We start from the raw sequence: 237,500 nt of genomic DNA, 5'->3' as shown, positions 1-237,500 counted from the left end.
TATACACAGACACATATATACAGATACAGATATACATATATATGTATACATATATATATATATATATATATATATATATATATATATATATATATATATATATATAGCTATATATGTAACTACACATACACACGCAGAGATATGTATAGTAAGATACATATCTAGAAGGTGCACATAATATGGAACAGCCACTATGCCTATAGTTGCCACCTTAACAACTGGACACTGTATGAGTCACCCATACAAATGACAATCATTGCCTGCAACATATACCCACAGAGAGGTCAAAGGATATAACACCACACACATGTTTGCATAAATGTGGAAGCGTTATTTATGTACTATTAAATTTGTATATGCCATGTCACATAGCTGTTTAAACACTGACATCCATATAAACAGAGTAATGCAAGTGTGAAACAGTTATACTAATACAGTAGTCTGGAAAGGTTTACAAATGTTGCTGTCCAGGCCGAGACCTTCAAGTAGTACAATAGTAAAGATGGACTGGGCCACAGGATATCAAACAATCAACAGTAAGTAATGCAGATGTATAGTTCAGCAACCTCTATCTACACTCTGTACACAGTCCCTAGGGGATAAAGAACTCAGCTGACACAATGGGATGCAACTGTTACATAACAAGGCATAACTGGCACCATCACAAGCACACTGATAGACAGAAAAGTCTGTATGGCAGGAGGTGGTAGGCCTACATTTACCCAAGGTGGATTGTTTGGTAATGTACATCCAGACACCTTAAGGCAGCATATACATGGTGTGTGTGGGTGGTCACATCTGCTTTTATCATGTGCGCCATTGGTTACTGACAGACATCCTAAGGGCATCATAGGACAGTACCACTGCTAGCATATAATGCTCCTGTGGACTACAGCAGAGATATTGGCCAATATATGTGGACAGTCTGGCACACTCTAGACAGTCCAGAGGTATACACAGAACCCATTGGTACAAGACATGTGGATCAAGCCTGACAATGTGGATGTTAACAGCCATGTAGATGGGTGTAACATGTATCTACTGGTACACATCTGCCCCCATAAGTTATGCATTCACAGACCCCTGTCTGTCCTGACACATGATAACCTCTGGTACTGAGGTGCCATGGCCACATACTAGCCACTAGATATTAACATACATCTGTGCAGCATCCCACTGCTCTGTCTGACATACATGACTGTTATGGTGGCCTGGCAGCAGTATATCTGGCAAGTATCTGGACATGACATGTCACTGGGTAAGTACACTAAGCTGCTAGGTATGTAACAATGCACTGTGGAGGCTACAGGTAGACTCGCTCAACACTGGCCAATACTTCCTATGGGGAATGCACATGTTCCAGTATGTATAGTAGGCTCTACAGGCATGTCACAGCACAGAGTATGATACATCTGTGTAAAAGTGTATAACCGCAACCAGTGTGAACACAACCACAGCAACATATGGTAAGATAGTATAATATTACAGTATATGGACTATCTATGCAACACCATCCTCATATGTGCCACTCACACTAACCCTACATATACTGGGACACTCCACAGTGTTGTCTGAAGCCTGTCTGTGGTATGGGGCATGTGTGTGTATGGCCCTACAAACGTGTAAGCCGATAGGGTAACATACAGTAGAGCAGCATGTAATATCAGATAGAACAAGACCAGGAACAATGACATCTACCACAGTCTGAACAGAGGCCAAAGTGCATATGAACAATATTCACAGTGTCTACAATCACCATGAGTACACAGACCTCAATACTGTACACACAACCACAGAATGTCCAGGTTATGTAATAAATTGTAACCCCTACGACACATAATATAACACGTAGCAGTCTGATATCTCACTAGCTTGTTATCAGATATAATGACACTAATTATGGTGTACAGCACATATGCCCCTCTTACTGCATGACATATATACAAAGGTTGACAGAGTTGTGACTTGAAGCACATATACAGGGCCAATATTGACATGTTGCTGATATACCCTCATACATTTTCTGTTGTAACAGGGTTTGTTGCAACACATGTCCTATGAGGGATATGAAGTCAGTAACACTCATAGCTGTCACCATCTACAGACTGCAATCCTCACACTACCTTCACAGACAGGTGCTCTGTGGGTAACACATGAAACAAAAGGCACCACACTGCTCAGTCTGCAGAAGACCCTACAGATGGGGGTTTCCTCATAAACATAGCACTGACATGGCAGCTATTAAAACAAGTAGGACAGCCATATCCACACACACCCTGTTAAACAAACAGTACTCCAAATGCAGTATAGCAGCACTTACAGTCTGTAGTCAGGTCAGGCACATCACCCTCCTGTGTGTTGCCCTGTTTCCACAGTGTATGTTGTTAGAGGTAGATCCCCAATCCATCTGAGATGCTGTTTGCCAAAAATGGATCGAGTTCCTGCTCACAGTGTATGTAATGGCCCAACACCATCATGATGTTCCTAGATATTGGAGTGTGTTTCTATGCAATTGCCTATGGGAATGTTACCACAGTTGTTCCACATGCAATCAGCTAGAGGAAGGCTGAAATTCATGCAGAGGCCATCAGCTTATCATGAGCAACATTTAAAATACCGACATTGCTGCCTAAGCACAGCAAGTGTAAGTCTCCACATCCACAAGAGGGAGTGGGAGAGGCAGACAGAGGCAAAGAATAGTCAGGGAGGAGTGGGAGAGTAAAACATAAGCATGGTTGTGTCGCACACCTACCAGTACTGGGTATCAATCCCCTAACGACTATATAGTGCTATCACATATCTATGCAGTTACTGGATGCGCCACATAGGTTACATGTTAAGGAGCCCTCAAAATGTATATATGATGGTGAGTGACATTTGCAACAGGGATATGGTAGCTATATGGTAGGTTTAGTGCACATGCCTGTCCACATGAACAGGTGCCAGTGTCAACACAGCCACACTCTCACAGGGATGCACACACATTGACACACCTGGCAGGGCCAGGAATAAAAGTCATCACTAGTGAGATTGCCACAACACATTACAGTGCAGGTATCATATGCACCATAGGGGTCATACGGAGGTTATATGGGCAAAGGGTATGTGGAGGTGTCTGATATCAGAAAGCATGCTTCAGTATGACAATGGGGGTTGTAGTGAGTGTGAATGTGGTCATACAAATCATACATCACACGCACACAGACACAGGGTGCCAGTACTGATATGCATGGGTGCATTGCTGCATGGGTGTGTCATGGTTGACTGTGCCAGATGGCTATATAAGGCTAGGTGATGGGTATACCTTGGCATCAGGCCACATGAAAATGGTCTTCATTGTGGCTCAGGGGTATAATGTCTGGATCTGACCACACAGGTGGGTATTGTGTTCACCATCCAGTCACCTGGGTGACTATGGTGTGTGGCCAATGCTGTGCATTGCCTGCCATGTATGTGTTCCTTAGTCCATGACATGGACAGTGTCTTGGATGTGCACACCTCCCACATGCATGCAAAGTGACATATGAACTGTACCTGGGGTGTCTGGCTCATGTTATGTACACAGATTATTATCAGATGTGCCAGTCCTGGCCTCACGTGGCGGGAACTGTTAATGGACGGCGTTAGAAAAATATGTATTAATGTGTGTATTAGCAATATGCTTAGTGCATTTACAAGCTTGAAAAGAGTTAATACATTTATTCGATTTCATATTGCATAAATCTGTACAAACTGCAGTTGCTTTCTGACCTTGTACTGTTAGCTAAAATCTTGCTTGTGCCTTGGAAATTTACTGAGAAGCAGGTGATTTCTGCTTGTGTTAGGAAAATAATGAATAGAACAATACTACTTGTATGAAACTTAGACAAGAAGTTCCACTGTGCCATGAGAAAATACATAGCTGTAGAAGTTACAGATAATTAGTACAAAGCCTGCTTGAAAATATGAACTGCAATCAGCGTTTGCTTGTATCTGTATTAGAAAAGTACCTTGAAAAGTAACACTGCACAATAGACGCTTGTAAACAGATTAATGGTCACCAAGGCCAGGTTGTTTTTCTGAAAAGTTTCTCACAAATCTAGCCATGTCAGCAGAAAATCTGAAGTAACATCTGCTGTAGAACAATGCTAAAAGTTATGCTTGATTACGTCAGCTTAGAAGGCCATGTCTTGTAAAATAGTATAAGAATGAACATACTTCCTGTTAGTAGTTAGACAAATCCTTGTATTTGCATGTTTTTGTCTCCTTGCTGCAAGCAAATTAACGTGCCTTAACTGAACCTTACGTGTATTGGTCTTTGAAGTTTTTTCCTTTGACAGATTGGTCCTTCAGACCGGAAACCTTCACTTCACCTCAGATCAGACAGGCCAGGTGGCTTGAAACCGTACGGGGAAGAAACCACATCAGTTCTTCTTATTTGAAAAGTCCTCTGACTGAATTGTCGTACAAAAGAGGCCAGCCACTTTCTGATCTGCACCTGAAGGATGGGTTTACTCAAACCAGGTGATCAATCATGAAGGCTCAGGTAAGGTGAATGAATCTACCTTATTTTCTGTTTTAGATCAGGGACTAGATCTGTATTTGTTCTGTTAAGACTTTATTTATAAGTCAGGGACAGAAAGATTACTGTCTTGTCATAGATCAGGGAAACAGAGCAGGTAGGCAGTCATTCTGAAGAGACTATAAAAACATCCGTGGTACCATGTTAAAAATAAGGTGTTACATAATGATTAAAAGGGTAGAACACAAATGGGTAATAATTGTACAAAAAGATCCCAAAATCCACCGTTAACCGAAGACGCGAAAAACATGCAGTCACAGCGTGCTGATAATATTAAATACTACTCGAAATGGGTTAATAAGTATGAATTTGACAGTAAACTAGAACAATCCTCACTTGTTAAACTTGTCCAACAGCTTAAAACCAATTCTAGAGGTCGGGTAAAAAGGCAACGTCAATTAGGAATTCCTCAGGCACGCAGGTGGATTGAGGAAGTAAACCGAAGGGAACAAAAGAGTAATAATTCAAAAGCAATCTTTTTAGGTAAAGAGGATAATAACTTAGTAATAGCGTCAGCCACTCTGCCTCCTTTACCAGAATATGAGGCAAATGAACAAATTAGTCCACCCCTGCGATATCCTGCTGTCACTGTGAGTAGAGACACTACAAAAGTGAAACCGTTTGTTAGTGATCCCGTTGAGACCAGGTCTCGAACATGGGCAGGAAACCCAAAAGGGGACATTGAGTTATATCAAATAGGGAGAAATTCACGATATATGAGTGAAGAAGAAATATGCCCATTTATAGAAGTACCTAATCCTCAGGCAGGCCAAAAAGGACAGGACCCAACTCTTCTAGTGTATAGACCCTGGATTCCGGAAGACATCCGGAAAGCCACTGAGGGAATTCCCCATCCAAAAGTTAATTTTAGAAAGTTCTTAGAAGATTTGCAAGGAATGAAGCTGAGTTATAATTTAAACGGAGAAGAGGTAGAAAAAGTAGTCAGACAAATTGTGGGACCAGATTGGCACATGATTAGTGGCGACTGGAATCCCTGTGACATTATGCTCAGGCCCCTCACACATAGCAGCGCAGAATTAGACAACAGAGTGAAAGGTCTTACAGACCGAATCTCTGAGAAATGGAAGCCTAGGTGAGACTGGACTTGCATTAATGAATGCATCCAACAGGAAGGTGAAACTGTTGACCGATATTATGCCAGACTATTAGAAAGTTTTAATAACCATTGTGGAATGCAGGTTCCTGAAGATCAGACACATGATTCCCCATATGAGCAGCAGTTAAAGAATGCATTCTTGAAAGGCAGTATTGCACCTATAAGCAGTTTTATTACAAAACACATAGTAGATCATCGTACAAGCAGGTTACAGTCATTGCTTGAATATGCTACACATGCTGAAAGGCATTTTAACAGCAAAAAGAAAAAGAAAGCCCAAGTATTTTCTGTAGAAGATGGAGCAGGAGTATATGTAGTACAGTCTGGGAAAAAGGGCAAGAGAAATGCCCAGGGAAACAAACAATCTGATCAATGATCAGAGGACTTTGAAGGGCTAAAGAAAAGGGGTGAATGTTTTAAATGCGGTAAGAAAGGACACTTGGCAAGAGATTGCAAGAAAAGCAAGAAGGCAACCACGGAGGATAAGGAGGGTGAGGACTGACTATATGGTAGTCAGGAATCACTAGAAGGGGATAGCGGAGAAAGGACAAATGAGTATGTGATAGAGGGAGTAGAGAATGTGACAGAAGAAATAGAGGAAGTGCAAGAAGTCACGGATAGTGAAGAAAATGAAATATTGGATTTGGCTTTATTGAGCTTAGAGCTCTATTTAGTAGACACAAAACCAGAAGTTGCACTCCTGATAGAAGGGTGGGAAGTCAGATTCTTGTGTGACTCAGGGGCATCACGGACCCTGGTACATCTCTCCAAACTGCCAGAGAATTCAGAGTCACCTGATTACATATTAGTGAAAGCAGCTAATGGACAGCTGTATCGGGAGCCCCTCTCCCTTAATATTGTGATAACTGATCCTGTTTCAGGATTGACCCAGAAAAGCAAAATTGTTGTATCTGCAAAATGCCCAGTAAACCTCTTGGGCAGAGACCTAATGCAGTTATTTGGTATAGCAGTAGTTCCGACTATGCAGGGTATGGAAGCACAGCGACAAATTGATACCTTTGCAGTGCAATCGGAGGGTGAAATGTTTTATTGGTACAGCCAGAACTTAGTTAGGACTGGTCCAGGGGTGGTGACCAAGGAGTTGATGAATGTAGCAGTCAGCAAGTTCCCCTCCCTTGACATTGATAAACAGCATTTCTTGCACTGTACTCTGTATTATTGTAATACACCAGGACCTGATAAGGAATATGAGCAAGAATTGTTTAGAAATCATGCAAATAGATTGGTATTACGTAAGCTGTACTGGGACACAGAAGGGAACAGTGTAGCCAGCTGTTCCTTGCCCCAGGAGTTCTTTGCACTCTATAAATCTAATCAATTACCACATGTTAGCTTAACTAAGGACAAGAATGTAAAATGGGTAGACTTAGGAGAAAAAGTCACGAGATGGGAAAAACAGACAGAGTTAGAACTGGCAGAACAAGGAATACAAATGCAGAAGCTGAATTGGATAACTCAGACCCATCCAGCTGTACACTTGCAGTCTAGCAAGGACAGCTGATTAGCACTCCTATTGAAGGAGGAAGAGAATGCCTTACAGAATATACCAGAAAATATCTGGTCAACAGGAAAATCAGATGTAGGACTTATTCGTACAGCAGGACCAGTTACTATTATGCCAAAGTCAGCATTTAGACCACAAAAGAGGCAGTATCCCTTAAGAAAAGATGCAGAGCAGAAGTAGGAATCAAACCTATTATAGCAGCTTTACTTAAGGAAGGGGTGCTGGTGGAATCTCCCGATTCACCATGTAACACTCCCTTATTTCCTGTTAAGAAAGCGAATGGAGAGTGGCGTATGGTCCAAGATTTACAAGCTGTAAATGATGCAGTAATACCAAGGACACCTACGGTGCCAGACCCACACACCCTGTTGAATGATTTAAAACCTCAACAGGAATATTTTTCTGTGGTAGATATCAGCAATGCGTTCTTTTCGATACTGATACACCCTGACAGCCAGCATTGGTTTGCATTCACATTTCAGGGGAAAAGGTATACATATACGCGACTACCACAGGGGTATTGTGAAAGTCCAACAATATTCTCACAAGAAATGGCATGCAACTTGGTGGGATTTACCCCATCAAGAGGTAGTCAGATTTTGATTTATGTTGACAATATCCTGCTGGCATCCCCTACCCAGCAAGACTGTAAAGAGGACACCATAGCGCTATTACAACTTTTAGCCACTGAGAGACATAAAGTAAACAAAAATAAACTGCAGCTTTGGAAAAAACAAGTTAAATACCTAGGATATGTAATATCCAAGGAAGGTAGGACATTAGATAAGGACAGAAAAATAGCGATTTTGCAAGCACCAAAACCCACTACCAAGAAGGAAATGATGTCCTTCCTGGGTACGGATAATTTTTGTCGGAGTTGGATTCTAAACTATGCCTTGGAATCTGCACTGTTGACTAACCTGATTTATAAAAAGCCTACGGCAGCACAGGATTTGTTACAATGGACACCAGAAGCAGAATCTGCTTTCTGCAAACTGAAACAGTTAATAGCATCCTCATTAGTTTTGGGATTACCAAACTATCATAAACGTTTTTTCCAAACTGTAGATTGTAAGCACGGTTATATGACATCAGTGTTAACACAGCAGCATGGGGACAAGCAACGCCTGATTGCTTATTATTCATCACAACTGGATCCAGTGGCACGGTCTTTAGCTCACTGTGTACAAGCAGTAGTTGCAGCTGCAATGGCAGTACAGGCTTCGGCCTCAGTAGTGTTGTTCCACCCTCTCACATTGAGAGTGCCTCATGCAGTCGCAATTATTTTACTACAAGAAAAGGTAGCATATCTTTCCCCTGCTAGGCATCTTTCCTGTATGACTATATTGTTGAGCCAACCTCATATGACAATTGAACGATGTATGACTTTGAACCCTTCTACCTTGCTCCCAACCCCTGCAGATGGCACACCACACAGCTGCCTGCAGGTGACTGAGCAAAAGACACTGCCTAGAAAAGATCTTACGGATGTTCCCTTGGATGATGCCGAGGTGACATGCTATGTGGACGGCTCATGCAAAAGGGGTCCTGCAGGACAGAACCTAGTAGGATATGCAGTAGTTTCTGACACAGACATTATAGAAGTGAAATCTTTGCCACATAGTTTATCTGCACAGGCAGCAGAATTGATTGCCTTGAAACGGGCATGTACCTTAGCAAAGGGTAAATGTGTGAACATTTTTACTGACAGCCAGTGTGCTTTTTCTGCTGTACATGTTTTTGCTCAACAGTGGAAAAATCGAGGAATGATAACATCTACTGGCAAACCAATCAATCATGCACAGTTTATTTTAGATCTTTTAAAATCTATTCAGTTACCTCAGAAAGTAGCTATTTGTAAATGCACAGCTCATACCAAGCAACAGGACAGGATTTCAAAAGGTAATGCGAGAGCTGATACAGCTGCAAAGCAGGCTGCTTCAGAAGTATTTCTTTTGAATGAGGAACTACAACCCTCTGATATTTTAGACTTAGAAATGTTAAAGACAATGCAAACACTTACTACACAAACTGAAAAACAAAGATGGGTTAAATGAGGAGCAATTCTCGAAAAGGGGCTGTACATCTCTAAAGAAGGAAAACCGATATTGCCGTCTAATTTGTTTAGATATGCAGCTTTGTTGAGCCATGGGCAGTGCCATGTCTCAACAGGGGGGATGGTACAGCTGGTGAACCAAGTGTTCATGATGTCCAGATTTACAAACTACTCTAAAAAATGTTGTTCCTTATACCACATCTGTAATAAATAATAAACATCGTGCACAAGGGGCGTTAAAGCCCAAACAAGGGAGTTTCCCTACACCACCGTATACGTTGCATACTATTTGTATGGATTTCATAGAGTTGAATAAATGTGAAAATAAAAAGTATTGTCTTGTCATTGTAGATATGTTTTCCAGATAGGTGGAAGACTTTCCGACTAAAAATCCAGACGGTACAACTGTGGCCAAAGTTCTTGTTAAAGAAATCATCCCTAGATTCGGCATTCTGGAAAGGATCTACAGTGACAATGGCACACACTTCGTGAATCAGACCATACAGCAGTTAAGTAAACACTTTTGCATTTCTCTAAAGAATCATTGTGCGTATCTGCAATCAGCAGGGCTAGTAGAGAGGCATAATGGGATTTTGAAGAGTAAGCTAAGAAAATTAATGACAGAAACACAGAGAAACTGGGTATACTGCCTGCCCCTGGCACTGTTGAGCATGAGAACTGTTCCGAATGCAAAAGGATTGACTCCTTTTAAAAAGCTCTTTGGAAGGGCTTACTATATACCTCAGAGGAAATCTCTCATGTCCGCGGACCAGGAAGCTGACAGTACATTAGCAGAGTATATGTGTAATTTGTTAAATTCTAAACATTTGTTGCAGTCAAATTCTGTTTCAGATAAAGAACGAACCAGACCGTCAGAAATGGCAGTGCCCCCTGGAGCATGGATCTGACTGAAGATAGTTAAGAAGAAAAATTGGGCGTCTCCGAAGTGGGAAGGTCCATATCAAGTGCTTTTGTCAACACCCACTGCAGTCAAAATTGCGGAACGTGCCTCTTGGATCCACCTGACGCACTGTAAATTAGTTAAAAACTTTGAACTGGACAAAAATCTTGTTACATGCCAAGAGCAAAAATGATAGAGTCCAGAAGAAACAGGAATGCAGAACAACCCTTTCCTCAGAAGTATTGCATAATCATCCTGTTAACTGTATTAGTGACAATAATCTTTTTGTTGTGGCCTTTTCTTTTCCTAGCCACACAGACTGAACTGGATAAACGTGAAGCATTACTCATAAACTGGCATCCAAACTTTAACACTTACCAGGCAATTAAATATGTGTATGCTGAGACTTTTAATGTTTCGAATTGCTGGATTTGCACAGCTTTGCCGACAGCATACGGGGGGGTTATTAATGACTACAGTCCCCCTAGGGGTCAATGAGACCTGGGAGAACTTGATTTATGATACCTCAACCATTACATCACAAGATAAAATAGCATTGCACTTGTCTGTTCCACAAAAAGGAACTGTGTGTTTTTATAAAAATTATACTGTTCAGGTGGGTTGGAGCAATTGCAATGTGACTATTCCTTATAGATGTTACACTAAAGGTAACAAAGTAGATCTTTATTGTAATACAAACTATGATTCATTTCTTGGATTGATGCACAAAACACGAAGTAAAACATAATTCTGTTCTTTATAAACAGCTGTCTATAATTGATAGAAAAATGTTTCATGCAGGGCGAGTGTACATTCATAGCAAGGTTACTACTAAGGTAGAGGATTGTTATTTTGTGTGTGGCAGAAAGGCATACATATGGTTACCTGAGAATTGGACCGGCAGTTGTTTTTTGGGTAACCTGGTTCCGGCCATACGGCATACTGCAGTTTTGCCTCATGGGAAGATTCAAAATGTCTGAGAAGTCGTCAAGAAACCTGTAAATCTAGTGGGACAAATCGATGCGTGTTGGAAAGACCATCACTCTCCAGGCAAAGGACTGACACACACGGACTTGAGTGATAGCGTTATATCGTGGGCAGGCATATTACCAGCATATGGAGCAGTGAAATCGATCTGGATGCTGAAAAAACTGTCAAAACATCTCAAAGTAATGAGCAACGCAACTTTTTCTGCTCTCGAATAGGTGACTGATGAATTGAATGCTCTGAGAACTGTAGTGCTCCAAAACTGCATGGCTCTTGACTTCACCCTAGCAGTAAGAGATGTACCCAAAAAACAACTGCCGGTCCATGTAACAAGATTTTTGTCCAGTTCAAAGTTTTTAACTAATTTACAGTGCGTCAGGTGGATCCAAGAGTGTGCTTTAATCCAAGAAGAATGCTGTTTGTATATTCCTGACCATAAACATGAGATAGACAATCATCTTGAGGTAATTCAGCAAGTGTCGGCCATGATGAAACCAGGCCCAAACCCACTGATGGACTTTTTCCAGAAATGGTTTGGGGGGGTGGGGTACCATCCTAATGAACATCCTGATTGTCATTTGTGTAGGTATGCTCCTACTGGGAGTATGTGTTTGTTGTGGTATCCCCTGCATGAAAAGACTGATTAAAGACCTTATAGACATGTCAGTTTCTGAAACCTAATATTAAAGTACTGAGTTTGAAGAACTGTTAAAAGACTAAAAATCCAACAAAAGAAAAAAAGAAAAAAAGAAGCTGCAGGTACTCCACAACAATCGAAGCCAACCAGTCACTTATATAATGAAACTGCTTTATTACAATAAAAGCAGTTTCATTACATCAGCGACTGGTTGGCTTCAATTGTTGTGGAGTACCTGCAGCTTATTTTTTTCTTTGGTTGGATATTTTGGCTTGGATACAGCAGGTACCTTACCCCCAGAGGAATTTTTTGGTTTATAAAAGACTAAAAATGCTTTCATAAGTTTAAACTGAATGACTCTCTTAACTGCAAATCCTGAGTGGAAGAGGTTAGGAGAAGAAAACAAACTGTTTATGCTTATTTTGAAAGTAGAATAAAAGTATTAATAGGGGGGAAATGTTAGAAAAATATGTATTAATGTGTGTATTAGCAATATGCTTAGTGCATTTAGAAGCTTGAAAAGAGTTAACACATTTATTCTATTTCATACTGCATAAATCTGTAGAAACTGCAGTTGCTTTCTGACCTTGTACTGTTAGCTAAAATCTTGCTTGTGCCTTGGAAATTTACTGAGAAGCAGGTGATTTCTGCTTGCGTCAGGAAAATAATGAATAGAACAATACTACTTGTATGAAACTTAGACAAGAAGTTCTGCTGTGCCACGAGAAAATACACAGCTGTAGAAGTTACAGATAATTAGTACAAAGTCTGCTTGAAAATATGAACTGCAATCAGCATTTGCTTCTATCTGTATTAGAAAAGTACCTTGAAAAGTAACACTGCACAATAGACGTTTGTAAATGGATTAATGGTCACCAAGGCCAGGTTGTTTTTCTGAAAAGTTTCTCACAAATCTAGTAATGTCAGCAAAAAATCTGAAGTAACATCTGCTGTAGAACAATGCTAAACGTTGTGCTTGATTATGACAGCTTAGAATGCCATGTCTTGTAAAATAGTATAAGAATGAACATACTTCCTGTTAGTAGTTAGACAAATCCTTGTATTTGCATGTTTTTGTCTCCTTGCTGCAAGTAAATTAAAGTGCCTTAACTGAACCTTACATGTACTGGTCTTTGAAGTGTTTTCCTTTGACAGATGGCAGGTTGACCCAGTACCTACATTGATAGCATGATACCAGTATTGCCTGGTGTCACTGGCATCTGTCCATACAGGGTGTGTTTTCAGGCATGGTATGTACTTTGTGGGTCACATTTGAAGGCACCACAGGTGTTGCAGGTGTCCAGTGGGGAACATGGGGAAGGTGCACTGTTGGCATGTACATGCCTATTAGACTGATAGTCGGGTTCCATGCCCACTGTAGCCCACTGCAATCACACCATGGTTATTGTCAGTGGGCAATATGCAGGGTACTACCAACATAGTGGCTGTTGCCCAGGCAAGTGTGTGTAGGAGACATGGGTTGAGAGTGTTATCTGGGTAATACTAGGGTCACTCACTTTGTTTGCCTGGCCTTAATGTCAAATGTAGGGGCATGGATATGCACCCCAGCCTCTCGGCTATTTCACATCTGTTATCCCTGTATGGTGGACATTGTGATATATATACTAGGGCCACCATATAAGAAATTTGCAAAACCTGCTCTTCATTGACTCCAATTGTTACACACTCACACCCACCTCCACACAGGATATGAATTACAAACACAGTCACACACACACATAAACTGAGGCACAAAGACCTGTCATGTCTGGGATTAGAACTCCTACCTAACTAATTACACTACAGCACTATGCAGTTATAGGATATACCACATAAATTACTGAAATACTCCTTTCCCAAAGGTGTATTTCACAGTGAATGACATCAGCAAGATTGCCAAAGTAGGCCATTTGAAGTGTAATGAGTGTGACTAGCCTAAAATGCATTGCTCCCTACACAGACATAGAAACACACACAAAACATCCACAACCACCATGTATCAGTATAGAACCCCTACCAGAGTTCTATATCGCACTAGAGCATGAAGCAGTTATAGGACGCACCATGGGTATAACTGGAGTACTCCTTCCCCAAAGGTGTATTTCACAGTGAATAACATCAGCAGGATTGTCAAAGTAGGGCATTTGAATTGTAGGAAGTGTGACTAGCCTAAAAAGCATTGCTCTCTACACAGACAGAGACAGACACACACACAACTGCCAAGTCTAGGATTGGAACTCCTACCTAACTATTTTATCACACTACAGCAGTACGCAGTTATAGGATGCACCACAAAGATTACTGGGCTACAACCTTCCCAAAGGTATATTTCAAGGTGGATGACATCAGTAGCCTTGCCAAAGTAGGGCATTTGAATTGTAGGAAGTGTGACTAGACTAAAAAGCATTGTTCTCTACACAAACACACACACACACACACACACACACACACACACACACACACACACACACACAGTTGCCAAGTCTGGGATTAGAACTCCTATCTATTTTATCATACTACAGCAGTACGCAGTTATAGGACATGTCATGGAGATTACTGGGCTGTAAATGTCCCAAAGGTGTATTTCAAGGTGGATGACATCAGCAGCCTTGCCAAAGTAGGGCATTTGAATTGTAAGGAGTTTGACTAGCCTAAAATACATTGCTCTCTATACAGACAGAGAGACACACACTTGCCAAGTCTGGGATTAGAACTCCCTAACTATATTACCACACTACAACAGTACGCAGTTATAAGATGCACCATGGAGATTATGGGGCTACAACCTTCCCAAAGCTGTATTTCACAGTGGATGACATCAGCAGGCTTGTCATACTAGGGCTATGGGGAGGCCAGTGTGTGTGCATGGGCCATAACCCATTCATCTAGGGGTTGAAACAGCACATGCAGGCACATGCAATGCCATATTCCACAGGTATGTGTATACAGCTGCTAGATGACTACTTCCTTGTACAGTCATGTTACACAGCTAGAAGTTGCACCACATAGTCAGTACTGCTGACAGTGAGTTGCATCTGAACCTCATGCAGTTGTAGCCATTTGGTTGTGTGCTGGGTGAGCCAGGCATGGATGGCTCCTTATCACAGTCACCCTCTTCCACACATCTATGTACATCTACTTATGGCTTATTATAGTGTGTTGTCCTTGGATATATATGTCTGTATTCCTATCCACTGTGTGTTCAAACCATGAGTGGTGCATGCTGAGGAGTGTCTGCACTAACATCTGCAACTGACAGATGTGTCTGGTTCACTGTTGTTTGCAGACATGGGATTCATGTGTGTAAATGTGTGAGCATGCCCAGTATGTCCTTCTGTATTGCATGTGTGGATCAATTCCAGGTAGTTTGTATTTTAGTGCAGACCTTTGTGCTGTACACCTGCAGGTAGCAAACTGTTTCTGCAGGGTATCCATCGATCATTTGGCAATATGGGGACAAAGTGTGCAGGGGATAGTGTACACTGTAGGTGATTGTGTATGTGCTGCTTCAGCTACATGGTATTGCTGTTAGCAGACAAATTCAAGACATTTGTACTTCTATACACTGTGATGTTTTCTGTCCTCATGTACTGTCATGTGGACATGCCTGCTCACAGTGATGTTTTGGGGAACAAGGGTGACTGCAGCTGTATGTGGTATTGTGGGCAGATGCCTACATATTCATGGTAGGTTATGCCATCCTGGATGGGGTGCTGCGGACACTTGCTGCTTGGTCTGTGTATCCGGTTCAGCACCTTTGTACAGTGCTGGCAGGGGATCCCATACATGTACATCCATCAACATGACAGTATAGCCTTATATTGCTATGGCAGTACCTCACAGCTGTACAGATTCTCACAGGTTACCCAGAGGCAGGGGCCATGAGTCAGAACATTACTCCTATTGTGGTGTATGGGGAGGTATGTAGGCACCCATTTATGTGTTTACAGCCAGAGATAGTGTGTGCATACAGCTTTGTGTCGGACCTTGCACATTCCATGCTGCCCATGCTCCAACCCCCCCCCCCAGTTATTCTCTCCTCTTCCTTACATTATGCATGCATTCTCTGATACATTCCCTATGGTTATCACCCCATCATGGCTGTGTGTCAGTGTTGGTTGACAGTTCATGCAGTGGGACATGGTGGACATGTTACTGTGGTTTGTCCACATGGCCTTGCATATGGCATATGTAGAGTGCATTGTGTTGTTAATTGGGTGTCCATGACACAACATGCATTGGCAGTATGTGTGAGACACAGGCCCTTGGCAGAGGCCTGTGGGCCATTAGCTGTTGATGCGGGCCAGATGTGGCAAGCTGTTGCATTTTGTCTGTCATACAGTCTCAGACCGCCATACAGTATATTCCCCTGGGGTGACAGGGTAGGTGTGCTAGGTGTTCATGCCACTACCTTCTCTTAACCTTGATCGGTGGTGTGGATGCTGGCAGGGTGCTACCTACAGCTGGTGACACACCTGCATGGGACACCTGCACTGCATGCTGCATTCTTTCACTATTGCCATATACAGCTGGGGTCATATTGTACCCATTCCCCACAGCAGGGGAACAACCAGAGAGGTACCTGTGGGTGGTGTTTGTGTGAGCTGGGTGCATGTGTGCAATGGACACTACTTGCATCTGACACACAGATATGCATTGGGCATTCCAGTTATGCTTGCATGTGCAGATACATCATCTGTTTCCTAATACATCAGTCTTACCTCCTTTGTGATCTGCTAGTGTTTGGGCAGACAACACCGAAATCCCCTACTACAGGACCAGATAATGTGATGCATACCTGTTTATACTATTCCAAGGGTATGTCCATTTCACAGTGACACAATGTAAACTGTATGTCTGGGGTACTTTCCCCTGTGTACTGCTTGTATATCTAGCCCAACAGCCATGCCATGTCAGTTTTTCAGATGGTGACGCATATTACCACCATACATTTGCAATGACTGCTAGCATGTGTTATGCTGGTGTGTATTGTGTTTGGCACTGCAGTTGTGAGGACTTCTCAGCAGTAGTGGGCAATGGCCACCAGGTCTTACCTCAACATGCATACATACCGACCACTCTCACACAATATGAAGCACACACCAACCTAACACACACACATACCTGCATATTGTGCAGATGCTACAACCTATCCTGCTACCTTGGCCACCTCTGTGCATCTGAGCTTCACTGGTATTATACCTATACATACATGTTCCTACATTTCTACATAGGGTTGTGGGGGTGCACACCTGACTGTTACGGCATGTGTACATCAGATTGGGGGGCACACCAGACTGTTACTACATACATACGTAAGGTGGGGGGGTGCACACCTGACTGTTTCTACATTCCTACACAGGATTGGGGGGGCACACCTGTCTATTTCTACATTTCTACACAGGATGGGGGGCACACCTGACTGTTTCTACATTTCTCTACAGGATTGTGGGGGGCACACCTGACTGTTTCTACATTTCTACACAGGATGGGGGAGTACACCTGACACTTGTACACATTTGCTATGACTGTGCTGGTATGTCAGGTACTCTATTTCATTCTGTATGCTAACTTATCATGCTGACTAGAGGCATATCAGTGTACTGCAGGTCTTAATTGACCTACATATTAGTTTCTGACTTCCTCCCCTTAAGAACTAAGATCCGACTGCCTAACCTTCTGTAGTCTGTTTGTGTAGGCCTGGGGGAGGTTACCCATAGGCATCATTCAGAGGCCATAGCATAGCCTTTGTTTCTGTTTGTCTACACCTGTCCTGTTGACTGTAACTGTTGTTGGGCATGTGAACTCCCCTGACTGGCATGTGTGAGTCACTTACCTTGTGGGTGTCCTAGTACTGAGGGTGGTGCTGCAGGGCTGCTTATGTTGGATGCACATAGTACACTCTCTACACATGGTTGAACACAGGTAGTGTCATGTTTGGCATCCCTTCTACTGTATGTGAGAGTCAGAGAGAGGTGTTATTCCCTGGGTCCCCCCTGTGTCAGTGTATGTGCTATGCGTTGCCTCTTTCCCAAGACCAGGGCATACTGGGCACACCTCCTTCTGCCTACTGGGGCAGGCTCAGGTTATTCCTCCTCTGAGTCACTCTGTGCCTGCGCAGGCCTTGACAATGGTAGGAGGCTGTGTGGCCCTGCCCCATGCTGTTCCTGCTGCAGCTGTTTCCACAGGATCATATTGTGTAGCATGGCACATACAATGACAATTTGGGTACATGTAGCTGGTGAGTACTGCAAGGCTCCACTGGATGTGTCCAGGCACCGGAACCATGACTTGAGCATTCCAGACACATGCTCTATTATAATTCATGTCTGTGCGTGTGCCTCATTATGGAGTTCTTGTTCGGGTGTGTGTGCATTTCTGATGGGTGTCATCAGCCACGGCTCCAGTGCATATCCAGCATCCCCCAGTAGGTGACCATGAGGGATATCCCCATTGGCAAATCTCTGGTATAGCTGCATCAGATGCCAGATGTGGAAGTTGTGATAGCTTCCAGGTCAGCCAGCACAGACATTCATTATTATGCTCTGGGCATCGCACATGACCTGGCAGTTGATGGAGGGGAAGCCCTTGTGTATGATGTAGTCCCTACCCCGCTCACCAGCTGGTGCTTTGATGCATATGTGCGTGCAGTCTACAGCACCCACTACCTTAGGGTATTCTGCTATTTGGTGGAACAGTTGCATGTTGCTGGCCAACACCTCACTGGTTTGGGGAAATATACGTGCTCACCGGCATGTGCTGACATGGCATCCAGGAACTGGCAGAGTACCCTGGATGCTGATGCCTGTGAGATCCCCATCATATCCCCAATTGAGCCTTTGGAAGGTATCTGTAGCTAGTATTCTTAGGCCTACGCATACCTTAGTATCCACTGGGATGGGTTCCTCTTTCTTAGTTCTTTGTGTCAGGTGTGGCCGGCACTGCTCAACAATTTGCTGTAGGAGGTCCCTGTCCACCATATAGCGCTCCACTATCTCCAGCTCTTGTAGCCCCTGGTAGGTTACCCTGGTTCTGTACACTCTTCTCCATCTCCTCACTGTAGGTTAGTCATCAGCATTCACATCCTCACCACCCTCAGCCTCTTCCACAAGTTGTTGTATGCTAGCTATTTCAGCCCCTATCATTTTGTTGTTTTGTCTGTTAAAACTTCCCCACTTGTATACACCGATGGTGTAGAGTATGGGAAAAAACAAAGTGGAAGGTGTTTGCATAGTTTTTAGTAGTGTTCTGGGCTTGGCTGATCTGCTGTCTGTGTAATTGTCTGATTATGATTCATTTCACTTGTCAGCTATGCTAGTTCTCCTTCCCATTGCCTTACTGTCATTACAGCCGAGTGCTCCTCCAGGCGTCTTCTGCAGTTAACTCCTACTGCTCCTCTAGGCGTCAAATATTGATTGTTCATATTTGCATTAATAATTCCAAAACCATGTTACTTACAAGGTACCAGGATATTTTGTCTAGAAGCATATGTGATGGCAAACACAACTGTATTGATATTTGACCTCGCTCAATGAGTATTTTCTAGAACTTTAAGGTGATAACTTCATTTTTTAAAGGCTTAAGCCACTTCCACTGGGAGTTAAAGGCACACAATCAAAAGCGCTGTACCAGAGGGAATGAGTTAAGCCCAGGGGCGTGCCGCGTAAACACAGTGCTCAAATGTGCACAGAGCTGCTATTTCCTGGTTTACCTTTTTTTTTTCTTTCAGAACTGGTGCATGGCGTGCACACCTGCTTAGGCAATGTAAAGAGTGCTAGGCAGACTCAAACACACCCCCTTGCTTAGCTGTGCTTAGCTAGGAACAAACCTGACCACAGGGCTCCAATCAACTTAAAGTATGCCTGACACCTCCCCACCATGATGTTAGCTAACTCCTAGGCTTGCATCAAGCTATTCCTGCTCTTACAGTGTTGGGAGCTGACTAGCATGCTGGGGAAATCTGGGATTCACTATCATTCCCCTCATTTGAATAGGATTGCCTGCTAATGCATAGTTACATGTCTCACACTGAGCCTCCCCCCTTAACAACCACTACTCACTGGCCATGTTGACTTCTGCCTGCCATTGACTTTAATGGCAGAATAGTGATTTTAGTTAGAATGCTTATTTTAGGTTTCTTTTTTTATTTTTCCCCAATCCCGTTTGCGCCCACTGCCCTATGCTTAAACAGCCGAGATCAGCTTAAAAAAAAAAAGTTGATATTTTTATTTTTTAAGCTGTTTTCAATGCCAATTACCTTATACTTGGCCATTGGCATGCTTCCTGAATGATATGCACCCTTTATTTGGAGCTGTCATGGCTCCGTTTTGGAATTTGCAGAAATGTACTCGGTTACTAACCGTGCACATTTCTGCAGATTACACTAGTCCTGCACGGCCAGTTTCCAGCTTCCTGGATCATAAATTCACCTCATTTGCATGGATTTCTCCTGCAAATGGGGTAATTGGCATACAGGGGCTGAGTCCGTGCAGGACTAATGCAGGAGCGCTCGTGCACGCCCCTTCAGGCTATTCCTAGATTGCATGGCAGACATATTGCCTGCTAGATCTCCTGCATTAATCCTGCATGCCGTGCAAGGCTTGCAGAATCCGTATATCTATTTATGTGCATGTGTTTGTGTGTGAGTGTGTGTGTGTGTGTGTATGTGTGTGTGTGTGTGATATATATATATATATATATATATATATATATATATATATATATATATATGTTGTCGATATCTGACTTCGAAACTCAGCGAATCTGCTTTTCAATTTGCTGATTTTCAAACTTCAGTGCCATTTGGAAATGACAGTTTTGGCATTTTGGTTCGCACAAAGGGCTGCCCGGCAGGTTGATTTTCAACCTTTCAAAGGTAAACCTCTCTCTCTATATATATATATATATATATATATATATATATATATATATATATATAGATAGATATAGATACATATCTGTGTGTGTGCATGTGTGCGTATTTTAAACGGCAGTTATAGGAATATATATATATATATATATATATATATATATATATATATATATATGCAAATATAAAAGCTAATATTTTAAAGGATGGTTACTTTCACTTAATTTAAATGATATTTTAATTTGGTAGAATTTTGTTAACTGAAGCTGTTGTGTTTTGTTTGCATAGGCCATTTTTGCAGCTTTCATATTCTCTTTAACTGTTTTGTTTATGTGACAGGAAACTAAAATTTCCGTGTACTAAATCACTTTGGCAAACTAAAATGGAATGACCATTTCTTTAACTATGCCGTAACATGTTAATAGTTTTTGTTATCTAAACAGAAATTAAGCATATGTAAGTCTTCAGAAGAGGAAGAAAAAAGTTCAATTAGACTGTAAGGACATGCTGATTTTATTTTCAACCACCAGTTATAAAATGCTGATGCAGTACTTTTTAAAGTTATGTTCATTAGCTTACTAAACAAAGGATTACTAGAGTTAAAATGTTGCAACCGTGTTGCAATTAGGACCCTTTCTGGTCCACAGCATGATCATTACTGCAGTAGGAAGCACTACCATTCCATTTATTATTAGGTAGTATGTCATGCATGGGGTAATCACCAGTGTTTCTGCCCAGTATCTTGGCAGTGCACATGATTCCCATAACTGGCACACTAGCTCACTTTACTGCCTCTTCCTACATAGTATGATGGTCAGCCATGTTATCTTGTTGTTAAGTGCAAAAATAATTGTTTTTTATGCTGTATTTAAGTAATTATTATTGTTAAAATGTTTGGTTGAATACTAAACTTTTTTTGTTTTGTTTTGTCACCTCACACTATTTTTTCTCTTTACTCTTTGTTTTTCTAGCTGTTGCTGAATATCTGTTGGAACTATGGCTTACGACACCAATGAGAAATCCAAGTGGATCTGTAGAAGAGACATATAACTCTTCCTTGACAGGGTCTTTAGCCTCCAGAACACCAATTTCAGGTGCATGGTTGAGTCTGGGGCTACCTTTTAGTAAGACCCGATTACTGTATGAAAGATGTTTACTGCATGTTGCATTCTGCATAACATGATCATGCTGTAATCTGATAGTGAAGTGACCCCTGCTGTCAATGCAGCCCTCAAATCCAGTCCCAATACAACTAATGATGATCTGCAGGCAGTAAAAGTAAGGGATACCTATGCAGCAGACTTGCGCATGAGATATCATATAGCTGGGCAGGTAAAAATGTGGTATCTAGTCCAGAACTATGGACCATGACTTTCAGGTTAGTGTTTCCTTTCTTATAAAAACACATAGAGTGTAACTGATGCATGCACAGTTCATCTGACATTCTCTCTCATCTTAAAATGTCCTTGAGAGGGTCTTCAGCCTCCTGAAGAGCCATTTCAGATGCCTGGTTGAGTCTGGGGCTACCCTTCAGTATGACCCAATTACTGCATGTTGCATTCTACATAACATGATCTTGCTCTGGTCTGGTGGGGAAGTGACCCCTGCTATCACTGCAGCTCCCAGATCCAGTCCTGCTGCAACTAATGATAACCAGCCAGAAACAAGTATTTAGGGACCCCATGTGGCAAGCTCGTGAATGGGACATGGCTGTGCAGGTAAAGAGGTGACTTGTAGCCAAGAACTATGGACCATGACATTCAGGTTAGTGGGTTTTTTTTGAATAAGGCTGGATTCATAAAGGTTACACCCAACTGTACACTTTGTTTACACTTTCTGATTTCAAGAAAAGCCCTGCCACAATGCATGTGCTCTCTGTTCACTCAGAATGTTTACATTAAGTGTGCAAATAGTGTACACTTTGTAGTTACCTTTATGAATCTGACCTATAGAATGTAATTGATGCATGCAGTGATATCTGTGGGCTATGATGTGTGGTGCATGTACTGCTGTTACTGTTCATCTTACATTTTGTCTTATATTCAAATATTTTTATTTCATTTAGAATAGCTAAAGTCATGCCTGACTGCTCACTGACTACTGTTTAATGATGTCATAACGTGTCATATAAATAATGATCACATTTCTGCTTTGATTAATAAATTCTGCTGTAGTGCTTTCCTTAAGATTAGAACTACTGAATGTCTTCAACATTTCAATATTTCATTATTTAATGTATTACAATTGAATGAAAATGTATTATACTGCTTTTTATATTACATTTATGCAATTTCTTCTCAAATTCTGTTTTCTGTCAGTACTACACATCAGATTATTTTTCTGTCATGCACAATAACTTGTGACTTCAGAGACATAAAAATGCTATAATTTGTGCAGTGATGAGGGAGAAGTGGCAGCAGTGTACATTTACATGGCAGGATATTCGTTTTAATCTGTAATTCTCTTACAATATTTCTCCTGAAATTTTTTTGTGCATTAATACTTTCATGTTGTATGTAACTGCCACCTGTAACACTAGTAATGCATATAGCATTGATTTTGTCCACCTTTCCTTGATGTTTTACATATTAGGTTTACAGGGATGAAATACATACATTTACAAAGCTGGTTTCTCCCCCTCAGAAATATTTTGGTTGTTATCTTATTCCCATTCAAGATAAACCTTCAGCCATGTCTTTACAGGTGATAGTGTAAAGTTACAGAATTGTCAGACATAATTCACAGTAGTTCAAGATCAAATGAGTCTCACACATCTCCTAAAAGATGGCTAGGTGATGGTGCAAATTATTTTGAGGCTACTATCAGAACTATAAGGCCCAGTGTTATGACCTCATGATGCAGATGATCCTGCAAACACTGATCTGATAGTGCTGCATGATCGTGCCCTCAAATGGGAGGTTCTTCTAAGTGGCCATGAGTACTGGTGTGGGCTGCATGAAATCTGTTGTGCCGGTTCATCGTGACTGCTTACATTACTTTCCTGAGAAGCAATGGTATTATCATGTGATCTCCCCCATGTGTCCACATAGTACCCTATCTTTTTCCCCTTGCTAGAATGGCTCCTGCTTGACTCTGGTATGTCCTTTCTAAAGTATGAATAATGGCAGTCAAAAATGCTTGGTGTGACACCTTACTATGCATTAGCAATGATGGTATCATCCCTACTTGCAAGTAGTGCTGGAAATCCTCACTCATACCCTGGAGGACTTGATCACTTACAGCTGACTCTCTGTGCCAGTGCTCTGAAGCCAAACAATATCATGGCACATTACCTGTTGGTAGCCAATGTTTTATCAGTTTCTTGGGTAGTTCTAACAAATTCCTGTACCTGGCTCCCCTTTGTAAAGGTGTCTTTGTGGAAATTGTTATCTTTGAATGTTGGCCATCACCCTGAAAGTGTTCCTGTGAATTTGGAGATACTGGTGTTGAGGTGCATGGTTGTTTATCCTGTACAAGGCTGAGTGTAATGTCAGCATATGCATAACTTTATGATGCCTTGACACTTCCTGTGGAGTTATTAACATGTTATGGGGTCATAGATCCTACTATTGAACTTAGGGGCTGAGTGAAACTTTCCTCAGGCTGCCTCATAAATGTAACTATGTTATCATCATCATAATCACCAACACCTATTCTGCTGTTGGTATCATGCAAATTTATAGTGTAACTGTTTGTTTCTGATGCTGACACTGTAAAGCATGGTTTGATAGCATTACTAATAATGAGATAGCATACACTGATGTATGCTTATAAAGGGGTGAATGGGACACGTACCATGCACACTGCCTTCATTGTCATTCTGTGCTGATGTACAAGGCTCACCTATTAATAATTGATTGTCATGTTTAATGTGATCATGTCTTGTCATCATTCAACTCTCTATATAAATATATAAAATATATGTTACTGTTTTTATACTACCAACAACAAGAATGTTGCAGGAGTAGACACTGGTAATAACATCCAGTGTTCACACCATCTCTAATTATTTGTGTGCCACTATCTTCTGTGTCATAATCATCCCTACAGATGGATAGAACATATTCCTCATCTGGTGTTAATGGAATAATTATTGTAGCTCTCCAGAGTGGTGCAGAAAATTGCATTCTGCCTTGCCTTGCTTCTAGCATGTCCTACCACACCATTTAACCTTTTTTGCAGTGTGCTAATGTTTAATTTCAGCCAGCCATTGCATTAATGTTGAGCAGTACTTGATTCCAGACCTTGATCCTCTTGGCTTGTTTAGACCCCCTTTACAAACTAGAAATTTCCCATATGCCCTAAGGGCCACCATGAGGATGTAATTTTCCTCATGGCTGAAGTTATCCTTTCTCTGTTTTGGTCACCTATCTTTCATCAAGTGCCGCAGTCACACAGTGAAATGTTTTTGATGTAATCAGCTCTTTAAACTACAAAACTCTAGCCAAGTTTGCCTGAAACCCTCAAAGAAAAATGTTAGCTAATACAAACCACATAATTATATACAGACATCAAAATCTAGGCAAGTAAAATTGAAATATATTACTTGCAGTGCATTTGGGTCATTAAAGCAATCATTTTTATGACCAAATGCATCCTTCCCCTGCCCTTTACTATTGTCATGTATTCATAATGCTGCCATTTTTTATTCTTCAGTGTCACTCAGAAATCTCCCAGTAAAGACACATGCATGTTGACATCCTTACCACTGCAGAACCTCAAAATTAAATAACTGATTTTGTACCATGTATGCACAGTCACTAAATGATACCAAAGTAATAATTATTTGCAGTGATCAGTTGTCATTACCACTGCATTTGAACTGAAATCCCACTTCTAAATGACAGAAAATCCCATCCATCATCCATTGCCATAATATGTGCATAATACGTAAAAGAAACATTTTTTAACTTTAAGATACTAATTCTACTTATTTTAAGTGTTTCTTATTAAATTATAATATTGTTTTAAATATTTCTTACTTTAAAAAGTCTGCAGTATCCTAAGACATTTACCACCTACCTTGAGTAAAGGGGAATTCATATAGCAATATTGAACTTTTCAGCATAAATTCATGGCCATTTACATGAGTTTTATGTAAATGAGGCCTGTTTTCCATTATGACTATGAATCATAGCAATATGCAAACATGCACAGAGATGTATGGGCATGCTTCAGTCTTGGACAATCATGAACATATGCCAAGACTAACATGAAAGTATTGCAAACAGCCCATAGTCCTTAGCACTCTGCAGCAAAATGGCCCTGTACTAAACATAATCAGAATACAAAACAATCACCAGCCAGAATAGGTACCTGGGTCCTTCCAAGAAAATGTATAAAACAAATAAACAGCAAATGGACCCAGTGATGACAGCAGAACTAGTAGATAAATCCGTCTTTAATGCACAAATAAAACCAAGACATAAGCGCTTTCGTAGTATCACTACTTCATCAGATGTAACACTCCTTTTCATAACCCATCCTTAAATACTTTAAAACAAGGTCACATGCAAAACAAATTTAAAGGTAAAATACTTTAAATAAATTGCTAAAAACCACTTACAAAATATAATTAATTTCATTAAGAATATATAATTAATTTCAAGGTAAATATCTAAATATTATGGAATAGCTGTCAGTTCATAAATTGCTATGAACAAATGCATTTACATCATAATATATAAAAAATACTGTAGTGATACTGTCTTTAACCAATTCATTTTCTCCTTAAGGCCCTAGCCTTAAGTTTAGGTCTCAATGGTACCCTGTCATTCAAGCCATGCCCAGAATCCCCTCTCATTCTTACTATCCACTTCACCTCTAACTGTTCTGTCTGATTCCTAATGTCACCCTTTCTATTGCTCTCTATAACTCGTCCAATTACTATAAATTTAAAATAGTGCGATATATCAGTTTCAGTGACATGCTTGGAAAGAGCACTCACTGTATCATTCTTGCCTATATGATAGTAATGCTCTCTAATCCTGTCCTTTGATGCTCTATCTGTTTTAACAATGTAACATGTTTTACAAATCATACAGTGAGCTAAATAAACAACATGGAGGGGGCTGCACGTGGCCTGGATATCAAACTTATATACTTTATTTTGATCAGGGTGATAAAAAATTCCACTTCTATCTATATACTTACAAGCCTGTCAGTGTCCACATGCTTCATTACACCCACCATGTACAATGAGCTGTTCTTGTTTAGGGTAACACACCTGTCTTTAAAGGGAACACATGTTCTTGTATACAAATGAAGGTCTAGCATCCACTAAATCTGCAGTTTCATTATCTGTTGTTAACACAGCCCAATGTTTCTCTATAACCTCCTTATAACATTTTATGTCACTTGAGTAAGAAAAACATATTCTCAACTTGTTATTTTTATCAACCTCATTCTCAGATTTCTTGTCATATTTCTCTCCAAAATATGGTCTGGCTCTAGTATCCCTCAACCTAACTACCTTATCAATATTCTCAGAGATCTCATCCTGTTTATATCCTCTCATAAATAATACATCTTTCAGTAAGTCTGTCTGCATATTAAAGTCCGACTCTGACACTCAGTCTAGATGCCTTATAGGTTTGACTTCTAATAACACTTCTAAAAACATGAGGTGGATGCATACCTTCTTTGTATAGGAGATGGTTGCAGTGTCAAGGTTTCCTATATAACTCAATGTGGATGTGACCATTAGTGTCACAAATCACCCTTATATCTAAAAAATCAACCAAAGTATCAGAAATATTGTGTGAAAACCTTAAGTAAGTGGTAGTCTCATTAATATACTTAATAAAGTCTTGTAAAGCAGACATTGGACCATCCCAAATAAGGAAGAGATCGTCCACAAATTTACGGTAAAAAACAACCTGGATTTAAAGTGCCCATCACATACAAAACTTTGTTCCCAAATACTCATCACGACATTGGCGTAGCTTTTGGCACACGAAATGCCCATAGCCACGTCATGTCGCTGCCAGTAATAATGTTCACTAAATAAGAACACATTATTACTCAAAATGCATTCCATCAATAAGCAAATTAACCTAATCTTATTACTATGAAGTCTACACGATGCTCCAAAAATTGGTTGATACTCAATAGGCCATCCTCATTGGGGATGACCATAAATAGTGAAGCGATATCTAATGTTACGAAATACAAAACATTAGTTTTCTCATATGTAATAAAAAATAGATATAAATGATTTAAAAAATGTTGTGTGTCCCTCAAAATATATGGGCATGTATTTAGCACTATTCTTAATTGCCTTTCTACATAGATAGAGGATGGCTCCGTGCAACAATTTCTTTCTGCTACTATTGGTCGATAAGGGGGATTCATAGGATCCTTATGTATCTTGGGCAGGCCTTGAATGACAGGTATTAATGCATCCTTCACTATCAAATAATTGTACAAATCTCTATCAATGATACATTCATTAAATAATATTAATAAAGTAAGATCAACTCTTTTAATCATAGAATCCACCTGCTGAAAATTAACTCTTGTATAAAAACGTTTATCCACCAACATTAACTCCATTGCTTCATTATAATTATTTCTATCAAGAATTGCAATAGGCCCACCCTTGTTAGCAGGTCTAATATTTATTTGGCAATTCCTTTGTAAATTATTTAAGGCTTGAAACTCATCCTTAGTTAAATTAAACCTACTAGAAGGCATATTCCTATCAGAGTTGTACATTTTATAAAAATCATCAAGACGTAATTTCTCAAAAGCTGTGACTAAAGGGTGGAAGTTGGGTATGAATGTACTGGGTTTACTAAAATTCTTCTCCCAGTGTCATTCTCATTATTTTTAAAACATAGTTTGAGAAGGACATTCTTGATGAGCAATTTAAAGTCAAGTATTGCCTCTGCAAAATCCTGCTTTTGCGTAGGAATGAATGATAAACCTTTAAAACCTGGCTAGATAAGTTCCATATTAGTTTGTTTGTGTTCGATTTAAGAATCTCTTTATAGTTGGTGTGCCTGTCGTCTTGTCCTCCAGCTTCCTTTGCACTCGCGTTCTCACCCAAGAGTGAGATCTGTCCATGTCTCTGATTTGCATCTTGATGGGCAGAGGGAACTTCCACTGTCCTTGTAAAAAAGGACCTGTAGTTTGAACAAAACTGATTGACACTGGCACAGGGTCTGTTGCAGTTTTCGCCTCACTCCTGGATTCCCCAGGTTGATGTACTAACGCTGTAACTTGGAAGGTTTTCTTCTTTGTTCCTGTAGGTTCAGCCGATGTCACAATTGAACCGGGATTGGCTGCCTGCAACGACGCCTCATTACGTGGACCAGGAACATAATTCACGGAAGGAGTAATACAGCTATTGACTTGTACAGATTGATTCTGAGGTAAAGAATCAGTATTTGAGCCCAATTGCACAGTTCTGGGCCACATAAAGACATTGCCATTCGCAAAGTCTATTCTGTCTCTGTTTAATTTTTTAAGTTTGACACGACATAGCCGTCATTCATATGCAAAAACAGAGTCCATCACCTTAGAGATATACTTATCTACCAAGTCGCTGCAAAAATTCATTAATCAACATATTGTACAAGCCTTTTATTTGGCCAAAAAGCTCATTTATTTCTTTTTCCAAATGTTTTATAAGTAACTGCATATATTTACAGCTACAGTCTAAGTTAACCAATTGCCACTCTGTTAGGAGCTGGAGTGCTGTATTCCCCGGTGTGGGCATTAGCAATACCCGAAGTCCTCGTAGAACTATTTTTTTCTTTTAAACAAGCTTCTAAATGGAAATTTTGATACTGCAGTCTCCTTAATCTGAGCAGGCTGTTTTCTAATAGTCGTACTTTAGTCTTTAAAGCAGCAATGTCCACAGGGACATTAGTAGTATCAAAGTCAGAGTCATTAATACAAAATAAAGGATTAGACTGTCCCTCAAGCATAGTAAAAAAATCTTACAGTCTTACGTTCCATTTCAATCTCACAATCTTTGGGAGTATAGTCCTATTCAAAAATATCATTGATACCTTCAGCCTTCACCTCAATCTGGTTGGTGTAACAAAAACCTTGTAAAATGCAAAACAAAACAATCACCAGCCAGAATATGTACCTGAGTCCTTCCAAGAAAATGTATAATACAAACAAACAGCAAATGGACCCAGTGACGACAGCAGGATTAGTAGATAAATCTGTCTTCATTGCACAAATGAAACCAAGACATAAGCGCTTTTGTAGTGTCACTACTTTATCAGATGTAACACACCTTTTCATAACCCCTCCTTAAATACTTTAAAATAAGGTCACATGCAAAACACGTTTAAAGGTAAAACACATTAAATTATTACATTGCTAAAAACCACTTACAAAATATAATTAATTTCATAAAGATTATATAATTAATTTCAAGGTAAATATCTAAATATTATGGAATAGCTGTCACTTCATAAATTGCTATGAACAAATGCATTTACATCATAATATATAAAAAATACTGTAGTGATACTGTCTTTAACTAATTCATTTTTTCCTTAAGGCCCTAGCCTTAAGTTTAAGTCTCAATGGTACCCTATCATTCAAGCCATGCCCAGAATCCTTTCTCATTCTTACTACCCACTTCACCTCTAACTGTTCTGTCTGATTCCTAATGTCACCCTTTCTATTGCTCTCTATAACTCGTCCAATTACTATAAATTTAAAATAGTGCGATATATCAGTTTCAGTGGCATGCTTGGAAAGAGCACTCACTGTATCATTCTTGCCTATATGAAAGTAATGCTCTCTAATCCTGTCCTTTAATGCTCTATCTGTTTTACCAAGGTAACATTTTTTACAAATCATACATTGAGCTAAATAAACAGCATTGCGGGTGCTGCACTTGGCCTGGCTATCAAACATATACTTTATTTTGATCAGGGTGATAAAAAAATTCCACTGCTATCAATATACTTACAGGCCTGACAATGCCCACATGCTTCTGTACACCCACCATGTACAATGCGCTGTTCTTGTTTAGGGTAACACACCCGTCTTTTAAGGGAATACATGTTCTTGTATACAAATGAATGTCTAGCATCCACTACATCTGCAATTTCATTATTTGTTGTTAACACAGCCCAATGTTTCTCTATAACCTCCTGATAACATTTTATGTCACTTGAGTAAGAAAAACATATTCTCAACTTGTTATTTTTATCAACCTCATTCTCAGATTTCTTGTCATATTTCTCTCCAAAATATGGTCTGGCTCTGGTATCCCTCAACCTAACTACATTATCAATATTCTCAGAGATCTCATCCTGTTATATCCTCTCATAAATAATGCATCGTTCTTTAAGTCTGTCTGCATATTGAAGTCAGACTCTGACACTCAGTCTAGATGCCCTATAGGTTTGACGTCTAATAATACTTCTGAAAACATGAGGTGGATACATACCTTCTTTGTATAGGAGATGGTTGCAGTGTCAAGGTTTCCTATATAACTCAGTGTGGATGTGACCATTAGTGTCACAAATCACCCTTACATCTAAAAAATCAACCAAAGTATCAGAAATATTGTGTGAAAACCATAAGTCAGTGGTAGTCTCATTAATATACTTAATAAAGTCTTGTAAAGTAGACATTGGACCATCCCAAATAAGGAAGAGATCGTCCACAAATCTACAGTAAAAAACAACCTGGGTTTAAAGGGCTCATCACATACAAAACTTTGTTCCCAAATACTCATCACGACATTGGCGTAGCTATTGGCACACGAAGTGCCCATAGCCACGTCATGTCGCTGCCAGTAATAATGTTCACTAAATAAGAACACATTATTACTCAAAATGCATTCCATCAATAAGCAAATTAACCTAATCTTACTACTATAAAGTCTACACGATGCTCCAAAAATTGGTTGATACTCAATAGGCCATCCTCATTGGGGATGACCATAAATAGTGAAGCGATATCTAATGTTACGAAATACAAAACATTAGTTTTCTCATATGTAATAAAAATAGATATAAATCATTTAAAAAATGTTGTGTGTCCCTCAAAATATATGGGCATGTATTTAGCACTATTCTTAATTGCCTTTCTACATAGATAGAGGATGGCTCCGTGCAACAATTTCTTTCTGCTACTATTGGTCGATAAGGGGGATTCATAGGATCCTTATGTATCTTGGGCAGGCCTTGAATGACAGGTATTAATGCATCCTTCACTATCAAATAATTGTACAAATCTCTATCAATGATACATTCATTAAATAATATTAATAAAGTACGATCAACTCTTTTAATCATAGAATCCACCTGCTGAAAATTAACTCTTGTATAAAAACGTTTATCCACCAACATTAACTCCATTGCTTCATTATAATTATTTCTATCAAGAATTGCAATAGGCCCACCCTTGTTAGCAGGTCTAATATTTATTTGGCAATTCCTTTGTAAATTATTTAAGGCTTGAAACTCATCCTTAGTTAAATTAAACCTACTAGAAGGCATATTCCTATCAGAGTTGTACATTTTATAAAAATCATCAAGACGTAATTTCTCAAAAGCTGTGACTAAAGGGTGGGAGTTGGGTATGAACGTACTGGGTTTACTAAAATTCTTCTCCCAGTGTCATTCTCATTATTTTTAAAACATAGTTTGAGAAGGACATTCTTGATGAGCAATTTAAAGTCAAGTATTGCCTCTGCAAAATCCTGCTTTTGCGTAGGAATGAATGATAAACCTTTAAAACCTGGCTAGATAAGTTCCATATTAGTTTGTTTGTGTTCGATTTAAGAATCTCTTTATAGTTGGTGGGCCTGTCGTCTTGTCCTCCAGCTTCCTTTGCACTCGCGTTCTCACTCGAGAGTGAGATCTGTCCATGTCTCTGATTTGCATCTTGATGGGCAGAGGGAACTTCCACTGTCCTTGTAAAAAAGGACCTGTAGTTTGAACAAAACTGATTGACACTGGCACAGGGTCTGTTGCAGTTTTCGCCTCACTCCTGGATTCCCCAGGTTGATGTACTAACGCTGTAACTTGGAAGGTTTTCTTCTTTGTTCCTGTAGGTTCAGCCGATGTCACAATTGAACCGGGATTGGCTGCCTGCAACGACGCCTCATTACGTGGACCAGGAACATAATTCACGGAAGGAGTAATACAGCTATTGACTTGTACAGATTGATTCTGAGGTAAAGAATCAGTATTTGAGCCCAATTGCACAGTTCTGGGCCACATAAAGACATTGCCATTCGCAAAGTCTATTCTGTCTCTGTTTAATTTTTTAAGTTTGACACGACATAGCCATCATTCATATGCAAAAACAGAGTCCATCACCTTAGAGATATACTTATCTACCAAGTCGCTGCAAAAATTCATTAATCAACATATTGTACAAGCCTTTTATTTGGCCAAAAAGCTCATTTATTTCTTTTTCCGAATGTTTTATAAGTAACTGCATATATTTACAGCTACAGTCTAAGTTAACCAATTGCCACTCTGTTAGGAGCTGGAGTGCTGTATTCCCCGGTGTGGGCATTAGCAATACCCGAAGTCCTCGTTGAACTATTTTTTCTTTTAAACAAGCTTCTAAATGGAAATTTTGATACTGCAGTCTCCTTAATCTGAGCAGGCTGCTTTCTAATAGTCGTACTTTAGTCTTTAAAGCAGCAATGTCCACAGGGACATTAGTAGTATCAAAGTCAGAGTCATTAATACAAAATAAAGGATTAGACTGTCCCTCAAGCATAGTAAAAAAATCTTACAGTCTTACGTTCCATTTCAATCTCACAATCTTTGGGAGTATAGTCCTATTCAACAATATCATTGATACCTTCAGCCTTCACCTCAATCTGGTTGGTGTAACAAAAACCTTGTAAAATGCAAAACAAAACAATCACCAGCCAGAATATGTACCTGAGTCCTTCCAAGAAAATGTATAATACAAACAAACAGCAAATGGACCCAGTGACGACAGCAGGATTAGTAGATAAATCTGTCTTCATTGCACAAATGAAACCAAGACATAAGCGCTTTTGTAGTGTCACTACTTTATCAGATGTAACACACCTTTTCATAACCCCTCCTTAAATACTTTAAAATAAGGTCACATGCAAAACACGTTTAAAGGTAAAACACATTAAATTATTACATTGCTAAAAACCACTTACAAAATATAATTAATTTCATAAAGATTATATAATTAATTTCAAGGTAAATATCTAAATATTGTGGAATAGCTGTCACTTCATAAATTGCTATGAACAAATGCATTTACATCATAATATATAAAAAATACTGTAGTGATACTGTCTTTAACTAATTCATTTTTTCCTTAAGGCCCTAGCCTTAAGTTTAAGTCTCAATGGTACCCTATCATTCAAGCCATGCCCAGAATCCTTTCTCATTCTTACTATCCACTTCACCTCTAACTGTTCTGTCTGATTCCTAATGTCACCCTTTCTATTGCTCTCTATAACTCGTCCAGTTACTATAAATTTAAAATAGTGCGATATATCAGTTTCAGTGGCATGCTTGGAAAGAGCACTCACTGTATCATTCTTGCCTATATGAAAGTAATGCTCTCTAATCCTGTCCTTTAATGCTCTATCTGTTTTACCAAGGTAACATTTTTTACAAATCATACATTGAGCTAAATAAACAGCATTGCGGGTGCTGCACTTGGCCTGGCTATCAAACATATACTTTATTTTGATCAGGGTGATAAAAAAATTCCACTGCTATCAATATACTTACAGGCCTGACAATGCCCACATGCTTCTGTACACCCACCATGTACAATGCGCTGTTCTTGTTTAGGGTAACACACCCGTCTTTTAAGGGAATACATGTTCTTGTATACAAATGAATGTCTAGCATCCACTACATCTGCAATTTCATTATTTGTTGTTAACACAGCCCAATGTTTCTCTATAACCTCCTGATAACATTTTATGTCACTTGAGTAAGAAAAACATATTCTCAACTTGTTATTTTTATCAACCTCATTCTCAGATTTCTTGTCATATTTCTCTCCAAAATATGGTCTGGCTCTGGTATCCCTCAACCTAACTACCTTATCAATATTCTCAGAGATCTCATCCTGTTATATCCTCTCATAAATAATGCATCGTTCTTTAAGTCTGTCTGCATATTGAAGTCAGACTCTCTGACACTCAGTCTAGATGCCCTATAGGTTTGACGTCTAATAATACTTCTGAAAACATGAGGTGGATACATACCTTCTTTGTATAGGAGATGGTTGCAGTGTCAAGGTTTCCTATATAACTCAGTGTGGATGTGACCATTAGTGTCACAAATCACCCTTACATCTAAAAAATCAACCAAAGTATCAGAAATATTGTGTGAAAACCATAAGTCAGTGGTAGTCTCATTAATATACTTAATAAAGTCTTGTAAAGTAGACATTGGACCATCCCAAATAAGGAAGAGATCATCCACAAATCTACAGTAAAAAACAACCTGGGTTTAAAGGGCTCATCACATACAAAACTTTGTTCCCAAATACTCATCACGACATTGGCATAGCTATTGGCACACGAAGTGCCCATAGCCACGTCATGTCGCTGCCAGTAATAATGTTCACTAAATAAGAACACATTATTACTCAAAATGCATTCCATCAATAAGCAAATTAACCTAATCTTACTACTATAAAGTCTACATGATGCTCCAAAAATTGGTTGATACTCAATAGACCATCCTCATTGGGGATGACCATAAATAGTGAAGTGACATCTAATGTTACGAAATACAAAACATTAGTTTTCTCATATGTAATAAAAAATAAATATATAAATCATTTAAAAAATGTTGTGTGTCCCTCAAATTATATGGGCATGTATTCAGCACTATTCTTAATTGCCTTTCTACATAGATAGAAGATGGCTCCGTGCAACAATTTCTTCCTGCTACTATTGGTCGATAAGGGGGATTTATAGGATCCTTATATATCTTGGGCAGGCCTTGAATGACAGGTATTAATGCATCCTTCACTATCAAATAATTGTACAAATCTCTATCAATGATACATTCAATAAGTAATATTAATAAAGTATGATCAACTCTTTTAATCATAGAATCCACCTGCTGAAAATTAACTATTGTATAAAAACATTCATCCACCAAAATTAACTCCATTGCTTCATTATAATTATTTGTATCAAAAATTACAATAGGCCCACCCTTGTTAGCAGGTATAATATTTATTAGGCAATTCCTTTGTAAATTATTTAAGGCTTGAAACTCATCCTTAGTTAAATTAAACCTACTAGAAGGCATATTCCTACCAGAGCTATACATTTTATAAAAATCATCAAGACGTAATTTCTCAAAAGCTGTGACTAAAGGGTGGGAGTTGAGTATAAACGTACTGGATTTACTAAACATTCTTCTCCCAGTGTCATTCTCATTATTTTTAAAACATAGTTTGAGAAGGACATTCTTGATGAGCAATTTAAAGTCAAGTATTGCCTCTGCAAAATCCTGCTTTTGCGTAGGAATGAATGATAAACCTTTCGACAATACTCTTCTTTCAGCATCCATTAAAACCTGGCTAGATAAGTTCCATATTAGTTGGTTTGTGTTCGATTCAAGAATCTCTTTCTAGTTGGTGTGCCTGTCACCTTGTCCTCCAGCTTCCTTTGCACTCGCGTTCTCACCCGAGAGCGAGATCTGTCCATGTCTCTCATTTGCATCTTGATGGGCGGAGGGAACTTCCACTGTCCTTGTAAAAAAGGACCTGTAGTTTGAATAGAACTCATTGACACTGGCACAGGGTCTGTTGCAGTTTTGCCTCACTCCTGGATTCCCCAGGTTGATGTACTAACACTGTAACTTGGAAGGTTTACTTCCTTGTTCCTGTAGGTACAGCCGACGTCACAACTGAACCGGGATTGGCTGCCTGCAACGACGCCTCATTACGTGGACCAGGAACATCATTCACGGAAAGAGTAATACAGCTATTGACTTGTACAGATTGATTCTGAGGTAAAGAATCAGTATTTGAACCCAATTGCACAGTTCTGGGCCACATAAAGACATTGCCATTCACAAAGTCTATTCTGTCTCTGTTTAATTTTTTAAGTTTGATACGACATAGCCTTCGTTCATATTCCAAAATAGAGTCCATCACCTCAGAGACATACTTATCTACCAAGTCTCTGTCAAATTCATTAATCCACATATTGTACAAGCCTTTTATTTGGCCAAAAAGCTCATTTATTTCTTTTTCCGAATGTTTTATAAGTAACTGCATATATTTACAGCTACAGTCTAAGTTGACCAATTGCCACTCTGTTAGGAGCTGGGGTGCTGTATTCCCCTGTGTGGGCATTAGCAATACTCGAAGTCCTCGTAGAACTATTTTTTCTGTTAAACAAGCTTCTAAATGGAAATTTTGATACTACAGTCTCCTTAATTTGAGCAGGCTGCTTTCTAATAGTCGTACTTTAGTCTTTAAAGCAGCAATGTCCACAGGGACATTAGAAGTATCAAAGTCAGAGTCATTAATACAAAATAAAGGATTAGACTGTCCCTCAAGCATAGTAAAAACTCTTACAGTCTTACATTCCATTTCAATCTCACAATCTTTGGGAGTATAGTCCAATTCAACAATATCATTGATGCCTTCAGCCTTCACCTCAATCCAGTTGGTGTAACAAAAACCTTGTAAAATCCAAAACGAAACAATCACCAGCCAGAATAGGTACCTGAGTCCTTCCAAGAAAATGTATAATACAAACAAACAGCAAATGGACCCAGTGATGACAGCAGGATTAGTAGATAAATCCGACTTTAATGCAGAAATGAAAGACATAAGCGCTTTTCTAGTGTCACTACTTCATCAGATGTAACACACCTTTTCATAACCCCTCCTTAAATACTTTAAAACAAGGTCACATGCAAAACAAGTTTAAAGGTAAAAACACATTAAATTATTACATTGCTAAAAACCCCTTACAAAATATAATTAATTTCATTAAGAATGTATAATTAATTTCAAGGTAAATATCTAAATATTATGGAATAGCTGTCACTTCATAAATTGCTATGAACAAATGCATTTACATCATAATATATGAAAAATACTGTAGTGATACTGTCTTTAACCAATTCATTTTTTCCTTAAGGCCCTAGCCTTAAGTTTAGGTCTCAATGGTACCCTGTCATTCAAGCCATGCTCAGAATCCCCTCTCATTCTTACTATCCACTTCACCTCTAACTGTTCTGTCTCATTCCTAATGTCACCCTTTCTATTGCTCTCTATAACTCGTCCAATTACTATACATTTAAAATAGTGCGATATATCAGTTTCAGTGACATGCTTGGAAAGAGCACTCACTGTATCATTCTTGCCTATATGATAGTAATGCTCTCTAATCCTGTCCTTTAATGCTCTATCTGTTTTACCAATGTAAATTTTTTTACAAATCATACATTGAGCTAAATAAACAACATGGAGTGTGCTCCACTTGGCCTGGATGTCAAACTTATATACTTTATTTTGATCAGGGTGATAAAAAATTCCACTGCTTTCAATATACTTACAAGCCTGACAATGCCCACATGCTTCAGTACACCCACCATATACAATGCGCTGTTCTTGTTTAGGGTAACACACCTGTCTTTTAAAGGAACAAATGTTCTTGTATACAAATGAAGGTCTAGCATCCACTACATCTGCAATTTCATTATCTGTTGTTAACACAGCTCAATGTTTCTCTATAAACTCCTTATAACATTTTATGTCACTAGAGTAAGAAAAACATTCTCAACTTGTTATTTTTATCAACCTCATTCTCAGATTTCTTATCATATTTCTCTCCAAAATATGGTCTGGCTCTAGTATCCCTCAACCTAACTACCTTATCAATATTCTCAGAGATCTCATCCTGTTTATATCCTCTCATAGATAATGCATCTTTCAGTAAGTCTGTCTGCATATTGCAGTCAGACTCTCTGACACTCAGTCTAGATGCCCTATAGGGTTGACTTCTAATAATACTTCTGAAAACATGAGGTGGATACATACTTTCTTTGTATAGGAGATGGTTTCAGTGGTAAGGTTTCCTATATAACTCAGTGTGAATGTGACCATTAGTGCCACAAATCACCCTTACATCTAAAAAAATCAACCAAAGTATCAGAAATATTGTGTGAAAACCTTAAGTAAGTGGTAGTCTCATTAATATACTTAACAAAGTCTTATAAAGAAGACACTGACCATCCCAAATAAGGAAAAGATCATCCACAAATCTAAGGAAAAAAACAACCTGGGCTTTAAAGGGCCCATCACATAGAAAACTTTGTTCCCAAATTCTCATCACGACATTGGTGTAGCTATTGGGACGCAAAGTGCCCATAGCCACGCAATGTCACTGCCAGTAATAATGTTCACCAAACAAGAACACAATATTACTCAAAATGCATTCCATCAATAAGCAAATTAATCTAATCTTACTATCAAAGTGTACATGATGCTCCAAAAATTGGTTGATACTCAATAGGCCATGATCATTGGGGATGACCGTAAATAGTGAAGTGACATCCAATGTTACTAAATACAAAACATTAGTTTTCTCATATGTACTAAGAAATAGATATAAATCATTTAAAAAATGTTGTATGTTCCTCAAAATATGTGGGCATGTATTCAGCACTATTCTTAATTGCCTATCGACAGAGATAGAGGCTGGCTCCGTGCAACAATTTCTTCCTGCTACTATTGGTCGATGAGGGGGATTCACAGGATCCTTATGTATCTTGGGGAGGAATTGAATGACAGGTATTAATGCATCCTTCACTATCAAATAATTGTACAAATCTCTATCAATGATACATTCATTAAATAATATTAATAAAGTACGATCAACTCTTTTAATCATAGAATCCACCTGCTGAAAATCAACTCTTGTATAAAAACGTTCATCCACCAACAGCAACTCCATTGCTTCATTATAATTATTCGTATCAAAATTTATAATAGGCCCACCCTTGTCAGCAGGTCTAATCATTATTTGGCAATTCCTTTGTAAATTATTTAAGGCTTGAAACTCATCCTTAGTTAAATTAAACCTACTAGAAGGCATATTTCTATTAGAGCTGTACAATTTATAAAAATCATCAAGACATAATTTCTCAAAAGCTGTAACTAAAGGGTGGGAGTTGAGTATAAACGTACTGGGTTTACTAAACATTCTTCTCCCAGTAACATTCTCATTATTTTTAAAACATAGTTTGAGAAGGACATTCCTGATGAACAATTTAAGGTCAAGTATTACCTCTGCAAAATCCTGCTTTTGTGTAGGAATAAATGATAAACCTTTCGACAATACTCTACTTTCATTATCCGTTAAAACCTGGCTAGATAAGTTCAATATTAGTCTGTTTGTGTTCGATTCAAAAATCTCTTTATAGTTGGTGTGCCTGTCGCCTTGTCCTCCAACTTCCTTTGCACTTGCGTTCACACCCGAGAGTGAGATCTGTCCATGTCTTTCATTTGCATCTTGATGGGCAGAGGGAACTTCCACTGTCCTTGTATAAAAGGACCTGTAGTTTGAACAGAACTCATTGACATTGGCACAGGGTCTGTTGCAGTTTTCGCCTCACTCCTGGATTCCCCAGGTTGATGTACTAACGCTGTAACTTGGAAGTTTTTTTTCCTTGTTCCTGTAGGTACTGCCGACGTCACAACTGAACTGGGATTGGCTGTCTGCAATGACACCTCATTACGTTGGCTAGGAACATCATTCACAGAAGGAGTAACACAGCTATTGACTTGTACAAGTTGATTCTGAGGTAAAGAGTCAGTATTTGAGCCCAATTGCACAGTTCTGGGCCACATAAAGACATTGCCGTTCGCAAAGTCTACTCTGTCTCTCTTTAATTTTTTAAGTTTGATATGACATAGCATTCGTTCATACACAAAAACAGAGTCCATCACCTCAGTGACATACTTATCTACCAAGTCACTGTCAAATTCATTAATCAGCATATTGTACAAGTCTTTTATTTGGCCAGAAAGCTCATTTATTTCTTTTTCCAAATGTTTTATAAGTAACTGCATATATTTACAGCTACAGTCTAAGTTGGCCATTTGACACTCTGTTAGGAGCTGGGATGCTGTATTCCCCTGTGTGGGCATTAGTAATAATTTAAGTCCTCGGGGAACTATTTTTTCTTTTAAACAAACTTCTAAATGGAAATTTTGATACTGCAGTTTCCTTAATTTGAACAGGCTGCGTTCTAATGGTCGTACTTTAGTCTTTAAAGCAACAATGTCCACAGGGACATTAGTAGTATCAAAGTCAGAGTCATTAATACAAAATAAAGGATTAGACTGTCCTTCAAGCATAGTAAAAAAAATCTTACAGTCTTACGTTCCATTTCAATCTCACCATCTTTGGGAGCATAGTCCAATTCAACAATGTCATTGATGCCTTCAGCCATCACCTCAATCTGGATGGTGTAACAAAAACCTTGTAAAAAGCAAAATGAAACAATCACCAGCCAGAATAGGTACCTGAGTCCTTCCAAGAAAATGTATAAAACAAACAACAGCAAATGGACCCAGTGACAACAGCAGGACTAGTGGATAAATCTGTCTTTAGTGTACAAATAAAACCAAGACATAAGCGCTTTTGTAGTGTCACTACTTCATCAGATATAACACACCTTTTCATAACACCTCCTTAAATATTTTAAAACAAGTTCACATGCAAAACACATTTAAAGGTAAACCACATTACATTAATACATTGCTAAAAAGCACTTACAAAATATAATTAATTTCATTAAGAATATATACTGAATTTCAAGGCAAATATCTAAATATTATGGAATAGCTGTCACTTCATAAATTGCTATGAACAAATGCATTTACATCATAATATATAAAAAATACTGTAGTGATACTGGCTTTAACCAATTCATTTTCTCCTTAAGGCCCTAGCCTTAAGTTTAGGTCTCAATGGTACCCTGTCATTCAAGCCATGCCCAGAATCCCCTCTCATTCTTACTATCCACTTCACCTCTAACTGTTCTGTCTGATTCCTAATGTCACCCTTTCTATTGCTCTCTATAACTCGTCCAATTACTATAAATTTAAAATAGTGCGATATATCAGTTTCAGTGACATGCTTGGAAAGAGCACTCACTGTATCATTCTTGCCTATATGATAGTAATGCTCTCTAATCCTGTCCTTTAATGTTCTATCTGTTTTACCAATGTAAATTTTTTACAACAAATACAGTGAGCTAAATAAACAACATGGAGGGTGCTGCACATGACCTGGATATCAAACAGTGTTACAATCATACCCTAGTATTTTGAAAACAACATTCCACCCACATTACATACATTTATTTTTGTCTTGCATGACAAGGAATATTGGCACACTATTATAAGAATTCACAGATTTATTCATATGCAAATCAAATAAATAAATAACCAAGTACAGCAGTGAACACATTAACTGGTATATATATATATATATATATATATATATATATATATATATATATATATATATTATCTATATATATATATATATATATATATATATATATATATATATATATATATATATATATATATATATATATATATATATATACACACACACACACACACACACACACACACACACACACACACACACACACACACACATCACGAGAGAGAGAAGTAAATATATATAGCTCCCCTTCAGAAACTCAAAGTTTCAAAACTTTGAACTTCAAATGGCCAAGACCATAAGATCGAAGTTTTGAAACTTTGAATGTTTTGAATAGAGATCACCGTACAGCGCGGAATGGGATATTTAACATTTTTCTCACCATAGTGTGATCTCATAGTTGACATATTTATTTAGCAGGGGATGTGTGGGGCTTCAGGGGGGCTTTCCCCCCTGCAAAAATATAGAATGATAGCCCGCAGGAACTCCACAGGACCATACGCAGACTTGTTCCATAATATACTGTCAAATTGACAATGTCAATGCCATAACTTCCTTTTCTTAGGTTATGGGATGCAGCCCGTAGACATATAAAGCAGTAGCTCCTCTGTTCTATGCTGTTCCCTAACTAGAACTGAGATTAAAACAGATAAGCTGTTCACCTTAGTACCTATCAAAGACTTCAAGTGCCTGTGCCATGCTTCTACTGAATTTTGTGTACATGGTAGGAACTGGGCATTCAACTCAGATACATCCCAGAATGACAATGTGAAAAGATGTGGAAATCTGGAGAATGCTGCAGTTCTGGTGCTGACTCTCTTCACCTTACCCAACAGGTCCCAGTCACTAAAGTACTTAATCAGTGCTTTCCCCTCCACAGGGAAAGAGACCTGTAGCAGATAAAATGCAGGCAAGACTTCGTCTTCCAGCAGAAAAACAAGGACAACAAGGCTTTTTACAGTTAGATAGAAATTTAAGGAACTATTGTACAAAGCAGATAGAGCCAGACCTTGAACTTTTCTCCACACATTCTGTCCAAATTGGAAAAAGCACCCCCTTTGACACTGCCCCGTTCACATTTAGTCTCACACTCTTTATGGCAGCAACCTCAAAATCACATAATATGAATCTGACATGGCTCTCAAACCCTTGTACTGACAAAAGATGAAAAATACAGTACCACATAATAGTGTAACATTTCAATGATTTCTTTGACATGAGGCAAAATATCAGAGGCACAGGCTTGCTATAACCATTGTACTTGACCAACCTATGTGTACTGTATAACTGGCAACAGATGACACCCTTATAAAAGTAAGTGCTATCCATCATCTGGACTGTGGCTCTACTGAGGTCAAATAAATTGTTCACAGTACTAAACACTACAACTGCAGTATCCGATAAGGCATCAGCAACTTTCTTCACTAGGAACTGGCCAGTTTTCAATGGGAACATACCAAGATCTAGGGTTTTTAAAGTTATTTTGGCCTTGATAATTGTATCAACATTTTTTTTACTATTATTTTAAACTGTTAAACATCTCAAACTTGACTAACCTTTTGTTAATATTGTTACTAGTTTACATTTACTATGCTGTTTGTACATTACAAACATTATTAGTTTTTTAACATTTTTTGTCATTATTGTTAACTTTTTCTGTACTGTATGTTCAGGAGCATTTCTCCTTGGGTCTCCACTGAAAATGGGTCCCGTGCCCAGTTGGACATTACCCGGTTAACAAAAATAAATAAATAAAATAAAACAATTAAGCTGAGGAAGAAATAAAGTGCAATAAGATTCAGCAGGAAAGAAAAGTAGCCCCGCTGATTAAATATGCTGGTAAGTTTGAGTGGAGTCCCATATAATACTATTTGTTAAAGAATTTTATTACTAAATCTATCTATCTTAAATAGATATGTCAATATCCATCTATCTATGTAAAATCATTACAAAAGTGCATTGTTCTATCTTAAACCATTTTGAAATGGGTATAAAAAGTTTATACCTCTTAACTTGAACAAATGAAGTGAAATCATTACATTAATGTCAACAAAGAGTGAGAAATCTGTCAGTGTATAACAACTGTTATACTCTATATAAAATTGTTTTCTTTAGTGATAGTAAGGAAATATTTTTTTTCAGGTTTGTAGATGAAAGAACTGCAATGAAACCATTATACATCTAGCAAATGTTACAGATATGGTGACATAAACAGCACTATTTTGTGTTTAACTGATTATTTTTAATAACTACATCAGGTGTTTTAAGTACTATACTGAATATCAGATAAAGAAACGTACAGAACTATAGAGGAGCAGCTTCCCCTTCCAAGTACTCATAAGCACTTCCCATATGAATTCATCTGAAGTATGCATAAGCCCTACTCATATCATTCTTCGCAAGTACACAAGCACTTCCCATATGAGTACTCCCACTGTATGCATAGCTTCTTCCTGTATGCAAGTTTTGCTTCAATAAACATTTAATTCTTATGTAAAATTGTTATAAGAAATGGAATGGAGTGTAACATGATGTGTAGATTTATTGGGTATTTTCTCTTTTGTCTCTTCTCACCCCCCCCTTTTCTCTGCTTTTTATTATTTTGATTATGCATTTCTTTCTCCTTTATTGTTTCGTTTGTCTCCTGTTTATTTTCCTTTTTCTAAAGATTCAAATCCCCCATGAGAGGCTCAGGCATGCACATTACAGGTTAGGGAGCACTAACCTGTTGCCCGTCCAGGGATATCCACGCAGGGCCAGAGTGGTGGCTTGGTTGTGTAGGCTCCCCGGCATGTGACAGCATGGCAAGCTTCACTGAAAAGGAACATGGAACTTGGTAGAGGATGTGCTAGAGCAGGTAGTGGACAGAAGGATTCAAGCTGTTTGTGACTATTTCATGGAGTCTGAGTCCTGTTGTACCTGTCATCTAGGGACATAGTCACATAAGTTAGAAAACATCTCTATTATCCAGAATATACAGTTATGCTATTCTGTTTTGTAGTGTCCTCAGCTTTCTGTCCCAGTTTTAGTGCAAGAAATATTTATTTTGTCTATGTGCGTTTTGTTCATGTTCTCATATTGTACCACACTACATAATGTCAAATGGTACCTTTTTTTTTGCTTAAAATTTTGCTTTTTTAACTTCTTTCTGGTATCTGGCTGGCTTGTCTGTCTATTTCTGCATTTTGCAAATACTCCCTTTCTGTGTGGATTTTCACTGGATAGTCCATTTTCCTCAACATCCCAAATATATACCACTGAGTGAAACAGAGAAGCTTCTAATGTTTCCAGATGTGTATGTAAATGATTACGTGTTTGTACCTCTGTGACTCATTCCAGGATATGTTTCTCTGCCTTACACAGCTGTTGAGTACCTTGCCAGGTTCTGGTTTCACAGTGACCTTGAACTCAATAACATAGGTGTCATAAAATGAAAGTAAGCATGGTCTCTATGGCTCAGTCATGTGGTATTGTCCCTGTTGGACTGCTCTGCTGTACTAGAACTGCAAACAGAAATGGCACTGGAACTGCATTTCTTGTCACAGAGCAGGACATTTTGTACATTTGTACATCTACATTACCTTGTTATAGAAATCTTTAAGTACCAGATCCATTTCACTGCATGAGCAGTTAATGTCTGCAAAACTAATATGATATAGTTATTTGCAAAAACATTTTGAGATGCATCATCTCCATGACTGTCCTTTCAAACACTAAGTAAATTGTTTTTTTTTTTCAACCATCAGTCCTATTATTCTTATCCTCAAGATCCTGCAACACGGAATTAAGAATAGTAACCCATCTTTTTAAATACATTCTCAGAGCTTTGATCTTCACATTGATTTATTTATTTTGTTTCTTCATTTTTATGTGAACTAGTATATACATTCTCTGCATCTTATGTTGTAAAGTTAGTTTACACTGAAAATGGGCCATTTGTGTGATATGATGTTACCGCAATTCAGGAAACACAATCATGTTGCGAAAGTGTATTCTCGTTTGTTTCTGAATTGTACTAGTATTGTGGGGGCAGGGGACTCCTCTGAGTCAGACATTATTTGTGTAAACATCATTTGTTTCTTTTCCACGTACTGAACAATTTTCTTTGTATAATTAAGAAAGTAAACTTGCTGCTCATGAATCCAATATCATCTCTCTTTTTTGACAATTAGGTGGTTGTGGTATTTTGCACTATTTCCACATTCTACAAACACAATAAAATTGATTAACAGAGTGCAGACAAAGATTTTCCTGTAGTAATTCCATGTTTGTGTTCTTTCTACATCTTATAAATAAAAAATAAATATGACTCAGATTAATGCCATCAGTTGTATCACTGATTATAACATCTGTCTGTATGGCTACAAACCACCTCAATGTATGGCAGTGTTATTTCTGTGCCACATCTGCCTTTAGGTTTTATGTCATTCAACCTGGATGTAGAAATGCAAGCTGTATGCAAAGATTAGTGGTGCTGAAAATCTTTGTGATGCTGCAGATGTGTTGCAGTGGCTGCAGGAATTTCTTGTTCTTGAATGTTTCTATGGCAGAAGTAAGATAAACTAATATAGTTCATTATTTGAAATGCAACTTGTAGATTCAAAGAATCCAGATGTTCATGATAGAGAATGGAATGACATCTATGGAAATGTGAAGGCAGTGACATCTGTTTGCCCAGGCCTGAAGCAATCGGTAAGAATCAAGTGTTCATGAATAATCACACTGTGGCTGGTCCTCTATACTGCCAGCATTCATTTGAGTAGAGAAGCTTTCCTTCACACTACCATCTGTATGTATGCCAAGCATTCACACTGAGATATTTCATCGCTGTTTGGAAAACAGTAGTAAACGACAACCAATATTTGGCTACAGTTCACCTCATTTATCACAGAGGTCAGTAATGAGGTTTTAAAATGACAATATAAGGTCATTTCTAGCAAACATTGCCAAACAAGTACTGCATCTGTATGAAGAATGCAAAAATACATTTTAGGTTATTTTCAAAATAATGTGATATCTGCTGAATAATTTACAGTGTATGCAAAAATATGAAAAATCTATGAAGACTGCAGACTTTTGTTAGCTTACTTTATACTTCCTCATAAAACTTTGGATAAATCTATTGAAATTAACTGTAAAATCCTTATAAATAATAAATTCAAGTAAGATAAAATTTTCAACCATCCTAAAATATTCAGCTGTATGTTCAGTAGCACTGCCTGATGCAACAGACAAAGGTAAAATGTGTTTTATTGCACTTCTAATTAAATGGCAAAGCTGTCAGTCCATGCCAGCTGCTGCTTCCACTACCCACAGAAATGTCACATGAATCTATTTTCATTTCTACCAGTTTAGTAGCACAAGTACCCAAATGCACATTGTCCATAGTTAATACTCTTCCAATTACTCTTTTTGCCTGCACATTCATCGAGTCTTTTTGCCTTTGCTCAAGCTTTATTTCCATTAGTTAATGGTAATTATGTATGTTCCAAGTTTGTCTATATGGTTCAATTTGCCCTCATCTTGCATCTAGAAGAAAGGTAGCCTATGGAACCACGTTGTTCTTTCTGCATTTTCAAAATTGTACTTATAGACCCAAGAAATATGGCAATGTAAAATAAACTGTGTTCATCTGAACAGCTTATTCATGATGATATGATTTATAACAATCAAAAGCCAATCACGATGGCCATGCCTTTAAAGAAACCAGTCATATGACTAGTTCTGCTGACATCGTCAACTAACAAGGAATCATATTAGACTACACACTGGGCATCTATTAAAATGACCTGATGAGAAATGGAAAGGGTGCCTGGTGAAGTATATTGAAAAGGGCATTCTCTTCTGTGAATCTAGCATGAGCAACAACTGGATTCCCATTCTCTGCATAAAGGCTCTGAATTTCTACCTTTTGTTCTTATTTCCCAGTCTCTTCAGATTTGTTAGATATGCACCTCATGATTTTATATTGTGCTGGAACTGGATATGTGTGGGTTGCAGAGCAATCTTTCTCCAGAAACCCTTCCCAATTCAAAAAAGGATAGTAATAATAACATGAAAAACAAACTATATAAATGGAAAGAAAGAGGAGACTGTGGTGGTGGTGCTGCAGTAGCATTGTCGCCTCACAGTAAGAAGTTGTCCTGTTCGATTCTCAGCTAAAGCGTCTTCTGTGTGGAGACATGTGTGAGTGGGCGTACCTTTGTTGAAGGTTGTACGTCAGGGCTGGCAGCTCGGTACGTAAAAATCTACTGCCAATCATTAGCGGACCGGAGCTCCGCTGTGGCGACCCCTAACCGGGAAAAGCCGAAAGATACAACATAAATGGAAAGAAAGAGGCCTAGAAGATTAATTTGAGTCTAAACCATACAGTTAAAACACCATCAGCAGAACTGGACATTTACAGATAAACAAACCTGATATGGCATTTAGGGGAACTCAGGGCAAAGTCAGGAAGCAGTAGCATCTATCTCTGTCTGACATGAAATGTGTCAGCCTTCATGTATATAGTCAATGCAAGGAGAAAACCAATGAAGGATGACCTCCCATATCCCATGCAACATCTGAAGTCTGAACTAAATGACAGATAAGGCAACTATCAACTCTGAAGTCTGAGAAATGCAAGAAAAAAAAACACCCTGAAGAAAATAGGTATAGCAATCAGCAGTTAATGCTGAGTAAGAATGAATATTGTATACAGAATACTGACAGCCAAGGTTACCATCCAACCATTTTTAGTAGAATTCAAGGCTGTGCTGTAGCACTTAAAGGAAGAAGTTGTACGTTTGTCAGCAACTAGATCAAAACTACCTAAAAGTAAATCAACCAAGAGTATCACCTTCTGCATTTTGAATAAAAAGAGGTTACATTCAAATACAGAAAAAGTGAATGGAGTGGCTGTAGACTGTGACTTTTTTATTCTAGAAACTTGACCCCTTTTCCTCATGTCATAGAGAGACCCTTACCTTCTAAGGCCACGGTCACTATTCTGTATATCCCATCACTCAAAGGCCAACTAAGCAAAGCAAGCAACCATGCTAATGATTTAAGTCATGTCTTAGAGAACCATACCTAAGCAAACAGCACCATACCAAAGCACACAGAAACGTAGTGCTGGTGCTTCTTTTGTAACACCACCCTAGTCTATAATAATGTAATAAAAGCTACTGTGTTAAGAGCATACATGACTATCCCTGACAGAAAACACTTATAAAGAATAATACTATGCAGTGCCGAATGAAACAAGTATGAATGCATTTAACAGCATTTTACATTTAACAGCATACTACTTCTGCAGGAAAACAGTATTTCTAAACACATGTATCAAGCAAACCATTGTAGCATCCAAATGAAAAACCATAATGTATGACGGAGCATTCTTAGAAAGGCCCACCACTTTTTTTCTGATAGGATCTGTACAAAAAAGAAAGGAATATGTTTTCTACTCCTCCCTTAAGCTAAAGGAGAATAATTTATTCCACTGGGATCTACCCTTCAGACCTTCAAGTCTGACATCCACCTTTTTAAAAGTAGAAGATAATGTTACCATAGACTGTATCCTCTTTTTCCATGAAAGAAACAGAAGGCTTGACATCAGATAGTTCTCTTTTCAGTTCCATAACTCCTTTTTTAGTTTTGAGAAGATCCATGCTGAGAGAAGAATGCAAGTCTTTAAGGGTTGTTATTCCTTACAGTAAGTTAGCTTCTGTAAAAGGGACATTTTAAAGTGTAGTTTTACCTCTTTGAATTCCAGAGTGCAGTTGCCAGTTGAGAAAGCAGACATTGTACCATACTGTGGAGCTTTCTGGTTGCTGACTTTTCTAGAACTGGAGGAAATGGTCAGGTTGTGCAAGATGCATTTCAACTGAATCATTGTCCTGATGCTCCAACATGTGCACTGGTAGGGAATATCAAGGAATACATTTCACAGTTAGAAACCTGTCTAAGAAACCTGTTAAACTGCTATAGAATAAAAAAGTGAAATCCACGATGGCTGCACCGTAGGGGGAAGGGAGCCCTAGGCCCTTGATCACATATAAAAGAGGCCCTAATTTGAAAGCACTCTTGGAGGCCCCAATATGACCCAAAAGTAATTTCTGGGGAACGTTTAAATGTCAACGTTGTCACCATTGCAAATACATCCAAACAGGAAAAGATGTTTGTATCAATGGCATCTTTTATACCATCAGGGCTAGATAGAATTGTGAGTCTCAGGGGGTTGTATATCTTGCCTCATGTCAACAATGTATATGTTTTTATATAGGAAAAAATGAGCGAGTGTTTAGACAAAGGGTCTACGAATATCAATATAATATTAATAAGAAGAATTGTAATAATGCCCTAGCACATCATGTGAGTGGGTATTCTACACATAATTTCAGGTTTACTATCATTGAACAAGTTAACAGGAATGTCAGAGGAGGTCCTTGGGAATTAAAACTTGTAGAACATGAGTTTTTATGGCAGCTGCGTATTAATGCTCATAGATTTCCAGAACTTAATGAATTTTGTTCTATCAAGTGCCTACTTAAATTAAAGGCCTTAGATAGATGACTGTCATGTATTGTTTTAATATATTTAATAAATATATATATATATATATATATATATATATATATATATATATATATATATATATATATATATATATATATATATATATATATATATATATATATATATATATATATATACATATATTTATATATACATATCGGATTGGAACTGTCTTTTTATACACTTTTTATACACTTACCCGTGGATTTACTAATCTTCCATGTATTATACTGTTATTTGAAGGATCAAACATCAAACTTATTGTATGCTTACATTGACACCTGAGTTCTAATTGAATTGTCAGCATCAAAATGTCCAGTTGTGGAATTTTATAGTGAGCATTTTGGAAGTAAACACAGCCATAGTTACCAATTCCTTCTTAAATTTTTCATAGTCTCTATAATCAGTCAACTCCACACCATACATATTTTAATGCTTCTCCTACCAGCTGAAAAGGAAGAATTCTGGTCCATTTTGATCTTCACAGTTCTCATATACTGACTACCTTTCAGATATTACTAAATATAACTGGTCATCAGGTTTGCCTAATTTCTTTAAGACAGGTATGGTTCTAGGATAACAATCACATTAATCTGTCCTACTAGTTGTAGCAGTTGCATAAGCTTTTGATCAGTCTTTACCTTAGAAGCTGTTAAAGCTTATAATAATTCCTCCATGGTTGTTATGGGTTGGAAAAATATAACAGGAAACCAAATTATCATCATATCAATGAAAACACACCAGGTAACAGCAGCAAAACATCTATGGCTTGCTCATGCCACAAAACAATTCAGCTCAAACAGTCCATGCACTTGGCAATAGAGGAATAGCAAGGTTATTTTGATTAATCCTTGGCCAAACTGCATGTATGCAAACTTCCTTATAACTCAGTCAGCTTTTCACAATTAGTTCCAAAAATATTTACTCTATTTACAGTGGTAATGCCACATACTTTACTTCATAAAGACCCACATAGTCCTTCCAGCAAACAAACTAAAACAAAGTTCATGACTGTAGCCTTGACTAAGTTTTAATCCAAACTTTAGAAAAAGGCTTTGTCTAATCTATTCCTTCGGGCTACATAAGTGAAAGACCCTAAATGGACCATCTAGTTGCAAGAAACCACAAGTCTTTGAGCCTCTGCTCTACTCCATGAGCATTCTCTCAAGTGAGGAATCAATGTCCTGATGTACACCTTGCAATGTACCACTAATTATGCACACACACACACACACACACACACACACACACACACACACACACACACACACACACACACACACACACACACACACACACACACACACAATAATAGGTTTCCTACCAGAATGCTGCCAAGAAAAAGAATCCCACAGAATAATGCTTCCTACTGGAATGCTGCCAAGAAAAGAATCCATTTCAATGCTGCCTAATCCCTGCAAAAGCACTCGCAAGAGCCAAGAATCCATTTCAAATAAAACACTCGCACTCGTGTGCATTGGAGCTCAATTCCAAAGTGAATAACTGCTCATTTATTTCCCTGCAGATTGTCCATAGTGAATAACTGCTCTTTGGTTAATCCAAACCTGCTGACCGGCGGCTGTTCAATGATTCACTGGCTGCTGCTGTTCATGACATGCATACATTTGCAATCCAAAATGAGCAAGTCCATATAGAGCTGCTGTTAATTCCCTGTAATGTAAAATGAGCGAGTCCACATCAATTCCCTGTAATCCCCGAATGGAGTGCTGCTGTTAATTCCCTATAACTTCCAAATCAAACCGCAAATGATTTCCCGCTCGCATTTACAGCCACACCAGTCAGAAATTATGACGTGAGCTCCTAGAGCTCAATTCCGACTGGCTGGTAGTCCTGACGGACCTGACACCATCGCGCACGTGATGATGTCAGCTCCAACAGCGTGGTATTTGAAAGAATTTAAAAAAACAAATGAAAAAAAATCGGAAATGACGGGGTGCCACTCGGGAATCGTGGCACCCCTTCATTTGGACCCCAAAACTCAATAAAAACCGAGTAATTCGGTATGGTTGAGAGGTATGCAGCTTAGACACAAGAAGAGGATAATATGAAAAATATATGCAAATTAAGCAACATAGCGATAGCATAGGGGTTAGAGCTTTCACACAAAGAGGAGGCATTCCTGGTTCGAGTCCCACTACTGCACGTTCCATTTTCTGTGGGAAATCTGTATACAAAAACATTTCCTGGACATTTTTTTTATGTATAAGTTTTGTAAAAAGCATTGAAATGTTAAATTTAGTAGTGCATGAATTATATATATATATATATATATATATATATATATATATATATATATAAAGATGAAATGTTTATGCATTTATGCATATGTTAAGCAATATAAAGCACTGCTAACCACATTTTACCAGTATTGAGCATATTTAAATACATTTGCGCGTAGCTGCGCACCACGCTAACAAGCACAGCGTCGGGCAAACTCGGGCAAAGTCGGGTAAACATGCTCACACCTCTTTACTGTTCCGTAACCAGTCAGTTCTGCCCAGCAGGAAAATAAAAAAGCAGTGACAGGGCTCAAACTCAGGATACTGTGCACTATCGTCACAGTACTTAACCACTAAACCATGATAGCATTTCACAAACATGCACTTTCAACAGAGAGAAAATCTATCAGAAGGGATTTTAAACATTGCCAACATCAGCTAAGCAGGCATGCCCACAGCTGAGCTTTTTCAAAGCTGGCCAATCACAAATAAGTGTGGGAAATGAGAAATATTTAATCTCCACAGGTGGGAACACGTGCTTCAACTGGTTGTAGCTTCCTTCTGCAGTCAGCATTGCTGGTGTAGGTGAAGGCACTTGGTTTAGAGCACAACGCTGGGGCATCCAGGAGTCCACAATTATGGTGTGGCTCCTTGTCCACAAACACGAGCAAAGACTCCTGCAGGACCAGTACCAGTGCACCCAATATAAAACAGAGGCCTGGAACAGTCTTGCCCGTGATCTCACCAGTGCCACTTGAGCTCCTCAGACTGGTGGGCAGGTCAGGCACCATTATTCTGACCTGAAACGGCATAGGAAGGAATGAACTGGACCGGTGGATCCAGGAATCCCATAGGATGCCTAATGCTCCAGTACTGAGTAAGTAGCCATTGTATTAAGTAGTTAACAATTGCCATGCTTGTCTATACTATGGATAGGTATGTTTCAATATCACTGCATTTACTTCACAGTAGTAGGTGACCGAACTATGAATCTGCAAGCCCATGAAGATAGGCTGCAAAGGCTGCGTCATGAGGCAGGTTAGTAATTATTCTGCATGTACAGTTATATAAATTAAATGAGAAAGCCTTCAAAAAGTGTTTTAACCCAATAAATAAAGGTGTAATACTCCTTTAATAAATGCATAATTCCTGGAGTGCGTCTGTGTCATTTTCTTTGATATGTTGTTGTACTGTTGCATTATACAAATAGTAGTGTTGTATTAAGCAGTGTCAACCCACACTTCGGTAGGCCCATATAATGTGGATGAAGGGAGTGCCAGTAGCTTTTATGCATATTTACAGCCCTCAACAGTTGGTTCATGCCCAGCATGTACAGATTAATATGGCACATGAGTAGCTTGGCATTGTGTTCCCCAGAAATGCCAGTGTGCTGCCAGAAATGTAGGGAGCTGTTAACATATAACTGATACTTTCACCTGAACATATCTAGATAATTATATGAAAGTAGAGCTGTCAGTGTTCCATCTTAGCAGTAGTGTGTATGGGCAACTCTCAAAATATGTTGCAGTAACATCTGCATCTTGGACAGTTTGTATGTAAGATACAGCTCATGTATATAATGATCTAGCAAAATCCAATTGCACAATATATGGACATTGGGTAGTGTAATAATACATGTAAGGGACATATAATTGCAGTTAATAGGAATGTAGTGAAAACTAGAAGGATATATAAGTTTTTAACTGAGCTATCTTTTTCCACCCTGCTGTATGTGCATAAAAAATGCAATTCCACACCTCAATCGGTATGTCTAATCTCAAAATATTTGTTGGGACATATGTCCTATTGGTTTATAAATATTTACATTTATTTCTATGCATGTGCCCTGTTAAAATACCACAATATTGGTGGCCTGTTGCCATCAATTAAACTTGCATGCTGTTGTAATGTCCACTATTGTTGCATATATGTATGTGTTATGCTTGCTTTTCAACTGTTGAAAATCTGGTGTGCTGGTTTAATGGGAATACTTCTGCATGCTGTTATAACTAATTGGGAATGATGTTGACTGTTACTAACCCATATCTTTATTAAACTCTCCAAAACATAGTTCATATGGGAAGGTCCGTCCCAGCGGACCCACCTGTCCCACCTCAGCTGGCCATGGCACCTAGCACCAGATCTGCTGGTGCCCAGCCTGGGACCTCCTCCTCCATTGGACCTGTGCCACCTTTGGGTGGAAGCGCTGCAGGGGATGGTGCTCGCCCCCCCCCCGTGCAAGCGTGGGTGGAGGCACCTATCACCCTTCGTACGGTCCGGGCTGTGGTGCATAGAGAGATTGAATGTTCTGTTGCAGAAACTCTATGCCAGCTTGAGGCCCGAGTGGCACAACTCCCGGGTCAGCCTGCCCCTCCTACACAGCCCCCAGCACAGCCATCTTCTGGGCCATGAAGTTGCAGTGGTGACTGCCCATGGGTGGGGACTTCAGTCCCACTGTTTCCATCTGGGGGCTCACGAGCTTGTGATTTCCAAATATCCCTCCCCATCAAAGGTGTTCACCCACCACATGTGTCATATACCACCCTTGTATGTGTCTTGTTTGTCTTGTCTGTTTACCTCCCCAATCTACCTCCCCAAATATACCCACTTCCCCTACCCCACATTCTACTCTCACTTGAAAAAAAAAGGGCAATCTGCTCCCAAAAAAAAAATTACGCCCCACACATAGCTGCTCATTTTGCACACATGTCCACTGGACACATGAAATGTAGTTTCATTGGCATTACAACATACTTTGTTGTCCTCACCCCTCTCTCGGGTTGAAGGGTTTATATCTACCTCCAAATTTATTGCATATGCACAGTTGTTGCTGTTGAAGAAATGGGCAGCTATGGACCTTCCCTACACCTGTCCTGCACATCTCGAGCTATTTTCCATACTGTCTTTCCCTCTTTGTGCCCCTTTTTCACCACTTTCTTATCTCCCCATTTTTCTTTTCTTTCAAAGAAATTAGCGCGGGGATGAGTGGGAGTAAGCAACATTAAGCAGTAGTGCGTGGATTTGCGCTTGTTTGTGCTTTGCACAAACCCGCTTACAACTGCTTAAAAGTGCCTTAGTCACTCTGTATGTGAGGGCCCTTGTTCTGCTCAGGAACAAAATAAAACACCTCTGTAAATCTCGAACCCCATACATTGCACACACTGCACAACATGAAGTACCACTAAACCACAGTAGATATACATCAAGTTGGTGCTTAAATAATTAGATCATGCATCAGAATGAGTGAATGTAAAGGAAAATTCGGAATACCATACCACACAACTTGTTCTGTGGATGTTGAACACCAGTTGTTGTGGGATTACATTACATGACCGTGATAAGAGAAGCAGCCATTCTAGCAGGAAATAATGATACACCATCACTTTACAACCCCACACAGTATCACAGCAGGACAAACACTGGCATATCTTTTTAGGGCAGAGCCAGAGGCAGAAACACAGAGGCATATTAGCCTTTCTGCTGTTACACACTGTGCAAATAGCTTTGGAAGGAGCTTTGGAAACATACCCTTAGAAATGGATGTAGCCATGTACTGGTAGCAACCAACTGTAAGAATGCCATTGCTCTATTGCTGAAAAGACCTTTGTGGGTCACAGACAAAAAAATAACAGGCTATTCTCTGGCTATCATTTGGATAGGTCCACAGTTGGGAGTTACGCAGACATACTACATGCCTTGATGAACTAACATGTACACAGCAACCCTGTAAGATCATTAAGATACAATCCACCCAATAATACTTATGCTGTCTGTACTTCTGCACCCCTACCCAAATGTAGAATATACCTGTGTGTGCAGGGTCTACCAAGGATGTAGGTAAGCATACTCACAGTACTGGAATATGTCCATTTATTTTGAGCAGCTTGTGCTAATGTCAGCACTAAAAAAGCACAAACTGTTTAGAACTGAGTAAATAAATATTCACAGTATAGCAGTTCACAAACAATTCTTGTGCCAAAGGAATACATCTCTATAACTAGCTTTATATGGCAGTTAATTGTAACAGTTGAAAAGAAAGTACATTTTCCATGTATCTTGGGGTAGCATTTTGAGGGGTGAGTACATTTCTACACTGACAAGTGGGTACTTGGAAGCAGCAACATTAGCTCTGAGTACAAAATGTAAATCTCTGGCTACACCCCTGGCTTCTGATATAAGAACTATGCCAACCTTCTGTCTTAAACAATGGTGTCCACACCAAACAAGGATGATCTCCATCTTGGAAAGCTGAAAGGGCCATACCTACATGAGTCAGCAAACTATAGTACTGGGTTGCTATGACAGTGATTACTTCAATTACTACACAGCAGGCTGCATGCAATTAGCAAATGGTGGGCACTAATTGGTGCAGAGGCCATCACATGCTTATGTGCAATTCCTACAAAAGCAGGCTGCAATCTATGCCAACAAACTCAATCACTATAGAGACTAACAGAGAGAGAGACAGAGAGAGAGAGACAGAGAAAAGGAAAAATAAATATTACCAAATTATATAAAGGAAAGGTATGTGACACATATGCATTTATTGGCATGTAGCAGATGATATTGAAGAATAGTCTACATAATGTGAAACATTCATATGTGGCAGCAGTACTTCTTTCTGCACAGATGTTCTGCTTAACTACTGCTATGGTCAATACTGTGCGTATCTGTGGGCAGTGGGACATACCTGTGAAATGTGTAGCTCAGCATTAAATGTCAAAGATCTGATCCATGTTATCTGTGTTCTGTACAGTAGTGTGGCCAATGGCTGTTAGGGGGATTAGCGCTGACATTATATAAACATAGGTGTGACAGAACAACACATGCATGATAGTCATATTAAAGTGTAGCTTAGCATTGGCAAGTGCTGTAGTAGTCTAGTATGCTTATCTAGCATCTGTTGCCATATATACCCCCCTAACGTTAGTCTGTGTTCATATGTGACACTTGTTTGTGTTGCAGCAAGGCCCAACAGTTCAGCTGTGAAGTCCAGGGACTTACAACAGTGTGGACCATGTGTGTCTACGCCACACACATACAGAGAAATATATATGTGTCATATATATTCACATCTGTATATGTGCATAGAGCAAGGGACATATTGCAACTGTTTGCGAAGGGGGTATATATATATATATATATATATATATATATATATATATATGTTGTTGTAGTTTAGTATGCATATTTGTATGTAGGTTTTAGTGTGTGACAAGCAAGACAGCATACAGTGCTGGTATATGATATGTGGTGGCTAAACACTGTGGGTTGTTCATTCAGTTTGCAATGTTGAAGCCAGTAAGGCCTGCTAAAGCTACCTGGGCTGTGAACACCTTCAATGCATTTATCCCTGTATGACTGTGATGACTTTGCAATGTTATTACATTACTGTACACCTTACATCCTTTGTATAATTGATATTCTCACTATGAAAAATGAAATGTGTATGTGCCTATACATATATATATATATATATATATATATATATATATATATATATATATATGTAGACAGATGGATGTGTATATGTATATATACACACATATGTGTATATATATATATATATATATATATATATATATATATATATATATATATATATATATATATATACACATATATATTTATATTTGCTCATACACACCTACATCTACTTGTTGCAATAGATTCTCTGTTCTGTTGACTGACTGTGATGGTCAATATGTTTGTGAATACATCAAAGATATGTATCTGTGGGATAGCTTACTGGGAAACTGTTTATGTTATGGTATTCTTGGTCCTTGCTTTGATCCTAGCAAAAGCTATGTATTCTGTTGCTAGGCAGAACAAGTGCTATTGTATACAGTGTGATTAAGTCCCTTGGTTTTAACTAGGGTGTGTCATTGGAGGCTAAAGCACTACATCTATGATTATTGATTGGTACTGATGTTGAATGCAAATCCTGTGTGTACTGTAGTACTAATTGAAGCTCTGGGTCTGTACAGAAAGGTATGGTGTATGTCCACATTGCTTGCATCTACTGTTTTGTGTGGTCCCTGTATTCATCACAGATTACATTTCTCAAGATTAAGGTTGTGTAAGTACTGACACACAGTACTGTATAGTACACACTGAAAGCTTATCTGGGTTGTCATACCATTGTGTCCTGAAATTATGTCTGACGTGTGTGGGTATGTCTGTATCATGTCTTTTGACATATGTGTGGTAATACATATAACTGTGTATCTAGCAACATTCATAGTGTACTACAACAGCATGTGACCTATATTCCCAATTGTGCACATATTTTGGCCACGGGTTTAGCATTAACATTAATACATTAATACATTTACTGGACCTTACACTGATTCTGATGAATGATATATTTCTTTACACATCAGCTTGATGTATATCTGCTGTGGCTAGGTGGTGCATCGTGTTGCATACAGTGTGCCAGGTGCTCTTGTATAGTCTTATATAGTGATTTTATTTTGTTGCTGTGCAGAACATGGTTCATTGGCTAGAGAGTGAGCAAGGCACTTTCAAGCAGTTGTGGGGTGAGCAGTTATAAGTGGCAGTTACAATATTTCACTCTCGGTTAGCTTATAGGTTGCTAAACTTCCAAAAGCTGTGCTTACCCTTCTGAAAACCCACTTGCAAATGTTGAAATGTGCCTTATTCCGTCTGTAGCACTTGACCTTTGTTTTGGCTACTAACCAAATAAAAAGCATTTACTAGGACAAAACCCATAACCATTCACATCACAGCATACGTGATTTGCCACTAAGCCATCTCAGATATACATATCATTTATGTATTCACAAACATAACATCCAGTACAATCATACAACACTACAGAGAATGTATTCCAACATGTAGATGTATGTGTGTGAGTAATTATTGTAATCTGTGCTCAGGTACAACATATTGTATTATGTATGTAAGTGTATATATATATATATATATATATATATATATATATATATATATATATATATATATATATATATATATATATACTGCGGTGGTGGTGCTGCGGTAGCGTTGTTGCCTCACAGTAAGACGTTGTCCTGTTCGATTCTCAGCTACAGCATCTTCTCTGTGGAGACATGCGTGAATGGGCATCAGAGCTGTCAACTCAGCACGCAAAAATCTACTGCCAATCATTAGCGGACCAGAGTTCTGCTGTGGCGACCCATAACTACTGTTATCTGTATTGGTAGATCATGCATTTGTGAGATGTGGAGTGTGTCATTCAAAGATGTGGAGCCTGTTGTGCAATACTGATAATTTGGAATATAATCTGTAGCCCTATGAATGTAAATTGTTGTTGTACTGTAAGATTGCAAATGGACAGTAGCAATGCCACAGTTGTGGCCACTGACAAACTGTCTCATCTCTATGTAAGTACCTCTGGGGTGATGTAAACGCAGTGGACAAATGCTGATGAGTGTGTTCTACATTTATTATGGAAAATAAAAAGTGCATGTCATAGTTAAGGTGTAGGCCATGTACACATGTGACACACCTACCCATAATGCATGCTGTGCATGTTTGGTGAAAGAGCACGCACATCTCACTAATGTAATTAGCAGTCTGAAACACATGCAATAACCAGACCATCTCAAACAAATGTGGCTAGACTGTAGTGACCATTGGAGAAGCACAGTTGATACTCAACATTCACATAACATACACATCTATGTCATACACAGAGCATTTTAACATGCTACACATAAAGGATTCCCAAACCCTCTGGAAAGACACACTCCAGTATCCAAAATCTCATCCACACATTACACAGAATATACCTAGGTTCATAGGTTCATAGGTAGGTACTAGGCTATCTGCCCGAAGGTATTTATAAGCCTAGCCAGAAAGTGTTGGCTTTCGCCACCCCCTTAGATTAGTTCCCTGTGCCTCTGTCCAGCAGGGCCACTGAATTGATCCCCAAGATAAACTTTGTGTTTCCCATCCACTCGTCAAGATTTCTTTTGAAGAGTGTTAGCGAGGTGCTCAGCCTAATGTAGATTGGGATCTTGTTCCAAAGCATGGGAAGTCTTTGGGACAGGAATCTATCCCTCCAAAACGTCCTATTTATTGTTGTGGTGAGGTTGAGATCCCTAGAGCATGTGGCTCATGGGGATAAGGTTTTCTTTAGGTGGAGCATGTCCATTAATTCTGGGTTGGACATGACCTTGTATGTCAGGCAGAGATCACCTCTGAGTAGGCGGTATGCAACCGAGTACAGCTGTAATTTCTTCAGTCGAGCTGCATAGGGCATCTGTTTGAGGCCAGTGATCCTCTTGGTGAGGTACTTCTGAGGTCTTTCCATCTGTTGCAGGTGTCTTGTAAGGTACATCCCAAATGGGGCGTTGTACTCTATGATGGGTCTGATGAGTGATGAGTAGAGGGGCACAATGACCTCTTTTGATCTGGATGCGAACCCTTTTGTGATTAGGTGGGCCACATAGAAGGATTTTCTAACCACTTTGGCAATGTGATGATCAAAGGTGAGATTACTGTCTACTTGGGTCCCCAGATCCCTTATCACGTCTTCCGTATTTAGGGGCCTACCACCTATGTAGTAGTTTGTGGGTATTTTGTTTTTTCCAAAGGGGATGACTATGCACTTTTTGACATTTAGCTTGAGGCCATGATTTTGACACCAGGTATCCGTCTCCGTGAGACCCTTTTGGAGGATGTCTGTGTCAGCCGGAGAGTCAGTTATAGCCCCTAGTTTGCAGTCGTCTGCAAACTTGGTCAGCCATAGTCCTTCTGTGCTTGCCTGTACCTCTGAGAAGTATATGCCGAATAGGAGTGGTCCTAGGACTGAGCCCTGGGGAACTCCACTTGTAACAAATTTAGAGTCGGACCTAGCTCCCGCAACTCTCACCATGTGGGTTCTGTCCATGAGCCAGTTGGCAACCCATCTTGTGACGTAGGGATTTATGTTCAGGCTGGTGAGCTTGTCTATAATACCAGAATGGGGAATGGTGTTGAAAGCCTTTGTGAGGTCTAGGTAGGCTGTGTGTACCACTTTTCCCCTCATCTATAGCCTTGGTAACTGTCTCAAAGAAGTCCACCAGGTTTAGGAGGCATGATCTGCCCTTAACAAAGCCGAACTGGGTAGGTTCCAGTGTTTGGAGGTTCTCAATGTCTCTGTTAATGAGTTCCATGATGATGCGCTCCATAGCCTTGCAGACCAAGCTAGTCAGGCTTATAGGGTGATTGTTCCCGGGGTCTGTTGTGGCTCCACCTTTATGAAGCAGAATAACCGCTGCTGTGTGCCACTCTATGGGTACGTAGCCTGTGGAGAGGCTGAGTTTGAACAGTGTGTTTAGGTGAGGGGTTAGTTCATCTTTGAGCTCATGTAGGACGCAGCCTGGGACACCATCCGGTCCCATTGATGCTGTGTTTTTGGCTTTGGAGGGGGCTGTTTTAACCTGAGTGTCTGTGATTTCAGGGACTCTACATTCTTCTGGTATGGTTATGGGCCCTCTTGGGGGTAAGAGGGGGGTGAAGTTTACGCTGAACTTGTCTGCCAGGATATTGGTGATATCGGTCGGTTCAGTGTATTTTATGCCATTCTGCACTAACTCCGAGCAGATCTGAGCATTGCCACTTAGATTCTTGACATAGCTAAAGAATGCCTTATGGTTATCTTTGAAGTCCTTGGCAATTTTTCTTTCAAAGCTCGCCTTGGATGATTTTATGAGGGATCAAAGTTTCTTGCTGATACTGATCAGGGATGTCTTCCCTTCTTGGGATTTTACTCTTTTCTGTACTAGCTTCCTCCTTTTATTGTGTAGCTTGTGTATGGCAGGAGTCCACCAGACTGGTTTCCTTTTCTTGTAGGAGTGAGTCTTGGTTTTGCTTGGGATTGCATGATCCATGCATTCTTGTAGGTGCCCATAGAATGCATTAGTGAAGGATTTTGCAGCTTGGACAGTGTTATCCTTCAGCATGGGGGCTTTAAAACTTTCCACCTCGGTCTTAAGTAATGTGGTTTGCTTTTGAAAAGTTTTTCACGGTGTTTTTTTTTGTCCGGGGGTGGGGGCGGAATGTGGATATCCAAAGTGATTTGTCTATGGTCAGAACTAACCAGCAAGGGGTTGACCTCCGGTGTGGAACACCGGTCACCCATGTTGGTGATGACCAGGTCCAATATGTTGCCACCTCTGGTGGGTGTGTTGACCAGTTGAACCAGGGCATTTGAGTTTATAAATTCTAGGAAATGTTGGGCAAGGGAGTTTGTACTTAAGTAGTTCTCCCAGTTAATGTTTGGGTAATTGAAATCACCCAATATTAGGGTGTTTGGTAGAACCTTTATGCTTCCCAGTGTTTCCAGAAATGTGGAATGGGGGTGCTGGGACATGGTGGGTGATCTGTAGCAAGCTGCAATTTGAATTGCAGTTTTGCCCATTGTTAGTTGCACGTAGATGATCTCTGAAGCATCGTGCTGTGCCACTAACCTGGAGGTGTGGGTATCCTGAGGGGAAGAGGCCTATCCTAGGGCATTTAAACACTCTGCAACACACTACACATTCATGTCAGACAATGCTCCTTATTGGCCTCCTTACAAACTCACGTAACAACTGGTTGTGAAATGGTGAATTTAGCCAAGGTAGTACAGTTCCAGCACAGCATGATTTGTGCTGGTTTGTGAAACATTTGTAACCTTCAGTGACCACCTGATGCTTCATGATGATGGCCTATGGTACTATACCCTATCTAGTTATTGTAACCACAGCACTACACATAGCTGTCATTGCTACACACCATAATGATGCGTGTGTGCACACATATGCACCTCTAAACAGTATGCATACCAATCACCATTTGCACAACTGACACATATATGTTTTGTAATGCTATTGAGTGGCTAGGTCATATGACACATATTGGGTATGTGTAGTGTTTAAATATGCAGTTGTGTTTTAGCTTGCCATGTCATGGATGAAAATGGCATGTCCACAATATGATCTACACTCACCATAAGTACCGTACATTGGGTATGTGGCCGAATGGTATTCTATCAATTATCCATGCACCACTGATGATGTTGTGTGAATACTCATCATGCATGTGCTAAAAATGTGTCCACAATTAACACGTGTCAACAATTATTTGCTAAAGACACAGAGGCTGTAATCAGCATTGGATACCTATCTGACACACAGATACACATCCAGCAATGGTATGTACACATGTGAGTTATGGTGCACAGTACATCACAGGGTTATGAATACCTGCACAGCAATGTTGTGTCCATGTATGCATTGTGTTCCAGGGGGAGGGCCATCACCTAATAACAAAACACATGCATTAAAGCCATGTATACTGTTAGTAGCAAGGACTGTCTACACTTGCACTGCATGCTGTTGAGCAACACATGTCCTGCATGCTGACATGTGTGATATGACTGTTTTGCTTGTGATAGTTTACTCCACCATCACCTACTATTGTGTGTGTTCTGTGATTACTGGTGTTGTGTGTGTCTGCTTTTGGGGAGTGTAGTTTTGTGTGTGCATACGTGCATGTGGTCTGAAGTCATGTTCGGGTCTTAAACTGTGTTTCCTGTTTTCCTCTCACAGATGGCAAGGTGGGGCTGGTTCAGTACAGTAGGGAACCTGATGTCACTGAGACAGACAGTGATCATGAGGATAGGTGTGTTGAGGAACAGGCAGGTTTGTCAGGGTCTGTTGCTGGGCCTCCAATTGACAGTACACAAGTCTCCACCCCATCCATGCACACAGTCATACTGCCTGTACATCCATCATCACCATTGCCCTTAGCTGAGGGACAGTGTACGGTTGGCACTGGCCAGGACAGTGTGGTATCTATGGCACATGCATCAGGACACAGCAGCCATAGCCAGATGTCTGGAACGGTACGACATAGGCAGATGCTCAGGGGTTCTCGTCAGAGCACTGCTGGTCATCATGCCCCTGGCAGACGTACCACACCTCTTTTTACCACACGCATGTTCCAGTCTGTCATGGAGACACAGACACGAATGAAGCGATACACCAGACAGGGGCTAAGGGCACAGAAGGCTCATTACACCTCTGTAAATGACAGTATCCATGACCTAGCAGGTGCCATATGTAACAACACTGAGGTCATTGATAGACGTTGGGGTGAGACATTAGATGTCCTCCACAATGTCATGTCCATGTGTCAGGACAGTGCGGGACGGTTGAGATGTTTATGTGGACCTATACCCGCAACATCAGCAGCTGGAGGTCACCGTGGATGTCCAGCAAGTCACAGCCGCTCCCGTAGTGCCAGTACCAGCCCCAATGATGTTGGGTGGGGCTGTCCATAGACCATCCTAGCAGACCACGTGTACATGGCTCTGGCTAGTCCTAGCAGGGACCTGGATCCAGTGGACATTTGTCAACCTCTGAGGATAGTACCCAATATGGATTAGTACCTGATACTGTCTGTAGCACCCCTGCCAGGCACAGGTTCCGTATCCATGGCCAGAGATGGTGATCTGTAAAGCCTGCCAGGTACAGTCTGTAGCTGTCTCACAAATCCCTGTATATACCAGCCACATGGTGGAACTGTGTGTATGCAGACACACACACATACACCAGAAACCTAGGGCAAACACATACCCGCACACATGACATCAACATTGGCCCATAACAGTACTCATGGCCTCACACACACACTCACACACATGTGTTGATTGTATGGCTCAGTGTAGGCCTCTGGCAAACCAACAATACACCCTGTGCATATGATGAAACCTGTGCCACCTCCTGTCATCTGTAACATTGATGCAGGAACAGGCTAACATGGTGCTGATGCATAGGGTGACTTTAATAAAGTATAGCAATGGTTGGATGTGTGTAGCATGTTGTCAGCAGTAAAGTGTAATGATATCCTTGAAGGTGTAGCTGAGCAGGCATGATGCATTAAAGCTGTAATTAGCAATGTTGTATTGTTTTCACCACTGTTTATTCCAATTGTGTTTTGTTTGCCCCTGTGCCACTTGGCTGATGTGTGTAGTTGTGTCAGCATGCGTTATACAGTGGACAGTAAGTGTGGGGTGTGTGCAACACAGGTTTTCAGGTGTCCATTTGTGAACATGATGGAGGTGCACTGTCTGCATGTACATGCATATTGGACACATGGGCAGGGTGACATGGCCTGTATTTGCCAGTGTTAATACTCCATAGGTTCTATTGGTGGCCAGTATGCATTGTACTACACACATTTTGGGACTTGAGTACGCATGTGTGTGTATGACACTGGTTGACACTGTGCTGTGGGTGATGCTGTTGTTGCTATCTGTCATTGGTTTGCATTACTAAGGTTATCACTGTCCCAGCTGCATAATCCTTTCGTAATGCACACTGTTCACCTACAGGGTTGCATGGACCGTGCTATCACAAACACAAGAAATACTCACTTATACAGTAAAAGTGCATTAGTCTCATGGTCCCCTGCCATAAACTAAATATATAATAGAAGGTGTAAAGTTGTACCAAAACAGAGTTGCATACCAAGAAGGGATAACCTCTCTGGTCAGTATCATTGGGAAAATACAAGCCCTCATTAATCATACAAGCCAAGCTTCAAAATACAAATTGGCAAGGATTACAAAGACAACACTAAAGCTTTCTTTAGTGTTGTTTATAATCTAGAGGGGAAATCTCAGATCGGGTCAGAGTTAATGTAAATGGTCACAAAGTACACTTATCTGAATGACATTACCAATATCTTGTCAGATAGTTTGAATTTGGATTTCACCACACTGTCTTTACACAAGGGCCACATTTCCATACCTGAGGAATATAAAACCTGATGATTCACAAACACTCTAGTTAAAACATCTCTTGACCAAATTCCAAACCAGAGTGGCAATGGTACTGGACAGTGTCCCTGGCTGAGTCATACACAAACTGACATATGAAGTAACCACTCACCTAAACACTTTGTTCAGATGCAGACTCTATACAGGTTACATACTTGTTGAATGACGCACAGTAATGGTGTTCACAGTCCACAAGGGTTGAGCTACTTCTTCTTCTTCTCATTTCCCATGTTCCCATTAGGGGTCACCACAGTAGATCATCTGTTTCCATTTCTTCCTGCCATCTGCATCTTGTGCTGTCACACCATCCACCTGCATGTCCTCTCTCACCACATCCATAAACCTCATCTTAGGCATTCCTCTTTTCCTGTTACCTGGCAGCTTCATCCTTAGCATCTATTTCACAATATACTCTGCATCCCTCCTCAGCACATGTACAAACCAATGTAATCCTGCCTATCTGGTTTAGTCTACTAACCTTCAAACCTGGGCTGACCCTCTAATATACTTATTCATAATCCTGTCCAACCTCATCACACCCAGTGCAAATGTTAATATAAATTAATTAAGGGTAGAGCTACAACAGATCCTGAAAACTCTCACCCTATAAGCCAGACAAATGTTATCTGGAAGGCTATGGAGCACAGCAGTATGGAACTCATTAACAGAGACATTATGAACCTGCAAACACTGCACCATACCCACTTAGGTTCTCTAAAGGCCAGATCCTGGTTCCTACACCTAGTAGACTTCAATCCAGTTAACAAGGCTATAGGTGAGGGAGGGGAGGTCCACACAGCCAAGCTATAGCTCACCCAGCAATTCATACCCATCCCACATTCTGGTACTATACATAACCTCAACAGACTGACCATAAACGACTGTTAGATGATGGATTGACAACTGACAAACAGATGTAAGACACACAGTGACATTTGCAGCCTCCGTGTAAAATGCCAGTAACAAGTGATATTCACCTGCACTTAGTCCTGGGACCACTCCTGTTTGGCATATAGCTTTCTTAGGTACAGGCAAACACAGTAGGGATATGTCTGCCCACGTTTGATGAAAATGCATACCGTGGGCTATACTTTATTCTCCAGATGACACATACATCCTCCAAAGGGGTATCATAGAGACAGATACCTGGTGTCAAAATCATGCTGTAAAGCTATAAGCCAAAGAAAGCATAGTTATCCATTTTTAGAAAACAAAGTATCCCCAGAGTACCACATAGGTAGTAGCCCACAAAATGTGGAACAGGTACTAATGTATACATAGAGCCATGTGTTTAGTCATCTCTCCTTTGATAATTACATTACCATAGGTTTTTGGAAATCCCTCTGTGGAGCACATAAGCAATAAAGGGTTTGCATGCAGATCAACAGAGATTGTTGCACACCTATAATGATTAGTCATCTTTGCCAGACTTTGCTTGCTTTCTAACAGGATTCAAATATACCTCAAGCATAAACCCTCACTCACACTCTTCAATAGAAACTGTGATGAGTGGATGTGAAACAGAAGATGTAGCCCAGGGATCACTAAGCTTGTCACAAGCATGCAGAAGTAACCTATGGTCTGGAAAGCGCCAGCATGCTCTGGCAAGGCTAACAGATGCTTTCATGGAGAAAGCATAGTACCCACCTATGAAAACATTGAGGTCACATGTATGTATATGGCATTGCCCCACAGCTACCTTACATGTGTTATGCACATTCAGTTGTCATTGTGATATGTAATACACTAGAAAAATCAAAACCCACTCCCCATTAACCCACACTCCTGGAACACACACAGTTGGCAAGTGCAGAATTCAAACTCCTACCTAATGACATCATGATACTACAGCAGTATGCATTTACACAACACACTACACACATTACTGGGACTTCACCTTCCCACAGGTGTATTTGTAGGATGGTGACATCATCAGACTTGACAAAGATGAGTATATTACTTTTAAGAGGTGTGAGTAGTCTCCAAAAAGGTTGCTCTCGTCCCAGGGAGAGACAGACACACATAGTTGACAAATGCAGGATTCAGACTCCTACCTAACTACATCATGATACTACAACAGTACACAATTACACAACACGCTACACACATTACTGGGATTTCACCTTCCCACAGGTATATTTGCAGGATGGTGACATCATCAGACTTGACAAAGATGAGTATATCACTTTTAAGGGGTGTGAGTAGTCTCCATAAAGGTTGCTCTCTCCCCAGGGAGAGACAGACACACGCACAGCTGGCAAGTGCAGGATTCAAACTCCTACCTAACTACATCATGATACTACAGCAGTACACATTTACACGACACGCTATACACATTACTGAGATTTCATTTTCCCACAGGTATATTTGTAGGATGATGACATCATCAGACTTGACAAAGATGAGTACATCGCTTTTAAGGGGTGTGAGTAGTCCCCAAAAAGGTTGCTCTCTCTCCCCAGGGAGAGACAGACACACACATACACAGTTGGCAAGTGGGGGGTTCTTAATTCAAACTAAGTACTTTTTTACACTTCAGCAAGCAATATGGAGTAACAGGATGCAATACAGACATTACTCGCTGACAGTTTGCCCAAAGGGGTTTTTCACATTTGCTAACCTCAGCAGGCTTATCATACTAGGTGTATTATGAGTGTATTGTATGCATAGGCCATAACCATATTATATATGCATTGATGCACCACATGCTGGCACACACAGGGTCAAACTGGTGGCTAAGCTCTGTCAATCCAATACTGGACAATACAGTCAAGAGTAGTAGGGTCATACAAGCACAACACCAACAGTCTCACATATATCTACAATATAAGCACCAGCAAAACACACACATAAATACACATTACCATACTCAGAGAATACAAATATTAATCTGAAAAAGAGAAAGTGTCCTCCTAAGCAGACAAGCAAGCAACATGCACCTCCAAGCACATGCCAGAAAACACATAATACACCAAAGCAGTGTGCCTCACAACAGGCCCTAAGGCAAAACAATATACCCAACACACTAGTAATAGGTGACTCCATAGTCAGGCACACAAATGTTCCACTCACTAGGCTGGACAAGGGGAAGGTTACTGTCAGTTGTCTGTTAGGTGCTATGATCCACCACATAACACAAGCACTTACATCACTCCAGAACAGGTACATATATGACGCGGTCTTTGAACATGTCAGTGTAAATGATCTGAGACATACCTCCCAGGACAACATGACACGAGATATATAGTAGCTCTATGATCATGTAGCCCAGGCTGGTATGACCCTGACCTTGAGTAGCATCTTACCTTCACCTACATGATACTGCAATATAACAGAAAGATGATAAACGTCAACAATTGGCTGAGCTTCTGGTGTCATTCAAAGGGGATCCAGTCTCTGTCTGGGATGACATGATAGACATGCCTTGTTGCTTTGCTAGAGATGGTTTGCACCTGTCACCCCTATGCTTCTGAATACTGGCCAAGGCTCTTGCTGTCCCCATATTACCTTTTTTAGGCAAGGCTCAAAGGACAAACCAACCCCCGTAACCAATACAAATAACCACAAAGTGAGCTAAATGCTACTCATTGCCAGAAGTCTCAGCCTCCAAATGCATACACTCGAGGCACTCCTCAGTATGGAGAATATTGATATCTGTGCAGTAACAGAAACCTAGTTCAAGGCTCCAGAGAGCACACCAGCACTACCAGGATACTACTCATTCCATACCTTCCGACATCAGAACCTGGATCATAGCACATAGGGCGGGGATGTATCCATATTCATCAAGGATACCTACACCTCTCTCTACATCCTCTCTACAGTATATGTACCGATAAAATGTTGCACAGCAACGTTCTTCCCACTCCATAGGGGTGGGACCACAACAGACCCTTGGCATTCACGCTCTATGAGCCTGACAAGTCTGATCTGTAAGGCAATGGAGCCAATCATAATGGAACTCAACAATAAAGACATTGGGAACCTTCACACAGCTGAGCACACCCAGTTTGGCTTCATCAAAGGCAGATTACGCCTCCTGAACTGGATGGATTTCTTTGAGACAATTACCCAGGCTACAGATGATTTAAAGGAGCTCCACACAGCCTACCTATATCTTGCTAAGGCCTTTGATACCATTCCCCAGTCAGGTATCATAGATGAACTCACCAACCTGGGCATAAATCCATACATCACAAGATGGATTACAAACTGGCTCACAGATAGATCACACAGAGTAAGAGTTGCTGGCTACATGTCAGACTCTAAACCGGTAAAAACTGGTGTCCCCCAGGGTTCAGTCATGGGGCCCCTCCTGTTTGGTATATACTTCTCAGAAGTACATGCCAACACAGGAGGGTTGTGGTTGACTAAGTTTGCTGGGAACTATAAAGTGTGTGCCATAATAGATTCCCCAGATGACACAACTATTCTCCAGAAGGGACTCTATAAGACAGATGTGTGGTGTCAGAATCATGGCCTCAAGCTCAATGCGAAAGAATGCATAGTAATCCCCTATGTGGAAAACAAAGTAGCCACAAACTACCACATAGGTGTTACCCCCTAAAAACTGACGAGGTAATAAGGGATCTGGGGACACAAGTAGATAGTGGTTAGGAAATCCTATGTGGCCCACCTAATCAACAAAGGGTTTGCATCAAGATCAAAAGAGGTAGTGGTGGCCCTCTACTCTTAAGTCAGACCCATCATTGAGTACAATGCACCATTTTGGATGTACTCGACTAGGCATATCCAGCAGCTGGAGAGACTGCAGAGGTACCTCACCAAGAGGATTACTGGCCTCAAACAGTTATGTTATGCAACACAACTGGAAAAACAAAATCTGTTCTCTGTTGCGTACCATCTACTCAGAGGCAAACTCTACCTAACATACAGAGCCATGTCCAACACATAACTGTTGAACATGCTCCATCTAAGGAAACCAAAACTGAGTCGTACTACACAACACCAGGGATATGAACCTCATCACAACAATGAATACAACATGCTGGTGGGATAGAGTACCATCCCAAAGACTTGCCTTACTGTGTTACAGAGTCCCAATGTACATAAGACAGAGCCCCTCACTAACACTCTTCAATAGGAACCTTGATGAGTGGATGGCAAACAGACAATTCATGCCAGGGATCACATCAGCAGTCCCACTAGAAAAGGGCATAGGGTACAAACTATTAGAACTAGGGCTTAGGAGACTAACCAATTGGGTGGTGAAAGCTGCACAACTTGCCTAGGCTAGTATATGCATTTGTGAAGATAGTCTACTACATACCTATGAACCTATGTGACAGGTACATGTCTACAGATAGTAGATGTGTACTTCATTGTACAGTCATGTTAAACAGCAGTTACATGCACCACATACACTGTAATGCTTACAGATACTGGTGGCTATTATGTACAGTGGGTGAGATGTGCACCTCATGTCTTTTGTGCCATTGGGATGTGTGCTGGGTGGGACAGTCCTGGATGGCTCCTTGTCATGGTCACCCTCTTACACACATCTCTGCCCATCCATCTTTGGCTTATTATACTGTGTTCTCCCTCCATATATAGGTACATAGGTAGAAAATAGGCTATCTGTCTGAAAGCATGTATTAGTATGGCCAGAGTGTGCAGCTATCACCACACCTGGGGTTAGCTATTTATGCCTCTGTGTAGTAGAGCTGAAGAAGTGATCCATGGTGTGACAGTTCAGTTTCACATACGCTGATCAAGGCTCCACTGGAAGAGTGTCAGTGAGGGACTCAGCTTAATGTTGGTTGGGAGCCTGTTCCAAAGCAAGGGAAGTCTGTGAGTTAGTAATGTATCCCTCCAACATGTTCTATTTATTGTTGTGATGATTATATCCCTAGAGCATGTGGAACAGTGAGCTTGGGTTTACTTCAGATAGAGCATGTACATCAGTTCTGCATTGGATATGAACCTGTATGTTGGGCAGAGATCTCCTGAGCAGATGGTATGCAACAGAGTACAGATTGAGTTACTTCAGTCTTGTTGCATGGGGCAACTGTTTAAAGCCAGTAATCCTCTTGTTGAAGTACTTCAGTAGTCTTTTCAGCTGCTATTACCTATTTTTACTGTTTTTAATAGCTTGAATTGTTTATTGCACTTGCTTGTTTAAGTTTTACTTAAAAGTTAAACAACAGGCTAATACACTCAAGTGTACTAGCTTTTGATAGCATTTAGTCGAAAAACACAGCATTTATTGTATTTTCTGCCTTTCTGAAAAAAACTTGGAAAAAAAAACAAAAAAAAAATAGTCTTGTTTTCCATACTTTTCTAATAGTTTGTTCCAGTGATCAGATTTTGCTGATCCCTGGGCTTTGTCTTGGTTCCTGTTTTCTCCATTTTCCTTGTTTGGTCAAGGGGTAGTTTCTTTACTCACTAGTGGGAGTAGGGAGTACTGAGCTGCCTGTTTGTCCTCAGAGGAGTGGTTTAAAGCAGTAACTTGTAGTTTATTGGCCATTTTGGGTCATTTCCTGTCTTTTCCAGCCCCCTGCTATAAAGCACGCTTTAGCGCATTAGCGATTTAAGCGAGCTGCCACTGTTGTACACTAGGGCGCGTTAAGCAGGTTTAATCTATTCGGCTACCTAAAGTCCACTCTTCAAATTTTCCTTAAAACTACCTTCCTCGAACTATACTACTGATCAAATCAGCATCCTATAACTAAAAAGATCATGTCTACTTGACTCCAAGTAGACCATTCTCTGTCTGCTAAACCTAGCACTTGCTCCTACAGTACCTCTTACCTTGATACAGCACTCCTGTCCTAGATAGTACCCCAAAGGCAACCCCATTTCTCGGTCACCCACGTCCCCGGATTCTTTTAAAGTTTTTGTCTATCCTTCTAGCATGTCGAGGGATCAGTTGCTAGTGTCCTCTCCTGCTCAGCTGGTGAACCTGGGAATATTGAGGCAATGCTACAATTGCCTCATGTACACAGACAACCCTCTCCTCCTCCCACAAAACACAAATACATGCGAGATGCAACTATATGGCCAAACTGGAGGCTGAGCTCTCAACATAGGACTGGCAAGACCAGTCAGGAGGAGAAGGTTACCACACACACTATAGACCCAGTCTCACATAGTACCATTACAACCTCAAATCATACACATAAACACACAAAGACATACTCGAGGCTCTGATCAAAATCTACCAAAACAGCAGAGGCCACCAAAGCAGACACCCAAACAACCACCACCTCAGAACACAACACCTGCAACACATAGACCTCACAGTCAGAGTGTCAAACAGTCACAGCCCTTAAGGCCAAACACAATGCCAGACACACTAGTCATTGGTGACTCCATAGTCAGACACACTGACGTCCAGCTCACCAGACTGAGTAAGGAGAAGGTCACAGTAAGCTGCCTGTCGGCGCTAGAATCCACATAACGCAAGCACTCAGGTCTCAACAGCAGGTACAAATATAACTCAGTCATTGTCCACGCTGGTGTAACGACCTGAGACGTGCTCTCCTTGGACTACATGAAAAGAGACATTGAGGAGCTCTCTGATTATGTAGCCCAGGCAGGTATGACCCTGACCTTGAGCAGTATCCTACCTTCACCAAGAATGATGCCACAATACAGAGATAAGATGATCAGCTTTAACAATTGGCTTAAACACTGGTGTCATTCAATGGGGATCCAGTGTCTGTCTGCCTGGGATGACATGCTGGACAAGCCACGCTGCTTCTGAGGGACGGCTTGCACCTGTCACCCTGGGATTCGGATATTGGCAAAGGCTCTTGCCACCCCATAGTGCCTTTTTAGGCAAGGCTCAAATTCTAAACCTACCACCCTAGAACACAAAAAGGAAAAACTAAGGGTAATGCTGCTCAATGCCAGAAGTCTAAATCTCAAAATGCACGCACTCGAGGCCCTTCTCAGTATGGAGAACATCGATGTCTGTGCTGTGACAGAAACCTGGTTCAAGGCTCCTGACAGCACCCCCCCGCCGTCAGGTTTTTCCTCATATCATGCTGCCCCAAAATCCGGACAATACCAAGAAAGGAGGGGGTATCCATATTCATCAAGGACACCCACACCTCAAGACTGGTGGCAACGCACGATGCATCGGAGACCATCCAGGTGCAATTAACCATAGGCAAGACTATTTGCTCTGCAAATTGTAGCATGTTACAGGCCACCCTCACAAACTCAGGAACCTCACATGGCCTTCCTGAAAACACTAGAGGGAAAATGTATCACCAAACACCATCATACTAGGTGATTTCAATTACCCTAATATAGACTGGGAACACTACTCAAGCCCAAACACCCTAGCCCAAAAGTTCCTGGAATTCATAAACTCAAATGCCATGGAACAACTAGTCACCATCCCCACAAGAGGAGATAACATACTTGATCTCATCATCACGAACATGGGAGCACAATGTTCAACACCAGAAGTACACCCCTCACTGGTGAGATCAGATCACAAACTAATCTCTGGAGGTCCTCATCCCACCCCACCTGAAATAAAAAAGACCACAGTAAAGAACTTCTCAAAGCCAACTTCACACTAAAGACTAGTGTGGTCTCCTTTAAGGCCCCGAGCTGGCGGAAAACAGTACTCAAGCTGAATCACTTACAAATGCCTTCTACCAGCACCTGCAGGACTGCATGGATAAGGCAATCCCAAGCAAAACAAAGACTCTTTGTACCAAAGGCAAGCGTCCAGTCTGGTGGACCCCAGCCATAAACAAACTCTACAACAAAAGGAGGAAGCTACTACAAGATAGAGCAAAATCCTTAAAAGGTAAGACACGCTTGATCACTATAAGTAAAAAACTAAGAGCCCTCATAAAATCATCCAAAGCAAATTTTGAGAGAAAAATAGCTAAAGACTCAAAAGACAATAATAAGGCCTTCTTTAGCTATGTTAGAAACCTGGGAGGAAACTCCCAGATATGCTCAGAACTAGTTCAAAATGATGTGAAGATTACTGATCCTACAGACATTGCCAACATACTGGCTGACAGGTTCAGTGCAAACTTCTCCCCAAAAGGAGAGATATCTATACCAAACGATTGCAGCCCCCAAACATCTCCAGCGCCCAAGTGAGAACTGCTCTCCAAAGCAAAAAACACAGCATCCATGGGACCTGATGGTGTCTCCGGCTGTGTGCTCCACGAACTCAATGAAGAATTAAACCCACAGCTAGGACAGCTGTTTAATCAAAGTCTTACCTCTGGATACGTACCCAGGGAGTGGCGCACTGCAACTGTGGTCCCACTTCACAAAGGCGGTGCCTCCACCGACCCTGGAATTACCGCCCATTAGCTTGACAAGCCTTATCTGCAAAGCCATGGAGAGGATCATAATGGACCTCATAAATAAAGACATTGGGAATTTGCAGACTTTGGATCCAACCCAGTTTGGCTTTGTCAAAGGAAGATCATGCCTTTTAAACTTGGTTGACTTCTTCAAACAGTCACCAAAGCCATTGATGAGGAAAGGCAGTCCATACAGCCTACCTCGATCTGGCTAAGGCCTTCGATACAATACCCCACTCGGGTATCATTGAAAAACTCATCAGCTTAAATGTTAACCCATACATCACAAGATGGGTTGCAAACTGGCTGAGTGACAGAACCCACAGAGTCAGAGTTGCTGGCGCCATGTCAGACTCAAAGCCTGTCACAAGTGGTGTCCCACAGGGCTCAGTCCTGGGCCCACTCTTGTTTGGCATCTACTTTTCCGAAGTACAAGCAAACACAGAAGGGTTATGGCTGACAAAGTTTGCAGATGACTGCAAACTGTTCGCCATAGTAGAAAACACATCTGACACAGATATCCTTCAGAAGGGTCTCACAGAAACAGATAACTGGTGCCAGAGCCACGGCCTAAAGTTAAATGCCAAAAAATGCATAGTCATACCCTTCGGGAAAAACAAGGTTACCCCTAGCTACCAAATAGGTGGCAATCCACTGAGCACAGAAGAAGTTATCAGGGACCTGGGGACCCAGGTTGATAGCAGTCTGTCATTCGACACCCATGTAGCTAAAGTAGTTAGGAAGACCTTCTACATTGCCCACCTTATCATGAAGGGATTCTCATCTAGATCAAGGGAGGTCATAGTCTCCCTTTACTCATCACTCATCAGACCAATGATTGAGTACAATGCCCCATTCAGAATGTATCTGACCCGAAACTTGCAGCAGCTGGAGGCCACAAAAGTTCCTTACCAAAAGGATAAAGGGTCTCAAAATCTGTCCTATGCTGCCCGACTGAAAGAACTCCAGCTCTATTCAGTCGCCACCGCTTGCTCAGAGGTGACCTTTGCCTAACATACAAGGCCATGTCAAACCCAGATTTGATGAATATGCTTCACCTCAAAATCTAGATCCATCAGAGCCACAAGGGGAGACTTAAACCTCGACAGCTATTAATAGGACGCTGGAGGGATAGATTCATCACCCAAAGACTCCCTATGCTGTGGAACAAAATCCCGGTACATGTGAGGCAGAGCACCTCGCTGGCCTTGTTCAAGAGAAATCTTGACCAATGGATGGGAGATTGCAGATATACCCCAGGGATTACCTCAGTGTCACTGCTCGACAGAGGCACAGCAAAATAACGGGTATAGTTCCCCATACTTAAGGGGTGGCGTAAGCCACAAAACGATGGGCTAGGCTTGCAAATGCCCTCGGGCAGATAGCCTAGTATGAACCTATGAACCTATGAACCTATGAAGGTGCCTAGTCAGATTCATTGCAAGTGTGTCGTGGTACTCTCTGATGGGTCTGATGACTGATGAGTAGTGGGAACTTCCTTTGACCTACATGCAAAGACTTTGGCAACTTGTGGGGACACATAGCATGATTTTCTAACCACTTTGTGAATGTGTTTCTGAAAGTAGAGATGACTATCCACATGTTTCCATAGATCCCTTATTATTACCTCCATATTTAGGGTGTTGGCACCTATGTGGTATTTGTATGACTGTAGCTCGAGGCCATAATTTTGATACCACATCTGTCTGACTGAGACCCTTTTTAAGGATGTCTCTGTTGTCCCAAACATCAATTATGACAACCTTTTTGCAATCATCCACAAACTTTGCTAACCATAGCCTTCGTGTGTTTGACTGTACTTCTGAAAAGTATACACCAGACAGGAGGGGTCGCAGGACTGAGCCATGGGGGACAGCAGTTGTTACCAGCTTACAGTCCAACAGGGGGGCCACAATCCTTACCTTGTGGGATCTATCTGTGCCCCAGTTGGCAATCCATCAGATGACATACATGTTTATGCAGAGGTTGTTGATTTTGTGGATACAACATGTGTGTGGGATGTTGGTAAAGGGCTTTTCAAGGTCTATGTAGGCCATGTGGAGCTCATTTCATTGATATATGTCCTGGGTAACTGCCTTGAAAACTGTCTAGCAGATTTAGGGACCATGATCTGTCCCTGACCAAACCAAAATGGGTAGGGTTGGGTGTTTGTAGGCTCCTAATAGCTCTGTTTATAAGTTCCATAATGATGGACTCCATGGCCTTGCAGATCAGGCTTATTAGCCTTATAAGACAATATTTCCCATGGTCTGTTGTGCACAAACACTTGTGGAGTGTGCCAAACGTTGCTGCAAACCCATTCAACAGTTTCATATCCTGTACAGAGGATGAATCTCAACAGACTGTTCAGGTGCAGGGTCTGTTTGTTTTGGAGTTCACATATGACACAGCCAGGGACACCATGTCATCCCATAGATGCTGTGTTTTTAGGTTTGGATAGAGCTGTTTAACCATTGTATATGTGATTTCTGGGTTTCCACAATCTCCAGGTATGGTAATGGGCCCTTTTGTCAGTGAGAGGGGGGTAAAAATGTATGAACCTGTCTGACAAAATTTTGGCAATGTCAGTCATGTACATGTATTCATTTACACATTACACTGACTCAGAACATATATGAGTTTACATTGATATTTATGACATAGCTAAAGAAAGCTTCATGGTTCTCTATGGAATTTTTGGCAATAATTTTGGCAGAGCTTGGCTTGGATAATGTTAGGAGTGCTCATTGTTTCTTGATGATACTGATCGGAGATTTATTGATCTTCTTTGGATTTTAACTTTCTTTGAACAACTTAAGTAGTTATATTACATAGTTTGATTATGACAGGGGTCCAATATATTATTTGGGTCTGTTTTCATATCACTGTGTGCGCAAGGCAGGATTGGTGAATAGTGACATGTGTATGGAGTCAGAACTGCAACTGCCAGATATGTGTGGCCCACTGCTGTACTCAGACATGGCCTAAGTGTGTGAGCATGCTCAGTATGACCGTTCAGTATGTTGTTGACTGACATTTGCTTCTTTTGTTTGTGTGCGAGCATGCCCAGTATGACCTTTCAGTATGTTGTTGACTGAAACTTGCTAAATTTGTTTGTGTGTGTGAGCATGCCCACTATGGGCATATATACTATATGTGTGTGAAAAATTAAGTTGGTTTTTACTTCAGGGCTCACCTTTGTGTTGTACATCGACAGGAAACATACTGTGCCTGCAGGGCTTCCATGAGTCAATTTGCATAGACTTATCAACATTTCTAGATACAAGGGGGGCAGCTATTATTTGTACATTTCTACCCCGGGGGGGGGGACACCTGTTTGTTACTGTGGGTGTACATAGGATGAGGGGTACACCTGATGCTTATACACATTTGCTATGCCTGCACTGCTATGTCAGGTACTCCATTTCAGTCTGTACTGTTGCCTATCGTACTGGCTTGAGGCATACCACTGTACTACAGACCTTAGCTTCCAATTACATGCATATTAGTTTGTGACTTCATAGCCTACCCAACCCACATCACACTGCCTGGCCTGCTGTTATCTGTCTGCATAGGCCTGAGGGGAGGTTACCCATAGGCCTCTTCAGAGGGCATGATATAGCATTTGTTTGTGTTTGTCTACAATTGTCCTGCTGGCTGTGACTGTTAGGTATGTGACCCCCCCAACTGGTATGTGTGAGTGACTTAAGTTGTGCCTGTGCCAGTATTGAGGGTGGTACTGCAGGGCTGCCTATGTCGGATGCACATAGTACACTCCCTATACATATCTGAAAACAGGTAGTGTCAAGTTAGTCATCCCTTTTACTGTATGTGCAAGTCAGAGAGAGGTGTCATTTCCAGGGTTCCTACTGAGTCAGTGTATGTGCTATGTGTTGCCTCTTTGCCAAGGCCAGGGCATACTGGGCACACCTCCTTCTGCCTACTGGGGCAGGCTCAGGTTGTTCCTCCTCTGAGTCATGCTGTGCCTGTACAGGCCTTGGCAATGGTGGGGGGCTGTTTGGCCCTGCCCCATGCTGTTCCTGCTGCAGCTGTTTCCACAGAATCATATTGTGTAGCATGGCACATACCATAACAAACTGGGTACATGTAGTTGGTGAATACTGCAAGGCTCCACCAGATGTGTCCAGGTACCGGAACCGTGACTTGAGCATCTCAAACACATGCTCAATTATGATTCTTGTTTGTGCGTGTACCTCATTATGGAGTTCTTGTTCAGGTTTGTGTGCATTTCTGATGGGTGTCATCAGCCATGGCTCCAGTGCGTATCCAGTATCCCCTACTAGGTGACCATAGGGAATGTCCCCATTGGCAAATAACTGGTACAGCTGGGTCAGATGTGGGAATAGTGATAGCTTCCAGGGCATCCAGCACACACATTCATTATTATGCCCTGGGCATCGCACACAAACTGTCAGTTGATGGAGGGGAAGCCCTTGCTGTTGATGTAGACCCTACCCCGCTCACCGGGTGGTGCTTTGATGTGTATGTGCGTGCAGTCTATTGCACCCACTACCTCAGGGTTTTCTGCTATTTGGTGGAAAAGACGCATATTGCTGGCCATTGCCTCACGGGAATTGTGGAAATATATGTGGTCACGTGCTGACATGGCATCCAGGAACTGGTGGAGTACCCTGGATGCTGATGCCTGTGAAATCCCCATCATATCACCAGTTGGTCTTTGGAAGGTACCTGTAGCTAGTATTCTTAGGGCAATACATACCTTTGTGTCCACTGGGATGGGTTCCCCTCTGTTGGTTCTGTGTGTGAGGCGTGGCCAGCACAGCTCAACAATTTGCTGTAGGAGGTCCCTGTCTACCCTATAGTGCTCCACTATCTCCAGCTCATGTAGCCCCTGGTAGGTTACGCTGGGTCTGTACACTCTTCTCCGTCTCCTCACTGTGGATTGCTCAGCAGCATTCACAAAAATCATCACCCTCAGCACCTTGCACATGTTGGTTTATGATAGCAAGAGCAGTCCCTAACATTTTGTCTGACTTAAGATTTTTAAGCTTTCCCTCTTTGTATACAGCAGTGTTGCAGAGTTCTTGGGAAAAAACAGGGGGGGAATGCTGTTTTCAGAGTTTAAAGTGCTGGGCTGGGCTGGACTAGTCTGCTGCCTGTGTAATTGGCTGATTCTGATATATTTCACCTGGCAGCTCTGCTAGTTCTCCTTGGTTAACTTTCTACTACTTCTTTTCCTTCATTTTGCCTTTCTATTTCCGCCCGGGGCAGCGCCGCTCAAACAAGCGCAAACATGCGCACAAGCGTGCACACACACACACACACACACACACACACACACACACACACACACACACACACACACACTTTGTGCATTTTTGCAAGGAGTTTCCTATCTTTTAACAGTGTGCACCTTGGGTTTGAGGTTTTCAAATAGGACAACTGTAGACATGTCTCTTTGCAATCCTAAGCAACTCAGGGCAAACACGAGCCACTGTGCTCCAATTAGCTTACAGTCTGTCTGACACACCCCTTCATGATATCACCTATATTCTAATCTTCTACTCACCTACTCCTAATCTTACACTCTTGGGACATGCCTCACATGCTGGGGAAAATTGGGATTCACTATCCTTATCCTTATTTGCATAGGATTGCTTAGTAATGCATGGTTACATCTCTCACACTGAGCTTCCCCCCCTTAGCAACCACTAGTCAGTAGCCATGTTGTCTTCAGCCTGCCATTCACCTGCATGGCAGAATAAGCTTTTAGTGAAAATGCCTATTTTTGGCTTTTTTTAATTATTTTCTTGTTTTTTAAAGCGCCACACGTTTGTGCGGTGCTGCGCTATGCTTAAACATCAGAGATCGGGTAAACAAAAAGTAAAATTTTTATGTTTTTAAACATTTTGCAATGCCAATGACCTTATATTTGGCCATTGGCATGCTTTCTGAACTGTATGCATCCTTTATTTGGAGTTGTCATAGCTCCATTTAGCTATTTGCAGAAATGTACTCCTTTACCAACGGAGTATATTTCTGCAGGTAACACTAATCTTCCGCTAAGGTTAGTGTTTGCTGGATCGCAAATTTACCTCATTTGCATGGCTTTCACCAGCAAATGAGGTAATTTGCATACCATGATGCTGTCCATGCAAGACTAGCTTTAGCAGCTCTCGTGCATGCCCCTGGCAGCTGTTCCTGGATCGCACGGCAGACATATTGCTTGCGTAATCTCCTACACTCATCGTGCACTCAGTGCAAGCTTTCCTGAATCCGAGGGTATATATTTCTATATATTATATTACATTTTTTATATATACTTCAACTTTATGTCAAGTTTGGATGAATGAAATTTTATTATTTGTGTGTTTGTTTCTCTTTTCAATGCTGGTCTTGAATAATATGCTTTTTATATATATGTTTGTGGTTAAAGCTTTGAACATTTTACTTATATCTACATACTTTTTTAAATTTATGTACATTTGAGGTATGCAACTTTAAAAAGTTAATTGAGCTTCAATTTAAAAATTAACTTGAGTATTTAAGGAAAGCTGCTCAGGGATTCATTTTTCTGAAGAAGTACACGTCATTGGTTGTATGAAAATGCTTACATTAAATTGTGGGATTTATTTCATTCGTGCCATCTTTTGTTTATTATTTAGTTTGTTCTTTTCAAAGTTTTAAGTTTTTAGGTGTCAAGATTAATTCATTATCCAGTGATGCACAGAAGAGAGGAAAAGGTTGCCTTGATTAACAAATATAGTGATGTTCCATATTTTAAAAACTGAACAAGATGGTCTGTTCCAGTTATACATGAATCACATCCCTCAGTCACCTTTAGAAAACCCTTAGCAGTCTGCTGGAAAGGAGACTCTGCCTTACAGTTAAGCAGTTGAGCCTCTATCTCAGTAGATCAACCTGTTGTCCATGCATAAATAATGAAAGGGTTGTAGGAATTCCCAGTATGGCCTGCATGCATTTTGTGAACATAGGAAAGATTTATAACCAGGCACCTTGTAAGATCTTATAGGAAGTGATACAAAAGTCCATGTATATGAAAACCATGAGTAGTGTTCACATTCTCTGTCTTAATTCAAAAACATTAATTGTTAGTGTAAGACAATTTGAATGGTGTGCCACCCCTCTCTCTCTTTTTCAAGACTTCTAAGTTGTAGGAAGAATGTTGTTTTGGAATGCGGAGTTTGCATCTTGTAGTTGTGTGATGTTGTAAAATTGACCTTACATAACTATTAAATCCAGTGTGTACTTGAATGGTTCTTTCCTCAGCCCTAAGGGCCCGGAAAGAAATCAGCATTTCCAAATCAGAAGTCATGTCCTTCTACTGCAAAAGAGTTAATCACTTTCTGCAGCTAAAACAAGAGACGCTACCCCAGGAGAATGAGTGTAAGCATATTGGTGTCTTGTACATGAGTGGAGGTAGGAATGATCAGGAGATTGTGGAGCAGCAGCAACAGTGAAGACAGATTTGAGCCACATGATTATTCTCTCCTTTACTGTTAGCTCTATGCCTCACACACACACACACACACACACACACACACACACACACACACACACACACACACACACACACACACACACGTCTTCCCTAATCCTGGACAGCCATATTGTATAATAAAGTGAACAATTAACATGGATCTAAAGAATGCCTGTCAACCCTAAATCCAAAAACCTTCTGCAGTTTCTGTGACTCTTCTTCCAAAGCATACAAACAGATCTGGTAGTTGCTGTTTGTCAGGTCTGTTATAAATGATGTGGTATCTAATTCTCTGAGTAGCCAGGTGACATTTGTGATATCTATCCTTAAGTATATACTACAGGAAACTTATCTATCACAGAATGCCAGTACAAATAGAAATTCTTTCTTCCTAAACAGAAACTGTTGTAAACGTATCATTTACAAAATTAATGAAAATACATAACATTCATAAACGTTTGAACAAGAGCCTGTTTTCCATCTTTAGTCAACCCTCATTTTACCTCTGAGCTTTACAATGTATGCAGATTTAGTAATGTAACTCACAAGCAGAGAGGCAAGTGGGGAAAAGGGAATATAGCAGTTGGAGACAATGCACAGTGATGAGACTCACAAACTTGTACACATCCCATCTTACTTTATAGAAGACTTCCTTCTGGTATCTTGCTCTTTCCACGTAAGTTATTTTCTAGTTCACCTTGTTATGTCTCATGAGTTCACAGAGACTAGCTCCTCACTTCTTCTTCAGTTGCTGCTTGTCTTCCTCCTGCATATCATTCCCCCCATCAGCCTCCAACACAGTCTTTTGGTTGGATGCTCTGTCATCCATGTCAGTGCTGTTATTTTATCTTTCAGTTTCTTTTTCTTCAGGAATGATCAATACCTGTATTTGTAAGAGCTATGCATACCCTGACTGGAACTTCTGTTTCCCATTATTGACTTCCTACTGGGATAAGCATGGTCAGTACAATGACCACATGCTCTTCTTTCCTATATTTCTCTGGCATTGTATCCGTTAGGGAGGTGCAGCAGCTACCGTAACTGCTTTCCTCTGAGCACTGTCTTATACTTTGTATTCTCTACAGACTGTTGCTTTTCTGAAGTATATTTAATGCTACTTGGTATAATAATATTAGAGCTACTCTCCACTCATCTTAGGTTTCAGGTGGCTAGGAAAAATGATGTATACCTCCGTGGAAATGTATTCATCATAGTTAACTTTTTAAAGTGTCATTTCCACCCCCTTATCGATTGCTGGTAACCTAGTCAGCTATTCACAGGCACTGAAGCTGTAATTATAGTAACTGAATGCCAAAATATTCACTTTTATTTTAAATGATGCCCAAGCCTGTGTGCACAGTTAGCTCATATACATTATACTTACCTGGTTCACCTAGCAGTATGTGTAGCCATGATTCCACAAACTGACTGGTTCTTGACCACTGCCTCTTTTCCTAATTCATTTAATATATGATATTCTCTCATCTTATCAGAGCCTGTCTAAGTACTGTTGTCTTTTAGAGTTTTGCTAGCCTGTGGTGTATTTTGAATCTATTGATGCTTAGTTGAGTCTTCTGTCTAAATCAGTTTCACTAGTATGTGGATTGTCTATGCAAGCAAATATTCTACCTCTCTGCATAAACTGGCTGTATTTTGGTTTAGTCTTTCAGTACCTCTGGACATAGTATAAATGTTCTCCAAGACTTAGTCCAGCACAACCTACGGCTTCCCAGTGACATCCTAGCTACCTTCAATGATCTTCTAGCACTACCTGGGGAACATTTTACATCAAAGACTCTATTTCCAACTGTATTGCTTAAATACAAGTGAAGTTGGTGGCAGAGAGCCTTTTGTACAAGTAGCTATGCACTTGTGGTTGACAGCTCTTCCATTACACTGTTTGCTTTAGATTTAATAAAAACAGTTATATAAATATGGATTAGATACTCTTCTGACAGAAGACTAATGTGATCCTCAAAACTTTAAATTTGAGTGTAGCTGATACTTAGCTCCTTTGATTGTGGCAACTTGAGAGTTATAATAAAAGTACATAAGTTACATCTGGGACAACTGTCATCAGAATCCAAAATCCGTAATTACATTTCAACATAATATGCATGCATGTAGTATTTGCATGTCTTGAGATGAACTGACACCCCAGCCAGGAATATCTCATACTTTACTTTTACTGATTTCTAGGATAGGGTGTGAATTTCTGTAACCCTAAAACTGAAAATAAATGTGTGTGCATGTGTGTGTGTGTGTGTGTGTGTGTGTGTGTGTGTGTGTGTGTGTGCATGTGTGGACATGCGTGTGGTTGTGTGTCTGTGTTTGTGGGTGTGGGTGCGTGTGCATGTGCGTGTGCATGTGCGTGTGTGTGTGTGTGTGTGTGTGTGTGTGTGTGTGTGTGTACATACAGTATCGCCTTACACTGTGTATTGCTACATATCAGCAAAGCTTGTGACTAGGAAATGTTTTGAAGCCAATTATTTAACATTTTAATACATTGGTGTGTTTTTGTTAATTATATTATTGTCTTATAGTTGATTATAATAAGCATTAATACAGGTATATGCAGATCTAAATGCTAGTGATTTTTTTAATAGCTAGATGATGATGTCTTCAAGATTGCTATCATATATCACGTTACATAATTCCTATCATATAACAAGTTATATCTGAATGTTTAGAACAATGCAGGTATACAGAACTGTGTACATCATATGAATGCCATGTAATGCATGTATATTTCTAACATGCTGACTGGTCTCACCTGTATACAATCATATTGATCTTTGCTTTCCTTCCCCTCTCTCCACAAGCCATTATTTATTCCTATCAGCTGCCATCAGCTTTATATCTATATTTTTTCCCTTCTGCATCCTGACTTATGATTTTTGACTTATTTCATTCTTTTTATTTTTGTAACAGTCTCTAGACAGAATGACTCCCAGCCACCAATTCCATATAGCCACTGGCAATGACAGAAGTCTCAGAATGGTGTCTGACAATTATGAGTTACAAAGCTTACATTTCCTATAGCCTGTTTATAGAACTTGACTTGTTAAGAAGGCAGTATGGTCTTTCAGCTGAACCACTAACCATTCTTGCCACATTTGAATGGACAACTAAACAACACTTGCAGAAGTGCTGCCAGTCTCTTTTCTAGCACGATATATGGAACTTGATCCTCAGCTGACAGATAGCTTTTACCCAGGATAAATTAAAAATAAAGCGGTTGTTCAGTCCATTGTCCTTACTAGCTGTAGAAATTCTGGGAGGCCACATGGTACTTTCTTCACGGAAAGAAGCAGATTTTTTTTTTTGCATTAATTCTAGATGGTTTGAGATGACATACATATTATAGTATCCCATTATATATGGTATGAGTACCTCAAAGGTGTGATGCTATATGATCTACATGTGATATGTGTCAAAAACAAACCTTATACATGCAGTCATATTGCTATAGAGGTGTGGCACCACCCCCTACATTCTTTGTGTCATGGACCTCAAGTAGGTATGCGCAAGCTTTTCACTGATGTCCTGACTGGCAGTACTATACTAGTTTCCTCCATAAGATCATCCTCAGAAAGGATACTTACTTCACTGAAATGCAATTATGTATGAGTAAGAAGGAATGTTTGCAATTAATCATTCAGACATATGACTAATATGACCTTTGGAATTTCCTGAATGTGGTTGCATGTAATCGTTGCTTGCTTATGTTAAAAATCCTTGAGGGTCAATGAAATACAACCATTCCTGAATTCTAGTTGAATCCATCGACAGGGATACTTTTCATCTTTAATGACAAGTTATGTCAGATGATTTATGGTTCAAAGAGGAACATTTCTTGAATCTATACTAAAACCAATGCCTGCACTTGTATACACCATACTCCTAAACCAATAAAATAAGACCAAGTTGTGGGATGCTAATGAATGGATTGTTAGTACACAGTGTGAACTGTATTTGATGTGTCTCAATCTGTGAAGATGAAGTTATTTTCTATGAGCTACATTAGATATAAAAAGTGTACACACCCCCTGTTAAAATGTCAGGTTTTTGTGATATAAAAAAATGAAACCACAATAAATCATTTCAAAACTTTTCCCAGCTTTAATGTGACCTATAACCTGTAAATTCAATTGAAAAACAAATCTGTTAGGGGGAAAAATATAAAAAATAAAAAATGTACAATAAGCTGATTGCATAAGTGAGCACACCCTTTAACTAATACTTTGTTGAAGCACCTTTTGATTGAATTACAGCATTCAGTCTTCTTGGGTAGGAGTCTATCAGCATGGCACATCTTGACTTGGCAATATTTGCCCACTCTTCCTTGCAAAAGTGCTCCAAATCTGTCAGATTGCAAGGGCATCTCTTGTGCACAGACCTCGTCAGGTCACCCTGCATATTTTCTATTGGATTTAGGTCTGGGCTCTGGATGGGCCATTCCAAAACTTTAATTTTCTTCTGCTGAAGCCATTCTTTTGTTGATTCGGATGTATGCTTTGGGTCATTGTTATGCTGAAAGGTGAAATTCCTCTTCATTTTCAGCTTTCTAGCAGACACCTGAAGGTTTTCGGCCAAAAGTGACCAGTATTTGGAACTGTTAATAACTCACTCCACCTTGATTAAAGGTGCAGTTCCCACTGAAGAAAAGCAACCCTAAAGCATGATACTGCCACCACCATGCTTCATCATGGGGATGGTGTTCTATTGATGATGCAAAGTGTTGTTTTTGTGCCAAACATACTTTTTGGAATTGTGGCCAAAAAGTTCAACCTTGGCCTCATCAGACCATAACACATTTTCCCACATGCATCTGGGAGACGTGATGTATTGTTTTGGAAATTTTAGCTGGGCCTGGAGGTTTTTCTGTGTAAGAAAAGGCTTCTGTCTTGCAACCCAGCACCATAGTCCAGACATATGGAGAAGAGATTGTTGTCAAATGTAAGTACACAACCAGTACTTGCCAGAAATTCCTGTAGCTCCTTCAGTGTTTCTATAGGTCTCTTGGCAGAACCCTGACCAGTTTTCATCTTGTCTTTTCATCAGTTTTGGAGGGACATGCAGTTCTTTGCAACATCACTGTTGTCCCATATTTTCTCCACTTTTGATGACTGCCTTCACTGTGTTCCATGGTATATCCAATGCTGTGGAATTTTTATTTTACCCATCTCCTGACTGATACCTTTCAACAATGAGATCCCTTTGATGCTTTGTAAGCTCTCTGTGAACCATGGCTTTTGCTGTAGCAGGCAACTGAGTAAATGTCAAGAAAATCCTACAAGGACTGCTGAAATTTATTTGGGGATAATCAGAGTCTCTTTAATTGATGGCAGGTGTGTACCCGGGAAGACTGAATGTTGTAATTAAATCAAAAGGTGCATCAACAAAATATTAGTTTAAGGGTGTGCACACTTATGCAACCAGCTTATTGTACATTTTTTATTTTTTCCCCTAACAGCTTTGTTTGTTTTTCAATTGAATTGTACAGGTTATAGGTCACATTAAACGTGTGAAAAGTTTTTAAATTATTTATTATGGTCTAATTTTTCACAAAAAACTGGCATTTTAACAGGGGTGTGTACACTTTTTATATCCACTGCATATATTTACAAGAAATTATGGTGTCCGTAGTCTGATAAAGTTATCCTGTAATGTAATAGTTCTAGAATTATGTCTATGTAAAGGGCTGAGACCAAATCATAACAGATTTCTCACTTTATTGATTGTCTTCCTCCACATTCTGCTCTCTTGTCTCTACCCGCTCCGTTCGCCCTGCGGGCTCACTCCGCTCCCCTACCCTACCCCCAATTCCCACCCACCCCCACTACCTCTACCTTTGTACCCACTAAGCCACACCTATTTCCTCCCAAACTATCATACCCCTCCCCTTCTTCTTCCCGTCCCCTCCCACCTTCTCTCCATATTCACATGACAACTTCCCCTCATTCTTCTTGAAACAATTACAAACCTTACCAACACCACAACATGTTTCTAAAATATTCATCCCTCCCAATTCAACTGTTACTCCTTCTAAGCCTCACCTATATTTACTTTTTTGCCCAACCTACTCTCATCAACCACTCTACTCTCTTACATACAACCTTTCTTCTCCACACATAAAAATCCTACTATAATAACCAAATCTCTCCTTACCTTTATCTCCTCAACAACAACCTATGTTTTCACTACAAACTAATCCTTCCTCATAAAACCATCTCACCCTCTCTATTCTCCATATCTCCCTCTAATCTTTCTTCTTTCTACTTACTCCACTCAAACAAAACAACCCAAACACCTCTACTACCTAACTCAACTTCTAACTGCCATACTTTTATCTGGCGATATACACCCTAACCCAGGTCCTAGCCACTCCTCCTCAAATTCTAAATCTATCCTATTCACATCTCTTAACGCACAAAGCTTAGCAAACAAAATCCCTAACCTTCATGCATGGGTACTCCATAACAAACCTGACATCCCAGCCATTTCTGAAACCTGGCTAAAACCCCACATAAAGGATGCATAGATATTACCACCAAACTACTCAATCATTAGATCAGACAGAACCCAAAAAAAGAGTGGTGGAGTAGCTCTACTCTACTCATCCTCCCTATGCTTAACACCTTATAACAAAGTCACTCCCCAGTTTTCTAATGCAGAATTAAAATTAGCTCATCTCCAGCTGAATAAACACAAATTTATATGTATAGCCTCTCTCTACATTCCCCCTGGAGATAATATCCCAATACTTGAAAACATCCTCTCCTGGCTATCAGCTAACATTTGTAATGAAACTATAATCATGGGAGATACCAATATTAATTGGTTCTCCATACAGTCACCTACACACCCCTCAACATCAACCTTTTCAACTATTCTTAACTAATCAACTCAATAACTAGGCCATCCAAAGACTTCTCAAGTGGCAACATCTTAGACTGGATTCTAGTCTCCCATCCCCATAACTACCCTGACAGTGGAACCCTTTCTGACCCCCTCAGTGATCATCTTCCCATCTTCACTAGACGTCTTCCGACTCCCTTACAAGTTACTCATAACTACATAACTACCAGATGCCATAAAAACTTTAACCCTGAAGCTTTCTCCAGCACCCTTAAATCTATTAACTGGATTCCCTTAAAAACCCTACCACTTGAAAATGCAGTAACTCACTTTAATACTATCTTCCTAAACATCCTAAATAATCATGCTCCCTTAATAACCAAAAGAATAAAAAGGAAAGCCACCCCCTGGTTAACAAAAAATACACTTACTACCATGCGACTTAGAGATAAAACATGGGCACAATACAAGCAAAACAAATCTACATCTAACCTCAATAAATACAAAACTATTCGTAACTTAGTAAAAAAACTTATCTCAATAGACCACCAAAACTACTTTATCCAACTTCAAAACAATCATAAAACTAACCCACAAAAATTCTGGGCAGGTATAAATTCACTCTTAAAACCTGGCACTATAGAAAACCCAAACCCCAGCCCAGATTTACAAGACATAGATCTTGCTACCCAATTCAATTCTTTCTTCATAGACTCTATTTCCAAACTTACTTCTTCTTTTACACATAACAATGCACCTCCTACCCCCTCTACTCACAACCAACCTCCCCCTCCAACTCCTTTCTCTCATTCACCCCCACCTCTTAACCAACCTCCCCCTCCAACTCCTTTCTCTCATTCACCCCCACCTCAGCTCCTCCCATTTTTGATTAAACCTACTCCAACTTCTACTATAAGAAAACTCCTACAGAAATTAAAACAATGCACCAATGCCCCTGACAACATTCCCTCATACTACCTCAGTATAGCCGCTGATGCCATTGCCCTCCCTATCAGTATCCTCATCAATCACTCTATCCAAGAAGGTTTAGTCCCCAAAACTTGGAAAAAAGCTTACATCATCCCTCTACACAAAGGAGGAAATAATACTAACATCTCCAATTTCCGTCCCATAGCCATCCTCTCACCCATTTCTAAAGTCCTAGAGAAATGTTTCCACCTTCAACTCCTTCCCCATCTCTTGGACAACAATCTACTAACCCCTACCCAACATGGATTCAGACCCCAGCATAGTACCATGACAGCCCTCCTATCCTTCCTTGAAACTGTCAATAAAGCTAGAGATTCTGGACTCATTGTATCTACCATTCTTCTCGATCTTTCTAAGGCCTTCGATACTATCTCCCATAACCTACTTCTTACTAAACTATCTAATCTAAGCCTTTCTCTCTCTTCACTCAACTGGTTTAACAGCTATCTCTCCAATAGACAACAAGCAGTCAAGTGGAAAAAAGCTACCTCCTCCTTTCTAAATACTCCAACAGGTGCCCCACAAGGTTCCATTCTGGGTCCCCTTCTCTTTAATATTTTCATTAATGACTTTTTCCACGCTATCCCTCAGGCTAATATTATTCAATATGCAGATGATTCCACAACCATTTGTGCTGCCTCATCCATCCCAACTCTTTTAAAGCTAACCCAGGATGCCTTCTCCACCACTGAAAATTGGATGAAAGACAACCATCTAGCTCTTAATGCAGCTAAAACCAAACTCATGATATTTACTCCTTCAAAAACTACTAACATCGATCATAAATCATTCTCCATCTCCAGCCAAAATAACATCCCCCTTGAGCTTATATCAGAAACCAAACTATTAGGAGTCCAAATTGATGACAAGCTTAAATTCAATTCCCATCTACTACAAAACATAAATAAAACCCACCAAAAACTTGGCATGCTCTACCGTCATAATCGATTCCTCAGCTCAACTACTAAGATTACTCTCTCTACTACGTTTCTCCTACCCTCCCTTCTTTATGGGGCACCTCTTCTTACTAACCTACAATTCTCCCTCAAAACCAAACTATCCTCTTGTTACAATAAAATTGCCAAATTTGCCACTTGTAACAAATCATCAACCCACCACTGTGTACCACTCCACAAACTGAACTGGTTAGAACTACCCAACTACCTCTCCTACACCCAACTCACATATGCTCACAAACTGATTTTCCAGCCATCCCTCTGCCCTGCACTCTCGTCTACCTTTAAAATACACCACACTCAATGACATCTAAGATCAAACAATCAAAACCTCATAGAAATTCACAGACCCCTCCACCCTCCTGGACAAAATCTCCTGTCCTTCTCACTAGCACGCTTATGGAACTCCCTTCCTCCCCCCATTCGTGCCATTATAAGCCTCCCATCCTTTAAAAAAATACTCCACTCTCATCTAACCTCCACATGAGAGTGCTCCTGCTCTCACCCCTCATAACCTATTCTTTACTCTAGTACTTTTTCTCTTCTTTCACTCCAAACACCAGGTAGCATTACTCATGGGCTACCAATATACTGCTCTCACCCCTCATAACCTATTCTTTACACTAGTACTTTTCTCTTCTATCACTCAAAATCCCAGGTAGCATTACACATTGGCTACCAGCATACTAACTAACTCTGCTCAAAAAAAAAAAAAAAATATATATATATATATATATATATATATATATATATATATATATATATATATTGTTGTTCTTATAACCTGTGTTTTTAGCTCTCTCTACATGTTTAATTACATAAACTGTACAATGTTTAACCCCATGTAATGTATATGTATATCCTCATCTTTGTGTAATCTGTATGTGGAGCTTTTCTCCCCAGGACTCCATTGAAAACGGGTTCTTCGAGCCCAATGGACTATCCTGTTTAAACAAATGCAAATAAATAAAATAAATAAATAAGAGGATGAACAGTAAATGTTGTGGATATTTGAATTTTCCAGGTAAAACTATATGTACTTCTTTCACTAGGAAATTCATGGTAGCTAGTTAACAGCTGTGTCTACTAGTTCATTTTGCAACTATTTTTCTTTTTTTTGTATGAATAGCCTGCATTTCAAAAACACAGTTTTGATTAACTAAAAATAATCTTTATTTGGACACTAAAGTGAAAGACAAGTGCTTTTGGCTACTATACTATTGTTGAAAAGTAAAAACTATAATATAAACAATGTAGCAAACACTGACACTAGGGACCATAAAAAAACATTTAATCCAGGTTTAAAAACAAGGTAAGCGCGTTCACCAAATGCTTCTTCAGACCATATGAAAAAACCTACCCCATTCTCACAGTTTAAATACATTTTGACAACCAATCAAGCATCACTACTAACTAGTATTAAAAGGGCAACATGTTCCAAGGAAGTGAAAAAAATACAAAATATAAAACAAACACAAGTTAGGAATATACACACTGCATAGAAGGATATTCACATCAAGTCTATTCATCTTTTCCTGGTTAGGGGTCACCACAGTGGAACTCCGGTCCGCTAATGATTGGCAGTAGATTTTTATGGTGCTGAGTTGTCAGCCCGATGCCCAACCTTCAGCGAAGGCACGCCCATTCACGCATGTCTTTCCTAGGCTACTCGACCACATGGAGGACATGCAGACTCCACAGAGAAGGCACTCCAGCCGAGAATCGAACAGGAGAACCTCTTGCTGTGAGGCAACAACGCTACCACTGTACCACCGTGACTTAGATAGAAGGATATTCACATAAAAGGGGGAAAAAAAAAAATATATATATATATATATATATACAATCAAAGTCTTATATAATGCATTGACAGCAATGTTAAACCTTCAGGCGTCTAGCTTTTAGTATAGGTTTTAGGGAGGCTTTCTCATTGAGACCCTTCCACCTATCAGTCCTAAGTCTAGTAATCCATCTAACCTCTTTTCTTTCTGTGCAATTCTTAGTGTCTCCTAACATATATGGCCATAAACTTAAAAGCATGTTCAACCTTTTTCAATAGAGCATTATTGTTTGAACATATTCTAGCTCAGATAATTTTTATTTTAAATGTATAACAAACAAAAACAGAAATACTTGTTTACAGTTAAACATATTAATTAATAGATTAACTATATACAGTACTCTCATTCAGCCTGACATGACTAGATTTGAATACTAACAAGTTTATACAAAAATGATTAAAGATAACTTATGGTACAGTTGTTTTCATGAGGAGACTGATGCCATTTGGAAAGAGTCAATCAATGTCAAAACTTTCTTCAAGGATTATTGACTACTGGCTTAGGAAACATTCTTAGTTCTTTGGTTTTTACCTCCAATAATGTCATCTTCTTCAGTAAACCAAAAAATCTTCTCTTTAGGCACTGTGGTAGAGTTCCATTTCCTGGTTATGCATTTCCTAGCTATAGCTAGTATTGTCCACAGTAAGTAAAGGTTAGGTTTATTTATAAAAGAACCTTCATTTATATTCAATAATATTAAAGCTTTGGTCATGAAAAATATGTCTGTATACATTGCTTGTAAGAAATTATTAATTTCATCCAAAAAACTTTAATTTTCATACAGTCATAGAAAATGTGAGACCAGTCAGTGTTATTGGTCTGTTGACATCTCCAACATAACCCATTGCTATAAGAACTGATTTTTGAAATGTTATCATGAGTTAAGAAGGATCTATCTAGGTATTTCCAATTAAATATTCTCCAGTATTGAGAATAAGAAGTTAATTTAACTGAAAGAAGTATGTTTGATTTATTTTCTGAAGTTAAAGGTATCGAATATCCTTTAGTAATATACTGCCAATATGCTGATTTAGGTGTCATTTTATAATTTTTTATTAAATTATATAAATACGATGTTTCATTTTTTTATATTTTCATTATTATATATAATTCCAAACAATCTAGTTATAAATTTGGGTGGATTTGGGAAAGAAGACTTACTTATTATCCTACATAGATCCTTGGAGTATGTCAAGACATTCTGAAGTATTAACCATTCATGAGAATTTAAACTATAAGTTGACAACATATAGTGCATATCTAAGAATTGTTGATTTTTTATACAATGTTGCCAGCATATTATTTTTTTTTGTTCCCAAGAGGTAAATATATCCCTATGAATCCTATCTGGAAAGTTCTTAGTAATAGTGAAAGGGGTTAATATCGTGAACCAAAGCTTTAAATTCATATTTATATTAATACATTTCCTAAATGTTTCAAAAAGATGGTTGATTAAATTTAACTTAGTGGGTTTAGTTATATTATATTATTAATTTAAACTCAATGAATACCATATGTTATCCTTATCTATAGCTAAAGCATTTTTAACAATTTGTTTTCATTTATTATTATAATTGAGTGCAACAACTTCCAATTAGATGCATAATTAGGGTTTATCCAATCTATCACAGTTTTAAGTAAAGTAGCCCTTATATAGAATTCAATATCTGAGAAGTTTATTCCTCCCTGATCCCATTGGCTGATATGATGAGTATATAGAATTGTGTTTCTTTTAGGATACCACAAGAATCTTAACAATATTGATGTTATTTCTTTAAGATAGCATTGTCAAGTATCAACTAAATAGCTTGTACTACATACAAAATTTTAGGAAGTAGTACCATTTATCAGTTGTAATCTGTCTTCAAAATTTATAAATAAGTTATTCCACTTGTTCACCAGAGTATTTATTATATCAATAACCCTTCTATAATTAATATTCAGTATCTCCTGTATATTTTCAATCAGCTCAATCCCCAGGTATTTTAAAGTTGTGACTTGCTTGCCTATGATGTGATTCTTATCAATTTGTATTTCTTTATTTATTCAATAACATATATTTTGATTTCTGGTTATTAAAATGAAGTTCTGAGATATTGTGAAAGTTTTCTATCAATAAATCTAGCTCATCTAACACCTCTTTTGAGTTTGATAATGTAAGAAGCACATCATCAGCAAAGAGCATGATCTTGGAATTATATTAGTCATGTATATCTATGCCTTTTATCTTTGGATTGTTCCATATTAATATAGCCAGTATCTCTATGGCCAATGCAAATAAAATGGGTGACATAGGACAACCTTATTTAGTGCTTCTTGTAATTTGGATTGACTGTGAAGTAAAGGGTCCTATTTATAACATAAGCTAAATTATTTTCATAAACCTTTTTAATGAATGTAATAAAGGAGAGAGGAAAACCAAGTACATATAGAGTTTTAATTAAATAATCCCAATTTAAAGAATCAAATGCTTTTTCTACATCCAGTCCAATTATCAAGGCTTCTGAATTTTAGTTATTTAAATAATCAATTAATGTCAATATCCTTTTTATATTATCATGTCTGTGTAACTATTATGTATAAACCCATTTTGGTCATTATTAATTATTTCAGATATTTGAGCTTTTATTCTACTTACCATAATAGACATGAATATTTTATGATCATTATTCAGTAATGAAAATGGGCTATATGAAATACAATGACTAGAATCTTTATTTTTTTTAAATGGGGTGATTAAAGAATATCTCCATTAAGAGGGAATTATTGCATGAGTTTGAATTTCAAGTAGTGTTTTATGTAACAATGTGGTAATATTTGTAGGAAATAGTTTGTATACTTCTATAATTAAACCATCTATCCCCAGGGATTTACCAATTTTACTCTCTTTGATTTTTTCAGTAATTTCTTTGTGTCTAATGGGATTTGTAACTCTTGTTGTAAGTTTGCAGGGATTGTTTTTATATTAGGGAGTATAGTTTCTAAATTTAATTGGTCAGTTATAGTGTTCTTGTTTTTATAATGTCTTGTGTAATGATACTTAAAAGCAGCCAGTATATCCCCATTTCCGAAACTTTCTTACCTTTCCCTTCATGTAAAATGTTAACAATAGCATTAGCTTTAGATTGCATATTTATTTAAATAGTTAGGTTATGTAGGTGTTTTGGAGAAGTAGCATAAGAGTTTATTTTTAATCTCTCCATGGCTAAATTAGTTTTATGGTTCAGTATTTCATTATTTCTTTTATTTAAATATTCTATTACCTTTTTGTTCCCAAAAGAATTGAAGTCCTTTTGGATTTGTATAATAAGAGTTGGTTTTGTAGTTCTTGTAATTCTGATTCCCATTCTTTAAGTTTATTTTTTATACAAACTAATCATTTTACCATATATACAAGTGTCTAGTGAATCCCAGACCGTTATTATGTTTACTACTGGCTTGTAGTTTATATCTAAAAAGAAAAGAAGTTCACTAATTAAACATTGATTGAATTCTTTAATTTTTGTGATACACGAGGGAATTTTAGAGATAAGTGTTAATGGTTTAAGATCAATTTGCATTTTTAGGACAAGGGAACTGTGATCTGATAAAGGACATGGGATTATTGAGAAGGATGTGATTTTTGCATAAAGATCCTGAGAAATGTATAATTTGTCTATTCTGGTTTGGGTACCAAATCTATAATCTCGATGAGACAATAGTAATGAGTTGTTATCTGTAGTGTTGTAAATATCTTTCAATTTTAAAGCCTCAGTCCATCTTTTTTATAGTTTTGCAGTAGATGTTAAGCATGGAGATTTTTTTGTTAGTGGTTTCAGATGTGTCAGTAATGCAATTAAAATCCCCTCCTATTATTACATTTCCTTTAGATGTATTTATAATAAGCTCTAGGTGTTTTTTAACTGTTCCCACCCCAATAGCAGAAAACCAATATAGGTTTACTAGTGTCCACATCCTGTTATTAAACTTCAAGATGACAATAGCTATAGGACCATCATTATCTACATATCTGTTATAATTTCAGGACTTAAGGAATTCTTTTTACATAAGATTGCTACCCCTCTCTTTGATTTAAATGTGGAACAGGTCAGAGTCATATATTTACTTGGGTTCCATATACATTTATCATTTTTTATAGTGTGTTTCCTGTAAGAGTATTATTAGAGCTCTGTTTAATTTTAAATATTTTTAGTAGATTAGATATCTTATTTAGGTTATTTAAGCCATTAGTGTTTAAAGATAATAAAGTAAGAGCCATATCAAGTTATTTTTGCAGAAGAGTTTGATCTATTGTTATATTTACGTGGAATCGTCCCCTCCTCTAGTATTTATTTATTATTAATTTGTAGGCAATCATCTATCTCAGTCAACAATGTTTTCTCTAAAGTAATCAACGAGAATAAGCTTAAGTCAGGCTTATTAAAACTAACTAAAGTCTTAAAATCTAAAATACATACTGAAATGAAATTAGTGTGGTTTTTAAACCCTACCCAACATGGAAAGAAATACATTCCTCGTCCAACAGATAGATAAGTCTGGTGGACTGTCACTCTAACTTTCTTTCCCATTTCATCTGAGCTCCACATATAGTTTTTAAGTGCTAAAGGAGACTATTTTAAAATACAATGATTATTATGTTATAACATTCAGCGGGTCTATATTAGAACATCGAAGTTTCAAAACTTCTAATGTTCTAATATCGAACCCTATTCAGCAAAAGCTGAAAATATCAAAGCAACAGAAAACCAAATGTTTTCCTAGGGAAAGAATTTGGTTGTCCGTTTCTGTTGCTTCGGTATTTTCAGCTCTGTGGAGGAAAGTTATGGGTCGGGTTCAGGTAAGTGTGCGAATGAGTGTGGGTTAGGTTAGTTAGGGTTAGGTTGCAGGTTAAATATGTGTACAATTGTGTAGACATGAGGGTTAGGGCGGGTTAGGTGAGTTAGGGTTAGGGTGTGGGTCAGGTAAGTGTGCGATTGTGTGGATATGAGGGTTAGGGCGGGGTAGGTGAGTTAGAGTTATGGCGCGGGTGAGGTGAGTGTGCGATAGTGACGGACCTTAGGGTTGGAGTTTGTGTGAAGGTAAGTGGATAGTTAGTGGTGTGTGTATAGTTTGGTGTAGGGTTAGGTGAAAGATTTTAGTTGTATGTGTGTGGATTGCTGTTTGTTTGGTGTGCTTGTGTTGTGTGTATGTGTTTTGGACCAGCAAATTTTTTCCCCTAGGAAAAAATTTGTTGTTCTGTATGTTCACTGTTTTCAGCTTTCGCTGAATAGGGTTCAATATTAAAACATTCGAAGTTGTGAAATTTTGATGTTCTAATATAGACCCCATTCAGCTGTTGGGGCTTAATATTTATTCATAACTTGATGTATGTTTCCTTACCATCTATACATACATAACATATGTATCTGAGTTATGTTAACTATTAAGCTTTTTTTAGCTTCTGAGTATCCCCATTTTTTCATATTAAGTATAAATAGTAGCTGATTAACAATAGCAAAATGTGAATCTATCAGCTGTTTCCTGGCTCTCCAGCTCGCAAGTCTTACAAACTATGAAAATCTTCACCTTTAAGCAGCCATGAGCTACAATGTCCCTGCTCAGCCGCTTTTCAGCTCAAAATCACTCTATTAAACTTTTTCCCCCTCCATCCCCCTCTTCAGTGTTCTTAATGCAAATATCACCCAAGAATCATTGCACCAAGTCCCATGTATACTGAACAACAAGCAAACATTCCTTCATTCAGTTTAAGTCCCAGACAGACTGACAAATCAAAATAGACAAGTAAGCACCACATTATAAGTCAAAGCAATCCAAAAGTCATCATTCACCATCACTAAGCAACCACATCCCATGCCGTTACTGTAACCGCACACCAAATCTGTTATTCAGTTAAGATGTGGTCACCCATTATTGCCAGCACTACTCACACTATACAAAGTGAATGCCTGCAATTCCTTATTCATCTTAAAACAGTCTTACCTGTTAGTCACTGTTTTTAGTCATTAATCAGTTCAAGGTCCCAGTTTCCTCTACTAACTTTAGTATTCAAATCGGAGAGTCAATCTTCTCACATGAGGTTAATCAGCCCTTAATGGCAACTGGAACAAAATAGAAAAGATTACGTCCCTAAACAAGGCATCATTGTGTAGTGACAATTTCTCTGTAGAGAAGCCCAGTCTGGCTTTAATCCAAACAACGTTATGTTTACTAATTGCATTCAGACCTATCAAACACATTTTCCCAAGGATATATGTGCCGTGCTTGCATTATATGCTTGATACTAAGTGCACAACTCAATCACAGTGTTTAGAGGCATTATAATAATACAAAGCTAAGTATTTATCGGCATAGCACATCACACTTCTATAACATTTAAAGGAATATTTCTTTTAATAGCGTTTGTTCTCTCAATTTAAAAAAAAACAAGCAACAATCTAAACAGTAAATTACTAGCATATAAAACTAACATTGCTAAACGTTGGTATTTCTGTATTAGTTAACGAAAATGTGCCATTTACTTAATGCTTGATCAGAAACATGAGAGAAATGTAGTGAAACTTGACTATTAGAAGTTTAACTCATTTTGGTCTATTAGGAATAAGGAATTAACTAGTCAAGTTACTATACATACAAAAGTTAAGAAAGAAAAGGAAGGAAGAAAGATAGGACAGTAAAGACTTTTTGTAACTATTTCTATAATGTAAATCAAATATAGCAAATAATGCATAAAGAAGAATACAGACAAATACCTTTCCCTGTGTATGTATATGTATATATATATATATATATATATATATATATATATATATATATATATATATATATATATATATGTGTGTGTGTGTGTTATATATATGTTACATATATACACAAGAGTATAGTTTACATTACAGCTTTAAGTCTGATTGATATATCATTAATAATTAGGTTGCAGTAGAAACTTTGAGAGACTTTGCAGAAACTGCTATTTTAGATTCGTTTTTTTTTTTTACATCAGTCCAGGAGTTCTTATCAGTGTTTTTTTTTTCAGAGATGGAGATGCCCAGTCCATATCTTCTGGAATATATATGATATCATTGTTTTTGATAAATAGTACAGCTTCTTCCAGGTTGTTGAAGGTTCTTATCTCATTTAGGTGCAGGCATTTTATTTTTGCATGCCTTTTTCCTTTGTTCCAACACTTTAGCAGAATAAACATTATCAAACCTTATTAGGTTTTGGTTATATTTTATAGGGCTCTTTCTCCACACAGTTTTTAACACCAGTTCTTTGTCCATGAAAGTTAAAGACTTTATTATAATTGACTTTGGTGGTGTAGAAGATGTCAGTGAAGCTGCAGTTGAAGCTGGGTTTCCCAAAGCTCAATGAGCCCTTTCAATACCAAATGAAAAGCCTTCTTTAAGATTTAAAACCTCAGGAATCCATGTGTTTAAGATGGAAACGATATCTCCTCCTTCTGTTTTCTCAGGCAAGCCAAAGATTCTGATGTTTGACCTTCTTTCCCTGTTTTCTAAGTCATCTACTTTGGTGATGAGTCAACTATTTTGCTTCAGAAGAAAGTCTCTTTGGATTTCCTCCTCTCTGAGCCTTCCTTCAATGTCACTCGAAGAAGTTTCAGTAGTTGTTATCTTAGTCTGATGCTGTTGAAGCATTTCTTTGAAAACATCTGTTTGCTTTTGACAGTTCCCTTTTAAGATTTTGCTGATTAACCTTAAAATCACCCATTTCCATTGATAATTCTTGTAGTGTGGTAGTCACCAGTTGTAGTTCCTTTTTTAATGTTAGTTCAGAATGAGAGTTCTTCAGGTTACTCATTTCCCCAGTTGTTAATATACTCCAATATAATTTGACAGGAAATTTCTTACAGAAATCCATCAAAACTTGTAGTTTGTTATTTTAGACTATTATCTGACTATTCAATGTTTTTGTTAGAAAAAAAATTAAATAATTTCCTGAATTTTATACTAGTTTATGAAGCTCTAAAAATATGCTGCCTTCAGTTAGCCATTCAGGCTCTGGCCCCCTGTTTGAACATATTCTAATACTATACAGGTGTTCCCTAATCCTGTCTTTGAGCATTCTAGCTGTTTTGCCCACATAGTATGAAAAACATGTCACACAGTATGCTAAGTATACAACGTGCTCAGTCAGACAATTAGCAGAGACTCTAAAGACAATTTTTTGACCTGTATCTAGATGAATGAACTGGCCACTGTTGTCAATGTTCCCACAATAACTGCATCTACCACAAGAGATAGTGATTTGAGGCTGATGAGGGATACCGAAATGTGTGTCCTTGGGGTAACACAACATTCTCTTCAGGTTCCATTTATTCTTAAAAAGGAAACTTGAAAAGTGTTTTTGGAAATAGATCATAATTTCATAAAATAAAGGTCAATCTTCAACAAAATGTGAAAATGTATCATTTTTCTTACAGTATAATGGTCAAAAGGAATGTAGTACCTAGCTTTATAGTGTAGAGAAATTGGTGAATATTTTCAAAATCATGTGATAACTTTACATGTAGAGAACAGCAGGGTGGTGAAGCTGCAGCATTATGGCAGGCTGTCCATATCACCAGTCATATCCTGCGAACTTAAATATGCGTGCATGTGATAACACATGCAAGTATATATAGTAGCACATAGCAATGAGATGTGTGGGCCTGGTCAAGGACAATCAGAGGATGGGAAGCTGGAAGAAGTCTTTATACTGGATAATATAAGGAGCAGTTAAATAGCCTACACAATTAAGAATTAATAAAAGAAGCTCAACACTGAAAACAGAAAAAGAAAGTTGCGATAGAAATGTTTCTGTGGTTGGAGAGTATTGCAATGTAAATTCATAAACATCCCTTCTTATGCATAAAACACTTACCAGCAGATTTCACATATCACTGATTCAGACTGTCCTGGAGTGGTACAGGTATATCAGTATTTATCTGGTCCCCCATTTCTTCCTGCCAAATCCCTTAAAACACCAGTCTAGAACTCCAGTATATGCTAATCACACTAAATTTAGTTAATAACTACATTGTTTCCAGCTATAGATTCCAATAATTTCTCCTGATGACTAAAACAGCTACCTCAATAAGTAAATTCTGTTCTTATTAATCATCTTAAGTTAACACTGGGTGATTTTAATATCCCTCCATTAACCAGAACTCCTAACTTATCTATATTAGGTAACATTTACCTGCACACCCCTGCTTATATCATTCCCTCGTTTATCATATCTGACCACCAAACTGTCATCTGTTCCATCAAAACTAGTAGTATTTCCCCCAAAGACTTTAGAATATTTAGAGATTATTCAAAAGCTAAAGCTTAATACCCCTGTCTGAGGGCCTGAAGAAATTCAGAAACCTTCCTACCATTCTGAACTGCTCAAAAACAAACACTTTGTGTACTGATCACGGTAGTAGGCTTAAATCCAACAAATGGAGTACAGCAGCATTTGGGAAACAAGTCTATCCTACTGATTGCTACATAAACAGGACCTGACAAAGACAGGTTCAATCAGATACAGCTACCCTCACTGATAGTGAACTATGCATCAAATATCATAGTCAGTTATAGCTATAAAATCTTTTTACTTTGGACAATTAAGTACCAAGTGCATATTATTTAGGTCTAAGGATGTCATTCAGTATTCATCTCTAACCTTCCTTCAGAAGGCCAGTCTTGGAATTCAGTGCACTACTTGGAGCATACTACCCCAAACATCTTACCCAGCTTGAAAGACTAATGTTTTCTAACTTAAAAAAAGGCTAAGCTCCCTTTGTTATCCAGAGGGACTAAAAACCCTGGTACTCAGATTGTATCAACAAGTTTTGTGTTAAGTGGAGAAGATATACATTATAAAAGGAATTCCTACAACCCAGAATATGAGTAATTTCCAAAAACAAAAACGTATTTGTTAAGAAGCTGTATACCAAAAGTCAAAAGAACCAAACATATTATCAGAACTACTGTAAAGCTTTAATTGATATTCTATCATGAATGGCAAGGTATGCAAAAATACATAAAGTTATTAAATTACTAAACACTCTCTTTAGTTGAGTAGTAGCAGCATCAACTAAGATGACGTTTTTGTAAATATGTATATAAGTATAGTAGTTTAGATTCTTTGTGTATCACTAAGTTGGTGTTATACCTCAAGATATACTCTTATCGTATTATCATAATGTATAGGTCAATTGCTTTACTATATTCATAGCTCCTGACTGAACCATAACACAATCATAACTTCATGGTAATCCTCTGTTGTTAACTTTAGCTAAATTGAAATTGTTTTATTACAGTGTGTGAAGACCCAGTTTAATAACTTGCTCATGTTATGGAAATTGTAACATCAACAACTTCTATTGTATTGTATATCATTTTTGATTTCATAATATGAGAAAATTTAATTAAAAAAAAATTGAGAAAAAAAAGAATATGAGTAATTTCATTATTACACTCCAAACCCAATAACGATCTTTTTTTAATTCTGTGTAACGTTTTGTGGACAATACAGATTATCAGTGACATTAATGAATTACAGCACTGTACCATTTCTTCTGTGCATGTGGGTGTATGTACATGCACACATGTAGGAGGTTTTTGTAATCTAGTGGTCAGGTTTTGTTAATGGCAGACACTAGTGATATCATCAGGTTATTTTAAGACATTTTCCCCTTTTTATAATTCAGTAGGGGTTTGTCTTTAGTCTCTAGAAAATAAGAAATGTAATTGATACCAACTGTGTGTGTGAGTGTGTGTGTGTGTGTGTGTGTGTGTGTGTGTGTGTGTGTGTGTGTGTGTCACAAATCTTTAAACAGAGTGAAGTGAAGGGAACAGCTCCCCCTGGCACAAGCTGTCAGTGGCTATGACTGGAAGTTGCTGATGGTGCATGAATAACAGTATTAGCATCGATTTCTGAAATTGCTAGCAGACACCTTCATAAATATATTTAATCCCAGCATTTTTAGCATGGTTGAAGACCTGAGTTTTTTTATCTATCTATCTATCTATCTATCTATCTATCTATCTATCTATCTATCTATCTCTCTCTCTTTATATATATGTGTGTGTGTGTGTGTGTGTGTGTGTGTGTGTGTGTGTGTGTGTGTGTCTATGTGTATGTATATATCTATCTATAGCTATCTATACATATATCTACATATATATATATATATATATATATATATATATATATATATATACATACATACACACACACACACACACACACACACACACACACACACACACACACACACACACACACACACACACACACATATGCATATAATTTTATGTTAGTCTAATTTCCCTAACATTGTTTAATTCTATAGAATAAATTGTGAGGTACCAATAATTAACACATTTAAACTTAGCTTTGGATTTCACATGAAAATGTACAAACACATAACATTTATGACACTGACTGTCACCAATACATTATTGCCAATACACTATTGCCTCCTGCCCCTCCTGCTTTACACTATTGCCTCCTGCCCCTCCTGCTTTACATTTATATAACAAAGTGCAAGCTTATCTTTTTCATTTAAATGTGAGCAACTGTCGTGTATTAGAAAGGATGATTTCATTTCCATTTAGCCTTATTTAATGATGGAAATGGAATACTATAGCAGTAGATGCATCTCATTTGCTCTTTTAAATGTTGTGTTCATTTCTTTCCTTTCTTTCTTTCCTCCTTTTTTTCTTTTATTGTAGAGAACTCATTCTAGTAAGATTCCCAACTTCTTGCCTTAGTCTTCTGAAGATGGAAAAGGACTATCAGCCATCTCTTCAACAATGTTTAAAATACAGTAGCACAGTACAAAATGACTTCCCAGGATCGTATACGAACGTAGAAGATGTGTATCAAACTCTGTGGGTAAGCCCACCAGCCTTTTATGCCCATTCCCACATCTTTCCAATAAGCTACTAGTATGGAGCATGCAGAAATCATTATGCAGAGTAACAAAAGCTAAATTAAACAATGCATTAAAGACAGAGGCTTAATAACTTGCAAAAGGAGAATATGTATGGAAGCATCTTGTGCACGCAGCCAAAGCTGTAAGTTTTGTAATAATCCCTATCCATTTACTAATGTTATTGACGTTTCTCCATCACCCTTGGATACCTATACAGTCAATTTTGTTTAGATTTGTTTATTCTTCCTGCCTTTCTGACCATCAAGATCCCAGTTCTCTGCTGCCTTATACTGACAATGTATTCCTGATGAGGAGTGAGCTTAGTGATGGAAAGTGAAGGTGTTACCCACCAAAGGCCGGTTTTTTTTGTCACTTTAAGGCAGTAAACTCATCCAAATAGCAGAAAATGCCCCAGGGTTTCACATGCAATGAGCAACAGAGAGTGTGCGTCACTTACTTCCGTAGGTGATGTAATCCATCAATACTATCCTTCTTCTCTTGAAGCCAACGCACCTAATGGATCTCTGGTCTTTACCTGAGTTTTTCAGATGTGAGCAAGATCTCAGAAATTCACCTCGCCATCACCCAAAGAGTGGTGAGACAACAATGTCATGTCTTTTGCTGAAAAGATTTCAAGCCTGAATAAACTAAAGCACTGCTGGTGAATTCCAGCTGTGTGGGGAAAGTAAACCAATATTTTTTGTGTGTGACTGATAGAACTGCTTTCTGTTTTAAGAAATCTGCTTGGCTTGGTGTTTTTGTTCTATTTGAGAGATAGACAAATTATCTAGACTGCACATTTCACACTTCAAAAGAATCAAAGACCCCTTCCAAACACAGTTGTACAAAATATTCACACTCAGAATCCAAAATGGTTTATTAACTAAAACTGGTAAGCACTTTCACAGAAAGTGTTCTGCTTCTCCAGGTCATTAACTGACAACTTATAAATCAAGACATTTAAAAAGTAAGACACAGCCAATCATAATAGCTTAAAAAAGTCACATGTCATCTAATCAATTAATCAATAAAACTCATGTAATGAGATGACAACCTACCTAAAAAATAAATTACTTAAAAGTCTACTAAGAGTGCATATTTAAGATCACTAGAAATACATCTCTATAGTACTGCTTTCACATCATTCGTCATTAACTAAATACATATTATAAAAGTAATTAAATTCTAAGCCACTGGTAAAATAAAATTCCAAATATTATAAAGTGCTTTCTTTGAATGTCACTAATCATTGGATGTAAACAATATGCATTAAAATTATTAAATCAACTTATAAACAGTAACTTATCATTACATACATGGTGCAAGAGCAAAATAATCCCCAGAACAGAATTCCTGTTTATGGAAACAGTAACTATCATGTAAAGCAGTTGAAATAAGAATGCATCCATAATAAACCGCATATGTTAAACATCCAGAAGGAAATACATAAGGAATGTATTTACTTTAGCAACTTACAATTTGTGTGTCTCTGATCATTGGATAATTACAAGTTGCTAATGTATATATGCTCTTTTTACATGTTTAATATATGTGCTACACTGTAAATGCATTTTTATTTAAATAGTTTTTTAAAATAGTTACTAATTCCATAACTATGAATTTTTGGGGGGAATCTTTCTGTTATGTATGTAGAGACAAGTTATTATTTTTAAACTAATTTAGCAATCTTAGTGCATATTGTTTACATTGACGATCAGTGACATCCAAATTGCAAGTTACTCATGCAATAGTTTTTTAAGATAGTTAGCAATTCCAAAACTAGAAATTTTGTTCTGGGAAGAATTTTTGCCTTCTGTCATTGTGTATGTAAAGATAAGTTATGGTTCTTAAGTTGATTTAGCAATTTTAGGGTATATTGTTTACATCCAACAATTAGAGATGCCCAAATTGTAAGTTACTAAAGTAAATACATTCTTTGTGTAATTCCTTTTGGATGTTTCATGTATGCACTTTATTATGGATGCATTCTTATTTCAGCTGCTTTACATGACAATTACTGTTTCCGTAACCAGGAATTCTGTTCTGGGGAATCTTTTGCTCTTGCACTGTGTACGTAAAGATAAATTACTGTTTCTAAGTTGATTTAATAATGTTAATGTATATTGTTTACATCCAATGATTAGTCACATTCAAAGAAAGTGCTTTATAATATATGCAATTTTATTTTACCAGTGACTTAGAATGTAGTTACTTTTATAATGTGTGTTTTAGTTAATAATGAATGATGTGAAAGCAGTACTATAGAGATGACTTTTAAGTGATCTTAAATATGCATTTTTAATAGACTATTAAGTAGTTCCTTTTTTAGGTAGGTAGTAAACTCGTTACCTGAGTTTTATTGCTTAATTGATATGACAACATGTGACTGTTCTAAGCTGTTATGATTGGTTGTGTCTTACTTTTTAAATGTGTTGGTTTATAAGTTGTCAGTTAATGACCTGGAGAACAGAATACTTTTTGTGAAAGCACTTACCGGTTTTAGTCAATAAAAGCTTTTTGGATTCTGAGCATTAATCTGTTATATAGCCATGTTTGGAAGGGGTCTTTGATTCCTTTGAACGTTGTTTGTTGTAGAGGCTCCAACCTTCTCTGAGTGGTCATCGTTTAATCTTGGTACATTTCACATTCCACATGTTTTTCATTGATTAATTGTCTACTGAGTGATATTTAAATGCACAGTGAATTTGTGGGCCTTTGTCTTTTGCTGAAAACATTTTAAGCCTGTATAAAATAAAGCACTGCTGGTAATTCACTACTTGGTGAGGAAAGTAAACCTATATTTCTGGTCTGTGACTGACAGAGCTGCTTTCTGTTTTACCTGCTCCATTTTGTTTTCTATTTTAAGAATTCTGCTTGGCCTGGTGTTTTTGTTCTATTTTAGAGCTTGACACTTAATTATCTAGGCTGGACATTTCATATTTTTAATAAGTTAATTGTCTCTTGAGTGATACTTAAATACACAGTGAGTTTCTGGTCCTTTGTCTTTTGCTGAACACAAGCCTGAATTAAGTAAAGCACTGCTGGTGATTCTCTACTAGTTTTTCACATCTAACTTCCCATATGTTTATTTGCTTTACTTTTTAAACCTGGTGATTTTAAGTTGCCCACCCATGCTGTAAATTGAGCTTAATAAGCTCCTCCCTTTCTATAGTGTTGTTGATACACTGAATTATTAATTTGCCTTTCCTTATTTGTATATTGTAAAAGTACATGTTCTCTTTCATTGTCTGTTCTACTAATTTACTTGCTCTGAATTCATTATCTAGCTAGCTGTTGGATAAAGTAGCATATTTTTACACTCTAGCAAGCATTTGTTTTTACATCAAGAGGGCAGTGGATTTTCCATCTAGTGCACTGGGAGGTAGCCTGATCTGTTAAGGTTGGGGAAACACTTGAGATTTCTGCATGTAGTTTTATTGGCTGGAGGGCTTATTACTCAGCTTATCCTGTTTTAGTGCCTTTACAAATTCTGTACAATTGAGTGGCTCCTTAGACATTTACACAAATTGAAGTACTTTTATTGAATAACCACACTTTTATAAACTGTTTAAATTACACTGCTGTATCCATATATTTAGGTATGTTTGTAGTAGCATTTCATATGTTTTAAGTTTTTGTTATGGTAGCATTTCACTCTGGACTCTCCTTTTCTGTACTTTTACATTGGGAGGACAGGGATTATTCATCTAAATGCAGTAGGTGTTTACCTGGTTTAGCTGAGCTGGGAAGTACACAAAAAGGCTTCAAGTATTTTTTGCACTTCTTTTGTATACTGTGACTGTACTTCAGCAGTTTAAAAAAATAGTACCATCTGCTGCTGCTTTAAGCAGCTAATTTCACTGTATTACATTGTATCTGTTAGTTGTACAGCTGTTGTATGTAGTTTGTGAGGTCTTGTTAGACTTGGGCTCCAAACCAGTTATTCTACATCAGTAAGATGTTTTTCTTTACAATTGTGGCAGAAGTGTGCAGGTCTAGCTTTTCGGAGTTGGGGATTGTGGGTTGAGGGCTTAATGTGTGCTTTACTGATTGGTAGTTAGCTAAAAACATGTTTCCCTTTGCTTGAATTGAAGCCTTGCATTTGCACAGTGCTGCCCTTCACTCAATGGCAGTTAGCAGTACCTTGTATAGATACACTCAGTATTTCCCAAAATAACTGTCAGTGAAACTCTTCCAAGCTGTTTTGCTGCTCTAGGAGCAACTCAGTTGTGCAGTGAGCAGCATTGCCTTGTTAGTAAACCTTAACTTACACAAAGTATAGGTCCCTCTTGTAGTCGTGGTGCTACCAGCACAGTCCTGTCAAATTAAATCATTCCCTTCTCTAATAAAACAAACAATAAGAACTTGCTAACATCTTTCTCGCCAGCCTGATAGGCATTCATCCTGAAGCAGTTGTCTAATGTATACTGACAACCACTTACTCCTGAAACAAACAAATGCTTTATGTGAGAGATGTAGTTACACTATGAAACTGGAGGCAAGACTCTCACATAAGGACAAATCAAATGCCAAACAGATTGTCAGCATACACACTTCCCACACTAAATAAGGGCACTACACATAAACCTACATATGCGGAAGTCCACAATAGTAAATTACCAAATAATCAGAGGCCTCCCAAAGGGAACCACTTACACACATAACAATGCAAAAAAAAAAAAACAACCATAGAACCTAATACACACCAGTGTCTCTAAAAATAAGTTCATAGAGCATAACACCACAAAACATAATGTATTGGTTATAGATGACTCTATTGTGAGAAATATGGATGTTCCCTTCACAAGGCTTGATAAAGAGTAGGTTACAATTAGCTGCCTGTCAGGTGCCAGGATCCATCAAGTCACTCAAGGGCTCAAGTCACTGAATCAGAAGTACCAGTGTGACTCCATTATAATCCAAGTGGGAGTGAATGACTTGAGAAATACCTCCCTGGACTATATGAAAAGAGACATGACTAAGCTTTCAGATTATCTGTCACAGACAGGTATAAGCCTAGCCTTAAGCAGCATTCTACCTTCTCCAAGGATCATGCCACAATACAAACAAAAAATGATTGACTTTAATGATTGGTTTAGCTTTTGGTGTCAGTCCAAGGAGATCCAATATCTGTCAGCCTGGGAAGACATGGTTGACAGGCCATGCTGCTTTCCCAGAAATGGTCTGCACCTGTCTCCTCTACACCTTCAGATACTGACAAAGGATAACCCACCCTTACTGTGCCTTTTTTAGTCATTGTCAAAATAACCAAAGTCCCAATATAACAAAATCCTCTCTAGATAAATTCAAAAAACTGCTGCTTAATGCTAAGAGTTTAAACAAGAAACTGCACTACGTGGAAGCACTCCTCACTTTGGAAAATGCTGATGTTTGTGCAGTCACTGAGCCATGGTTCAAAGGTGTGGAAAGCACCCCAGCCATTCAGGGCTACAATGCCTTCTATATGTTCAGACCACAAACTGAGCATGAAAGAACCAAATAAGGTGTATCTATCCTCATTAAGGATAAGTACACCTCAAGACTGGTCAAGCAGTGTAACTTTCTTGAGCTACTCCATGTCCAATAAACTACAGGCAAAGTCCCCCTCCACAACTTACCTTGCTATAGGTCCACCATCATGAAACTGGAAAAACATACCACATACCTGTACTTACTGGAGCCAGTTGCCAAACAGCCCAGCACCTTACTCATGGGTGATTTTAATTATCCTGCCATCAACTGGAAAACACATATGACCACAAACATGCTGGCACAGAGATTCTTGGACTTTGTCAATGCAAATGCTCTGGAACAGGTAGTCAGCCCACTCACAAGAGGCTCAAATGTCCTGGACATAGTACTCACTAACATGGGAGAACATTGCACCCCCACACCATGTGTTGTCATTCCTGCTAAGATTGGACCATAAATCAGACTTGTTCAATGTAATTGTAAGACCAGATACCCCATCGAGCTTAAAAATGCTTAAGCATTTGTCAAAGAGAGTCTACCTCCTACTAAGTGATGATATAAGAAGTTTCAAAGCCCCCTTGAATGAAGATAACATGGACTCCTATGCGGAGGTGTACACCAATGCCCTATATAACCATTTCTGTCAAGGTCTCCTTATATGTCAAATACAGAATTCCAGTGTGTTGAGACTCTCTTTCCTAAATACTTCCTCCAAGATGTTCTCCACTTCTGCTCATCTCTGCCAATTCAACTCTCTACCATGAGATCATTACTGTTCTTGTTTCACTGCACTTTCAGCCTGAGCAGTTTTCCATTCTTTCTGGAGTTAAGAACTACCTATGCAGGATTCTCGGGTGTTGGTCTGATTAAACATTAATTTGTTTTGACCACTCTTCCTCAAAACAGATCTTTCTTTTGATTTACTGAGTCATTCTCCATGCTTATTTCTTCTCTCATCTTCATGTTGTCTGTGCCCTCTTATCCTCTTTCTCCCTGAGGTCTTCATATATGAACATACATCACTGTTTCTTACTTCTTTCCAGTTTCTCCCATGGTGGTTTCCTTACTTTTTCCTTCCCTTTTTCCCATTAGTTTCTCCTTCCTCATCTTGTATTTCTATCTGCCAGTTGTTCCTTAACACTAAGTAGTCCTACCATTCTTTTTTCAGGAGCCTGTATTATCTGTCCAGGTCATTCAAGGTTGTGAAGGTTTACTTACCTTCTTGTTGCTCTTTTAGTAAGTCTTACTCTGACTGAATTCAGCAGTTTCCCATATAGTAAGAATTCCTCCTACTCCCTCTGTTTTCATTTTCAATAGTTTTTATTGAAATCATTTTCTTTAAAACAACAAGCCTCACAAAAACACACAGAAAATGTTATATTGGACAAGAGTTCAAAAGTACTACTTACATATATACATGTGATCACATCATTAATACTCATATGAAGTATCTAATATTAGAAGAACATATAGAGCACAAGTTTATTAACATGAGATATAACTTCTGGGACCTATTTAGGTTCCAGTAGAAATTTGTCAGTAAGACCTAACTTGCAGGCTTCTTTTCTATAACATATAGTTTATAATAATGTTCAACTCTGCAGATTATTTTCAGATATTCAGTATGGATATTCCCCATTTGTACCTGCTTTGAGGTTTTCCATTCACTTGTGATTACTGTTTTGAGTGCATAAGAAAGTAATTAATCTCATAGTGAGTTCCTTCTTTGTCCAACTAGCATCTTTTTCCTCAATGCTTAGTCCTAACAACTCCTAAATTCATGTAGATACTTTGCCAAAAATCTTATCCCAAGCCATGGAAACATGTCTCCGTTTATTCAGAGTACTCTGATACTCCCAAAATACACAAAGGATGCCTGCCTGATCTAGCCACACCTCCAGGCAGATGTTCTGTTGTACCATCATGTTTGATTAGGAATACTATAATGTGGGATCAAAATCTTTATACGTTGATCCAGTATATATCTATATATATATATATATATATATATAGAGAGAGAGAGAGAGAGAGAGAGAGAGAGGGATTCTCTAATTCTCAATGCAGTCTCCAGTGGTTCTTAAATCTTGCTGGACAACTCCATGCATATCCTCTGAATGCTCCCAAATTCTCTCTAATTATTTGTTTTCCCTTTCCCTTCTTTACTTCTTCAAAGCCTCAGATTCCAAGCTGCCATAACCCTTTTTAACACTAAACCATTTTTTCCAGGGGATTCCTTATGATTTTTCCTGTTGATTCATAAAATACAGCTATTAACATATATGTCTAAAAGCAGATTAAATTATGCCCATTTTGATGGATGAAATGATATTGTTCTTTGTAGTTGCTGAAATAGCTTAAGCCATCTATTCAAATGCAATTTGGATCAATGAATGTCAAATTGCAAAATTCATTCCTGGCTTGTTGCCTTAGTCCATTATGGACAGGGGCAACTTGTAGATGCCCTAAGGCACAGGCATATGCCAACATTGTGCTAGTCCTTGGGCATTGATAATTAGGAAACTTGGGCATGAATGGTGAGGATTAAAAAGGCTCTAGGACTATTATCCTCATAATCTCCTATGATCCTACAATATGCTTTTTTATATTACATGTACATTTGTTTAATTTCAGTATATGTTCTCAACAAAAATACTTCTTGCTTCCCACCCATTCAATTTGTTCTTGCTGAATGTTTGGATTGTCCCATATACATTGATATCTAAGAGTAACCCATATCATATCCCCAGATTGCTTAATTCCTTTTCCCAGTGGTCTCTCTGCTCTTCTCCCAAAATGTTCATGATGTATTGCAGCTTGCTTTTTTTACCCACTATTGAAATTTACCCTCTTCATGTTTTCTTATCCACTGAGCAATATTAAAAGCAATAATCTGGGAGGGAATATGTATTAGGTCCTGTCCTCCTTCTGATAACAATGTAAGCCTTATCTTCTTAGGATTTCTATATCAATGTGCTTCCCCTACATAGCCTTCTAACAAGAGTTACAATTTATTTAAGAAATGTTTGTATCTCGTGCGTATATGACAAATAATAAGTAAAGTTCGTGGAAGAAGCATCACTTTAATAAAATTTTTCTTAACTGTAATTGTATAAGTTCTTCTCTTTCCTACATATAACAGCCACTGAATTTTTTTGGTTAAATTATCTACATTCCACATAACTGTCCCTTAATAAGTGTATTCTAATTCCAGACTTAAGTAGTTGGGTCTTCTAGCTCTTGCATGCAACCCATTGACCCTTTACATTTCCTTTCTCCAACCCTAACAAACACCAAATTATTTCTATCTAACTCAAGCCCTGAGACGTTTGAAGACTGCTCAAAGCCCTTTAGCACTACTAAATGGACTTCATTAATATATTCAGCCATGAGAATACAGTCATCTGCACATGGAAGTAAAGTTGCCCTGATTTCTTTGTTCTCATAGAGCTGCAGGTCTAACAATCCATATTTCCAGTTCCCCGATAACTAACAAAAACAGCCCTAGTTAAAGAGAACACATTTGCCTGGATTTTTTTTCTTATATGATACAACTTCATTCATTAACATATAAAAAATGGCGTGTTTACACAACTCCTAAATACAGTGTAAAAGTTATGTACCCATTTGTTTCTGGAAATTTTCAAACAACAGCTGCCAATCCACTGCATCAAAAGTGTTCTTGATATCAAATAATACCCCATCTACACAGTCTGGTAACCATCAAGAACATTTACCATTTTCTAGCAATTGTCTATGCCTTGTTTCCCTTAAAGAACTCGGTCTGTCCCTTTCCAATAATTTTAGTCAAAATCCCATCTGACCTTCTGGCCAAAACTTTTGCTAATATTTCTGTATCCAGGTTTAACAGAAACCACAGTCTGTAGTCAGATATCTTTATTGTATTCTCTCTTCCCTTAGGTATAAGCACAATCCAGGCATGCTTCATATTGCTTGTCATTGATTGATGTTCATTAATTTACTGATATAGCTTCAAAATATTTGTAGTACTTCCTCCTCAACCAATTTGCAAAATTTAACAGGGGGGGACTCATGAGGACCTGTGGCTTTACCAGTTATCTTAATTCTACATAGTTATTTAATTTCCTATATCATTATGGGGGGGGGATTAACCTATCTTACCTACAAACTCTCTTCCTTTTCAACTGTTGATGGAACCAAATATCCATTTGCACCTTTTGTCTTGTTTGTAGAGCTTTTCATAGTACTCCCATAGTTTCTTTCTCTTTGTCCTGACCATCTCATTATCTTGAATGTCAGACCATATCCAGAGAAGTGTGATATTCTCTAGTCCCCACTTTCTGGTGAGTCCATTTGCTTCTTTCGAAATTCGTAAGCCTTATTTGGTCTTACCCATATTTCTGTTGTACTCTGAATTTCCTTCCTGGTGTTATCTTTCATATTTATGGGTTTAGCATATAAAGCATAATTGGGCTAACAATCCTCTATTTTGTGTTCTCTCTTTCTTTCCACTCTTGTATATGTGGTGTCACCACCCTTCTCTATTAATCCTGCAACATTCCTTTTCATCATCGTCAAAATTAAATTTCCTTGATTCTGTCAACTGCTGTTCACACATTAGCCCAAAGTGTCTATGTTTGTTACTCCCTGAAGCCTTTCTGTTGTCTATCTGTCTTTTCCTCCAATTCTGACTAACTCAGTTTTCTTTTTATTATACATTAGTTCTGATACATTTTCAATTCTATAGAAATCTGGTATTATCTCAGTAGGGTTACTTTTATTTCTGTAGACAAAAAGGTGTAATGATTTACATTTAAAAGAAATGTTAGTTTTACCCTTCTGAATCTTTTCATCCTTCTCAAGGGGTCCATATTTAAATGTCAGCACTCAAAATTCCAAGTGCCAAAAAGCTGAAAAAAAGACTGAAACTCAAGAGAAGAGCGAATCTCAAAAATCACTCTTCTCCTTAAAACTTCTTTTTGCAGGGTGATCAAGCCTTCCACACCCCCTGAGCTTATATATTTCTCAAGTAAGAGATCACCATATCTTGTAGAAAAGGGAATATTCTGAGAAAAGGCATATTGGACTTGGTATACACAAGTGTGATCTTTCAGCCATTCAATCTCTGCATTTCAGGACTCACTCTAGCAGGTCCTGACACTTCAAATTGTTACCCTTTTCAAGTTTTTCCTTATGTCTATCACACGTTTTTCTGTTGCTGTTATGAATAGGCTTGGCAACATTGAGAAATAAGTCTTGCCTCTTTTTCCATTTTCCCTACCCCTGATATTTTCCCTTCCCCTAATAGTCCTCCATTCACAATTACTTCTAACAGCAGATCCTTATACATAGCATGTACCTTATTCAATAAACTGCATGCCTACCCCTCTCTGTATGGATAGCTCCCATATGAAGTTCAGTGTACTGAGTCAAATGCCTTTTGAGGTTGAACAGGATCATGCCCTTTGACAGTGAACAGGATTACTCCTCACTTCCCATTCTATTCTTGTTTCTCTGACAAAGTCCATCAATGCCATGGAGTTATTTTTTCTGCTTTTAATGAATCTATTTTGTACTGTCTTTATTATCCTTTACAGTTTAATCTGTCTGTCTGTTTCAACTTTTACCACTAAATTGAAATTTAGATTGAGCAGCAAGATAGCCCTATACTGTATCTTCATTTCCCATACCACTGTTCAAGCCCTTCTCATTGTTTCTACAACCTTCCCCCATTGACCACCTATTCTCCTATATTTTCCATCTAGAGCTTGATAGATCTTCGGTCCTCCCCACCTATATAAGTCTCTTGGAAACCCATCTAGACAACATAGGTTCATAGTTTCATAGGTTCATACTAGGCTATCTGCCCTAGGGCATTTACAAGCCTAGCCAAGTGTGTTTGGCTTTCGCCACCCAATTTAAATGAGCTTTAGTATGCCCTTTTTCAAGGTTAGTTTACTGTGCCTCTGTCTAGCAGTGACACAGAAGTGATCCCCGGGATAAACCTACAATCTCCCATCCACTCGTCAAGATTCCTCTTGAAGAGAGTCAGTGAGGACTCTGCCTAACGTGGACTGGGATTCTATTCCAAAGTGAAGGGAACCTATGGGTTATGAATCTTTCCCACCAGCATGTCCTATTTATTTCTGTGCTGAGGGTCAAGTCCCTCGAGTGCATAGCTCGAAGGGATTTGGATTTTCTGAGGTGAAGCATGTCCATTAATTCTGGGTTGGACATGGCTTTATATGTCAGGCATAGATCGCCTCTAAGTAGGCGGTATGCAACTGAGTAGAGCTGGAGTTTCTTTAACCGAGCAGCATATGCATCTGTTTGAGCCCCTGGATCCTCTTGGTGAGGTGCTTTTGGGGTCTTTCTAGTGGCTGCAGGTGTCAGGTAAGGTACATCCCGAATGGGGCATTGTATTCAATTATAGGCCTGATGAGGGATGAGTAAAGGGGCACAATGACCTTCCTTGATCTAGATGTGAATCCCTTCATGATAAGGTGGGCTAAATAGAAGGTTTTTCTAACCACTTTGGCCAAGTGGTTGTTAAAGGAGAGATTGCTATCAACTTGGGTCCCCAGGTCCCTAATTACTTCTTCCATACTTAATGGATTTCCACCTATTTAGTAATTTGTGGGCACTTTGTTTTTGCCAAAGGGGATGACTATACACTTTTTGGCGTTTAGCTTGAGGCTATGGCTCTGGAACCAGTTATCTGTCTCAATGAGACCCTTTTGGAGGATGCTTGTGTCAGCTGGAGAGTCGATTATGGCGCCCAGTTTGCAGTCATCTGTGAACTTGGTCAGCCATAGTCCTCCCGTGTTGGCCTGTACATCTGAAAAATATATACCAAACAAGAGAGGTCCCAAGACTGAGCCTTGTGGGACGACGCTTGTAACTGGTTTGGAGTCTGACATGGCTCCAGCAATTCTGACCATGTGGGTTCTGTCCTTGAGCCAGTTTGCAACCCATCTTATGACATAAGTGTTTATATTTAAGCTGGAGAGCTTATCTATGATGCCCGAGTGGGGTATTGTATCGAAGGCTTTTGTGAGGTCCAGGTAGGCTGTGTGGACCACCTTCCCCTTGTCAATGGCCTTGATGACTGTTTCAAAGAAATCGACCAGGTTCAAAAGGCAGGATCTGCCCTTAACAAAGCTGAATTGGGTAGGATCCAGTGTCTGTAGGTCCTCAGTATCTTTATTTATGAGTTCCATGATGATCCTCTCCATAGCTTTGCAGAACAGGCTAGTCAGGCTTGTAGGGCGGTAGTTTCCAGGGTCCGTTGAGGCACCACCTTTGTGGAGAGGGACCACTGTTGCTGTACGCCATTCTTTGGGTGCATATCCTGTAGTAAGGCTGAGATTGAACAGAAGCTTTATGTTGGGGTTCAGCTCTTCTTGGAGTTCATGTAGGACGCAGCTCGGGACACCGTCTGGTCCAATCGATGCTGTGTTTTTTGCTTTGGAGAGGGCGGCTCTTACCTGAGCATCTGAGATGCATTCTTTTTCTTCCTCTACTGTATATCCCTTTTCACTTTTTCACTGGTGATCTCTCTGTCAGACATTTGGTTAGCTAACCATGCACCCTGTACTCTTCTCCTTTGTTCTCCCATCTCCATTTGCCTCACCCTCATTCTTTTTCTTTGTACATATTCTGGTAAAAGTCTTTGATTATACTTTTTATTTGCTCACTTTCAGCTATGAACTGCTCCACTTGGGTCCTAAGCTATACCATGTTCTTTTTTGCCTTTTTTTTTTTTTTTTTTTTGTATTTCCTGGCTTACACCTGCTCGTCCCACTCCGCCAATGTTCTTTAGATTTCCTCTATCCTATTCATTATCCTTTACTGTCACTGCAAATAATTCCCTGAGTTAGGTTTTTAATGGTAACCATTTGAAATGTTGGGACTGCAAGAGTGAATCCCGAAACATGGAGACTGAATGGCTGAAAGAACAAACTTACATATACCAAGTCCGAGATGGCCATTTCCTGGAATATTACTTTTTCTCTGTGGTATGGCAATCTCAGAGTTTGCATATATAAGTTTGGGGTTTTGGGAGAATTGCCCCCATACATTGGAGGTGCAGTGGGGCTTGCCCCCTACAAAATGTGTAAAGGAGAAGCGTGATTTTTGAGATTCACTCTTCCTTAGATTTTCGGTCTTTTTTTTTCTTCAGACATCCCGGCACTCAGCATTTAGAGAGAGACAGCATTTCAACAGGGACCCAGTTTTCTTTTTTTTCCACCCACGTATTGTTTGCCTATTATCCTCATATCTACTCTATTGTTTAGTGTCCATCTCTGCCACTTCTTTTAATGCTGCATAGTCCGATAGGCACCTTGAATTTCTGTGCACTTTACCTGCTGGAGTATCTCCTGTCTTCCCCAGAACTTGTCGAATGTTCTAGCTTTTGCAAGTCTGTTTATGATGAAGTTGAATTATTCCTAATCTTTCATGTCTCATGGAGTGGAACGAGCAGGTGTAAGCAGGAAAATAATGGGGATAGAAGGTCAAAGGAGGAACAAACTCTACTAAAGATGGAAAAACTAGAAATTATTTCATGGAGATACAAAAAGAAATCTGGAAAAGGGTGATGAGAAAAACTAATACTAAGGAACTAGCCTTGTGAGTAGAAACAGCAGTAAGAAGAATAACAGTAGCAGAAGTGGAAAGATGATATGAGAAGGAGTAATTGGTGCTGTGACACTTGGTAGGTAAAAACATGGCCAGGAAATACAAAAAAAAAAAAAAAAGGAAAAAAGAACATGGTATATTTCTATAAATTCACTCCACCTTTCTACCCCGTTGTTCTTAGGGTGGTTCCATTTTTTCAGTTGCATTCTTGTTTTGTATGCATTCTCTTCTTCTTTGACTCTTTGGTCATGTTGAAGTCCCCCTATGATTTTCCAGTTGCCCATTTCTTCTCTGCTCCTACTGTTAAAAAGTTGGATTAGAATTCCCCATCTTTACTTTTGGTCCATATATATTTCCTACATACCTTCACCTCATATCCTGCCCTACCATATTACCCATTCTCCATCTTCACTCATGTTGACTTCCTCAGTTCTCAAAGGTCATCTTGTCCTGAATAGTAAGGCAACCCAATACCAGTGTCTCCATTCTGTAGTGATATTCTCTTCTTGATATTCTATCCTGAATATTTCACACTTTCCATGATCTTCAACTTCATCTTCTGAAGTAATGCCCTTTATCTCTTTAGTTTAGCATACTCCTGGTTTATTTTCATGGACTGAGAGCATTCCAGTGATATTTCATGTGGCAATGCTGACTTTCTCTCCTTCCACAGTCTTCTCACTACCTTTCAGTCCCCTTGGCATGGCCATTTTGACTCCCTCTTCCATAGTATACCTTCTGAGAGGTAATGGCTACCCTATGTCTTTCAGCTATGCTTAGCCTCTAAATACTAGATCTGCATGTTTGTGTTTATGTATGAACCATACGAGGACCTTTATTTTTTTCACTTTTTTCTATGTTATTGCTTTACATACCCTAGCTCTGGCTCTTTGTCTGTTTTCTCTCAATTGCCTGCATTTCTCATCTCTCCTTTTCCCTTTGTTTCATTCTCCTTTTCCTCTGTTGTTGCTTTTTCTAACCCTCTTCTAACTTGTTCATGCCTTTTACAGAAATTTCTATGGTTATATGTAATAACATAAGGAACCACAGCTGTCAGTTACAAAACTTTAGCATGATACAATCACCTACCTCCCCCAGTAACCACAGCATACATTGCATACTATAATTGTTTGTTGTTTTTGTTAATTCAGCCAATTAAAATTCAGATGTAATGTATCTTTAGGTACACAGTATAAATCAATAATCTCCATCCCCACAGTAAAGTTAACAATGTTCTCTGCTGCTTTGGAATTAGTGTTCCAGCTGATTGTGCTATGTGTTCTTTTCTACACTGAATTATGTCTATATCTAATATTCAGAATCCCATTATTGGTTGTCATAGCTATGTAGCATGGAAAACTCTGACAATAATAATAAAAAAGGTACTTTGTTAACAATGTTTTATTATCTATACATGTCTTTTTCAGTCCATCTTTCCACTGCTGAGCACCTACCTGTTTGTCACAATCTTTTTATTTGTCGCTTCTTTCATCCAGCTCACTGTACTTTTAATTTCTTAGCTCTTCAACACTTCTTTCTAAGCATTCCCATATTGTAGATCTCCAACTGTGTTCATTCACATCATTTGTCTCCTCAGACTTTGCACCTGTCTGCTATTCACTCTTCCTGATTCATCGTGTGCTGCTTTTCCTTCTGTTTACTTCCTTTTTGCACTTCTTTTCTCATTCTTATCCTCCGACTTTCTTCTTTTTTTGGCTACTCAGCTGCAGCTCCTTCATTCTGGTCCTCTGTCCTCCTCCCTTGAATACATCCTGGATTTTTGCCTTTCTTTTTGTTCTGCCACAGGTTTTCTTCCATATTATGGTTGGAGTCTGTCCCATTCAGGTCTTCTTCCCTTGTTCTTTTTCCTCTGCAAGTGGGATTATTGCTGATGTCACTCTTTCTATACATTGAGCTTTCTTCCAATTAGACCTTCTGGTCACACACACACACCGTAGTTACTCTGTAGAGAGTTCTGCCCACAATTGCATTCTGCAGCTTAATTCTGTCCTTGAATATTATTGAGCCCTCCACTGACTGCACCATAATTGTGTTACCTTTCCATAAAACCAGGTATTTATTCCCATTACCCTCAGTTCTTCCAGTCAAACCATTGCTGAATTCTTCTTCTTATATAGTCAGTCAGAGAAACCCTCCACCAGTTTTATGTACATTCCTTTTTAAAGAATAATTTTCAATCTGTGGGCCCATCTTTATTTCACTGTTTTAGTTTTGTAAGAGTAAGGGCTGATACATGTCTGGACACTCTTCTACTACCATGCACTCATTCTATCTTTGGCTCTTTTCCTAGGCAGAATACCTCCTTCTATAGGTCCAGTATGAAAATGCTCAGCTCTGCTTTTTCTAGTTTTTCTACAATCACAGTAATTTGCATGCTCTGTCATTGGAATCAATTTTCCTGCTCATCACTTTTTTGTACTACTCCTTACAACTTGCTTTTCTAATTTAGACTTTTTTCCCTGTTTTAACTTCTTGCAGCTCTGCTCTCAGGATAGATATCTCCTCTACTAACTTTTTTATTCATTTGAGGCTCACTTACTCTGCTTGGTGTGGATTAATGGCATTCTTTACTTTGCTACTTGTAGGTCTGCATGCTATGAGGTGTGGTCTGGGACTATACCTGTCAAACCCTTAAGGCAGTGACATGTCCCTTGCCCTACACATATCAGCAACAACACCATTCTATTATCTGTTCTCCACCAGGGCTATCAGAAATGGACTAGTTCCGCCGTCTACATCGTTGGTCATGCTGGGCAGTTTCTGAAGTCATTTGCATAGCTCTCTTTCTGTGATGCCACCTTAAATGCATTTGTCTGCTCTTGAGCTTCTTTTGATATATTTATCTTCCTTCATTTCTCCTCTCTCACACAGGGGTCACCAGAAGTGATGCCAGCCGACAGAGTTTATAGTCATTTAGAAGAAAACTGAATTAAGGCAATATAACAAGTGGGCAATAAAAAAAGTCATATGGAACAAAGGATCATTTGTTAAATAAAGTCATAGTGGAGAACTGTAAAAAGGGGAAGAATCTAAGTATGGCATGGACTGACTGCAAAAAAAGCATTTGACAGTATTCCACATTCATGGATAAAAGAGAGCTTAAAAATGTATAAGATACACCATACACTGATCGATTACATTACAGTGACAATGAAACAGTGGTAAACCACATTGCAATTAAGCCATGATAAAAGACAAATTATTATTCCAGGGATAAAAATTCCAGAGTGACTCCATATCACCGCTGCTAATCTGTCTTACCCTTAACCCATTAAGCTGTCTATTTAACAAATTAGGCCATGGCTATAATTTGGCTCCTAGAAAACAACAAAGTGTAGACTTCTTATCTTCTCTTTGCTGATGATTTAAAATTGTATTGCTCATCAGATGAGGAACTGAAAGCACAACTGCAAGTAGTCATAACTTTTTCAGATGATATAAGAATATCACTTGGTCTAAATAAATGTGCAAAAGTAACTTTTTAAGCAGAAAAGCTGCAGCACCAAGAAAACATCAGTTTATGATGAGAATGTGATATAAAAGAACTTGAGCAAGAGGGAGTGTATAAATATTTGGGAATTGATGAAGGATCAACAATAAAACATGAACAAATGCAAATAAAACTTAGTAAGGAGTATTTTAGAAGACTTAAATTAATTTCAAAAACAACATTGACATCTAGGAACAAAAGTCAAGCTATAAATTAATTTGCTCTTCCTGTCCTAACTTACAGTTTTGGAGTGCTTGACTGGCCCCAAAAGGTGTTGGATAGATTAGATTGGAAAACAAGAAGGTTGCTTCATACTCATCAAATGATTTATAAAAATCAGTGCATACCAAGATTATATATTCCCTGTTCCGAAGGAGGTTTGGGCCTCCTTGAAATTGATTACATGTATAGATCTGCAATCGTGAGATTGCAGACATATCTGCAGACCTCACAAGACCCAAATGTAGTAAAAATTTTGAAACATGAGGAGAATAAATATAAGATGACTTCCCTGCTTACTCTAGCAGAAGCATATCGGAGTCAGGCAGGAATGGAAATCAAGCCAGAAGTAGATAAAAGTCAGATGGGAACTAAATCTGTCAAAAAACAAAAGAAAGAATATAAGGTGAAGGATTAGATGAGAAGCCAAGAAATGTGGAAGATGCATAAATATAGTTGCAAGTATAGAAAACTCCTGGAAGAACCTCATTTTGATCAGGACTGAATGCAGGAATGGTTAAGGGGTGAAGAATGCAAACCAAATGATGATGGGTTAATATTGGTGGCCCAAAATAGTGGACTATGCACACATTGGTTTACAAAGTCCATTGAACATGTGGGAGAAACAGATAAATACAGGTTTTGTAAAACAGAATCGGAAACAGTTGCATACCTTGTTGCTGGTTGTGACATACTAATGGCAGAAGGACTGTATACTGAAAGGAATAATAATGTGGCAAGATTGTTACGCTGGTAATTGTGCAAATGCTGAAAAATACTGGAAACATGAGTAACAAAGCATCATAGAAAATGATGAAATCTATATCACATGGGATCACTCATTACCAGCAGTCCAAAAGATAGATGCAAGAAAACCAGATGTAGTGGTCTATGAAAAGAAGACAAAGGTTGCATTTATCACTGAAATTGCTACATCCAGTGATAACAGTGTCTTGCATACAGAGACACACAAAGTCATAAAATATCAGGATTTCCAGGGAGCAATGACAGCAATGTGGAAGAAAGATACCAGACAGTTTCAATAGTAGTAGGAACAACAGGTCTTATAAAAATGAATCTGTAATCATATTTAGACATGTTACCAATACATGTAACTCCATATGAATTGCAGAAGGAGTCATTACTGGGCACATTGCAGGTGCTGCAAAGAGCACTTTTGGCTGACATCAAAGATTGAAGCAATACTAATTTCATGAACATTAATCGTGTTTTGACTTATGGATGTGGTCCATTCCCATCATGGTATTAGAAACCCAAACGACTTAGAGAAAATAAAAGGTTCCAAATAGAGAGATGATAAAATCAGCAAGCAAAGTAGAGTAGTATTGTTGGAATTGCATTCATTCTCAAGTCTTGGTAAGTACCTTAATGAGGTGGATCCTGTTTTTACAAAACCTCATGAAGACAATACTGATATACAGACTGTATTTTATATAGCATATATCATGGACAGATGTAGGTTAAAAAGTCCCAGGATAAAAAATTGCCTAATCCTAGAATGGACACTTGTACCAGGACTGGAAAAAATGACAGTGTAGAATCCTTAAGACACACAGACATTTCTATAATGGGGTTAGGACAGGATCATAGTGAGGATGGCCCCTCTATTTTAGAAGATAGTTATAGTCCACAAAAATCACAAAAAATTGACAGGCCAAAAAACAGCAATAAATATGATAGAGTGGATCATTGGGGATAAGAAAGAAAGAAAGAAAGAAAGAAAGAAAGAAAGAAAGAAAGAAAGAAAGAAAGAAAGAAAGAAAGAAAGAAATTATGTTTTGTTACTATTGTGCGATTTTCCGGTGGAAGGTATTCAAAAAGGGTAAGAAAGAAATTAGAAGAAAAAAATACTTGCACAAGAAAAACTGTCAAAAGCTTTGTGATGATGTGAGGTTGTGCCAGCTATGCCAGAGAGAGTATGGCAGTCCATTTGTAACATATGCCAGAAAAATAAGCTGGAGTTTTGCAAAGAATTTTAGGTCATTTGTATATCAAACTGATTTATACAGATGCTTGTGATAAAACATGTATTTGTAAAGCTGCTTGTGTTAAAAATGTATCAACTGTAGGTCCTGCTGGACAGAAAAGAAATATACATTTATATCAGACTGTACTGATGAAAATGAGGAAATGTATATATGTTAACAGAGGATGCTGGAAGGGAAGGGGTTAAGCTCAGCTTTCCTTAAGAAAAATAGACAGAAGTTAAATGACTTGATTTAGGTCACAAAGATTTTATCTCACAGGCCTAAATACAGCCAGAGACACAATGTCTAAGATAGGCCTGGGCTGTTATTGTCCTTAATGGTGAACTAATTGCTACCCTGGGGTGCCAGAGAATGGCTGGTTAGTCTATCCAGGAAGGATGAAATGGTTGGAATAGTTTTACAGTCTCCATATGCCTTAGCAAAGTCCTAGATGTGTATTGTGACAGATCTGTCCTAGATACTGGTTTAGCTTCTAGTCAGGAGGGTAGTGTGAGAACCACAGAATCAGGTGAACAGATGTGATATTCTATAGACATCACTGAAATTATTTTAGATATTAGTGAGAGATGTGGTAGTGACACTCAGCAGTCTATTATTGGAAGTGACAACAAAAACACTCATCCACTTCATCTTGCTTTCCTTTTGTAAGTAACTTAGCTAGGGAACAATAATGCTTCAGTTAGTTAGAAAATATAGTTAGACTAGTTAAATACTGTTTTCCTATATCTTTCTGAGTCTTTCCATCTGTGTTATATTTCCTGTGAATTAGAAACATTGGTGTTTATTGTAAATAGATATTCAATATTTTCATGTTTTCTGTTTTATCATTTATTATTAAATATATCTATAATTTTCATTGTGGCTGGTCTTTTAGAATCTATTTGAACCCTTGAGATTAATTTAATTTATTTGGTGGCACTGTGGTTTTGTGATCCAAATCTGACCTCAAAGCAGTGACAAGTGGAGTACCACAGGGTTCCGTCCTGGGACCTCTCCTGTTTGGTATCTACTTCTCTGAAGTACAGGCTAACACAGAAGGCCTCTGGCTAACAAAGTTCGCAGATGACTGCAAACTAGGAGCCATAGTCAAGTCCCCAAATGATGTAGACATCCTACAGAAGGGCCTCACTAAGACAGATGCCTGGTGTCAGAGCCATGGCCTCAAGCTCAGTGTCAAAAGGTGCAGTGTCATCCCCTTTGGTAAAAACTCTGTACCCATGAACTACAACATAGGCAGCAATCTACTTAGCACCGAATGCATGATAAGAGACCTTGGGACCCAGGTGGACAGTAGTCTGTCCTTTGATAGTCACATCACCACAGTAGTCAGGAAGTCCTTCTACATGGCACACTTCATCATAAAAGGTTTCTCATCCAGGAAAAAAGAGGTCATTGTTCCCCTCTACTCATCACTCATTAGACCCATTATACAGTACAACGCCCCTTTTGAAATGAACCTCACAAGACATCTGCAGCAGCTGGAAAGGCCACAGAAGTACCTCACAAAGAGGATTACTGGCCTCAAACAAATGCCCTACATTGGCCGCCTCAAAAAACTCCAGCTTTACTCTGTAGCATATCACCTACTCCAAGGTGATCTCTACCTAACATATAAAGCTATGTCAAACCCAGAACTATTGGACATGCTACAACTAAAGAAATCCCAATCCCTCCGAGCTACACACTCTAGGGACCTTACCTTGTCACTACAATAAACAGGACATGCTGGAGGGGTAGATTCCTGCCCCAGAGACTTCCTTTACTCTGGAACAAGCTACCCATCTATGTCAAGCAAAGTTCTTCATTAGCACTCTTCAAGAAAAATCTTGATGAGTGGATGGGAAATAGGAAATACACCCTGGGGATCACTTATGTGTCTCTGCTTGACAGTGGCACAAGAAAATAACTTTCTTGGGTGGCGTAAGCCATGGAACATTGCTGGCTAGGCTTACATAGGCCCTTGGGCCAATAGCCTAGTATCTACCTATGAACCTATGAACCCATGAAAGTCTTGCTGTTGGCCAAACATTACCATTTGTATAGGTATTAATTTTACTATGAGTAATTTGGGTACCCTGGTAAGAGCCTTAAAGTAGCTGGCTGGTGACAGTTAATCTACTGCACCTTATAGTCTGGGCAGAGGGTGCATAGTTGGTAAATCTGTGTCAGTTTTCCCAGATATGTGTTTGTGTGTGTATGTGTGTGTGTGTGTGTGTGTGTGTGTGTGTGTGTGTGTGTGTGTGTGTGTGTGTGTGTGTGTGTGTGTGTGTGTGTGTGTGTGTGTGCATGTGAGTATGTACATGTGTCAGCTACCCATTACCAACAGTTCAGCAAATAGTTGCAAGAAAACCAGATGCAGTAGTCCACAAAACGAAGACAAAAGTAGCATTGATCATTGAAATTGCTGCATCTAGTGATTATAGTGTCTTACGTCACAGAGAGACACAAAGTAATAAAATACCAGGATTTGCAGGAAGAAACAAAGGTCATGTAGAAGAAGGATACCCAGACAGTTACAATTGTAGTGGGAGCATTGGGTTTCATAAAAAAGAATTTGCAGTCATATTTAGATATGCTACCAACACATGTAACTCCATATGACCTGCATAAGGAGTCATTTCTGGTTACATTACAGGTGCTGTAACACCAAAGACTGAAACAATACTTATTTCATAAACTTTAATTATACTTTGACTTAGGAATGAGGTCCATTCCTGTCATGGTATTAGAAGCCCAAAAGACATGGAGAAATTAAAAAGAGAGAAACATTTTCCCTTTAAATTTTACAGGCCTTAGCTTGGAGCCATTGGGCTATTTGTCCACATTACCTGGATGAATTATGTTCATTCTTCTTGTAGATTGCATCTCGTAATGCATAACCACAAATGTTAGTACGATAAAATACATTTCTGTTTGTGGTGTCTGCATTTTGGATTTTTGAATAACTTATGTTATTAAATTGACTTTACTTGAAATTAAGCTTGTGATAATTAATACCAGAGATGGTAAATGTCAATGTTTGTGTATATAAAAATGCAGCATATGAAGTCTGTGATAATCAACTTCAGAATAGAGATACTCATCAAGGATGACCTACCCTCCATGTTAATTCCTAAAATTCACTCAACATATCTGCACACTGGCTCTGATCATGTACCATTTATGGCACCTATGCTTTATGCTTAATGTCAAAGATTAGATGAAGCAAGAATCTTGTTACTTCGTGAACCTTATATATCTATATATATATATATATATATATATATATATATATATATATATACATATATATATGTATATATAGTTTACTATCAAATAGTTGAAAGTCAGAATGTAAAGCTATCATAATGTAAAATCATATTAGAAATTCAGAACAGTAAAGCATTCACATGGTCGAAAATCAAAATCTTTCGACATTTTCAACCATTTTCAACATTTTTTTTCAAATCCAAACCTCCACTAAGCCACCAAGCCAAACCCAGTGTAATTATACACTACTTGCATACCCTATTAACAGCAAATGCTCAGTATGGGTCTAAGCTAGGTGGGGGGCTTCGTCCCCCACACCCCCCTAACTTTATATTCTAACTCTAGGATCGCACTACAGTGGAGTAAAGGGCATATACACTGCCACTACTATGTTTGGATGAAATGTAATGTGGTGTACTGCACTTTTTTGGCGATTTGGGCTTTTGGAGAGGACTATCATATGATCAAATTCAGTTGGTTGAATTGCATTGTACATTCGACAATCTGACGGGGACATTATGACAGTCGACTAAATGATTTTCCCAGTTATGATGATCGACTATGTGAATTGCATCTAAATTTCTTTCAACTATTTGATAGTAAACTTATATATATATATATATATATATATATATATATATATATATATATATATATATATATATATACACATATATATATATATATATATATATATATATATATATATATATATATACATATAGGGATGATTTGGGAGGACATTAGAGTTATACTGATGTTTTCTGGAGAGTATTTGGCAGAAGTGTCTAAGGATTCTCACAGATCCATGATCTGGATTTCAATCCTAACCACTGATCCTTGTCTTTGTCAAGTTTGCATCATTTCTTCATGTCTGAGTGGGTTTTATCAAAGTACTCATATTTGCTTCTACCTTTGAAAAACATGCCAGTGGAGTTCCCAGTCTAAGCTATGTCTTTATATACAGTTTTTTTCCTTGTGCCCTGGGTATAGCTGAAATAGATCTGAATATGACCAGTTCACTTTCCTCATTAACAAACAGACAACGTTATGAAACAGCTGTGTTGGCATAAAGGTATAAGGAGCTGAATATGATTTACTCAAAGCAACTGAAACAAGAGTATGTAGGACTTGTAATTGAATAAAAGAAAAGCTTTCTGAGCTCATAATATGTATGAACAGATTACGTCATACATACTTTGCAGAAAACTTCATAGCTAAGAAGTGAACCTTCATTATAAGGCAGAGAGTTTTCGAAAACTGGTGTTAAAACTATGTCATTTTCCAATGAAAAACTACGCAATACTTGATATTGCCCTGCTTCCTTCAACACGTTTGCTGAGCTTCACAAGTCAGATAAGGAAAGTTGCAGGTATGAGAAAGAATGTGACATTGCTATGCACATTCTCAATTTGAAGTTAGCTTAATATGAGCGAATCGTAAGTAATATGTGAGATATTGAGTATACTGCCCACATGTAAGTGTTTAACTTGTGAGAAGTCCACTCAGCTAGCCACATATTTCAAACATAATGCTGATAGAGGGGCATTTCCCAAATCATTGGAACTAATTCCTTAATGTTCCATAATCAGGTGTAAGCACCATTGATGCATTGCTAGTAAATGGAATACAAGCTTGTCAGATATAAAATATAAAAAAAATTGTCCTGCTACTTGTGGATCACAACAAGCAATGCATTCTCACATTGCTTAAGAGAAAGCTGAACATGTTATTGCAGTGGACTGGAAATTTCATGGTCTACATAACAGAGTATACATGGAAGTTTGCCTCAAAAATGAAATGGTACTTACGTATTATCACAACCAGAGTTTTTCGGCAGTGCTGGTTACTTCTGTTTAGATCAAGTAGTAGCAATACAGTGTTATGAAGGTTAGATACATGCCTTCCATAATGTTTTTGTAGTTTTATGAAGGTTTATCATTGAAACGACTGAAAAAACTAAAGTCGGAAAAGTAAGGTTTGAAAAATAAGTTTCCCCTTTACCGCCAGCATGTTGTGTCAGTTTAAGCAAGTGCCATTCTATTTCCAAGGTGTTCCTTTGACATGCTGCTGGTCAGTGAAGGAAAGAGATCTGTTTTCAAACCTTTACTATTCTTTGCACAGCTGATTCAATGGTAAACCTAAGAGGTACTACAGAAACACTACAGAAAATCTTGTTTCGGTATAACCTTCATGATGCTTTCATACATCCAGAAAGAACAAGGTAATGCTGAGAGAGTATCCTTCACCACAAGAACTGCAAGTAAAAAAATAAAAACCATTCCACAGTACGAAAGCACCTCATCTGCTGTTGTCCGCTTGTGTGCAATATCATATGCTAACTGCCACATTCATCTCATCAGGGAAAGAACTGAAGAAGGAAACTAGATAGCTGACCCTACTTCCCAAAACAATTCAATATTTGGAAAATATATTGTGGTGAATAATTCAGTGATATAAACCATAAAAAAGCAGTCATGTTGATTGCAAACACAGTCATTCCAGAAAAGGAAACCTACACAAAAGCAAGCCAAAGATCATCTGTGGAATGTCATAACTCTAGCAGCCTATAGATATCCTTGGATTTCTGAGTATCTTAATAGCAAGCACCTAATGTGCTGTTTAAACTCTGCTTATGCGCAATATCTCATCCGCTAACTGCCACAATCCTTTCAGAACCAACATACATACACACGTAACCACTGCGATCACAGAATTCAACACTTGACGTCTTTAAAGGACGCTTCCCACAAATGTTAAAAATTATAAGTCCTAACATTTTTTTAAAACCATCATTGATATCCCGGCAGACTTTTTGACAGTGTACCCTTCCATATTACACTTCAGTGATGCCATTTCAGTACAAATCAACACAGTTAAAAGACGGCGCAAAATCTGGTTGTGATAATACGTAAGTACCGGTGAAATCACTGTCCCATGGATTAAAATATGAATTCAAGGACATATCAAGCATTTTCATAAAAAGCTATCAATTGTGTATCGGTTGCCTTTGCCCATTTTTTGTACTAACATTTAACAGTATAAAGGATCATCTAATAATTGCTCTGGTATTTGAAGGGTTTACTGGAAAAGACAGACAGACAAACAATTAACTGAAAAGTAAAAAATTGCATTTCAGTATTTACATATTTATTGAAATATTGACTTCAGCCCCCTTTTATTGAAACTGAGTTTTTAATTACATTTTTTTCAATTAAATCCTCATATGTTGACACCAAATATTAATCATTCTTTGTAATTAATAAATAGAAATAGGTTTGCTTCCCTGCATTGTTAATTATTTACTGAAAATGACTCATGAAAACTGAACCTGCTTTCTTATACTTGCAAGCAAATCACAGTCTGCGTCCATCTATTTAACTTTATTTACTTATGACTAAAAGAAAGGTATAGCTCACTATTTCCTTTAACTCTTTCTAACAGACGTTCAAAAGTGTGTATTCTAACTTCCAATGACTACATCTTGTGCCTTTTGACAAAATCAAATTAGATCCACACAGTTCAAACAAATATTAATTTCCTACGAATGTTAAATGCTGCTTAAGAAGTATAAATGGCAAACGATTAATCACAGAGTCATGTTTATAGTGATCACATTCACTAGATTCTTTGTCTTAAACTTGATTTTAGAAGTCATAAAAACGGGGGAAACATTTTTTACAATACTGCAGTAAGCGCTAAAGGTACCCACATTGTCTGCTGCATTAAGTTAATCCATATATAAGCTTTCATATGAGACTAAGTAGTTCTGATTTTGCCATGTGCTTGTTGAAATATTTAAAGAAATATGCAATTATGGCAATACAAATAAATAGTATATGAACTACTTATGGTATCAGTTTAGCTGCACTAGACAGTGGTCAAGCATCACAGCAATTGTGATGTCCATGATGGAAGCTTAAAGATAAAATCTTTCAATAGTTTAAATGCAACATGGTTTTGGAATAATTCATGTCAATCTGAATATATAATATTTGACAGGTAGAGGCATCACTAGGATAATCCTAAAGAAATGTTTGTAGACGTCACTAGACTTTTGAAAAAATACTCGCTGTCTCTAATTGGTTCCTTGGCATATATCAGTTTTAAGTTAAATCAACCTCTGTGTAGTTGACACACTTTAATTGATGTCACGGATGGTTGCCTGATGTGCGAGATCAATGCCCTTTCCCTAAAGAGTGTGCATTCTCAGTGTTAGTGCAGATAATTAGCAGAGGGTCTTGGGGATGCAGTGGGGCTCACCCCCTGCAAAAACACTCTCTTCTTGTTTGCCTGTTCCAAGTATTAGCCTCGGAGCATGTGCAGCAGCATGCCATCATTTGGTTTTGACATGAGTTGACATCAGCCATGTCAACATTTCTGCAGGTTGACTAGCAGTATGAAAGTTATTAAAATACATGCATCCATACATGTTGTGTGTGTATTATTTACCATCTGATAATTAATTATGTGCACTGGCCTAAATAGCCCTTTCATTATAATTCATGCATGTAGGCAGCATAATACCATAACAATAGAGTAAACCATACAAAAGCATACAACTGGATCATACAGACACATAATCAAGAATAGAGACTTACAGTGATTTCATGGGGGAAAAGGTATAACACAAGACAGAAGAAACATGCAGCAGTCTTCTACAACATTATATGACCGATAATAAGCAGAACAGTAATATGCATTGTATAGCATATTATCTACACAGTAATAAACATATATTAAACATTGGATATTGTCATTTTGAGGAGTCTTGAAGTTTTACAATACATAAACTATTTCAGAAGAGTAATTTGGAATTTTTCAGCCAGGAATATGAAACTCTTGTACTTATTGAGTCAGTTAGGTGCATTTAGCTGTTTCCTAAAATTTTCAATGCCAGTTAGTTCTCTGTCCATCTTTGGGAGGATGGGGTTATATTGCAGGGCAAGTAATGAAAAGGATTTCTTAGTCAATGCATACTATAACTAGATCTATAAAGAGCGGTGTTAACTGAGTTTTTTGGAGAGTATGCACTATTTTATTGCATTTTTAATGGATAGCAATATCTTTGGTGAACAATTTTGAATACCAGCATGTGGAGGAGGATGATTGTTCCAACTATGATAGGTAACCATTTAAACTTACATATGTGCAAGCAATGATATTCAAGCAACAGTGTATTGTGCAAGTTCTCCTACTTGCTTAAATGAGTGATATTTTCTAGGGTTTTCAGGAAATGAAGTGAATGTGTTAGCCCTGTAAACAGACACATGGAGCAAGATAAAGTTAGTAAATACATTGATATCCTCTACATCTGCAATGTAAACATCATTCATGTTGGTACAAGAAGATGAGTAAACTGAAACAATGCATGTAGAATTACTCTCTATTCAAATCCTGGATCTTTTAAGCTGGAAGAGGAGATAATTAATTAAAAAGATATGTCCATAATCCATTAAAATAAAGTTTGGAAGTGTTTATACTATATTATGCGTATAAAACAGGAAATGGCCAAAACACATAAACAGTGACCCTGAGGGATGGGTGGTTAGTTCATTTTTAATTTCTCCAAGTAATGTACCCATTAATAACTGCTTCTGCAATTTGTATGGAGTCACATATATCTAAGTATGATTGTAAATTGTATATAAGACCCGTTGCTCCTACTATTACTGGAACTGTCTGGTATCCTTCTTCCACATTGCTCTCATTACTGTCTGCAAATTCCGGTATTTTATGACTTTATGTCTCTTTGTACATAAGATACTGTAGTCACTGGGTATAGAAATTTCAATGATCAATGCTACTTTTGTCTTCTTTTCATGGACTGCTATATTTGGTTTTCTCATATCTATTTTTTCAACTTTTGGTAATGGATGATCCTATGTAATATAAACTTCATCATTTTCCGTGCTGTTTTGTGGCCCATGTTTCCAGTGTTTTTCAACTACCTCAGTATTATAGTGTTTGAAAAATCCCCAGTGCCACATTATTATGCCTTTCAGAATACAGTACTTCTGCCATTAGTATATCACAACCAGAAACTGTTTCCAATTCTGTTTTACAAAAACTAGATTAGTCTGTTTCTCCCACATGTTCAACAGACTTTGTAAACCAATGTGTATGTAGTCCATTATCTTGGGACACAAATATTACCCTTTCATCTTTTAGTTTAAAGTCACCTCTCTTTAACCATTTCTGGTTCAATCCTGATCAACATGAGGTTGTTCCAAGAGTTTTCTATACTTGCAACTATATTTATGCATTTTTCTGCATTTCTTGCCTTCTCATCTGATCCTTCACCTTATATTCTTTCTTGTGTTTTTGGCACATTCAGTTGCTGCCTGATTTTTTTAACTACTTCTGGTTTAATTTCCATTCCCACTTGATGCAGATATGCTTCTGCTAAACTAAGTAGAGTAGTCATCTTAGACATATTCTTCTCATGTTTCAAAACTTTCACTATGTTTCAGTCTTGTGAATTCAGCAGATATGTATGCCAGTCCTATAATTGCAGATCAGTACATGTATTCAGTTTCAAAGAGGCCCATGCCTCCTTCAGAACAGAGAATATATAATCATGATATGCACTGATTTTTATAAATCATTTGATTAGCATGAATCATTCTTCTTGTTTTCCTGTCTAACCTCTCCAACCCTTTTGGGGCCAGTCAATCACTCCAAAACTGTAAGTTAGGACAGGAAGAGCAAATTGATTTATAGTTTGAAGTTTGTTCCTAGATGTCAACACTGTTTTCAGTATTAATTTTAGTCTTCTAAAATATTCCTTACTGAGCTGTATTCATATTTGCTCATATTTCATTGTTGACCCTTCATTAATTCCCAAATATTTATACACTCCCTCTTGCTCAAGTTCTTTTATATCATATTCCTGTTCCAACTGATCTTTCTTGGTGTTGCAACTTTCCTGCTTTAAAGGCTGCTTTTGCACATTTATCAAGACCAAATGACATTCTTATATCATCTGAAAAAAGTTTTGACCACTTGCTGTTGTGCTTTCAGTTTTCATCTGATGAGCTAAATAGTTTTAAATCATCTACAAAAAGAGGATAAGAAGTCTTTACACTTTGTTGTTTTCTGGGAGCCAAATTGTAGCCATGACCTAATCCGTTAAGCAGACAACTTAATGGGTTAAGGGCAAGATAAAAGAGCAGTGATGACAGCGTGCCCTTTATCATGGCTTAAATGCAAACTGGTTGGCCACTGTTTTGTGGTTGCTGTAGTGTAATCAGTCAGTGTAGCGTGTACCTTATACATTTGTAAGCAATCTTTTATCCCATAATGTGAGATATTGTCAATTTGTTTGCAGTCTATCCATACCATACTTAGATTCTTCCCATTTTTGCAGTTCTCAATTATGACTTTATTTAACAACAAATAATCATTTGTTCCATATGACTTCCTTTTATTACTCTTTTGTTCTATTGCCATGATTGAGTTTTCTTTTAAATGACTAGAAACTCTGTCAACATCAATTCCAGTGTATAGTTTATATGTTGTCAGCATACTTCTCAACTGTACAGATTTTCACAGAATGTCCAGATTTTGACCTCATATTTTTGGTCTGTTTTTCATATCATTGTAGTTTTCTGGCAAATTAGTGGCAAACCATTAAAGACTGAAGTTAAAAAATAATGACAGACATTTGAGTTTCAGACTTCATATGCTTTAGAAAATTGATGTCAATGCAAAACCTGCTATTCTATTAATTTTTAAGTTTGTAAGCAATATTTAAAAAGTGCCCCTATTTTCAGGCCTTTGTCACAGTTTTATTTATGGCTTTGTCCAGATTTCTTGCTCTAAGAGGTTGAGAGATATGTTTGTTGGAAGGCAAGTTGTTGGTCTATAGTTTTTAGGATAACTTGCAGACTCACTCTTAATTAAGAGTATTGTTTTTCTTCTTGTTAACTAGGCTGGTGTCTGTTCGGGGTGTGCACATAAATAGTTCTTACTCATGGCTAAATCTTCATGTAAAGATGTTCATAGGTTCATAGGTTCATAGGTTCATACTAGGCTATCTGCCCTAGGGCATTTATAAGCCTAGCCAGAGTATGTTTGGCTTTTGCCACCCATTTTAAATTAATTTTGCTATGCCCTTTTTCGAGGTTAGTATACTGTGCCTCTGTCTAACAGTGACACAGAAGTGATACCCGGGGTAAACCTATGATCTCCCATCCACTCATCAAGATTCCTCTTGAAGAGAGTCAATGAGGGACTCTGCCTAACCTGGACTGGGATTTTATTCCATAGTGAAGGGAGCCTCTGGGTTATGAATTAATACTTTTAGCCAGAAGTCAGGTATTGCATCTGGGCCTGGGGATTTACATTTTGGAGCTTTTCTTAACTTTGTTTCAATTTCTCTGGCTGTTACTTCATCCCATTTCATATCCTGTACATTTGCTTGCTTCTTCTTCTTCTATCCATTTAGCATCTTTGCTATGTTCCATGGGATCTTCATAGATGTTTCTCAGTTCTCTATCTAACCTTTTTTGGGTCATCAATAAATTGCTTATTTTGTACTTTTCCTTTATATTTATCTGCATATCTTCTAAGTTTTTCTGCCTGTGCTGATATTTTTAGTTTATTATTTGTGATAGTGCATGACAGATCATCACCTGTTCTGATACTGTACATTGCTTTTATCACATCTATCTTCATGAGTATTTTTGTTGATCTGTTCCCTCTACTATACTCCTCTAGCAATAACACTTCTTGTCTTAATTCTTTTATAGTTTTCTCTATTTTTTACTTCCATGATAGCATTCGATTTCTCCCCTTCCTTTCCCTTTTTATCATGTGTTTTTGTGGTAAGACTTTATCTGTTATTAATTTAGCTGCACAGTAGCATATCCTGTTTATATCCTCTTTACTTCTGTTATATTGCATAAATCTCTATGGACAGTCCTAATTACTTTGTTCATGTGTTTTATCAAACTTCTAACTTTTGGGGTTTTATTGACTTTCTGTAATCTATTTCTTTCATGGATCTTAATATGTCTGTCAGTCTGTATTAAATCAAGCAACTCTTCTCTTCTTTTAGATCATTTTCTTCCATCTTTTCTGGCACTTAAACACTTTGTCTGCAGGGGGCTGTTCTTATTTTTACCAGGCTGAAGCATGGTGATTCATCACTGTGACATAGCAGAAATTCCCTGAGGCTCCAAGAGCAGAATACATTTTCCCTTTTGCATGTATTGCATTGAATTGCACTTCTTAATGCTTATAGTTATGCTATATAGCTAATCTACTACATATTGTACTATAGTTTTTTTACTGTTTTACTGCATTTTTGTACTGTTCCATACTGTTTTAACTGTATTTTCATTGCTAGTGTTTCATTACTGTAATTGCATTTTTATTGAATAACTTAACTGCAAGCTGCTTTTTCATACTGAAAGTTGCATTTTCTGTTTGTGAGTGCTCTATCTGTGCATTTTTTATGAAGTTTCTGTGTTCTAGTCAAGTAGCATTGTCTGGATAGAGGCCCGCTGTATCCAGGCCTGGGTGTTTTGCTTGTTGAGTTTTCTGTGCTTCTGGCAGCCATCTTATGCTGGTAGGGCCTTGTCTTCTCTGCTAGTGAGAGTAACAGGGCTGTCTGACCTTCTCTAGCACAAGCAATTTGTTGAAAGTGCAGGGGCAAGAAGGATTGGGTAGTAATTTAAGCTTCTAGATTCTTCCATCTTTTCTGGTATTTAAGCCCTGTGTCTGCAGGTGGCTGTGCTTGTTTTTACTAGGCTGAGGAGTGGTGGTTTATCATTGTGAGATAGCAGAAAGTCCCTGAGGCTCCAAGAGCAGAATACGTTTTTTTTTTTACATTTATTTAATTGAATTGCACTTCTTAACACTTATAGTTGGGCTATACAGCTAATCTACTACATTTTGCATTGCTATAAAGCTTGTTTTACTGTTTCACTGCATTTTCTTAGTGTTTTAACTGCATTTTCATTGCTAGATAGTGTTTCATTACTGTAATTGCATTTTTATTGAATTACTTAACTGTAAACTGCTTTTTCATACTGAGAGTTGTATTTTCTGTTTGAATGCTCTATCTGTACTTTTCTGTGCATTTTCTGGGAGATTTCTGTGTTCTAGTCAGGTAGCATAGTTTGGATAGAGGCCTGCTGTATCCAGGCTTGGTTGTTTTGGTTGTTGAGTTTCCTGTGTTTATGGCTGCCATCTTATGCTGGTAAGGGATTGTCTTTTCTGTTAGTGAGAGTAACAGGGCTGCCTGACCTTCCCTAGCACAAGTGATTGGTTAAAAGTGCAGGGGTTAGGAGGATTGGGTAATAATTTGAGTTTCTAGATTCTTCCATCTTTTGTGGTATTTATACCTTGTGTTTGCAGGGTGTTGTGCTAGTTTGCTCATTGTGCACTGCCCCTGTGCTGTTTTCACCCATTGCGAGGTATCTCAGTTGCATTTTTTCCTTACCAGCACTCCTGTGCAAATGATACCCTTCCTTGCAACTACTGTGATGATTTTATCCAGCTCTACTCACAACTATAGGTACTCTATTCTGATAGTACCCAATCTACCATCCTTGATTTCTCTTCCACAGATTCTGACAACCATGGATAGACAATTTCCTGTGGTTTCTCCTGCTAGTATAGTTTATGTGGGGGATCCTGAGACAGTGTAGCAACTGCCTCATGTACACAGACAACCCTCTTCTTCTACCACCTAAGAGCACAATATGTGAGAGATCGATGCAATTACATTAAGAACCTAGAATCCTTGCTGTCTCAATCACAAGCCAGTACATATGGTGCTGAGGTTCATAGGTTCATAGGTTCATAGATTAGTACTAAGCTAACTGCCCTTGTGAGCCATTTTAAGCCAAGCCAAGTATCCCTTGTGAGATTCAAACCCTGCACCTTGTGTTTGTAAGGCAAACACCTTAACCATTCGGCCACCCTCCCAATCCCCAATCAATGAGAAGGTTGTCTGCACAAATACCACAAACACCACACCTCTAACACCACCCACACCTGTACAGTACATTCTTACACATGTAGAAGTTTTCAACAAAAACATACCTAAACAAAAGAGACCTCCCAGGCAAAAGCACTAATGCACATCACAACCCACCGCACCAAGCACCACACATAGTGCACATGCCTGTGTCTCACAGCCTCTAAGGCTCAGCCACAAACCAAACATACTAGTCATAGGAGACTCTATCGTGAGACACACAGATGTGCCCCTCACCAGGCTAGACAAGGAGAAAGTCACAGTACGTTGCTTGTCAGGTGCTAGAATCCACCATATCTCTCATGCACTCAAGCCTCTCAACAATAGGTACTGTAATTACACTGTCATAGTCCATGTTGGTGTGAATGACTTGAGACATACCTCTCTGGACTATATGAAGAGAGACATGATTGACCTTGCTGAATATGGGTCCCAGGCAGGTATGTCTCTAGCCTTAAGCAGCATCCTACCATCACCCAGAATGATGCCGCAATACAAACAGGAAATGACTGACTTTAACAATTGGCTTAGTTTATGATGTCATTCCAAGGGGATCCAGTAGCTGACAGTCTGGGAGGACATGATTGACAGACCATGATGCTTTGCCAGAGATGTCCTTCATCTGCCTCCCATGGGGCTTCAGGCTTCTGGCAAAGGCTCTTGCCTCCCCCATAGTGCCTTTTTTAGGCAAAGTCATGAGGACAAAATTACCCATGTGAAAAATTCTTCTAAATGAAATTTAAAGGCCATGCTGCTAAACGCTAGGAGTCTTAACATGAAACTACCTCATTGCAAGCATTCCTCATCCTGGAAGATGCTGACATTTGTGCACTCACTGAAACGTGGTACAAAGCTGCAGAGAACACACCAGCCTTAGCCTGCTACTTGTCCTACCATACTTTCAGACCCCAAACAGAGGGCTACAAAGGCAAAGGAGGTGGAGTTTCAATATTTATCATAGACATACACACCTTCAAGCTGGTCAAACAGTATGACACACAGGAGACACTCCAGATGCCATTAACTGTTGACAAAAAAACTATTGAAATCATAGCTAGCTACAGACCCCCCAACCATGACTCAGGAGGCCCACTCCACCTATCTGGATTTATTTGAATCCATCAAGATTCAAACCTCTACCCTGATCCTACCCAACCATAGAGTGGAAGACATATTGTAGCTCAAACATGAATTTATTTATTTATTTTATTTTATTTGCATTTGTCCAGCTGGGCCAGAAGTGCCCATTTTTAGTGGAGTCCCAGTGAGAAAAGTTCCACATATAAGACATTTTACATACAATACAGGATTTACATTAATAAAGGCATTTAGTACATATTATTGGCAGCTTATACAATTGGTAAAAAACAGTACATAAGTAATCATTCTCAAATCAAAGGTATTATATAAGCAATACAGAGTATATACATGAGAACATTCCATATGAGTAGTTTTCAGCTAGCAAAATTTATAAAGGACACTTGATGCAGTGGGTGCAAAGCAGATATAGGAATTAATCAGAGACTAGGTACTTAAACTTTTCACATGTTTAGGAGGTGTAATAGCTGAGCGATAGGCTATATGAGTCCTGTTGCAGGAATCAGCAAAGTCAGTGGATATTGTTGCAGATATAAGTGGTGGTATGATATTAAGGTAGGCTGCTAGAGTACCTGAATGTCTCACCTTGTTCAATGGTAGGTCTATAAGGGTTAGGAAGAGAAGGAAGTAAACAGGAGGGATCAATGGTAGGACAATGAGGGTTAGTAGAAGAAGGACGTGGACAGGATGGAGAGGTGAAGTAAATAAAAAGACAGGTGGATGTGAAAGGAGTTTGCCGGAGTGGTACAGTAGGGGTGAGAATAGTTGTGATGGTTGAAGTTAGGTTATATGAGATGTGGTGTTAGCACATGTGCACAGCCAAGATGAGGAGAGGTGTTGTTTCAGAGATGTTCTGAAGAGGGTTACTGAGAGGGTGTATCTAAGTGTTGTGGGGGAGGGAGTTCCAAAGTTTTGCAATGGTAAAGGTGTAAAACATCTAGCCAGACAAAAGTTTGGGTTTTTCTACATTTACGAGCAGTTGGTTGTTGGATCGGAGTGGTCTGTTAGGCTGGTATAAAGTAAGTATAGAGGATAGAGCAGGGGACATGGATGGATTATGAATGAGGTTGTGAGCTGTAGTTAGCTGGATAAAGGTGGGATAGTTGGGGAGTTCAAGCCATTTTAGGTTGCATAATGATAAGCAGTGGTGGGATGAGTAAGAGGCATTAGTTACAAACTTAGCAATTTTCTTTGTAGCATGAGCCTAGTTTGGACTTTAGAGAGGACTGAATGTTGGTGAGGAGAGTGGCACCATATAAAAGAGAGGGTAATAGAAAAGAAGAGGCAAGGGAAAATCGGGCTGATGGACTGAGTAGATGTTTGTGTCAGTACAGAGTGATGTTTGTGTCAGTACAGAGTGCTTAGCTTTTGATGTGTCTTTTTGACATTGGACTGGATGTGCAGGTTGAATGTCAGGTTTTCATCTATGATGACACCTAGGAGTTTTGTATTAGGTACAATGTCGATGGTGGTACCATATAGGGAATGAATGATGAAGTTCTCTTTCTGTAGGTGTGTGGACTTTTTGGGGGCAAAGATTACTAGTTTGGTTTTGTTGGGGTTCAGGGCAAGATGGTTTATTAGACATCCACATTTTGGTGGAGGTGAGGGCATTTTGGGTGAGTTGGTGTAGTTCTGAGGAGTTGTTTGCAGTGCGGATGATAGTGGTGCCATCTGCGTAGCAGATGACTGAGCCTTGAGAGAGTGTGGTGTGGAAGTTATTGCTAAATATGCTAAACAGAAGTGGGCCTAAAATGGAGCCTTGAGGAACACCAGTGGTGTTTTTTAGGAAAGGGGAGTAAGAGTTCTGCCATTTAGTTGATTGTTGCCTGTTAGTGAGGTAATTAGTGAACCGGTTTAGAGTGTGAGGTGAGATACCTATGTTAGAGAGTTTTGTTAGAAGGAGAGAGTGGTATATAGTATCAAAAGCTTTAGAAAGATCAACAAATAGTGAAGATATAATTGTACCATCATCGTGGGCTCAGTTGACAGTGTCCATGAAGGATATGAGGGTAGTGATGTTACCATGTCCTGGCCCAAATCTGTGTTGGGTGGGGAAGAGGATGTAGTTGTGAGTCAGATAGTGAAGACGTTTTAGAGATGGGTAATAGTATAGTGATAGGGCAGAAGTTGGTGTTGTCTATGTTGGGGCCCCCCTTGTGTAGAGGGAGGATATAAGCTTTTTTCCAGATGATAGGCATATAGGATTCTTGGATAGATCTGTTGAGAAGTATGCTGATAGGGTAAGCAATTGAGTTGGCTGAGATTTGCAGGCATTTAATGGGTATATTGTCAGGGGCATTTGTGCATTGTTTGAGTTTTAGAAGAAATTTTTTAATAGTCAAGGTGGGTATAGGTGACAGAGTAAAGTTGGGAATAGGGGGTGTACTGGTGTTAGCTCTGGAGGGGTCTGTGGTGGACAAGTTGGTCTTGGGAAAGATTAACAGTTAGATTGGCTATAGTATCTATAAAATAGGAGTTGAAGGTTGCAGCAATTTCAATGAGTGTTTTATTTGGGTCTGAGCAAGGATTATTACTAGCATATGGCTTTAATAAAGAGTTGAAAGAGCTCCAGAATTTCTTTGGGTTTTGCTTATGTTGATTTTGTAATGTAAGGTAGTGTTCTTATTCTGTAATAAGTGCCAAGAGATTCCTCAACTTTGTTAATGCCAATGCATTGGATCAGCTGGTCGACACCCCAACAATAGGTGAAAATATCCTGGACCTGGTACTAACCCACTTGAGTAGCCACTGTAGCACCCCTACAGTATCATCCTCCTTAGTAAGATCCGACAATAAAGCAATCACTTTCGAATGCACCATCACCCCTGACCCCACCCCTCCCTTGCCAGGGTCAAACAAAAAAACTTTTCCAAAGCTGACTACAACCTCCTGGGAGCAGGTATAAGCAGCTTCATAGCCACCATCCTTTCAGTTGGAACAAGCACTAATGTCCAAAATTACACCAAAAACTATATTAGCACCTATATAGCTGAATGGACTCAGCAATACCTGACAGGACCAAATCATCTTCCTCAAGGAAGAGTAAACCTGTCTGGTGGACAACAGCAATAAATAGACTCTATAATAAAAGAAAAAAAATTGCTGTCCAGGACCAAGAAGGAGCAGGTGCAAAGTTGGAAGCAATCTCTGCTTTGTCTGAACAATCAGATAAGGTCACTGGTGAAATCCTCTGAGGCTAACTTCAAGTCCAAATTGGCTACATCCACTAAGGACAATCACAGGGCCTTCTTCACATAGTCCACAATCTCAAAGGTATCTTCCAAATCTGCTCGGAACTGTTTTTCAAAAATACCACATACACAAACTCCATAGAAATAGCCAATCTGCTGTCAAACAAGTTCAGTGAAAACTTTACCCACCTGTCCCTCCATCAGTAAACCAGGACATCCCCAGCACCTGCTGTCCTCCCTTCATCACCAGGGAGCAGGTCATTAATGCCCTCTCAAAGGCAAAAAAATAGAGCCTCAATGGGACCCGACAACATCCCTGGCTGTGTCCTACATGAACTCAAGCAAGACCTCTCAGCACCACTAGGCACCCTATTCAACCAAAGCCTGTGCACCAGCTTCCTCCCAGCAGAATGGAGGACAGCCACTGTCATCCCTCTACATAAAGGTGGAGCATCCACTGACCCAAGCAATTATAGGCCCTTCAACCTAACTAACTTGATCTAATAGGTCATGGAACACATTATCATGGACCTTATAAACAAGGACATTGGCAACCTCCAAAGACTTGTTTTCTCACAGCTTGATTTTGTCAAAGGTAGATCATGCCTGTTAAACGTGGTTGACTTCTTCAAAACAGTCACCAAAGCCATGGATGAGGGTAAAATGGTGCAAACCACCTACACTGACGTACCCAAAGCCATCAACATTATTCCCCACTCAGGCATAATAGATAAACTCTCCCAGATAGGCAGCAACCCATGTGTTACCAGATGGGTAGCTAACTGGCTCAATGACAGAAGCCACTCAGTCAAAATAGGAGATGCCACCTCTAGTAGTAGACCCGTTACAAGTGGTGGACCCCAAGGATCGGTCTTGGGGCCTCTACTGTTTGGGATATACTTTTCTGAGGTGCAAGCCAAAACTAGTGGTCTATGGCTGACCAAGTTTGCAGATGACTGCAAGCTGGGCACTGTCATAAATTCCCCTAGTGATGTAAACATCCTCCAAGAGGGCTTTACCCAAACTAATGGCTGGTGCCAGAAGCATGGCCTCAAACTGAATGCCAAGAAATGCATCATTATCCCCTTTGAGAAAAATGGCATCCCCACTAATTACCACATTAATAATAATGTACTAAGCACACAATTAGTAGTTAGGGACTAGGGCACCTAGGCTGCTAGCAACCTGACTTTTGAACATCACGTTGCCTCCATTGTACAGAAGGCTTTCTACATGACCCATCTCATAAGTAAGGGTATTTCTTCCAGGAGCAAGGAGGTCATGACATTCCTGTACTCCTCCCTTGTCAGACCCATTATCGAGTACAATACCCCCTTCGGCATGTATCTTGCCAAGCACATGTAGCAGTTCTAGAGACCACTGAGGTTCCTGACCAGGAAAACCCAGGGTCTCAAACACCTATCCTATACAGATAGGGTAAAAGCCCTGTCCCTCTACTCAGTCTCATACAGACTGCTCAGAGGTGACCTGTGTCTGACATACAAGTCCGTCTCAGACTCAGCCTTGACAGAGTTGCTGCATATCCGTAAATCAAACTCTACCCATGCAACCCACATGCAAGGTCTCAACCTGGAATGTGGAATTAATAGAACCTGTTGGCAAGATAGATTTCTGTCCCAATGACTCCCCAATCTGTGGAATAAAGTTCCTCCCCATGTCAAGCAGAGCACCTCACTAGTCCTCTTTAAGAGGAACCTGGATGACTGGAAGGCAAACAGAAAATATACCCCTGGGATCCCACCTGTGTCTCTGTTGGGCAGGGAAAACAGCTGCTGACTTTGTGGGAACATGGGTGAACTTTTTGGCTAGGCTTATAAGGGCCTCTGGGCCAGTAACCTAGTATTTTTCTATGAACCTATGAACCTATAAACTGAGGACATATTCTTTGTTCTCCATTTCCTGTTGTCCTTCTATAGAAAGTTCCAAAGCATCTTCCTGTGGCACTTTCTTTCCAGTTTCATCCTGTGTCACGCATTGCTCTTTCATATGGGAACTCCCTGGCCTATCACTCCACAACATTGACTACGTCAGAATTGCCACAGGTTCCTGTTCCTCCCCTTGCTATGCAACTCCAACTGAACATTTGTACTGGCTTCCTATGGAAGGCTCCAAAGTATCTTCATATGGCAATTGATCAGATGTTTCTCGCTTCACTAATTTCTACTTAATTTGGGGATCCATTACTCTATCCTGCTGTGGTTTTTACTGAGTTAGACTTTCTACACTAAATCCTTCACTTTGCAAGTATTCCATAACTTCCAACTTCTATTTTTTTAGCTTCTACTTTATTAATCTTCTGTTTTATGTTCCCTCTTTGTGACCTTTTTTATTTGTGAAGTTTTCTGTATCTGGATGCCTTTGCCTGTATTTCTCTTTGAATGTCTTTGGGGCTGCCTTTTTCATGTTGATTAATTTGGCTTTCTGCTTTGCATAAATATTACACCTTATCAGACCTACCTTTCTTTCCCATGTATGTATTGCTTTTTATACCCTTTAAAAGTTTCTACATTTTGTTCTTTATATTTTCTCAGTTTTTCAGATGCTTCATTTTCCAAACAGATCAAGGTTCTTGGTCTATGTAATGTTTTTCATAAATCTGTTGTATTCATGAACACAATTTTTTATTTGAAGCTTCTGACAGTTTTTCTCGTGGAAGTATTTTCTTTCCTCTAATTTCTCTCCTAATCTTTTGTATATCCTCTGTCTGGAAATTCTGGGCTTCTTGCATAATAGTAATAGCACATAATTTCTTTCTTATCCTTAGTAGTCCACTCTATCATCTTTATGGCTTTTTTTTGGCCTATTAGTTTTTGTGATTTTTGTGGACTGCTACTTCCTTCTACAACAGGGGCTATCTTCCCATTGGGCCTGCCCTAAACCCCCTTGTAAGAATGTTTCCATGTCTTGAGGATTCTACATTGTCATTTATTTCCAGTCCTGGCACCGGTTCGCCAACCAGGATTAGGCATGCTTTTATCCTAGGTCTTGTGCACCCAGCTATATTTTTTATTTTTAACCTACTTCTGTCCATGATATATGCTATATAAAATACAGTCTATATATCAGTGTCATCTTAGTGAGATTTTGTGAAAAACAGGGTCCACCTCGTGAAGGTACTCACCAAGACTTGAGGATGAATTCAGTTCCAGCAATACTAATTTTCTTTGCTTGTTGACTTATCTCTCCATTCAGACCAGGAGGTTAGGACAGTGGTAAAGATGTTTAACTTACAGACACAAAGTGCAGAGTTTGATTCTCATAGGTTCATAGGTTCATAGGCATTTACTAGGCTAATGACCACAAGGGACTTTTTAAGCTTAGCCATGCATTCAAATTTCTGACAAGTTCTGATACCCTTGATAAGTGTAAGCATGGGCCTGGGAGATGAACCATTTACAGGTTACCTGTGTCCATTCGAGACATAGGTGTCAAACCAGGGATGAATTTCCGGTTTCCCATCCAATTGTCCAAGTTGCACTTGAATTGGGTAGGGAGGAACTCTGCTTCACATGGTTGGGCTGCCTGTTCCATAGATGTGGTAGTCTCTGGGATACACACCTATCTCTCCAGCAGGTCCTATTTATATCACAAGTAAGATTTACATCTTTAGAATAGGTAATTCTGGCGCTGTTTGTTTTGTGGATATGCAGGAGATCCATCAGAGTGGGATCTGACAATGCCCTGTATGCCAGGCATAGATCTCCCCTCAAAAGCCTGTAGGAGACAGAATACAGGGACAAGGCCTTGAGGCGGGGCGGTCTGCATAGGACATTTTACCTACGCACTGTATTGTTATAGTGAGGAAACTCTGTGGATGTTCCAGTTGTCTGATATGTGTGGTTAGGTACATACCAAAGGGGGCATTGCACTCAATGATAGGTATGATGAATGCCAAATACAGTGGAACAATGACTTCCTTTGAATTAGATTCCATACATTTGTTTATAAGTTGTGCAACACAGAATGATTTCTTCACCACTGTAAACATGTGATGATGTTAACCTGAGCCTTATGCCAGTGATTTGTTTGCATATCAGTTGCCCATTAAGTAGTAAACCTGCCTTTAGTGTTATGAATGTCAAATCTGTACTCATACCAGGTAGTTGAATAATTCAGTAGTGGCATCAACATGCTGAATGGCCATAAAAAATGCCCATATTAAACTGACCTGCATTGCTAGTTTGGAGCATATAAAATAGTATATGACACTTATTAATGAATATGGGAAATATCCACAAATATCCCTATGTATATCCTGGGAAATAACAAAAGGCCAGGAAGGACCACTTATACAAAATCAATTAATCAATCAGTCAATAAATAAATAAATAAAGCACAAATTAAATACAAAAATAGACCAAATAAACACACATGTCCTATAATTTCAATGTATGCATGACAATATTAACATAGCCGTTTGATGTCAAACATACTTATAATTCCTCATCTATCAATGTAATGACTTCAGTAACACAAAATAAAATGATACTTGAATGATGAAATAGGTATACTTCAATTGCTTATGGTAACTTAGTCTTACAGAAATATATATATATATATATATATATATATATATATATATAAACAACATTCAGTTTCTAGAACACATTAAACCTTAAAAACAATGTCAATCACTTCAGAAACTATATATATATATATATATATATATATATATATATATATATATATATATATATATATATATATATCCACTTCAGTTGTTTGAAAACACACTTTTTCAAACAACAGAAAGCTGAGACCCAGTTCAGCGAAAGTGCACTTAAGCGAAAATGCACTTTCGCGTAAAGCTGAGACCCAATTCAGTGAAAGTGCACTTAAGGAAAAATGCACTTTTGCGTAAATCAGTTAACAGAAGTATGGTACAGTGTGGATAAGGAAATATACCCTTTTCCCCACTGTAGTGCAATTTAGTATATATAAGTAGCGAACAACAGAAGGAGACCCATATATATATGTGTGTATGTATATATATATATATATATATATATATATATATATATATATATATATATATATATATATATATATATATATGGGTCTACTTCTCTTAATCGACAACACAGTTTGTCGAGTAACAGAAGATCGAACCCACTTCAGCGAAAATGCACAATATCGAAAGTGCACTTTCGCTAAAGCCGATTATCAAAAAAACAAAAAATTAACTTGAAACTGTTTATGCAGGGGGCAAGCCCCCCTGCACCCCCATGTGGGGGGCTGTGCCCACCGCACCCTCCTACTTAAATATACCACCTCCGAGATCGCACTACTGTTGGGAAAAGGATATATTTCCTTATCCCCACTGTAACCGGCTTCAGCGAAAGTGCACTTCCGATATTGTGCACTTTCGCTGAAGTGAGTTCGATCTTCTGTTATTTGACAAACTGTATTGTCGATTAAGAGAATGGGATCCAATATATATATATATATATATATATATATATATATATATATATATATATATATATATATATATATATATATATATATATATATATATATACAGCTTTGTATGTAACCAGTCTGAAATACTGTGTTATTGCTTATAGAACCCAGGCTGAGACTGACATTGGCAATACTGATCATTGTTCTATCACAGTCAGCAAATATAAATATAAAGAAAGAAAGAAAGAAATCAGCAGTTTTAAACCAAATCATCCTACATTCCAGAATAAAAGTCACAAAAAGGGATGTCTTAGAAGTATAGCCGAAATAATTAAGCTCATTAATACTTTTCAGATGGCTTGTTTCACTTTCACCACAGTGATTCATTCTGAAAGGAATATACAACTGTTCATACTGACACATTTTCTAAAACTGTTGTTGTATGTGACATATTTTAACATTACATAAAATACATTTGTTCATAGTCTTTTAGCAAAAGGAAAAAAATATATATAATTATTTGTATCATGGTCTCAAGTTTTGCAGTTGTGCAACATGTATCTGCACAGAATACAGATATGCCTATATGCAAATACATTGAGTGCCAGGTGATTGTAGTGAGTATGGCAAAATAAAAAACTTGCAAAAGAGCACACACCTTTTACAACTTCTTAAAATGGAAAAATGGTTTAGTTATGTGTGAATGCATCCATTAATGTGAAAACTCTGGACTAATTTTGTTTAATTTCGGAAGTTGTGGATGAGTGCAGGAATAAGCAATCCTGTATAAATAAATAGAGGGTGGTTAAGGAAAGTGGTGCTCAGTGCACCTCCTTGGAATGAATTGTAAAGAAGATAACATGGCTACGTAGTTACTATTAGGGTGCCCTTATGAGGACACCCTGGTTAGTTCATTGTAAGGTGTTAAAGCGAAACATAGGACTGCTGGAAAATGGGCAGCAAAAGAAAAAAAATGAGAGGCACACTGAAGGAAGACATTAAAAGGATTATGCTGCAGAGGAGGGGTGCTATGATTTTGTCAAGGAATAGACCCCCCATGTTTCATTTTTATTTTTGTATACAAGAGGAAATTGCGGAAGGAAATAGAAAAAGGTATAGAAGAGAAGATGAATGAATGAAGGAGATAAAAAGGAGTTGGAGCAGTTCTCACCCTGGTCACGAGGAATGCAAATGTTTCTACTGCTTGATGGACCTGCAATGCCAAACCCCATTGCTGTGGGAGTGTAGGCCTCAGGTGGCTCAGTGTCAGTGTCTGGCACATGCTGAAGGTGGTGCTGCATGACCTGAAGATGGGTTGATGTGCTTCACCACTGCCTGTTCAACCACATCATTAACCAGATCCCAAAGGTCATGCTTTATGTGTCCTTCCAGGCTGTGCCATGTCAGAGAGCCAACGGGAAGGTGCCACCACCATGACACTGTAAGGACATCCCTGGCTGGAAGAAGATGATGGAGAACATTCTCTGACCTGGGAGGCCTGTGATTGGGCTGCTCCTGGGATCCCTGGACTTGCAGAAAAGGGAAATTAAAAGGGAGAGGAAGAAAACAATAAATGGGAAACAATACATAATTAAAATAAAAAATAGAGGGAGGGAAACAGAGAAACACACAAAATGGAGAGAGTAAATGTACTCATAATTTAGTGTTACATCAATTTATATTTTATTGACAGTGCCTGCTGAACATCTAGCAAGCAGGTATACTAAATGGAATGTTAGTACAATTTACAATGACTAATAATTCTGCAAAATGTTACTAATATTGACTGTGCTGAAAAGGTTGCTTATTGGTATTACAAATGTTTAAACCAAATCATCCAGCACTCCAATAAGCCATAAAAAAGGACAAAACTTGGAATTCTACTATTATGTACTATTTATATCTGAATAACTTTGAAAAAAGACAGAATGCCTTAATTTTATTTGCTGCAGAATGGAACACAAAATGCATTGTTTAATTCTACATAAAGATTCATAAAAAGTAATGTTTCTATACTCACAAGTATCCTTGGTGAGTCTGGTCAACTCTGAGGTTGCTTACAGTTAAAAACAGCTATAGAAAGAAGAAGAAAAAGGTGCATAGTTGCTTACCTATATATCTGTATATCACATATATCTGTGAGCAGAGTGTGTAACACAATCACTATTTTTTTTTCAGTCAGATGATACAGTGGGTGAATCATTTAATAAATTGCACAGTATTATTAAATGCAAAGTGCTACGGGTGATGAGGGCTCACTGTGTATTCACTCACATATTTTTTTAATTAATATAACTACTTCTAAAGTTTGTTTTCTACAACCAAATGTTGCAGATTACAATGACCTCTTGTGATTTGACACATATACTGTCCCCAGATTGTCTGGTGGGGAAGGGGTTAAAACTATCTAGTGCTGCATTGTCAAATATTTTGTTACTGGTGTCCAAATTTAAGAAGCTATTTACTTTAACTGTGTAATCTGCAGTATACCTTGCAGAGGTTACCTATGTTTTCCTGATTTAATATCAGCAAACGTAGCTGTAAAGTAGAGAATTCCTAATCTGTGCTAAAAGGATTTGAACAGATTATCCTGCAAGCAGTTGTATGCAGTCATTCATTTGCTGGATTGTTCTCCATCCACACTTTATCTAAGGTGGGTTGGATAACTCTGGTCAGCAATCTGTATGTGAGTCAATTATTGTGGAAAAATGTGCCATAACTTTTTATTGCATGGATGTTTTACAAAAGCAGCACAGTAAAAAATGATTTTTGGCCTAAAGCGGGCACTGCATTCTTTAAAAACTGTATGCATTTCACAGTGTGTGAGTAAATCCATATGTGTATTTTTTTTTATTGAAATAATCTTTGCTTAGCCATGTGTCTGCATGTCTATATGCATGCATACATGCAGGTATTTAACTAGTATTATATATAAATATATATATATATATATATATATATATATATATATATATATATATATATATATATATATATATAAATACAGACACACATATAGATAGATAGATAGATAGATAGATAGATAGATAGATAGATAGATAGATGTGTGTATACATATATTTACATAGACAGTTAAGGATGCATATTTATAATATATATATATATATATATATATATATATATATATATATATATATATATATATTATTTATTTTATTTTATTTTACATTTGTTAACTGGGGGTGTCTGACTGAGCCGAAAAGGCCCTTTTTCAGCAGAGGCCCGGGGAGAAAAGCTCCACAAAGAAAAATTACAGATACATTTAGTTATTTAGACATGATCAGTATACACACAAATTACAAAAGACATGTTTTTACAGTGGTATGTGGCACATCAACAGTTACAGTGGAGAGAACAAACAAAAAAATATTAATTTAAAAATAAAAGTAATTAATAGATTTGTGGTGTACAGCTGAAATTTGGAACATAGGTAGAATACATACATAGTACACAGGTACAGTACATACATTGTAGATTAGCCAGTGTTTGTGAGTAAGACTGAAAACTATTATCAAGTACTCTAGATTTAGTATGTATACCTTATCCTCTTTCACTAGCCTGGGGAGCAATCATGGCACTGCCAACTTTGCTTGAGATGTTGCCTGATGAGGTCTTTAAAGGAGGCTTTGGGTGATGTGTTTTGAATGCTAGTGGGGACAGAGTTCCATTCTTTAGCCACTGAACTACTATATAGTGCATTTCCAAAGCTATTGTAGCTGTTGGTGACTTCTAGTAGTAGTTTTCTTGATGATCTAAGAGGCCTTTTGGCTTAGTGATATTGCACTAGGTTTTTGAGGGCAGGACACTTATTGGGGAGGTAATAGATCAAATGACAGAAGCAAAGCTTATTGTAGGTTAGGAGATTGGGTAGTTCAAGCCAGTGGAGCTGTCTCAAAGCAGTACAGTGATGAGATCTATTTGAGCAATTTGCAGCAAAGCAGGCAATTCTGTTATAGCAGGCTTCCATTATGCTTAGTTCAATTTTGCTGAGATTAGTCAGAATGGGAGATGCATACAGTAGGGTGGATAGAAGTTGGGAGCGAGCAATAGCTGATCTTGTGATGTTGGTAAGAAATGGTTTGATACGGTAGAGTGATCCAAGTTTGGCATGTACTTTTTTAATAGTTAACTTGAGATGACTATCAAATTTTAGGTGGGAGTCTATGGTTATTCCCAATAGCTTAGCCTGTGCCACTGGAGCGATTGGAGTAGCCTTTGTGGAGTAGATAGTGAAGTGATTGTTATCAGTGTTTTTGTTAGAACTGGTTATAATCATAAGCTGAGTTTTCTTTGGATTGAGGATAAGTTGGGCTTTGGTAAGGTAGTTTTCAACGTCAGAGAATGCTGGTTGAGTTGTTTGCAGAAGGGTGGGAATGTTTTGTGCAGCACAGCTTAAGGTAGTGTCATCTGCATATTGAATGATAGATGCATGCTGTGGGGAGGTATGGAGGTCATTTGTGAAGACTGTGAATAGTAGTGGTCCTAAGATAGAACCCTGTGGGACTCCTATAGTTATGGTCAGCTAAGAAGAGAGAGAATGTTCCCATTTCACAGTTTGGTACCTGTCAGTTAAGTAGCTCTGGAACCAGGTAAGAGTGGAATTTGATAGGTAATATTGGTTTAGTTTGTTTAGCAGGATTTGGTGTGAGACTGTGTCAAATGCTTTGGACATATCCAAAAAAAAAGAGCTGACACTTGTAGGCCTTCATTTTTGAGATGGTTTACTGCATCTCTGAAGCAGAGGAGGGCTGTAGTGGTACTATGGGCAGGTCTGAAACCATGCTGAGTAGGTGACAGGATGTTGCTGTCTAGGAGATAGTTTAGCATCTGGGTATGGATGCATTTTTCTAGGAGTTTGGCCAGTGGGGAGAGTAAAGCAATGGGTCTGTAGTTATTAAGTTCAGTGGAGGTCCCGCCTTTATGTATGGGTGTAACATAGGATATTTTCCAGAGTTTGGGCACATAGTTTTCAACAACTGATTTGTTTATGAGAGTGGAGACTGGAAAAGCAATAGCATCTGCTGTGAGTTTCAAGAAATAGCTGGGGAGTAGGTCGGCTGCTGTTGATGAAGTTTTTAGTTTGGAGAGCATGCTTTTGATTGAAGTGGTGGAAACTGTTTTGAGGGTAAAGCTTGTATTAATGTTATTTGTGTTGGGGGGATAGTGAAGAAGGAACAATCCTGTGATACTAAGGATAGAATTGAGTTCACAAAGTGGGAGATGAATTGTGTTTCGATGGGAACTTTAGTGTCAGGGGTGGTTGGTTTGGGGGCAGCCTTTTGGGTGGATTTTAGTAGCTGGTTTACATTTTTCCAAAATTTTGGGGGGTTGTGTTGGTATTTAGTTTGTAATGTTGTGTAGTAGGATTTTTTTGTCCAGCCTAATGCATTTTTTTGCACAGTTGTGCAGTTCTTGGTATTTAGTTAGGCTTTGTGTTTCTTTGTTTTTTTATAGTAAAGCCAGGTAGTGTCTCTGGACTTGAGGATTTGTTTGGTTTCTTTACTGAGCCAGGGGTTTGTAGAGGTTGTAACCTTGATTTTGTGCAATGGAGCAACAGTGTCTTGGTGTTGTAGAAATGTTTTGTTGAAATATGCTACAGCCTTGTCAAGTGGGAAGGTTTTTAGGTGGGTCCAATCACAGTTACCGAGTAAAGTGTTGAGAACCTCAGGAGAGAATTTTTTTGTGTTTCTAATGGATATATAGTTAGTGGTTTTGCATATGCTTGTTCTACTATGTTTAAAGTATATTATGTTGTGGTCACTTAAGGTGTCTGGGAGACTGCCTATGTGAGGGTACAATTTGGGTTTGTTAGTTAGGACCCAGTCAAGGATGGATTCCCTTTTAGATGTTTTATCACATCTAGTTGGAATTTGGACAAGCTGCTGGTAGCCATGGAGATTTATTAGATTACTTGGTGGTTCTGATATACAGGTGAACCAATCTAGGTTGAAGTCCCCCAGAATAAGGGTTTCTTGTGAGTATGTGGAAGAACACCAGGATAAGAATTCTTCAAGGCTAGCAGGTGTATTACCAGGTGGGATATAGATCACAATTGTGGTCATGACCTTTTTAGGGTGAAGTTGACGTTGTGAGATAAGTATGTCCCAATTATTGGGGAAGGGGTAAGAGTTTGGTAATTGACATACAGTTAAGTTGGACTTGTACAGTAAGGCAGTTCCACCCCCTTTACGAAGTGGTCTGTCTTGTCTAATGATATTGTAGCCAGTAGGGAGAACTTCTGAGTTAGCTATGTTTTTATTTAGCCAGGTTTCTGTTAAAGCAACTATGTCTGGGGAGTAGTGTGCTATTGTGGCCTGGAGTTCAGCAATTTTATTTTTAATACTTCTAATATTAATATTTAGCATTAAAAGATGGCTGGTTTTGCTGCTGTTGTTGATTTGCACAGGGATGAAGATAGTGGGGGTTATGTTCTGACATTTGTGTTGGAGCAGTTTGTGTTGGACAGGATGGATTTGGGCCTGAGTTGGGGTGGATATCCCCACTTATGGTGAGCCTGGTGTTAAAATGGTAATACAGATGTTGGCGTTTGGTGAGGAGTGTGAGAAAGCATTGTGTTTTTTTTTTTGGAGTAGGAATGAGAGCATATGTCGTTAGTTCTGAATTGGTCCATTATGTAGTTCTTGAACAATTTTGGACAGATATTATTATAATGTGTGGTGCCTCTATATGAGAGTGCATAATGTAGTATTATGCTACTATGTTTAGGGATATTGCTAGAGTGATAACTTGTGGTGTTGTAAAGAATTATGAGAAGACAGACTAGACTTAGTTGTGTGATAGTCATGGTTATAATGTTTAAGTTGGTTTTAGGTGGGGGGGGTCTGAATAGGAATTATAGGGTTGCATTATATGTGGATGGGGAAAGTGGTGTGGGTGATATAAAAATTCCTAGTGGGAATGAGAGTGATTGGGAGTATTTTGTGTGAAGCAAGTTGGTGTGGTATAATGTGATATGACTTGAGGAGCTGTGATTGGTGGAAGTGAGCTGTTCGTGTGGCTGTGATTACTATAAATGTAGAGGTAGTGGGGGCGGGAGGAAATAGGGGGCAGGGCAGGGGAGCAGAGAGAGCCCGAGCATTAGCGAGGGTGAACGGAGCAGGGCAGAGCCCACCGAGACAAGAGAAAAAAGTAAGTATTACTTTACAAATCTGAACACTTTAAACAAATTCCTGAGGTCTAATGACTTACCAGCAAGCAGAATGTAATTACTGAAGAGCACTTGTGTCCTGGTGGGAGACTAAAAATTTAAAGATGGCTCCATGCTCAACAGGATTCTAATATAGACTTAGTATTGGGGGAGGGAGATAGCACAAGGGATGTAAACCAGGTGGAATGCAAAAAAACCAGAGTGGCAATCAGTGGAAATCAGTGGAAATCATTGAAGGCCTCAGAGGGGGAAAGTAATAATTCAAACTACCTGTAAAGTGAAAGAGAGAAGAGACAGCAAAGTTTATTAAGGTTGGGAGTGTGTCTTAACATTGACTTGCTGATTAGTTACCAGTTTATGCACAAATTAGAGTAGGGAGATACATTAGCAATGAAGGGGAATGTATAGAGATGCAAATAAACAGGTGGGCCTCTAAGTGATACAAACTAAGGCAGAAAGCACTGAGAGGGCTGCATGATGGTTAATTTAGTCACAGGGATCTGAGATAAATGTATACTGTCAATTGGACAGTTATGATTACTGTACTAGCTGGTGGGGGGGCACAAGGCTACAACAGTCAAGTTTTATTAGCACGCTGAGAACTACTAAGAAATACTGCTAATGTAATAGCTTCACTCTCATAAACCATACAAGTAGAATGACTGGGTGAACTGACCCTGCTCTTGAGGCTCAAAAATGTATATCCTTATTTAGTTTGCAGTACTGATTCCTTCTTATACTGTATGGGTGGAGTGGTAGATGAAGACTGCAGATTTGCTTGAGTATGCTCTGAAGAGAGAAAAAAAAAGAGGATGAAGCTAGTAGAAGGAGACAAAGATAAGTCAAAGGAAGTAATGAGGAGATAGGAGGGTGTAAAAGATACAAATATGAGGATAGTGTGGATAAAGCAGGAGAATAGATGCTACTGCTACAGTTTGAGAGTGCTTCAACAGTTGCCACATCATAGTGCCATAACTTAGTTTGGAAACAGGTAAATAAATCATGCACAATACATTTATCAGGCAATTATCCTGTGCATACAAGGGTCTACTTCAGTTGACCTAAATCTCATTTGACTGACACCAAATTGACCTAAATTTAATTTTACCTAAAACTCATTTGACTAACTACCATTTGACTGACATTTAAGACATACCCCCGGATTCAGCAAGCAGCTGTGCAGGAATAAGTTATTCCTGCACAGCAGGGACTGTTCCCATTCAGCATAGCAGTGCATCATGCATATGTATGAAGGCGCTGCTGTGCTGTAAAACAGACATGGTTCCATGTACGAGAGCAGGTAGTGTGTCTGAGGGCAGAGATCTCACAATATACACACCCCCTGCACTCCAGAATTGCCTTTCGGCAATTTAAATGAATGAGAATGCTCATAACACCACCAAGCCGTCAGGATAAGAAATCTGGTCAAAGCCATAAGGGACAATTGTCTCTACCAAGGCACACTTAGCATAAGCACATAGCGCACACCTCCAAACCCATCAGAATAAGGAACGTGGACAAAGCCAAAAGGGACAATCGTCCCACAAAGCAGAAAGTTGATAGAATAACAGGTTCAGCATTAGCAGGGATATTCTGAATGTTACAAATAAAAAAATGCAAGTATTTGTTTTTTATAAATGCGATAAAGTTTAAGTGTAGCTGCGAGGGTGTGCCCGTTGCTTAGCTACGCTTAGTCCCACCTAAACAGCACAAGAATTTAAATAGCAAGAGACATCCAACTTAAATAGTACTGTAATAGTGTAGTGGTTAGAGTATATGCTTTATAAACAGCCATTCCTGGTTTAATCCCCACTGTTACCAATTTGCATTTTACATGTGAAAGCAGTACATAAACATTTTTTTTATACTTAGCTAATAAATAACATATATTTGTTAACCAGAGTACTATAGTAGGTCCAGATGTGAGCTATCAGTTTAATACAGTTGTGAAACCCTCATATAAACACAAGTCTCCCATACAGTATAGTCACACATGAATAAATGTAATAAAAGCACATTGGGGGATGTCAGGGACAGTAAACAAATGTATAATATGTAATGAATGATGAATCCATCCCATACAGCAGATAGTCTATAAAATAAAAAATAAGCAATGCTAAGCATTGCACAGTTCTGCTTACCAGGTGCAAGCATTGTGGAAATATGACTGCTAAGCAATGAGTAGCCCAGCTAAGTGAATTTGCCCATTGGTAAGCAGTGCTGAACCTGTCCCTTTAAGTACTGCCAACCTTAGCTAAGCAGGTTTGCCTGTAGCTTAGCTTAGCTCAGCATATTCAAAACCATCCAGTCATGACAAATGGTGGGAAATCAGCCAAATTTAAACCCTGCAGGTGGGAATACTGCTCATAACTGGTTGCAGCTTCCCCCTGTAGGCAGTATGACAGGTGTTGGCGAGGGTATGTGCTTACGGGTGCAGCGCTGGGGCATACAGGAGTCCAAGGTCATGGTAGGATGCCTGGTAAATAACCATGATGAGAGACTGCTGCAGGGCCAGTACCAGGGCTCCCAATATAAAGAGGAAGCCTGGAGCAATCTCACCCGTGATCTCACTAGTGCCACTGGTATTCCTCGGACTGGTGAACAGGTCTGGCACCACAATGCAGACTTGAAACGGAGAAAGAGGGAGCTCTTGGATGAATGGGTCCAAGAAGCAAGGCAGAGGGGTGTTGTCCCAGCAGTGTGTAAGTACTCATATCAATAACTGTTTACCAAAGTCCAGCCTGTGCATGTGATGGATATGTATGCCTAAATATTTCTCTAGTCCCTTTACAGCTGCAGCTGAGCAGGCTGTAAATCAGGAAGCCCATGCCAGTAGGCTGCAAAGGCTGCGTCGTGAGTCTGTTGAGTAACAATCCTGCTTGTAGTAGTCATACCAAATAAATATAAAGTAGTAGAAAGTCACCTGGCAGTATAAAAACTGTGTATGGGTTGTACTGAATAAACCAGACAATATGAAAGTAATAGTCCCATATAGGTGATATTTCAATAAATCTGTAACTGCCTGGCAATAAAGTTCTAAATCCTGGACTGGTTGTCTTTACTCTGGTATTGCATGGCATTTAGTGTTGCAGTCTCTGAATAGTAGTGTTGTGTTAACCACTGTTACTCACACTATGGTCCATAAAACTAATTCTATGCATGTCTGTATAAGACTGTCATAAGTACAAGATCTGATTGTATAAAGAAAAGAGACTTAGAAAACACTGAAAAAACAGACAGCAGTTTCTAAATAGTTCACTCTGATGAAACTCTAATTGTTGCATTTTTAGCACACACAGCCATGGTTTGAATCCTGGGAATGGTAGTAAGCTGTATGCATAATCATACCTCTCAACTGTACAGATTTGCGCAGAATGTCCAGATTATTGGCTCATATTTTTGGCCTGTTCCTCTGTCTCCCTGGCAAATCACTGGGGTGATCTCAGAATTGTAGTTACTAAATAATGACATACATTTGATTTTCAGAGGACAAATCCTTCAGAAAATGCATATTAAAACAAATCATGTTACTCTAGCTACTGTCTAAAAGTTTATAGGAGCAATATTCAAAATATGACCCTTTTTGTACCCCCATGTTGTCAAGCTTTGTCCAGATGTTGTGCATTACAAGATTGAGAGGTATGTGCATAATTACAACTAGGAATCTCGGAATATGTGTAGAAATAGTCAGGTAGTGTTAACAAACATTCCCTCCACAGGTCTACCGGATAAGAGAAGTAGAATTTAGCTATAAGACAGTTCAAGTATACACTATATACAAACATACCACTGCCCAAACCAAAGCCATAGAGTATTGTAATAATACCTGTAGAGTAATGATTAGAGCAGTGATCATTAAAGTTGTGAGTACTGCAAGGATATATAAGTTGTTAATTGGCATCTCTCTCTCCCCCCACCATATCTGCAACAATAATCTAAACACACAAATCAATGGGCATGTTTACTCCAAACTTACAGTTGGGACATATGTCCTATTGTTCAACAAATATTGAAATGTGTTTCTATTAATGTTCCATGTTGAAATACTATCATTGGTGGCCTGTTGCTAACAATGTAACCTGCATGCTGTTGTAATGGCCACTGTGGTTCCATATATGCATGTGTTCTGTTTGCTATGCAACTGTTCCAAATCTGATGTTTTGGGTCAATGGGAATATCTATGATTGCTGTTATAACTAATCTTGGATTGTGTTGACTATTACTAACCCACATATGTTCTAAAACTGCAACACCATAGCACATTTGGGAAGGCCAGTCCCAGTGGACACACGTCTCCCCCCTCAGCTGGCCATGGCACCAGGCCCCAGCACATCTGGGACCCACCCCGGGACCTCCTCTTTTGCTGGTCCTGCACCACCTTTGGGTGGAACCGACTCAAGGGATGGGGCTTTTCCCCCCTGGGAGCAGGCTCGGACAGGATCCTGTCAACCAAAGTCAGGTTTGGGGATTAGTGCATAGTGATCTCCGAAGGGAGGTTGGAGATCTGCTATGCCAGCTTGTGGGCCACATGGTACATTTAGAGGGTCAGCCTGCCCCTTTTGCTCAGCCCACAGCACAGCCGCCTTCAGAGCCATGAAAGTGCAATGGTGACTGCCCATGGGTGGGGATCTCAGTCCCACTGTTTCCATTTGGGGGCTCATGGGTTCTGATTTCTAAACACCCCTCCCCATCCAAGGTGTTTACCCCCCACATGTCTCATATACTGCCCCTGTATGCTGTCTTGTCTGTCTCATCTGTCTTCCTACCCAAACTACCTCCCCAAACATACCTACTTCCTTCCCCAACATCCCACTCTCACCTTAAAAAAAGGGGCAATCGGTTCCCATAAAAAAAGTTTGCCCTATACATAGCTGTACATTTCACACATGTCCACTGGACAAATGTAATCTGGTCTAATTTGCTTCACAACACATTATTGTTGCCCTCACCCCTCTATCAGGGGTATGAGTGTCCAAATATGCCTCCAAATTCAGTTTATATGCATAGCTGTTGTAGAAGAAATTGACATCTATAGACCTTCTCTACACCTGTCCTGCACATCCCTAGCTACTTTCTCTATTGTCTTTCCCTCTTTGTGCTCCCTTTTTCACCACTTTCCTATCACTTTTTTTTCTTTTCTTTTAAACAAATTAGTGTGGGGGTAAGCAGGAGTAAACACTTTTAACAGTAGTAATCGGGTTTAAGCTGGTTTGCATGGTGATAAGCAATGCCTACACAGAGTAAACACTTTTCAGGCTAACTGTTTGTAAGCCTATTTAACCGGAAGTAAGCATTGCTTAACTCCGCGCAAACTCACACAAACCTGCTTCCAACTGCTTAAAAGCGCCTTAATCACTCTGTATCCAACAGCCCTTGTTCTGCCCAGCAACAAAATAATCAGCCCATGCAAGTCTCAAACCCAGCACCCTGCAAACCAAGTTACCACTAAGCCATTTGACCTGTAGATATGTGTGATGTTCTCTCAAACATATCATGCAGCATAGTCCTTCAACAGTAGGGAAAAAGTATTTATGTATGTATATGTATGTGTATATATATATATATATATATATATATATATATATATATATATATATATATATATATATATAAACATATATATATATATATATATATATATATATATATATATATATATATATATTTTTATATATATATATCTACATACACATATATATGTGTGTGTATATATATATATATATATATATATATATATATATATATATATATATATACATACACATATATGTGTGTGTGTGTATTGCATTCAGACATCGGATCCATACTCTGAACCTCTCACTGCAAATCATCTGACTAAAGGCACTGTAAATGGGGGTGAAGGGGCCCAAAATAGGGATCTCTTGTAATTATTGCCATTATCCCTTCCTCCACAGCTGAACTGATCTGCCTTGCAACAAAATAACCAGCACTTGCAAGACTTGAACCCAGGGCCCTACACAACATAGAGCCACACCAAGTTACCAGTAAGCCATCTCAGCTGTAAGAAGTTGGGATGATTTCTCTAACAGAACAGTCAGTCTACCATAGGGAATGTACAATGTGGAAGTACTAAACATTCTAATGAAACACACACAAACACACACACACACACAAACACACACACACACACATAAACATACATATATAAATATATAAATACTTATATATACTTATACATATCTAGAGAGTATATATAGAGGGTGCACAGCATATCAAACAGCCATTATTCCTACAGTTGCTACTTTTTCAAATGGCCAGTGTCTGATTCTTTCCTACAAATGAGAATTATTGCATGAAACATATACCCACACACAATGCAAAGGACATGACACCACACTCAGTTTGTATATATATATATATATATATATATATATATATATATATATATATATGTGTGTGTTTATTTGTGTACTATTTCAGTTTCTTATGCCATTTCTTATAGCATTTAGGTGTTTAAAACACATAATAACTGATTAATGCAACTCTCAAAAAAAACATATATATACAGTAATCTGCAAAACATAACATACTTTGCTGTCTAGGCTAAAGCCTTCAAGTAGCAGAACACTGAAAAACACACTTGCCTTGAAGATGAGAATCAATCAACACTTAATTACAGATGTAAATCAACAACCTCCAATTACACTCTGTACTCAACCCCCTAGGGGGATGTAAATGTACCCGTTACATAACAATGCTTAACTTAAAACGTCACTACCACACTGACAAACAGAACTGTGTGCAAGACAGTAAACTCTAGCCCACCACTGTTCCCATGGTGAAACATATGACAATATACAACCATATACCTTAATGTTTCTTATTACTGATATCCCTCACATGTTGTAACAGCCTTGGTTAAAAATATTTAATACCACTCCCTCATAAAATGTCTTACAAGGGCATATAACAGTGTTCTCCATACACTGGCTTCCAGACTGTACAGGGTCACACATGTTTTGTCCAGCTGTAGCCCTCATATATATGGACCGTACCCCACAACTTGTGTGGGAGTCCACAACATCACTGGAATAATAGCAGGAATGTCATCACTAAATAATGATAGACCATTAACTATCAACCTTCTACTGCATGACATCTGGACAAAGTCTGGTATATAGGTGGAGGATAGAGGCTGAAACACAAGACCATATTTGAAATATTGCTGTTATACACTGTGAAAGTTGCTAGTGTTACAGGATTGATTGCAACATACCCTTACTCAGGAATATGAAGTCAGAAACACAAATAGATGTTGCCATGTACTGATCGCAATCGATGGAGAGAATGCCATTGATATGTCAGGGGCACGACCTGTGTGGGGAACAGACAAAACATATCAGCCAGTTCTCTGGCCATCATGTGGATAGGCCCACATTTGAGAGCTATGCAGACAGACTGCATTCCATGCAAAACTATCATGTACACACAAACCCTGTAAAACTAGCAGTATTCAATGCATATAACATCAATACTCACACACTGTCCCTAGGTCTGGAACCTTATACAAACATGCATCTGGTCTGTGTGCACAAGTCCTGTTGTAAAAGGTATAGCTACCTGATGTTTGTAAGATCACTGCCCACACACAGGAAGGATGTCCTCCATACAGGAAAGGTAAAGGGACAACGCCCGCACTGTCACTGCATACAACAAAATAAAATGTGTACTGCTACTGATTGCTGATTGTTGCATTGCCAAAACACTGATATGGGTACTACAGAAGGCATGCTTATCACATCGTAATCAGATAAGTGTACAACTGTGTTATGACCCACTGTCCATGCCTATCACTAACAGCTATATCAACACCCATATACACTGGATATCAAAGTGTACACACCCCTGTTGGAATGACAGGTTTGTGTGCTGTATGCCAATGAGACTGCAGGAAGTCATGTTCATAGGTTCATAGGTTCATAGGTTGGTACTAGGCTATCAGCCCTATGGCCTAGACAAGCCTAGCCATAACAATTCCCTGGATATTTCTTCCCGCAATATTTACTTCCCTGGACCCCTGTCTAGCAGGGCGACTGGCATGATCCCCAAGGTGAATTTCCTATTTCCCATCCAATCATCAAGGTTCCTTTTGAAAAGGGTCAATGAGGTGCTCTGCTTGACATGTATGGGTAGTCTATTCCAGAGTATGGGGAGTCTCTGGGTCAGGAACCTATCCCTCCAGCATGTTTTGTTCATTGTGATGACAAGGTTTAGATCCCTGGAGCACGTGGCTCTAAGGGATTGGGATTTCTTTAAGTGGAGCATGTTCAACAGCTCAGAGTTTGACATGGCCTTGTATGTTAAGCAGAAATCGCCTCTGAGTAGACAATATGCCACATAGTATAGCTGGAGATTTTTTAGATGGTCAGCATAGGACATCTGCTTTAGGCCTGTGATTCTTTTAGTGAAGTATTTCTGCGGCCTTTCCAGCTGTTGCAGATGTCTTGTGAGGTACATACCAAATGGGGCATTGTACTCTATAATCGGTCTAATGAGGGATAAGTACAGTGGGACAATGACCTCCTTTTTTCCTGGATGAAAAGCCCTTAGTGATGAAGTGTGCCACATAGAAGGATTTCCTGACTGTTGTGGCAATGTGGTTATCGAAGGTGAGACCACTGTCCACCTGTGTCCCTAAGTCTCTCATCACACTCTCGGTGTTTAGAATACTGCCACCTATGTGGTAATTCATGGGTACATGTTTTTTCCCAAAGGGAATAATTATACATTTCTTGGCATTAAGCTTGAGCCCATGGCTCTGGCACCAAGCATCTGTTTTTGTAAGGCACTTTTGTAGCATATCCACATCATTTGGGGATTCAATAATGGCTCCCAGTTTGCAGTCATCTGCGAACTTTGTTAGCCAGAGTCCCTTAGTGTTGGCCTGTACTTCAGAGAAGTAGATGCCAAACAGGAGCAGTCCCAGAACTGAACCCTGAGGTACTCCACTTGTCACTTGTCTGGAGCTGAATTTGGAGTCGGCTACTTTTACAGTCTGGGTTCTGTCAGTAAGCCAGTTGGCAACCGATTGAGTGACATAGAGATTTATGCCCAGCTTAGTAAGTTTATCTATGATTCCAGAGTGGGTGGTGGTGTAGAAGGCCTTGGTGAGGTCCAGATAGGCTGTGTGGACCATCTTACCCTCATCCACAGCTCTGGAGACTGATTTGAAGCAGTCAATCAAGTTCAGGAGACAAGACTGGCCCTTCACGAACCCAAACTGGGTGGGTTCCAGTGTTTGAAGGTTGCCAATGTCTTTGTTTATAAGTTCCATGATAATGCATTCCATGCCCTTGCAGATCAGGCTCATCAGATTGATGGGATAGTAGTTCCCAGGATCCAAGGTGGATCCCCCCTTTGTGGAGTGGGATAACTGTAGCTGTGCGCCACTCAGTGGGCATGAAGGCTGAAGTGAGGCTTTGATTAAATATAACACTTAGGTGAAGTACCAGTTCATTTTGTAGTTCATGTAGTACACAGTCCGGGATGTCATCTGGTCCCATGGATGCTGTAGTCTTAGCTTTGGACGGTGCAGTTTCTACCTGTGTGGCTGTGATTACCAGAATTTGGCAATCTTTTGGTATAGAGATGGGCCCTTTTGGAGATGAGAGAGGGGTGAAGTTGGCACTAAATCGATCTGCCAGGATATTGGCAATATCCTTGGGATCTGTATATTTAATGACATTCTGTTGTAGTTCAGAGCAGATCTGAGCATTGCCATTTAGATTCTTGACATAACTATAGAATGCCTTGTGGTTGTCTTTGGAATCTTTGGCAATTTTATTTTCATAACTAGCTTTGGAGGATTTTATGAGGGATCTCAGCTCCTTACTGAGGCTGGTAAGGGAGTTTTTTCCATCCTGGGATTTTCCTCTTTCCTGCAACAGTTTCTTCCTTCTGTTCTATAGTTTGTTTATGGCAGGGGGCCACCATATAGGCTTCCTTTTTTCGGAGAAGAGCATCTTGGTTCTATTTGGGATGGCAGGATTCATGCACGAGTGGATGTGCTGATACAGTGCCTTAGTGTAGGATTCAGCAGTCGAATGTTCAGATCCCATCTGCATGGGTGTCATTAAGTTTTTCACTTCTGACTTGAGTAGCATGAAGTTGGCTTTGGAGAAGTTTTTTACAGAGGTTTCCTTACTGGGGGGTAGGGGTGGGATGTGGATGTCAAGGGTGATTTGCTTATGGTCAGACCTGACCAATGAGGGGGTGACAACTGGTGTGGAGCATCTATCTCCCATGTTGGTAATGACCAGGTCTAGGATATTGGAGCCCCTGCTGGGATAATGGATTAGTTGATCCATGGAGTTGGAATTTATGAATTTCAAGAACCGTTGGGAAAAGGTGTTGATACCTGAGTAGTTTTCCCAGTTAATGGCAGGGTAGTTGAAATCACCCAGTAGTAGTGTGTTTGGTTGTATCTTAATATTTTCCAGTATGTTTAGAAAGGTGTAGTGTGAATCTTGTCAAAACTTTTCTCACCTCACATATGACCCATAACCTGTAAAATTCTATTTCAAAAGAAACAAAGCTGTTTCATGGAAGGTGAGCAACAATTGCCAAGTGAAGATGTAATATGACATCAGCTTACAAACCAAGACAATTGGATGCTGTAATCATCTGAGTAGGTGTTTACACAACATATCAGTGTAACAGTGTGCACAAACATTCAACTGTCTTACTGTACTGAGTATTACTTCTCATATGCTGGAGGGACAGGTTCATAACCCAGAGACTTCCCATGCTATGGACTAGACTTCCCATACATGTCAAGCAGACCACCTCACTGGCCCTCTACAATAAAAATCTTGATGAGTGGATGGGAAATAGAATATTTACCACAGGGATCACTCCAATGTCTTTACTCGACAGAGGTGCTGGGAACTATGGTTGGGTGGAACGATACCAGGGTAATCCCATGGGCTAAGGTTATAAAGGCTCCAGGGCCATTTGCCTAGTACACACCTATGAACCTATATGTTGTCACATGACAGGTTGTTATGTTTCCTTTTGAACTGAGCAGGCTATAGGACACATCACAGGTGGGGACTGTGTTGACATGTGCTTTGGTGGGGTCATGTTCCAATTGCATAAGTACCATGCATTTTAACAGGGGTGTGTACACTTCATATCCACTGTAGCTATATGGAATCAGCAGTATCTTATCTGTACGACCATCCCCCAACAACGATAGAGTAATCCCCCTTGGTGGACACTGCCAAGGCACAAAGCACATAATAGGTTGCTATAGTGGCTGTACAATGACAACTAGGTGCAGACCACAACTTGGAAGCAAGTGCACCGCTATCTGAGCAAGCATGTAGGTTTACAGGTGACCTCCTGTAAGGGTGACTATGACTAGATATCAGACATATGCAAACCACCAAGGCCAGTTGCAACCATGTCTACACATATGTATGCAGTCTCAGAGCCAGTAACACAAGTCAACCTGTACTGGGGGTAAAGCACACCTCATACACACATGCCATGGATACAGGGAACCTGTATCAGACAGGATAGGAGGGAACAGTGGCACCCTGTCCACAACAGTAGTACAAGGGGATATGCACATCGCCCACACTCCTGCCCACATCAGTGGTGAGCATGGACATAATGCCGACTAATGGCAACAACAGCAAGTCTCAGTGGGGCATGAGAACATCACAGTTTGCCTCCTACATTTACACAAACATGTGTTCACAGTTCCGTCACACAATACAGTCAAACACGCACATGCCACCATCCACACACCATCCACATGGAAGATAGCCACTGTCATCCCTCTACACAGAAATGAATGGTGTGTACTGGAGTATGCCATTAAGTGTCCAACACTGGGGGAACTGGACAGGTCAGGGCCAGGAGTGGAATACAAGATGTACAAGCCATAATAGCTTTCAGTGTTATGGTATAGTCTGGATTATTTGCAAGTAATACCCACTGTTGATGTGCACGTGGACAACTGTATGAGGTCCTCTAACCTTTTTCCCCTGTTTGTGTCTTCCAGGTACAATGTCCCAGGAATGCCTGCCTGCATACACACCCTTGGAAAATGATGCTATAGTCCAGTTCCTCATAGTCCATCATGCCATCCTATTCGGGCACAGGGCCCAGAATCTGCAGGAGAGGACCATCCTGTGGAACGAGCTCGTCCACAGGGTAAACGATGTCAGCCTGCACAACTGCAATTATGAGCAGGTGCATCATCACTGCATGGATCTTATCTGCCACACCCATCAGCATGCCACTGCAGTTAGGAGGGGCCATCTAGCCACAGGTGGGAGCATACCATCCAACCCCCACTGACACATGCTGAGGAGCTCCTCGCCAGCCTTGGGGCACCCGCCCACCAGCCAAGCCAACAAGCTGAAGACAGCATTGTGGAGGTGGGTGCCACCCACACAATGGATGATGAGCATGCAAGTAAGGCCCCAGGGCACATTAGTAGATCACTGTTGCATATCCATTTTCATTTGTAAAGTATCAACATGCATATGTCAGATAAGATAATCTTTTGCTGCTGTATAGTAATGAACAGATGTGCAAATCTTTAGTATTGTGGGTTTGTACTGTTGATGTGCTGAAATGCTGCTCCCACCCTGTACCAATGCCACAGGTGTGGCTACTAACATTACATCTCTCACACAACTATTTAGGTCCTTCGGGTATACAACTGGGACAGCAGCCTGTAGCTGGTGAGTATGGAGTTGTTTTGTTCAGGTTTCCCAATACAACAGCCATGTTATGGCCATGCTACTTGCCATGCACACCTGTAACACACCTACTCATAATGCATGCTATACATGTTCACTTATTGTTGCTTTTAACTGCACTACATCACAGTGGTCACCATGGTGGCATATCTGAAGGGTCCTGCAGTATACCTAACAACCTGCCAGTGCAAGATGTGTGGACAGAGATAAACATAATGGTGGGACAAATGGCCTACAGTAGGGACATGTCTGAAACATTACCCTTATACAGTGGCTACAACAGTGTATATACCACTATTACAATGGCAACTGTTCATGATCTAAACAATGGCAAATTACAATACCACATTCCACACCTTTTACAACCTGTAATGTGATTCTAACATTAGCAATGAATGTGTAATATGGAATCATATGTCAAGACAACAAATATGGGGAATAGATACCTTAACATACACTGGAAGCATATGTGTGCACACACTCCAAATAACATATTGTGGAAGCATCTTGTGAGGTACTGACAGCATTCACTCTTCTTGAGTACACACCTTCCATCAAGTACAGGGCCTCAATGTCACACCAAGTGATGGTCTGCTGTCCAGGAAATATGTCCATTACATTTGCCCACTCACCTGCAACAGAGGCAGCCATGGCTTGCACACATCAGGGGCAACAATATCCTAGACCTAGTCATTACCAACATGAGTGACCGGTGTTCCACACCTGAAGTCACATCCGACCATAAGATAATCACCCTATATATCCACATCCCACCCCCACACTCTATTAAGGAAATCACAGTAAACAATTTTTCCAAAGCCAACTTCATGGTTCTTAAGACAGAAGTGATGAACTTCATGACACCCATGCAGATGGACAATACAGTTACGAGTGCTGAATCCTACACAGATGCACTCTATAACCACTTACACGAGTGCAAGGATTGTGCTATCCCAAACAGAACCACGATGCTATCCTCCAAAAAATGGAAGCCAATCTGGTGGTCCCATGCCATAAACAAACTCTACAACAGAAGGAAGAAACTGTTTCAAAAGAGAGTAAAATCCCATGAGTGGAGGAGTTCCCTGGTCAGCCTCAGTAAGAAGCTGAGATCCCTTATAAGATCCTCCAAAGCTAGCTACAAAAACAAAATTGCCACTGATTCTAGGGACAACCACAAAGCATTCTATAGCTATGTCAAGAATCTCAATGGCAACACTCAGATCTTCTCTGAATTACAGCACAATGGCATAAAAATTACAGAATCAATTGATATTACCAACATCCTGGCAGATAGGTTCAGTGCTAACTTTACCCCCCTCTCACCCACTAAAGGGCTCATATCTATACAGAAAGAATGCAGAGTCCATGTAATCACAACTACGCAGGTAAAAGCTGAACTCTCTAAAGCCAAAATCACAGCATCTATGGGACAGGACAACATCCCAGGCTGCGTTTTACATGAACTTCAGAACAAACTGGCTTCCCACCTAAGCACCATGTTCAATCATAGTCTCACATCAGGCTTTCTGCCCACTGAATGGTGCACAGCAACAGTTATTCCACTCCACAAAGGTGGAGCAACAACTGATCCCAGGAACTATTGTGCTATTAGCCTGATGAGCCTGGTTTGTAAGGCCATGGAAGAATGTATCAACATGGAAGTCATAAACAAAGACATTGGTAACCTCCAAACTCTGGACACCACCCAGTTCGGGTTTGTGAAAGGCAGAGCATGCCTCCTGAACTTGATCAACTTTTTTGAGGCAGTCACCAAAGCTGTAGACGAGGGTAAGGTGGTTCACACAGCCTATTTTAATCTCGCGAAGGCTTTCAACACCATCCCCCATTCTGGAATTATAGCTAAACTCACTAAACTAGGTATAAATCCCCATGTCACAAGATGGGTTGCCAATTGGCTCACTGACAGAACCCACACTGTAAAAGTTGCAGACTCCAAATCTGACTTCAAACCAGTGACAAGTGGAATAACACAGGGTTCAGTCCTGGGACCTCTCCTGTTTGGTATCTGCTTCTCTGAACTGAAGTACAGGCTAACACAGAAGGCCTTTGGCTAGCAAAGTTCACAGATGGCTGCAAACTAGGAGCCATAGTTGAGTCCCCAAATGCTGTGGTCATCCTACAGAAGGGCCTCACTGAGACAGATGCCTGGTGTCAGAGCCATGGCCTCAACCTCAATGCCAAAAAGTGCATTGTCATCCCCTTTGGTAAAAGCTCTGTACCCATGAACTACCACATAGGTGGCAGTCTACTTCATGTCGAATGTGTGATAAGAGACCTGGGGACCCAGGTGGACAGTAGTCTCTCCTCTGATAATCACATCGCCACAGTAGTCAGGAAATCCTTCAACATGGCACACCTCATCACAGAAAGGTTCTCATCTAGGCAAAAACAGGTAATTGTTCCCTTCTACTCGACACTCATTAGACCCATTATAGAGTACAATGCCCTTTTTGGAATGTATCTCACAAGACATCTGCAGCAGCTGGTAAGGCCACAGAAGAACCTCACAAAGAGGATTACTGGCCTCAAACAGATGCTCCACACAGACCGTCTCAAAAAACTCCAGCTTTACTCCGCAGTATATTGCCTACTCCGAGGTGATCTCTGCCTAACATATAAAGCTATGTCAAACCCAGAGCTGTTGGACATGCTACACCTAACGAAATCTCAATCCCTCTGAGATACACACTCTAGCAACCTAAACCTTGTCACCACAATAAACAGGATATGCTGGAGGGATAGATTCCTGTCCCAGAGACTTCCCATACTCTGGAACAAGATACCCATCTATGTCAAGCAAAGTTCCTCATTAGCAAACTTCAAGAAAAATCTTGATAAGTGGATGGGAAATAGGAAATACACCCCAGGGATCACTTCAGTGACTCTGCTCGACAGAGGCACAGGAAAATAACTTTCATGGTTGGCGTAAGCCAGGGAAACTTGTTGGCTAGGCTTACTTAGACCCTTGGGCCGATAGCCTAATACCTACCTATGAACCTATGAACCTACCTATGAAATGGATCCCATATCCAAAAGGTAGCACATAGGAGTGGGAAAAGTAGCCTTACCTCAACATTGCATATACCATGGCAAACAGTGCAGACAGTCATGTATGTGTGTATGAAGTATGGGATAACATCAATGTATAAAATAAACAGATGCTCATCCAAAACACATGACAACACATGTTGCAAACTGGTCATGGAGACTACCAAGAAACATGCAGCGACACTGAGGGACTTGCTGGAATGTCTAGCAAGTACTGCTTGTGCAGTACCTGTGTCGATAATCACCTGGAATCTGCATAAGTGTGGCTTATGGGTTAGGGTAATCAGACAGAAGAGTTGTTCCACAGGCAACATCATCCAGGGCTCTCTACAGATAGCATATGCCTAACATCAAGTCTCCCAAAGGCATGTGTTGCAATGTTTAATGGTGTCATGTGACCAAGGCTGAAACCTACAGGCAGTACTCATAAAGATACATGTGGTCCACAGGCAGCACCTCACTCCACCTCAGGGCCACCATCCCCATTTTTACCTTCCTGATGTCAGTGTACACCTTTAGGTTTGCTGTTCATTAGCAGGAACTAGGCCAGTAGACATGACATTTGGAATTTGGAACACTGTAAAATAACACTCATGTGTGGCCCATAGTTATGAAGCATCTGCAATAAGGCTGAGGATGGGGAGGGATGTCATCCTGAAATGCAACAGTGAACTGAAGCATACATCCAAAGCTCGCTAAGAATGGCTGTATCTGAACACAGTAAAGGTCATGAATTGTATCAGTCATAACCCTTACTCCACAGCAATAGTGAAGCCACTGTGTGACCACCAAGGGCTGTGCACATGAGCTAACCTTGCAATCCAGCAGAGTTGGGGGACATTTGAAGGGTGGAGTGACCAAATAATGACAAGTGAAGATGGGCCATGCTAGTATACCCTTTCCAGGAATAGTGACTGCTGTAGTTCACTTAACAGGTGCTGCAAAAAACATTGTGTTAAGGGTGTTTACACTTATGCAACCCACATATTGTATGCATCTCATTCAGCATCTGCATGACCAACACATTTGTTTGATACTGCATTGGATTGCACAGGTCATATGTCACATATCAGGTTTGTGTAATGTTAACATATGCAGTATTGTGGCCCCATTGCATACCATGGAAGAGGCTGGTATGTCAACAAGGGTGTGTACACTCTTCGTATCCACATTAAGCTTTGAAGGATGTCAATGTAATTGGATTTTATTGCTCATACATGCAGGGCTGATGATGAGATCTGCAAATCAGAGGTCAGGCATTAACTATTGACATCAGTCCTCATATCATCCCATGTATGTATCAGACAAACACATAGGGGCTGTGAGCAACAGAGCAAACATAACTGCCACAAATATACACATTCAGTAATGGTGTATACACTCATGAGGTATGGTGCACAGTACATGCCAGTGTGCTGTACAGGTGCACTGCAATACTGTGTACATGGGTGCAGTGTCATCCAGGGGAAGGGGCATCACCTACTAACAAAACTCATGCATCACAGAGATGTATAATGTTGGCAACAAGGATTGAGTATGGCTGCAGTGCATGCTGTTGAGTGCCATATGTCATGCATGTTGATTGTTGGGTAATGAGAGGTCTGTGTAATATTTTTGTGCCACCTCACCTGTAAGTGTGTGTGTGTGTGTGTGTGTGTGTGTGTGTGTGTGTGTGTGTGTGTGTGTGTGTGTGTGTGTGTATAGAGGTAAACCATATTGTACAGGTCTTAAATTACATGTTTTGTTTGCCCCTTATAGGTGGCGAGGTGGGTCAGGGTCCATCCTGCAGGCAAACTGATGTTACTGTCCATACAGATTCTGACAATGATGATAGGCATGGTGAGGCACAGGCAGTGGTGTCAGGGGCTGAAGTTGTGCCATCGGTTGACATCCCACTTTTATCCACCCCATCCCATCACACAGTCTCAGTTCCCATACATACCTCATCACCAGTGGCCATAGATGAGGGACAGTTGGTGGGTGGTGTCATGGGACAGGACAGTGTGGGGACTATGGCAAGTGTGTCTGTACACAGCAGTCATAGCCAGATGACCATCGAGGTACCACACAGACAGATGTACAGGGTTGCTTGTAGGATGGCTGCTTGCCATCATGCCCCCGGCTAAGTGCCACAGCAGGTGTCACCAGATGCATGTTTTGGGCCATCATGGAGGCACAGGCACATATGGAATGTTACACCAGACAGAGTCTGAGGCTTCAGAGTGCTACTCATTCTGCTGTACTTGACAACATCAGTGATCTTGCAGGTGCCCACCGTTATTTTGCAGAGGTCCTGGATAGACGGTTGGGTGAGATGGTGGGAATCCTCGACCATGTGGTGTCTGTGGTAGAGCATGTGGTGGGAGTAGGGCAGCAGTCACATGGACGTTGGTCAGAAACCCCAACAGATGGAGGTCTACGTGGACGTGTAACAACTCACGGCCACTCCCGTAGTGGCAGTACCAGCAACAGCACTGCAGGGGGGCTGCTGTCCACACCACAATGCAGCAGTCCACGTGCACATGGTCCTGGTCGGTCCCAACAGAGAAGCGGATCCAGTGGACAATTGTCATCATCAGGGGAGAGTAGCATATTTGAGCTTCTGTCTGGTAGTGCCCATGAAACCCCTAGAAGGCGCAGTTCCCATGTCCATGGCCAAAGACAGTGAACTGTACACCCTGCCATGTACAGTCTGCAGCTGTCCAACAAACCCTTGTATAGGGCAGCCACATGGCAGACATGTGTGCATACATACACACACTTCATCAACACAGCTAGGGCACCTCAATACCTACACACATCACATCTGCACAGCCCATTTAATAAAGAACCCCCTAACACACACACATGATGTCAGCCAAACAGCTCAGCCTAGGCCTCTGGCATACCTGCAACACACCCTGTGCATATGATGATACCTGTTCCACATCCCTGTCATCCATACCGTCAATGCATGGACATGCTGATATGGTTCTGATGCACAGGGTGAATGTCCTAAGGTTTAGAAATGTAATGCTGTTTAACGTGTTTTCAGATGGAATGATTAATGCTTACATGTCAGGGTGTGTAGCTGTCTAGCCATGATGCATTATAGCTGTTATTAACATTGACTGATTGCGGTCTCCATAATGTATTCTGTTTGTGTTCTAGGTGTCTATGTGTCAGCAGGATGCTGGTCTGCTGTCCTGTACTACAAGGGGTGTAGCACTGTGGTAACACATTGACTGTGTCATATCCCGGATGCAGCTGAACACAGGTAACAGGTCTGTATAACAGTTACTGCATGTGCCACTTGGCTGATAGGGTGTATACAGGTGAGTGCATGGTGGCTGATGTTAGCTGCTCTTCTACAGTGGACAATTGTAATGCAATACACAGAGAATACTGTTCACATAGATGCACTTCATTTTGCAGTGAACTAATTATGGCCTATGTAATTCCACCCAGACCAAATTGCCAAAATATCACATCAGGAAATAATCAGTTAGCCAGTTTAATGTCATTGACGATGATACTGGCAGGGTATATGTCCTCTTCCCCATTGTAGTGCAATCCTGGAGTTGGTAAACATAGGTGTGCCTATGCCCACAACATGTAGTGGAGTCATACCTCAGCACCATAAGTCAGAAACTCTTAGTGAAAGGGAATGTAATGTAAGTATTTCAGGTATAAATGTAGAATGTTGCTGCAGTAACAAGGGTTGTGTCAACAGACATGTGTAGGAAGTCATTTCTGATACTGACATGTATGCCATCAGTTACTGACAGCCATCATAAAATCATCATAGACATGCATAAATGGGTGTGCCTTTGTTGAAGGTTGAATGTCGAGCTGGCACCTCGACGTTCGTTAAAATCTACTGCCAATCATTAGCGGACCGGAGTTCTGCTGTGGCGACCCCTAACCGGGAAAAGCCAAAAGACAACAACAACAAGTGAAGTACCACACAAATCACAGTAATGATCCTGTGGAATACAGTAGAAATATGACCAATAAACATGGACAGTCTGACACAATCTGGTCAGTCTAGAGGTATACACAGAACTCCTTAGTGCAAGACGTGTGGACCAAGCCTGAAAAAGGGGATGTTTACAGCCAAGAAAATGGGGATATCACACAAATACTGGAACAGATAAGCTCACACAGTTGATGCATTCACACTCTCCTGTCTGTTCTAACACATATTAACTGGAGCAGCAGAGATCCCAAGCCCACATACTTCCCACTAGTTAGTGACATACATCTTCACAGCATCCTACTGCTTTTTCACAAATACACTACACATATGGTGGCCAGGCAACAGTACATATGACAAATATCTGGACATAACATCACACTAGGTAAATACGCTGAGCTGCTAGGCATGTCACAAAGCACTGTGTAAACTAAAGGCAGACTGCTACAGCAATGACCCAAGTTTCCTATGGGGGAATACACATGTACTTACAAATATAGCAGGCACTACAGGCATGCAACCGCATGGAGTAACAGACACCAGTGTGAAAGTGCATACCCACAACCAATCTCAGCACAGTCACAGTCACATTATGGTAAGCCTAATTAACAGTACAGTATATGGACTGTGTGAAACCATCCTCATATTTGCCACTCACACACTAACCCTACATATACTGGCCCAATTCACAGTGTAGTCTTATGCCTGACTGTGGTATGGAACATGTCTCAGTCTGGCCCTACAAACATATACGCTGATAGGGTACCAGAAACTGGAGCAGCATGCAACGTCAGATAGAACAGGACAAAGAACACTAACATATACCATAGTCTGTACACAGGCCACGTAACATATTCACAATACACTGTTATGCAATACTGACACTCTGTCAACAATCACAATAAGTACACAGACCTCACTACTGTACAGACTACAACAGAATATCCAGGTTTTGTACTCAAATATAAAGCCTACTATACATAACATGTCTAGAAGTCTGATATATCACTTGTTATCAGGAATGATGTCAGTAAATAATGGCATACTGTACATATGCATCTCTTACTGTATGACATATGGACAAAGGCACAAACTCAGGGCCAATATTGACATATTGCTGTGATAAACTGGGAAAATTCCTGGTGTAACAGGGTATGTTGTGACATATCTCTTCTGATGGATATGAACTCAGTAACTAACATGGATGTCACCATGTACTGACTGCAATCATCAGAGTAAGCTACTGCATCTCTAAAGATAGGAAATGTGTGAGTAACACACCACATCTAAGACTCCAAACTCTGGCCAGTCTGCAGATAGCCCTACAGGTGAGAGTTTCCTCAGCTACATAACACGGTCATGCCAGACTGTAAATCATGTAGAACAGCCATATCCACACAAACCCTGTTAAACCAACATTACTTCAATTGTAGAATAGCAATACTTAAATTCTTTCCCCATGTCTGGAACATCCCCCTCCTGTTTGTTGGCCTGTCTCCACAGTGTATGTTGTAAGGGGTATTCCCAACTACCCTCTGTGATGCTGTTTGTCAGACACCCACATGAATTCCTGTTCACAGTGAGGAAAAGGGCCAACACCCACATGAAGTGCTTAGTTATAGGAGTGTGTTTCCATGCAATTAGCTATAGGAATGATACCACAGCTGTTCCACATGCAATTAGCAAGTGGGGGACTCCAATTCGTGCACAGGCCATCAGGTGATCATGAGCATTACCTACAAAAGTCAAGCTGCTGCCTATGCAAAACAAATGTACTTTTCCATATCCACTAGAGAAGGAGAGAGAGAGAGAGAGAGAGAGAGAAACAGAGAGAAAGTAAGAAAGTAAGAAAGGAAGGAAGAGCCAAGCGTGTTTGTGTATGATCCATAGGTGGAGAGTGGTATCTGGATATTGTAACAGTTGCCTATATTGTTTACTCATCCATACTGTCACATAGTAATTGCATATGGCTGTACACATTTATGGTTGTGGATTGTCTACAACAACCTCTACAGTGTTTGAAAACTGTTGGCCTTGTAATGTGGATATTGAGGCTTATAGGTCCTCAGTATAATGATGTGGCAAAACCCACACTGCAATGGATTCTGTCATTGCACAATCACTCCAACACCTACAGAGAATACTGATGACACACACACAGACACACACTTACCAGTACTGAGTTTCAAACCCCTACCTTATTATGTACTGTTATGACAGTGTTACACAGGTATTGCATGCACCACAGAGCTTACATGTTGGAGAGCTGTCCAAAGGTATCTTTGAAGGTGAGTAAAATCAGCAGCAGTGCTAAAGGAGGGGTAAGGGAAGTGTAGTAAGTGTGACTGTCCACAAAAATCAAGTGTCAACAAAGCCACACACACACTCTTTCACAGAAACACACTCATTATCACAGTTGGCAGTATCAGGATTAGAACTCCTATGTAACTAATTTGTTACACTACAGTATTACGAATTTATCACAAGTGTGACAAAGCTTATAAGGCTGAAACATGGCCAAAGGGTTATTTCAAGGTGAATGACACCAGCAGCAGGCATGCTAAAGTAGGGCAATGGGAGGTTTAGTGAGTGTGAATGGCTTCAAAATCATTCCTCTCCACACACACACACACACACACACACACACACACACACACACACACACACACACACACACACACACACACACACACACACACTTGCCAGTACTGAGATGCATAGATTCATTGCTTTACAGGTGCTGTACAAGGCTAGGCCAAAGAATTACACTGACATCAGGCCACATGATAATAGTCCCCAGTGTGGCTTCAAGGTTGTTGTCCCTGGAATGGTCCCCAGGGGTGGGTATTATATTCACCATCCACTCATCTGGGTTACTATTGTAGGTGGCCGGTGATGGGCACTGTTTCCCATGTATGTGATCTATATTCCATGACATGGACAGTGTCTGGGTAGTGCACATGTCCCACACGCATGTTCTTTGATGTGTGGAAGTGTACTTGAGGTCTCTGGGGCATGTTGTGTGGACAGATTGTTATCTTCTGATGTAGCATTCCTGACTTCATTTGTTGAGACCTGGCTATGTAACTGAGGTCGTGCTTGCACTTACACTGATAGCATGATATAAGTATTCAGTGGAGTTAGTGGCATCTGTCCATGCAGGGCATATGTATAAGGCATGGTATTTCCTTTTTGGGGTACATTTGCAGACTCTACAGTTGTTGTAAGCGTCCAGTGGGGAGCATAGCAAAAGGGACACTATACACATTTATTTGCCTACTGAGAGGATGGAATAGGGTGCCATGTGCTTTTACTTGCTGGATAGCACACAATCAGTCAGGAGATGTAACACATCAAAGTGCTTTCTGATGTCAGTGGCACTGTTGTGGTCAACAGGCATGTAGTCCACTGCAATCACACCGTGGTTACTATCTGTGTGGCAATATGCAGGGAACTACATTGTTGCCTAGCCAAGTGTGTTTGTGTATGAGATGTGGGTAGAGAGTGTTCTCTAAGTAATAGAAGGGTTGCCTATATTGTTCTCCAATCCATGATGTCACATGTAGGGCTATGGATTGTCTACACCAACCTCTCCAGAGTTTGACATCTGTTGTTCTTGTAAGGTGGACATTGTGACATATACTAGGTCCTCAAAATAATAATTTAGCAAAACCCGCTCTAGAATGGATCCTGTGCAACCCCCACACAGGATACTGATGACAGACACACACACACACACACACACACACACACACACACACACACACACACACACACACACACACACATAACCCCCTACCTATCTATGTATTTCTACTATAGTGTACCACATTTATCGCCCATGTGTCAGAGCTTATAGGATAGATGTTGGCCCAAGGTACTTCTAAGGTGAGGAACATCACCACCTCTTGTAAATACTGGCATTGGGTGATGTAGTGGGTGAGAAATTCCAAAAATAATTTTACCCTACACACACATCTACATTTGCAAGGGGTGAGGTTCAAACCTCTGTTTAACAATCTTTACAGACCATTATGTTACACATTTACCACATGCTCCACTGACCTTACATGGTTTAGGGTTGGCAACAGGTACTTCTAAGGTGGATGATATCTGCTAAAGTCAGGCTCTAAGATGTGTACTGGGAGTAAATGGGGCCAAAACCTTTGAAGTACAGACATACATATGTACACACACAAACACTTGCCATGGAATGAGATTCAAACCCATACCTATGTAGTCACAGCTACAACATTGCTCCGCATTTATGACAAGTACCATGGAACTTACAGGTTGGAGAGCTATACCAAGGTATCGTTGAAGGTTACTAACATCAGCAGCAGTGCTAAAGGAGGGGTAAGGGGAAAGTAGTAAGTGTCAATGTCCATATAATCAGGTATCATCAAAGACACACACACTCTCTCACACAAACACACACAGTTTCACAGTTGCCATCTCTGGGATTAGCACTCCTACCTAACTAGTATGGTACACTATAGGATTAGGAAGTTATTGCAAGCACCACTGCTTATATGTTGGGGAGTTCTCCAGAGGTATCTTTGAAGGTGACTAACTTCAGCGGCAGTACTAAAGGAGGGGTAAGGGGAGAGTAGTAAGTGTCAATGTCCATAAAATCGGGTATCATCAAAGACACACACACTCTCTCACACAAACACACAGTTTCATAGTTGCCATCTCTGGGAAAAAAACCTACTACCTAACTAGTACGCTGCACTATAGCATTACACAGTTATCACAAGCACCATGGAGCTTATGGGACTGGTACTTGTCCAAAGGGTTATTTCAAGGTGACTGACATTAGCATGAGCAAGAATGCTAAAGTAGGGCAGTGGGAGGTGTAGTAACTGTGAATGGCCTCAAAATCATTCACACACCAAACACCAGGGCTTAGAACTCCTACCTACCTAGAATGCGACATTATAGCATTACGCAGTTATCACAAGTGCCACAGATCTTATGGGGCTGGCATATGCCCAAAGGGTTATTTCAAGGTGACTGACATCAGCAGGCATGCTAAAGTAGGGCAATGTGAGGTGTAGTGACTGTGAATGGCCTCAAAATCATTCATCTCCACACACATACACACTTTCACAGCTGCCATGTCTGGGATTAGAACTCCTACCTAACTAGTTTTTTATACTGCAGTATTACACACTATCACAAGCACCCCACAGCTTACAGGGCTGAGACTTGGCCAGAGGGTTATTTCAAGGTGACTGACATCAGCAGGAGTACTAACATGGGCAATGGGAAGTGCAGTGTGTGTGAATGGGTTATAAGTCATTCCTCTGGAAACACACACACACACACACACACACACACACACACACACACACACACACACACACACACACACACACACACACTCAGTCACACACAACTTTACATTTGACAGGACTGGGTATACAAATGCTAAATGAATAGTGATTTGTACTATTGTGTTACACAGTTATAAGCACCATAGACACTATAGGGCTGAGGGCTACCAAAAGCAATGTCTACAGTGATTGACTTCAGCACATCATGTGATATTGGCCAATTGGATGTGTGGTGGGTGGGACAGGCCTCATGATGCAAATCTCTCTGTTACTGTCTGTCTCTCTCTTCCCCACATCTGTGTGTGTGTATGTTTGACATATTATAGTGTGTTGACCTTGGATATGTGGTGAGTATTCCTATCCAATGTGTGTGCAAAGCATGAATGGTGTACAATGTGGTGTGTGTGCACAGACATCTATGACTGACAGATATGTATAGTCCACTGTGTTGTCAGACATGGACTTCATTTCTCTAACTGTAGGAGCATGCCCAGTATGACCTTCTGTATTGAGTGTGTCAATCCATTCCAGGTAGGTTGTACTCCAGTCCAGGGTTTGGTGTTCTACACCTACAGCTAGCAACCTGTTTCTGCAGGATATCTGTAGATAGGTTGACAATATGGAGTCACAATGGGAGACAGATATTGGGATACTGTAACTATTGTGTCTGTGCTGCTTGTATTACATGGTTGGTGTTAGCAGAGATATTCAGACAAATGTATTGTTTTACACTGTGATGTATTATGTCATCAGCTACTGACAGATATACTTATTTTCTCAGTTATTTCCTGGGAAATGCAAGATGAATGAAGATGTGTCCAGTATTGTGGCCTGCAGTCTACACATTCTTGCACACTCATGCCATTCTGGAGGGGTAGATGCAGACACTTGCTGATGGCTCTGTGTAAATGGTCCAGCACCTTAGTACTGTGGTCTGAGGATCCCCTGCTTGTACATATATCGATGTAACAGAATAGCCATATCCTGCTGTGGCCATACCTCTCAGCTGTGCAGATTCACCCAGGTTACCCAGAGGCAGGGCTCATTTATTTGGTCAGTTCCCCTTCACATTGTGGTTTATGAGCAGGTTTGTAGTCACCCATTACTGGGTTTGCAGGCAGTGGTAATATGGGCACACATCAGAGTTTCAGACCTTACACACTTCATGACGTCCATGCTTCTATACCCCCCACTCTGTTATTCTATCCTCTTCCTAACATTATGCAAGTGATATCTGAGAAGTATCCCTATAGTTGTCCCTTCATCCCAGTGGCATTTAGGGGTTTGTCCACAGTTCATGCAGTAGGACATGGGGAGTATGCTACTGGGATTTGTGAACATGGCCTTGCATTTGTGTTCTGTGGACTGTGTTATGTTGTTAGTTGGGACCCCATGAGATAACATATATTGGCACTACGGGTGAGGCACAGGCCTTTGACAGAGGACTGTAGGCCATTTGGTAGTGATGCAGGCCATTTGTAGCAGGCCAGTGCATTCTGTCACTCCTACATTCCTGGGCTGCAAGCCACTGGATTCCCCTGGGGTGACAGGGTAAGTGTGCAAGGTTTTAATGGCAATAGTTCCTTTCCATGTTAATCCATTGGTCTGGATGCTGACAGGGTACTGCTTACAGCTAGGGACACACCTGCATGGAACACCTCTTCAGCAAGCTGCAGTCTGTGGGTATTCCCATACAGAAGTGGGGGTCATACTCTACTCATTCCCAACAGCAGGGATATGACCTGTGATAAACCTGTGGCTGATGGTGAGGTGATCTGAGTGCATGTGTGATATAGAAGCTTCTTGCAGCTGACTCACAGATACACCTGGGACATTCCCCTTATGCTTCCATGTGCAGGGACATAGGCAGTCTCTCATTACTTCATAACTTTGCCTTTTGAGGTCTGCCACTGATTGGCCAGACTACATCAGTATTCCATACTACACAGACAAGTAACATGCTGCTAACCTGTATGTACAATTCCAAAGGTGTGTGCAGTTGACAGTTACATTTTATGTACTCTGTCTAGGGTACTTCCACCTGTGTACTGTGTGTATGTCTGGGCCCATATTCATGGCATGTCCATCTTTCAGATGGTGACAGATATTGACATCTGGACAGTGAGTATGACAACTGCTAACATGGGTATTGCTGAGAAGCATTGTGATTGGCACTGCAGTTGTCAGAACATGGCCCTGTCATCAACAGTACTGGCCATAGGCTACCGTGACACAACCCTCCATGCCTAAATGCTGACCACTTCCAGAAAATATTGAACACACAACAACCTAACACATGGACCCCTGCATATTGTACACATGCAACAATCTATCCTGTAAATTGGGCCAGCTCAGATAACTGTGCTCCACTGTTATTAAACCCACACTTACATGTTATTGCATTTCTACACAGGATTGGGGGGCACACCTGATGACTTTAAACATTTGCTATGACTGTACTGGTATTTCAGGTACTCTGCTGGCTTCCATTTCATTTTGTATTCTGACCTATCATGCAGACTAGAGGCATATCAGTAGAGCACAGATCTTAGGTTTTATGGACCTACATTTTATTTTCAGACTTCTTACTCTTCAGAACTAACATACAACTGCCAGACTTGTTGTAGTCTGTCTGTGTAGGTCTGCAGTGGGCTGTTCACCATTGCCAGCAATTGGGGACCTTAGTCCAGGCTTTCTTTATGGTCATCTACACCTGTGCTGATGGCTGAGGCTGGTGTTGGGTATGTGAGCCTTACTGACATGCATCTGTGTGTCCTATGGACACACATTTGGGCCACCACATGTACTGCAGTGGGATTTGTCACCTTGTCTTGTACTGCCTAGTATGTTGACACCATTATTTGTTATGGATTTCATGCTGCTCATATAGGTGTCCACTATCTGCTGCCATCCCATTCAGCCACCCGATTCCCTTGCATGCTCACATCCATACCATAGATACAACTATCAGAGCATACTACTCTATTCAGCAATTGATAGGAAGAGTGACTTACCTTGTGGCTGTGCCAGTATTGAGGATGGTGCTGGTGGGCTGACTATGTCAGATGTACATAGTACACTCCCTGTACATGGTAAAGTAAAGGTAGTGTCATGCTTGGCATCCCTTTTACTGTATGAGTGAGTGACAGAGAGGTGTAATTTCCTGGGTCCCTACCATGTCGGTGTATGTGCTATGTGTTGCCTCTTTGCCAAAGCCTGGGCATACTGTGCACGCCTCTTTCTGCCTACATGGGCAGGCTCAAGTTTTTCTTCCGAGTCCCTCTGTGCCTGTGATGGCCTTGGCAATGGTGGGGGACTGTGTGGCCTTGCCCCATGCTGTTCCTGCTGTAGCTGTTTCTGCAGGATCATATTGTGTAGCATAGCACATACTATGAACATCTGTGTACATGTAGCTGGGGGGTATTGCAAGGTTCCACCAGATATGTCCAGGTAGTGGAACCGTGACTTGAGCATCCAAAACACATGCTCTATTATGATTCTGGTTTGTGAGTGTGCCTCATTATGGAGTTCTTGTTCGAGTGTCTGTGCATTTCTGATGGGTGTCATCAGCCAAGGCTCCAGTGCATAACCAGCATCCCCCACTAGGTGGCTATATGGGATGTCGCCACTGGCAAATGTCTGGTGCAGTTGCGTCATATGCCAGATGTGGGAGCTGTGATAACTTCCAGGCCTGCCAGCACACACATTCAGGATATCACACATGACCTGGCAGTTGATGGAGGGGAATCCCTTATGGTTTATGTAGACCCTACCCTGCTTGCCGGGTGGTGCTTTGATGTGTATGTGCGTTCAGTCTATAGCAATCACTACCTCAGGATATTCTGCTATTTGGTGTAAGAGATGCGTATTGCTGGTCAATGCCTCATGGGTGTTGAGGAAATATATGTGCTCACTGGCATGTGCTGACATAACATCCAGGAAATGGTGGATTACCCTGGATGGTAATGCCTGTGAGATCCCCATGATATCCCCAGTTGGCTTTTGGAAGGTACCTCTGGCTAGTATTCTTAAGACTACACAATCCTTGGTATCCACTGTGATGGGTTCCCCTATGTTGGTTCTGTGTGTGAGGCGTGGCCGCCACAGCTCAACAATTTGCTGGAGAATGTCCCTGTCCACCCTTTAGGGCTTCACCATCTCCAGCTCATGTAGCCCCTGGTAGGTTACCCTGGGTCTGTACACTCTTCCCCTTCTCCTCCCTGTGGGTTGATCATCAGCATTCACATCCTCACTACTTTCAGTCTATTCCACATATTGATGTATGACAGCAACAGCAGCCCCTAACATTTTGCTAGTTTTGTCAGGTAAAATTTCCCCGTCTGTGTACACTGGTGGTGTAAAGTTTGTGGGGGAAAAAACAGAGTGAAAGGCGTTTGCATAGTTTATAATAGTGTGCTAGGCTGTTCCATGTGTAGTTGGCTGATTCTGATACATTTCATCTGCCAGCTATGCTAGTTCTCTTTGATTGCCTTCCTACTGCTGTTTTCCCTTCCCATTGCCTTCCTGTTTAAGCCCCGAGGCACGATGCGCATACCCAGTGCTCAGATGTGAACAGAGCTACTATTTCCTGTGTGTTTTTTTTAAACCCGGTGCACAGCACGCACACCCGTTTAGGCAATGTAAACATTGCTAGGCAACTTCAGAAACACCCCCTTCCTTAGCTGTGCTTAGCTAAGGGCAAACACTGGCCACAGAGCTCCAATAAGCTTACAGTATGAAGGACACTCCCCCTTATGAGGTCATTTACCTCTTATACTTATACCATGGTGTTGCTGCACCTACAGGGTTGGGTGCAAGCTAACACTGAGAGGAATTCTGTAATTCAATATCAATCCCCTCATTTGCATAAAACAGAATGTGAATTCATAATTACCACACTCACACTGAGCCTTGCCCCTTAGCAACCACTATTCCCTGGTATTGTTGTCTTATGCATGCCATTAACTATCATGGAAAAATGCTGATTTGGGTTTAAAATCTTATTTCCAACTTTTTTTCTTATTTTCGTGCAGATCCTGTTTGCGCACCGTTGCCCTACACTTAAATGAACGAAATCGCCCAAAACAAAATAAAAGTGATTTTTTATAATTTTGCAACTATTTTTCATGCCAATGGCCATATATTTGGCCATTGGCATGCCTACTACATTGATTACATGCTTTCTTTGGAGCTGTCATGCTTCTGCTTTACAATTTGCAGAAATGTATTCGGTTAGTAACCAAATGCATTTCTGCAGGTTACACTGTTCCTGCACAGACACCTGCCTGCTTCCTTGATTGCTAATTCACCTCATTTACATGTTTTTTTTACCTGCAAATGGGGTAATTAGCACGTAGTAGTAGTGTCCATGCAGGAATAGTGTAGGAGCACTCGTGCATGTCCCGGAAGCTTGTTCCTGGATCGCTCATCGGCCATATTGCCTGCACCAGCTGTTGCACTATTCCTGCACTCCGTGCAGAGCTTGCTGAATCCAGGGGATAGACTTCTTGTGGGTTTTCCTTAACCTGTGACTTGCTTGTGATAAAAAGAATTAATGTAACTTATAGTGCCGACTGTTAGAATTCCGATAGTCATGTAGAAAATAGTACTGTAGTGTTTCTAAATGTGGGTTTTTCTATTTACATTTTTATGGGAAGAATCTAAAGTAATTTGCAAATGTTTTGTGCATTCCCAGCAGTAGCAGCAGCGTGTAGAGTACTGTAAGGCAAGTTAAATGTATATGCCCTTTTCCACACTGTAGTGCGATCTTGGAGTAAGCATAGATAATTAGGGGGATGTGGGGGGCACAGCCCCACCTAGTTTGGTTGTACATTGTCCCATTTCAGTTAAGAGGGTAGTAAGCATTTTTTAAGTTCTGAAAAGGATTAGTTATTGGTGTTCTAAGTGTGCTTGTCTATGGTTTAAGATTTAGTATGTTGAAATTCTGCATTGTAACTTGGCAGTGAAATGAGAGTCAGTCAAATGAGTTTTAGGTCAAATGAAAAATAGGTCAATTCGGTATCAGTCTAATGGGTGTCAGTCAAATGAGATTTAGGCCAGCTGAAGTAGACCCATACACACACACACACACACACACATATATCTATCTATATATATATATATATATATATATATATATATATGTATATATATGTATGTTTATATATATATATATATATATATATATATATATATATATATATATATATATATATATATATATATATATATATATATATATATATATGTATATATGTATGTATGTTTATATATATATATATATATATATATATATATATATATATATATATATATATATATATATATATATACTGTACATGTGTGTGTGTGTATATATATATATGTATTTATATATATCTATCTATATATCCATATATATGTATGTATATGTATATACATGTATATATATATATATATATATATATATATATATATATATATATATATATGAGAGAGAGAGAGAGAGAGAGGTATATACACTTGCCTGTATTTACATTACATTCTTCCACATTCATACATGTCCTAACATTATTCAGTACCCTATGAAAATGAAGAGGAAAAAGGAGACAATGAAAAAGACTTGCTGTAGAACTCTGGTCTTCTCTACATAACCTGCAATACCCATTAAAATAGCTGGTCACCCCTTCACCTCCATAAATATGAAATATGTAAGTACAGGACACAGGTTCAAAAGGTGTGACCCCTACCTTTTGAGATGTGACATCAGCATGGCCAACCCATTTAGTCATATAGGGGTATTTCCCATGGAAGTGATAACAATGTCAGAATCAGTTTACTAACTGTACTGAAGCAGTCATATAACCTTTCACATTTGTTTTTCATATCTATTCCTTATTTTGCTGTGTGAAGGGAATCCATGAGCAATCCAACAAATAGATATGTCTTTCAGTGGTTATTACTTTATGTACAGGAATATTTTACCTAGGATGCCAGAATGTCATTATGATGATACTCTAATAATTTATAGCAATATGACCTACAAAGTATTGCTGGTGATATTGGTTTCATAACTGTCTTGTAAATGCATTACATTAATAATGTAAGCCTAGTACTTATTATAAAGCAGGAACTTCTTATTGTAACATTTGTTAATGTCTGTTATGTACTTCACAGATAAAGATTCTAGTTGTCTACTGATGTACTATGCTCTTCATCTGTAAATATGTTGTAAGTAATTGCTATGTAAATTGTTAATCGCTATGTAATCCAATTTTAATGGTTATTTTAACTGTGGAGCTTTTCTACCCGGGCCTCCGATGAAAATGGACCTACGTTCAGTCAGACACTCCCGGTCAACAAATATAAATAAATAAATAAATAAATAAATAAAATAAATATTTAAATTTTATTTTTGTCTTCATTCAGTGTAAATGTGTAAGTTAGTAAGTGACATGAAGTGTGATATACTTTGATGGACGCATGTAGATTGGGGTTCAGTATGCCACATTATAAATGTCAAGTCACTACAGATCTATCTCTGAATAGTATGGCATAGTAATATGTGATGGAGACTGCATGCAGTACTGCACTCAACTCCCCTCAGTGCAGCTCGAACTTAAGAAGACACATTCAGTGCACATCTATGACAGCAGATATACCAAAGCTTAATACTGCAGTTCAAGGAAATCAACTCTGCTGAGCCTCATTTGCATAAGAAGTACTTAAATGGGGAAAAATCCTTTTCAATAGTCATATATTTATTTCTTGCACTGGTGCTCAGCTAAGCTTGGTTGCAACTGAGTTGGAGAAGCACAAACATTGTTAAAGTAAGGTAACAAATACTTACAGTTTAAAAATAATGGATAATTATGCCAGATCAGTCCAGAGAATAATGCTAATATGTAAAAACTCTTTGGTTTTAGGTTAAGGTAAAGTTAATGTGAAATTGCTGCATGTTGATGACAGTCGCAGGACCTGTAAAAAGTGAAGTGTCATTTATGACTTTTGCATACTTAGATGTGAAATGTCCACAGGAAACAAAAGTTAAGAGAACATTGAACATTTTTATTTATTGCTACTCAGGATATGAGAAATACATGATGCTGGAAATGAGAGATGCTTGTACTGGTGCACTGATTTATGGGCTGATGCCTGGTTCCTAAGCTATCTCTGTGACAGACAACAAGCAGTACGATGGAAATCCGAGCTCTCACCACTTCTGCCTGTCTCATTCGGAGTCCCCAAGGATCTATATTAAGGCCCCTTCTTTTCACTGTCTTCTCTAATGATCTAACTTCATCCACAACACACACTAAAGTAGTTCAGTATGCAAACAATTTAATTTTAATCTGCTTAGCAGATACATTACCAGACCTCCAAATAGAAGTCCAACATGCTTTTAATGATATAGAACCATATCTAAGTAAATCACAGCTAATCCTCAACCCCAAAAAGACACAGTTAATGTATTTACAAGCAGCAATCACTGACCACCCCTCCTTTCACCATTCTCTCAGCAAACAACACAGTCATCCAACCAGTTGAGCATACAAAAAACCTTGGCATGACAATTGATAACAAACTCAGATTTGACCAACACATATCAATCAAAATTAAGAAAGTTCACTTCAAACTTGGCTCACTGTACAGAAGCAAGTCATTCCTCACTGACAATACCAGACTAGCCATATCCAGAACCTTCCTCCTTTGCGCTCCTATATGCTTTCCCCTCTTTACCAACTTGAAAAGATCAGACTTAACCAAATTGGAAACTTGCTACAACAAAATAGCCTGCTTCACCGCCAACCTTCCCCACCAAATCCACCATTGTATTGCTCTACATAAATTAAATTGGCTCAAGCTACCTAACCTTCTACATCTCTACCAACTTAAATTCAAACAAAATATCATCTTCCATCCTGACAATTGCCCATCCCTCAAGGAACTTGTTGTTCTCTACTCATGCCCACAAAGTCTAAGATCTGCAGATAGAAACTTTCTCACAGTAAACAAAGCTAACAACACTCACAATAAAGCCTTAGTCCCAAATCAAATAGCAAAATTATGGAACTCTCTATCCCACACCATCTAAAACACACCCGAATATACCAATTTCAAGCAACTACTATTTGATCATCTACCCAAAAACTGGCATTGCTCCTTTTCCAAACCTGACTGAGAAGATGTCTATAAGTCTCTCAACACACTGTCCACTCCTTACCACATTTTCTCCCTCTCATCAGTGTTATTACTACTACTAATATATATATATATATATATATATATATATATTTGTTTGTAACTACTATTTAATATGTACACAGTACTAATTTTATTTTTCTCACACTGATCTTTACTGAAATGCTTGTGTTTTTCTTTTTGAACTTGTATCTACTAGAAAGCTACATTGAATACTTCTTTGTAGAGACTAACTAGATGATGTGTATTCTGCATCTTACCATATGTATACTATTGTACTATCTAATTATTGTATTTTGCTTATATTTCAGTGGAGCATTTCTCCCCAGGCCTCTGCTGAAAATGGGCTTCTGGCTCAGTCAGACTTTCCCAGTAAACAAATGTAAATAAATAAATAATAAATAAATAATGCTTCTGTACAATCAATTTATTATTGATTGTACTGGTATTGGTTATTACCACTATGATTACTTGAAATACATATGTCAGTCTGATTTACTTTATGAAATTAGGAATGTAATATGCTATGATATTGCAATGAAATTAATTAAATTTTGCACTCATTCCTTATGTTAGTGCTGGTATGCTTTTGCTCTGAACTTGGCGATGTCCATCACAGTACCAACACTGATCCTTTTAACAGTTGATGAGGGATACCTTCTATCCATATGGGGAGATGACTACAACACTGATGAGTGTACTACAGCATAGCCAAAGGTGGTGAGGATGCTGGCAAGTGCCGACATCAGCAGCAGTCAGAAAAGTTAGTCCATCCCCAATGGTAAAAATCACAGGATTACTTTGTACATATTACACATGGCATTTCTTATTAAAAGGTGCACTCTGCATTTCTTCCCCCTCAATGAAAGTAGCCAGAGTGGGCAAGGTAGGTATGCTTTACACATACTTATAAATTCATTACTGTTCTCCAAGATTCAATAACAGTATCATCAATTACTCCTTCACAAGGTCAGCAGCTGAAATATGCCTACACAACTAAAAGATGTCAGCTGCAGACCAAATGTTGATGATGCCAAAACAGTTACATTTATGACACAATCTGGGGACAGTGGCATGCTGTCACCAAGTGTAAGAGCAGCATCATTTACCCCACAGCAGGTACCTAATTATGCAAGCAGTGACACAAAGTCACATACTCAAGGAGTTGAGGACATTGCATTGCTGGCAGTACAGGTAGACACTCCATGTAGCTCAACACCAGTGATTGCTGAATGACAGGAACATGTTCAGGAAAATGGTACCATCTCAAATGTAGCACTGTCCACTATAATAGCAGACAATGGGATTCCAGGTAAAAGAACACATTACAGCTAGCTCCAGACAGACAAAAAAAGTTTGTTACCCAGCAGCGGATGTGATGGGACATTGTTTGACCTCAGTCCATTGCCACAGTCAGCTAGAGATTATTAGAGTACTGCAGGGTATACGTAAGGAAATTCACCAGTGCATGGAAGTAGAAGAGAGCAGGGATAATGCTATGATAACACTCATGTGCATTATTATGGCACATACAACACCCATCTACACCTCCATTTGTGCACTAGCCAGGACCTACCAGTCTCAAGTAGGAAAGAGTTGTGTATGGGAGAAAGGATGGGGTAATGTCTAAACAAGGAGGGGTATTCTAGGCCCCATACCACGTAACTCTTATTAATGTAATGGAAATTGTGGGGATGACTTAACCGAAAACAGGACTGGCAGGCCTCAACAGCCTGTGGAATCAGTGTCTGTAGGATTAAATGCAACCAATAGATCACATTATTGCAGCAAGTCAGCATCAGGCTCATGTGATTGCACTTCCTCACAGTCATGAGCACCATCACCCATACTATCCTTGGCTCAAGTTGTGTATGATACATCAGACCAGTTGTAAATCATGGAACACAGTGCAGTAACGTAAATGAGAACAGAACATTATTTTGTATCTGTCAGAAAAAAGTAGTACAAGAATATTACAACATCTCATCAGAAATGCTGTGCAGTCTAATGTTATGATGGAATGGAGCACCTCATGTTAACTGGAAGGTGGAATACAGCACTGATACATGGTTAAATGCATACATTTCCTTGAGTTAGTAAGTGAAGACCTCCAATAGCAATTATGAAGTAATGAACATTCCTGCATAAGCATTACCTGAACATTTCATTGCATGACCTAAAGGAACCCATGCAACAATAGTGAATACAGAATAACGTATTCCACATTTTCCATCCTGTCAGCGCCCTTCATTGCAGAGATCTCATTGAATAATCAGGCATAAGTCTGAATATATGCTACCAGTAAAGAAAAACAGACTTAGAAACCACATAACTATATCTAATCCAAAAAATATTGAAAGTTAAGATGGAGTTATCTGATGCACAGTAACAGTAGGCCTTGCACCACACAGCAGATCCTACACATAGGACTACATGCATCATTACACTCTATGTGTTTTTCACAATAAATGTAACACTAACCTGAATATCATGGTCCAAAGTTTGGACTTGACACTTTCTGCTTGCCTGCTGTCTGGCCACCAACGCTATCGCTACTTCTGGGAGGATCTGTAGCAGGGGATGCACAGCCATCATTGGGCAATTCACCACCAGACAGGTGCATAATTATTTTGTGCAGAATGCAACATGAGCTAAACATCCTACATGTAATAGCAGGGTTGTACATAGGGGCACCAGTAGATTCATGCAGGCAATGTAAATGGGCTATGACCAGGCCAAGCACTCACTCAATGACAAGCCCTGTCTGTGGGAAAACCATGTTTTACTTTTCTTTGGCAGATCTTGTAGGGTTATGTACAGGCTTCATAAGCCATGCCTTAAGTGGATAGTCTGCCTCACCTGGAAAATACAGAAAAAATGGTGAGGGAGAGACAAAACAAGAGAAGGATTGGTTTAGTAATCAATACATTTTCCACAGTATAACTAATTACATAACTATAATTAAAATTTCCACTTACCAACAAGGTGACCATGAGGCGTCCTACCAACCAGGAAAATACAGTAGAGTGAGCTTTTGTGCCAGACATGTGAATCATAGGCCCTGCCAGGATGCTGGTCTGACACCCATGGCTCCCATGCACCACACACTACATGACAGTTGATGGAATGGTAGTCCTTCCTATTTTGGTACCACTCACCCGATGGTCCCGATGGGGCCCTAACAGCATCATGGTTCAATCTATCATACCAAGCACCTCAGGAAACATGACATCACGTAGAAGGTGTGCATGTTTCTCAGTCAGTGCTGTGATGACACTGGCAGATAAATATGCTGATTCACACATGTCAAGAGCATGTTAATATCTCTGAGGCAGAAGACTAAGAAATACCCATTATGACCTCCTTATGTCACTAGAAGATTGCCGTGGCAAGCATAGTAACATAGAAAGGGCTCTACAAACTCTAGCATCCACAGGTATAGTGAAGCCACACACACACACACACACACACACACACACACACACACACACACACACACACACACACACACACACACACAGTTCCTAACCATACAAACTCACAAAAGCCCTTACAATATCTCTCTCAAATTTATCAAGAATTTCTTGATTATGAAAACTGAAATGAGTTATTCTTTGCCCGTATCTGCACCTTCTTGGCTGGCAAGCACCACTGGGTGCCTAAGGTTTTGACTTGGCTAAGACTCACAATGAGAAATAGCTAAATTGGCAACAACAGCAAGCATATTTTCAAATGCAAAGTAGATATAAATGGTACACTTTTGCATTTTATAACGTCTCTGACCAATGTGCTAAAACTCATCAAAAAATTACTATGAATTTCATCAAAAAATTACTACGAATTTCAAACAGGTGAGAAGAGAGCTCATTAAAAAAAGTTTTAAACCATTTCTAATTAAAGCTTATTAACTCTTCATTTGCATAAGTTCTTGAAAGCTGATCTTAGTTGTGACCTGTGCAGATTACCTTTACACCTAAGCACAATGAAAGGTAAGAGCATGGAAAGGGTGTTTAGTTCCCTTAAGGTTAGTCATGGACACTTTCTCAGGTGTGCTAACTCTACTAATCCCAGCCATACAGACAAGGATAGTAAACACCCTTTTCTTAAAATACCACTACTCATGACAGAGACACAAACATCAGACACAACACTACCCTATCAGGTATTTGTTTGTTTGTCTATATATGCTATTTTCAGGTGTTTTGTTTGTTTGTAAAGTGGCTGGCTGGAAGCTATATTCTAAACTCAACTTGTGGATTAAATAATGCTAAGCTAAACAAATGCCATAATCAAAATAATTTGCTTATATTTTTACTGTGATTAAAATGCAACTAAAACATACAAAAATTGGTGCTTATTTTCTTTCTGCCATTTTGACCATATTCAAAAAAAAGTAAAAAAATAAACTTTATGTGAAGTGCCACCTTTTTAACATCTATATTCGTAGAAAATAAAACTTACTGTGAAATTCCAAAACATAATGCAACAATGGTTATGATTACCTTCTTGGAGCTGCATTGCAATGTGGAATATAAGAAAGCTGTAACAAGTCCCATAAAGGAAGTCTAATCACCTTCTCAGTGCCATATCGTAACAAAAAGTATAAAGAATGCATAATATGTTATCAGTGAGAGCACCAATAACCTGTTTAACACTCATTAGTAATGTGGCATGCACAGAATGCATAATGAGTCACAGGTGGGGAGGTCTACAACTCAAAATTATAGTCCCTACAACACATTTTACAGAACAGACAGGGGTAAGAGGAGATTGCTACCTCCTGGACTATGTGATTTTTTTTTGCTGCCACTATGCATTTATAAGATAATAGGATGCCAGGATATTACATTTTAATGAGGTTTATTAAGTATTTAAGGTGTACGTACCCTTTAAATTGTGGTTCCTCTGCCTTTCATGGATATACTATTCCAAAATCTTAGCATACAAGAGCAGATCCCTGTATTGCCTAATGAATAGGATTCAAAATAAAATACTACACACCAAAAGCTAACTTATATAAACTTTATTTCTACTGACACACAGAAAGTTAACAAGCTAATAAACTCTACTTGTCTATTTAAAACAGAAAAGCAAGTTTACTCTATTCTACTAAAACAGAGAATTCAATAGTAAATAGAATTAGACAATACATTTAAAGAAAATTATACATCACAGATAAAGAGTAAACTTCATCCTGTCTTCAGTCTCGACTGGGAAGCCCCGTTGCAGTCAGGCAGGAGTCTTCATCAGGAAAACAGTCCTGGGCAGTGCGTCCACTCTACAGGTGAAGCTTCTGCCTGAGTGTGGGGAATCCCATCTATATATAACCAAGTTGTTTACCACAAGTCATGAGAATCAGTACTTTTCCAATGTAGGCCGGATCTTGCTAGAGCATTCTGTGGTGTTGGTCACCCACCCCAGAAAGAATAGCAAATCCTGCCAAGTACAATGATTCTGCAAGTTTCAAATACTACACTGGAATATTCCAATAACCTTGCAAGTTTGTAGTACATTACTAGAAAACTCCAGACAAGTCATGTTTCATAACCAAAAGCAGAAATACAAGTTATGTTTCGCAATCAAATGTAACTTGCTGAAATCATCAGAATATTCTGGAACAGAGCATTATTTCTTATGCCTGCTCAAAAGGTTAGAATGTTTCGGAACATAACATCATTCTGTATATCAAAAAAGAAATAAAAAGAATAAAAAGAATGTCGAGATATAGTGAGGCAACAGTCAAATAATCACACTCTCTCAATGTTCCCCTCTTTCGTATCACATTCGTATCACATTCGGCCCCTTGACTATTGACTCACTTATATCCGACATTTAAAACTGTATTTGCCTTGTTATAAACACAATAAATTAAGTCACAATTCCAAAATGTCAACAGAATCAAAACAATCATTAAAATTAATATTGGATGTATTAACCAAATTTAACAATTTGTTACCAGATGTTGACCATCCAGTAAATATATCCCACCAATTGTGTGCAGTATCAGATTCTGTTTTCTTGGCTAAACTAACCAACTTATTCCCTATAATAATGCTTGTCATTTCATGATGTAAAATACTATGATTTACTGCCTGTAAATGTTTTTCAAGATGTTGAGTATTATTTAATACTTTCTGTAAAAAATTTAAGCTAATTGTCAAATTATGATATTTCACTTTGTCTGGTAACCAGGTATGAAATACATTAACATGTTTCAGGAGAAAAGACATAAGTTTCATTGTGCCAATGTAAATGAGTTACATTATCTAAACAGCCTACAAAAGGATACGTTAAAGCATACAATAATGTTTGGTTTGTCACTAAGCATATAAATTGTGGTGCTATTTCTACAACATTTCAAACTTAGGAGGTACTACAGTTCACTTGCAAATATTGATGGAATGTTGAAGAAAACATGGTTCATATATAGGGGAATGTTGTCCACAGATAAGTCCATCCATCGTTTCAGTACAGTGCTTCAATTAGTGCATTCAGTTTGAGAAATCAATATAATTTCCTTCCACGTGGGGTAGCCAATACTGGAATCCATTTGTTGAATAATTGTCTCCATATATGTTCATTATTAAGCATTAACTTTGTCTGCACAAAATTATTCTGTATTGAAACATAAAAAGATTGTAAAGTACGTTGTCCAGTTTACAAACTTAGTAACATTTTTGTCAAATTTCAAATTATGAACTACAGAAGCATTAAATTGATCCAAAAATTCTTTTTCATAACTAACTAGCTGTTTTTTGGGTATGCCAAACTGTAGGATTCCACTGTGCTTGTAAATGTATAATTTGTGAAACATCCTGACCCACAGTTTTGATTTTATTAGCTAAGACTTCGACATCAATGGCATTTGAAGTTCCTAACCCTGTACCAATACCTCCTAATAAGGTGCTATACCAAGCTCGTTTCTGTCTACATTTACCTGTTTTTGGAAAAGTAACATTAAAATACAGTACAGATTTTTGATATGTTTGTCCTACATATTTACATGTAGAAGGCATTTTATTTGGTCAAAGTGAGCCCTGGGGTGGTTGTTCAATATAGTTATTTGAAAGGCCCATATTCCATTTATAATCTGAGTTGCGTTCATACAAAACAATACTGTAATGTTCTGTAAATGAATTTATTTATTATAAATATCAGTTCCTTTCTGGCAAAAGTAGTAATTTTCTCGGTATGTCTGTTCATATTTACAATTACAACATTGTATGTCTGTGTAATTCTGAATTATTACCGTAGCTTGTCTGTCATCTAGTAACTGAACATAAAGATGCCCTCTTCTTACCCTCCAAATAGTTAAATTACCTTCAAAAGTCAAACTGATAGTAGGACATCCTTGTCCAGCAGAGCAGGTAAAATTTCCTTGTGTTCTATTTCATGCACTAGCAGCCCATCCCCACTGGAGTACCATTGAATTAATTTTAATTGCTCTTACTCCTGGTGTTACACACTCTGCCAAAGGGACTCCATACAATGTGAGACCAGCAACAATTAGCATTGGAATTGAAATCTGAAATCAAAGAAAAGTAGCATGATTATTCTCACAAATAACACCAATCTGCTGGTATATATTCCCATTTTTCCTTTCCTGGTTTAATAATTAAAACAGTATTATCATTCCCAGTAGCAATTACTTCCGCTTGTTCAGGTTGTTTATTGGGTTCATGGACCCATATTTTTGCACCTGAATTGATTTAATGCGTAATGGATATTTGTTCCCTCTCAAAGGCAGCAACAGGCGGTGACTGCCCTCTGGTGATGGTGCCGCCTAACACAGGTACAATAAATATTTGGGCTACCCTATCCTTTTTCCGTACATGAACATTCTCATCTGAAATATTTAACAGAATAATTTTAAGTTCCCCTTGATGACCTGCTTCAACAATTCCATCCACAACCTGAACACCTTTTAAAGCAAGTGTTGATTGAGGTATTATCCAACCAAAATGCTTTGTTGGAATTTGAATTCCAATTCCAGTCTCAATCAGTTGAACTGACCTTGGCAGTATTTTGCAAGCATTCATTGAATATAAACTCAATCCTGCAGTCTCAGGTGTAGCTCTAGTAGGAGCTAATGCACCTGCTCAAGTTTCCCAAAATGTAATTGTTTCATTCGTCATATATGGTTTGATCTGCAATGCTGGAGTTAACATTCTCATTAATGGTGTTTCTGTTTCTGAAATTGGCCTATTATTTAGAATCTGTAATGAATTTAAATTATCTCTCCAGTTTTGTAGTGTCCCATATCCTAATTTTCTTAATTGGTCTTTAAGTAAGCCATTCATTCTTTCAATTAACCCTGTTGCCTGCGGATAATAGGGTATATGAAATACCCATTCAATATTATGTTGTTTTGCAAAATCCTGTACCATTTTCCCCATAAAATGAGAACCGTTATTACTTTGTATTTGCAAAGGCATTCCATAATACAAAATGATTAAATTTAAGGTTCTTAGAGTACTTACCTGTGTCGCTTATCGACATGATAAACCAATAACATACCCAGAATAAGTATCTACTGCTGTACATATATATTGGCAATATTTATTTAATGGTTAAGGACCAACATAATCAATTTGCCATATCTGTCCTGGCAACTTTCCTCGTCCAATATGTCCCTGAACTGTATGAGGTATGGATCTTTGTTGGATATGCTGACATATTGCGCATTGTAATATAACAGTTTTAATTAGATCTAATGAAAGTGCAATTCCTCTTGTTTGTGCCCACCTGTAAGTGGCTTTTTCTGCCAGATGTCCACACTTCTGATGTGCCCATTTTGCCATCCCCATTTGCTCAGAGTCATCTGGTATATTAACTTTGAAATTCTTGTTTGTTCATCTGTAACAGAATTAAACCATCATTCTAGAGAATCTGCAGAACAATGCGCATCAACATGATAAACTGTTACAGTACCTTGATTTATCATTTCCCAAATCGATTGCCATAATTCTTTTCCCCAAATTTCTTTTGAATGAATTTTCCAATCATTTTTCTGCCAGGTAGGCAACCAGGTTGCTAACCCATTTGCCACTGACCAAGAGTCAGTATAAATATGACATGTATCTGGCATCTCCTGTTTCAATGCTTGATATACAGCATATAATTCTGCATACTGACTACTTTTGCCACTCCCTGAAGATGTTAAAATTCTTTTAGTCACTGGGTTATAAGATACAGCCTTCCAAAATCTTTTATTCCCTACATATTTTGCTGACCCATCAGTAAACCAAACATGTTTCCGTTGTTCTAGTGGTACCTGCACATATGGCATCCCCCATTTTACCGGGGACTCATGACTGGTTCAGCCTTGTCAGTAACAGATAATTGTTAATCTATTGGTATTTGAGCCACCTTTTCATGTAACATTGCTACCCCATTAATTCCAGATTTAGCCCTATCCTGAATATACTATTTCCATTTGCTAATGCTTGCTTCCTGCGCATGACCTATTCTATGTGTCTTGGGTGAACTCATCACCCACTGCATTATAGGTATCTCTGGTCGCAAAAGCACTGTATGTCCTATTCTCATTTGTTCAGTATCTGCAAGTGCCCAGTAACATGCTTGCAATTGCTTCTCAAAAGGAGAATATATTTCCCCTGCATCTGGTAATCTCTGAGTCCAGAATCCTAGTGGCACCAGCTTTGATCCCTGTTTCTGCCAAAGACTCCAATTAGCATAATGATCCTGTACGGATACGTGTAGCTCTACTTCCCCATCCTGTAGGGGCCATAAATCTAATGCTTTCCGAATAGCCTGCTTCGCTTGCTCAAAAGCTTTCTGCTGATCATCCCCCCAAACAAACTCATATTTCTTCCTAGTCACCTTGTACAATGAGGGAAAGTATTTGACTTAAATGAGGAATATGCTGTCTCCAAAATCCAAATAATCCTATAAAGTGCTGTGCCTCTGTTTTATCCCGAGGGGTTGGAAATTCTAAAATTTTTTGTTTTGCCTTTGGTAAAACGTCTCTATGTCCCTGATGCCACTGAATTCCCCAAAATTTTACTGTTTGAGTTGGTCCCTGAATTTTGTTGGGATTTATTTCCCAGCCCTTTGTTCTCATGTGATTAAGTACCATTTGTAAATACTCACTCACTTCTTGTTTAGAATTTCCCTGAATGAGAATATCATCAATGTAATGTGAAATTTGCATATTCTGAGGTAACCTTATTTCAACTAAATGTTCTGCCATTATTTTGTGACAGATAGTAGGACTATGCAAATATCCTTGTGGTAACCGAGTAAATGTATATTGTCGTCCCTGCCAGGTAAAAGCGAATTGATCAGAATTCTTTTCTGCAACTGGTATGGTAAAGAAAGCATTTGTTAGGTCTATTACTGCATACCATGTACCCTGGTGTTTCTGTATATTTACTATTAATGTAATTGTATCTGGAACTGCCGCTGTTAGTAGTGGAGTATATTTATTCAACTCCTGGTAATCTACTGTCATTCGCCAAGATCCGTCCGACTTTCTGACAGGCCAAACTGGGCTATTCCAAGCTGTCGTAGTAGTTTTTAAAATTCCTGCATTTAATAAATCCTGAATTGTTTCACCTATCTCCTTATGCCCCCAGGAATTAGATATTGCTTTAAACTAATTACCTTCGTTGGTAATTCTATGGGTGGCATTTTAACTTTTCCTACTGTAACTGCTTTGACTGAAAAATATGGCTTAACACCAAGCTGATACTATACATCCGATAAATTTAACGTCAAACCCTTTAAAATGTCAATTCCTATTATGTATTCAGGGACAGGTACTATTAAGACAGAGTACTTTTGCTTTGGCAGTCGACCTATTTTCATTTCAACATCATCTGAACAGCTTTAATTTGCTTTCCACCAAGTCCTGTAATAGTAACTTGTCACCCTTTGAATAAACTCGGATTACCATAAATTAATGAGGCCTCCACTCCAGTATCAATTAGAGCTCGGACCTGTTGTTCATTTTTATTTTTCCAAAATATTGTTAAGTCTACATATGGTCTAAAATCCTGCCGAGCCCATCCACTTACTGGAGCTTGGCCAATTTCCTAGTCGAAATGTAATTCTGATAAGTCAGGATACATTGCAGGTGGAGCAGAGGGAACTGCTGAACCTTCTTCCCTGTTTTCAGTTTTACTGTCTGCTACATACTCCTCCTGTCTTTCTACATTCAGAGTTTGCCTACCTTTCTTATTCAAACCTCGTTTGTTGTACATCTCCCATATTGTCGGAGTATCTATTCCATCAATCTTATCCCTTGACACCCCGTCTTTCAGCAACGCAGTAAACATATCTTTTTGGGACACTCAAGCTTCTTTGTGTCTGGCACTTTTATTTTCTCGTTTATCACTATTTAACTGTTTTGGTCCCCATTCTCCTAGCTCTCCCAACTGCCACAATCCCTCAATAAATTGAGAAATAGGATTTCCCGTCTCACTATTTAAGTATGTCAATATTACTGTTTTGTAAGCCGGGGGGGCTAGCTTAGTAATACTGTTTCTAACAGAAACTGTCAAAGCATTTTGTAATAATGTATCAGCAGTCCCTACAAGCAAAGCAGTTTTCATTGGCTCTTCCTTAATTCTTTGAATAGCATCTCGTAATGTGCACCATGGCCTATTATTTGGAGGCCAGTCCATTTCTGTAGGATATTTTTCAGCACAGCAATCTGCTATAATTTTGAAATGACTTGTCATTTCGTCTTTATCATAATTTTGAAATGCATCCTGCACTGACGGATCATTACTTAACATACCAAATCTTTTAGTGTCCATTTTATCTACTTCTACTCCAGTGGCCCCAAACTCATAAAGTCTCACTAGCCATGCTACAAATGATTCTCCAGGTTTATGTTTAAACCTTTTGATCAAATCACTCATTTCCTGTTGAGTAAAATTTTCATAATGAACTTCTTCCTGCCTTCCTTGGAGCCCTTGTGCCCCAAGAACCATTTGCTTCCGTTGCCAAAGAATTGGTTTTACCTTTACTGGTCTCCCTTTATTCTGTTCTTCCTCTACCAGGGAAATACTATTTTCAGTATCAGAGTTTGAATGGGATGGAGAATCAGAAGAATACCAAATATCTCCGTCCCAATGGTCTGGATCCCAATCAAAACCTGCCTTTGCTATTGGCATTTGTACTTTATTTTTATTAATTTTGCCTCTTTGTTTATGATATTTGTATCTTGCTATCCATATCACAGCCTTTTCTGCTACATTTATTTATTTATTTATTTCAGTTTGATTACCGGGGAAGTCCACTGGGCCAAGAAGTGCCCATTTTCAGTGGAGGCCCGGGGAGAAAAGCTCCACAAGCGATACAATGAAACATGGTTACATAAAGTTAATGGTATAATACAAGAGTAAGATTCATACAGTCAGGAAATACATTTACATAAATGTGCATAATGAGCAAGCATAATAAAGCAATACAGTGCAGAGAAAAATAACGATAATACATAGATGTGCAAAAGTTTTTTTTTTTTTTTTTTTTTTTTTTTTTTACAGACTGAAAAAAGTTGGAGTCAGGAGAAAGTTAGAAAAGTCAGGAAAATCTTGGAGGTAGAGAGGGCCAGGAAATGGAGAGCTCAGAGAAAGAGATCCCTGGAAATTATATCTGGTGAGAACAGGAACATTTCCATTTGGATGACAGGTATTTGAGAAGTAGGGTCTTGAAGGATTCGGAGTTAGGTATAGTCCTAAGAGAAGGAGGGAGGGAGTTCCATTTTTTACCTAGAGAGAAGGAGAGTAGAAGCTGGCCGGCAGGACGTTTGGGTTTGTGGATGGAGATAAGGTTTTGGTGTTCAGATCTCAGAGATCTGTTTGGGGTGTATGGTGGAAGGATGTTTATTAAGGCAGGGCATGAGTCTGGGTAGAATATTAGTTTGTGAGCGGTGGTTAGTTGGAGATAGTCCAAGTGGTTAGGAAGTTCAAGCCAATTTAGAGATTGAAGGGTAAGGCAGTGGTGAGTTGAGGCTTTGGATTTGGTTGCAAATTTAGAGATCTTTTTATAGCAAGTTTCAAGTTTTGAGATGTTGGAAATAGACAGATTGGTTAAAAGAGGGGCTCCATAAAGAAGAGAGGGTAGAAGGTATGTAATTGCCAGGGTGTGCCTAGAGGAGTTGGAAAGAAATTGGTTGTTTCTGTAGAGCATACCTAACTTTTGGTGGGTTTTCTTTATGTTTTGTTGAATGTGGAGATCGAATTTTAGGTGTTCATCTATGGTAATGCCGAGTAGTTAAACGGAAGGCACTACTTCTATAGCAGTGTTTGTTTGGCTGAGGACTTTGAAGGAATCTTTGTCAAAGGATGAGGAAGCTCTGGAAGGGGTAAAAATTAGAATTTTGGATTTATTAGAGTTGAGGGAGAGGTGGTTTTGATGCATCCAGTTCTCTGTGGTGGAAAAGGCTATTTGTGTTTTAGTCTGGAGTTCAGAAATGTTAGAGGCAGCACAAACTAAGGTGGAGTCATCAGCGTATTGGATGACTGTGGTGTCAGGTATGACAGAGTGTAGATTATTTATAAAGATGTTGAAGAGCATGGGTCCGAGGATGGACCCCTGGGGAACACCGGTAGGTGTGGGCAAGAAGGAAGAGGTAGAGTTCATCCATCTGACAGCTTGAGATCTTTCAGATAGGTAACTGGAGAACCAGGAAAGAGTATTTGGGGAGAGATTAAGGTTGGCGAGATGAAAAAGTAGGTGTGTATGGGAGATGGTGTCAAAGGCTTTAGAAAGATCTAGTAGTACTGTGGATACAAGGAGTCCAGAGTCTCGGGCTCGGTTGACTGTTTCAAGGAAGGATAGTAAGGCGGTAATGGTGCTATGGCTGGGGCGGGAGCCGTGTTGGGTGGAAGTAAGTAGGTGATTCTGTGTTAGGAAAGGTAAAAGCTGGTGGTGGACACATTTTTCTAGAACTTTAGATATTGGAGAGAGTAGGGCGATGGGGCGGAAATTAGAGATAGTGGTGTTTTTACCTCCTTTGTGGAGAGGTAGGATGTAGGCTGAATGCCAGAGTTTGGGTACATATGACTCATTTAAGGATCTGTTTATCAGGATGCTAATAGGGAGAGCAATACCTTCAGCTGCGTATTTGAGGAAGGAGGAGGGTATGTTGTCAGGGGCATTGGAGCATGGTTTAAGATTAGATAAGAGCCTTTTTATGAAGCTGGTTGAAACTGGTTTGAACTGGAAATTCAAGAGACATTTATTAAGGTTATTGGGTGTTGAGGAGAGGATGTTAGGTGGATTATTGTTTGGGAATGTTTTGGTTAGATTAGCTATGGATTCTGTGAAGAAGGTGTTGAAGTGAGAACTCAATTCCTTGTCAGTTAAACTAGGGTCTGGGCAGGGATTATTCTTGGACCCTGGGTGGAGAAGAGAGTTAACTGATTTCCAAAATTGTTTTGGGTTCTTATTATTGTTAGACTGAAGTTTACTATAGTAGTTTTTTTTGTCTAAAGTGATTAGTTTTTTTACTTGGTTGCGAAGTTGGGTGTATTGGAGCAAGGAAGAAGGCAGTTTATTTTTCAGATAATGCTTCCAGGCTTTGTCTCTGTGATGCATGATTTGTTTAGTATCTTTTGTCAGCCAAGGAGCAGAGTTAGTTTTGATTCGTTTGTTTCTTAGTGGGGCTAGGGAATTCAGAGTGTCTAGGAAAATAGAGTTGAAATGTTCTACAGCATTGTCTAGGGGGAGAGTGTTAAGGATTTGCCAGTTGATTAGTTTGAAGGTGTTTGTGAAAATTGTAGGGATAAAGTTGCTAAGATTTCGAGTTTGAATGTACTGGTGATGAAATTGGGTGGAATTAGCTGACCGATGAGTGAAAGCAGGGAGATGGTCACTGAAAGTATCGGGGATGGTGCCTGAGAGAATTATTTTGTTGGGATGAGAAACTAGAATCCAGTCCAAGATGGATCCAGGAGGGTGGATTTTGTTGCTGATACATGTCTGTTTTATTTGCTAACAATTTAGTCTGACACTGTAAGATTACATTTTGTTTTTCTAACTCTACTATCCGTTTCTCTAATTGTTTTATTTGTTCACACTTACACATCTTGTCTTCGTGTAATTTTCGGTATGCAGTCAAGAGGATCCAGCCCCATCTGCATATGGCACTTAATGCTTTTCCTTTTTCAACTAAAACCTTTTGTAAGCATGCTTGCACTGAACCTGGTTCGGCATCTTTTAAACAAACATCCCAATTCTCACTTAATCCTGTACCCGTTGACCATTCCAAAGCTAATGCTTTGTACAGGTCCTGGTTCCACCCTGGGATTTCTACCTCAAAAACTGGTATATCTTTCTTGCTTTTCCTTTTAAACATTTTGGATCCTGCCAACTACACCAAAATAATGTATTGCCTAATGACCAGGATTCAAAATAAAACACTACATACCAAAAGCTAACTTATATAAACTTTATTTCTACTGTACACAGAAAGTTAACAAGCTAATTAACTCTACTTGTCTATTTAAAACAGAAAAGCAAGTTTACTCTATTCTACTAAAACAGAGAATTCAACAGTAAATAGAATTAGACAATACATTTAAAGAAAAGTATACATCACCGATAAAGAGAAAGCTTCATCCTGTCTTCAGTCTCGACTGGGAAGCCCTGTTGCAGTCAGGCAGGAGTCTTCATCGGGAAAACAGTCATGGGCAGTGCGTCCACTCCACAGGTGAAGCTTCTGCCTGAGTGTGGGAATCCCATCTATATATAATCAAGTTGTTTACCACAAGTCATGAGAATCAGTACTTTTCCAATGTAGGCCGGATCTTGCTAGAGCATTCTGTGGTGTTGGCCACCCACCCCAGAAGGAATAGCAAATCCTGCCAAGTACAATGATTCTGCAAGTTTCAAATACTACACTGGAATATTCCAATAACCTTGCATGTTGTTAGTACATTACTAGAAAATTCCAGACAAGTCATGTTTCATAACCAAAAGCAGAAATACAAGTTATGTTTCGTAATCAAATGTAACTTGCTGAAATCATCAGAATATTCTGGAACAGAACATCACCTCTTATGCCTGCTCAAAAGGTTAGAATGTTTCGGAACATAACATCATTCTGTATATCAAAAAGAAAATAAAAAGAATAAAAAGAATGTCGAGATATAGTGAGGCAACAGTCAAATAATCACACTCTCTCAATGTTCCCCTCTTTCGTATCACATTTGTATCACGACCCCTAAAGGGGAGATTGTCAACTGATGTGACAATGACTGAGATTAAGTTACTAGTAAAACCACACACCAGAGTACTCAAGGTGGAAAATGAAAGTGTAATAGTTTGCAGTCCTACAATGAATAACCTTTATTCCAACAACCAAATTGTGCTAAGCGTTTTCATCTCGTAAGCAAGGGATTTCATCAGAGCATAAGTTAAACAACACAAACCACCTAGTTAAAAAATAATTCTAACCAATGCTAATTCACCTAGTAAATCACGTCTTAACTGATGCGCTTCCTCAGTTAATGGCTATAAAATATGTGCAATCCATCCATCCATTCATCCAACCACTTACAACCCATTTTTCCATACATTGTACATGAGGCCGGGGAGTCACATCAACAGTGACAATCATCTAGAGCCAGTGTCCAGTGTTCACACCGCCAGGTGGCTTGCCCTGCCACAGATTAAATTTGCACCCTTAAACAAAAAATCCATATGCTTACTGTATTATCTAGCTTATATAAGAACTAAAAATATGTATATATTGGAATATATGGTATATATGGTATACCTCCATTTATGCATATATATATAACATAGGTTTACTATCAAAATGTTGAACATGGTCGACGTTCATAACGTCAAAAGTCATTACACCGAATGTTCAAATTACCGAAAAAAAAGTCTACATTTAAATGGTCGAAAAACACCTGCAAATTAACACTAGTGTTTTTACAGGGGGGCTGAGCCCCCCTGCACCCCCCACACCCTCTGCTACTTATATATTACAACTCCGAGATTGCACAACAATGCAGCCAAGGGAAAATCCTTGCCCTGTTTGCAACATAATGTCAGCAGGTAATTTGCATGCACTTCCTGTCGACCAAATGAACTACTTAATATTCATGTGTCGACCATATGGGTCAATCATATGAACGTTAGACCAAATGAATTTCAACATTTTGATAGTAAACATATAACATATGTTTATATATAAATGTATAATTATGTACATAAGGCAGAAAAAGACACACATGGTAGTCCAATACATATTTGTGACAATCTAGTTCACAAACAACCATAAAATATGTTCCTGTTTTTTTTTTGCAATAAATAAAAATGCTAGTTTCCTTATTAAAAACCTATATATAAAGAAATGCCTTCCAAGGCAATTCATTATTAAGCTCCATGGGATGCAGTGTCTTAAAGTGAAATATATACATAACTTCCATTCTATTCGGAACATTTAAAAAATACTGTTGACTAAACCCAGGAGTAATTTTAACTTGTTTCATCATAAAAAAAAACTTTTAACACTGAAGTAGCTCCACTATAGTTTCTTCATATATGATCTACCACTGAATTTTCAATTAGCAGTGAATGCAGCTTTTCCTAATTGATAGTGTGGTTTTGATTGGCTGGTTATCTTAACTGATTCTATTTTTGTATATATACCCTTACTGGGATAGTATAATTTTAACAATTGAAGAAATCGTGGAGCTGTAGGTGCTAGTTGCACTTTAATAGAGCCTTTTTATTTCATCTGTGTTTGCTTTTTGATATATATTTTAAACTACTGTTTTTGGATTGGTAATGCATATCATTCTATGAAATATATACTGACCAGACGATCAGGCTGAACTAAGCTGTTAAGGGCATTGATCTTGGTAAATCCCAATGGAAGTCAAATAATGGTCTAAGTGTTTCACCAGTAAGACAATTGCCTAAGAGATATTTCTGTGGAGAGTAATCATTAAGCAATTAAGTGCTGCAAACTATGACATAAATAATTTATTCTACACTGGGGAAATATTTATTTTTACTCAAAGTATGTTTTGCTATAAATATGCAAACTATATATAACATCTTATAACAACTTGCAATACATAAACACATACGTACAAGAGAAGATTGTAGGTTCAGAGGGGGTTCATAAGGATATACTAGGCTAAAGACTACATGGGCCTTACAAGCCTAGCCAGTCTTCTCAAATGTATCCAGTAAGTTTTTTTTTGTGCTGTAGAGGTTATTTTTAGGGGTATATTTTAATGGTTATATGTAAACTAGAGCATAGGTGGTGAAGCATTTACAGGCTGTCTCAGTCCATTAGAAACATGGGTGCCAGACCAGGGGTGAATTTTCTATTTCCCATTCAGTGGACCAGTTTATGCTTGAATATGGCTACGAAAGAGCTCAGCTTCACCTGGCTCTTCCTTAACTGTTGTTTTGTTCCAAAAAAGGGGTATTCCGTGAGACACATACCTCTCCTACCAATGAGTCCTATTTATGTTGCAGGCAAGGTTTAAATATCTGGATCGGGTAGTTTTCCAATCACTTTGGAGTCAGAGAAGAAGATATCACAAGAGATAAGTTCAGTACAAAAAAATATTTGCTGCTTCTAAGCTTCCGAGCAGAGATGAAGAAGGTTTTATGTTTGTCTTTTGTATTAGCTGCAACCCTGTGGTAATTATCGGCCCTGAATTTCCTAATGATAAATTTGAGGGGCATAGCTACCAGTTTTAAAACACTTATATGCAGTATAGCAGATTTTATCACAATCATTTTGATAGTCTTTGAGGAACATGAGTTTCCAGCTTTAAATAACAGGAAAATAACTTTCTTGGGTGGTGAAAGCCAGGGAACTGTGTTGGCTAGGCTACCGCAGGCCCTTGGGCCAACAGCCTAGTACCTACCTATGAACCTATAAATGAAATGTGCTATCCCATGGTATCTGGAGAGGGTGAGGTTATGAGCCTTCTTATTTATAACCTGTTTAGTGAGCATGTGAGGTACAGTATGAGATGTGTATGTCTCTTGTCCATACAAGATGAATATGTTTAGTATAGTAAAGATAAATATTTTCTTAACAGGAGTTAGAAGTTGGTTAATATTAGTTAAGAGAATATTCATCAAAGTTCTCCACTTAACACTGAACAGATGGTGTACCTAGTTACTTCTTAAACCATTTTGTGACCACCAAAAAAAAAAAAAAAAAAAAACAGTCAATTTTGTTTGTCTGATACCTTAAATATAGTAAGCATATTTCAGACTAAAGAAAAGACTGAACAAAATAAATATACAAAAATGATCCACATCCTTCCCTAAACATAAACAGTGCTGCAAAATTAGATTTAAATGACAGTAAAATTTAATTGTACTTTCCTTATAACTGGATAAAAGTCTGTTTAACGGAGTTATACTTGCTGGGTCCATAGATTACACTGGTTATTTCAACAAATGATGTTGTTTCCTAGTTAAAACTAAGAGATGATGATGAATATCAAATTCACCAATTCGTCAGGCATGGAAAGAAACAAATATATTAATAAAAAACAGTTTTGCTACACTATTTGATATAGTAAGTTGAGAGCTCACTTTTTACCATACCAGTACACTCTACATTATAAAACCAGAATTTGACTCCAGCTACTAACTCCCTTATTTCTACTCATTCAAATATGCCAATATTTTATATTTCCTTTATGTGTTTCAAATGAACTACATTTCTAAATTACACTCTCTGATCTCTGATTTAGAAAACTGTTATAGACTTAGGAGTGGTGTTATTACAAAATAACCAACTACTTACATTCTGATTTCTTTTATAGATAGTGAACTTTTAATAATTATGTTTATTTTCTTGCTGTTATACCCCTCATAGGGCCCATGTTTTTAAGTATGACTGTGAATATTTGCAGTATATGTTACAAATATCATTTTGTTATTTTATCATAATGAAAAAAATCAATAAAAATGTTTTTCAAAAAAAGAAAGAAAAGAAATGATGTAAAAAGCCCAATAAACTTCAACCATCCTTAGAAGACTATTTCCAGAAAGGAGGCAAAACATGTATCCAAAGATAATGGCCATGATTAATGCTGATTTCATAATGCATGTATTGATTTGTTTATTTGTCAGATCATTTTCATAAATGAAATTGGCTATGCAATATTGACCGTCTATGAATGGGGAAATTCAGGAATGTGGCAAAAATTTCCCATAGTACTATAAATACCACCTCCGGTCTCCACCGAAAAGAGGTTACTAGCCTAATAGGACTAACCTGGTCAAAAAAGAATAAATAAGAAAAAAATAAATAAATAAAGTACTGTATCTGTGATCCAACAAGATCATGATCCTAAATATATTTTATTGATTCTGTGGCTTGGTTTGGTATCTGACTGCCAATGCATATTGTACTGTTTGATTATATAATTGTTTCTGTACCCATACTATAATGTGTTTATTTGAATGACTTTGTTTTTCTGCACATCCTTCAAGAAAAGCATTAAAACATGTTGACTGAATATCAAAGTCTGTAAATTCCCCATCCATCATACCTGCATTTTTGAATCATTATAATAAGAGTGTTATTTCTGAGAAATTAATGAAAATGCGGTGGCTGCAATGTTTTTGAAGCCCAGATATCATCGCATTATTTCAATGCTCATTACCTCACCTGACTTTTCATTCCTTTCATCTGCTAGTCATGCTATTATGAACATTTTAGGTGAAGCCACTTTTTGCTGTTTTATTAGGATAGTGATAATTTCTGGCTTCTGTGGTTATTACAGTTTTACTATAATGTTTCTTCAAGGCTGTAACTTTGTCTCAGTATTTATACTTACATCACTGTACTTACATGACATCTGTCTACACGAAGATTGTTTTTAGTTTTAAAGAGCAGATGGATTTTTGTGTACTGTTGACTGAAAAAAGAATAGTTTTAGAATGTGAACTCTTTAACTAATGGAATGTTATTGGTAGAGGAATTATTTATTTGCTAAGAAAAATGATGGCGCTTCTTTCAGGATTTGTTCCTGCTGCTCACACAGTATTTAATTTAATTTAATGAATATTCTCTTACTAGGATTAGATTGATGTCAGTACAAATTCTGTTTAGGCTACCTACATTTAGAAGCTCAGCACTTTCAACATTTAGATTTGATGGGGGAGACACTTTTGAACTTTTTTGTTTCCAGAAGCAAGTTACGTTCTTTTTGATAATTTGTTTTCATATGTAATATAGTCGCAAGTGAGTTTATAGTGACACTTAGTAGCAGTTTACACTGATAAAGCATTTTATATTTTAATACGTTATTGAAATCTTTATTTGTATTACGTAATTTGGGTAAGGCTGCAAAGTATTTAAGCTTGAGTGTTACAATAAATTTGAACCTTACTTGAAACATCGTCTTGAAATTATGTTATTAATCAGACTCCCCACATTAAATATGCAGGCAACAATATTCAAAATGTCCATAGCATTTTTATCTAAATAATTCTGATTGTTTCAACCTATAAAAACATGACTTAAGTAAGTACATGATATTTTAAGTAGTATGTCATAAATGGATCGTTAGTTAATAAAATAAAGTATAACACTTAACAGCGATACACTCAGAGCTATTTCTATTGACAGATTGGAAATTAGTGCAAATAAAATCCAGGTTTCATCTGCAAGACTGTAATGCTCTGTAACACAGAGAAAACATCTTAGAAAATGTTTCCAAAAGATAGTTACTTAGTGGCATGAATCACCCTTCTGAATTTTTAGAATTAGTAGAATCTACCTTACTATTTAATGGCTCCAGAAACAGGTATGCAATAAATCAAAAACAACTGCCAGCTAGATGCTTTGCATTATGATTAAATATCAAAAAAGTATTAGTATAACATATCTGTACCATTTTTGATAAAGAGCTAATACTATATTAAGTTGGCTATAGTTATACATTTATAAGGCTGTCTGCAGCTGCACTATAAGATATAGCAAACTTTCAGCAATTTTGCAGCCCTCCACAGCACAACATAGTCACATCAGAAAAAAGGCAGACCTGCCCACTTGTTTATTGATTACTATCCTTAATTATAACAGCAGAGTAATCAGTCTTACTAAGCGATCATTTTTTTTTTTAGTCAAATGCAAAATTTCTTAAATAATAACAATTCTAAAGGAGAGTTAGCAGATTCATCCAAAAGGCTAGGCAAACAATCTACAACACATTTGTAACATCATCTTTTTCAGTGAATTCCTTATTTCATAAATTTTATTTCTGGTTTCAGCATTTGTTATAACAGAACATACCCATGACAGATTCAACAATTCAAAAGCAAATACATTTATTAATCAGCTGACAAATAAATGCATAGCCTGTGTACCATTCAATGAATTCATGGTACATCATTTTTTTCTTAACTGCAGAGACAGATTTTCAAAACTGAGGCCCAATTTTTACACTAAGCAATGTAGTATTTTATGGGGTCGTGCCTCTCATCGCCCATGTGAGTGGTTTCAATCACTATACCTTCTGATTTGGATAAAAAGCTTAGCTTTGATAAAATGTGGTCTCATTGTGTTCAAACATCAATTAACTCTAATGTCCTAATGCAAATACCACTCATTATGACTATAATTTAGAGTTTTAAAGGTTTACTGCTCGAGAGAACCACGGAAATTGTATGTAATATTTATGGAAAAATAAAAATCTATGTAAAAAAAATAACTACTGGTGACAAATATGTTCTCATATTCAGTCTTTTCCCTGTCTCAGAAATACAAGGTTTTCAAGACATAAGTTCACATTAAGCCAATGTAAAAGTAACATTTTACTTTGGCTGATTATATATCTCCCTTGTATGCCTGTATGAGTATAGCTAGCCATTTTTTCTTTCTTTACTGATAATCAAGGTTGAATAGGCACTTATTTCCACCCAGGATAATAAACCTGTTGCAATGACCATACAAACAGGTTAATAAACTTCAGAATGGCTTCTTCTGCTACATGGCATAGGATGCATCATTTTAAAACCTCCTCCGATTATAAAATAAAGGAATAAATACCTTCAGTTAAATGTTTTAACTAAGGTCAAGTAAATATGACTCAAAGAGTGTTATTGTGGACATAGGAGATCTCATAACTGTTTCTAGTTATAACAACCCCCCAGTCTCTCTTATTTCAATGGTAAAGCACAATTATTTACAAATATACAGACATAAAGCTATCATAAGCAGAATGGCTTTTGCATCTCTCTTTCCCTCCATCTCTCTTCAAAACTAAAAAAACAAAGCAATGTAGTCTACATAAAAACCTAAATCTTTGTTGTTTTCAAAATAACTTAGCAAATCTGGTTATAAGACAGTTCAACATGAATCTTTTTAACCATGCCAAATATGAATATGGTGTCAAAAATACTGAACATATGTCCTGTGGCCTTATGTATTTTAAATTAATACATCACTATTTAAGCTGAACCTATCTCATTTAATATAAACCAAAACACTTACTAATACTACACAAAAGAATTGGGTTGAATACCTTAATGCATAACAGTTCTGAAATTGTCTCTATTGCGAACTAGTAGATGCTCAGAACTATTGCTACCTAATGTTTTATATCAACATTTTAGAGTATATGTAAAAACAAAAATTGCTGGCTCACAAAAGATTATATAACTCGGCAGTGTCATTTAGTCCTTTTAGCTATGCATCATATTTGTTGTACATAAATATAAATTTAGTCTTTAACAAGACTTTTGCTGGCAGGGAATAAACTCTTATTTTGAATTCATGGAGGCAGTTAACCTTTTTTTATCACCACACATGTGCTGTAAATAGTATATGCTATTGTGGCACCATTAGGAGGGAGGGGCGTGCAAACTATTGTCTAATGTAGCAACGCTCTGAAGAAACTTTGGGCATCCCGCTAAAACATTAATTTCATGCCTGAACTAGTGAAGCTGACAGATGAGCAGCTTGTTTAAACTTTTATGCACATGAGTTTTAATATCCCGCACTATAGCTGTGTAATTTGTATGCATCCATATATTCGACAACATGGATTTTATGTATCCATATACATGTATGTATGGACGTGTGCATTTATTTATTTATGTTTATATTTAACGGTCATATAGGAACATTTTCAAGGCAGTCTAGCAAGAGCAAAGTATATAAGTACATAATAAGCACACATGCACTTCAGTTTAGCCAAGGAAGAAAAATAAATATTCTACATTTCCACTTTTGACAAGACTGGTTTACAAAACAGCATCATCACAGTACAATCACAGAGCTGAAAAATCAGTTTTAGTAGTATGTTTATTTCACAAAATGGTGTAATTACTTAATACATTCAGGGAGTGACATAATTAATGCTTGTAGTAGTTTTGGAGTTAGTGTATTTTTATACTATACATATATGATGAACAAGGTTGATCAGTGAGGTACAATACAGTGGTTGAATACACTACTTTGGAGAAACTATTTAAAATAAGAACAGCATGGACAGAAATAAAGAAGAACGGGGAAGGTAAAGGCATTGAGACAGGACTTACTATACATTATAAGTTAATACTGTTCTGCAAGTTATATTTTATTATAACATAAAATCAAGGTCAAAGCAATAAAGTGCAAAATGGGCAATCATCAATTTACATTTTGCTACTTTGTAAATTGGCCATTTGCCTCCATTTTTAGTCCTTTGCACCTGATATTGGACCAGATATTCTATTGCAAAGAGAGTTTATTTCTCTTTTTTTTCTGTTCTTGGTATACTTGTGGTTGGGATACTGCTTCTGTACTGGTATACAAATAGGTCATGTTCATCTAAAGCAGTCAGCCATTATTAGGGTGTGACACACAAGCCTGCATGGAGTGAGAATGACCTCTTAAGTCAGTCTTTGTACCAGCACATAGTGGGTATGCAGGACATCATATCACTTCCCATTGTGATTCTTTTTAAGAATGTTTACTGGTCTATGTCTTTATTTGACCCCTATTAGTTGTGGTCAGCACATATAGCTGAGACACCAAATGGAGATGGAGCTGTTCTAGCTCAGCAGGTTTGCTACATCAGTGAACTGTGCACAGTGGTACTGTATTAACTTCTTACTTCATTTACAGACATTTGATTCTCAGAATCAGCGCCCATTGCACACCTGTTTCTCCTCAAAGATGTGCCATGAAAGGTTAGAGCACAGTTTTAGTCAGAGACAAATATTCTGTTTCTGATCAGGTTGTTTGATCCACCTCACTTGACGATTTGTGCAATTATTAACCAGCAGTCCATCATACCAAGAGAGTTTAACCATTGCCTTACATAATGTAATTGAGGGGTCTGTGCTAATATTTTCTGTTGTATGTGATGGCTTTTTTTGGAAATTTTCAAATGGTAATGTATTCATAAGTTAATTTCTTACAGCATCCAATGACATGCTGTAATTTCCTAATGGTTTTTGTTTCTTTTGTCTCTGTTTTTTTTGGGGGGGTGGGAACTTGCAGTAGAAAATAACTTGATTTGAAGTCCTACCATGCCTATGTTATTTCCAATAACTGTTGTCCATTCATCATTGAGATGCATTGTTCAAAAGTGCTCATGCAAATGACTTTACAAGGTTAAATGTTAAATTTTATTGCAAAAAGGGCATGTGAGCAGTTGAGCTACAGAAGTAGATATTGTGATATATAGATGCAAAATCAAGCAGGGCAGTTGGGGTGCAATACACTGGTGGTAGAATATCTAGCACTGAAGAAAATCATTGGGACTGTATATTTCATTTCCATATCTTGGTATACTTTTATTTAGATCTTTGAGTTTTTCTCATGCTCTATGCAAATGTTTATAAATGATGTCATTGTTCTCTAATGAAGATTATACCCAAAGTATTTAATGAGGCATTAACATATGTAAACTGATTGATCAAAGCAGCATCACAACATTGTATTGATTACAGAGAAAATATTGTAATGGCTAATCAGATATAGACAGCAGTTGGATGCAACATGTATTTATTTAGTGGCATTTGATTTAGAATGCACCTATCTAGAACTCTAGCCACTCCCATATCCTATCTGCCCACTCCTACACTCCCCCCCCTTACCCACCTCACATCCCTTTTCAATTTTATAAAACAGTGCAGCCCTGCGAGGTGCCATATTTAATAACTGGAATACCCCCCTGGCTGCTGTGCATTCCTGGCCATAGCATCTTTAACTCTGTAAGTTACCTTTTACTTTATTATTGCATATGATGACTTTTAGCTGGAGAATCATGAAAGCTTAGCCTGAGTGCTGAGAAACCTTACCAAAACTAAGATTGCCAAGGTTGTTTTGCTTACTTGTGCCGACTTATTGTGTTAATAATGGCTACAGTGTATTTGCGCTTCCCACGTGGTGTTGATGTAAGCTTCCCCACTGTTTTGAGAAAGCGCTGCAATATCCCATAGTACTGGCTTTCTTTTCTGAGGGCTGCTCGCAAAAGTCTAGTGGTCAGTGGCTTGCTGGGACTATGTTGCATGGTCCTTGCCTGCAACATACAGTTCATCTAGTTAAATCTCTATTGTCTAGGGGTTACCTTCCCTATAGAGGCTCCATGTAAGGCGAGCGCTTAGATAATACAAACTACCTCCTGCTATGCTGATACTGCTCGCACACCTCTCCCACGCTAACTAAACTCTTTTTTAGCCTGAGGGAATCCTAGCTCTCGATACTACATAGAATTGAAGCATTTGCATATTTCAATTGCTCCTAGTGCTTCCAGATGTTCCTCATGTACACTTGCATAGTGTAGCTTTAACAGCAGATACACTGAGACGCTGCATAGTGTAGCTTTAATAGTAGACACACTGAGGCTTCAACTGGGTCTGCGCAGTATTATTAGTTTAAATTATAAACTGTGAGTGGGATGGATAACTCTGTGCCTCCATACCTACACCTCAAGTATCAGGGTGGCGTTTTTTCAACATTGAGGTAGATCCTACTGGGTAGGAGCAGTTCTTTATACATATACACTGTGCCATATATTCTAAATGCTGTGCAAGAGCAGAAACAACACATATCCTCCTTTTTTTTTCTTTTATAAGCATACTAGCAGTGTGGTGTCCTCAGAATTGGTGAAGAGCTTGCAGCATAGTTTTCTATGAGTGGGCAGTTGCACATGTAGCCGTTCCTAGTTCTCAGTGATAAATGTAAGACCTATCTTCTTCTTCTTCTTTCAGCTTTTCCCGGTTAGGGGTCGCCACAGTGGATCACCCTGTCCTCTCATGATTGGCAGTGGAGTTTTACAGTATCGAGTTGCTAGCCCGGCGCCCAACCTTCCACAGAAGGCACACACACATGCACGCACTCATGCCTATGGCCAATTTAGAGTGTCCAATCCATCTACAGCATGTCTTTGGGATGTGGGATGAAACCGGAGCACCCGGAGGAAACCCACCCGACTACAGGGAGGACATGCAGACTCCGCACAGAAGGCACCCCAGCCGAGAATCGAACCAGAGAACCTCTTGGTGTGAGGCGGCAATGCTAACCACTGCACCACTGTGGCCGCCTGATAAATGTAGGACCTATATGTTTGCAAATTCATACCAATTGACTCCTATGCTATGTGTAAATGGCTTATCTGAACTAAAGTGTTTCTGCCTTTTCCTGTACTGTTGTGAGCACATATGATGAACTAATTAGAACTATATGCCTAAAATGTCTGCTTTTGTCTGGTTTATTTAACAAACTGCTTAAGTGTCCCTGAACTATTTGGTTATATTATATATTACTTAGCAGAACATGACTATAAACACTGTAATGCATTCCTAGCCTTTTTGTGTAAAGATACTAAGTACTGTTGCCTCACTCTTCCTAAACCTGTTCTGCCAGTGCCTGTTGGTATAGGAACCAGCCTGTATTTACTGAGAGAATGCTATGTTAATGCCTGTTTTTACCATGTGAATGATATGTTTTTGTTAGTGTTATTCTCTGACTGAAATGCCTGTACTATTACCCTAATTATCAAAAGATGTTTTCTCATCACTATATTTTGTTTTTCTCTCTCTTTAACATATCCAGCTTCTGATTCTCCTATTCTGCTCTAAGATTAAGGATCAACCTGCCTCGAGAATATGGACCCCCACAAATATTACTAGCCTCTCATCCTTAAAACTACTGAAACTTGCCATCTTAAAGTCAAAAATCCTGCTACCAAGGGAAGCAAGAAAGTGCATGTTTACCAAACCTAGCAGTAAAGTTGTAGTTTTACTAACATAACTTCTATGTGTGTTATATTAAACATATATACTAACTATTAAATACATAAATACCATTAATTATAAAGTATTAAAACTAGTGACCTAGCCAGGATACCCGGCAGCCATACCCCTCTCCATTCCTTAATAAACAAACCTTCCTGTCCCTGTGCTGCCTCTTGAAACTGTTAACACAGCCTTCCCTATGTCTATAATAGCTATCTTGTATCTCTAGCTCAGCTGTAACATTATTTCCCTGTCCAGGTCGCTCCCTCTACTAGGCTTGTTTCTCACACTCCTATCTCTTCTCTCCCTCTTAGAATCTCGCAATACATATCTCTGCTGTTTAAGACTGCTCTTACATTCCCTAGTCGATCCACCAATTTGCTTAATAACTGCACCCAGCTATTCCCCCTACTATCAGTAACACAGAATTTCCAGCTCAATACTTACCCTTTCCCTCCTGGTAGCAACCCAGCTATCAGCAGCTCACAGATTGCTCTCTCAGACCCTTCTTTCTTTACTTATTCTTCCCATCTCCCTCCCATCTTCCCTAAATAACCAATAGATATTTTTCCTCCTTACTCCACCCACTTATAGCCAGCCCACTTACTTACATTCACTCTATCCACTTCCCTAATCAATTACAGTCCCCTCCCCTTCTTACAATTCTAAGGAAATCTGTTCCTCTTCCTAAACCCTCACTCCTGTATAGCCTTTTCTCTACTCCACAACTACATATAATCTTTCTACCCTTGCACAAACATGCCTTCCGTAATCCTCCACACCCACCTGGCCCCCTTCCTCCTCCTTCTTTTACTAATTCCCTTATACTAAACCACCTCATTCTCCTCCAATGCCTGCCCAATTCTACCTACAAAAATAACCTCCATACACTCCAACATGTACCCTTACCCTTACTCTTACTCTCACTTCCACTCTGTCTCCCCTTCCCTCCTCCAGCCTAAGCCTCTACACCTATTCCACACTAAAATCTTCTCCACCTTTGCTACAAAACAGACACATAAACTAATCTTAGATCTTCCTAAATTCTTAGTTTTCAAATACAAATGGCTCAAGATTAACTCCTTCAACAACCTAGTCTTAGCCAGTGATATCCACCTTATCCCCGGTCCCAATACCATTATTAATACCTTCTCCCCCCTTGTACATCCCACCCCCTACAACTCCATAAAAACTTCACAATTAACGCCCAGAGTCTCAACAACAAAGTCCACCAATTTCAAGCTTGGCTAAGCCATAACCAATCAGACATCCTAGCCATCTCTGAAACTTGGCTTAAACCCCATATGTCCGATTCAGAGATCCTGGCCCCAGGATTTCACATCCTTAGAAATGACCGATAAAATAAAAAAGGTGGCAGCACTGCCTTAGTCTACGTTGACCTACTTACCTTAATTCCCCTCCAAATTCCAATTCCCAATTCAATAACACTGAACTTACAGCTGGACTACTAAAGCTGAACAAACATAAAAACATCTGCTTTATTGCTCTCTATATATCTCCTGGTAACAACATCTCTAGCCTCAAAGATATCCTCCACTGGGCATCTACTAAAATTAAATACAAAACCTACATTCTAAGTGATGTAAATATTGACTGGAACAAGGTCAATAGTCCCTCTCCATCCATATCCATTAACCTCTATAACTTCACTCAAAAAATCTACCCTATCACCTGACCTAACAAAACTAAACCCCCAGGATCTACTATTGACTGAATCCTAGTCTCTGATCCAAATAAAATAACCAACTCTGGCACAATTCCTGATTCCATTAGTGACCACTTCCCAGCTTTCATTCAACGTGCAACTAACTCTTCTCTTCACCAGCACCAATACATTCTTACTCGCAACCTTAGTAACTTTAACCCCGCAACCTTCTCCAATATGCTTAAACAAATGGACTGGCAAATTCTAAAAACCCTCCCACTTGACAGTGCTACAGACTATTTCAACTCTGTCTTCCTAGACACCCTAAATTCTGTAGCCCGACTAAGAAACAAAATAATAAAAACTAATACAGCTCCTCGGCTATCCAGGCATACTAAACAAATTATGCTCCAAAGAGACAAATTGTGGAAACTTTACCAAAACAATAACCTGCCCAATACCTTCCTTCAATACAAACAACTTTGTAACCATGCAAAACAGCTAATTACCAAGGATAAAAAATCCTACTATATTAGGCTCCAGTCTAATAACAACAAAAACCCTAAGCAATTCTGGAAATCAATAAATTGACTTCTCAATCCTGGCTCCAAGAATAACCCCTGTCCTGACCCTAGTAAATCAGACCTTGAAATCAGCTCAGATTTTAATTCATTTTTCATCGAAACAATATCAGACCTAACCAAGACATTCCCCAAAAACAACCTTCCAGTCTCTCACTCTTCCCCATCTAATTCCCCTAATAATCATTCCCTTATGTTCGACCTCAAACCTGTCTCCACTAACTTTATAAAAAAACTTCTATGCAAACTTAAACCTTGCTCTAATGCTCCTGACAATATTCCCTCCTCTTTCCTAAAATTTGCTGCTGACGGTATAGCTCTCCAAATCAGCATCATTATTAACAGATCTTTAAAGGAATCATACATCCCCAAACTCTGGCACTCAGCTTATATGCTTCCTCTCCACAAAGGAGGCAAAAACACCAATATTTCAAATTTCTGCCCTATTGCACTGCTCTCACCAATCTCTAAAATCCTTGGAAAGTGCATCCGCCTCCAACTTATGCCTTTTCTAACCCAAAACAATCTTCTTACACCTACCCAACATGGCTTCTGCCCAGGCCACAGCACCATAACTGCCCTACTGTCTTTCCTAGAAACTGTCAATCTAGCCCGAGATTCTGGATACCTGGTCTCTACTGTATTGCTAGATTTGTCCAAAGCTTTCAATACTGTTTCCCACAAACACCTCCTCTCTCATCTCTCAAATCTTCATCTCTCACCAAGCACTTTATCCTGGTTCTCCAGACCTATCAGACAGATCACAGTCAGTCAAATGGAAAAACTCCCCCTTCTTAGCTATTCCTACTGGTGTACCTCAGGGATCTATCCTAGGGCCAATGCTTTTTAACATCTTTATTAATAACTTTCACTCTGGAATTCCTGATGCCAAAATCATTCAATACGTAGATGATTATACCTTGCTCTGCTCTGCCTTTAACCTCTCTGAATGATTGACTTCAACAATTGGCTAAATTTCTGGTGTCATTCAAAGGGGATCCAGTATCTGTCTGCCTGGGACAACATGATCGACAAACCACGATGCTTTTCCAGAGATGGTCTTCACCTGTCACCCCTGGGATTCAGGTTACTGGCTAAAGCTTTTGCCACCCCTATAGTGCCTTTTTTAGGCAAGGTTCAAAGAACAAAACCAGAGAGCACCCCTGCAATACCAGGCTACAACTCTTACTACACTTTTCGGCCACCAAACCAAGACCGAAACACTAAAGGTGGAGGAGTGTCCATATTCACCAAAAATATTCACACATCCAGGCTAGTTGCCCAACACAATGCATCTGAAATTCTCCAGGTGCAACTAACACTGGGTAAGACTGCAATCCAAATTGTAGCTTGCTACAGATCCCCAACCATGCCCCAAGATTCTCATTACACCTTTCTAAACATACTGAAAAATATTAAAATACAACCAAACACCCTAATACTGGGTGATTTCAACTACCCTGCCATTAACTGAGAAAGAAAACTACTCGGGTACCAACACCTTTTCCCAATGGTTCTTGGAATTCATAAATTCCTATGCCCTGGATCAACTAATCCATTGTCCCACCAGGGGCTCCAATATCCTAGACCTGGTAATTACCAACATGGGAGATAGATGCTCCACACCAGTGGTCACCCTCTTATTGGTCAGGTCTGACCATAAGCAAATCACCCTTAACATCCACATCCCACCCCCACCCCCCAGTAAGAAAACCTCAGTAAAAAAACTTCTCCAAAGCCAACTTCATGCTACTCAAGTCAAAAGTGACAAACTTCATGACACCCATGCAGATGGGAGCTGAAAGTTTGACTGCTGAATCTACACTAAGGCACTGTATGAGCACATCCACTTGTGCATGAATTGTGCCATCCCAAATAGAACCAAGATGCTCTCCTCCAAAAAAAGCAAGCCAATCTGGTGGTCCCCTGCAATAAACAAACTATGCAACAGAAGAAATAAACTGTTGCAGAAAAGAGGAAAATCCCAGGATGCAAAAAACTCCCTTACCAGCCTCAGTAAGAAGCTGAGATCCCTCATAAAATCCTCCAAAGCTAGTTATGGAAATAAAATTGCCAGATTCCAAAGACAACCACAAGGCATTCCATAGCTATGTCAAGAATCTAAATGGCAATGCTCAGATCTGCTCTGAGCTACAACAGAATGGCATTAAATATACTGATCCAAAGGATACTGCCAATATCCTGGCAGATTGATTTAGTGCCAACTTCACCCCCCTCTCACCGCCTAAAGGGCCCATTTCAATACCAAAAGATTGCCACATTCCGGTAATCATGGCCACACAGGTAGAAACCGCACTCTCCACAGCTAAGAATACAGCATCCAAGGGACCAGATGACATCCCGGGCTGTGTACTTCATGAACTACAAAATGAACAGGCACCTCACCTACATGTCATTTCTAATCATAGCCTCACCTCAGACTTCATGCCCACTGAGTGGCACACAGCTACAGTTATCCCACTCCACAAGGGAGGCTCCACCTTGGATCCCGGGAACTACCATCCCATCAGTCTGATGAGCCTGATCTGCAAGGGCATGCAACGCATTATCATGGAACTTATAAACAAAGACATTGGCAACCTTCAAACACTGGACCCCACCCAGTTTGGGTTCGTGAAGGGCCAATCTTGTCTCCTAAACCTGACTGACTTCTTTGAATCAGTCTCCAGAGCTGTGGACAAGGGCAAGGCGGTCTGCACAGCCTATCTGGACCTCGCCAAAGCCTTCAACCCCATCTCCCACTCTGGAATCATAGATAAATTTACTAAGCTGGGCATAAATCCCTCCGTCACTAGATGGGTTGCCAACTGGATTACTGACAGAACCCAGACTGTAAAAGTAGCCGACTCCAAATCCAGCTCCAGACAAGTGACAAGTGGAGTACCTCAGGGTTCAGTCCTGGGACCGCTCTTGTTTGGCATCTACTTCTCTGATGTACAGGCCAACACTAAGGGACTCTGGCTAACAAAGTTTGCAGATGACTGCAAACTGAGAGCCATTATTAAATCCCCAAATTATGTGGATATTCTACAAAAGGGCCTTACAGAAACAGATGCTTGGTGCCAGAGCCATGGGCTCAAGCTTAATGCCAAGAAATGTATAGTTATCCCCTTTGGGAAAAATCATGTACCCATGAATTACCACATAGGTGGCAGTACACTAAACACTGAAAGAGTGATGAGAGACTTAGGGATGCAGGTGGACAGTGGTCTCACCTTCGATAACCACATTGCCACAACAGTCAGGAAATCCTTCTATGTGGCACACCTCATCACAAAATGAGGTCATTGTCCCACTGTACTCATCCCTCATTAGACCCATTATAGTGTACAACGCCCTGTTTGGTATGTACTTCACAAGACATCTACAACAGCTGGAAAGGCAGCAGAAATACCTCACTAAAAGAATCAAAGGCCTAAAGCAGATACCCTATACTGACTGTCTAAAACAACTCCAGCTATACTCTGTGGCATATCGTCTACTCAGAGGTGATCTCTGCATAACATACAAGGACATGTCAAACCCTGAACTGTTGGACATGCTGCACTTAAAGAAATCCCAATCCCTCAGAGCCACACATTCCAAGGATCTAAACCTTGTCATCACAATGAACAAAACATGCTGGAAGGATAGGTTTTTGGCCCAGAGACTCCCCATACTCTGGAATAGACTGCCCATACATGTCAAGCAGAGTGCCTCCTTGACCTTCTTCAAAAGGAACCTTGAAGACTGGATGGGAGATAGGAAATTCACCCCATGGATCACATCAGTTGCCCTGCTAGACAGGGGTCCAGGGAAGTAAATATTGTGGGAAGAAATATCCAGGGAATTGTACCAACCTATGAACCTACAGGTGTCCATTCAGAACATATTGACAAAGATAATGGTCAGAGGAATGGGATGACAGTAATCACAAATGAACATGCACATGGCATTCACAGAGCACAGAGCAGCAGTACTAACATTCCTTTATTAAGGAGTATACTACTCATGTATCACTGAATCATACACAGCCAGATCACACTTCAATACTATATCACAAAACCATTTGTCAACAGAAGCACTCTACATCTGCTGCAATCTCTGATCGCTGGAAATTGTTGTAACTTTTGTTACAGCTCATCTGTATCACATCATAGTAAAAATGCAGTCATACAATATGTCATTAAGCATTTTGCTCTTCAAGGACACAACAAATAGCACTGTAACAATCACAAAAGTAAGATTAGTTGCACTGATGCAAGTAACACTGTATTATTTTTTTTTTTCCTTTGGGTTTATCAGAAAACCTAACAAAAGCATACACCGTAACTGGCTGTGATTCATACATTGGTTTTATAGTAAGTGAAGACAGAGTCCCGAAATGATTGCTTTCATTCTGTGCTGGACTCTCCCATTTTGTGCAATACCATATATATGTCTAGTATTGTGATGTAGTCAACCTTGGTACATTCTTTTTCCATTAACTCCTCCAATAACAAGTGTTATCTTTCATCACAGTCAGTTTATTTCTGAAGTCCATGTTAATCCAAACATGTTGGGTTGGGAGGGTGGCCTAATGGTTAAGGTGTTTGCCTTGCGAACACAAGGTGCAGGGTTTGAGTCTCACAAGGGAGAATTGGCTAAGCTTAAAATGGCTCGCAAGGGCAGTTAGCTTAGTACTAATCTATGAACCTATGTATGCCATCATATATTCCATTCATTCTATAATGCAATCTGCTTCTTAAACATTCAATGAGGTCTGTCTTGCTATGGTGCTTATATTTGGAGGTGGCTACTGTGGGCTGTAGTATTAACATATTTCTATTTAATGCCTAGATGCATGATGGAATATCTTCTGTGTGGAGAAAAGAGCCCTTTTTGAAGTCCACACGCATCTTAAATGAAAGCAGAGATGCTGTTATATGTTGGTATTGTGTACACACACCAATTGGTAGTAACTTGCACTGCATGAATTATTTCAAGCACTATAAAAACAATTGCAAGTCAGTACATATTGCAGTCATACATATGCTAAACAGCCAATGATGCTATACAGTACATTATGGAAGACATAAGTACTGATGCAGATGAAGCTTTCAGTACTGTAAGTTAGAGCACTTTCAGTTCCTTCATGATGGGTTCACCTCCTTGTCTTTGCGGGTATAATACTGTCTACTAAGCCTCACCAGCAACCATGATTTTCTGTGACCGAATAACATTCTGATTGAAGTGCAGTGCAGATTTCATCAACCTAGAAAGGAGAAAGGTCCAGTAAAAACACTGTGCCTATTATGTAGAAAATGACGAGACAGCCCTACATAGTTAACTCTCCAAGGGTCATATTACCTGGTCTGCATGCTGTCAAAGAAGTAGTGTATCACCTTTGGTGTAAAAAAAAGTAAACATGTGATGATGCACTTCCAGTGCTGATGTCTGATGTAATGGATGCATAGTGGGGATGCCCCTCAGTAAACACTGGTTTGATATGACCTCCATTTTGCACTGACTAATACCTATGTAGACAAGAAGTTAAATTAGCATTTGCTGTGTTCAGGCAGTCAATTCAACAAGGCAATGAACCACATGGTACATTAATCAGTTGGCACACTGATTACATATATACCTGCCTTTCCTGAAACAAATGTATTCAAAGTGGCACTAGGACTGCCTGGTCTGTCCAAGTTGAGAAACACAAAGGAAGGCTTAACGTGAGGTTGTTTATGTGGCCAAAGGGCTATTTGTGTTTAACAGGGCCTTATATAGATGCAGACACTTAGAAACTAGATTTTCCATATAAAACTGCATCTGAAACTGTACCCATTAACTCAGTTGTGCAAAGAGCAACTAATTTATGCATTGAAGGCCACTGCCCCATGAATCTAGTCCTACATAGCCTAGATTTTGCTTCTAGCCTCAAAAGCACCCAAGCTAGTTCTCTATCAACCCCTCTTGTATCAGAACATTGTAGTTCACCTAGCAGGACCTAACATCATGCATATGCACTTTCCCAATTTCTCCATCTCTGGTGGATATGGGCATCCTGAGGAAATGCAGCAATTGTTTTATGTTCATTGACAACCAACAAATCCATAGATAAATCAATACATTATGCGGGGGATGCAATCATACACAATGGAAGGAAGACTTTCACATACAGGCATTCAAAATAACAATCAGGTTGTCAATAACACACACACACACACACACACACACACACACACACACACACACACACACACACACACACACACACACACACACACACTATGCCCTGTGCCCACCATACAGTGTATGTACCCAACACATACACTAACATCTGTTGAGGCACTAAAAAAATCTTCCTAAACCCCAAAGATCTCCTAGACACTGAAACAGCATCAAATATCTTCAGCAAACTCAAAAGCACATTATTAAAACAACACCTAAAACACACACACACACACACACACACACACACACACACACACACACACACACACACACACACACACACACACACACACACAGCCACACCCCATGGAGCCTTAACTTCAAAGTCCATAAGGCAAGCCAACACGCTACCCAGTACTCTACTCATAGGAGACTCTATTGTAATACATATGGATAGCCCACTCACAAGACTGATCAAAGAGAACATCATGGTCAGTTGCCTGTCAAGGGACCAGGATCCACCAAGTCACTCATGCATTCAGGTCAATGAATCATAACTAGTACAACTCAATCATAGTTCATGTGGGTATAAATGAACTGAGATGTAACTCCCAGGACTATATGAAAGGAGACATTATAGACCTCTCAGACCATGTGTCCCAGGCTGGTACGAGCTTAGCATTGATCATCATTCGATCTTTGCCAAGGATGATCCCACTATATGAACAGAAGATGTTTGACTTTAATTGGCTTAGAATCTGGTGTCATTCAAAGGGGTACAGTATCTGTCAGCATGAGATGATATGGCCAGCAGACCATGTTGCTTTGCCAGTAATGGTTTGCACTGTTCCCACTAGGCTTTTGAATATTGGCTAATACATTGACCTCTCCAGCAGTGTCTTTTTATGCAATGCCAAACTGACAAACCTTCCAGCTTCAGAAAATGAAACCTATGGGATCTAAAGATATTAATGCTCAATAATAAGACCCTAAGAAAGAAACTTCACTCCTTCCAAGCCCTCCTCACTTTGGAGAGTGCAGACATCTGTACAGTTACTGATACATGGTTTAAAGCTGTGGAAGGTACTCCAGCAGTGCAGGGATACAATGCCTTCCACACATTTAGACCAGCTACTGCGCAGGAAGGGACTAAAGGTAGAGGTGACTCAATACACATCAAAAACAAGCTCAAGATTAGTTAAACAGGATGATGCCTTGTACAATCATGTAAATAGATGCATATAGACAGTTGTACATATTGGAAATAAGCCCAGAACAAACTAAAAAAAAAAAAAACACCCTGGTGGAATTGAAACATAAACAGATTGTACAACAAAATGGAAAAACTCATAGCTAAAAGTACAAAATGCAATGCCCATTAGGATAAAATCTCCCTCATTAGGCTAAAAAAAAATCTAAGAGGGCAAATTAAGTCTACCACAGCCACTTTTGAGATAAAGTCAGACACTTGGGCCAAGGCCAACTACAGTACTTTCTTTAGCTATGTTTGAAACCTCAAAGGCAGTGGGCAAAACCGAGGGACGTAACAGATGTATTATTTTTTTTTTTATTTGAGTTTATCAGAAAACCTAACAGCAGCATATACAATGGAGCAGAAAAATATAGAAAATCTGCTGGCTGATATATTGAGCTCTAATTTTGTCCCCTCTCCCCCAGGCTGCCCTCAAAGTGATACCATCAAATATAAACTTGCCCATCTATCACTAAGGAACAGGTCCTAAATGCACTCTCTAAGGCTAAGAACACAGTATCAATGGGCCCTGATAATATCCAAGGATACCTCTTAAATTTCTTGAATCATGAAGTATACTTTATCGTCACTTTTTAACCATAACCTCTAGACAGGCTTTATGTTACATGAATGGAAGACTGCAACAATCATCACTCTAAACAAGGGCATTCCATCAATTGACCCTGGAGACAACATACCCCATGTTTGACTAGTTTCATATGCAAAGCCAATGAAATAAGTATCATGGGTATGATTAACAATGAGATAGGAAACTTTCAGACACTGTATCCAACCAAATTTGGCTTTATGAAAGTCAGATCATACCCTTACTCAACCTGGTGGACTTATTTGCTTATTTGAAAAAGTCACCGAGGCAATGGATAAGGGCAAAACAATGCACACTAACTACCTAAACCTCTCTAAGGCATTTGGCACAATACCCCAACTGGGCATTGCAAAGAAATTTAGGAAATTACTCAGTAAACTATATGTTATGTACTGGATAGCCAGTTAACTCTTAGATTGGACCCATGAAGTTAGTATAGGGAAAATCACCTCTGCAAAGCAGCCTATCTCTAACAGTGTCCCTCAGGATTCTGTGCATTGGCCTGCTCTTTGTTGCATTTATTTTCTCAGAAGTCTATGCCAATAACAAGGGCCTCTGGCTGGCCAAGTTTGCAGATGACTGCAAATAAGGAGTAGTCACAAAATCTCCCAGGACACTAACTTCCTACAGAAAGGACTAACATAGGCAAATAACTGGCACCAAAACCATAACTTAAAACTCCCCATATTCTTTGGGAATCTGTAAACCCTAGGAAACTACCTCATGGATAACACACCACTAACAGTGGACTCATTTGTCAGAGGTTTGCAACATATTTCAATAATAACCTGGCTATGTCTGAGGTAGTAAGGAAATCATTGTATGTTGTTCAACTTGTAACCAAAGACTTGACATCTAGGTCCAAAAAGGTCATTGCTCCTCTGTATTTGGTCTTCATCAGACCCATCATTTAGCACAATACCCCTATTTAGTATGTACCTGACCAGACACTTGCAGCAGCTGGAATGTCCACATATGTTTTTCACAAAAAGAATACAGGGTTCTTTATAAATTGCCTCAAAGTCATATCTCTGTGCTCAGTTTCCTACAGACTGTTGAGAGGTGAGCCCTGCCTGGCATTTAAGATGTCCTTGGATCCTGCTCTGATGGACCTTTTACATATCTGAAAACCAGTAGCATCAGAACTACTCAATCTAGGGACTTGAACTTTGCTCGTGACATTAATAGAACATACTAGAGGGACATGCATATGCCTCAGGGAAATCCCCTCATTTGGAACAGGCTTCCCAACCATGTGAAGCAGAGTTTTTCCCTGAACCTATTCAAACATAAGTTGGACCAGAAGATGGAAAATCGGAAATTCAACTCAGATATAGCATCTGTTTGTCTACTGGTGGACAGAGGCAGTCTGTACATTGTACTCTGGCTTACACATAGTTCTTAAAATAACCTCTAAGGCTCAGAAAAGCAGGTATATATTGGGATGCATGGCTATGCTTATGAAGGTCACAGTGTTCAGTAGCCTAGTATACAACTATGAACCTATGAACCTATGCTGACATTGAGGGAAACTAATGCTGTAGCTCTCCTTCCATATTGCTCCTTCAGCCATACCATTATAAGTGGTTACTTATAGAATTCTGTTACTGACATACTTACCTCATTTGTACATCTGTTTCTTCACTACTGAAAGGTATACAAGACATGTATAACTCTAATTTGTTAATTATAAAGGCATTACGCAGCAGTTAACAAATATAACTCTTAGTGTTACAAGGCTTGAGAAAGTAGGTGAAGGTTATAGCAAGGATTATATAAGGCATGATGGCTGGTAGTGAGTTACTTACCTTTGGATATATGTCACATGCCAATCACTGTTTCATATTGGGATGACTGTCATGTATCTATTTAAATAAACATGTCTGTCCATGGTCAGGCTGCCAATGAAAACACCTTCTTTGCCAAGAAAGCAAAGTCCGCATTTCAGTTCTTCCAACTCCATAGTAACTGAGCTTGCCACCTTATGCACTGAAAAAATTTGAAGTGAAAAATGTTAAGAAAATATTACAAAAAATACAGATAAGCACTGCCACACATAGCCATTGCAAATAGGTCACATTGTATGATTATGATGGAATGGATGGTATCTGCATAAGTACCTGTACTAACTGTAAGTCGATGATCCATTTGTTGTCCAAATCCATGGCACAGTAGCAGCCATACTTTGCAATATGGCTAGAAGAAGAAAACCTGGCATCATCACCACCAAGATGTACACTGTATAAGCCCAGAATCAGTTTCTGTTACTGAGCATCCCACACATGCTGTGAAGATGGACTGAGCTAGCAGTTTTGGAGTAAATGAGAGGTGCTTCAGGATATTGCTGTCATAGTCATGGTTCTAAACATGTTTTGGGTGTGCATGTACCAAACTATTTCCAGTAAAACACACACCACAAGCAAACAGTACACTCCATGTTGCCATGGAGACCAGCATTAACCAGATATGGAAGAATCTCTAATGTTGATTGCCACATAACCTGCATCGGAACAGCTAAAGACCCAAAGAATTTATAAATGAAAACAGTACAGGGACATATTCTGGCCAAACATTTCAATAGCATTGCCATGATAGCAATATGTTTTCTGTCTCTCTGGTAGCTGACCATTTCTCAGTCTGGTGAACTTGAAACAGAGATAAATTAAAACATGACATTGCCAGCATTGGATAGATGAAAGTAAAGCAGTGATGATGATAGCAGAAAGAGTATTATGGAGGACTTTTGTTAAAATTAACAAAACAAAAACAATAAACAAAACTTAAAAAGTTATTAAAGCATAAACACTTTATCAAGTCTAGAACCTTCACCCTTTTAAATAAATCATGTGACATTTTCAAGTCTTTAATCTTCACGTTTACTGATTTAGTATATTGTTAACATGCAGAATACCTTCATTGACATTCAACAGACTGCAGTATACCTCATTCCCACATCTCATATTCCAGAACACTCATAAACAGAATATTCAGATTTTGTACAGCTCTTTCCTTCAGCCCTATAAAACACTGACATAATTATAATATATCAAGGTTTATTTCATTGTAACATGCTAGCATTGTACTATTTCTATGACTGCATAATCTATGTGAAGATTTGTTAACCACTCCTTGTATAATAAACTTATATAATAGGCTGCTATTTATGATAGATTTGCAAACTCATTACTGAGCTATGCAGCATTAAATATGCTGCAGTTATTTGTTGCTTATGTCAGCTGTGCAGCTATTTATATGCATTTAATTTAGTGTAATTGAGTACATGATTTATGCATTCGTAACAGTGACCTATATATGTGTCAGTGTCTATTCCTATTGGTCTGGGTTATGACTAAAAGGATCTTTGAACCAACTCATCCACCAAGTTAACAATGTGATAAATAAATAAATACACAAATAATAAAATATTTACAGAAGATTTTCTGAAATAAAAACATTAAATATTTACAAAAGAGTTTCTGAACAACTCATTACCAGACTATTTCTTCTTCATGTCCCAGAACCCCTTTACCCTTCCACAGCAAAGAAAAACACGTTGAAAGGTTTCTTCTGAATTACAATTCTTGAGACTTCAAGGTGTCTTTTTCATGTTTCCCAAGTTAGTTTAAATATTCCTTTGGATTATTTTACCTAGTAACAAAAATAAAATAAATAAATCCAGATAATCTTTGAGCAATTAGGAAATAGACAATTTTTTTAATATAATGTTATTAGTTTTGTCATGAGTTAATCAGCTACAGAGATAAATGAACACGAAGGGTGTTTATGGTGCTCTCTTTTTATTAAGAACAATTCATATACTTAAATATAGTACCACACCTTGTGAATTTTACCACTTGGCAAGTAAATACAGGTGACAAAAATTGATAGCCCGTTCTAGGAGCAGGATGACAAAAAGAAGTGGCCCTAAAGTAAAAAAGACCATTAAATCAAAGTTCTGTTTGACCTTTTAAGAACCCTCTTGCTGAATGAAATAAATGTGGATTATGTTTCACACATCCCATCAACCTCCCATCTCTTCTCATCCAGCAAGTGTACATATCTGTGTTTCTGTCTGTTAATTTCTATTCGTATCTTTTGAAGGAATCCTCTCCTTCACTTGTGAAAAGCTCCCACTCTCCGACAGTTTCCAAGATTTAACCAAACTACATTCATAATCCCTCAAAAGACCATCAGCTGCTTACTTAGCATGTAGTACTTTGCACTTAATGTTCTTACGGCATCGTCAGGGATAATCACTTGATGCTGCAAAAAAAATGGCTCCAAGTGATTTGGTCACATTAACTAAAGTCAACAAAAATAGGAGTAGATATTTGCCACTGAAAAATAGATTGAGAATGCAGCCTACTCTGACCTTTGCCAAGGATACATGTGAACAGTCAGAGGGGTGTATGTGCCTCTGTTGAGCAATGTGTGTGCATGCCATAAAGTTCAGTAGCTCTTGGTCAATAAGCTACTGGCTGGCCAATGTCCAGTTGCCCAGCGGGAATGCTCTCTTGAGTGAACGTTGGACTTAACCAAACAACCTTCCAAACAAGAAATAAGAATTGCTATAATGAATATATGATCACTGACAGGACACAGGTTGGAAGTGGTAACATGATTTTGAAGTAGAGTCTGGGCATCCTGTGGAACTAGAAGAGAAAGTGGAAAGGCAATGCAGGAAAGCGACTCAGGGAGAGAACAGACTATAAATGGCTGGGAAATGTGGTGAAGGATAGTTCCCTAAAGACAGTGAGGAATGTCATCAGAATTAATGATAAACAAATGGCATTCAGACTCCATTGTTAAGACAGGACAGTATTCAGAATCTTAGCTTATGCTCCACAGCAGGGTTATGATGGTGAGGAAAAGAATGCAGTCAGGCACCAGTTGCAAGACCTTCTAGGTAAAGAAGGACAACGTGAGTTGGAGTTGATAATGGGGGACCTGAATGCTAATTGTGGGAACGACAGAACAGGATGTGTGGACTACCTTGGTCCACATGAGTGGAGTGGGGAAACAGGAATAAAGAGTATGAGGCCATTCTAGACTTCTGTCTGGCATATGACTTGATGGTGACCAACACATGGTTCATCAAGAGAAACAGCCACAAAGTCACATACAAGAGTGGCCAACATGAAGATCATGTAGGATTCCACCTAGTAAGGCAAGAGCATTAGGGTAGAAACATGGATTGCAATATCATCCCCAGTGAAACAGTAAGCCCACAAAATAAACCACCAGTGGCCATAATCAGCTACAAGCAATGGCCAGAGAAGGCTCAAAGGTCAATAGAATCAAGCCTAAAAACCTAAAAGGTGACTGGAGTGAAACACATGAGTTCAAGGAACTTCTCATGGCTGTAACACCTCTGTAATAAAAAGAACTACGAGGTTTAAAGAAGAATGGCAGCATCTCCTGCAGCATGTGTGAAAACTACACAACTGCTATAAATAAGGTGCATGGCAGCATCTCCTGCAGCATGTGTGAAAACTACACAACTGCTATAAATAAGGTGCATATGGAAAACTAGTGGTGGGTGTAGAAGTCTACAACATTATCAAAAGAATAAAGGAGTGTATAAAAAAGTGGGAGATAGAAAAGATGGTCCAGACTAGGGTGGAATACTGGCTGGCTAACAAAGAAGCTAATAGCGCAGTTGCAATAGCAAAGAATAAGACATTATAGCCACTCTGCTAGTTTCTGGAAAAAGATTTAGCAAATGGTTCAAAGAAACTGTATCAGACTGCAATGCAAAGACAGGTAAAGTAGATAGTCCTCAGACACCATTCATTAGAGATTCCTGCAACAACATACTCACCAGTCCAAAGGACACCGGCAGCTTCCTAGTGAGGAAAACTCCACAAAGGCTGTACTGCCCTATATACAACTTAGGTTGAAGAGACCAGTCTAGAAGATGTAAGAGCACCACTAAATAAAATAAAGTCAGAGATGAGGTCATGGCAGATATGATTAAACTGTTGAGTGAGTTAGGAGAGAAATGGCTCTTGTGGGTACTCACAGCAACATGAAGAGAAAAATGTATCCCAGGTCAGGTGACTGGAGAATAATCACTCTTGTGCCACTGTACAAGAACAAAGGGAACATTCAAATCTGTGGGTAGGAAAGAGGTATCATGCTCCTGTCACACAACATAACAATGCTGGAGAGAGTGACTGATATAGAAATATGCAGAGTAGTCAAGAGTCAGTTGGGAAATTAAAAGTTCAGATTCAGATCAGGATGCAGCACAACCAACCTAATGCTTGCAGTGAGACAGACAGCGGAGAAGAACCTAGAGATGGAAAAGTATATGAAAGGTCTCAAGAAAGTTGATATGGGCAGTCCTACAATGGTTGTTAAGTCCCAGAAACATTGGTAATATTAGTGCAGGCTATGTACAAGGGACAATGACACAAGTGTAAACAGTGTTCAGACTCGCAAAGGGGTTCCAAGTGAGAGTGGATGTGCATCAGGGTTTAGCTCTGAGCCCACTGTTGTTCATACTAGTGAAAGACTACATTAGCAATAAGACTAGAAGGGATTGATCAACAAAGATGCTGTATGCAGACAATGTGTCATTACAAGCTGACTCTAAACAGGAATATCTCCAAATGTAGGAGAATAGAATGCAAATGTGAAGCCACATCAGAATCAGAAGGAGCTAAAAACTGTGCTAGAAGGGAAAATAGTGGAACAGATTAATAGCTTTAAGAAGTATCTGAGATGAGAGGTTGAGACAGGAAGTCTGAATAAGGAGGTCAAAGCAAGACTAAGTGGGGCTGCAGCCAACTGGCATGGAGTATCAAGGTAGTATGTGACAGAACAATGCCCAAGAAGCTGAAAAGTAAGGTAAACAAAACAGTGGTGCATCCAGTGCTTCTGTTTGGTAGAAAAACCCAGGAAGTGAAGGCAGAGCAGCTGAGGAAGCTGGAGGTGATAAAGATGAATTTGCCAAGACAGGTGGTATGATGCGCACTGTAGGAAAGACAAAGGAATGCTTACTTTAGAGCAAAAGCCAAAGTAGTTCCTATTCGTAAAGAACTTCAAAGTGAACTGGATATGGCTGTTCATACATGGGACGAAGATTTGGGAGAGACAGGAACAATGCAAGAGGAAACAAGACTGTCCAACAATGAAAAGGATGGAATGGACATCAAATGGCACCCATGCTATATGGGACACAGTTGGGTTGGGTTGCATGGCTAGGTTTGCAAAGTTCCTGGTGGTCTTTAGCTTAGTGTATATCTCTGAACCTATGAATGTGTGCTGGAAGAGCTTTGGTAGTCAGGCATGACTGTTAAATAAGGTAGGATAGTAGCACTGTATCTAGAGAGGTGGCAGCAGCCGATTCAATGCCCAGACCCTAGGTAGAAAAAAATGAGAAAAGGGGGGTGGATGGTGAAACCTCACTAGTGGTAAAAAAACAGGAATTCCCCATTGGTAAGCTACCCTCTGCAAATGATAAGTTTGACTTAAATTTATATTATATTCCTAGAATGAACTGAATGAGCAATTCTCAATAAACAGTAAACATTTAGGCAATGCTACAAAAATAGGATAACAAGAAGATCTTTATCCTCACATTTATGGCATCTTTCATTATTGCTTCACTGCCATTTGTATATATTCACACACACACACACACACACACACACACACACACACACACACACACACACACACACACACACACACACACACACACACAC

At 39.1% G+C, this 237,500-nt stretch overlaps 1 long non-coding RNA gene and 1 pseudogene across 1 annotated transcript; both read right to left on the bottom strand.

The window, feature by feature from the left end:
• Positions 1–40,105: 40,105 nt before the first annotated feature.
• LOC122814210 lies at positions 40,106–202,623 on the bottom strand (annotated as a pseudogene).
• Positions 202,624–226,481: 23,858 nt separating this feature from the next.
• On the bottom strand, positions 226,482–233,418 carry LOC122812808. The gene is made up of 4 exons (XR_006366575.1): positions 233,281–233,418; positions 231,597–231,777; positions 227,126–227,292; positions 226,482–227,030 (listed from the first exon to the last, which is right to left on the bottom strand). It is a non-coding gene; the product is annotated as an uncharacterized LOC122812808 (long non-coding RNA).
• Positions 233,419–237,500: the final 4,082 nt, after the last annotated feature.

This window comes from Protopterus annectens, chromosome 10.part0 (genome assembly GCF_019279795.1).
Source record: "Protopterus annectens isolate FY-2018-M chromosome 10.part0, PAN1.0, whole genome shotgun sequence".
NCBI lineage: Eukaryota > Metazoa > Chordata > Ceratodontiformes > Protopteridae > Protopterus > Protopterus annectens.
This window is presented reverse-complemented; position numbering and strand designations above follow the sequence as displayed.